General features: G+C 40.2%; 1 protein-coding gene across 2 annotated transcripts; it reads left to right on the top strand.

Annotated features, from left to right (window-relative positions):
• The first annotated feature begins 74,282 nt into the window (after window positions 1-74,282).
• MID1 (midline 1) lies at window positions 74,283-240,872 on the top strand. 2 transcript variants are annotated; one of them, XM_055802805.1, is made up of 10 exons: window positions 74,283-74,399; window positions 123,368-124,083; window positions 184,693-184,788; window positions 199,983-200,090; window positions 202,562-202,710; window positions 206,343-206,470; window positions 215,197-215,340; window positions 223,915-224,076; window positions 226,303-226,510; window positions 228,060-240,872. In XM_055802805.1, the coding sequence occupies exons 2-10, from the start codon at window positions 123,424-123,426 to the stop codon at window positions 228,406-228,408; spliced, it is 2,004 nt and encodes a 667-aa protein (XP_055658780.1). In that variant the 5' UTR covers window positions 74,283-74,399; window positions 123,368-123,423; the 3' UTR covers window positions 228,409-240,872. The 2 variants fall into 2 exon arrangements, with proteins under 2 accessions (XP_055658780.1, XP_005229502.2); XM_005229445.4 differs by lacking the exon at window positions 74,283-74,399 and adding an exon at window positions 110,981-111,103.
• The last annotated feature ends 47,486 nt before the right edge of the window (window positions 240,873-288,358 follow it).

The raw sequence follows: 288,358 nt of genomic DNA, 5'->3' as shown, positions 1-288,358 counted from the left end.
CATGAATATGTAAAGATTAATGAAACCTAAAATTATTCCTGAGTAATTCATATTGGTTATTCACCATCATTCCAGTGGATGCTTGGAGGTTACTACAGCACAGTGTGGTGCTGACAATTAAGTTCTGTGGTCATATTTTCTGCATATGTTTATCTTGAGTGTTTTGCTTATTTTTTTAAAGCACAAAAGAACATCTGAATACTGTAACGGTATCTGCATGGTATCAGTTGGATGGATCCTCAGGTGCTTTCACTGCTAATCTCCATTGAAATTATTCCCACCCTGCCTCATATTTGCACAAGGTACAGATTGTGACACTGGACGAAAGCAAGCTGCCTGATGCCACACTGACAGTCTGTGGTAGAGGGAAGAACTGAGCCCATACACATGCCTTTACCATTGAACTATAATTTCTCTTGTTTTGTACTGTATTTTACTGTGTATAGGCTTTCAAAATAATGCAATGTTACAAATAATCTAAAAATAACAGAATCTAAACCGCATGATTAACTGTCCTTGGCACTACTTAAAGAAAGCCATTAGTGTGCATATCACAGGCTCCATTCAGCTGCCACTGAAGTTTCTGTTAAGATTTCCACTTCATTATGACCTGGAGCAGGTTTCAGGACTGAAAGTGTATCCTGTCCATTTGGAGTAGCATTCCAGTTGAACTAAAGCAGCTAGATGTACAGTTTCTAAACAATGGAAGAAAAAAAAGTGAAATAACGACGAGAAATTTCTTTGACTAAATATCCACTGGTGTTTAATTTACAATAAGGAAACAAAGCTACTGGCTCTGAAAATCAGTAAATAACATGTAGCGCCTCAGGAAAAGCACAGAAGTTATAAAAAATCTTTTTTCCATTTTATGTCTATTTCCTGCAGAGCAAAACCAGAAATATTAAATAACGTGTCTAGGATCTCCACAAGAAAAAATTCAGATGAGCACGAAGTGCATGAAATCTTAGAAAATGTTAACATCTGTGACAGTTTGCTGTGTGCTTTGGAATAGAAACCTATACTAAATAAGAAACATTTAGTTGACACCCATCTCTCAAGTCACTGGGATTTCAGCTAAGCTGAAGCCCGGAGCCCAGAAGTCAAAAATTGACAGGTAAGATGTTTTACCCCCCTGTCTTGTTTTGTCCAATTCTTGGTCTTATTTCTGATTCCATGAAAGTGAATGATAAAACTCTTGTTCCCATCACTGGGAGATTGTTGAGCCCTACTATGAAGTTAGTATCTGAAATTCTACCAAGAACATATGGGCAACATTTCCTGTCATAAATTAATTTAGGATAGAACTGAACATAATGATCTTTCTTTGCATCTGCATTATGAAGTACCAAAAATATCCATCCAAATGGTTTGTAGCAGTGGCTGAAAACCATGATGCTTCTGTTTGGGACAGCTGGTGCATTGAAACATTGAGTGTTGCAATGCTTTGTGATTATAGCTGGGAAGGCATCAGACACCTTGAACTGGATAGGTGGGTGAAATAATATATATATAATTTTCCTTTTTAGAAGATAGTAAAAATTGTATAGAAAAAAATACATTTAATCAGTGACACTAGTTGTTTTTACATTGCTATAGTGACCAGCTGGTAAAATACAAGAAAACTTTGCATGACCAGCCAAACCGCTTCTATGCATTGTCAGCTTTAGAGTGCTCAGCCCTGCATACTTTCTGTAGATCTGCAAGAGCTGAAATCCAGCTTTCTGCAGCCAACCTTAATGATCTCAGAAATGTGGCTAAAATGAAGTTGCTTCTACTCTTCAGTCATGCTTTGTTGCGAATATTTTCTTGATTTATTCTTAAGACCCATTTCTTAACTGATAGTATAAAGAAAACACTTTCAGAGAATGATCTAGGGAGTAAAGAGGAAAGCCTCCTCTTTAAACTGTGTTTAAACTTTGAAATTGTAAGCATTAAGTGGCTGTAGTTCTTTTACTAGCTCTGGGAGCTGCAGAAGGTTTCATTTGGAAAAGGGGGTATTCAGGCTGGAAAAGGTTTTCAGAAATATAGGCATCCAAGATGGTACCTGAACAAAAGCCCAGAGCAAAGTTGTCAGTCACAATAATACAAGAATATAATTTGAATTATTAGGTATCAGTTATCACCTTACTGCTAATAATCAGAAGAGATCAGCAGAGATGGCTTAGTGAGTATGTTTGGGAATCACATACAGTTGCACTATTTCATTGATTTTTCTCAGTGCTTTAGACCAAAAAGTTAAACTTAAGGAATCACTTGTTCAGTGCAAGGTGTCACATGGCTTCCAGTTTTCAGGTCAAATGTGCACAGACACTGTAATGCTCATAAATCGGGATCATTTGTGCCAGACATATATTCCCCCTTGCTTGATTTGAAGTGAAAAGATGATCTGATGGTGAAGTCACCTTTTCCATGTTTCAGTATGCTTGGTTCTCTGAAGCATAAGAAACATAAGCTTTAACCAATGTGACACTCTGGCCACTCGTGGCTGTTTCAGTGGCACATATCTTTAATTTGTAGTTATTCAAGACATTTACAGAGAATAAAATATTTTCCTTTCTTTTATCCTAACCCTTGAGAGTTTCATGGGATTGTTATCATTCTTGCTTTAATTAGATCATTTCAGAGCAGTGCACACTGAATAACAACAGTCCATGTGACAGAAGATGAAACTGGAAATTTTGGCATTATAGCAACTTCTTTGTTCTCATTGAACATGGTATTATATCTCCAGATATTTATGCCAGTTTTTTTGGAGGGAAATTGACCACTTCTCATAATTTTTACTTTTGATTGTTTTCTCTTGGCTAAAGGAACTTTGCCCAGCTGGCATCTCTAACCCACCACAAAACATGTTTATTCTACCTAATTTTCAAAGTCTAACAAACTGTAACACCACAGACCCTTCCTGTTTATCTTCAGACAAGTGATGTTTTGCTCATACGCATGTGCTGGCCTTATAATGAAGCTGAACAGCTCATTGAAGTAGTCCTGAAAATCAAGGATTACTTGTGCATATTTAATTTTAGCACAGGCAGGACTGACATCTTGAACACAATTGTTTCATCTCTAAAATGGAGAATATTTATTAATTAATTTTACTGAAAGCCAAGCTCATAAATGCCGTTGAATATGTTCCTTTGCAGATTTTTTTTCTGAAGTGGTTACAAAAGTGACTTTGGTTCTTGAATAAGATACAGTACTTAGCCCTGTAATCCTAAACTTACTGTCCTGACAGCTGGGGAGCTGGAGAGGAGCAGCATCCTCTTTCTTTGTGTTTCTTTGGCAACTCTTACTGGTGTGTGGTGGAAACACTGAAAGGAATATACGTTCCAAAGGATGCTCAGCTCAGCCAAAAAAAAGAGAGAAAGGAAATTCAGTAGATTAAAGGAAGAGACTATTTATCATAACTGCAAATGAGTCCATTAGAATTTCAGCAAAGTTTAGTTTTTAAGGCTCAAGAAATGAAAGTTAATAACTTCCAGCACTGCCCTGAATATTAGAAAGATTTCTAAGATTACATGAATAAAAGGTCATCTAGCAGATGAGTGAAAGCTTTAGATTTACTTCCTCACTGGGGGCTTGACATCACATTTGACACTAAATTTTTTGTATTTTCTCCACAAGATGCAGATTCATACAAGCATGTGCTAACCCATTTAGTACTTACAAATTCAGAACAAATCTCATCTGTAGATAGCTTCGACTCTTTAGGAGTTCAGCTCTCCCCTCATACCTCTTGGCAGCTGGGGATTTTCCAAAGAGAAGTATTTTCAGTGGTAAACGCCTAGTGGTGAAACTTACAACTTGCTAAAATGTATTAGTTTAACAGAATTTTTAATTTGGAAAAACCAAGACTGAAACAGGATTCCTGGTCAAAAGTAGAGACCAGTCTTTCCTACAGTAGCAAGTCTCACACCTGGGTTATGGCAGATAGTCTGGAGCCATTGCTATGCCTGATTTGCTGCACAGATGTGTAAAATCATATTATATCCAGCCTTAGTGATGATGAGAAATGAACAATTTTACTTACAATTTCCAGTACCTACTGCCATTGCCAGCTTCTCCATGTATCTGTGTGCATATTTACACACTCCTTGTGTCTGTGGTTTTGGGGTACCTGCTAGATGTAAAGGGGCTTGTGGCACAAAGCCAGCAAGTTGAGATTGCATGCATTAGGCAACACTGTGCAGAAAGCCATGACTGCCAGTGAACTAACTACTTTAACCAAGTACCCACAATGGTATTTGGAGTACCAAAGAATTTAGATTAACATACCCTTTTTTAAAAAAAAATAAATTCTAATTTATGTCTGCATTTACAGCTTTGTAAAGACATTTTTGAGAGCGGCAAGGAGTCTGTGGCAGATCTGCGAATAAGTCAGATTTCCCGGCTGCAAATCATGTGCCTCAACCACAAACTTTTTCCTTTTTAGAAAATCCAATTTTGTCCTGGCTTGTATCCTTGATTATTGCACTTTTTTTGTTTGTTTTTGTTGAATCTGCAGATTTTTGTTTGGTTTCCATGGTGTCATATGATACTTCAGAATATGTCTCAGATGAACAATCTTTCAATATTAAAAGATAGTATTTTAACCTCCTTCAGTTGTTTATTGTTTGTTGGTTTTTCTGGGTGGTGTTTTTTTGTTTTTTACAAATGACTACAGTTATACTTCACCATTACCTGTCCAGGATGTGTCTGATCCTATGACTGCTGTTTCCCTTAACAGTCATAAGTTAAGTGCGTTTTTAAAAGGTGTTGGGGGTATTTGGGTATGATGAAAGGTCCTGCAGATTTGAGCTACCATTTAGATTTTAATGAGTTATTATTTGTGTAATGAATGAAAGCTGTGAAAGAGAGCTCAATAGGCCAAGCAGGCTTTCATTTTTAATGGAATTTTTTTGTTCTTTTATTTTCCGTTTTTTGGGGGGTTTTTGTTAGAGGAACTACTTCTGGGCTATTATAGTTATCTTATTAAAGGTATGTCTTCCACCTCTCTTGGTGAAATACTAGGAGAAAAGTGCTTCAATACTATAATCTTTCTAGATACTAACAGATGTTTTTCTGTTGAAGTTCTTAAAGTCCTAAACTGCATGAAATATTTTAAATAGATAAATACTGTCAAAATCTTCAGAACACTTTTAGAGTCTGCTCTCAGTGTACGATTCATCTGTGGAAGGATAGTTAGGAACTTAATGGAGTTGATAGTCTTCCTTTGCAGTTAAGCATTTAAGTACTCAGGAGGGGTTGAAGAAATGTGCGGGTATCCCTTAGTTTTGCTTTTCAACATTGTTTTCAGGTCTTGCATGTTCCTTTTTGGAGTGCTGTGCTCCATCAATACACTGAATTTGCTGTAAAATTGCAGCAATAGTAATAGTGCTTTGCTGTTCTGCAAAGCTCTCTCTTCTCAGTACCTATTGAATGCTGCTCCAAAAAGCAGAGCTGCGTACACGTCAGCAAACTAGGGAATGTTATAGGTAGGATCACAAGACAAGACTGCCGGATATCTACTTTGAATGTCATGATCAGAGATACAGTCCTTTTCTGAGCTGCGACTATGTAAACCATATTTTTCCTTTAATTTCTATTGGGTTATTTGTATTCATATGCCAGAAGCTTGCCTTCAAATCTGAACTTTAAAGGACGGCAGTCTTTTGTATATGAACAGATTTGGGGACCTGGCTGCATTTGTGAAGGGAGTGGAGATACAGATGCTTACCATTTGTAATGCAGTCACTAAACGGTACATTTGAAATCATGTGTTATAAAAATTAAGTACAGAGTCACTGTTCTTTCAAGTCCCAGGAAGCAAATGAGAAATGGCTAGTGTGTTGGGGATAGAAGGAGGTCGTTGACACTTTGTACAAATAAAGACATGTTAATCCATTTAGAAAAATTATACTTCTCTTAGCTTTTCCTATCATTACCATATTTTTAAACTTTAATAAATATGTGATGTTACAGTGTGGGGCAGGGGCTCTGCTCTCTGCATATATTTCTTAAGATTCAGCAAAATGGTCCTTCTGTTCTGACTGGAACTTTTAGACACCAGTTCAGTGTATCTTTAAGTCATTAGGGTTGAGTATATAATCAGAGCTCTACCTATGGTGTGCTTATTGTTTTAGGCAGATACTCTCCAGTAATTAAAGAGAGTGGGAGGACCTGCAAACTTCATACCCAGGGCAGTGCAGCATGCACATACTCTTAGCATCTCATTCTCTGGCGAAAGTGAATTGGTTAATTGTTTTCTGTGATGTATATGTGTCCTCCAAAGTCACAAGAAAATGCTGTTTAAAGGAAGGAGTTGAATGCAAAACATCAGATTTAATTTGTTACCATGCACAGATAAATGTGATAAAAATAATTCCCCTTAAATAATATGTTGTAAATTCACGTGAGGTGTAGAAAATACACTGAATGTGCTTCTGAGGAAATTACCTCTATAATTCATTTGAATTGTATCCTTCATCTCTTATGAGCAAATTTGTCAGCGAGATCATTCTGTATCTCCAAATCTCTAGCATACCCCTGATATAACCCAACTCTCCCATTTTCCTTGGTTTTCTCATTCTCTTTATCTAGCAAAAGAAGGGACAAAGGAGCAGAAAAGCAAAATATGTTTCAGATAAGGTATGGATGCAAAGTATAGGACCCATGGTGGGGATTAGAAAGAATGTAAATTGTGCAGGACAGTGGTTCAAGAGTCTCTGTGCCTGCTTGTCCTGTTTATGTTTTATTGAACTTTTGTTTAGTTTAACAAAACCTGCTGTAATTACAGCATCGTGTTGTTTTATTACACACATACAAGAATCAAACAAGGGCTGATATGATTCTATTAACAATTTTTAATTCTTTGTTTTTCTTAACACCTTACATTTCAACTGACTGTAGGACAGAAACTTTGAGAAGGTCAGCTCACATGAAGAAGCTGGAAGAAGCCTCCCTGACAGAAACATCGCTTTCCTGCTTTTTCAGTGCTGTGTACAGGAAAGCTTTTTTAGAAAGCTTTCTACTATAACAGCCACAGACAAAAACCAACTGCATTTTATCTTCAGCCTTTATTAAACTCCTTTATATAGACTTTGTTTATTCAAACAGGAAACCATTATTCCATAATTACAAAGCCTTTTCTCATTCAGTGGAAAGGTTTTGTGGTTATTGTTAAATTAGTTTATTAATGCCTATTCTTAGACATTAATTTTCCACCTTTAAGTAAAAACAGACCTCTTCAGTTCAGTTGTATAAAATCCTGCCTACATTAAGAAATCTTTTCTGCATGTCGCTTTGAGTCCTCCAGACCTGCAGTAACGTACCCTGATCACACATTCCTCAGTTTACAAATGGTTGCCACCCCTGCTCAGATTATACTGGTTTTTTGAAGAAATTGGGGTCACTGTGTTGTCTTTCACTGTGGCAGAACGGGTAGCTGTGAGAGGCTGTTGGTGAGCTCCACAGGAATTATTACAACGGCACACCATTATCTAGACCAACCCTTTATGTAGTTTATAAGCTACAAATCTACATGAAAAAGCAGTTATTTAAGGGAGTTTTATTTTTTAAAGTACATATTTTTGTTGGATCCTAACTGATGATATAAAGCATCTTATTTAAGTAAGCTTACAAAAGCCCTTCAGCTAACGTAACTTCTCCCATGTCTATAAAAATTCAGTTTATTTGTGTGACTTAGCAAAGCTGACAATTGCAAAGATTTGTTATATGCTTATTTTTTAAGTTTCATCTACTTCTTGATCTTTTGTTCAAGTTAGAATCCTTTGGGTCTGATAACATCATCAGGTGGGAGAGGAATAAAATACGACTGAAAATACTGTTCTATTACACAATGATGTGAAAACACTTATTTTAACTGTTAACTTCAGTAATGTGGTGGGATATATATGAATTATACTTAAAAGTAATGGATTTTAGAAGGCAAGATGACTGAAGGGTAGAAATAAATTTCTTTTGAGGCTGAATCTGTACATTTTTCTTTAGAAGATGTGCGGTTTTTTACATGTAATAATTTCCCACTGAATAGTGCTGCTAGTGGAAAAGTGTTAGGTAATGCTTCTAAAACCAGCTTTACTGTAGAAACACATATTTGTATTTTCAGGAAGGTGTGACAGTGCCTTGGGTTTTATTTTTTGTCAAGTACCAGTGTCTCAGTAGGACACTTTAGGGATCTGCTGTGTCTTCTTGTATCTGAATATGTATCTCTAAAGACAGCAAAGCAGAGATTACTACACATCTGTGTTAATTAATTACAGTGTGATTAATTCATCTGTCTGTTAATTAGGTGTGTGATGTGCCATGTTCCTTGATAGTCTTATAACTCTGTTAGTGCCAGATGTCTGCCCTGGAGTCTGGAGGAACTCCCTTTACTGGTGTTTAAAGTATCTGATGCATCCACAACCACATTTCATGGATCTACTAAGTGCTGTGATTGAATCCAGCTGTTTGCTTTCTGTGTCTTGCTATCGTTTGCCAGCCACTCACCATGAGAGCTGGGCAGGAAACAATTTTCCCATCCCATTAAAATTCTCACAAATTAAAAAAAAAAAAAAAAAAAGGAAGAGTATTTTAAGGCTGTTCCCCTGAAAATGAAAAATCCCCAAGATTCACCTCCAAAATATCTTGTCCTTATGACAGTCACTTCAGATGAGTAGATTCAGATTCAAAACTCCAAACTGGATATCTTCACGAAATGTTTATCTTTTTGAAGAAATATTTTGGAATGATAATTTCCTAATGAAAAGCAATTAATGTACCAAATTCCTGACTATTTCTATGCACCAGAGCCACTATTTGCACAGAGATGATCTGTCCTAGTTGCAAAAGGTATTTTTTTTTTCCCATTTGAGTGACTGCCAAGGCTTTGGGAAGAGCGGACATTGCACCCTAATTTCCCTCTCACCACCCCATATCATCCATGCTTCATATAATATAATTTTATATATCTGCTGAGAGTATGAATTGAATTCACTGCCCCTTTTTTCTTTTGCAGTCACTGTCAGTGACACAAATCTAACAATAGTAGCTATGTGTCTACTCTCATAGTGCTTTTTTGCAAAAGGATGTACATGCATATCTACCTCTTTCTACCACCCACCTAAATGTCAATTTTTACTCTAATTTTAGTGCTTAATTTTATTATTCATAGTATTATACTGCATTATATATTTTTTTTTGTATTCTACTGTACTTGAAAAGTACATTGTTCTGCGCAATGTGCAATCATAGCAGATGACTGTTTTTCACAGCCTAAAATTGGGTACCTATGGATTTGCAGTTCTACTGTATCTAATCCAAATCCCTCCTGCAGTGTATAACTTAAAAAGTCTACTCACTGGAAATGTTGACATAATCCATATCCTATGGCCATGGAGGTGTTGACTCTTAAGGGAGCATGGGAAAGGGAACGAAAGGGAGAGAGTAGTCTTCCTCCCCTTACCAAAGTTGGGTATATGTTGGAGGCTGAAGGCTAAGAAGGCCCAGAGCTAATTGGCGTAGGACTCAGAAATAGCAATGTACTTGTACACCAGGTAACTGAGCCCTACAGATTTTCACAGTGCGGATCAGCAACTGGTTGAACACTAGGACTGCCGCAACAAGCTATCTAATGCTGCTTCAGGATGTTCATGTGTGCAGGACCAGCTCTGGTGAATGCCATGTACGCCTGCTTCGGCACAGAATATGATGCTGTCCCCACTGAATGCGCTAAATAAGGCTTTTAGCTGGTTTCCCCATAGCTGAGATTTTATCTCTTGGCTCTCAGGGACATGCTTATAGTGTGTGTCTGTTCACTCCTCCTAGACCTCCCTTTGTAGTACTACAAAGGATGTGTGATATTTGTCAAGGAGCCACCAGTACTGGGCCAGGGTATATGCAGAAACTGTACTGGCACGTTTGGCTCTTGGGCATCTGGCATATTGCAATGAATTGAGCAATACTGGTTCACATTCTACCCGTGCAGCTCCTGGGCATTCAAAACATCACCTTTCTCTCTTACTGGAGACAGTATGGTTTGTTGAATGTGATTTGAATGTCTCACTAAATTGTGAATCCTTTAAAAATTAGATTCTGTATAGGCAAAATAACTAGATAATTTCTGTATACTACAAATCTCTCTTCTGATTTATGGTTATTGCTAGTCATTCTGTGAAAAGATCTGCAGTAAAAAGAAAACAGCAACAAACAGCCTTTTTTGATACTTTCCTTGACTAGTGACGTATAAATAATTCCTGAAAGATACTATTAACTTCCCTGGTGGGACAATAAAAATGCTAAATAATTCTAACGACTGGAAACAGCTCTACCTACCAATTTATTTCATATAATACCAATAATAGGGCTGGTATCTTCATGATTATTTTCTTTAAATAATTCAAAAACAACAAAAAATAAAAAATATCAAGGTATAACAAGGTAAGCTATAGACCTTGTAGGGTAATTTTCTTTTGTATCTTTTATTTATAGACTCAAAGGCTTTTTTATGACACTCCTCCACAGCATAGCTGTGTATCTCATAAAGTTTAATGACTTTTTCCTAACAATGCTTATCTTTTGAGGGAACAATACCTCCATTATAAGGACAGGTAAGGAAAGAACAGCAAGCTCAGGATTACCCAAGGTCACGGTGGAAGCACACAATAGCAATAGAGGTGGAGTCCAAACTTCAAAACGATGTATTATACCTAGTCTCTCTCTCCACTATATCCTTTCCACTGCCACACACTGCTTATTTATAAGGAGCATCACCGCATATTGTGCAATTTAATTTTGTATTAATGGCAAGGTGCCTACAATTATTTCTCTTCTTCCAATGCTCTTTGAAAATGTGTTCGTCAGTACCCCAAAATGTCGCCTGTGAGCCATTCTTGCTGTCACAGTTGCTATTCAAATGGCAGAAACATGCAGAAAAAAGATTTGCCCGTATGAAAGGATCCCCACGATGGAAAGTGACCTCCAGCTGTCAGACACGTTAGGCTGGTTCGCTGCATGATGCAGCATAAGCAGGGCTGACTTCCAGCCTCCAAGCACAATGCATGGTGTGTGGGGTCACCCTCCAGCTCCCCTGCTCCCAGGCCACAGAGCTGACCTCCCTCAGGGAGCCTGACCCCTGCCAGCCCTGCTGAAATGGGCTCAGCGGACTCCCAGCCAGAGTGCAAGGCTCAGAGCATGACTTTCCGCAACAGAAATGGTAATAGAAGAAAACATTTGTCTTTGGAGGCACCGCTGCCAAAGAGTATATTCACCTCCATTCTTATTTAAATAGGGTGCATATTCAAGACTTCACTTGTTTTAAAAGCTCTGTGAGATCTCAGAGGGGAGAAAAATAAAAGCATACTGTCAAGCTTCTCTGGCAATTAAAAGAAAAATAAAGGGACACTTATTCTGCTGTGATTTAGAGTGTGTAATTCTAGTGATGTGTATGCACATATATGCATATGTGTGCATAATAAGTCCATGTGTGCAGAGAAAAAAGTACATGCTGCTGTAGTTTCTCATCAGCAAAAAAAAAAGGGGTGTCTAAATTATTTGGTAAAGGTAATCTGTGGAATTAGAAGTTTGTGTGATTAATCTAGATTCACTCAAGTAACCTTGTTGAGTTTGGTTGGAACTATTTGTATGAATGAGATGTCACATCTTGTCCTTGAGTTAGTCCTACCAAGTGGTTACTGTGTGGACTGAAATCACGCACAACTGAGAACCAACACACTTTGCATATTTTCATATAACTTTCTTCAAGCAGTTCCAATATTGTTTCCATTATGTCATCATGTAGAAAACAAGTCAATCAGCTGCATTATAGAAAATCAGGTGTTTCCAGGTACAACACTTAAAATGTTGTTACTTCTTTCTGTTATGGTATGCGTGATACTTATGGTTCAAACTAAATTTCGCTCAGAGCAGAGTTACAGTCTGAGGATTAGATTAGTTTGTCTTCCACATCCTTGAATAAAAGAGGGCATGGAAGAAGGACTGAAAGGACTTGAAATCTGGTGGGGCATACTTCTGGACATAGCGTCATGGACTCATTTAGGTTGGAGAAGACCTTTGAGATCATCAGGTCCAGTCGTTAACCAAGGGCTGTCAAATCCACCACTAAACTGTGGCCCTAAGCATTGCATCCACACAGTTTTTAAAATACCTCCAGGGATGGCAGTTCCACCACCTCCCTGGGCTGCCTGTTCCAATGCTCCACCACCCTTTCATTGAAAATTTTTTGCTAATATGCAATCTAAACCTCCCCAGGCATAATCTGAAGCCATTTCTTCCTGTCATGTTGCTAGTTATCTGGGAGAAGAGACCCACCGCCACCTGCCTACAACCTCCTTTCAGGTAGTTGTAGAGAGCAGTAAGATCCCCTCAAGTCTCCTCTTCTCCAGGCTAAGCAACCCCAGTTCCCTCAGCTGCTCCTCAGAAGACTTGTGCTCCAGACCCTTCACCAGCTTTGTTGCCCTTCTCTGGACACGCTCCAGCACCTCGTCTATCCATTAGGTTACTTCCTGGAGTTATTGTGCCCTGTAACAGCTCTCTGTACTTTTCCCATCTCTTCTTCAACCTCTACTCACAGGCAGAGACCTGGGAGAATCTCTTTGTTCATCAAGATGAAAAAAAGAGATGTAGCACCTTAGAAGAGAGGTAGGGAAATGGTAAGGAAGAGGTCAGTAAGGGAATACTTTCATACTAGGAACTGGTGCAATTAGCTAGATTTATGTATTTATCTTGTTCTTTATTTTAATAAAATTGTAGCTTATGCACAGCCTTGAAGAAGAATGCATTTTTAAATAATTTAACAGAGCAATGGTAGAGTAAATGGATGGAGATGGTATGCAAAACTGTTTTACATCCAACATGAAATATGAAGTGCCTTTGCTGCTGATGGCAATTACTTTTAAAGCCCATTCCTCTCAAGGATTTTGTGATTTATTTTTTATGTTTTTTAGGGCTACACTCTTGTTGTTATGATTCTCATAACATATTCACTCATGTGTAAATAAATGTACATGAAATAATGAGGGTTTCTTGTGTTTCAGTTTCTATTACTTTTTTGTTTCTTACTCGTAGAATTACAGGATGGTTGAGGATAGAAGGGACACCTGGAAGTCACCTGGTCCAACCACCCACACTTGAGCAGGGTGACCCAGAGCCAGTTGCCCAGGTCCATGTCCAGACAGATTTTTAGTATCTCCAAACATGGAGACTCTACAACCTCTCCGGGCAACCTGTGCCAGTGCCCAGGCACCCTCACAGTGAAAAAGTGTTTCCCTATCTTCAGAGGGAATCTCCTGAATTTCACTTTGTGCCCTTTGCCTCTGGTCCTGTAACTGGGAACCACTGGAATGAGCTTGGCTCCATCTTCTTTGCACCCTCCCTGCGGGTATACATTAATAAGATCCCCCTGAGCCTTCTCTTCAGGTTGAACAGTCCCAGCTCTCTCAGCATTTCCTCACAGGAGAGATGCTCCAGTCTCTTAATGATCTTTTTAACCCTCCACTGCACTCTCTCCAGTAGTTCCCCGTCTCTCTTGTACTAGGGAGCCCAGAACTGGACCCAGTGCTCCACCTGTGGCCTCACCAGTGGTGACTAGAAGGGAACAAATCTGTTAAAATCAGGTTTTATTAAAGTTTGCCTGAAAATTTTGCACTGGTTCTGGCTGTGAAGGGTCTGCCTGGATGTCCCAAGATGATTTTACAGTGCTAGTGCCACAGCTCTCGCACAGGTCAAATTTTGAGACCGTGACAGGCTGAGATAATGAAAACTGGCTCAAAGCCAGCTGATACTACATACGCGTGAAGCGTTTTCACTAAGCCTTCTCTTCACATGCCAGCCTGGGACCAGCTCCTGATCCAGTACCAGCTGACCACTTAGGAAAATGTGTTGGTGACACAGAGAAGACACAGGACCAGCCCTTAAGCCAGCCAGTCACGGTTCGATGTAGTTGGCATCGAAGTCAGTACATATCATCCTGCTGGCTTCAGGGGGATTTGGAATAGACATTCAATGCGCTCCAAAACCCTAATGACGGTTTACATGTCAAAACTCAAATCAAATATGACGTTTAGTTACAGATGAATATTTATATGAAAATTAAAGCTGTCCTTTTTGTTTTTCATAAAAGCTGTAACTCTTCAAACTCTCTTTGAAAAGCCAGTATGTAAGACAAATGGGATTTCTTACCACGTGATCAGGGTTGATTTTACATCCCCCTTTTCACTAATCTGAGATGCCTCAGAGAACTGTGTATATGTCAGGCTGCATTTTATTACAGAGCTTAATTGCTGTAAAGGATGATCTATCTGCTAGAATTTTTGTTCACATTAATAAACTCTCTTGGTAGTTATATAAACATTTATTGTAGTCCATTAATGAAAAGTGTGCTAGTGCAGGTGTTGACTGCACCACAATAAAATTTTAGCAGTCAAGGGGTTGTTTATTTTACTCAGTAACATATTCTGTTGTACTCCCAGGTATTGAGACTAAAATGAAACAAATGAAAAACCAAGATTAGAGCCTCTTAAAATGGGAAATAATTTAAAGGAAAACATTCTTAGCCACTGTGCCTTTTTTTTTCCATTGCAAAACAATGCATGATTAATGCAGAGGGAACAGTGTTAATTCTCCAAGCAGACTATCCATGATATTTTTTTATTTTTTTTACATAATAAATACTGTTGCCATAAAACAACGGAAACCGAGAACTCTTGACAATTCATTTCAGGCCTGGTAGGCTTAAATGTAAACTGAGCTGCCCAGAGAGAGCTGGTGAAAAAGTTTACTTGCTGTAATTGTAATAAAGGAAATTTTAAAACCACAATCTGTTTCAAGTAAAAAATGAACAACTGAATATTGCCTTAAACATTCCCGCCCCGTTCTTGGTATGCCTATGCTTTTTAGGCAAGTGGCATTATTGGACTCAGGATACAGATGCTATTTCTTTTAGATTAGTAAAACTGTTATTTCTGAACCCTTTTTTGTTTGTAGTTTCATAGTCTTTGCTTTACAGTGTAAGAAGACAAAACTTAAAAGCTAGGAATAAGTCATAAGGAGGGATCAAATCACATAATCCATTTGTTTCTGGTGTTACACTTAATTTGGTAAACTTTACTTGCCTAATGGGTTTGATGCGATGCTAAATATGTTTAGTTATTTAATGCAATGTGTCTTCGTTATTTTTCTCTACCTAATATTTATTCCAGAAAGGTGGCCCTTCTCTGGCTGGCATGCCACTTTAGCTATTAAAACATTACAAAAGCATAACAAAACATTTTAGAATTAGCAACAAAATATTTAGAATTTGGGGGGGGAGGTGTGAATGTTTGAGGCTGGCACTAAGTTTTCATTTGAAAACTAAGATTAATGCTATTATTATCATATAACATTGTCAATATTTGGCATTTTTGGTCTAAACAAAATACAGATTTCTGGTCCAGTTTCCAGATGCCTTGCATATGTAATAGCGGTTTTTACTTTTCTTTCTTCAGGTAGTGTGCTGGCTAGTGTGTCTACCAAGTGATTTTATGTGTGAATACTCCATGCTCATGATGGTGCTCACAGTTTTGCACGGTTTAACCATAGGAGGGAGCCTCTCCTCTTCGAAAGTTATGTGGGAAGTTGCAGTCGTGGGCCTTTGGAGGTATCTTCCCACCAGTTTGCATTTGGAAGTGTAAACGTTTCTTTTTTTCCGATGAGGCTGATCCACTGCAGTTTCACAGGCAGGTACAATTACATGGAAGGCAAGCCTGCTAATTCCAGAAACAGCTATGCAGAAACTATCAAATCCTGCTGCCAACAGATTGTAAGAATGTGATCATACTTGAACATGAATAGGATTCAGTCATTGTTAGAAAATAGCTGGGTCACATAAGTATCTGCCAGCGTCACTACAGCTGCTGCAGGAAAACATGCTTGTTTACCTGATGCTGCATAGGTTGTACTCTAACCTCCTCCATGGCATCTCTGTCCTTGTTACAGACAATACTGGACAAGTAAATATTTTGGTTGTTGTTTTGGTTCTTCTAACAAAGAAGTTAGATCTGACCTTAGCACAAAGTCTACACAGTTCAAAGTAAAATTTTTGTTATGATGGAGTTGATAAAGTAGAAGGAAACCTGTATGTGAGCATATTTAAATATGTTTGTGACTACACTGATTACATTGAATGGGATCAATAAACTGGTATGAGAGAGAGAAATTAATATCTCAAATTAAAATGCATGAAATAAATGCCGAAGGGAAATGTATCATTAGAGATAAAAAAAAGAGATGGTTAGAGAAGCTTAAGCCAAAGAATAACATAAAATGACTGATTATTAAAGTTTAACACTGAAATTAAATTAAATTGTAGGTATTTTTTTATTATTTTTTTTTTAAATCCAGATAAGTGAGATCTAAAGGAAACTACCCTTCAGGTTTTTATGTGTTCAGAAATATTTCCCAGGTTACTTCTGCATGGTGATTCAGCTTGAGTCTCCCCTTCGCAGTGAGCAGAGGTTTCTCTGATGTTTGACCATCAGGCCTGCCATCACCTTCCTCATTCTGTAAGTATGAGAGCTGGGGCACCGTGGCTGGAGTGGCCTCTAAGTGAGAGATAGTGATTGTTGCTGATATGCCACAGAGATGCATAGTGCTTGCAGTGCCTGGGGTGAGAGCTCACAGTAGACTCAAACAGGACAGTGGGGTCTGTTAGGCTGACCTATTTCTCCAGCCTTGCAAAGCTGCTTTTCCAAGTTTCTCCCCTTGTGACTCTAGTTCTGGGCCATATTATTGCTTTCTGAATCCTCTGCCCGCTCAATGTACACTCTGAAATCTGTCCTGGAAAGCAACAGGTTTATCTTACTTTATTCTGCACAAATACAAAAAAAAAATCCCACATTTTCTCACAGCAAGAGTAGTGCATGGTATTAACTCAGGCATTTCTCACACCTAATATTCTACTACTTTTCTTGCATACATTGTTGGATATTGTCCAGATAAAGTTATATGTTGGGGGTTTTTTTTGTCATGTGAATGTGATATTAACTCCTAGGAGGAATCTTTAATGAGGGGGTAAATCTGCAACAGTGCTTATGTTACAGCTCAGTACTACAAATTCTTGTTCATATAAGTAGATTTCTTGTATGGAAACTGATTAGCTGTAAAACATTGATGATGCTTGTGTTTGCAGTGCTTTGCAGGGCGGTTTCCCATAAACTATTTATACCATATGTCAGTATGCCACTTTATTCCTTGCTTCTCTCTCTTCCCAAGTACACCCAAGTTAACTATATTCATTTCTCTTTGTTTTGGAAAAATGGGCAAGAATACCACCATGTAAATCATTGTGTATGTTTTCACTGCAGTAACATCCAAAAGTCAGAATTCCAACTGTGCTGCAAACCTCTGAACTACAGGGAAAATATATGTGTCTCCTCTAAACTTAACAGCCTGGGGCTTCAAGCCTACGAATTTTTTCTGCAGATCTTCATCCTCAAATACTGAAGGAGTTACAAAAATCTTGATGGTTGGGCTTTCAGAGGCCTTTCAGTCTTCTCAGTGCCTATTTCTGTGTGCATGCTGCTATCAGTCTGTAGCACAACTGTGATGACAATAGCTGTTCATTTAAAAAATTTCCGGGAATCTTCATGGCATGGATGTCTCCTGATCCCAGGATGCCCATTCATTCCCAGGCTGGTGCAGATGGCTGCAGAGGATGGGCTGGATTATGGGGATTTTTCCTGGCTGCACAAGAGCAGTAGCCCACCATCCAAAATGAGTGTTGGCTCATCTCTGACCAATCCTTCTCTGACCAGCACGCCCTGTACGCCAAAGCCTCTGAAAAGGTACTCAGAGTATGTTGTCTGCCTGATTTATAGAGCACAATATCCTTCTTGCTCCTTACAGCTTATGGATGGAGGAGGAATGAAGATTCACAGGCTGTTCTTTCCAACCGCTGTTTTAATTTTGCCCTTCTGTCAAACTTCAGGAAGATTGACACATTTACTGAGGTTCACAGGCTAGATGTACCAGCGCTGGCTGATGTGCTTTGAAGTTCCAAGCCAGATATCCTCAGTTTCACACATACACTCCTAATGTAAACCCAGCTGCACTGCTGAATCCTTGCTTTCATTCAAGTCAGAAACAAAAGAAAAGTGAGTGGGTTTAGATTGTGCCCAGGGAGATCAAACCCAAAGGAAATGCTATTAGAAGACCCTTGTTAAAGTGAGACACTGACTTGAGTAATGTTCCTGCTGGAGTGACTCCCCCTAATCATCAGAGTTTCTTAGCTCTTTTTCTTTTACCCAGCTATGTTGTTCTACCGTGTTCTTCCCTCATGGCTAATAACCATCCTTCCTTCTTGTCAGGCCACTCCTCTTCCAGGGTGCAGAATTGCCAGCACACTATTTTCTCAGAAGATAGACCCTGTGAAGCAGCTAAAGAATAACCCTGAAATTCAACATACATATGTTATAGGTGGGCTGGGCATAGATCAGGGGTCCTCAAACTTTTTAACCCGGGGGCCGGCGCGCGGATGCAGTGGCAGGCTGTCATGTGCGGCTGCTTGGTTTCCCCACCCAACCCCTGGTGGTGGGGTCTGTAAATACTGGGGGCCTGATTGAGGACCCTGGGGGGCTGTATCCAGCCCACGGGCAGTAGTTTGAGGACCCCTGGCATAGATCATTAAACAGCCTTACCTTTGAATGGTAAAGATTTAATATTAATTGACAGTGTTAAGGAGTCCGTTAAAGGTATGCTTTCTAGAGTTCTTATGGAACTTACGCTTCTTGATCAAATGCTTAAAAGTCAGATGATGCGTGTACCCCTAAAATGTACATTTCCTTCTGTTTATAAAGGTGACAAAGTACTGCAGTGGATTGCACTAATCGGTCACACCAGCGTGTCTCAGAGAGCTTTGTAACAGTTAAAGTTTAGGTTTGATGGTCTTTTCCAGTGCAATTGCCTGCACCACTCTGCTTGTAGAAAAGATTATTTGAAATGCACTTACGATTGTTATTAAAAATGCAGAGCTATTATCCAAATGACCTTGCCTTACACTTTTTGTTAATCCAAGAAAACAGGGAAAGGAGTAAATGCTATGCAAGTGGTTTTGACAGATGATACAGATAAAAGAGGACATAACTGTGAGCGAGTAGAGAAAAAAATGTGGAACAGAGTGTGTAAACCTGCTGATACTTCCTAAAGCTCAGACTTCCTTCAGGCATTTGGCATCAGTCTGAAAGTTATGTTATGCTACAAGAATGAGAAAAATGAGTTCTTCCAATTTTTTAGAGCCAGTTGGGTTTGGTATTATGTCCTATTGTGACATTCTTCCCTACCCCTCTATGCAAACTCATTTTAATGCCTTCAAGTACAAGGGTGGCTACGCTTTGCATGCTTCATTCTTTCTTTTGACAGGTAGGGCTCTTCTGATTTATGTGTATCATAGCTAACTATATGCTGGATGGTATGAACTTTTTTATTTAGAGGTTATTTGTTTATATAAAGTGGTCTGTGAAGACGTCTTACTGTCTCTAAAACATTTAATGTACTTCCTTCTTTACAACTGGAAGTTGTAATTAAAGTAATTAAATTAGCATATTTAAGAGACAGTTCACAAAATTCACAGTCCAAGTGTTCTTTGCTCATAAATGGAGCAAACAGAATTCTTTCTTTCCTTCCTTCCTTCCTTCTTTCCTTCCTTCCTTTTTTCTCTGCTGATGCTGCAATCTTCTTAAACTAAAACAGATTGTCAAAGAGAGTCAAAGAAATAATGAGAGCAGTTTAGAAGCTGTAATTGGGATATAAATGGTTCACAAGTACCTCTCTTAACTTTTTTAAGGGGTGGAATTCATGCCACATGATTTTCACCATGATAGAGTCCCACCTAAATCCCTGAATGGAGTCACCTAAAGCAAGTGTGTAATTCTAAGGTGGTTCTCAGAAAGAAAAATAATAAAAAACCCACAGAGTTAAATTGATGGAACTAGATAACTGCAGGTATTCCTTTGTATAAATCTGTCAGATTTTGCTTTTCTGGGTATCAATCAGTCTCTGGCTTCTGATTGATTATCTTTCAGTATTATCACGAGTTGGGTACTACCTCACAGAAATTCTACAGAAAGAAAAATATTCATGAATAGGGAAGCATATAAATGCCATCATCTGAAACAAAGTGAATCTTTTTGGAAAGGCAACAGTACTTTTTGAAAGAATTAATAGGAGTCACATATATTTATGATAAATTTTTGCTAGTGGAGTGAATTCATGTATATTTTTAAACAGAGTTATGAACATAAATTCCTAAACTAGAAACAATAGCAACATAGTTTGTGGGTTGTGTGACAACTAACACAAAACATATAAAAACTTTACCTCAAACATAGGGTAGACTAGTTCTTGTTTTCAGAAATTTTCTTTCAGAGCACGAGGATGACTGAAGATGGGATGCACTAGTGCGGAACAGCAAAGACTTGGCTTCCTGCCCAAGACTTCTTTGAGCCGGGTCATTTGGCCTCAGTACCCACCCGTAAAATCAGAGATTTGACACCTCTGCAGTATTATCATAATGAGCCCATCTGATTAGATGAACAAGTAGAACAAAGACATAGAGATATTAGCAACCTGTGTTCCTCTCTAAGGAAATAAAAGGCTGGCTTCACATGTTTGGCTGTCTGTTAATGAGCTCCAGCCTATGGAGGTGGAGCCTTACTTTTCAGAGAGTTCATTCACCATGTTTCTTTTTCAGCTTCTTCATGGAAAGGCGATTTCTTCACTGAGAGTTTTGTGAAGTCTGCCAGTTTTTGTTAAATATGTTAATCTTCTAAAAAGATTTCTGAACTCATTCTAGCAGACAATCTGCATTCAAATACTGAATTTGCAGACACCAGTTTTAATATATATGAATCCTCTGATATTTTATGCTAATTTTTGGGTAATAAATAAAAGACATCACACTGAAATTGTTTGCCTGGGGTTCCTGCAGTGAGGCCTTTGTCCAGTAAGATTCCTGGTTAAGTAATTAAATTAGCATATTTAAGAGACAGTTCACAAAAATCACAGTCCAAGTGTTCTTTGCTCATAAATGGAGCAAACAGAATTCTTTCTTTCCTTCCTTCCTTCCTTTTTTCTCTGCTGATGGTGCCATCTTTTAAACTAAAATATGATTTGAAGTAAACCATTGGGATTAATTCCTTTCCTTGGAGCCTCTCCCTTGTCCCCTTACACCCTAACCTGGAAAAATGGAAAGAGATTCCCCCACATTTACAATTTTGAGGTAGGAAAAAGGTGTGCCAGGCACGATATTGCACCTTTGGTTCACTTTCACTGTTAAAATAGCTCTGTGTGGTGGAAGATCCTCCTCTGCTCCTGTCTCCTCCTTCAGCTAAGCAATAGTGGGGAGATAGAACCATGAAGTCACAACCCGTATTGTGAAAAAAGATCTCATCCATCAAACTGTCACCTCAGTTTTCTGTCCAGGGTCACAGAAGAACAAAGTCAGCTTGTGTCAGGTTGAAATAGCATTGGTAAATGTTAGTGTGTGTGTGAAGCTGGTGGTTTGAAGTCTATTTATTTTGTTTGAAAGGCTCAAACAGCATGCTGCCAAGCAGAGGAACAAGCAGGAGGAATTCTCCTTATAAATTATTACTGGTAGCCTCACAGCCAACATTTAAGATGTGAAATTATGCCATCTGCTTTTCTAGGTCTTTGATTTACTTTGTGACAGCTGTCTGTTTCCGAGTTTCCACATCTCACAGAGAGGTAAAACTTGCATTAAAAACTAATGACAACAGCGTTTCTTTAACAAAGATGTAATGCTTTCTTGAAAACCAGAGAATATGCAGGGGATGTTATCTCAGTATCTATGGCATGCTTTCAAGACAAATTATACAACAAAATTGTTGTCTTTTTTACAGAAACTGGGAATGTAGATAGAAAATTTTTGCTGTTGTGAAAAATGCAATTGTTCATTCTGATTTCAGCTATCAAAAGCATTTCAGGGAGGCACTTTTTTTTTTTTAATAATGCTTTTAATTTGGTGATTCCTAATGTTATTGATTTCTTGTCTGTTATAGTCTTTTTTCTTATACTTTTTTTTATTGATTTTCTGGGGGAACATCTTTGTTGCTATTTTTCTGTTTGACATATTTAAGGTTTGTCTACATGTTCTTTGTTAAAAAGAAAAATCTTAAGCCCAACAACAGCTTTAGGAAGTCACATAGCTCATTTAAAAAGACGAAAAAAAAAAAAGAAAAAAAAAGGCTAACCACTTCAGTGCAGGCTAACGTAGGAGATGCGTGTGAGGAACTCTTGCAAGTACCCAGGGGTGTGCTCATTTCAGAAATTAGCGGCTGAGAGGGTGATGAATGGAGATGTGCACTTTTCCATGGCTTGTCCTGATGCACTGTCTGTGTACAGGGCAAGCTGCCCAAGTGCCTGGTGAGTGTGTTTGGATACCCTCCCTGATGATGGCTGTGCAGCGGGGGGGGGACGACTGAATAGCGGCAGCGTCTCTTCCCCCGGCTCCCCCCCAGGGAATCGCTTCTGCTGAAGTCATTTGGTGTGCACTGCTTTTTCCTGTGTGAGGATTAGGGAGTAGGAGAATGGCTTTGTGAGGAGGATCGGAGAGAGGGAGCTGAAGAGAGGCTGAACAGAGGGGCCGAAAGACTTTAGCCTTTCATAGTTCTTTCAGTCAATTCATTCTGGGAGACCAATTGCATGCGATACGGCAGCTGGGGGTTTTGTTTTCCTTTCAGCTATATACTGTAGAAGAAGCTGGTAAGGTTGTTATTTTTTTTCCCCTTTTTCTACTGTTCCACGATGCTATTGTAATTGCTTTATCGAAGCGACTGGTGAGGAAGGGAAGTTGGTTAATGATGCTGAGGGTCCCCTTCATTGTCTTTGCTTTGTGCATCTGCATAGTTTGGGGAGAGGCACTGTTTACAGTAGAGGGGCTGGTTTCCGTTGAACAACTTTGCTGTTATTTTTCCAAAGTTGTTTCAGCCTTTCTTTCGGCAAAGCTAGGAAAATAAGAAAATAAATGGACTCGGCTGTTTAGAAATGGGTAAATTTATAGAGGCTGCAATTTGTTGCAAAAGCTGTTCTGCCTAAATCCCAGTTTTAGATGTTCTTCCTTTGATGTTATCAGATTTGTTACTCTGCTGGATCAACTCCAAAACAGGGTTTTATGTGAGAACCTTCCCTCACAAATCTTTTCTTCACATTTCAGCAGGGACAAGATAGGTCCCTTTAACTGATAGTCAAAGCAAACAAAACAAAAATGTATTTGTGGAAGATGGAAATATTTGGGGAAAGAAAAAATCCTAGGGGAACTCTGGAATTAAAATATAAATGAAGAGGAATTAACTCTTGATAATAATTTTTAGCAGAATGCTCCTGATCAGGGTAATAGGAAGCATGTGGTTATGCACAGGATATAAATACCCTTTGAGAAGATTCAAGATGCGCAGGTGTATATCCTGTCCAACCGCATCCTTCCAAAGAAAGAGTTATCATATTTATCATCATTGAAAGGGGGGGGGGGGGGGGGGGGGAAGAAAAAAAATGAAAAGAAACCCAGAAGATCCTGACTATCCTGTCCTTTTGCCTCTTCTTGTTATTTCTAGAATAGTGACTTGTGTTTGTCAGAGTCTTTTATTTCCTTTCATATTATCGTGGGAAACTTTAGCTTGAATTGGTTGGACATACGTGAGCGCAGCTTGTGGTATACCATGTCTATTCCACAGGCAGGCTATGAAAATCCTGCCTGTGACTGAAATGAATTGTAAAGGCCATAATTACTAACAAAAGTTTCTTTTGTGGCCATTCAAAAATCACAAACAAGATAAGGGGGAATGATTGACAACAGTTACACTACTGATTGACAGGGAACCAAAAACTTGGTCTGTCACTTAGTATGTTAGTTTTACAAGAAGCGTTGACCTTTTTCACTATTATTCTGTTCTTTCTGGTGGACTATTCCCAACTCCCCTATTGAGGCCAGAATGTCTATCTAAAATGCGTCTTTGTAATTTCTGCCTATAGTCTGTACATCTCTTTAGAATTATATGCTTATTTGTTGATGCCAAAACAAAACTGAAAGATGCATTGCAATCAGACCTCCATGAAAGAATGTGTATCTTTTCTGTGCCTCACATGCTCAGCTATTGATTTCAGCTACAGATTTCACTCTTATGAAGTAATGAAGTTCTACATCCAAATCCTGCAAATTTATACTCGCTGTTCTAGCTCTTAATAATGGAAAGCCCAAGGATATCAATGTGGTTACTCATGTGAGTAAAGACTTGGAGACTTATTTCCCATTCATGACTGAGATAGTTTAGGAAGTGCACAGTTTCTATGGTTCTCTTTTGGCTTAAAACCAAAAATCTCCATTAAAACAACCACTAATGAGATTTGTTAGAGGGGCCCAAGGACAGACAAATTTGCTGATTTAGTGTAAAAATTTGGTAGACTCTTGACAGGAGTATTTCAAGAGGAATGATAAAAATGTTCTCCCTCCTCAGCTTATTAACAGCTTTAGAAACATGGGAAACATAACTCATCTCTTCATGCTACACTACCAGATATGGCCATGACCCTTGAAATATCACTACAACTATGAGTTACTCCTCCCTTTTATTCTCAATGTTAATTTAGTGTGGTCTTTATCAGATACGCCCCCTTACTCCTACTAATAACTGTCAGTTCTGGCAAATGACAACAAACTGATATTTCAGGTTAGGTTTCTCCTGGTTTTCTGTAGATAAAGGTACAGTATCTCCAGCATGCAGTGTTTATTTTTCACATGTCCTTGTTTTTATTGCAAGCAAATAAGGCAGGATGTGTTCCCTGCTTATTGATAGTACCAGCTGAGGCTCCTTAGTTCTGTAGTGGAGAAATTCTTTGGTTCAGTGTTTCTAAACTGTTCAACAGCATCCTTCAGTTTACAGTGAGAGATGTATTTGCTTCTACTTCTTTCTTAGTTTTCATGAATTCAAAATTTCCAAATGTGATTTTGAAGAAAAAGCAGGCATCTAACTTAAAAGAACTAGTGACTGATATTATATCTATGCATGTGAGTAGTAAAGGTACTACACTAAAGTTGTTGTGCAGGAGAGCCCTAAAATTAACTGCCTGGAAACCAAAAGTGTCTATCTTTTCTTTTCTTATAGAGCAGAAATACATATACTTTTATATGGCCATTATTGTTGGAAAAAGGGCCTCACCTGTAAATGAAAGATCACCACCAATGTCACATTTATGCATAATCTTGGCTATAAATGTCTTTTATTAAGTTAAAGCAGAACAAAATTAATTCTAGAGGTGGAGGGAAACACATATAAATAAACTTAACATCCATTTACTCATAAAATTAGAGCAATCTAAACATATTCCAGCAGTCATTAGGTACCAGCTATTTGTCACAACTGGAAGGTTTAGACAGATGAAAACTGTAGTGTTGCTTCTTGAAACAAATATGTAATTCTGTAAAAGAAATTGTAAGAGTGGAGCTGCAGTACTGGTGTTGTGCTGCAATTTGGAAATTTGGTGAGATTTTCCATATTTCTTAGTCCAGATGTCACATAAAGAACATATAGCAAAAAAAAAAAAAAAAGAAAAAAGTGTTTTCTCTGTACTATATATATATATATACACATAGTTATATATGCATGTATAAACATGAGTGGCAATATATTAAAATGCAGTTGACACATTGCAGATTATTTTCAAGCTGGTTTTGTTAGTATTCTCTTACTTGTACCACTTCTTGCATCACTGTAAGGGCTGTTGTTTGAACAGACCTGTAGAGATGCACGCTAACATCACACATCTTCTATGTTAACTAAACACTTTCTGTGTTCATTGTTACAGAGAGGATTCACAAAGCCTATGCTTAGGGCTCACAGCTACCCATCTTCCCAGAAATAACTACCTGAAGTGAATGTCACCGTAAGTCAGGATAAACACAGTGTAAAAGAGTTCTACTTTTCTTATCCTTAACTGGAAGAAAACACATCTGGGCTCTCATGGGAAGCTGCCATTTTACAAACAGTAAGCAGCAGGAGGTCCAGTCTGGTGGAACAGGGTAAGAATTAGAGAATACAGCTCCCACTTGGGTGCCTGACAAAACAAGAGATTTTGAATGCTGCTTCAAAATAATCTTAGTTTAATTTTTTAAAATTGCTGTGAAAGTAGTTAGATACCAATCTATTCATTTTTACTCATTAAGTAATAGAATATAGAACAGGCTGTGTATTTTTGTCATATATATTTAAAAGATACTTTTAATTTCTAGGTACATCTATGTAATTTTCAAAACTTCTTGATGAAATTCTGCACATTCTGTTATGCACATCCGTCAGCACCTTAGAAGCATAGTTTGTTCCATAGCTTGGAATTTGTTTGCTTTTTCAATCCCATGTAAACAGGCAGAAATTGAACTGCTGAGTAGGAGATCAGGAAGCAGGACAGTTCGAGTGCAAGAACTGTGGGACATTGTAACACTATATGGCTGAGGTTTGCAAAGTTCACAAGCATCCCACTACCTTCCCAGAGCTTGTTTCAATGACGTACAGCCATATCCCTTCATCTTTGAAAAGCTGTAATATTTACAAGCATGTTGTCTCTTCTGGTAGGAAGTAGTAGGTATCTTTCGTCCTCAAAATCTCAGTCTTTTAGAGAAAAGTAGTATCTATTTCCATGATAAACTTTCAGGTTTTAAGAGATTGACTTGTGGTCCATTATAAGTTAAAATTCAGCCCACGTGGTGTGGTAGACTGGGCAGGATGCTGTCTGTCAAAGTCTCATAGTTGTTGCCGAATGAAATTGTTGAGACCTGTGGTCTTATCCAATTAAAACTGACTGAAATGTTAATGGTCTTTTGGCTGACACTTTGGGAAAGACCACCAGTGATTTCCTAAGGGGAAAGAGCTATTAACTTCCAACCATACCTGAGTCTGTCTAAGCCCAGTACATTATTAGCTGACATCTATGGAGATTTGCTAGAGCTTTTGAAGTTTTCCGGATTAAGTACAGACAGAAAAGAGATGGATTATTTTTACTTCCATGAACGGGTATATCATAGTTCAGTGCTAAATAAAGGAAGCTAAGGGTCAACCTGTCAGTCAAATTTCATCTGTATTACAAAAATGTGTGCAGTATTTTTCCTGTGCTGGTCCTTCTCATCCAGTGCAACCAGCTGTAGAACTGGTGTAAACTGAGACTTTGGGACTCCAAGGGCTTTCAGAGCATTCTCAGGTGGCAAATGAAGGAACATTGAATTTTGACTGCTTCTACACCTCTCCCGAAGTAGTCCCAGTAGGAGTTTTGGTGGGATGGGGTTTATGCTGAGATTCAGATCACAGCTTAAACTTCTGGTTTTTTTCTGAGGAGTTTAACTGGGTCAGATTTAGGCAATTACTGATTGCCCTTTGTGACCTGTATTCTTCCAGGTTGTGGAAGAGATGAATGGCTCCTGTTGATACTAGTGTAGTGTCCTAGAAGAAGACATTGCTTGTCTTTTGGAAGTTCTGTCAATGACAGTTTTGTTTCTTGCAGTTTCAAGGCCAAATATTAGACTTCGTGTTGTATGCTATTCCCTTTTATAAGACTATTTCTGTACTCCACATCTTTTTGCAGTTTAAGTTAATAAATTGCTAGAAAGATGTTTTTGAAATGTCAGTAGATGGTGAGAGAATGATACAGTGAAAGCTGGGAGCATGTACAATACAACCTGAGTGGGATTCAGTTCCAGAAAAAGACCATAAACTTGGGCATCCATGTGTAAATGTTGCAATGTGATTCAGCTCAAATGACAGCTGACACCTGTGGGTCGATTCAGTTGCTCATACACATTATGAATGTATCAGGGTACCTTAGACATCTACAGGGGACTGAAAGGTAACACAGGACATGTGGACACATTGTCTTTCTGGAGAAGTGGCTCTGCCAGGGCATCTGAAATGATGCTACGAACCTATGTATAGATCCCTGAACAGGAAAGCCGTCTTAGCTGGCCAACTGGCCAGATCTCATTCCACTGCTCATGTTGACTAGATCATCGCTGGCTAAAGTGTCACCTTTCACAGTGAGCTTGTCTACAGATGACTACTTGCAAACTGAGTAACTGCTGATTTTTACATCTTTTTATTATGTCGCTACTCTTGAGGAAAAAGAGATGAGTTATTTATGGACCAACAGTAAAGTGTTCCTATTCATTATGGTAATAGGAGGAAGAAGAAAAGCAGGAAGGAAGGGGGAAAGTGTATTTATCCTATCTTCTGAAGGCATCTGCTTTGAATGCTTTAGTTAGGACACTGGGAGAGAGACAGATCTTACCTGATTTATTCAAATTCTGTATAATCCCTGGCCAAGGGGAGACAAATTTTCCTTGGACTGATTCAGGTGGCCTCAGTAATATGCTGAGGTAGCAAGACCTGGGACTAGTTGATAGGAAACATCAGGCATGATCATTACAGTTTAGGTCATCTGAATACGACATACTTTCCAAAGATTATTCTAAGTTCTGTTAGCATGTGTTCAGACTAAAAGAGGTTGTACCCAACAATTCTTTTCAAGATATCTTTTGTTCTATTCATCTAATTTGGCATAACTGCCATCTTATATGACTTGAACTGACTTCTAGATGTATGTACCCCTCTTCATCAACTGCATAGGACCGTTGCCTCTGAGAAAACTGAGGTAAGAAATGCTTTCCTTTTGTTATGTACCATTTACATGAAGACCTTTTGGTGAGATATCTTTATCTCCAATCCTCCACATTGTTTATGTCTATCTATAGTGTTTGGCTAATGTATTCACGTGTATTTTGAAACAACATGCATATGTATTCCACCTCAATTCTTTCATGCGTGCCAGAAATAATTTCCCCAACTGAACAAGATCAATTACAAGTCCAGTTATTGCCTGTTTTGAGGCCCATAATTAGAGCTCAGATGGTAGGGCAATTGCAGAAGGCAATTTACCAAATTTACATGTTAATCAAACAAAGTCTGATGGACCATGATTAACATAGGCTCATTCAACATCTTAATTAGCAGAAGCACATCATGAGGCATTGGTGTCTGTCTTCCCACTCCCGAGATATTTTTTTTCTAAGCAAGTACAGGTTCCTCAATAGTTGTTTTCCATAGGATTGTTAAAGCTAAGGCCTTAATAATTGTTCTAACGAGGGAAGTTCATTAAAAACTGTTTAACCTTGTGTAGAACACCTGAGGTAGCAAAGCCTCATCATTAGAGGGCAGAGCCCAGGCAATTTGTAACCTGGATCAGGTATGATAGTAAATAACAGATTTGTGCCAAAATCACATTGAGTACAGGATATGTTTTTTTTAAGAACTGCGGATGGTTTTATCTGATTGATTAGTTCCACATGTAGGGAGCCCCAGGAATCTCTCCACAGGAGCCCACATGGAATCAGGATAAGCACAATTTAAGTATGCCTTTGTAGTTGAGTAACCTGCTGGGCAAGACTTCATCTCTGCTAACAATGTCTCTCCTGATATTTTGTTTAAAGGCTTGCTAGTCGGCAGCTAATTTATTTTACAAGTGCAAATCAACTTTCTCCATACAGATATGTTTTAAAATTCCTTGAATGCTATCAAATAATGTTTTCAAAAGCTAGCTTGTCTGACGACTAACTCCCAGTGGGAGATGTTTAGAATTTTTCCCCATTTGATTCCTTGCTGTACATCTTTTGCTGCTGCAAAATATACATAGTGATATGTAGATGGAAATATTCTGTGTATATTTATTTTTATTTTTAAAAATAATCGTGTTATGAAATGTTTGATTTTAGTGGGAAGAAGTTTTTTTGTTGATGAAACCAGGAACTCTACCTCTCTGGTATTACATATACCCACTATCACAAGAGTGCAGAATAAAAGTGCAAATTACATGTATACTGTGTGCAATTTCTGTCCTTGCTTTCATGATAACTGGTGTAAGAGCTGCTGGTGGTGACAAGGAGAAAAACATCTGTTGTGTTGTTTGGAACTGACAGCTGAGCAGAACAGGGAGCAATTTATAACATATTTTATTATCTTCAGGCATAACATTGTGATTTTCTGCTTGGTTTCTGAGGGGAGGTAAGAACTGTGTTTAGAATCAGTACTGGTCACTGCATGAGTGTTGGATGTTGGCCTTCCATGCACGGGACTGCTATCACAGCCTCCCATATAGGAAGTCTTCCCTCATCACAGAAATACAGGGAAGATTCCCTGCGATCAAAACCAGTTGCAAATTACAGATATCTTTTGCAAAAACAAGAGAATTTATTAGTGAAAAATACCCAGGAAGCTTCCTTGGTCTGTTTGCCTGCCAATGTCTTGTTATTTCTTCATCCTCTCAAAGGCTTCATTATGTTCAATCTACCCTTGTAGGTTTTAGTGGCAGTCTGGCCTCTTATCTAGAAGATTATTTTCTTGGTATTAAATGTTCATTTAACTTCATGCTTCTGTTTGTAGTACAAACCATCCTTCTGCCTCCAACTCAGGTCACTAAACAAAAGAAGTACTTGGTATGTAATAATAGAAACATTTTTTATTACATTTCTGAATATGCTGTTAAGTTTCAGGCGAATGGTAAGGATCTGTGTTGAATCCTTCTGTGAAAAGCTAACCCTTAAGGTTATTTAAGCCCTAATATTTACCATCAAAAAATAAAAATTTCGTGCCTTGAAATACTGTGTGCTCAAAATTACCTTGACATATCATACTTTGAAATATCTTAGCCTAAAAAAGAGCAATTTTAATCTTCATGGAGGCAAACATTCAAAAATATTCAGCAGCTATCTGCAGTTCCCATATTGCATTAGTGTGGATGCTGCCAATATTTCTTAATCTAAGTACAAAGAAATTGATGGGTACAATTTTTTTTAGCCTAAACGGAGCTGCCACTGAAGTTACTACAGTCTACAGATGTTATACGGTAACTGAAAATGGCTGTTTGGATGAGTAACATGACTATACCTAGAAAACCTCAGTTTTTAATGGCTGAAAAACACAATAGAAAGCAGCTTATAAATTAACCTTGAAATGCTGAATCCTGAGGTGGTTTTGGTATTTGAAGTTTTGATGTTTTACTTTTATTTTAGCTATGGACAATAGCTCTGGAAATTGTTCCCTCTAAATCCAGAAGGAACCTTTTCCAACAGCAGGTTATAACTTCAGCTTTACCTGCTGAAGCATCAGTGGAGGTAACCGTGCTTGGTCTCTGTTCTGTCTTTTGGTAGTTCTGTATTACTAATATGCTTTATATTATTCCTCATTACTTTCCTTCTGATATCCAACCTGGATAACTAATTAAAAATGAGGATTTATCTCTGCTAACCTCCACAAATCAAAATGCTTGATAGTTTCGTAGGTAATTCTAAAGGATAAGTCTTCTCATCCATGCCTTCGGGAGCGTCACATCTTTCTTTGTTATAGCACATACTTACATTTGACACCTAACAGCAACATTTAAAAAATAAGTGAGATAAATCTCTCCTTTAATGACTTAAGCTTGGTGTCATCGTAATATTAAAGTCTGAAGAACTACCTTGACATTTGAAGAATGTAAAATACCGTTCCTACACAAATAGAGTGCAGAAGTTTTTAAACAGGAGAAACATCCAAAATATTTAATCACTGTTTGAAATTGACAGTTAACAGCAAAAAGGGTTTACTAATGTACAACCTGTTTTCTCTGGAAAGATCTAATTGCAGCACCTATTTTCAATGGTGCTAGAATATTATTTTGCTAAGGTTTTTTGAGTTCTTACATTAAACACTGAATTCAAGTGAATGCAATCAAGAAGCAAAACAAATACTAAAATATGGTGAAGTGTAGCAGCATTTTCTTAAGATGCTTAGCTTGCAAGTCTTAAGAATGAACAACTGCTTTCTACAGTACTTTATATATTTTTTATTTTAATTTAATTTAAAAATACTTTACAGTATTTTCTATTTAAGTGCTTAAAATGTACTTTCAAAGAGCAAAAGATCTAAATATATCTCGTATCATACACAGAATTAATTGCGTTGATGTATCGCCATAATGAGTCATCCTTCCAGAAGTATTCAAGTAAGAAGACTATAATTAACTTGCACTTCTATAGGCTTTTCCAGTATAAGGAAATCTGTACAAAGTGCTCCCATTTTACAGAGAGGAAAACAAAGACAGAGGTTCAGTGTTTTGATCACGACTCGGTATTTCTGAGCCGAAAAGGTCTCTAGTGTTTGTGATTGGTGCACAGGACATCTTTGGCAGATGATCCTCTCTCCCCTGTGAGAAGCAGTTCTCCCAGAATCAGCCCCAGGGAGACATACTGGGGGAGCAGGTGGGGATTTATTGAAAAGACGACATGGCTATTTGAACACTATTGCAGTCATTAACAATGCAGCCATTAAGCTGAACATACACAGAAAGTAAATATTTATGTGACTGGTGATCTTGCTGGAAAAAGTGGAAAATGGGATGAAAATGCCTATGTTTTAATATTGTTTCAGTCAGGTGTCTAACTCTTCCTGTTATGCTATTTTTGTGCTGTCATCTTTCTATAAATCTGTAGGCTTGGGAAATACTAGATCAAATTGAGAAGGTAAAAGTAAAAAAACCCAGTTATCTGAGAAAAGGCAGGTCAAGAAAAGACAACCAGCTGTAGTTGATACTGTTCAGTGTGAAAAATGTGGCATCAATTCTCTCTATTTTTTTTCCAGTAGGAGATTGTTAGAGGGCTTTGTGGTCTTTACAGTTCAGTACAAAAGACATTCTGCATCTTGATGTGTCTCTATGAATTTGAAAGATATGACCTCCCTAGGGGATATTACTGTTGGGTTTACATCATTAATGTTTCCCTTCATTTATCTGCAGAATACCTGCACTGTCTTTTAAAGTGGGAATTGCCTGGGGTGACAAATTGAATCTGGAGTCTTTGCACCTGACGCCATGAGAGCCTATAAATTAGTTATGGGCTAGGAAGATACAAACCTAGATGTTTCTATTTCTCATAGAAACACTGACCCTTGGGGTCACTAACTGAAGAATGAAAAACCAGGACTCGTTAACAAGAAAACAATTAATTATGTACACACATGTGGGCATTTGCCATTAGCATCTTTAGAATTAGAAGTCCTTGTTCAGTTGGACTTACTTCTGCCCTCGAGACTGTAGCTGTTAAAAACCAGCATTCAGTTAACCCCTTTTAATACCAGGAAACATGTACAACAGAAACTATGAGTTAAAGCAGGGCTATATGTGTCCAACGCTTTTGGTCTTTCAAAGGAACCAAACATTAAGCTATCTTATTTCAAAGCTACAATAGTGTAGAACCACTAATAATAACTGTTACTATCAGCCATAAGATGGTTTATTATTCTAGCACATTCACGGCCAGGATAAAGCAAATAAATTATTGAGTGCTGTGGGTGATTTTATGTATGTATGTATGTATGTCATTGTTAGAGCAAACAGTAGAGAAGAACCTTGCATCCTAATATGACTCCCATGGGGAAATCTTAATGCCATTCAGTCAGGTGGAGCTTCTATGTGTTTTTTTTCCCCATTCACTGCCATCTGCCTATCCATCATAATGCCCTGAGCAGTTTTCATCCATGAAAACTCCTTGCTATAGCAATAGATAAGCTTTGTAAATAAAGTATGGCACCCCTAAGGGGAACGATATAGACTTCTAGGAATTCTCATATATTTAATCTGTTTTAAAGCCTGAAAAATGTATTTCTGTAATAAATTATTTTAAGACCTTTTTGTCCTGGGAAATTTCTTTTCCATGGCGGGTGACCTTTACAGGTCCTATCTGGCTACATAACTGCTATGGATATGAACATTTAGGGGTTTCAAATGGATACAGTATGATGCAGGCATTTTTGAAGACTACTTCAAGGCTAAAGCAATTCCCCCCCCCCCCCCCCCCCAAGTATTTGAACAGTTTGAAAGCATCAGGACCCATGTTATCCCTGCAAATACATGCACAAAACTCCCAATGGCTACAACCAAAGCTGCATGTGTGCATCCAAGGGTTTTGTATAGCCCCTTTCATACTTGTTATGGCTCAAAGCATCTTACAAGGAAATAAATGAGATACTACTAGCACAGGAAGCATGTAGGAAGGCTAAGGAGACATTAGGTGCTTAGCAGAAGTTGTAAAAGCAGAGCTTGATTCATTAAGAAAAGCAATAGTGGTCAAAACCACTGATGTTATTGCATTTTTTCTTCCTCCTCCTCCCTCTGTCTCTTAAACCCACAAAAGATGGCACTGTATTTTTAACTTTAGAATTTTGTAACCCAATGTCTTAAAACTATTGACTTTTTCTTTTCCCTTGGGCTTGCCTTCTGAGCATCCAGCAAGACCTGGGTGTTAGGTCTGAAAACCAAAATGCCTTCTCAGCCTCAGCCCTACAGTGTACAGTCATGTTGACATCACATGCACCACTATGTAGTAGGAAATGTGCAGTTGTTTGGAGAAAAGACAGTCCTAAGCAGTGAAGCAACAAGGCAGGCAGAGTTTTCCAGGAGCTTCTTTAAGGCAACCTGTGCTACTAGTGAGCTGGATCTAGCTCTGCTCACTCAGGACTTGGGAGTATGCAGTGCAGCACAGCACCTGAACTGGAAAATCATGTGGGAGTTTAAATTCAGAAGCAATATTGTCAAATTTAGCTTGAGCAAAGCATGGGCTAGTGAGTGCTTCCATGATACAGGGCTGCTCCCGTGTAGCTTCTTGCCATGTGCGCTACCCTAATTCAATTCCCTAATAGCTTTGACATCAAACTACACATACCAAGCTCCATGGTGCAATGTAAGACCTGCCAAACAGACCTCAATTGTACAGGAAATGCTGAGCCAGCGGATTCCTCTATAAAGCTCATTGCAAGATTTGGGGTAGCTGGAATGATCCAGGAGTTGTTCAGCCCACTCAAGCCCAAATAATGTTATGTTTCAAAGGGGAAAGAGTCAGTTAGTGCCTGGATACAATGTATTAAGCCTGATGTTCCCAACACCATCAACTGAATGATTTTTAGCTTTTGTGGCTCCCATTATCTGCTTCTGATGCAACATCAGTCACATGTGACTGTAATTTCCCTTCTAAATCTCTGTGAGTAAGCAGTCTTGTGGTGACTGCATAGTTCTCTCTGCTTGGAACAGTCTGACTTTGTATTACTGACATCAGGGTTGGATTTACCTGATAATATTGCCTTAATTTTTTAATTTGTTAAAACATTTAAAAGAATGTTTCTGGAATTATATACTCAATATTTTCACTATAAAAATGAGCAATAGCATCTGTCTGCTACTGCGTTTGAAGTGGTAGGATTTGGTCTTGGGCAGTGCCAGGAACTTGCTGCGTTTGTAGTCTGGGTGGAATAATGTGGATACAAGCACAGACTTTCTTGCTGATTATTCTGTGCCTTACAGTAAGCAGGATTATGGGAGGTGTCCTTAATTAACAATCATAATAATAATGAGTTATTATATACCTGCAAGCATCCATATACACACTCATGTGCTACATTTACACTTATATCTGATTTTTTTAACAGCTCTACAGTAATTGTTTAGTTGAAACGCCTCATTTATTTATATATATCTGTTGAGATATCCTTCCTGCTGTTCCCCTTTTTAGGTGGAGGTAAGGGTTATCGATGCTACTGGTACAGAACCCAAGGGTTTTAATCATGTAGTGGCTTGGACCCATTTTGCCTCATTAAGTCATCCAAGGCTCCCTATTAATCTCTAACTTTGCTCTTTGGTAGTGCAGTGGAAGCTGAAGAAGAAATAATACAAAGAAGCATCATAAAAAGCCCAGAGACTTCTAAACTACAGTGTTTTAGCTGGAGTTAAGGGCACATTTGCCTGCCTTTTCAGATCATGCTAGCAGAGTCACAGGCAAAAGTCATCTCATGAAGGACAAAGTGGAGTGGGGTCAGCATGCTCCTCCATGGGGAAGCATTGGGAGAAAGAGAAAAGCTGGAAAGGAGAGCCAAGATCTCTGGAAAAAGGGACTTGTGGCTGCTCCAGCTGATGGGGAAAGGGGCATGAAGGGCTGAGATGGCAGGAGCCTGCTGGCAAGGAGCAGCCTGCCCTGGGGGCAGCTGCCTCTCTTTGCTCCTGTGGAGCACCCGCCAGCACCCACCACCTCTGGGCAAAGCAGGCAGCAAGGCTGCTGCTGCTTTCCTGTCCCCCAGCAGTCAGCTGCTTCCTGCACCTAGAGCTGGCTGTCATGGCTTGTATGGTCTGCACAACACTGGCGAAAAAGGGAAAAACCGAATGCCCAGATCTGTATACATAGAAGCCAGTGTTTGGCTGCAGGGTAAGTCAGGAGGGCAGGTAATGAATGTCTTAATTAAAATGCTGGTAATAGTACAATTAAAAAAAAATTTTAAAAGGTAATGTATAGGTGAGCAATGTGGTTAGTGCCTGCCCTTCCAAACAGCAATCAGGCATGGAAAACAGGATAGCTTGTGGGTTATCTTCAAAACCAAAGATTTTTGTAGCCCCTTCCACTTAAACAGATTGCAAAGCCTGAGCTAAAGCTGATGAAAGACATGGAGTCAGAAGGCTGTTTAAAGCAACAGGTGTTTAACCTGAAAGTCAGCATGTTTTACACAACCTCATCTGCATCTGCCCTGCAGAGGAAAGGAGCTTGCAACAGGCTTACTAGCTGTGGTAAGGACACATTTTTTCCCTCCAGGAGCTCCCTGCCTAGGCTGGCATGAGCACGAGGCGGGGGTGGTGGTGGTGGTGTGCCTTTTCTTACCTGCAGAGGATGGCTAGCTTTCAAAAAGCATTAACCTCCTACCAGGCTCCACCTCTTTCACAATCATAACATTTTAGCTTAAAAATCTTAACATGTTAAACACAATTGTGCATTCCTTTTTTTAGCCTCTGGCTTTCAGATCATGGGGTTATATTCAGGTCAGACCGTCAGCTCTCTCCCTGCAACAGTCTAAAGGCTAAATCCCCTTTAAAAAAGAAAATAAATCTTCAGTTCTCACATAATGACTTGGTATCTGGAGCTGAGGCTTCACAGAAAAGATCAAATAGCCTGAGCCTTGTGACAGAACTGTACGAAATGGCAACTCTGCATTATCCCATAGAGTAATGTCTTAATTGGTCATCTTTGAATGTTCCCCGAGACAGATAACCAAGGATATAGAGCTTGTGACTGGAGCTGGTACTGCTTCCGTGCTGTGCGTGTTGGTGATTGTCACTTGTGCTCTGGACTCTACATTGCTATAGCTGCTCACTCAAGTGTTACATGGAGTTAAATTGGATGGTTGTGGCATTTTACGTGGTAATGAGATGTGGGATACTGCGCAGAAGTTAATGACTCATGGGCACAGACAGGGCCAAAAGTGGCTATGAACAGCTGCTTGACAGTAAACCCCTGGAAAGTTTGAGAAAAGCAGAGGTGGAAAGACTATACAGAGAACAGCTCATTCTCTCTTGATGATCTTTCCTTAAAAAAAGAGCAGGAACCTTGCCCTATTCAGACCCAACCTTGAGCCCATCTCAGCCTGCATGCTCTTCTCCAACAGCTGCAGCTGTGTTACAGCAACTTCTGGGCCAGTGCTAAGGGATAAAAGCATTTCCACGTGCTCTTTTCAGAGAGCATGCACGCCTCCCACAGCCTCCAGTGCATCCTCGTTCCCTTGAAATGGATTCAAATACTGAAGCCTGTTAAGTTTAATTATCACTACAAGTCTGGGAGGAAACAAAATCCTATGGCCACTTTAAGCTGTTTCAAAATAGGTACATATAAATCACAAATGTGCAATCACTTACGGGAAATTCAGAAGCCAGCAGAAAGCAGTAATTCATACCAAAGAGAATGATCATAAAACTTACACTGCCTTCTCAACCACGTCTGTAGTGTTTTGCAGTTCCTGGCCTGGTAAACATTGCTACTTAGCGAGGGACTCCCATAGTCAGGACCTGCGCACGATACACTTCCAGTCACAAGGTGCAGCTGGTGACGTGCCATAGGTACCACCTGCCCTCCCAGGCTTCCATAAATAAAGCCATGACCAGGTAGATTCCTATTGGTGCAACTTTGTGCTTTATCCTGAAAATTGTTAAATCCTCATAATTTAAAAAGAAGTCACGGGCAAGAGCTTGTCTTCAGCCTCTTTACCAACCATGTGCAAACCAAAATTTTATTCAGAGAGAGTTTTTGCTTGTGAGAGTATAGAATCGACAGGCAGAATTGAACTCTACAACTCGAGGAGAGTTACAAAGCAGGTATGGTTATTGCGGTGCCCGGTGCAAGGGGGATCGCTCCCCCTAACTTGCACGCTTAGTTTTACTCACAGTACATATTTATACAGTGAAGTCAGTTAGTTCCGCCCAAAGTCTACACCCACTAACTAATTATTGGTTAGTTGCTTTCTCACTTCAGTTTAAAAGTACAGCTCATTCCAAATTTACTATGCATGCTCCCGGAGTGGGGATCCACCCTCCTCAGGCAGCCATTTGAGTAGGAGGTCATGATCTCCCACTACCACAATTTTTCACCCTGATATCCTTGAGTCTTAACACTTCAGTAGTTTGTTTTCTTTTAGCAGTTAGCAGGTCCTTGTCAGAAGGCTCCTGATTTACATTCTTGTGGAGCTCACCTACATCTGTACTGACTGTCCCTTCTTGAAGTACTGACTGAGTAGGCAAGCCCCAGACCTTCTCTCTTCGTGTTGATTGTTCCTGTTATCTATGCAACTCCTGCCTGCAGCAGAGTTTTAGGTTTCTTACTATAATTTGTCACATCAAGTCCCCCCTTTTTCTTTTCCCTTAGCAAATGCTTTTGCTTAAACAATACTATTCTTAGTATGGATTCTGGTAAAATATTTCCCATCTCCTAGCCTTTGCCTTAGCCCATGTTTCTTCCATTCTTCATAACTGTTCCCATTATTTTTTTACACAACCACAGAAAGCATCGTAATGTAATACAAATCAATAATCCTAATACAGTAATTGTGATAACTACAAGAAAGAGCTGCTTCAGCCACATAAAATTAGGTAGCCAAGAAGTAAGCTTTTCCCAGTGGTCAGAAAATCCAAAGGAAGTATCATCTAGGCATACATGATGTAATATTTTGGGTTTTATCCAAATTTGTTGCAAGTCTGTTTCAATTCATTTTTCTTGGTTAACATAGACACAGCAAGTTTGATTAATAACCATACACAATCCTCTTTCTTTTGCTAAAAGTATGTTCAGACCCATTCAGTTTTGAAGTGCTACATTTCTTAATGAAGAAATTTCTTGCTGAACTCCCTGTAGAGCGTCTATGGTGAGTTTTCCCATTTGTTCTATCACAGCAGAAATATTTACTATTGCTTTTTCTAACCTACTTACCCCTAATGAAGGAAGAAGCCATCTGGCAAAACTATGGAATCCTGGGTTTTTTGGGGGTCATCAGGGGGTTATTAGTTCCTCATTTAACCAATTTCCATGGGGATCTCAAAACAACCAGTGGAGGATGTGAATGATTAAATATCCTACCTTGGGAAACTAGGTATCCTACCCCACATTCACCTTGCCATCAGTTAGGTAGTCTTTTCCTGGCCCTGCCGTCTCCACATAACCACCACAACCCCTGAGGTAAGCATCTATAGGTCTGAATAATGAGCATATCTAGATGCACTTTTCTACATTCCGGGGTAATGCTATATTTTCCTTTTGTATTAGATGGTGTTAGAATTGGCGGGCCACATACACTCCAGTTCAGAGCAGTATAGTTTAAATTGAACCATCCCATCTGTGGAGAATTCGTATCATTCCATCTAATTATTGTAGAATTTTCTAATTTCTGTACTTCATATAAGCGTCCTGCCGTACTATATGGAGATTCATAACAACCAAAACCTTTATGATTAAACGGCCAGCTCAAATTTGTCTGTGATACCATTACACCATATAATGGAAATTCTGTACTGCCTCTGGAAAATGCTGAATGTACCCAGCAATCTGTCAGATTCAAAGCATTTGTTACATTATGGGTTAATTGTACGAACAGATTCTGGTCCCAAGAATGAGTTCCTACTATACAGAACATTGTTAATCTACCAATGATCAACAGTCTTTTCATTGGATCTGAAGCTGCAGAGGTCTGGTAGGTGTTGATTTCCATTGCGCCTTAGGAGCCTTCTTAACTCTGGTACGATGGATCCAGGATGCTTGTTCCTTAACTCTGCTGTATGGGATGTAAGCAGTACTTGGAAAGAACCTTCGCACTTTTGTTCTAGAGGTGAACCTCAAAGAGATCTGACATATACATAATCTCCTGGCTCAATGTTATGCACAGGTCCATCAAGACCTCAAGCTCCAGTTCCTAAAACTAGTTTTCCTATGTCTCGAAGCTGTTTCTGCATACTTATTTCATAATCTGTAAGTACTTCATTCTCAAACTTGGGCTGATGATCCTGCTTGTATAATATAAGGTCTCCTACACAATATCTCAAAAGAACTTAGCCCTTCTTTAGTTCTGGGCTTGGTTCTAATTCTCAGGAGCATCAGAGGCAATGAATAAGGCCAAGATAAACCATCCTCCTGTCCTGGTTTTACAATTTGCAGCTTAATTAGGTGGTTCATTTTCCACTTGACCACTTGCTTGTGGATTATATGGGGTGTGTAACTGCCAATCTATTCCCAAAAAATTAGTAACTTGCTGAATGACTTTTGCAATGAAGTGTGGCCCTCGATCTGATGAAATTACTGCTGGAACCCCAAATCTCAGTATTATTTCTTGTAATAGTATTTTGGTTACTTCTTTAGCTTTATTGGTTCAGCAAAGGAATGCTTCTGGCCACCCTGAAAAGGCATCCGCCATGACCAGCAGGTATCAAAACCCCCCTTTTCTTGGGAGTTCTAAGAAATCAGTTTGTCACTGTTGCCCTGGATAATTTCCTTTTCCAATTGTCCCAGTTTGATTCATGCTCTCCCTACAATTTTTTCAGTCTAAATATTTATACTATGAGTCAGTGCCCCAATGGGTCTTATTATGGTCTTCCTTCCTCGATGACCCTCTTGTAACAGAGGGGGACATTCCACACATCAGGGTCTGGCAGGGCATATGTTCCCACCGCTCAATGCTTTCTGGATTGCAGCCAACAGCGGAGCTAAAGATTCTTCTTGGTGGCAAACACAGAAGCCAACCCAGTCCTGCCCCTGACTACGGTAGGAGGCACTTGACCAACCTACCTTATTCCTTGCACTTCATTGTCAATGCAGAGTTTCATCTGCGCATCCCATAAGTCACTGCTATGGCAAAACACACAGATTTACATTAGTAGTAGAACTACTGCAGAGTGCATTTTATTTCAATTTTCGTGCCAATATCCCCCACAGCACTGCTGACCAAGCGATATTTTTTTTATCCGAACTGGGCAGGCCCCCCTTTTCATTTCTACTGTAACATGCAAAGCATTTTTCACCTTACCTGGAATTTACTCCCGGATATACCTGGTTAAAGATTTGTTTTACTTCAGGAGGTCCTCTTTTCCACTTTTCTGTTCAATTAAAGATAAGCTCAAGATTTCAATTAATTGATCATCTTTAAATTTTAGTTCCATTTCTCCTTCTCTAAATGTCTAGATGTTCTAATAAATCTCATTCCAACAAAGATTTTGGTGAATTTGGCATTCCTATTTGTTTTCTTAATTTGTAGTTTAAAGATTTCAGAATGCTTTTTCCTGACAGACAGTAGCTCCCACAACTGTAACAAATTCTTTTCTCACTGAAGTTTAACACCAAATAAGTTGCTCCTGTATCCACTAAAAATTCCAACATATTTTTCTCTAGTCCCTAGCTTTAATTTAACCAGTGGATCTGCTAGGGTAGATTCCCCAGGTCCCTGTCAATCTAGTTCTAATCCAGTCACCGGAACCTCCTGATGGCTCTTTAGTTTAGGGCAATCTCACTTCCAGTGCCCACGTTGCCTACATTATGCACACTGATGCGGTCTCACAGGAGAAGGATTACTTTTTCACCTCTGCCTGACATTCCTCCTCTACCTCTGTCTCATCTTTTCATATTAGTACCTCTACTAGTTTTCACTTTTCCCAAAGCAGCTACCATAGCTGAGGCTACAGCAAGACCCAGTTTGATTTTTCACCATCTTATCTTGATTTCTGTGAAGTGTCTTGCATCTGTCACTGTATTTTCTATTAATGACCTTGATGACAAATATAAGAAGAAAGTTTTTGGTTGAAAAGTGTATTGCTAGTTTTAAATGAAAGGGTGGCTACTTCTCTTGGGTTCGGTCACCTTCTCTGTTCATAAAACATAAAAGGGAAAGCTCAATCCAAAAGGCTGTGAAGAAGCATAGAGCTGTTAAGAGCCAACCATCAGACTGATGTGGTTGGTACATCTACACTACTCAGCGACGGATCTTGGGAATGCTCAGAAACACCCTCTTCTCCTGCATCTACCCATAACTTGTGGGCACAATTGCTTAAAGCATTTTGTGTCAATATCCTCTGGGTGTTGTCTTTGCATGTTCTTGGTGACATGTTAAGTCAGTTGGCTGAGTATCACTGAGGTACTAAACTGGCAGATACGCTTACATATGCAAGGAGCCATATGTGGTGGAAAGTGGCCTCTCAAATAGGTTGGGTTCAAGCTCCCAGGTCCAGCGTTTGTACAGACAGAGATGCAGCTTTGAGAACTGCCACTTGGTGAGTTTAGTCCGCACTCTGAAATGTGTGCTTGTCCTGCTGAGAGCCTGAGACCACTATCAAAATGGATGCACTGGGAGTGTCCGGGAGCATACTGGCAAGATGGCAAGATGGAGTCTTTCTGCAGCATGCCTCTGCGTATGCGTGTGAAAGGCAGAGTGGGAACAAAGACTCCTCAGATTCAGAATATACTTGATTCTTAAACATTTCAAGAAACTATTTGGCCTTTGACATTGATGACATACCATAGATTGCTAATAATAGCATGCCTGAACTTTTGTTAGAAAAATAAGCACATCCTTCGGTAATTCCCACACTCCTAGGTTAAATCACCACAACATCATTAATGCCAGGGCTGATGAAATACAGAGAAATAGTAAAACCTCAGCAGAATAAAATTTGTTCTCCTTTGAGGGGTCTTTTTTATGAGACAGAAAAGAGGAACAATAAGGTGTCAGCTAGCCATTGTCAGCACCACTGCTCTTGAACACAGATAGGGGTGCTCTTGCTGTCCCACCCTCCTCACAAGTGTCAAGATCTTGCACAAAGCTGCTGATGTTCTGCAGAGTTATTATGGCAAATGCAGTTTCATTAACTGCCCCTGAAATAAAGGAAGCATGAGTAAGAGGAAGACTTCACCGAAGTAAGACAGAGGAATTCCTGGAAGGAAATGCTAGTAATAGACAACCTTGGAAAGGAAGCTCAGTCGGAAGGTTAGGTTGTGTTGCTTTTGTTTGTTTTGGTTTTAAGCTTGGGTATTAATTCTAGGTCTGCGTGTTTTCTAAGTACAGGTGTAAGGACTCAGCCTCTTCACGTCCACAAATAGAATGGGACAGATTATTTACAAAGGGGGAAATAATGGGATTTATGCCAAATCCCCTAATATTTACTATTCATACACCTAGGAAGAAATGAGTAACAGAAATCTGTGAGTGCAGATAGGGATAGAAGTTCATTTCACTATGAGGACACTTTTTTTGTGTGTGAATCTTGGAAGATGTAGTAATTAACAGAAAAATTTTGTTTCCACAGTCTCTCTCTCTCTATATATATAAGCTGGCTGCCGTGGTCCTGAACTCACTTCTCACCTGTCCAGACACGACATTCAAAACCGTGTTGTTTGTTTGATACAAAAATTTCCAGTGTTTGCGTTTGCTGGATACCTCTGAAGAAAAGAAAAAAAAAAAGTGTTAAATCAGGAAAGAGAGAAGGAATCTGAAAATGAGCAAGACGGATTGATATCTATATACCTTCACGTGGAATGGTTTGAGTTATCCTGAGGTTTACTTGCTATCTCCTTTATGCTGACTATCAGGATATCCTCTTGCTATAGGCTAACGTGGAATGCACTCTACTTTAATGGTCAGAGTTCAGTGGTTTCATCATATTTTCACAAGCAGAAAGCTGGTCCTTAACAAGAAATTTTTTGTCCCAAGGGGCTAGGCGTATGCTGGAAAGAAAATGGATCACGAATTTCAAGTATGCAAACTCTTGTGGGCTTTTAAGACTGTAACTACAGAGAAATTGCACCATAGAGACTTCACGGTGGTAGCAGTGCTGGGGCGGGCATAAATGGAGCGTACCCCCTGAACGGGCCAGTAATGTCATTCCTTTACAATCATTTAAACTAGGAGAAACAGAGTTGCCATTTCAAACTTACGGCGTCTTCTCTTTCAATGTAGACAGCAGCTTTACGCATTAGAAATGTAGAAGCAGAGCTCATAACACATCTTGGGAATAAACGGAAGGGAGATCTCTTACAAAGGTGGCACTACCGGCAGGAATCAACACAACTGCCTGCTGTATATGTTTTTGAAACTTTATTTTAACCTAGCGCAATTCAGAAATCCTGAAACTCAGACCAGAACTACAGAGCTGCTCACTTTTCCCTGCCAACTGGAAGTTTTTGCAGTTCTCCACGAAACCGGTGTCGTGGCTGCCTTGAAGGGAGCCCACCGAGCGCTCCTGTTCCTCTTCTGAGGCGCCTGACATCAAGGGTTGCAGAGTGGCTCAGTTGCGTCGGCTGGGAGAGGCTGGTCGTCTGGCCGGCAGGCGAGCGGCCGGGTGGCCGGCAGGCCAGGCAGGCGGGCAAGCAGGCCAGGCAGGTCAGTGGCGGGCTGGCAGGGCGGCCGGCAGGCGGGCAGGCTTCAGCACAGCCCGGCCTCCGGCAAGCACAGGCGCTGGCCGGGGGCAGGTCGGTGGTCGGCAGGCCGGGCCGGCAGGCGGGCAGGTCGGTGGTAGCCTGGCAGGCCTGGCGGGCTAGCAGGCTGTCCGGCACCCCCGCGGGCAAGTCAGGCGAGTCGGCGCTAGGCAGGCCGACCAGGACGACCAGCAGGGAGGCCAGCAGCCACGGAGACAGGGCGCGCAGGCCCACAGCTGGCTGGCAGTCACGGTAGCCAGGCCGGTGGTGGGCAGCCCGGCTGGCAGGGCGGCTGCCAGGCTGCTGGCCATCAGGCTGGGCGGCAGACATCCAGCCCAGTAGCCCTGGCCGGCAGGCGAGTGAGATGGCGGCCGCCAGAGGCTGCTGTGCGCTCGGCTACGGGGCTGCCCGGCCGTGCTGCGCCCAACGGCTCCAAGCGGCTGCGCGGGCTCCGCGGGCCCCGGCACGGCTCGGGACAAGGGCTGCGCGGCCGGGCCCGGGCCCGCGCCTCGGTGCTGCGGCCTCGGATCCGCGCTCCTGAGGGGTGCAGGGGAGAGCAGGGGCGGGCGGGCGGAATCTTCGGGAGCAGCGTCTCCTTCGGGCCTTCTGATGGCTTTTTCAGGGTTTGTGCATTCATGAGTTTGGTGTTCGTGGGTTTCTTGCTCTGTTTTAACATAGAGGCCTTATTTGCGGGCAATACTTCCAGTTCGTTCCTTTCCCACTTCCCTGGCTCATCAGTTGCCACCCCATCCACTTTTTCACGCTTATTCCTGCAATCGCCACTTATTCTGTAAGTGCCCCCAGTACCTAAACACCCAAAACAGTGGCAGCATCGTTCTCACAGAGGATATCCAGGCTGATAAACAGAGGCTTAGCTGTAGGTTTGGGAACAAATTTTCTGAAAATTGTTAATCCTGGTGGCTGGCTTCAGCATCACCTCCCAACCTCCTCGCAAGGCAGGCTGCTGGGTGCTGAGGAACCAGGCGGCAACAAAAGACATTTTTACACTTCAGAACGGAGCCCAAACACCGAGTGAGCACGGACAGGTTATTTTGTGGATAACGGAAGTGGCGCTTGTAGGACAAACACGACAATTTTACCTCTGCTAACTACAGCACAACAAAGCTTCTTGCTGAACGCTTCTTATTGTATTTGCAGATCGACTTCATATGTACCACATGTGCTTATTGTTGTTGCGTTGTGATTTCAAGCTTTTATGAAGTGATAAGCCACACATTAATAGTTTTAACAGAAGGTGCTCTACTTGTTAACATGGTAACACCTTGTGAGAACAAGATGTTATGTCCATTTTTGGTTCTAGAAATATGCAACATTCTGCATTTCAGAATACGTGAGTGCCTAGTTAGTACTTAGATCTGCCCAATGTATTACCTTCCACAAATGCCTACTCTCTTGCTCCGTCCCGCTATAAAAATCTGCTGCCTCAGACTGCAAAATATGAATTAATTCCCCAGCAGTCTCTGTGGGTACAAGCTGTGAAGGTGGATCTGGAAGGTGCAAGCACATTTGCTCTTGCTTAATCTTTCTCAAATCTGAACTGATTACTAACACTAGTATAGTAACAGGTGTTCAAATATGTCCAAGTAAGCTCTTACCCTAGCTTGGAGAAATCTCTTTTTTTCCCCTGATCACAATCAGGTTATCAGTGGCACATGGATAAAGTCCTAGTCATGGCCAGCTCGCTAAAAGTTGTGCTGTTACTACTGTGAATGAGTTTCATAGTAGCGGGATTCCACCCTATGACTGCAGCCGATGTCAAGGAAAACTTTCAAAATAAAGCACCAGGTAGATAACGGTCACAGTGGCCCAAGAAAAGTCAAACAGTGGTAGTTGCATCGCAGTATAAATCAGGGAACTCCCTATTTGTTCACGTTCTGCATATCTTAATAAACAACGTAAAATCAAAATAGGTTAGCGTATTAAAACTTTTCTTTAGTTGCATCACAAAGGGGACAGACAATGGTAAAAAATACCAGATTTGATGTCTTTACTGTAAAGGCTTTCTACCTGCCCTTCTGAGTAGGCAGTGCTTGGAAGTATTTGCCTGTGAGTAATTGTGCTTCTTTTGGCTGGGAGAGATTTAATTTTCTTCCTGGTAGCTACTGCGGGGCCGGCTATCTTTTGGATTTGTGCTGGAAACAGCATTGTTAGTACAGTACAGGGATGTTTTAGTTACTGCTGAGCTCTTACGCAGAGCCAAAGGCTTTTCTGCTTCTCACCCCACCCCACCCCACCAGCGAGCAGGCTGGGGGTGCGCAAGGAGTGGGGAGGGGACACAGCGGGGACAGCTGACCCCAAATGACCCAAGGGATATTCCATACCATCTGATGTCCTACTCTGCATATAAAGCTGGGGGAAGAAGGAGGAACCGGGACACGGACACACACACACACGGAGTGGTGGTGTTTGTCTTCCCAACTAACCGTTACGCATGATGGAGCCCGACTTTCCTGGGCATGGCTGAACACCTGCCTGCCGGTGGGAAGCGGTGAACGAATTCCTTGCTTTGCTTTGCTTGTGTGTGTGGCTTTTGCTTTACCTCTTAAAGCGTCTTTATCTCAACCCACCGGTTTTCTCACTTTGACTCTTCCAGTTCTCTCCCCCGCCCCACCACAGAGGAGTGAGCAAGTGGCTGCATGGTGCTTAGTTGCTGGCTGGGGTTAACCCACAACAGTAACATCCGATTAAACTGTCATGATCTGACGTGACATATTTTTCTCTCTATTTGCATACCTGATAATAGACTTCCTAAATATCACCTTCATGTCCACTGGCAAAAATGTAACCCATCTGAAAGAAAGGTTAGATCAGATGCTGGTGATGAGACAATCTCAGGGCTGCGTCTGAATGTGAGACAAAAGGTTCAGGCCATTAAAAGCTATAGGGTCTGTTGCCATGCTAATGTCGAGTTCTTTGTGTAGTGCAGGCTTGTTGCCTTGTAAACATGTTTCCATGACTCATTAAGCCCTCTGAAATAAAAGCTCTCACAATTCCAGCGGAGCAGTCATTTTTCCATTTAATTATAAACAGGCGAGATAATGAGCTACCTAACTTGTCCCCTTTTCTGAAGGAGAACGGTTAGTGACCTCTCCTTTCTCTTAGCAGTACCAATATCCACTTTAATTGAAAGATGAAGGAATGGAAAGTCCTTGACAAAATAAAAGGGGTGCGTAGGCAAATGCCAGTTGGGCGACTAATATCTTACGTAACAAGTAAGAATATAGATTTGGTGAACCTATTTAGTAGTCAGCTTAAGAGAATATAGTAACCATAGCAACCCCTTATCACCTGTTTGAGACACTGCAACATCTGAATGAAATGAGCACCAAATGCCCTGCTAATATTTGTAAATTGCTGATGATACTGTCTCTTGGAGAGAAGAGAAAGCTGTAAAAATGCTTGAGTTTCACGATTCCCCTGTCTACTCCTTTGCCTTCTACTTTATTTCTACAGATCTCAGTTGTATTTATCAAAAGCAAAAAGATTCATGGGTGCAAGGAGTCAGTGGAGGGAGCAGGGCGGAGGACATGCATCACTCTTCCCCTACAGCATGCCCTGATTAAGTGCCCTTGGTCAAGTGCTCTGAAGGCTTTAGTGGTTGGTGGCAGCCAATCAGAGGCAACATAAAAGGGAAGGTTTCTGAAAGAAGTTGAACATGGGAACTCACAGGATGGCACCCAAAATAACCAGGCAAGTGCAGATCCCTTCCTTGAAGCAGTTACCGATTTACAAAGACAGTTGTGCCATTTGTTTTATTTGGAGGCTTCTCAACCACATAAAGCTGTAACAATAAGGATCTCTCTGGCTATAGTGACAGCTTCTGCCATTTTAGGCTTTGCATTTCAAGTGCTGTCCCTTCCTTCTCAGCTTCCAATCTGTATATGGTCTCAGGGCCTTATGTTTCTGAAGTCTAAAATGTGAGTATGGCAGGTGAATTTTTCTGTGGGGTTATTTCTGTGCCCCACAGGCCTAGAGGTAAGGATGCTGCGATGGCCTGCTGAGCTCCCCTGCTGAAGTGATGTCACATTTTCCCAAAGGACTCTGTGCTCTGTCCTTTGTCGTGGTGGACTTTATTTTCCCAGTTTATAAACTACTTGAGAGGCGGGTGGTTATCAGTTATCTGAAGATCCCAGTGAATTCAGAGTTCTTTTGGAAAAATATACATGGAACCCGTGTTTAATTCATGAAAATCTTTCATTTTGAACCCTCAGTATGATTCTTGCTTCTCTCTCGTTTCAGTGTGACGTGCAGTATACCACGTATATTTGCTTCCCCTCCTGAGTACGCATGCAGAAGGAGGGTAGCAAAATCAGGGACTGCCAAGTGATTCGGTAATTGAGAAACATGACTGCACAACTCAGCCTAATTCCTCTGTATGTGCTGAGGGATCTGCATGCCTAACTCTGGTCTGCAGCACCATGTAGTATCCAGTTCTTCGCTGTTGATGGCAGGTGGTAGGTGGGAAACTGGGAGCACTGAAAGCGGGGGTGGCTGGAGCTGACGGGATTGTCAGAACATCACTCCCCTTTCCCACTGACATAAAGGACTTCCTTGGTGTCCCAGAGGTGTGAAAAAGACCTTTATGAGATGCGAGTTAGGACCTTTGCGTATCATTGTAGTTTCATAGCATATTACAGAAAAATATGAGCTAGGGAAGATGTTGGGACAAGAGGGAGAAAGACTATGAGCATATGTGACAAGGGGCTGCCCTAGGGATCAAAATCTACATGAAATGGCTTAGCAGGCATGCATCAACCTTCACTGTTAGAATAATATGCAGTAGCAGCTGTTTCTGTACTTTTAATGACTGCTGTTGGTGCAAATTAACCATGTCGCAGAGTGCGTTGCAGGCAAGGGTTCAAATCTTTGAGTGTCCCTGTAAATAAACACGTATAATTTGTGAAACAGGACATACTGGGCAGTACCTGCAAATTTCAGCATTGGAGTGACAAATGCAAACTAATAATAAACTGTGGAAGTAAGAGATGCAAGAATTAGAGCCTAGTGGTAGGCATGGGGCTTCATATTCCACAAGTCTTACCCAAATCAGGTTTTCTGGGTATATTCATGAAAAAGCCTAATCCCATCTATGAAAATACAGTTTTCATTGACCAGTCTGTGTTTTTATTGGAGTATTTTTTTTATAAGGGTAGCTTTTAAAACAAGAATCAAAGGACTGGATTAGAAAACTGGTTTGCCTGGAACCTGAAGAAGTACATAATCTTTGCAGTCATTGTCTTTTATTGCCAGTGCCATTTAACATAAAGGGAGGCCTGAAGAGGGGACACATCTGGAAATGTGAGCTAAATAAAGTAAAAATTCTTTTGGGAACTGGTAAACCTACGCTATCTATGTCTGTAATTAAAAGGAACGAGGTACAGCGGCTCACAAAAGTACCATCTGAAAACGGTTCAAAGGTTAAAAAAGGGCTACTTGGCACAGATAGAAGGGTGAGACCCGACCGCACCAGTCCTCCCAGTGGGCCTATTTATTAAGTATACCATCTCAAACCCTTCCTTATCTGGTGTACACATAAATAATTTTAAGCAGTGCTCCTGGTGAGAGTAAGTGTCAATGGGATAGGGAAGACTCTCTGAAACGGTCAGTGACTGTTAATGTTACGCAACAGTTACTGTTGTGACTAATGTCTTGTGGCATGTGTCCACATCCTTGATTTACGTAGTTTAACATCCTTTGGTAAGAAGGTTCTTCAGATTTTCCTCTAAATTCTTTGCCTCTTTTTCTCACTTGAAATTAGAAGAATGTGATTTTTTCTGTGTGTGTCTGTGTGTTAAACTTCCCACATAAGTATATTACATATTCAGTACCACGGGCCTCGCTGAAGCAGTGGGAAGGGATAGTAATTTGCTATTTCATAGGCAATCTGACCTGATGGTAACCCCAGCAAACTCCAGAAGCTTATGAGTCAAATCTTGACTCACATATATTGGCAAATTCTCAGCGGTGTGTTGTAGGTTTTCCTAGGCAGAGTCTAAGGACTTCAGGTCTGGGTTTAGGCTTTTTGTTGTCATCCCCCAGCCCACCCCTGCACACCTCATCTCACCACAAACATTGCAATCCAATTTATATCCTGGCTGGGGAAATATTTCACTCGGTTATAGGGGAGACAGCCTTAAGATTCCTTTCTCTTTCACAGACAAATTCCACACATATAAGTTTATTTTCTCTTGAAGAATTTGAAAGTATTTCTCTTACACATTCATGCATGTGTGCACGCATGCACACACAATTTTCCAGAAATAATCCCAGCAGTCTACCTGTTGCATTGTCTGATTGATACTGCCTTCCTGCCTCTGGCTACTTATATTTAGCCCAGAAACTTGCAGTCACATCTACAAAGATTAGTCTTTTTGCATCTTTCATTCCTGCTTATAGAAAAGCCTGTGCGGCCCTGATGACAGTAATGTTTAAAGATGTTCTAGTATTTTTCGATTCATTGTCTCCTTTACTATCCTCAGGGAAATAAAGGCAGCTTCAAAACACCGTCTGAAAATTAAAGTGGAGGACATGAAATGCCTTGCCCATGGACACACATGCAGCCCACAGGTTGCAGTTTGTATTACTATTGCTGAAGATACAATCCTGAGTCACTTTTACTTCACAGGGTTTCCATGTGACTTTGTTGCTGTATAGCTGACAGACAGGTAACTTTTGCATCGCCTGTCCCAAGAGGCTGCCTGTTTCACAGAAGCCCTTTTTCCATGTGGCCAGCAGCTGACATGGGTAGCTGGGGCACTGGAGAGAAGAGAGAAAGGAGAATTCCCTACAAGAATATTCTTGGGGAGGTTCAACTGCAAAAAGTAGTGTTCTCATGAAATTAGGTTTCATGAGAAAACACAGATTGTTGGCAAATTTTTCTGCCTAGAAAAATGGAAGTGAAGATGTTAGTCTGACTTGAGCTTTTAGACAGCTTCGGCTCTGTTGATCTGAGCTGAAACATGGGATTTCAGGTCACTGAAACATTGATTGGTCATCCTTCCAGTGGCATTTTGCTTTGTGGGATTTGTAGAGAGATGCCTGGGCTCCTTTTTACCTCAGTGTGACCAAAGCTGTGTAGGTTGGTTCCAGAGAAATACAGCAGAACTTTGAAGTAGCGAGTGTTTTCTGAGAACAAGAAATGTGGAGAAGAAAAAATGGTGCAGCAATATTCCGGTTGTTCATGTTAATAGCTTGCCTCAGCAGGGGTTTGAAAAGGTATTGAAATGCCGGCATTTCTTGTGTCTTGGAAAGTTCTGCAACACTGAGCACATCTCTCTGTAGTTCTTCCCAGACATGGCTTGGTCCTGACAGGGCTTAGAGTTTCTCATTTCTGGCACAGACTCCTGCATGGCATATGCTATGTCTAAGCTGCTGTGTGCAGGTTGAAGAAAAACTCTTTGGAGCAGAATGGTTTGTGAGAATGTCACACATTTTCTGGAAAACCTGTGGTTAGGGGGTTTCGTTTGGAAAGGAGGGATTTGCGTGGTTCGATGCTCTCAGCTAACACATGGTACCTGCTTGCTTCAGGTGACAATTTATCCGTTTAGGTTCTAACTTGTTTCAGTGAAATTGTGGCCAGATGATTCTTCGCTGAAACTGTGCAGTCATGTGTTTGGGTATAGTTACTCCTGGAATAGCAAAATGGTATTGGTTCTGACAGCTGCTGTTTGATGCTGGACTCTAAAAGGCGTATATCATACAACTTTGGTCACTTGACATGAAGTTTGCTTAGCTTGAGTCATTACGTGACTAATTTTTGCAACTGGTCGCTAAATAAGCAGTTGGTACAAAATGCAATGAAATAGAGCTACTTTTTTTTTCTATGCTGCTAGGGGTTGCAGAGATGTAAGACAATTCTTGTTGCTTTATCATTCCTGTTTCCATGGAGGCTTCTTAAGACTGGACTATTAAGAAAAAGCTGGTGTCATCTAACTGTGATATATTACTTCTAAGAGTAATAAGGTTTATTTATCACTGAAGTATCAACTAATTGTAAACCCCTAGTAAATAAAAGGGAGAAACCATGGTAAAATAATGATGATTTCTATTTAATTCTGCATGTATATATCCTAGACAACAGATATTTTGGAAACTCTTACCCTTATAGCATCCTTCTTCATCAGTCATTTTACCTTACTGTATTTCCACATAATTTTGGAATAGACTATCAGTCGTCTTATCACTACTTTACTACACATGAAAGTGCACCAACTTGTTCAGTTTAGCAGATCAAGTTTCTGCCTGATAGCAGATGTGGTAAAATGAAATCCAGCAGATATAATTCTTTTGATTAAAAGACCTTAATCAAACAGTCTAGTCAGTGTTGTCATTAAGGCAAGTGCAGATGGATAATTTTTGAAACACCTTTCTGTCTGTCTGAGCTGTGGATTATTTAGATTGCGTAAGTGATGGAGGAAGTTGTCTTGAAGACATCTTCCCTTCTCTCTTGCCTGTGGCTGGTGCAGCCCCAAGTGAGACCAGAGCAGTTTGAGGGATGCTGGAAAAAACCAAGTGAGGGCGAACGGTCATCTGAGGACTGCTTGTCCAAGAGGACTGCAGGATGCTCTGATCTTTCTCATCTCTGCCTGTTTTAGTGATACCCTGATGAAAGGCTGAGTCATCTTGCTTGGAAAGCAATGAATTTCCCAAAAGTCTGCCTTAAGGACATCTTTGTGCACTGTGGCTTTCAGCGTGTGTTTGTAAATTGAGGGATGTCTGACATTGCTGGCCTGATTTTTAAAGTTCTGTTGGAAAATGTGTGTGCATTTACATGAGTCAGACGCTCTGCCAGGGTACTTAGTTTATCTTCGTTGCACTCACTGCAGCAGTGTTGGTAAAAGCAGTTAAGTACTGCTTCGTGAGATCCAGCTCTTCACAAATATTAGCTACACATTTTAAAATCGTGTGACACTTTCACATCTCGAGAACAGTTTTTCATATTAACATGATTTCAGATTTTTTTTCCATTTTTTATACTTTCTTCTACAGAAATTTGTCTTCATCTTGCAACCTCGTATTTTGTGCTTATTTTTCTGGAGGTTGTTTTTGTATTTCCGTGTTGTCTTGAGTTATATGTATGCTACTGTTATCTAGGGTTATTAAATAGTATGTTGTATTCTGGACATCCTGTTCTTCCTGCAGGTGCCAATTTGAGACTGCCATGGAAGGAACTATAAAAAACATTGGAAATTAATTTCAACACCAATATTTTGGGCGTGAATATTTTGTCTCAAAGTGCAACAGTTTAATTGCTTGTTTAATTTCCAAAAGCATGTTTTTATCAGTTGTCTATATTGCAAACTAAAGGCAATCTATTTGTGATCGGCTTCATGTCTGAAGGTGTTGATTTTCAAGCTCTTTTTAACCTGTGCGCTGGGTCATATTTTTCCCTGCTGCAGCTCTTTCACTCCTACCATATAATCAGATCCTGGGGTCTGGTCTGTCTCTATTTGGCACAGCTCTGTAAGGAGACAGCGTGGTTCTTCTGTCTTTAGTGTATATGGAATTCTCTGGGCCCAGAAGGATTTCCATGTCAGCTGAAATTCAGCTGATGAAAGTCCTTTTCTCCACTTCATGACCTGCACTCCCCCTGCAGCTGGTGCAGACCTAGCTTGGTCTGGACTGCATAAAACTACACAAAAAAACCTCCTCCAGTGACTGAGTTAATTCCACATTAGGTAGCTTTGCATCTGGTCCACCAGTTCAAAACTGTTGTTGTGTTTGGTAATTTATTGAAAAGAATTAAGCTAATTAAGGAAGTTTTAGCAAAAGTTTCAGATTCATTCCTGTTTCACTATAAATGGGTGCAGCAATTGGGGTAACATTTTCAGGTCTTTCTGCTCTGGTGTCAACAACAGCAACCTCCTCCTCACTATCTGAAGGATTCGGAGCAGGAGAGCTCTTCCTGCTCTGCAGGTTACAAAATGCCTGCCTCTGCGACAGCACTTCTGCTTTAACTCATTCTTACCCTGAATGCAAATCCGCTACTTGTTCCTTTAAGTCTGTGTTCTTATCTATCGTGCCTTTGTAGGCAAAGGGCAAACAGCCTGCCATGGGTCCAGCATGGCTCAGTCGCACCGTCGAGCGGGTATGGGGGTTTGTACAAACTCACCCTAATACTTTAACACTTGGATAGGGTCCTTGACACCCCCCCCCCCCGCTTCAGGTCCTATATTAGTGCAAATTTTTATTTCACCACGTGCTTCACCCCGGTTGCTCCACAGGAGGAGGCACAACCTGAGGCTCTTTCTTACAAAACATAGCAATCACATATTACATAAAAAAAATTCAACAAGAACATCTTTCTAGTTTAGGTCTCAGTTTTTCCCTGTCCTTTTCTAGAGCCAAGATCAGAGGATCAGGTGGTGCTATATTAATCCCACACTCCTTCTGCCACTCTGTATGGCTTCTCAATGTGAAAAATGTATCTGCATACATTACTTCATCCCATTTTACTTGTCGTCATCAAAATAACGTTAACATGTAGCAAGGTGTTACAATTTCCTGATCTTCTAATATATATAAAGGCCACCATTAATTATAATATTTTACCAATGTTTTCTTATTCACACTCCCACCCAACAGTCCTCCTATATTCTTCCAATGAGCCAAAATACAACCCAAAGGACTCTTTTCCACTATTTCCCCACTCTGTTGACCTCCTATTTCTACTTTATACAATACAGTAAATAATAAAAATTATTACAAGTTACAGGTTTCAGCACTTGCTTCGTAGCTGAGCTACATTTCAGTTGCACAAACACTCACACAGAAGAGCCCACTCACTCTGCTCACTCAGGTGGATAACAACACCATTTTATGATGGACATTCCAAACCCAAACACCGTTATGCCATTCCAGAACGTCAAATATAAATGAGAGGTCTCAAATAAATACACAGTATCAAATTTTACAACAGATGGCAAAATGGCCAAAAGAACATTCTCGAAGAGAACCCCAATTACAACGGCCAAGACACACTACTCAGGAGAGAACCTGTTACCACCCCTCGGGGGGCCCTTCCTACTACCACAGTGAGGACAACAGTATTCCCAAGTTCCCACCCCCAGACTCCCCCGGGGGAGCACCTGTGCTCTTTACCTCGTGGGATGTCTCCTCACAACTTGCAGGTATCCCCAACCCAATTGTGACATATCTGGTCCGCTGGTGATAGTCCCTGTCTGTCCCTGCGGTGATCTGGGTGAGTAGGGGAGTCCTCCTGAGAAATCTCAGGGGCACCCAGAGGAGTCCCGTCTTCAGCAGGTCCCGCAGCCAGACAGAAAGGGTCCCATCAGGGTCGCCAAACTGATGTGTGGAATTAAACTCTGTAACTCAGGGTAAGTTACAAAGCAGGTATGGTTACTGCGGCGCCAGCTGCAAGGGGGATCGCTCCCCCTAACTTGCAGCTTAGTTTTACTCACAGTACATATTTATACAGTGAAGTCAGTTAGTTCCGCCCAAAGTCTACACCTACTAACCAGTTATTGGTTAGTTGTTTTCTCGCTTCAATTTAAAGGTACAGCTCATTCCAAATTTACTATGCATGCTCCCGGAGCGGGGATCCACCCTCCTCAGGCAGCCATTTGAGTAGGAGGTCATGATCTCCCACTACCACAATTTTTCACCCTGATATCCTTGAGTCTTAACACTTCAGTAGTTTGTTTTCTTTTAGCAGTTAGCAGGTCCTTGTCAGAAGGCTCCTGATTTACATTCTTGTGGAGCTCACCTACATCTGTACTGACTGTCCCTTTGAAGAACTGAGTGGGCCGAGCCCCAGACCTTCTCTCCCAGACCTTCTCTTGCAGACAGTGGGGCTCCTGCCTGCCTCTTGATGGTTCCTGTTACCTACAACTCCTGCCTGCAGCAGTTTTAGGTTTCCCACTATATTTTCTCGCATCAGAATGAGGCACATATGGGAAAGGTTTCCCCGTTATATATATATCTCTGCTATCCCTCTGCCTTCACCCAACACAGGGATTTCTGATTTTGGGGAAATACTGCATTACGCATGGACAGTGGATCAGCCAGTGGATGTCTGCTTTTTATTTTGAATGGAGTGTTGTGTATATGTGTATACACATTTAACAAGGCTGTGTCTACTCTTCCCCTCTCTCCCTCCTTTTTCTAATACAAAAGGTATTGATTTCATTAAGTTATGCTGTAACAAAACAGCATCACAACAAAAAGTAAATCATTCAGGCAATATTGAGGGGCAGTGCCAAGAGAACAGCACTGGTGGGTAGCTGTTCTTATGGAGGGGCTGAAGAAGAAGTGCGTTTCCTTCTTCTGTTGTTGGGCTAACTACAAATCAAAAGTTCACAGAAATTCCAGTTTACAATTTTGCATCATTCTCTCTTCTCCCATTAGAGTATCCACGATGACATCTGGCAGCCACAGCAGCAGCAGGCAAACCCCACTACCTATTTTTTTTTTTTTAAAAAAAAAGTATTTATATGTTTGTTGAGAGCAACCACCCAAACAAAATAGAAAAAACGTCTTACTTTCAGTTTTGTACATGCACTACATGCTTCTTCACGTTGTCTTTTATTTATTAATTAACTATTTCAGTTTTCTTCTGATGTGTAATCACATTACTCTTTCTTCTTGCATAAAATTTTCCTGTAAAAGTCTAAAGCCTCACGTTTCTGCTGGAAAGGCGTCCTGTCAGAATTTCAGATTCTAAAAAGTGGGGTTTTTTATCAATAACTGCCAACCTCACAGGAAAAAAGCCATTACTACAGATTGGGGGGGTGTCATAAAATGTCTCTTGGAAGGGGATGTGAAAAAGCATGTATCATGTTTTCTGGAGGATGCTGCACCTGGTATTGTGGTTGGAAGATCTAATCACTTTTTCCACATGGAGATCGGACTGTTCACTAATGCCTGTTGACAATGTGTGTTCATGATGTTTGTGCTATAGGCTGAGCTCTAGCAAATGCTGGTAAATTCCAGACTCTAATCAAACATCTTTCAGAAACATTAACATTTGCTAAATAAACAAATTTTCCTCTCCTCCGTGGCATATAATGGACGTTTTTAACATCATTTGCCAGTCTTTCTACAAAGCAGGACAGATGGCCACTACATCTAAGGAAGTAATTGTATTACCTAATTCTTTCCTTGGGAAAGAAAAGGTTTGGGCTTGATTTTCACCATCTTATCTTGATTTCTGTGAAGTGTCTTGCATCTGTCACTGTATTTTCTATTAATGACCTTGATGACAAATATAAGAAGAAAGTTTTTGGTTGAAAAGTGTATTGCTAGTTTTAAATGAAAGAGTGGCTACTTCTCTTGGGTTCGGTCACCTTCTCTGTTCATAAAACATAAAAGGGAAAGCTCAATCCAAAAGGCTGTGAAGAAGCATAGAGCTGTTAAGAGCCAACCATCAGACTGATGTGGTTGGTACATCTACACTACTCAGCGACGGATCTTGGGAATGCTCAGAAACACCCTCTTCTCCTGCATCTACCCATAACTTGTGGGCACAATTGCTTAAAGCATTTTGTGTCAATATCCTCTGGGTGTTGTCTTTGCATGTTCTTGGTGACATGTTAAGTCAGTTGGCTGAGTATCACTGAGGTACTAAACTGGCAGATACGCTTACATATGCAAGGAGCCATATGTGGTGGAAAGTGGCCTCTCAAATAGGTTGGGTTCAAGCTCCCAGGTCCAGCGTTTGTACAGACAGAGATGCAGCTTTGAGAACTGCCACTTGGTGAGTTTAGTCCGCACTCTGAAATGTGTGCTTGTCCTGCTGAGAGCCTGAGACCACTATCAAAATGGATGCACTGGGAGTGTCCGGGAGCATACTGGCAAGATGGCAAGATGGAGTCTTTCTGCAGCATGCCTCTGCGTATGCGTGTGAAAGGCAGAGTGGGAACAAAGACTCCTCAGATTCAGAATATACTTGATTCTTAAACATTTCAAGAAACTATTTGGCCTTTGACATTGATGACATACCATAGATTGCTAATAATAGCATGCCTGAACTTTTGTTAGAAAAATAAGCACATCCTTCGGTAATTCCCACACTCCTAGGTTAAATCACCACAACATCATTAATGCCAGGGCTGATGAAATACAGAGAAATAGTAAAACCTCAGCAGAATAAAATTTGTTCTCCTTTGAGGGGTCTTTTTTATGAGACAGAAAAGAGGAACAATAAGGTGTCAGCTAGCCATTGTCAGCACCACTGCTCTTGAACACAGATAGGGGTGCTCTTGCTGTCCCACCCTCCTCACAAGTGTCAAGATCTTGCACAAAGCTGCTGATGTTCTGCAGAGTTATTATGGCAAATGCAGTTTCATTAACTGCCCCTGAAATAAAGGAAGCATGAGTAAGAGGAAGACTTCACCGAAGTAAGACAGAGGAATTCCTGGAAGGAAATGCTAGTAATAGACAACCTTGGAAAGGAAGCTCAGTCGGAAGGTTAGGTTGTGTTGCTTTTGTTTGTTTTGGTTTTAAGCTTGGGTATTAATTCTAGGTCTGCGTGTTTTCTAAGTACAGGTGTAAGGACTCAGCCTCTTCACGTCCACAAATAGAATGGGACAGATTATTTACAAAGGGGGAAATAATGGGATTTATGCCAAATCCCCTAATATTTACTATTCATACACCTAGGAAGAAATGAGTAACAGAAATCTGTGAGTGCAGATAGGGATAGAAGTTCATTTCACTATGAGGACACTTTTTTTGTGTGTGAATCTTGGAAGATGTAGTAATTAACAGAAAAATTTTGTTTCCACAGTCTCTCTCTCTCTATATATATAGGCTGGCTGCCGTGGTCCTGAACTCACTTCTCACCTGTCCAGACACGACATTCAAAACCGTGTTGTTTGTTTGATACAAAAATTTCCAGTGTTTGCGTTTGCTGGATACCTCTGAAGAAAAGAAAAAAAAAAAGTGTTAAATCAGGAAAGAGAGAAGGAATCTGAAAATGAGCAAGACGGATTGATATCTATATACCTTCACGTGGAATGGTTTGAGTTATCCTGAGGTTTACTTGCTATCTCCTTTATGCTGACTATCAGGATATCCTCTTGCTATAGGCTAACGTGGAATGCACTCTGCTTTAATGGTCAGAGTTCAGTGGTTTCATCATATTTTCACAAGCAGAAAGCTGGTCCTTAACAAGAAATTTTTTGTCCCAAGGGGCTAGGCGTATGCTGGAAAGAAAATGGATCACGAATTTCAAGTATGCAAACTCTTGTGGGCTTTTAAGACTGTAACTACAGAGAAATTGCACCATAGAGACTTCACGGTGGTAGCAGTGCTGGGGCGGGCATAAATGGAGCGTACCCCCTGAACGGGCCAGTAATGTCATTCCTTTACAATCATTTAAACTAGGAGAAACAGAGTTGCCATTTCAAACTTACGGCGTCTTCTCTTTCAATGTAGACAGCAGCTTTACGCATTAGAAATGTAGAAGCAGAGCTCATAACACATCTTGGGAATAAACGGAAGGGAGATCTCTTACAAAGGTGGCACTACCGGCAGGAATCAACACAACTGCCTGCTGTATATGTTTTTGAAACTTTATTTTAACCTAGCGCAATTCAGAAATCCTGAAACTCAGACCAGAACTACAGAGCTGCTCACTTTTCCCTGCCAACTGGAAGTTTTTGCAGTTCTCCACGAAACCGGTGTCGTGGCTGCCTTGAAGGGAGCCCACCGAGCGCTCCTGTTCCTCTTCTGAGGCGCCTGACATCAAGGGTTGCAGAGTGGCTCAGTTGCGTCGGCTGGGAGAGGCTGGTCGTCTGGCCGGCAGGCGAGCGGCCGGGTGGCCGGCAGGCCAGGCAGGCGGGCAAGCAGGCCAGGCAGGTCAGTGGCGGGCTGGCAGGGCGGCCGGCAGGCGGGCAGGCTTCAGCACAGCCCGGCCTCCGGCAAGCACAGGCGCTGGCCGGGGGCAGGTCGGTGGTCGGCAGGCCGGGCCGGCAGGCGGGCAGGTCGGTGGTAGCCTGGCAGGCCTGGCGGGCTAGCAGGCTGTCCGGCACCCCCGCGGGCAAGTCAGGCGAGTCGGCGCTAGGCAGGCCGACCAGGACGACCAGCAGGGAGGCCAGCAGCCACGGAGACAGGGCGCGCAGGCCCACAGCTGGCTGGCAGTCACGGTAGCCAGGCCGGTGGTGGGCAGCCCGGCTGGCAGGGCGGCTGCCAGGCTGCTGGCCATCAGGCTGGGCGGCAGACATCCAGCCCAGTAGCCCTGGCCGGCAGGCGAGTGAGATGGCGGCCGCCAGAGGCTGCTGTGCGCTCGGCTACGGGGCTGCCCGGCCGTGCTGCGCCCAACGGCTCCAAGCGGCTGCGCGGGCTCCGCGGGCCCCGGCACGGCTCGGGACAAGGGCTGCGCGGCCGGGCCCGGGCCCGCGCCTCGGTGCTGCGGCCTCGGATCCGCGCTCCTGAGGGGTGCAGGGGAGAGCAGGGGCGGGCGGGCGGAATCTTCGGGAGCAGCGTCTCCTTCGGGCCTTCTGATGGCTTTTTCAGGGTTTGTGCATTCATGAGTTTGGTGTTCGTGGGTTTCTTGCTCTGTTTTAACATAGAGGCCTTATTTGCGGGCAATACTTCCAGTTCGTTCCTTTCCCACTTCCCTGGCTCATCAGTTGCCACCCCATCCACTTTTTCACGCTTATTCCTGCAATCGCCACTTATTCTGTAAGTGCCCCCAGTACCTAAACACCCAAAACAGTGGCAGCATCGTTCTCACAGAGGATATCCAGGCTGATAAACAGAGGCTTAGCTGTAGGTTTGGGAACAAATTTTCTGAAAATTGTTAATCCTGGTGGCTGGCTTCAGCATCACCTCCCAACCTCCTCGCAAGGCAGGCTGCTGGGTGCTGAGGAACCAGGCGGCAACAAAAGACATTTTTACACTTCAGAACGGAGCCCAAACACCGAGTGAGCACGGACAGGTTATTTTGTGGATAACGGAAGTGGCGCTTGTAGGACAAACACGACAATTTTACCTCTGCTAACTACAGCACAACAAAGCTTCTTGCTGAACGCTTCTTATTGTATTTGCAGATCGACTTCATATGTACCACATGTGCTTATTGTTGTTGCGTTGTGATTTCAAGCTTTTATGAAGTGATAAGCCACACATTAATAGTTTTAACAGAAGGTGCTCTACTTGTTAACATGGTAACACCTTGTGAGAACAAGATGTTATGTCCATTTTTGGTTCTAGAAATATGCAACATTCTGCATTTCAGAATACGTGAGTGCCTAGTTAGTACTTAGATCTGCCCAATGTATTACCTTCCACAAATGCCTACTCTCTTGCTCCGTCCCGCTATAAAAATCTGCTGCCTCAGACTGCAAAATATGAATTAATTCCCCAGCAGTCTCTGTGGGTACAAGCTGTGAAGGTGGATCTGGAAGGTGCAAGCACATTTGCTCTTGCTTAATCTTTCTCAAATCTGAACTGATTACTAACACTAGTATAGTAACAGGTGTTCAAATATGTCCAAGTAAGCTCTTACCCTAGCTTGGAGAAATCTCTTTTTTTCCCCTGATCACAATCAGGTTATCAGTGGCACATGGATAAAGTCCTAGTCATGGCCAGCTCGCTAAAAGTTGTGCTGTTACTACTGTGAATGAGTTTCATAGTAGCGGGATTCCACCCTATGACTGCAGCCGATGTCAAGGAAAACTTTCAAAATAAAGCACCAGGTAGATAACGGTCACAGTGGCCCAAGAAAAGTCAAACAGTGGTAGTTGCATCGCAGTATAAATCAGGGAACTCCCTATTTGTTCACGTTCTGCATATCTTAATAAACAACGTAAAATCAAAATAGGTTAGCGTATTAAAACTTTTCTTTAGTTGCATCACAAAGGGGACAGACAATGGTAAAAAATACCAGATTTGATGTCTTTACTGTAAAGGCTTTCTACCTGCCCTTCTGAGTAGGCAGTGCTTGGAAGTATTTGCCTGTGAGTAATTGTGCTTCTTTTGGCTGGGAGAGATTTAATTTTCTTCCTGGTAGCTACTGCGGGGCCGGCTATCTTTTGGATTTGTGCTGGAAACAGCATTGTTAGTACAGTACAGGGATGTTTTAGTTACTGCTGAGCTCTTACGCAGAGCCAAAGGCTTTTCTGCTTCTCACCCCACCCCACCCCACCAGCGAGCAGGCTGGGGGTGCGCAAGGAGTGGGGAGGGGACACAGCGGGGACAGCTGACCCCAAATGACCCAAGGGATATTCCATACCATCTGATGTCCTACTCTGCATATAAAGCTGGGGGAAGAAGGAGGAACCGGGACACGGACACACACACACACGGAGTGGTGGTGTTTGTCTTCCCAACTAACCGTTACGCATGATGGAGCCCGACTTTCCTGGGCATGGCTGAACACCTGCCTGCCGGTGGGAAGCGGTGAACGAATTCCTTGCTTTGCTTTGCTTGTGTGTGTGGCTTTTGCTTTACCTCTTAAAGCGTCTTTATCTCAACCCACCGGTTTTCTCACTTTGACTCTTCCAGTTCTCTCCCCCGCCCCACCACAGAGGAGTGAGCAAGTGGCTGCATGGTGCTTAGTTGCTGGCTGGGGTTAACCCACAACAGTAACATCCGATTAAACTGTCATGATCTGACGTGACATATTTTTCTCTCTATTTGCATACCTGATAATAGACTTCCTAAATATCACCTTCATGTCCACTGGCAAAAATGTAACCCATCTGAAAGAAAGGTTAGATCAGATGCTGGTGATGAGACAATCTCAGGGCTGCGTCTGAATGTGAGACAAAAGGTTCAGGCCATTAAAAGCTATAGGGTCTGTTGCCATGCTAATGTCGAGTTCTTTGTGTAGTGCAGGCTTGTTGCCTTGTAAACATGTTTCCATGACTCATTAAGCCCTCTGAAATAAAAGCTCTCACAATTCCAGCGGAGCAGTCATTTTTCCATTTAATTATAAACAGGCGAGATAATGAGCTACCTAACTTGTCCCCTTTTCTGAAGGAGAACGGTTAGTGACCTCTCCTTTCTCTTAGCAGTACCAATATCCACTTTAATTGAAAGATGAAGGAATGGAAAGTCCTTGACAAAATAAAAGGGGTGCGTAGGCAAATGCCGGTTGGGCGACTAATATCTTACGTAACAAGTAAGAATATAGATTTGGTGAACCTATTTAGTAGTCAGCTTAAGAGAATATAGTAACCATAGCAACCCCTTATCACCTGTTTGAGACACTGCAACATCTGAATGAAATGAGCACCAAATGCCCTGCTAATATTTGTAAATTGCTGATGATACTGTCTCTTGGAGAGAACTACACTGAAAGAGAAAGCTGTAAAAATGCTTGAGTTTCACGATTCCCCTGTCTACTCCTTTGCCTTCTACTTTATTTCTACAGATCTCAGTTGTATTTATCAAAAGCAAAAAGATTCATGGGTGCAAGGAGTCAGTGGAGGGAGCAGGGCGGAGGACATGCATCACTCTTCCCCTACAGCATGCCCTGATTAAGTGCCCTTGGTCAAGTGCTCTGAAGGCTTTAGTGGTTGGTGGCAGCCAATCAGAGGCAACATAAAAGGGAAGGTTTCTGAAAGAAGTTGAACATGGGAACTCACAGGATGGCACCCAAAATAACCAGGCAAGTGCAGATCCCTTCCTTGAAGCAGTTACCGATTTACAAAGACAGTTGTGCCATTTGTTTTATTTGGAGGCTTCTCAACCACATAAAGCTGTAACAATAAGGATCTCTCTGGCTATAGTGACAGCTTCTGCCATTTTAGGCTTTGCATTTCAAGTGCTGTCCCTTCCTTCTCAGCTTCCAATCTGTATATGGTCTCAGGGCCTTATGTTTCTGAAGTCTAAAATGTGAGTATGGCAGGTGAATTTTTCTGTGGGGTTATTTCTGTGCCCCACAGGCCTAGAGGTAAGGATGCTGCGATGGCCTGCTGAGCTCCCCTGCTGAAGTGATGTCACATTTTCCCAAAGGACTCTGTGCTCTGTCCTTTGTCGTGGTGGACTTTATTTTCCCAGTTTATAAACTACTTGAGAGGCGGGTGGTTATCAGTTATCTGAAGATCCCAGTGAATTCAGAGTTCTTTTGGAAAAATATACATGGAACCCGTGTTTAATTCATGAAAATCTTTCATTTTGAACCCTCAGTATGATTCTTGCTTCTCTCTCGTTTCAGTGTGACGTGCAGTATACCACGTATATTTGCTTCCCCTCCTGAGTACGCATGCAGAAGGAGGGTAGCAAAATCAGGGACTGCCAAGTGATTCGGTAATTGAGAAACATGACTGCACAACTCAGCCTAATTCCTCTGTATGTGCTGAGGGATCTGCATGCCTAACTCTGGTCTGCAGCACCATGTAGTATCCAGTTCTTCGCTGTTGATGGCAGGTGGTAGGTGGGAAACTGGGAGCACTGAAAGCGGGGGTGGCTGGAGCTGACGGGATTGTCAGAACATCACTCCCCTTTCCCACTGACATAAAGGACTTCCTTGGTGTCCCAGAGGTGTGAAAAAGACCTTTATGAGATGCGAGTTAGGACCTTTGCGTATCATTGTAGTTTCATAGCATATTACAGAAAAATATGAGCTAGGGAAGATGTTGGGACAAGAGGGAGAAAGACTATGAGCATATGTGACAAGGGGCTGCCCTAGGGATCAAAATCTACATGAAATGGCTTAGCAGGCATGCATCAACCTTCACTGTTAGAATAATATGCAGTAGCAGCTGTTTCTGTACTTTTAATGACTGCTGTTGGTGCAAATTAACCATGTCGCAGAGTGCGTTGCAGGCAAGGGTTCAAATCTTTGAGTGTCCCTGTAAATAAACACGTATAATTTGTGAAACAGGACATACTGGGCAGTACCTGCAAATTTCAGCATTGGAGTGACAAATGCAAACTAATAATAAACTGTGGAAGTAAGAGGTGCAAGAATTAGAGCCTAGTGGTAGGCATGGGGCTTCATATTCCACAAGTCTTACCCAAATCAGGTTTTCTGGGTATATTCATGAAAAAGCCTAATCCCATCTATGAAAATACAGTTTTCATTGACCAGTCTGTGTTTTTATTGGAGTATTTTTTTTATAAGGGTAGCTTTTAAAACAAGAATCAAAGGACTGGATTATAAAACTGGTTTGCCTGGAACCTGAAGAAGTACATAATCTTTGCAGTCATTGTCTTTTATTGCCAGTGCCATTTAACATAAAGGGAGGCCTGAAGAGGGGACACATCTGGAAATGTGAGCTAAATAAAGTAAAAATTCTTTTGGGAACTGGTAAACCTACGCTATCTATGTCTGTAATTAAAAGGAACGAGGTACAGCGGCTCACAAAAGTACCATCTGAAAACGGTTCAAAGGTTAAAAAAGGGCTACTTGGCACAGATAGAAGGGTGAGACCCGACCGCACCAGTCCTCCCAGTGGGCCTATTTATTAAGTATACCATCTCAAACCCTTCCTTATCTGGTGTACACATAAATAATTTTAAGCAGTGCTCCTGGTGAGAGTAAGTGTCAATGGGATAGGGAAGACTCTCTGAAACGGTCAGTGACTGTTAATGTTACGCAACAGTTACTGTTGTGACTAATGTCTTGTGGCATGTGTCCACATCCTTGATTTACGTAGTTTAACATCCTTTGGTAAGAAGGTTCTTCAGATTTTCCTCTAAATTCTTTGCCTCTTTTTCTCACTTGAAATTAGAAGAATGTGATTTTTTCTGTGTGTGTCTGTGTGTTAAACTTCCCACATAAGTATATTACATATTCAGTACCACGGGCCTCGCTGAAGCAGTGGGAAGGGATAGTAATTTGCTATTTCATAGGCAATCTGACCTGATGGTAACCCCAGCAAACTCCAGAAGCTTATGAGTCAAATCTTGACTCACATATATTGGCAAATTCTCAGCGGTGTGTTGTAGGTTTTCCTAGGCAGAGTCTAAGGACTTCAGGTCTGGGTTTAGGCTTTTTGTTGTCATCCCCCAGCCCACCCCTGCACACCTCATCTCACCACAAACAGTGCAATCCAATTTATATCCTGGCTGGGGAAATATTTCACTCGGTTATAGGGGAGACAGCCTTAAGATTCCTTTCTCTTTCACAGACAAATTCCACACATATAAGTTTATTTTCTCTTGAAGAATTTGAAAGTATTTCTCTTACACATTCATGCATGTGTGCACGCATGCACACACAATTTTCCAGAAATAATCCCAGCAGTCTACCTGTTGCATTGTCTGATTGATACTGCCTTCCTGCCTCTGGCTACTTATATTTAGCCCAGAAACTTGCAGTCACATCTACAAAGATTAGTCTTTTTGCATCTTTCATTCCTGCTTATAGAAAAGCCTGTGCGGCCCTGATGACAGTAATGTTTAAAGATGTTCTAGTATTTTTTGATTCATTGTCTCCTTTACTATGCTCAGGGAAATAAAGGCAGCTTCAAAACACCGTCTGAAAATTAAAGTGGAGGACATGAAATGCCTTGCCCATGGACACACATGCAGCCCACAGGTTGCAGTTTGTATTACTATTGCTGAAGATACAATCCTGAGTCACTTTTACTTCACAGGGTTTCCATGTGACTTTGTTGCTGTATAGCTGACAGACAGGTAACTTTTGCATCGCCTGTCCCAAGAGGCTGCCTGTTTCACAGAAGCCCTTTTTCCATGTGGCCAGCAGCTGACACGGGTAGCTGGGGCACTGGAGAGAAGAGAGAAAGGAGAATTCCCTACAAGAATATTCTTGGGGAGGTTCAACTGCAAAAAGTAGTGTTCTCATGAAATTAGGTTTCATGAGAAAACACAGATTGTTGGCAAATTTTTCTGCCTAGAAAAATGGAAGTGAAGATGTTAGTCTGACTTGAGCTTTTAGACAGCTTCGGCTCTGTTGATCTGAGCTGAAACATGGGATTTCAGGTCACTGAAACATTGATTGGTCATCCTTCCAGTGGCATTTTGCTTTGTGGGATTTGTAGAGAGATGCCTGGGCTCCTTTTTACCTCAGTGTGACCAAAGCTGTGTAGGTTGGTTCCAGAGAAATACAGCAGAACTTTGAAGTAGTGAGTGTTTTCTGAGAACAAGAAATGTGGAGAAGAAAAAATGGTGCAGCAATATTCCGGTTGTTCATGTTAATAGCTTGCCTCAGCAGGGGTTTGAAAAGGTATTGAAATGCCGGCATTTCTTGTGTCTTGGAAAGTTCTGCAACACTGAGCACATCTCTCTGTAGTTCTTCCCGGACATGGCTTGGTCCTGACAGGGCTTAGAGTTTCTCATTTCTGGCACAGACTCCTGCATGGCATATGCTATGTCTAAGCTGCTGTGTGCAGGTTGAAGAAAAACTCTTCGGAGCAGAATGGTTTGTGAGAATGTCACACATTTTCTGGAAAACCTGTGGTTAGGGGGTTTCGTTTGGAAAGGAGGGATTTGCATGGTTCGATGCTCTCAGCTAACACATGGTACCTGCTTGCTTCAGGTGACAATTTATCCGTTTAGGTTCTAACTTGTTTCAGTGAAATTGTGGCCAGATGATTCTTCGCTGAAACTGTGCAGTCATGTGTTTGGGTATAGTTACTCCTGGAATAGCAAAATGGTATTGGTTCTGACAGCTGCTGTTTGATGCTGGACTCTAAAAGGCATATATCATACAACTTTGGTCACTTGACATGAAGTTTGCTTAGCTTGAGTCATTACGTGACTAATTTTTGCAACTGGTCGCTAAATAAGCAGTTGGTACAAAATGCAATGAAATAGAGCTACTTTTTTTTTCTATGCTGCTAGGGGTTGCAGAGATGTAAGACAATTCTTGTTGCTTTATCATTCCTGTTTCCATGGAGGCTTCTTAAGACTGGACTATTAAGAAAAAGCTGGTGTCATCTAACTGTGATATATTACTTCTAAGAGTAATAAGGTTTATTTATCACTGAAGTATCAACTAATTGTAAACCCCTAGTAAATAAAAGGGAGAAACCATGGTAAAATAATGATGATTTCTATTTAATTCTGCATGTATATATCCTAGACAACAGATATTTTGGAAACTCTTACCCTTATAGCATCCTTCTTCATCAGTCATTTTACCTTACTGTATTTCCACATAATTTTGGAATAGACTATCAGTCGTCTTATCACTACTTTACTACACATGAAAGTGCACCAACTTGTTCAGTTTAGCAGATCAAGTTTCTGCCTGATAGCAGATGTGGTAAAATGAAATCCAGCAGATATAATTCTTTTGATTAAAAGACCTTAATCAAACAGTCTAGTCAGTGTTGTCATTAAGGCAAGTGCAGATGGATAATTTTTGAAACACCTTTCTGTCTGTCTGAGCTGTGGATTATTTAGATTGCGTAAGTGATGGAGGAAGTTGTCTTGAAGACATCTTCCCTTCTCTCTTGCCTGTGGCTGGTGCAGCCCCAAGTGAGACCAGAGCAGTTTGAGGGATGCTGGAAAAAACCAAGTGAGGGCGAACGGTCATCTGAGGACTGCTTGTCCAAGAGGACTGCAGGATGCTCTGATCTTTCTCATCTCTGCCTGTTTTAGTGATACCCTGATGAAAGGCTGAGTCATCTTGCTTGGAAAGCAATGAATTTCCCAAAAGTCTGCCTTAAGGACATCTTTGTGCACTGTGGCTTTCAGCGTGTGTTTGTAAATTGAGGGATGTCTGACATTGCTGGCCTGATTTTTAAAGTTCTGTTGGAAAATGTGTGTGCATTTACATGAGTCAGACGCTCTGCCAGGGTACTTAGTTTATCTTCGTTGCACTCACTGCAGCAGTGTTGTAAGTACTGCTTCGTGAGATCCAGCTCTTCACAAATATTAGCTACACATTTTAAAATCGTGTGACACTTTCACATCTCGAGAACAGTTTTTCATATTAACATGATTTCAGATTTTTTTTCCATTTTTTATACTTTCTTCTACAGAAATTTGTCTTCATCTTGCAACCTCGTATTTTGTGCTTATTTTTCTGGAGGTTGTTTTTGTATTTCCGTGTTGTCTTGAGTTATATGTATGCTACTGTTATCTAGGGTTATTAAATAGTATGTTGTATTCTGGACATCCTGTTCTTCCTGCAGGTGCCAATTTGAGACTGCCATGGAAGGAACTATAAAAAACATTGGAAATTAATTTCAACACCAATATTTTGGGCGTGAATATTTTGTCTCAAAGTGCAACAGTTTAATTGCTTGTTTAATTTCCAAAAGCATGTTTTTATCAGTTGTCTATATTGCAAACTAAAGGCAATCTATTTGTGATCGGCTTCATGTCTGAAGGTGTTGATTTTCAAGCTCTTTTTAACCTGTGCGCTGGGTCATATTTTTCCCTGCTGCAGCTCTTTCACTCCTACCATATAATCAGATCCTGGGGTCTGGTCTGTCTCTATTTGGCACAGCTCTGTAAGGAGACAGCGTGGTTCTTCTGTCTTTAGTGTATATGGAATTCTCTGGGCCCAGAAGGATTTCCATGTCAGCTGAAATTCAGCTGATGAAAGTCCTTTTCTCCACTTCATGACCTGCACTCCCCCTGCAGCTGGTGCAGACCTAGCTTGGTCTGGACTGCATAAAACTACACAAAAAAACCTCCTCCAGTGACTGAGTTAATTCCACATTAGGTAGCTTTGCATCTGGTCCACCAGTTCAAAACTGTTGTTGTGTTTGGTAATTTATTGAAAAGAATTAAGCTAATTAAGGAAAGTTTAGTTAAAAAATAAGAATAAGCAAAAGTTTCAGATTTTGAAACAGTGCTAAATTTTTGGAACCAAGATTGTTGTCCTTGCCTCTTCACAAATTCAAACCTTCAAACTTGTCCAGTGCTCTGACGAGCTGTGAACTAAGTCTCATCCTGAGGCTGAACTTTTCCAGAATGAGTTGGCATGATGCCAAAGAACACATAACACCAAGTTTGATATATTTTAGTAAAAATATTTGATAATTGTATAAAATGTACAATTTGTAGCTGGTATTACATGGTGTTGGGTTTTGCTGCATGTTTATAGGAATCTGAAACCTTTTTGGCCATTTCAGCCAGCTCAAGATGTGTACTAAAGTTACCTCTTTATGTTAAGCAGCAATAGTAGGCGGGATTGTGAGTTAGCACCCAACGCCCTGAGCTCTCACAAGTACCTGCTAACTACTTTTGCCAGGTCAGGAGCAGAACAACATGGACCACAGTGAAGTTCTTGTTGGGCAATGCTGCTGGTAATGGAAGCCCAGGTGCTTTAGTGAATGGGGCACCGTGGTGCTTGAGACATGAGGATAGATGGAGAGCTTGCATGTCTGCCCTTTTTACCTGGGAGCTGCTTGGGGTGTGATGAGGGTTGTGGCAAGTGCCTGCAGTGAGCAGCAAGGTCAGAGCTACTCTGGTATTTCTATGTCTGCTTGGAGTCACTCACAACTCTTGAGTGCAGGTTAAACTGAAGTTTGATAAGGGGGATCTGACCATTACTGTTGATAAAAAGAGTTCACAGAATGTAAAACTGCCAATGGTTTGGTGTACTTGTGGCCATTTGTCTTTTCACTTTAATTAATTCCATAAGAATCCTTTAAAACTATCAGGCTTCCAGCCATTACTTTGGTCTTGCTTATACCGCTCTTTGCTCCCAGTGATGCCTGAATTTACACTTGGCACCAACTGTTCTGGCTGCCCTTACATCCGTAGGCTCCCACTGGACAGACTGTAAAGTTTTCCTCCTTCAGGGACAGAATCTTCTTTTGCTTCCCCCAAAGGCTGTATGACTTTCTCATGCAAACGCATACACTTGGGTTATAGATGTGAAACTAGATATTCAGGGGAAGGTGTGAAAAACAGCACCAGTCTTGCATCTCAAGAGGCAATTCCTTTTCCTCACATCTAGCTGAACCATTGTGTCTTTGAACGCTGATTACCTTCAAAATCAGTTCAGATGTGGACTTTCTTCCTCTTGTGACACTCAGAAGCCCTTAAGAAGTGCAGAACCTACTTTTCTGAACCCACCACATGTAATAGTACTGCTACTGTGTGGGTTGATCACAAAGCACATTCATCAAAGATAGCAAGAGAATGGCAGAATTAGAATGGGGGCTATTTGTGACACTTGGTTATTTCAGTAAAAAGATAGTCTGCACTCCACTCTGAACATGTGTCACTGACAATTTTTTAAATTATTTTATTTTTTTTTACTTACACTAAAAATAAGTTTTCATCCTATAGAACTAATTTTTAGATGCCACATTCTGCTGAGTTTTCAGAAAAATGCAGTTCCTATCCCAACCTGTAAGGAGTGCATGCTGTATAAGAAAAGAGGTTCACTTTCAGAAAAGTCCTGCGGCTGTTTTTTCTTTATAATATTGGAGTTCTGGCTGAATCTTTTGCTGTGTTACCACCTGAAACTGCAACTGTCCCCAGAATCCCCTTCTTAAAGCCCTGAAAGCAAATACAAGGTTTTGGGGTGAATCCTTTATAAACTGTACTAATTTTGTTAGTTTTGTGCCTTTTGCTAAATCACCTTCACCAGGGAAATTTACACGTAAGGCTCTAATTATTTCAGGAAAGCATTTTTATGCTTCATTTGAATGCATCCTGGAGAGAATCCTCCTCAATTTAACCACAGTAAAAGGTCTTTGCATACCACATAATCGTTACAAGTGACACGTGTCCACTGAGCTATGTTTGGAGAACAGAGGACATGCATTCCTGTTAAGTGCTCTTAATGCACTTGTCTCTCTGTCTTGCAGCTGCTTCGAGCTGTTGGACAAGTGTGCAGGACTAGAGTGTCACTGGAGGATCACTAAGTTGTCTCCAAGTTAACTAGTGTGAATGGCTCTCTGACCCTTACGCAAAGCGCCATGATGATCCCTGGAGATAGTTGGTTTGTGTTGTACGTTAAAGCATATAACTGGATTCTTCTGCCTGAGGACATGGACCAGGCAAGAGCACAGTCAGCCATGGATAAAGTGTAATAATGCTTTAAATCAAGTTTACCCTTTGTCCATGCCTTGCCTCTGAGCTAGACAGTGCAAATATTATGCAAACTCCTTTCTTGGTTGCACTTGTGAGGAGAATTGTAATTGTCTTTGAATGGGAAACCAAATGTATAAGGTTTTGAGATCGTTTCTTCCTTTCCCTGTGACATACCCAGTGCTGGAGCTTATCATAAATTAAAAGGAAATATATTTTAAGAAGCCTTTAATTAAAATCCTTGTAGCACATCATTGTAACGTTTCTTTTTCTGCAGCTCGATTCAATAAGATTTCTTGTACTGATAGGAAATTTTCTGGACAGTGACTGCTTTTTGCATTGGTAGATAAAGCCCTTGCAGAAGCAATCCATGATATTGGGGCTTTTCTTCAGACATCGGATTTGCCTGATTGTCCCCTGAGATCAAAAGACAGACTTCCATTTAGAGTGGAACAGAGATACTAACAGGGTTCTGAACTGTTATTAAGTTAGAGGCAAAGGCTTTGGAGAATAGTGCATGGTATGAATTTGCAGGTTTGTATTTCCCTGCATATTTTTTTAACTCAGGAAAGGTGTAACTCAAACAGCATTAGTACTTCAGATCTGGGATTTTCCATTGCAGCTTTTATTTGTTTATTTTAGCGTAAGCCACCAAGGGGCAGCAGATAGAAGCTGATCTTGTTAAAATAATAATAATAAAATTATATTATTATTTTTTCTTTAAAGTTGCACTTGGGGTCCAGCGTTATCTTGTGCAAGCAACTGGTTAGGAATGAGGAAATCGCCCTCCCTGAAGAAGGGAAAGCATATAACACACCAATGCTAAGGATGATCGAACATTTGCTGCCGAGACAAATACAGCTTTGCAAGGAAACATTTCCAAAGCCTATGGATTCACACGTACACTTCCTTCCTTCTGGCAGACGGGCACTTGCTCATGATGTGAACGGCAGGCTGTATGTTACTGTTTCCTGCTCATGTCATTGTGCAGGTTACTTCTTACTCTGACATGAGGACATCGGTTATTCCGCGGTGCGTGTGGCTTCGACTCATACAGGATATTGTCGCTTTGCCGGGTGGCTGCGAAGCATTTCTGCATCACCCTGATGCTTCACCAGTTTCAACTGGACATTTGCTTTTTTTTTTTTTTTTTTTTTCTGATGTCCTGGGAGCCCGTTATGCTTTAAGCAGACGCGGAGCAGTTAGATGAGAATAATCTCTTCCACCGCAAATTGACTTCCCTCTTTGTAGCCCTAGACACTGTTTCCAGCTGCTTTCGGTCTTTTAAATCCTTGAAAGCTTTCCTAATCCTCATGTAGGCAGGCTTTATGTGCTCTGCCTCCCTCCCCTTCCTCCTGATTGGCGAGGCTACTTCATGGCCCAATTCAGCCCACTACTACATCCCTGGGATGCGGTTTGAAATAAGAGCCAGGCGGACAGTTGCCTCCCCGCTCCCGACTTTCTATAGGCTGCGGAAGGAAGGTTGGGAAACTTGACATTGTCTTAAGAAGACTCCCCCCAGCAAAGGATAAAAAGGGGAGGGGGGGTGGGGGGCGGGATAATAGGCAGGGAGGAGGCGGGAGGGAAACTTGCTTACGGTGGGAAACTTGATGGATTTCTGCCCTGCCGACAGCAGAGCGGTGTGAGCAGCCCCTTGCCGGCTGGATGGATGGATGATGGGAATCTCACCATGAGGCAGGTAAGGAGCCGGCCCCGGGTACTACCGGTACCAACCTCTGCGGAGCTCCGGTTGCTCCCCGCCGCACCCCCCCCCCCCCCCCCCCCTTGTTTCTTACCGTTGTCAAAACTCAAGTTTCCGGGGTGGGGAAAAAACCCCAATAATTAACCGATCCGAGGGATTTTTTTTGGCTTAATCCTCCCGGTAGGCAGTGATGCCATGCAGGTCATTGTCCGTTTGGGGTTTGTACGGGGCATGGAAGCGGTTTGCGAGGGATGTAAATCAATTCCAGTGTGCCATGGTTTAAAGGCATTGTGTAGGCTGTCTCTCAGCCCTGTTTGCGACATGCGAAAGGAAAGAACTTGCTGGGTTATGCGCCTAAATATGCCAATAATTCAGGCCAGGGATAATTTATTAAACAGCTCTGCGTGAGTTCCTTGCCTGCCAGTGCTTTAATCTTCTGATTGTTCCAAAATGTAGTCGTTTCAAGCTGTCTTACAGCTTCACAAAAGCACTTTAAGATGGTTTTCTAGGGATTTTTTGTTCTAAGTTTATTCAAATAAGGTGGGCGTTCTGGGTTTTGTTTGGACTTCTATTCACCTGAGGAGACAAAAGGAGCTTTTATTGTCGTTCAAAGGCACAGCGGCAAAATGTTTTTGATTCTCGCTGCTCATAGTTTTACAGCAACAATGTACAGTTAGAAGAGCCTTGTGGGAGCAAGGCAAACTGGCGGGGCTGTATCTTAAGACTGAATCAGAGATCTGTCCCAGTTTAAAAACCCATGCCAGTCCACTTCTGAAACTTGCAGTTAATATGCTCTTTTCTAGGTAGGCGATGGGTAAATATGAGGAAATTAGAGAAGTTTTCTAGTTTCTTTTCCATGTGGGTGTTATTCATTCAGCTCTCAGTGGGACTTTTATAGTGCATGTCCAGGGAATGCATGTGCGAGGATTTTGCACCTGTAGTGCAAATGGAGCATTTGTTTTCTGCTCACTTTCTGAAACCATGGTGGGAAATCTCAGCTTCCTTACACCTGGTTTTCTGCAAGTTACAGGAGGTGGGGAAGGGTGAAGAAAGAGACAATATGGGTGATGGAAGGAGGAAAGGCATTTCTTTCTCCCACTATCCCAAAAACTACTTTTGTAGCTCTTTAAAGAGAGAGGGGAAATCTTGTCCTTGTGAAGCAAAATAAAGGGCATTTTGTATACTCAAGTTGGTCAGCTGGATGCACGTAGCCATCAGAAATCATTGTCGCCACAAGAGGGTACTTTGGCATAGGGGGTTGTCAATGAGGAGTGAGAAAGAAGCAGAAATGTTACAGGATGGCAATAATAAGTAAAATGCTCTGTGAAACGCGCACTTTACTCTCCTGAAATACTCTTGCCTAAAAAGTAAAGCTTAAGGGGTAACGAAGATTCATCGATGGTGGGTTAAAAGAGCAAGGCAAGTCAGAATAGGGAAGGGGGAAATGTTAATGCACACGCGTACCCTCCTCCCCCTGCAACAGAGGAGAGGGAGGTGGGGAGACATTCCAGCCTAAGCAGAGGTGCAGGCACGGGCGGGCTTATTCCTGCCGGCCCGCCCGGTCCCCGCAGGATCCTGCCCGCCCCCCCGGAGCCTCCTCCCGGGCTGGGGGTGGGGGGCGCCGGCTGAAGCGCTGCCAGGGTTTGTTTAAACACCTGCCTGTGAGCGCGGTTTCTCTCTCCCGCTCCAAGTGAACAATTTAGAAGTATTTCTCCGGGTCTGGTTGGTTTGTTGTGCGCACATATTTCCAGTTTGGCAGGGAAAGCTGTGGGCGCTGCTAGGGCCTGAGGGACAGACAAATCCAGGGAGCAGGAAGTCGGGGGGGGGGGGGGGACGACACGGGCAGAGCCACTGGATGCATCGCCCCCCGGCAGCAGACTTCGTGTTTTAGTGGGAACTGAAGATTGCAACTTGCTATAAAGTATCTGTACAAAATGTTTAGGAAACCCATTACAGCAGACACTTAAGAGCAGGAAAGTCACGTGCAGCTGGAGCCCTTGCTCCTGCTTCTAGTTTGATTTTGTTACGGGAAAGAGAAACATACAGAAGGTGACTTTCCTGCGGGCCCTGTTACGGCCCTCCTATTCAGAGCAACAGAGCTGCTTTTACCTACTCTTCTGCCTTGTTGCCCTCCCCACCTACTGGTCCTGTTGCTTTCCCTGCCCTTCCCTGGTGCTTCTTTCCCCATCCTTCCACCACCCGGCTATAAGGCGGTGGGGGGTGGGTTAACTCCTTCCTCTTAGGCTCTGGGAGCCAGTATTCCCACTTTGAAAGGCTCTTGGTGGAAGCTATATCTTAATTTGGGGTTGCAGAGTTAACAATCAAGCAGATAGCATGTTGTGGGTGTTGGGATGAAACAGTGTATTATAGTGATGATTGATCTGGCCCAAAGGCAGCCCACAGGTACTGAACGACAGCATATAGCAAGACAAGTGCACTATTTTCCCCAATGGAAGCCCAGGAATTACTGTAGAAGTGTAATATGCAGCCTGTTGAGTTGATAAGATTCAACCTACTTTACCACTGTGCTAGGCCGATAGTCTCTAGCGGGTACAGGGATCGGTGTAAATGTTGTGTTGAGATTTGTAAATGAGACAGTTTAAAGAAGCAGTCATTTCTAGGTGATGTTTGAAAAAGCTCAGCAAGAGGTGTCTCCTTGCTGGCTGCTAGAATGACTGCACATTTAACTCCAGTAACCAAAATGGGAAAATTTCTGTCGTGTTGATGTGCATGTGGCATCTGGGAAAGTACACTGGTCACCATGTACTTTAAAGGTTTAAGCATCCATAGGAAATACACCCATCTGGGTTTGTTAGCATGCTGTAAGACTAGTCTTAGGAAGCAGAAGTGCAATTTCTTAAAGGTATCTGAACGTGATTGCAAGACAAGTAACTTAACTAACCTGACAAGAAAAAATCCTTTGCACGTAACACATTTTCTGTTTTGCAGAGTACTTGGTTCAGTTTATTACTTAAAAAGAAATTCCTAAGTAAGAAAACGTGCAAGTGATGGAAAATCCTGAGAAGATGCTCAGCCTTCATGTGGTAGAATGCTGGTTTCTTGTGGCTGGATTCCCCAAATTAGCTGCAGAACTGGAGAGGGCACTGTGGGCTCTGTTTTGAGTTCCCTAAACCTCCTGCACAAAAAATTAAAAAGTTTGATGAATTTTAATACTTCATTTTCACTCACTTTCACCCACAACACATCCCTGAAGTGCAGCTCATAGGAGTGTCATTGACAACCAATGAAACTCCTTATTTTGGCCTCATCCCGTTGAAGTCCCATTGACATCGATCAAAGCAGACTTGAGCCCTTCATCACACAAAGAGTTTCAACAAAATGACTGTTAACTGGAAGGCCACCAAAAAAAGAGAAACTGTGTTTCTAAGGCACGTAAAGCCATTACAGTTACTTATCATGACTGCAGTCATATAGCTGCTAGTGTGCACATAACTCACCTAGAGAATAAATACTGCATACAACTGCAGTGCAAAACACATGCAAAATTCAAAATCATCCCCTTTCCTTACAGCTGTTTAAGTTCTTAGCATGTGTTTCTTATTTCCCATTTTCTTTTGCATACCTTTTAAAATTCTTAGTGTGTTCCTCAGTGGAAAAGCTGTATTCTTATCCTGGAGCGCTGTACTCCTTACCCTTGCTTTAGGAAATTATCTTTTAAAGTTCATCCTGGGACATTTTGTTGTTTGTTTGGCCTGTGAGGGAAGAATGAGCATCTTGGCGAATGCTGCTTTTTTTGTGTGTGTGTACCATGCGGAATAAAGAAAACAAGTGTACAGAGGCTGCAGGCTGGGAGTGTATCAGTTAATTAGCGGCTGGACATTGCTCGGTAGGAAGCCTGGCGAGGTTTTTTGTGCGTGTGTATGTGTGTTGTCTGCTCCCTTTGATCACTTGTGTGGTAAATAGACATGCAGGGTAGCTATAGCAACATGTGCTGTCGGTTGGTGGGAACAGAGGGGACGGGATCCCGGACAAAGGGTAGTTTGTTAGAGTGGTTGGTTCTGATTAGAAAAAGGTGGCACCAATCAGGGCATTTAAAAACATAAGTTTTGCAAAACTCAAATGGATGTTATCAGTTTCAAAGTAACATTTGTTTCTGTAGCTCTGAAAGAGCAGATCATATGGAAGATTGGGGAGGAAGGGAGAGGAATAATAAAAAGCAGAAGCAAACCCCCGTAACACTTGTAAAAGTAAAAAGCCCCATAACGCTGTTGAATGTAAAAATGTTCGTGCTGGATGTGCTTTTTCTGGTGTTGCTGCACCATCTATGCATTTTGCAAGAAAGCATTTATAGGAACCAAATTGCCACAGATAATGCTACAGATAACAGTGTTTTTAAATGCAGCTTCAAAGATGCAATGATGATACTCTGATGTTACGTAGTACTTCTGATCCAGTTTCCACCTTTCTCCAATATCTAAAAAGTCCTATATACAATTTGTGGTCAGAAGATACTGTACCTATTTCAGCAGCCTACCTGTAGAGGTCAGACTTGAAGTTCTCAAAATTTCACATGGTAGAATTTCAACCTAAAGCTATAAAAATACAAAACCAGGCATAGCCACTTTCCTTATTAACTTTATGTGGAACACTCTTAAAATAATGTTGGTTTGTCAGTATCAGGTTATTAAGTAACACCACATTCTGCATTGATGGCAGCCTGAAATACATTGAAATTCATCTTTGTCTCACATCTTGAACAGAACCCAACCTAAAGCTTTTATTAGTGCCTGAATTATTTAGATGTGTATCTCACTCTGATCCCCACCAGGCCTCCTACCGTTGATGAGCTCTGTCTCCGGCTCTCTGCCTCCCGCCTGCCCAGCACTCTGCTGTGCTGGCTTCCCATCACTGCCTGATCCCAGGGCTTCCCTGCTGGGGAGGGACGGGAGGCAGGCAGCAGCACGGAAGGCTTCAACAGCTTCCGAGCTCTGCAAAAAGTTGTCAGAACTCAGAGTCCCTCCACAGAGTAGCACCAGAGGTAAGGGGTCTGCTGGATCCTGGGGTTGAGGAAAATAAACTGATGGGAACGAGGAGCTCGCGATGGTAAATGCTCAGGGGATATGCTGAAGCTCAGTAAATGCTTCAGTGTTTGGAGGAACAATTTGATTTGGCTGTGGGTGAAGACTGAGCCGGGAGAAAGGAGCAGACCTGTATTCACATACAACCGTGTGAATAGCCTTTTGAATGTGGGCTGGAGTTTGTTTGAACTGAATTTCAGACTTCTTAGGGTACTCCATTCTTTAGCTTGTTCTTGGGTTTGAAGTCTTTTATTACAGTCGTGCAGCTTAGAGCTTGTAATGCTTTAGCAAGCTGTAAGGAATTACTGTATATCCCTGAGATCCCTGGCTTGCAGTGCAGAATCCACCCTGTCTGAAAGCTGGGAAAGGCGCTAAAGGGTAGGAAGCTGATTTTGATCTCTTTTCTAAACAATAAAAATAGCTCTTAATTCTTTAAAATTCTTTCCTATTTGCTGTCATGTCATGGTTGTTTATCATTATTATTTATCTCTTCCCAGGGGGATGTGGGAGGACAGAAAAGCTGGCAAATAGATGATATTTGTTTGGCCCTGAAGTATGACAAAACTTTTTTGATTGCATAAGTGTTGAGACAGCTGGGTGCAAGAACAATTTTAAGATAGTAAAACAAATAAAAGAGAGCCTGGGCTTTTACCTCTGGCTTAGTGGGAGAGTAAATGAGGAGATCCACAGGGCTGATGGGATTTTTCGTTGTAGTGTGATAGACTGCAATGAAAATATTTACAGAGGGCTGTTTCATGGCCCCAGAAAGGAGCTGGTGACACGCTTTGACAGTTGCTCCACATTTTGGGGAGGGAGGCTGACATGTTTCTCATGCCTCTGGTGGCGCCGACAGCTTCCCGTCACGCTGCACCCTGGCCGCCTTGTGCTGCCCGTGCACCTGCAGGCCCGCAGTATCGCCTGCTGCCTCCATTCAGCACCCCTGCGTCCCGAGCAGGTGCCCATGACTAATGGCATTAACTTGGCTCTTTGGGTCTGCAGGTATTTAATTACTGAACAGCTGCAGCAGAGCTCAGAGAGACCCCCCACCAGAGCGGTAGGTCAGACTCATCTGTGATATGGGCGAGCCGATGCACTACTTAGGCGAAGAGAGAGCTTGCTCGGATGAGACCCTGCTGACCATCCCTGGGATCTCCATTTCTATTTTTTTATTAGAACCTTTGTTTTAAACATTAGCCGAGACTGGTGCTTTCTTCAAAAAAACCCCAAACAACAACCCAAAACCCAAACCCTGAGAAAACAGTCTTTTATAGCAAAATGTTTCTCAAAAAGAGTTCTCTTCTTTTTTCAGTAGTTTTCCCATACGAAAACATCATCCCTCTTTAGTTTTGTTGTTGTTGTTGGGTTTTTTGTTTGTTTGTTTGTTTTAAATTGGTTTGTTTTGTGTATTGGGTTGGGTTTTCTTCTTTCTTCCTGAGAGGTAAGTGAAGATGTAAAAAAATAAGGAAAAAAATAAGAGAAACACTACACATTTACATATATACGTATGTGTGTGTATTTAGAATTAGAGTTGCCAAATCCAACCACTCTGTCCTAAGAATGGCCAGCATCTCAGTTTCAAGGTACTTCTTGTCACCAAGCAAGCTTCAGAAGTGTTAGAGGGTGTTTTATCATTGGAACATATTGGGGTTTTCCCCTTAAGATCATACCCGTATTGCAAAATCTATGTATTCTGCAGGAAGACGTAAACTCTATTGACAGCTTCTGCTTTGCAGTCCACTAGGGTCTGCCTCTGTCTCCTGCCTCAGCTTCTTTCCTCCTTTCCAACCACATCCAGCTCTGTGGATAGCTGGGGCCTCAAGCTCTCAGCCTGGTCTCTGGTCCCACCTCAGCTCTGGAGGCAGGGATGCAGGCAGATATTGCTGTCACTTCTCATGTTTCTGTTCTTGTGAGAGTCATGCGAGGCTGTAGGCATAAACCTATACAACTCTGTTAATAGTCTCACTGAAAAATATGTGTGCTGTAAATCTGACATGCAGAGGAACAAGAGTAGGGGAAGGGAAAGCTGCCCTGAGCAAGCAAAAGGACTGTCCCTGTCAGAGCACCACATGTGGATAAAGCTCTTGGGCAGGGACACTTGATGGCCAAGCATGGACCAGATTTGTCCCCGTGATGCTCAGGAAAGCATATATGCCTGAGTTCTGCCTTGTGTTAAGTGACATCAAAATTAGTGTGCACTTTGCTCACAGACAGATGTTAGCTATACAGACCTTGTTTTTGACGAGCAATATGCAATTTACAAAGCTTTGATTTTGACCTGTATGCAAAGTGGTGCTGTTCCGCCAGCCTTGGTAGCAGCTATTGAAACAAGTGCCTGTAAAGAGTTAATGACTTCATTTCTGACTGGATAACCTCAGAAGTATAGCTTAGGCAGAGATTTGAAACTGCGAGTTAAGCAGTTCAAAAGTGCACTATATTGTTTTGGTCTAATTAACACAACATGGTGATAAGACATTAAAACAGAGTGACAACACTATACATTGATAACAGAGGACATTAATGCCTGCAGACACAGTCTACATTGTAAAAATCTGAAAAAAAAAGGCTTATTATGTTAGATAGGTCAATGTGATTTGACCTAGTTTTGCTTTGCTGCTTGGAAATTATGTCAGTATTCGTTATGTCATCTCCTTGGATGAGCAATTTAACATCCTCTTTGCATTGCAGTGTTGTCCTAATATTGTATATATATTTACTTGCTCTCTAAAAGGATCCTTCAGGCTAATTCTAGAAATCAGGGAAAAACGGTACAAAACATAAACTCCTGAAACTGCCTTTTATATATGTCCTCTGTGCAACAAAAAGGGTTGAATTAAGTCACAGCAAAATTATAACTACAAATTCTGAAAAGTATCTTCTCGCTTTTGCAGGTAAAGCTCATTAAAGTTAATGAATAAAGAATGACTGTGCTAACTCATGTAGCCATGTATGCCTTTCCTGTGCAGGTTTTTCATTGCTAGAAAATAGCATTTTTAACTTTACCTGGACGCTTATGTAAAATACAGTGGATTAAAGGAATTATGCCATATACTTTCCTTGTGAAATGTAAGGTCTCATATGAAGTCATCAGTATTTCTCTTGGAAAAATGGAGATTGTTTTTTTAGTCTTCCACAAAATCACAAGTATTTTCCTTCATATTTATATTTATGCTGTTTTTTATCTCTCCGACCATCTGGACTTGTAAGGCAAGACTTTTTGTGTGCCAGGGCTCAAATTGTGGTACATCAGAGAACAACTAGAGGATTAAATGCTGCTGTTCTTTGCTGTAATGGAAAAGTAATCTGTTGCTGTTACAGTGGTAAGTGCTACAAAGGAAAGCTCTGTCTCTTCCTTAGCTTTACCTATCCACCCACAGCTATGCCCCTTACTGGTGTGTAACCGGTTGGCAAAGTTGCAGCATTTGCTTCTAAGCCTTTCTTGATCCAAAACGGGAAGCTCTGAAGTCTGATTTTGCTTCTCTGAAGCCAATAGGGTAGGGGAGGTGGAGTGGACTCCCCCTTCAAAATACTGTATGTACTGAATACAAAATACAATTATTATTATAGCTATTCAAGTATGTCTGTGAGTAAATGTGCACTCTTGGGACAAATGCTGAACAGATCAGGTGATAGTGTGAGAGCAAAACCAACCTCACTTTTTGGATTTGGGTGGGGTTTTTTTTTGAACAATTGCTATTTTCATTTGTTATTTCCTTGAATAATAAGAAATTTGTGTGAATTTCAGCATGAGCTTGTTTCTTGCAGTGTTGAAATATTTTAATGAGCTAAGAGCTGTAAAGGTTTTCCACCATTTCTTCACAAATACATCTAAACTTCAAAAGGCCCCACTTACTTAGATTTTTCAGTTTGAGTAAAATGTATTTGCTGTTTGTCTTGAGCTGATGAGGTGGGTATGCCTCAGGAGAGACTAATAAGCAACAGTGCTGATTTTTTCCCATAGGTTCCCTTGAGTTTTGAGATTAATTCCAGCATATTCTCTAAGTGCAGTGATTTTTTAACTTTTTTGAATCAGGCCTTGCTGCTCCCCAGCCTGACCCTACTCTAGGATTTCTATTACTGCGTCCTCACTTCCCTGTCCTCAGTCTTTGGCTTCTTGTCTTTAACCTCCTTCTCATTCCCCAGACATCTGGACAACACTAGAGCTCACAGAATTGTAGGGTAAACGCAGAGGGAAGAGAGGGGTCTTGAAGAAAGAGGGGAAATGGCACCTCAATCCCTCTGCTTTTCAAATGGCTTTTGACTTCATCAGGGATGTAGGAGTCCTGTCCCTGTCAGTGTGCAGGTGGAAGTTTGAGCATGACAAGGAAGCAGAAAACTGCTAGCACTTTTTTTATCTTCTCTTCCTTCTATGATTGAACTGGAATTGGAAATTTTCCATGACAATCCTAAGTTTGAAAATATTTTTTAGTCTTTTTGAACATCTTTTGGCCATTGGTTGGTGCTATGCATGGGGCTGACTAAATGGGTTTGCCTTTTTGAGGTACTTGGAAGAGAAGGGGAAGAGAAAGAAAGGGGCAACTCAGTCTGTTTGTGTGCTTGCTCCTACATAACCACCAGGGAAACAGCTCTCTGCTTTTCTTGACAGCAGTACATTTTAAAATACCAGGGTGCATTCCTGAGACTAGACTAGGTTACTCAGAAAATAAAGTACAGAAGAGAGGGACAGAGAGAGGCCCAGAGGGAAAACAACTATGTGGGAGAGGAGACCAGGAGGAGCCTGCAGAGAAGGAAAAATTTACCAGATTCTCTTCTTAAAATTACATTAGGAAAGCAAGGGAAGCAGCCTTTATACAGAAATTGTGAATTAAGCTTGTTTGAAAGCCCTGAAGATGAAAATAGGACTTTTCAGTGCTACAGAATCAGAAGTTGCCTTGGTAAGCACAGATGCAAGAAAGAGGAATAGTTTGTAAACTTCAAGAGCTGGGAGGCAAAGGAGAGGGAAGGTAGCAGACAGAAAGGTAAGGAGGATAGAGACCTCTGAACGCACAGAAAGGAGGTTAAACACTCTCAATAGCCATTTTAACTTCCCATTCTTTCTCCATTAAACTGTCTGAACTATGTTGTCTTGAAAGAACCATTCCTGATGGTACCTGTCCTTTACAGGCCCCTTTGCATTGCAGTGTAAAGGTGTAATGGGATGATCAACAGAGTTTTGCTTTATAAGTCCTCTGAAGAACTATTTTCCTAGCAAGCCTTTCTTTCTAATATATATTAAAAAGACACTGCGATATTCTGGGTTCTTGGGGTTTTAATGCCTCTAAAAGCAGCTAAAATATAAGGCTTATTTTTCTCATCACACTGCAAGGCTTTTGGCTTTTTCAATTTTGAGATCATTATGCAGTGTCTGTAAAAAAAATGTTTTCTACCAGGCACTGAAAACTTGCACATGAGGGCTAGAGGTATACATAATCTGTTAAAAAGTCAAATGTACCAATAATCTTATGCATCTTAATTTCTACAATTTGTAAGCCAGACTTATGGGACACTATTAATGTAAAAAATTCCAGAAACTTTTTACCATAAGGTGCAGTTAAAAATGGACTTCATTACAATTAAAAGACCATTACTCCTGATGATTTTGTAGGTCTTTCACTGTGTGGACAAAGACTTACCTTGCAGAAGTGACAATCTGGCTTTTAGGAGACAGAAAACCAAACCCATGTTGCTTTATTTTGCAAAAGTCTTACTCTCCGAAACTCAACTTTTCCCACAGAATTTCATGACTGCAGTTATATGGGAAAAGCTAGTTTTTATGATAAAGACATTTGATTTTTGTGATACATGGTCTCATTAAAAAGTGCTGTGAAAGCTGAGACACCAGTTAGAAGCCTATATGATATGGACAGATATTGTATAATGCTGTACTTCAGGCCAGGCATAAATCCAACCACTGAAAGGTAACGGAATTAATTTTCCCAGATTTGGACTGTTTCATCTGAAAGACCTATCCGTTAGAGATTTAAAAAAAATACGTGTTAATGAGCTTTGCTGTGCAGATATACACAATGCGGTATTAGGATGGCATATGCAGTGGGGCAAATGAAGCCAGCTTGGGGATTTAGTCATATTTACAATAGACGTTTGTTTACTTACTCTGTTCTCTTTCTTGTGTAGGGTGAGAAGGTTATGTATGTCTTCAGGTGTTAATGGACAAATTATTTAATTAATAGGGGTGGGTTTGCTTCAAATCAGTAGGTCAAGAATCTTTGCTAGTGTGTGGGAAAGAATGATACTCAGAGTGATTAACACCCAGAGGAAATTTCTTCGCGTTTATTTTGGCTGGTCTATAGTTGATGACTCCCTTGGCTGATGGAATGCCCGGCTCCATGTCAATCACCATTTGCAGAGCTTAACTCTGAATAGCAGTTATTGGTCACATATGTTGGCCTGTCAACCCTGGTTTCAGAAACAGGATGCAAAATGGCACATGGGTAAACTGTAGCATTTGGGGTTTTTGCTTCTAGTTTGCTGATGTTGTTGAAAGACTGATTTTTGAAAAAGGAAATATAGGAAGGCTCTTGGTGCAAGTCTGCTTATATGAAGTAAGAGACTCTCCACACCACACTACTTTGTTTTGCAGGCAGGGGAAGTTTGTGAGAGGAGAGGTTATGAGAATGGGAAGAACCGAACAAATTCCCATGACCGTTGCCACTTGTGACCTAGGCTGACAGGTGCATGCTGTATGAGGAGTCTGTAATGATACTGAAGATTGTATATGGATAAAAATGATGACCTGACGTCATAACTTTGGTTGTTGTTGAACATACGCACTGGTGGCTAGGCTTGTTTCTGTAGAGAGCTGGAGGAAAGGATGCTTTTTGTGTCAGTAGAGTGTTAGCCAATGTGTGATCCAGGGCAGTTATGACTTTCTGGTGTACAGCTTCTAAGAGAGTTGCAATAACAGCAAATCGTTTGTTGGCCATTCCACACCATCTAGCTGAAATGAACTGTTAATCAGGGAGGGGAGTTGGACAATGACGTGCTGGACAGCCTTTGGAAAACTTTGTCAAGCCTTGGTCTTACCTGGAAATTGAGATTATAATAGTGTTCTTTAAAGATATTTTGAAGTTTGCTTACAGTTTTGCTTACAAAAAGCAGTAAGAACTAGAGATATTGATGATTTAAGAAGGCATAGAAGACAGCTCCATACCATAGGGTTGAAATGTATACTGTCTTTGTGGAATATACTTCTCATTAAAATGGTACTCTCTTCCCCAGCAATATCCAACCTTTCTTCTCTCCACAACCTCCTCAAAAAAAAATCCCCAAAACTCTTCCAAACTAATCAACACACTAAAACTGTTTCATTTCCAGGTGTCAGAACTCAAAAATAAGGCTAAGATATTGTGTTCTGGGTTGTATCTGGACTGAGCATTCTTTTTTCAACTTGACTATATTAAAGCACTAAATATGTTGTTCTACATACTATAGGTAAAACAAAGATGTTATTATTTAATGGCAAAATTAATTGAAATATTTTTTAATTTATCCCTTAAAACATTTCATTCAAGCTGACATGCTTCTGTGAAAGGTGTATATTTTGATGAAACTGAACCCAACAGGGAGCTGTTCTATCAAAAAAAAAATAAAAATTATCTATTCTGGTGATTTGCGAATGAGACTGAAATACTCACTGGAATTAAAACATCTGGTGAAAGAGAGGCAGTGAAGAATTCACATGAATTTTTAAAAAAGTTATTTCATTGTGAAGTTTTGTGTCAAACCAGATGATATAAAAGTGACTTTATGAAATGTAAAATATTAAATATTTTAAATTTATTAAAAATCAGAATGTTTGTGTTTCATTTTTGAAAAACAGATCTGCAGTAGTTAGAAGCACTGAATCTGATAAGGTCTTCTGACCCCAGTAATAAATAAACATTTTTTTAAAAATGGTCTTTTTTTATAATCACAGGGTTATTATTGTATTTTAGCTACTCTGAAAGAGAAGAAGTGATAATATGGTGGATAAACCTTTGTGGCCTAGACTATAGTGAGGATCTTGCTAGCTACCTTAAAGTAAACATTGTAGGTACCTTGTTTCTTCATAGGCTTTTACAACAAGATGCCTGACATGTTTATTTTTTTAATTTTTCCTCCCTTGCCTCACCTTTGCCCAGGCAGACATGCGCATAACTTTCTAAGAAGTGAAGAAAAAAGGCTTTAAAAGTTGCATGAGGCATCAACAGTGCGGTATGTTCAGATACCATTCAGTGATTGTCCCGAAGCAGAAACTGATGCAAAATTTAGTAGTGATATGTGGATAAGAACAACTGACCAGTTCAAATCTCGAATATAGTTGCTTAAATATAATTCCAGTCATGATGTTCCAGTAGCTCAGAAGGGTACAAGGGAACATCCATTCTCCAAATCCTAATTATACAAGTAATGAAATGAGTCATAGTATCTCATAAAATATTTAAGGAAGATGGTATAAAAGATCAAAAACCATAAAAGCCTCTAGAATGACTCAGAATGAGGGAGATAAATTGCTAGCATTGTTGCACTAGCAGGAAATTCTTTGGGGGGAAATTGCAAATGATACTAGGAAGTGGACTATGCTTATACTAGGAAAGGCTGCTCCACAAAACTTATTCTAAATTGCCAAATCTGACCTGGGGAATTTCTATCCAGACTCTAGATGCATTACTGGTTTAACTTTGAGCATGTAAGATGTCTTGACCACATTTTCTAAATATTCAGAGCATTTTGTTTCAGTGGATGAAATAATTCACAGATGTTTTGCTGTGCCAAAATTTGGCTGTGGCTTAAAGCATCATGTTAAAGGTTTGGTACATGGCTGTATTTTAAATATTTTTAAGGTTTATCTTTATTTTTTAAATGCATATGTGCTGAGACTGGGTCACTTTGCAGCTCTGTTACAACTTAATGTCTTCATGTGTCCGTTACTTATTCATCTTGTTTGGTTGGTGGCCTCCAACTCTCCCAAGCTAATAACACAGGTATTGATATGAAGTAGGCCCCCAGTTCTGTTTTTTTGTCAGCCCCTATACAACCCCTATTCACCTCAGAGGAAGGACACAGATTAAATCAGTTTATGCTGCTAGTTCCCTAGCACCTGTCCATACTTCCCTCCAAGTGCCCAGAATATTTGGGAGGTCTTCCTGCAGCTGAATGGAAAGCGTCGTGGAGTGGTTCAGCTGCAGCTGGAAAAGCCTCAAGAATTGCCCCAACAAATCTTAAAAGCAGACAAAGGAACTTCAGTCTGAAAACTGGGGTGAAAAAACTACAGAGTGCAGATTGTAAATACCTGAGTGAACACAAGTTTATCTACCTTACTAACTGAATTTTACACATCTAGATCTAAATCTGTGGCTTGTTACTTATATCAAGAAAGAGAGGAGGTATATAAAGAAGGACTTGCAGAATGAGACCTTTCCCAACAAAACCTTGCATAACTAATCTTATCATCTGTGCAACCTATCGTCAAACTATGTATGGATTGACATTCAGGGCTGAAGCCTTCTGGTGTTATGTGGGATGTTCACTTTAACTTAAGGAAGAAAAGTTGTGGGAAGGCTTTAAATAGATTGCGGTGAAAGATTATTATTTTTTTTAGATGTAAGTTTGGTCTAGGCAGAATATACAGAGTAATGGAAGTAATATTGAGCATTGCTGCTGTCTGAGAAGTCAGGTTTAGTGAAGGAGTGCTATATTACTGTTTGAGCTAGGTCTAATACAGCATGCGGGAACAGGGTGTGGGAATGGCATCTCCAGTAGGTTTAGGATTTTTAAGAAAACAATAAAAAAATAATGCTAGCTTTAAATCCAGTAGTACTTTTAGTTTGCAGTATTCTCCCCTCATCCTTATTTAAAAATATTAAAATGGCAGTGTTTGTTTTTAAGACAGAAATATTACTTACACAATGAGACAGCAAACATGTATCGTGCCTATAAAAGACATACCTTTTAAAACTGACTTGAACAGGAAATCTAAATGAGTTATTCTGTGGGTTTAAAATAAACCATGTTATAAGCATTTGCATAAAATACACATTTGCATGAAATTCAATTACTGATTTGATATGCTTGAGGGAAGGGATGTCATCCAGAGGGAGCCTGACAGGCTTGAGGAGTGGCCCAATGTGAATCTAATGATGGGGCGATGCCCAGTATCAATACAGACTGGGTGATGAATGAAGTGAGAGCAGCTCTGTGGAGAAGGACCTGGGCATACTGGTAAAGGAGAAGATGGACAGGAGCTGTCAATGTGTGCTTGCAGCCCAGAAGGCCAACCGTATCCTGTGCTGCATTAAAAGAAGCGTGGCCAGCAGGTCAAGGGAGGTGATTCTGCCCCTCCACTCTTGTCAGACCCCACCTGGAGCACTGCTTCCAGCTCTGGGTCTCCAGCACAAGAAAGACATGGACCTGTTGGAACAAGTCTAGAGGAGGGCCACAAAAATGATCAAAGGGCTGAAACGCCTCTCCTCTGAAGAAAGGCTGAGAGAGTTGGGGTTGTTCATCCTGAAGAAGGGAAAGCTCTGGGGAGGCCTTACAGCAGCCTTCCAGTACTGTTGTGGTTTAACCCCAGCCGGCAGCCCAGCACCACGAAGCCGCTTGCTCACTTCCCCACACCTGGAGGGGCGGGTAGGAGAATTGGAAAAGAATGGGTTGAGATAAGAACAATTTAATAATTTAAACAGAATAAAGAGGTAAGAACAACAATAATAACAATAATAATAACAACAGTTATAATAGAAAGGTGGGGGAAAAGATAAAATCCAAAGCAAAAGGGAGAAAGGAAAACAAGTGATGCACAGTACAACTGCTCACTACCTGCTGACCGATGCCCAGCCAGTCCCTGAGCAACCCTCCCCCCCAGCTAACCCTCTGAGTTTATAAACCAAGCATGACATCCCATGGTATGGAACACCTCTTTGGCTGGTTCAAGTCACCTGTCCTGGCTGTGTCCCTTCCCAGTCTCTTGTGTCCCTCCAGCACTCTCGCTGAAGAAGAGTGTGAGAAACCAAACCGAGAAACCAAAAAGTCCTTGACTTGGTATAAACATCACCCAGCAACAGCTAAAAACCTCTGTGTGGTTATCAACATTGTTCTCACATCAGAGCCAAAACACAGCACTGTGCTAGCTACTAAGAAGAAAGTTAACTCCATCCCATCTGAAACCAGGACAAGTACCTAAAGGGGCTTAGAAGAAAGAAGGGGAAAAACTTTTTACCAGGACCTGCAGTGACAGGATAAGGGGCAACAGTTTTTAACTGAAAGAGGGTAGATTTAGGTTGGATACAAGAAAGAATTTTTTATGATGAGGATGGTGAGACAACTCAACAAGTTGCCCAGAGAAGTTGTGGATGCTCCACCATTAGAAGTGTTCAAGGTCAGGCTGGATGAGGCTTTGAGCAACCTGATCTAGTGATGTCCCTGCCCTCAGCAGGAGAGTTTGACTAGATAATCATTGAAGGTCTTTTCAATCCAAACTATTCTATGATTTTTTCCCCGTTTTGTTTATTTAGGTCCTGTTTTAGGCAACATTATCGAATGCCCTCTTTAATAAGCCATTCTAATCTTGATTAAACCATGCATGATTATATTCCAGGAAGTGTACTAACTTAGCTGGAAATATTCTGGATATACTGCACTCCTGTGACGGGCGTAGTCACTGACAATGGGACATCTATGTCTTAGCCAATTTACTGCAGACTTTTTTTATAGTCCATGGATATAGGTACTTCCAGAACAGGATTCTTTTTTGCTTAAAACCATCTAAAACTGGTGAGAAAGATTTATTCCTTGAAATGCCTTATGGAGTAGAAAAGGATCCCAGGATTAGTAGGATCTAGTCATCTGTAGGCTTCTATATTATGGACACCTCTACTTCATCAGATGAACTGAAATTAAGTATCATTTAGAGTGGGCTTTATTCTCCCTGATGTCTGTTATGTCCCATTCAAAGATGGCTATATAAGACACACAGGAAAATCTTGCTTTATGTTGTCTTTCTGACCTAAAGTCAGGTAAGATGAATTTCAGCCTTTGTAGCGGAACTAAGATTAGCAGAGTGATACTATAGTGTCTAGCAGCCAGGGATGGTTTCTTCAGCAGAATTCACGCTATGGTTTATTTTAAGTGCTGCTCTATGGTACTTAGTCATGGTGAACTAAGCCAGGGCACAACCTGACAACTTAATTTTAAAAATGTTAGCTTTAGAAACATTTTCTCCCATCTGGAAAGTTAATATGGCTGGGAGCTCTATTACCTCCCACAGGTCTCCTAATGGGAAATCTCACTTGTGACAACAAGTGTTACCTTCTTCATACCACATATTTTTGTCTTCATAAACCAGGAATTCAGTCATGGAGTGTCTCCCATGTTTTCAGTGTCTTCCAGTCCCGCTCACTTCTATTCCCATGACTTCACCTTTTCCCATATGCTCTATTTCTGAAACTCCATGTTCCCCACTGCCCAAACTTGTCTACACTTAAATTCTGTTGGATTTTCCTGATGGTGCCAAGGTTTTGGCATACTCAGTGTCTGTGTCAACATTAACAAGTCATGCTGGACCAGTTAACAGCAGATTTGTAGAGTGAAATAAGGAATGCAGAGAAGTGCTCATCTACGGGTCATCATCTGTGTTATTTCATCTGAGAAGATGAAGCTTCACGTGCTCCAGGATCAGTCGGAGATGTAAACCAAAGCTTGCTTAACAGAGGGGATTGGGAGATTGCTTAAAAATGTTCTCATGATCTGAACTAAAGCACTAATGGAAAGATGTACAGCAAGCACAGGTGCTTCTGCTTTTCAAATGCACAGATATCCTTGGCTTAGCATTTGAACCACTCGTTTCACTAATACTGCTTTCCAAACCAGTCTCATCCTGAGTGATGATGTTAACGATGCAGATACAGCTAATGAGCAACCCATGCTCAAACCTCAAGTGAGGAGGTTAAGTTATATGTGAGTGAACTTAGCTATTCTGAGTACAGTAAAAATGGTGAAGGGCAGGCTTAGAAGGAGGATGATGGTTTTGGGTCAGGCTGAGAGAGATGAGTACTAATGCTAAACAGTGTTATAGTGCTAATCCTTTTAACTTCCTCTCTCGGTTTTGTTGCCAGACCCCTGTTGGGGCCTGATTATTCAGACTTCACTCTGTCTTCCCAGGCATTGGTTTCTAGCAGAGCTGCTTCTTTCCATAGTTAACAGGGAGCCGAACTGCAAAAGGCACCTTGCATTTCTTCAAGGTGGCAGACAGCTTTTTACCGTTAAAACATTGTAATTCCACCAAAGGTAGGGAATATCTGCTGACCAAGCATATGAATGTGTTTAGGAAGCTATACTGCTCAGAAGTGTGGGAGTATTGTATCTGTGTTGCATTATTTCTTATCTCTGCTTACCATGGAAGGATCTGCTCTATAGAAAAGCTCAGGAGTACATAAAGGCACCGTTGTTTCTTGGAGTTAGTGAAGCTATGAAATGCATGAACTTTACCCCTTGCCTCTACAAAAGGTCTGACAATTCTATGAATTTTAAATCCATGGGAAATTTTTGTTGCCCTCGGCTGTTGAGTTTCAATAGCTAAAATGCTTTCTGAAGTTATGCTTGAATGCTATTTTCTTTATAGCCTCCAAAATGACACCTTATGCTTTTCCTGCATTCATGGTGCTGAGAAAAAGATGAATAAGTGTTCTCTGTTCAGACAACCATCATATATAAGCTGGTCTCTTTGGCTGTTTGAATGTAGTGATTTAATGCCAATAATCCCAAGAAATACTGAAATGTGTTTAACAGTTTGGTGTTTTAAAATCTGGGAATAAAAAGGCTGATGTTATGATCCATGAAGGAATAGTACTTACAAGCTGGGTCTAGGGCACAAGAAAACTGGAACTGCTTTCTGTGTAATGACCCATGCATGGCAAAGACTGTAAGGAATGGCTGGCAGCAAAGAGCTATCTACAGTGATGTAGTAACTTTATGTTCCATTAAGGTCCTGTTATTTTAGTATTTAAACAAAATTATGCTGCAGGAAAATCTGGAGCCTGTTGTACAACTTTTTTCAGGAAGAACATCAAACTGGTGTTGGGCTATCATTTAGAAGGATTACATCCACCAAATTTTGATTTTTAGCTAAGTGGTTTGGAGGCAAAAGGAGGGAAACTGATTCAGGAAGGAAATGCTAGCATACTGAGCATTGGAAATGTCAAGGCACACGTGGGCAGATGCAAACTGCAGTTTTTTGGCTATGTGACTGCAACTTCATTTTTGCTTACTCAAGATGATGGGCTGAGAGAACAACTTGTATTTTCAAGTCACTAGTAACATATTAAATGGTTCTGTTTTTTAAAGAGTACTGAGCAATTATTCCTCTGAAAAATTGGATACAAGCTGGACATATAAATATATATATATATTCTTTTATGCCCTTTTGAAAATCTAAGACACAGCAGTAAGAAAGGGGGAAAAAATGAATTCTGTCTTCATTTTTCCCATCTATATTATAAACCAATATCATAACCAAAACCATTCTGAGATATGTCAAGGCTACTGCATCAGAAAATCAAAGATACCAACCTGAGAGCTCAGATAGGTTTCTGCATCCATATTTTCTTCTCTAAGGGAGACTGTGACTTATGTCAGACAATTTATCCACCACTTTCCCATTGGGAACCCAATCTTATTATCAGACATGCTCCTAACTTTAAATACATCAGGTAAAACCCACCAATAAGCCTTGTGTCCAGATTTCTGTCTCTAGTGGTGTGTCCAGATTGGCAGACATAGAAGTATCTTCAAAGAGGCTGGTGAAAGAAGTGTTTTCAAACACCACATTGGGGAAATGTGCAGGAATTCTCCCCTTTGCATCCTTCCAGGTTTCTTTTGCTGCTACAGCAACATCTTCCCTTAGCCAAGGGAACAATGGCTCAGAAAACATTGTGGTCATTAGCTGTACAGTTGCCCCAAGCAGCCCTATCCTGCTGTAGATTTGAGAGACTTAATGTGAATTTTGCTGTCTGGACATCTAGTTTTCAACTTGGTAAAGGTGTAGGCATGATTATTTCCACCCTCAGTGAGGCTAACACTCATTCATGTCACTCACTGGGTGGCTTTCGCAGGCTTGGCTTTCGTGCAGAGAAAGAGCTGAGCTCTTGTGGCAGTCAGAAACCCAAACAAATCAAAGTCCAGGAAGCACATAGAAAGATTTCTCAATCTATTTTATGTCAAATGTAATAAAATAATAGCTTTTGAGTAATTTTTCAAAATCCTGTTTCTGAGTTGCACGCATGTGAGGGCAGCTCGTGCTTATGCTGATGTGGACTGTGATGGGAAGAGGTGAACATCAGATCCATGCTCCCTGATGACACTCTGCTAACCAACCCACAAACCAGTTGTTCTGGAAAAGTCGGCCTGTTCCAGGTGCCGCGTACTATCACACAAATCCTTTCTGCTCCCCAAGCACCTGAGAAAGGCAGATGGGGAGCTGAAGGGAGGCTCGGTAATAATGACCATGAAAGATACTCCTTCCCCCTATGTCTAAACTGTATCTGTTTAATATGTCACTTTCCAGTATAGACAAACATCTGCTTCTGAAATACCTAAGTTGAAAACAAGACTATGGCCCTGATTCTTTAATATATGAAGCTACAGAATAAAAAAATTTAGATGTGAATGTTTTAAAAAATTGTATTTTTAAAATCTTCAGTCCTAAGAACAAACACTACTCAATGTACTAGAGACCTTTCCAAACAATAAATCCATTGTGAGAACTGGTATACTTCATCTGGTACGATAAGTTGATATTTATCTTCAGACTAGACAGAACAAATCTTCTTTCTAAGCCCTTGTGGGCCTTTGAGTACTGGTCTGACTCAAAGTAAAGAAAGATATTTATCAGAGAATCTCAAGTGGATGGTGAAGTATTATGCTTTGGATGGTTTATATTCTCCTGTCTCTCCTATATATTATTTTAAACTCTTTTGCTTTGCATCTGAAATATGATGGTAGGCTATCTATGTTCCCAATGCAACATGAAGGTACGTGACATAGGGGGGTTTGTTTGACTGTTTTGGGGGAGGGGTATTACATGAATACTGCTGAAAAATTAACATCACTCACTGATCGAGGGCTTGGATTTCATGTCTGATTTTCACTGCTCAGACCATTAGTTGTGACACACACGTGAATAATTCTGTTCATAATACTGTCAGATGTTTTTCCCTGTTACTTGGGTATAAAGCCTGAATAATATAATTTACTTTATTGATTTCTGGAAGTCAAAATGATTCTAGGCATTGTGGCTGGTCACTTGAATTTGAATTTTTTTCACCATACAGTTGAGTCATTTCAAGGATCTCCCATGCAGCCAGTCTGTTGGGTTTTTTGTTGCTGTTTCCTTGTATGCACCTAATATACTGAGGTTTTTACACAGGTGAAAGAGGTAGCATCTAAAAAAAGGCTGGTAATACCTTGTAGCTGTTTACATGGTTCATTAATTATAAACCATCTTGACCTCATCTTGATTGCGTACAAAGGGACCAGCCTGCCTTCCACCTAAAGACAATTACAAAACTCAGTTTGACTTGATAATAAAGCTCTCACAAAAACAAGAATGGCAACTCACAGAATCATGTTTTAGTACTTTGGTTTCCAGAAAATGCTCATTCTTAGAACTTCACAACCCAAGTGCAAATATAATAAAAAGCCATAGAACTTAATAATGTAGGCTTTTTATTTGAGCAGTAGCACTTCAACATCTCAAAATAATTTACAATAAAATAAGTGGTAATGGGAGCAGAATTTCTCTGCTAACAGCACTCTGTGCTCTGTGTGTGTGATAAAATCCCAGCATGAACGAACAGCAAAATGAAGTATTAACTTTCTTTTCTTTCTAAGAGTTCAAATTGTTTTTGTCCTATGGGATTTAATGTAAGTGATGCTGGATGTTTTGTCTACAGTCTTCTATTCACCTTTGAAAAGGGCAGGTTGTAATCTGATTTGGGTGACAATTGAAAGAGCTCAGTGGTCCCCGTTTAGTTCCTTGTTTATGAAACCACCATCACACACTTAACACAGTGCTAAGCATGGCAATAATGGACCCATTTTGTGGCACACTGGCACAATTGCTGTAAAGGAGGCATGGGGTATAAACTTGACTTAGAAAAAAAAGCCAATAAATTCCTTTCTTTGAAATAGAGCAAACATTTACTGAAATTTTGCAGTGTTAAACCTTCCCTACTGGATGGGATGCCTTTATTTTCACAGGTGATAGACTATTTTGCATTACAAATGGCAAAGCTTTTGGTACTGCTGGAAAAGAAATTCCCAGTAGAAGGAAATGCATTATGGTAAAAATGGTTTGCACTGGCTTATTAAAGATAGTAGTACAGCAGAATCTGGCCAGATGGTATATTCTTAGGTGGCCATTAAGTCAGAAACTATGCTGGCATCAGAAGCTGCTGACTCTGATCAACATCTTCCATCATCTGTTTACATCTGAACCATCCTGAAGTTGTAATAGACATGATAGGGTAGTGTAAACTTCTGCAATAATTAATTTATTAAACAAGTTGATATTGTAATAAATAAAAATGTGGCTTTAAGTAATAAAGGCAGCACCAAAACTAATTTCTTTATAAAAAGAGTGTTTCTCATTCTGCATGATTAAATTCTGAAAAGAAAGATCTACTGTAGTTTTTTGAAAACACTGTGACCATTAATTCCATTTTTGTAAACAAGTGTGGGTGAAAAGCTGTGCATTGCAACCATCAGTAAAGGTTTTTGTAAGATACATTCTAGACATAACAGAAGAAAGAAATATAGAGTTTAACACTTGAGGGCTAGTGTGTGTTAAAAGCTACTTCTTGAATTGACCATAGCTTAATCCCTGGGCTGCCAGTCAAGATAGTGATTAAAAATCACTCATCCAGGGAATTAGTTCTGGATGTTGATGTGCTGGGCTGTGGGGGTGTAGTTAAGGGAATGAAGAGAAGGATTTATGTATGTATGGCTGATGTTTGAGCTGCTGTATTTCAAAAAGATGGAGGGGAAGAGAGGGGAAAACTTGGCTGTCCCCAAGAGGGAGAAAAGAGAGAGAACAAAGCTTCCTTCAGCAGACCGAGCCAGTCACATAATCATTATTTCGAGTTCCTCACGAGAGAGCTACCCTACTATCACTACTCTAAAGAGAAAACAAGATTGTGAAATTAAGAGTCAGCACTGAGGGGAAGGTAGCTTGTAAATGAGGCAGGGTTTATCCTGAATAATAACCTTACTAGTGATAGCAAGGCTCCTGGTGAACCACTTCATGGACTTTTTAATCTGTATTCCCATATGCAGTGTCTGCTGGTTTTAAAGCAGGTTTCTTGTGTCAAAGGAGCTTTGCATTGGTGACAGAATATGTCTGTAATATGGAGAAAAAAATACCTTCCTCCATCTCCCCTGGTGTTAATTATGACATGTCGATAATTAATATCTCTATTGCTTGCTTGTTTATTTTGTACTTTGTTTATTTTTTTTAACCAATTGCTACCAAATGACTTTAAAAAACAATGTGGAGAAAATACATTTGTTTTCTGGTTAACTAAAATAAATGAAGATTTGTTGAGGATGGCATTAAATCTTCTTTCAGCATTAAACATTTAAGGAAGTGATGGCTGTGCTGCTGCCTTTTGAATTCATGCATGGCTGCTAAAATACTTCATCTCTCAGGCTTTCTTGCACATCTGATCCATGCTAATGGGAGGGAAACGTGTTCGTTTCTGATCTTTTCCAGAGAATTTCTCATTAAGTGGCTAGTACGCTCAGCTCCTTCAATGGAGAGGGTAATGTCAGTCTGACCTCAATGCCAGGGAAGGTAATGGAGCAGATCATCTTGTGTGCTATCACACGGCACGTACAGGACAACTGGGAGATCAGACCCAGTCAGCATGGATTTATGAAAGGCAGAAACTACTTGACTAACCTGATCTTTTTCTATGACAAGGGTGACTGGATTAGTGGATGAGAGAAAAGCTGTGGATATTGTCTACCTAGACTTCAGTAAAGCCTTTGACACCATCTCCCACAGTATTTTCCTGGAAACACTGCTCATGGCTTGGATGGGTGTACTCTTCGCTGGGTAAAAAACTGGCTGGATGGCTGAGCCCGAAGAGTGGTGGTGAATGGCGTTACATCCAGCTGGCAGCTGATCACAAGTGGTGTTCCCCAGGGCTCAGTACAGGGGCCAGTTCTCTTTAATATCTTCATCAATGATCTGGATGAGGGGATTGAGTGCACCTCAGTAAATTTGCAGGTGACACCAGGTTGAGCAGGAGTGCTGATCTGCTTGAGGGCAGGCAGGCTCTGCAGAGGGATCTGCACAGGCTGGACCGATGGGCTGAGGCCAATTGTATGAGGTTCAACAAGGCTCAGTGCTGGGTCCTGCACTTGGGTCACAACAACCCCACACAACACTATGGGCTTGGGGAAGAGTGGCTGGAAAGATGATGGTACCTGCGGTGCTCGTCAAGAGCCAGCTGAACATGAGCCAGCAGTGTGCCTAGGTGGCCAAGAAGGCCAACAGCATCCTGGCTTGTACCAGAAACAGTGTGGCCAGCAGGAGTAGGGAACTGATCATCCTCCTGTACTCAGCGCTGCTGAGGTCACACTTCAAATACTGTGTCCAGTGTTGGCCCCTCACTGCAAGAGGGACGTAAAAGTGCTGGAGCATGTCCAGAGAAGGGTAGTGAAGCTCGTGAAGGGTCTAGAGCACAAGTCTTCTGAGGAGCAGCTGAGGGAACTGAGGTTGTTTAGCCTGGAGAAAAGGAGGCTCAGGGGAAACCTTATAGCTCTACAGCTACTTTGAAGGAGGTTGTAGGCAGGTGGGGGTAGGTCTCTTCTCCCAATTAACAAGCGATAGGGCAAGATGAAACAGCTTCAAGTTATGCCAGAGGAGGTTTAGATTGGATATTAGGAAAAATTCCTTCACTGAAAGGGTGGTCAAGCATTGGAACAGGCTGCCCAGGGAAGTGGTGGAGTCACCATCCCTGGAGATGTTTAAAAAACATGTAAATGTAGCACTTAGGGACATGGTTTAGTGGTGGACTTTAGGTTAACAGTTGGACTTGATGATCTCAAAGGTCTTTTCCAACCTAAACAATTCTATGATCTAAAACATATTGCTTACGGTTTTAGTCCATTAGATTTACTTCAGGTTAGCTGAAATGCATGGAGTCCTTGAAGACCATATATTTTTCACAGACAAAGCACCATGCCATATGTTACTTTCCTCTGTTTTTTAGATTCATTTCCTCTGAAAGAAAGGAGGAAAAATATCTTGTCAAGTGGAAGACCTAAGTTGACAAGAAAGAAGATCATTCAGAATACAGTATATAGTTAAATTGAGGAATACAGATAGGAAAAATGAGTCCTATCAGTTATATTTCCCCCATATTAACTTCTTTTTTTCTTTCTTTTTTTATTGATTTTTCATTTGGTATTACTGCCTGAGAAATGGGCTGCAGAACAGCTGCAGGGTATTCTACACATTTAGGATGGCAAAATTGGGGTCTAACACAGAGTGTTTCTCAGAATAACGCATCAGAATCTGGTCTTCTCCCTGCTTTAGGAACCTTGTTGTTTCATGGCTGAATGACAAGCACCTCAAAGATGAGCTGAAAGCTCTGCCAGGCTCTGCTGTTACCACTTCATCTTTTGTATCTTGCTTATATCTTTTGGACAGGAGAACTGCCATGCTTCTTGCCAGGGATTTAAACTAGTCCTTATTTTCTAGAGGTGTCCATAGTTTAGGGAAGGAAAGCAGACCAGCAAATATCATAATAGGAGTATTTTAACAGATGAGGTGTCCATAGATAGCCCTTTCACATATGCCGTGTTGCTGATTGGGTTGCAAGACAAGCAAAAATGTAGAAGCGCTTCTAAGAGAGGTTTTTCAAGGCTTGGTTCTTACGAGCTGGAAATGAGAGCTGCCATTAGCTTTAATCAGTATTTTAGATACTGTTCAAAATTGGGCTCAAGTAAGCTACTGAATATGATCTTAATTTCTTGGCCTGGCTTGTGTGAGTGTTTTTATGTCATGAAGTTGGAATCTCCCCTCACTACTGCACCTGGAAGTCTTCCGGTTCATTTGCAAAGTTAGTGGAAAGGGGAAACATGCAGTGGAACAAGCTCTGCCCATTTCTCCTTGGCTTAAGTAGGTCCAGCCTTTGTGAAAGTTGTGAAGCACCACTGGGTCATCTATTCCCCACGGCAATCCGGAAACCTGAGCAAGCTTTGAAGGAAGTGATATAAACTGGGTTATCAGCTGCCTGTTCACTGCAGCTGGACGCTCCCCTCTCTCCCAGAGAAGACTGGTTTAGCCGTCTGAAGGTCAGGAACCCAGAACATCCTGGCTGTACTGGCTTTCTCTAAGTTAACGGTGGAAGAGATGGTTACCTATAGAGGGACACTCATGCTATCTGTTTTGGACATCTATAGCCAGAGGAAGATTTGTCCTGTCCTGGGGTGCCTGTTTCACTCTATTTTCTATACAGAACCTAAACAGCTGGTTAAAATTTTGTCTAGCTTTTCAGTCGATAAAATTAAAGGTTTGCTCTTCAGTCATGTCTAGAGGAACTTACCTGTCAGTCCTTTGACACAGGAAACCTAGAAAGCAACATGTATCACCTGCCCTGCCCTCTTGCTTCATTTGCTCTTTCTCTGACCAGTTTCTTGACAATACCATCAGCCCCACGCTATCCAGCTCATCCTGTCTGTTTCACTAGAGACAATTGAAGTTGTCTTTTCCTAACTGAAGATGGGAAAAGAAGCTGCAAGAAATCTAATGGAATGAACGAATCCAAGCATTGTTTTATATTCCAGGTGTGTCTCCATGGCAGATGATGGCTCAGGCACTATTGTGGGTGTGGATGTCTGTGCTGATGAGGAACGTGGAAGGAGTAGGAAACACTGCAAAACAGGGTGCAGGAGTAGAGCCCTTGACATGTCAGTCTCACAGGATATAACAACTATATTTACTCTAACTTCCAGTAGCAGCAAAGTGTTCTTTCTGGGATACTTTAGCTACTTCTTTTCTCCAGCACCTCAGGTAATACAATACCTCTTCCTTTCTTGTGGCTGGAAAGGAGATGAAGAATGTTTATGTTCTGCTAGGGAATTTTCTCGGCTAGGACGAATGCAAGCAGAAGACAGTAATAGGTTGATCCAGCAGAAAACAAAGGTGGTGAGAAAATGTGCCATTTACTTCCTTATGTCCACCTTATGAGTCTGTGATTTTAACCTGATACAGTGAGTCCCCTGTCAGGGGCAGTTAGCTGCCAGCAAGATTGGTTTCCCAGGAAAGAAGTTCCTGTAGGCTGGCTCCTGATTAATAAATGCACTGTGGCCCTCATTCAAGCTTTTGGGTAGATTCTTCTTGTTCGTTACAGAAGAAACTGAATTTTTCTCTCTGTTGCACAAAAATCATCATGATCTTAAATTTACAACAGATTCATAGAAGTTAGTGCAGAGCAATCCAAAGGTGCGTTGTTTGGCCTGTCTTTTGTGTCTTTTTTTTCTTTTTTCCAAGTCATGCTTGGATGTCGGATTGTTGTTGAACCTGTTTGGTTGCTTGATGAAATATGGATGGGCACGAGCTACCACCTGGAGCAGCCATTACTATGTCTGACTAGTTCACAAAGACACGTTTATTCTGGTTGGCATTAATTAGATGGAGAAGGTAGGAAAGAAAAAGAGAAGAAAAGAGAAGTTATTGCATTCCTGAGCTGATAATACATACAGGACTGACAAGTGGAGAGGAAAATTGCAGAGCATAGCAGCTGTCTCTATTGGCAACTGAAAACTGAGCTAAGTCAACAAATGTGGCTAAAGAATAACCCAACCTATTGCAGCCCAGTAACTTCACTTTTTCAAGGGGCTTCTGCTTTGTCCATTTGATTTAAAGAGAGCCAAGTAGAGTAATTAGTGAGAGCTGTGGCAAATAAATGTTGCCTGCAATGGAAAATTAAATTTGCAATTAATATTAAAGTGCCATACAGCTTCACTATGTAAAGCAGTACTAGGCATTACAACTGCTTTTTTTATGCAATTATTGATCAGCAGGTCCAAAGCTTAAAATTAACAGTGGATCTCATTGCATGGAATGTTATGAAGACCCTAAGCATATAAGGGTTCTCAGAGGAATAACTGATGGGAGATGGGCACACGGATGGCTGTCCAGCTGCCTGTTGCCAGCAGTCGAGTGGGCATTCCTGGCAGAGGTTCAGTCTGTAAATGGTTTTTTCCTCAGTTTTCTCTTAATTCACACATCTTCTATGGGATATAGCCTTTCCACAGCAATGGTGAAGAGGAACGTTTGGTTAATGTTTCCTAAAAAAATATATACATATGTCTGTATTGAAAATCTAAGATTCATGTAGATTAAAATTAATAGCTGCAATATGTATTATTCTCAGCTGGTCTCTGTGGCATGTTAATATCAGTCCTGTATGATCTTTAGATTTTGGAACATATTTGACTGTGTGATAGCTTCTTCATTGACAGAAACTTGAGGTTTAATACACCTACCAGTTAGAGGACATTCCTTTCAGGCTGGAAAATTTCATGGCCTAGATCTGGAAGTTTCATAACAATTCCTCCCTAAAGATATTGTTACTGCTTAAATAATCAGCTGACTTTTTTCTTGAGTCACTACTGGAGCCTTTGTTCTTAGGTTTACCTGCTAAACTTTGTTATTTAAGCTTTTTCCTTTTCTCTTGCTTGAGAATAAATGCACTGTTTCCCACCGCTTTTGAGCTGGGAGGTGTGCTTTTAGTTGTAATTTATGATAGGTTACAGTAGCAGGAGATTCTTTTGAAGAAAAGCAAAAAGTAAACTGTATTGTATTTCTTTCCATGTCTCTTGGTCAGCATTACTTTTGGGGGGAAGCTGCTTTACACAGACTACAGTGAGAGTGAAACCGAGAACTGCAGAAGCCCTGGAGAGCCTACAGCTTCAGTGACAGGCTCTTCCTTCAGGCTGATGGGAGAAAATACTTGCATGAGTCCTTCATCTGTAATTTGGCAATGAGCTGTGCTTTTGCTGTCTAGATGCAGGTGCACCACTCTGAAGAAGTGTCTCACTGACAAGAGAACAAAGAGTATGACACAAGAGGAAAGTTATCAGATAGAGATTTAATAATAAATCAAAAAAAAAATGGTTGCTCTGTTACCCAAGATTGCTGCTCATTTAATTTCTTGCAACTCATGAGTACTTAAAGAGGGAGAGTGATTGATAGGATTAATTAGAGCTATATGTTTAACAAGTGCTCCTAGCTATTATGACCTCATTAATTAAAACTTGAACTTTGAAAGAAAGTTCTTTGCAACCCATATTGGTTTATGAATTCTCTCTTTTTTTGTTTTTGAATGGAGGAAAAATCAGATGAACAGGTCATTACTGCAAATGAAAAATAATATGTAATGTGTTACAGTGATTTATACTTCTTTGGAGAATCAGAAAAACATAAATCAAGCATAATCAGCAAGGCCAGCCTTTGTGGAGATGTTTTCTTTAGCAGTCTCTGGAGGTCTGTGTTTAAATTAATCTTATGTGAGGTTACATGAACCAGTCTTTGAACTAACTGCAGATTAAGTATATAATTTCTATGTTTTAAGCAAATTGCTTTCCACCACAAACGTTGAATATCCATAATCCTCCTCTTTTGCACACTTGCATTTGTAAATAATTATATCTCTTCACTTCATAAACTCTTAGGAGAGTTACATAAGGGTGTGTATGTTTCTATACACATTGAGGGTCTCGATCCTGCTGTGTTTCACAAATGTAGAATGCACGTAAGTCACTCAACAGGCCCTATGCTGTTAAGTAAGGATTTCTGTTCCCTGATGCTTTGTTTTGCAAGAGTTAATGTTCTTTATTAAAAGTCGCAGCTTTCTTTTACTAATGTATTTCAAGGCTATTAATTTCAATTTGCTAATAGTCCCCCTCATTCATTTTAAAATACACTGGTAAAATGAATATAGGAGTAGCCCTGGAATACCATAGCTATACCCTAGGACTAAGGATCATTTCATTAGCACACACTTGCTTTGGCTCTAATCCTCTAAGTATTTGCCTATGTACTTAACTTTATTTAGCATTCCCAGGAAATTCCTGTGTCTGACGTTTTCTTAGTGTCTGCAGAGCAATTGCCACTACTGCCTGCAGTAAGAAGACACTCCCTTTATAAGAATCTGTTGAACTATGGCTTTAGTTGGAAAGAGAACTGAAGTTTCAGCTTCAATTCACATAAGTACATGAGAATGAGAGAAAGACAGAAATTTATCACAGAATTGTGCGAGTCATTTGAAACAACATTTTATTAAAGTGCAAATAAAAGATTCCAGTACACAGTCCTAAGTTTGTAATAAAAGTAATAGTTCGGTAATAGAGCGAGCTATGTCCTTTCCAGTTATTATGTAGTTGCTTGGGAATACAGTAATTTCTGTAGGACAAAGCATAACCTGTAGGAAGTATGTATGGCAAAAAGAAGTGTAGTTGGACTTGCCTGTGAACATATAGTGTCTGAGTCGCTAAAGAGAGCACATTATGTCTTAATATCAAGTTTAATGAGGATGCTCCATATCTATCAGTCTTTATACTTTTCTTCAATTTTTCAGGAATTTTGAGTGAAATGTAACTTTTAAAAGAAACCTTGACCTAATTCTGGTTCTTTCTGTGACTCAAAACTTGCATCGTTTTCAGCATGGATGTTGTTTAAAAGCAAAGAATAAAGACAATTTGTTACTTACTAAGACACTTGGACTTGGAAATACTAATTGTTCCTTATGGAGCATTGAGCTTGTACTTGCAGAGCTCTTTGGGAAACTCATCTTTTAATTTTTAGCACTAAAGCATCACTGTTGCCTTCAGCAAAACTGAGAGCTCGGTATGAGGCTAAACCACACTTTTAGTTACTGGAAGTGTAGATACATAATACTACTCATAAATACCACATAATCTTCCTGTGAGACTAAGGGTTATGTTTCAGTGCTGAGGAATATACACGTAAATTGGTTGCCTAATACAGTTCATTCCGGACACTCTATAAAAACTTAAACAGATTCAGGCAGCATTTATCACGTTTATTAACATGATATTCACATCCCAGTTTTCTGAATCAGATCATGTAGAGGTAAAGCATAATCAGACATCCTCTTTGTAAAGCACCTCCACTGAAGAGACTACTCTGCTGTTATGCTAAAAAAGTATTTTATTTTTTTTTTAGTATAAAGCACCAGGGAATTTAGATACAGACAGCAGCCTCAAATCCAAGACTGATCTCTAAACTACCTGAAGTTTCAAGGCTTCTGAGATTTGACATATCATTGTCCTCTGCACCATTTAGGAATAATTGCTTTTCCAAATATTGTAGCAGAGCCTTTGACTTCAGATGTATTTAGAAACTTCAGGCTTCAAGTTTAGTAAGTTTCAGATCAAGTTTGTTTTGGCATCATATCACTAAAAAGCAGTTTACAACAAAGCAAAAGAAAACAATTTTCTTATCTTTTCAGTACAAAAGCTTTTCCATGTGTTAAGTTTGAATGGTTAAACAATTCTTTAGGCTATGCTATAGGAGAAGACATAAAAAGGAACAATGTCCTGTGAATTTGGCTGGGGTAGTTTTTGTCTCCCCCCCCCCCCCCCCCCGGTTTTTAAGCATTTACTTGCACAAATGGTATTCTTCACACCTTATTTTAATAATTTGGTCCTACTGATGTTTTCATACTCCTGCCCTGATCCTTCCCTCAATGTCCTTCAAGGGGACAGATTAGAATTCAGTGCTGTATCGTTAATCTAACAATTGGGAACAGAGTAATTAATGTTCTCTTTCTCTATTGAAAACCTAAAATGCAACACTGAACAAATGGCTTCATTGATCACAGGGAATTGTTAAAAGCAAGTCCTGTGTAGCCCTGAAATGGAATGGCACTAGCTTTTATTTATCCCTCTCCCTGCCTCGCCCACCCCCCAAGATTGCAAGTAGCTGCTGTATATTGTAAGGAAGGGGATTTTTTTGTTTGTGGCTTCCTCAGAAGTTTAGAAAGACACTATTTTGTTTGAATAAGGGAAATCTGGTATTTGATGGTGCAATTCATAATCTATTCATCTGATATGAATCAAGTACTACACTTTGCTCCTCCAGCAAGGCATAAAATGTTTTGGGATCACATACTGCTGTTGAAATTACAGCGTGCCTTTCTGCAGAGAGCATTAAATGTGTGTCATTTATAGTGTGGCTTATTAGGCCAAATTCAAATGATATTAAATACCATTGTAAAAAGCAGATGAAGCATTAGAGGCAAGAACGACATACTGGCACTCTCACCCATCGTTGTCTTAAGACTTCCATCAATGAAGCAACAGAGATGTTTTATAACTCGAAGGGCAATTCATATGAAAGAACCATTTGAAGGAGAATTGGTACTCAGCACTCATATGAAACAGTTTCATATTAAGAAGCTGTTCATACTGTGTAACACGAGTTGCTCTTGCTGACATGACTTTCCCAAGTTTTTTCAAAAAGCTGGACTGCCTTTTTCTTCTGTCTTTGTCCTTGATTTGCAAAGAGAATCACAAGGTGCAGACACTGACTGAAAGACTGGAGCATCTATACTTTCTCCACTTCTTTTATTTGGGGTGGGCAGAGGATGTGAGTAATCAGTAATGTACTGAAGGTGCTGGCCCAGAACAGGAGAGCCCTGCATCCCTGACCTGCTGTTCAGAACAATGATGAGCCTGTGCTAACTCTGGCCCTGTTCATGTCACAAATGCCTTTTGGATCAGCCCCTCTGTGGTGACTGACAGTATGGCAAGAGAAGAAAGAATGCAGAGACACTATTTTTAATCAGTCCACTGTTATTTTTCTTTATTGTAAAATCCTATTAGCTGTATAGAATAAGTCATTTATTCTATAAATAATTTATAAAGGTGTTCTTGCCTGTGAGAAAGTTACAAACTGCAGACATCCTTGCATATTTGTTCTAATTGTTAATATTACAGCTTCACTATGTTCTCATTACACTACATTATGGCATCTGCTTTCCATAGACAGCAGACTGATTGTTTGGAATATATGCCTGGCAGCAGCGCCTATCAATCTAAAAATGTAGGTCCCCTGTCCATCAAAATATGATAAAATAAAATTCCACAAGTAATGAGCTTTAAAACAAAAATTGTATTTCTGTTCTGCACATGGAATGAGTAGCATAGAGAATTCTTTTTTGTAGGCAGATGGCAAAGCAGTAAAAACAAGGTTTTGGAAACTGTGTATTAGGATTTCCAAACCAACAAGTGTAAATCTTACTTTCTAGCTTTCTTAAAAACACCTGGACCAATTTTCAAGTCCAGCTGTTTTCACCAAGGTATTTATGCCTGACCTGACAGTCAGATAACTAAGCCCAACAAAAAGCTGTACTGGGCGCTTGTATGTCAGTGAATTCCAGTAGTGACACTGGAGTACGGTTTTGTGCCCCTTCCAAGATGCTTCTCCCAGTCCGTCCTGGTATTACCTTTTTACTAGGGCTTTGCATGTTTTGTGGAAATAGGATTTGTTGTAAGCTCATTGGGCATCTGCTTATTTCTGTCCTGTTGGTGATCTGTTCCAGTTCCTAAGGCACTCTGTTTCTTGATTGCAAGAAGCATTGTAACCAGAATGATACTGGGTTGCTACACGGCACAGCTATGAGGTGTGCACAATATGAAGCACACTATTTGGCACTCCCTTAAACAACAGGATTGCACTGGCCAAATTTTTCCTGTGCAGAGCTGATCCTGAATTCTGCAGAAACAGAAGGCTGTGCAGCAAATAGATACATTCTGGAGAGTCTATCATTAGAAATACATAATTCAGAGCTCACAAATGAGGAAATAATAATTTTACAGTGCTCCAACAGAGGCTTATTCATTAAGTATCTGAGCCTTAAGCTATGTTAAATTTTGATATATTGACTTACCTCACTAGTAATGCATTAGCTCAGAGTCTTAGGCTGAATTTCTTCACAACCTGATTGACCTAGGGACATTGCCAGTTGAAATCTAGTGAATCTTTTGGACATATTTAAGATATTACTGTCACCAGCTATCCATTTCTTTCCCATTCTGTAACTTACTGCAACCGTATACACCTTAAGCAGTCATTTTTTCGTTTGTACCTTGCAAAGAAACTCATAAGCTGTGGTTCAGCATAGAATCTGCCGATTCTGTGATGAAGGTGATAACTTTCAATGGAAAAGGGCCATTGGTGGTCGACACATCTTGTGTTTTCTTAGTAAGATTCACCAAAGCTCTTACTGGGTACCACAAGTATGCAAATGCACAGCTGTGCTGGCTCTGAGCTCTGAAGATGGTATCTTGTTAAACTGTGATAATTTGATCATATTCAGTTGTATATCTCAGTTCTTCCGCTACATGAGAATCTAACTCCCTGTCCAAAGACTTGTCTAGTGGGGCTTTTATGAATTTCAATGGGTATTGCAGAGGAGGAAGGCTAGAAGTCATCTATTTTATACTTGACACGTAAATTCAGAAAGTGGAAGAAGGCAGATTAGCATGGTAGAGGATGTGATTATTTGTCAGATGCATTCTTTATCTTAAGCTAAGGTTCTTGAATGGTAATGGGAACAAGCTAGCATAGCCAGTGCTACAAGGAGAAGGTTTTCAGTGCTGCTGGTGGAGTGGTTTGAACCCAGAATTATTTACTTGCATAGATGTGCATGCTTGTATATGTGCAGTGAAAATCGCACTGAAGCCTTCACAGACATACCATTGTATAGACATAAGATAAGTTTTGAAAACTTCTTCCAGTGTTGTCTGTTAAAACATGTGCAATATTACCCTCAAACCAAAGCAGCACACATGCAAAAATCAAGGCAGGTACACCAGTAAAATTAAGATTATTGAAATTGTTTTGAATCACTTTTGTGATTGATTAAGGAGATTTAAAGTTAAACTGTTTGTTTATTGAAACTGTTTCAAGCTGTGGCTGTTTGCAAGCAACGGGCATAAAAACTCAGGCTAACTATAATGTGGACCAACAGAGCAGCAGGGCAGCACCTGCTCATAATACTGGTCTTTGGACAGGCTGATCCCAAATGTGTCTGAATGAGTGCGAGCTGGCATGGCTGGAGGGACAGCCCAAAGAAACAGCATGATGCTGTTTAATGAAAGATCAAGGACAGGGTATGGGCTGAGGAATGTAAAATCCTTCCGGCTAGGACTTGTGCTATGGCCCCTGCTGGGCTGCTTATGACTTGACTATAGATTATCTATGGCATGGAAAAGAGTTCCAAAAATTGCAGTCCCTGCGCACATCTGTCTTGCTTTCTGCATGCTCGTTTCACCCGTTACAAGCTGTCATTCCACACACAAGCTAACAGACATTGCCAGCAGAAACCTTTAAAAACCTTATGAAGAGTGTGCATTTGTGAGGGCTCTGGTCTGTTGTTTCAAGGAAATGAAACAAATAGGAAACTAAATAGTCACAACAGTTGTTTATTGTTTTGATGAGAACAAAGTGCAGGCTCATCCACAGAACAAAGACCAAAGACAGTGTGGATTTGCAACCTTATGCTCAAATGTCTGAAGTATGTTTCATTTCACATTGTTGTATTACCCTTGTATGAAAGAGGGCATGGCAACATGAAAACCGAACACGAGGAAACAATTCTTTCCTGCTGTTTCCACTTTGCATGAATTTTTAACACCTTTGTTGGAGACCAAATGTCTGGTGTGACTTCAGTCAGGATTCCTCCTGGGCACTTTGCTGAAACATTTGTAGTTTTCTGTTGCAGTTTACTGCTTACACACAAGTTTAGTTAAAAAGCACCAAAACAAAACAAAAAACAATTAAGCAACTGCTATCATATTGTGTTTCATCTGCTGAATTTCAGAAAGTGGGGTCTCCATGGTGTTGGTGGGAAGAAGTCTTTCCCTCAGGCACTATGCTCTTTCAGACTGTCCCCATTTTTGGCAAGCTCTTGCTGAACTCTGTGTTGTTAAGTTCTTGAGTAATATTTGGAGAAAACATTAAAAGAAGCGAACTGGTTATTCACCGTGAGTCTGTTGTGCAGACTTCTGCCATTCTGGAGAACAGCAATTTTGGAAACGTTCCTTTTGCATGTGGCAGGTTTGGCCAGTCTGGGTCAGCCTGACGATACAGGCATGGGTGCTGCCAGCACTCACCCAGCACTGGGTTAATGTCCCCCAGGGCCGAGCTTGCTGTCACCTGGGCTGCAAGGCAGGGCTGTCCCACCGCAGCTGTCCGGTGGGTCCCTGGGATGCTCTGTGGGAGGAACCCTTTCTTCCTGCCTTCTCACCCCACCGAGGCTGGCCCTTGGGAGGGAGGGGAGGTATTTTGCTGTGGGTGCAGCGCGAAGGGCTGGGTTTGGGAGCGCAGATCCTGGCGGAGGCGGTTAGGTGGAGCGGGTTTTCCTGCAATTGTAGGGGAGATTTTCCTGTTGTGTTTCAGCCGTGACTGTCTCGCAGTTGCAGACGCAGTCAGTGCTGCCACAGGATTACTGGGACAGTGGTGGCTGCTACCGTCTGTCCCAGCTGGGCTGCAAGTGCTTTCCGAGAGTCAGCGCAGTCCCTGTCTCCGCAGCAATGTTTCAGCCAGAAGATGTAGGGCAGGATCCAGCGGTGGGTATACGGCCGGGTGGCTTCTTGGGAGCTGGAGCTGATGCGTATGTGTAGGCTTGCCTTTACAAGTAATTTAGGAAGTGTTTTATAATGCATTTAGCAGTCGTAAGGGAGGAGTTGAGGTTTGCTCTGTTGCTGTGATGAATTATCTTTTCAGTACTGAAAACTTCAGAAAAAGGGGAACTTTCTTAGAGAAGACTATTTTTCGTCTTGTGTTTTCAAACAAGGGCTTATTGTTGTCTCATTATTTATCATAAAACTATTAAGAAAGGCAAAGTGGGCATCAGCATCTGCATACTATTAACAACATCTGGAACATTATAATGCTGTTTTAAAAATAACAGATGAAGGCTGACATACATGTTTACATGAGAAGAATGAAAAAAATATAGTCACTCCCTAAAGCCTGCTTCATGTCATGTGTGAAGTCTTTCAAATCCCATTTATTAATTTGTAACTGATAAAGTTACATAACCTAAAGCGGTGACATGTAAGTATGATGGCTGGGAGATGATGTTTTTTCAAAGGATGTACTTTCTGGCACCAGTATGCTCAGAGTAATGGTCTGGTCGCTATAGTTACCGTATATGCAATTTCTCTATCCACAAAAGCCCACAAAATGCATTTTACATTTAGGAGGATCAGAAGCATGTGTAGTCCGCAGGTATAGAATTTCTAATGTGATTTTCCCAGTACAGTATTTCAAGCTGAGCAATTGTCTGAGAAAAAGATAAGCTGACATTCAGTCAAGTTTTAGAGTAGATATTTAACAAGCTCCTGGAAAAAGAAGCTTGAGGCTGGAGGTTGTGCAGATGCATGCCAGTAATTCTTCCACGAGTGCTACTCTGTTACTGCAGCAACACTGACCTGCTTGCCAGCTGACAGGAAACGTACAATTTAGTCTAGTTTTTTGAGATAAACTGTGAGACGTTATATGTTGTCAATGAGAAACATATCAAAGGGATGCAATTAAGCTATTGTTTTTTCTTTCCATGCTATCTTAAAAGCTACTAAGCTATTTTGTGAGTGACATTGAGAACCTTTTACTTGAGAGGCCTCTCTGGGGTATTGATACAGTCATTTAGAAGCAATTGATCATTTTAGTTGTTTTTTCCTACTCCCTTTTGGGATTTTCTGAAGACTATATGCAGGACAATTATTTCAGAATGTCAAGTACATTACCAAGTAGTCCAGCCAGACTAGTAAGTAGTCCAGCCACCTATGGCCAATGGAGCCTTTTTGTGTGTACATGGCTGTGTGCATAGGTGTGTGTGTGTTTGGTAGAACACAGCCATAGTTGGGAAGTGAAAAAGCATTTCCCATTCATTTCAAGAGGCTACTCAGCAAGGCCTTTCCCAGGATCAGGGTCTCCTTGAGCACAGGAGAAGATCTGTACAAACCAAAGACCAGCCACGTCTCAGGGCTGGAAAGAACTGGGACTCTAAGTAACGAAGACACTGTATAGTGACAGCTCAGAAAGACAACGCTTTCACTTGGCAGAGTGAGCTTAAAATTAATACTGGATCTGCTGGCTGTTGCGCAGTTTTCTGGTTAGTGGCAAGTGAAGCACAGGTAAATTAGATAAATTTTTCTTATCACTTCACTAGCTTATTAGAAACTGGTGTTACCTGATTTCCTCACTTATTTCATCTCCCAGAGCATCTCTCTGGTGATCAGTAGAGTTTAAAAAGACTAGTGCTATTTACCACTTCAGTTTCTAAGCTGTAAATTATATTGCTGATACAATATAGCCCGTTGCTGCTTCTAATTTCTTAGCTTGAAGCAATGAAGTTTTACCACAGTACAGTTACTAAAAACCGGTGAGGCAAGAATATGTGGCTGTGGTTAATGATTGGTTTTGTCTCAGGTCTTTAAAAAGACTTTAAAGGATATAATTCTTAAAGGATGTAAATGCATAGAAGAAAATATTTGAGATTACCAGTGTTTATTGTGGTATGGTTTTGTTAAGTAATGCTTTCTCAAGGAATAAAATACATGTGGGCATGCCTCTGGTAAGCGGTGAAGCATTACTGGCTCTTTGCAAAAAGCACCAGCTGACATGACTTAGAAAGTCCTCGAGAGGTTAAGAGGAAACTTGCCACCTTCTTAGGATTTAGCTTTATTAGCAAGGGATAAAGACTCAGACTTTGCATCTCATTGTGAATGAGAGGTGGTACCTCACTGAACAGGCTGGGTTGGGATGCCAAACCCTTGAGTGTCTTAAGGGCTGACACTTAACTATTTCCAGAACACTGGAAATAGTTATTTGTTAGTTGACGTAGTCTTAATTTCTTACGTTAAATAGTTACTTGTTAGTTGATGTAGTCTTAATTTCTTACGTTCTTAAGTTCCTTTCATACCTGGAATGAAATAAACACATCTAGAAAGCGCAGATCACTTAATCCTAAAGTTAATCTAAAACAGTTTAAATGAGATGGCTTTAGAGGTGCCTATTTCTATTGACTACCAAGAGACACTACAGAGACCAGTTCAGATGAAGGCCACCCTCTGTGTTTAGGAACCACTGTGCAGCAGGAGAGAGGAACTGGTTTCTTGTATTTGTTCTGCTAGTGATTTGCTATGAGCTATTTGCGGATTTCTTTTCTGGTCTATGGGGCCAAAGAACATTCCTAAACCCATTCTGCTAATGGAGAACAGAAACCTAGTACCCCAAGGTGGAGTGGCTGAATCATGCTCATGGTGGCCCCGGTGACACCAGTAGGACAGGAAACATCCTCACTCCTTTCAGAGCAGACCTTGGGGTTGGGTGAGGGCCTTTGTGAGGGTTCTGCTTCCCAAATGGGAGAATAGCCCTGCTGGTTCCCATTTAATTATTCCTGGGCCCAAGAAGCCTGATCTGGGTGTTTTCTGCGCCAGTGACAGAGGTTTCTGTCAGAGGTCAAAAATAGATTACCTTCAGAGCACAGGTATAATTTGTTCCTTATCCTCCATCCTCCCACACTTCACAGCTAATTTCCCCTTCTAATTGCCTGATTACAATCTTGATTTTTAAATACACAATTGATCTTACAGAGTTCAGTGTACAGAGAGTACAGCAGGCATAAATTAGAAGGAGCTTCTCAATGTTGGGCAGTGGGGTTTTTTGCAGTTGTCGGGATCTCTTTGTAGTCTTTGCGAATGTGCAGAATATAACTCTGAGAAATTGTGTTTGTTCTTTCAAAAAAACCCCAAAAACCTATTATAAGCTTTTTTAATGATCGCACATGAGGAACAGAGAGCAGGATAGCAAGAGGCTAACATTGTGTGCCTTGCAATGCAATAGGGATAGCTTTATAAACAAAAGGAGCTTTAGTTTGTCAAAAGTGCATCGTGCAGGTAGTTTAAATTCAGAGTCCTGTGTGGCAGATGAGGTCACACCTCCATACCTGCTGTAGTTCCTGGGACATTTCTTGCTTCTATTTTAAATGCCCTCTTTGATAAGTAAGCAGGCCTTGGGGTTCTTCCTTGAGAACTTACAATGTGATTATCTAGGTGGAGGCAATAATTATGGATTTAAGTAGTATTTATGATTCCCTTTACTTGGCCGTAGGGAAAGAATTGATAGGACAACTTGGAGGAAAAAGAATGCAATAATTTCTTTAAGCCACCCTAAGATCTCCTCTGAATACTTGCAGTAGCTTAAGGGCCCCAGCATTTCCAAGCTGCACTAAATTCTCTATCTCTGTGTGTGAGCGCATGTAACTAGAAGGAATGTGCTGAAGGATTTCTGGTTATTTCTGTTGCTGTATCATCTGTGCTAAAGATCAAGGAGTACCATGTCACCTAAGGCATCACAAGTGAAATAGCCAGATGGGGAAATGTGAGAGATTTCCAGCTCTACAATGCAACCAAAGTCCTATGAAAATGGGTTTTGATATTTACTATTTGGGTAACACTTATTTTACCTTCCTTTTGTTGCAGAGTAGCATCCATCATCTAGAAAGCTCTTAGCTTGAAATGAGAGAGAAAAAAGATTGGGTGGTATATAGCAATTTGTCCCCTTTGGCAAGTTTTTGGGGTTGCTCCAGTTTCCCATTCTGCCAGTATCCAGACCTAAATGTGAACCTGACTCTTCAGTATTTTTTGTTGTCTAGTTATGATATACCCTGGAATAAATACCAATTATTTCTCAAATGAAGAGTGTGAATTTTGTTGAAGAGGATTTTGGAACAGCCCTTCAGTCATAAATTTGTTAGGAAGTCACCACTGATGCCAGTAGACTTACGCTGATTCACATGTGTTTAAGATTAAACAATCCTTTGCTTTTCTTCCTCTGAAGCATTTTGTGGAATATTAAAACTTGCATCTAAAGAATGTAAAATTATGAGAGTTGCAAGAATATAAAAAATAGAGGTCAAAAATAATTCCAAATGTATAATAGTACAGGTTTATGCACACGTGTAATATTGTATCTAATATTATAGGTAATACTAAATCAGCTATTTATTGATTACTTTGGGATTTACAGGATATGATTTTTTTCTTGACTGAGTTTTTGAGGGTCAGTTATAGTTTTAGCTCCCATGAGAAGGAATATGTGATGTGCCAGAGACCTTAATTCTGTGAGATGTTCTTGTCTCACAGAATAACATAAAGAATTCAGCTTTTTGAAAATACGTTCTCCTACTAGCACATGTTTTGAATAGAGAAGGATGTTTTCTAGGGTTTATACCACTACAAACAGCATAGCAGATGTGGTTTTGCTGTATTAATATCCTTTAGATGTTGCAAACAACTATCTCAGCATCGTGGAAACACTCCATCTAACTTCCAGACAAGGCAGTTAATCATTCTTCTGTCAATGAAAATGCATGAATAGGATGAACTAGTAATTTTCTTTTGTGCTGAGTATTTGTTTTTGCATATCAGGAGCTGTTGAATGGCATTCTCCTTTGAATATTTATTAATTTGCACTGCTTTGATAAAAACCAGTGGGAAAACAAGTATTTGCTTGCTTCAGGGTGAGCGCAGCTTGCTTTCTTTTGCATTATGGAAGTTTTCATTAAACATTTCTAAAGAAAAAATTCTGCGTTTTGATTATTAGTTTGTTTTATACTTCTTACACAAATACACCACTTAAACGGATATCTCACTAGCTGTGCTACTGGCAATTGCTAGCATCAGTAGTAGTCATAGACTTCAGTGTGCTGCCGAAGGTAAAAGCTGTAATGGACTTGGGACAGCGTGGGCTGTGAAGCAGATGAAGCAGTCCATTGGTTTAATCACATTTGAAATGTTTACTGAATGTTATCCGAAACAATCACATTCACTTGCTGGAAGGAAAATTTATTCCAAAGACAATTTTGTGTATATTCTAGAACAGGATAGAAAATGGCAAAAAGAATAGCTTCCACACCCCACCCCACCCTGAGCTAACAGAAGAAATTGCAAGTGGTTTTTTATTGCGCATAGCAGATTTTATGACAGGAACATAAATTTTAGATTTTCCTTTTATAGTGCACTTAACAGAAAAATATTGCCACTTCAAAAACTACAACATACTATGATAGTAGCCTGCTTAAACATTCCATAGTTTGTTCAGGAATAGTGTGTGTGTGTTGACTGTAATTCCTCTTGTACTATAAAGCCAGGATACATGTATGTACGCACACATGCATGCATACATGCATAACACATTTTATGACATTTCATACTTGCATGTTTATATTTCGTATGGAATTTCATTTCATATTCATATAATAGTAGTTTAATAAATTTTATTTTCTAATGGAAAATTTTGACAAGTGTTTTCTACAAAAATACTTAATCTTCAAGTGTTGGATACTTAATTTAGCCTGTGGTCTTGTGTCCATTTATGATCATTCCTATATATAAGTCTGAAGGACCACGGTTGAAATAGCCTTAATGTAGTAGGCATCTGGTAGTAGCCTTAATAAAACAAATTGTTAGAAAATAGTTAGGAAAAATGCCGTTCAAACCTGCTTTGGGTGTATTTTGGCCATAATTCACCAAAATATGGCAAACTACGATTTTGCCAAAGAGATAACACATCAAGGAATTTTGGAACATGGCACAAGTCCAGCTCTTTTGCTCAGTGCTATTTGTTAGTAAGATGCTTAAAATTTCCAGAATGGCCTACAGCTCTGTTTGCTCCTTCAATGTCAATGAGTTCACTACAAGTTAAAAATTAATGGTAACAGCTTTAATTCATGCCATGAGCTCCATCTTCACTAGAGTAGAAAGTGAAGCTTTGCAGGAGATACTCTACCACTGCTTTTTCACTCCTGGTAGACTCTTTTCTTATCTTCCCTGAAAGCTGTAGGAGCAGGAGGCAACATGTGGCCCACTAAAACATTGCCTACTAACTTTATGCTAGTAGCTACAGATTTGTTCTGCACAGGGAGAATTCTGTAGTGTTTTACTGTCAAAACATGACCTCAGTATACTGGAATTTTTGACACATTCATTGTTAAGTAGTTTTATATTTGTGGTGGGTTGACCCTGGCTGGATGCCATGTGCCCACCACGACCACTCTATCACTCCCCTGCTCAGCCAGACAGGGGAGAGAACATATAACAAAGGGCTAATGGATGGAGATAAGGACAGGGAGATCACCCACCAATTACCGTCATGGGTAAAATAGACCCAATTTAGGGAAATTATTTTAATTTATTACCAATCAAATCAGAGTAGGGTAATGTGAAATAAAACCTAAATCTTAAAACACCTTCCCCCCACCCCTCCCCTCTTCCAGGGTACAACGTCACTCCCAGTGTTCTCTGCCTCCTCCCTGCCAGCGGCACAGCGGGACAGGGAATGGGGGCTGTGGTCAGTCCATCACACGCTGTCTCTGCTGCTCCCTCCTTCTCAGGGGGATGGCTCCTCACATTCCTGTCCTGTTCCAGCCTAGGGTCCCTCCCACAGCAGGCAGTTCTCCATGAACTTCTGCAATGTGAATCCTTCCCAGGGGCTGCAGTTCTTCACGAACAGCTCCAGCGTGGGTCCCTTCCACAGGATTTAGCCCCTCAGGAGCAGGCTGCTCCAGTGTGGGTCCCCCATGGAGTCACGAGCCTGGCCAGCAAACCTGCTCCAGCATGGGCTCCTCTCTCCACAGGTCCGCAGATCCTGCCAGGAGCCTGCTCCAGTGCAGGCTGCCCATGGGGTCCCAGTGTCCTTCAGGCATCCACCTGCTCTGGTGTGGAGTCCTCCACCGTTAACCTCCGTGGGGTGAGGGGCACAGCCTGCCTCACCGTGGACTTCACCATGGGCTGTAGGAGAATCTCTGCTCCAGCACCTGAAGCACCTCCTCCCCCTTCTTCACTAACTTGGGTGTCTGCAGAGTTTTTCCTCTCACGTAGTCTTACTCCTCTCTTCTGACTGCTGCTGGTGTTGTGCAGGGTTTTGTTGCCTTGTTAAATACGCTGTCCCAGAGGAGCTGCCCCTGTTGCTGGCAGTGGTGACTCTGTCTTGGAGCCGGCTGGCATGGGCTCTGTCAGACATGGGGGAAGCTTCTAGCAGCTTCTCACAGAAGCCCCTCCTGTAGCTCCCCCCCCCCCCCCAAAGCCTTGCTATGCAAACCCAGTACAATATTTTAGGTATTTTACCTCAGGCATTATGTTAACACTTCAGAAATATTGTGTTCTGGCATGAATGTACTGGGTTAAGGTCAAGAATGTTGCTTGGCAGTATCACACTATAATTACTTTGTTAATACAAGAAATGTAAATAATTACCAGTATTATTGATCATCTAGGTAACACCAATTAAAAACAGATAAATGTAAAGACCATGTCAGGACACCAGTCACCTTTCTGGTGAGCTTTCCTAGTGAGGCTGAAATGCCTTATCCAGATCCAATTTTAAAGAATGCTGTTAACCTTCTTGAAGTATTTTGTCAGTGTAGCATCACCAGGTACTATTGTTTTACTGCTGGATGTTTGTCTTTTTCCTAAGGATGTTAGTAGGATAATTTTTTTGGACATTAATTGTAATTTCCTGATTGTCATTTGGGTGTAGAGAGAGTGCTAGTCTGCGTACAGGACCCACATAGGGGTATTTGCTGTGAGAAGAGCTCCACATAGCAACACATGGTTTGCAATATTTTTCTAATGGCAGGTGATTTCTTCAGGATATAGAAGTGTGTTGCTTCCTGTGAGGAAGTGCTTACAGTTCTGGTTCATGGAAGTCTCCCCCCACCAACACTTTCTGGTATCTTTATCTTGCTGCTTCTATATACTGTTCTCTGTACCTAAAACTTAGGGATCATCCATACCACTGGCACTCCCAGCAAGGAAAAATCAAGAGTCAGCCTTCAGTCAACCATGCGCTGATTTCAGGGACACCTAATCACCAGATTTTCCTATAAATAATAGTGTTTCAAAAAGCAGTGAACTGTGTATTTTATGTACTACTCAGGAAATGTGTTTTGGGGCTTCAATTACTAGGGTCTCATTGAGATTCGTGGTAACAGTCCTCTCCATGTTGGTAGTATCTCTGATCCATAACCTTTCGAGTATAAAACAAGTGGAAGGTATAATACACAATTTTTGCAACATAGCATTGCATCCAGTTATGAAAGTGCTTGAGGTTTTATTTTTTCTAACCTGTTCAGCTCTACTGGTACTTCACATACTAAAATTTATCTAGTTCAGCTTTAGTTTTCATTTCTCTCATGTCTCTCTACTTCTGAAAAGCTTTGAGTGCGCTTCTGTGCAGCTGAAGGTATTAATACCACCTGAAAAATATATCGTGCTTAAAACAAGAGGTACAAAGATGCTAATTCCACTAGGGTTGGTAGAAGTCATGTCATGAACTACACTGAGATGGGGTTTTCATTTACTGTTTTGCTTGCCACATAATGCATAACTAATCATTATGTGCTGGGGAGATGTCACAAATCCAAAGTACTTAAGCATATTTTTGATTTTTTAAATAACACTTTTCTTTTGACAATCGCTTTTCTTTGATATCTGTTCTTAAAACTACCTCTTGTGGGTAGGAAAATAATACTAAACTCAATGACATTTTGGTAATAGTATAATTTTCTGCCAGTAATTTCATATTTTTGCAAAAATGAAATTATGTACTTGAAAATCCTTCTTTCCCTTCTGTGTCTGGAGGCTGTCTATGTGGCTTTCAATTTATGGGCGATGCTGAGTATGGAATACAACCATGCGCATATATAAACCATGCATATCGAGTTTCTGCCTAATCTTCCAGTTTACTGTAGCTATGGATTCTCTACCACTCTCAAAAAAAAAAAAAATACTGAATACAAAACCTTAAGGCAAGGGCCAGTGAGTTTGAAAGATTTTGTAGCTGGATCAGCAGCATACTCAACACTTCAGGCAGCAACCTAAAAGTGAAAGCAGAAATGCAGTTGATTAAAGAGTAATCACTGGATTGCCCAGAATATACAGCCCCTCTTCAGTGCCTCTTAAAGGATTCATTATTCAGTCCCAGATGCAGTGTGTTTGGGCTTATTGGCAATTGCAAATGAAAACAGGGAAATGTCATTTTTTTGGGGGTTTCTATCAGTGTGCTCAGCTTTGATTACCTTGGAAGATAGGCTTTTATTCCAAGACGTTTACATTCTAAGATCAGATTTTGGCACTCTTGCTCATACTGAATAGCATTAGTCAGGGCTGAGCTGCTGCTCATTCAGGTCAGATAGATCAGAATTAGTCATCAATTGAGAGGGTGGTATTTATGTAGAGCCATGATGGTGATTCAAACATCTTTCCGTGAGGCAGTGATGCAAATGTTTTTCTGCTGCTTTTATCTGTCCCTCTCTTTTATATGAGTACTGTAAAAAAGCCCTTGGTTAAAAAAAGCGCTTTAAGAAGGAAACTGAATGAATGAAACGGTTTGACACAAGAAGGAGCAGGAGGGATTTTGTACAGAAAAGACAGCATGGAAGAAAGCCTTGTATTCCAAACACAGTCCTAGGAAACAAACCCGAAATGTTGGCAGGTTTTCACTGGACTGCCAATAGATGAGCAACGATTAGTTTGCCTTTTTAAAATATTGTCTCCTGCCAACCCCAAATCCCCTTCTCCCATTTCCAGCGCAGCATTCAGCCTGCAAGATAAGTGGATGATGAGGTACACAGTTGTGGTGTGGAAGGGATTCAAACAATGTGAATGAGATTTTGATCTTCTGGGACTTCTGTAAGACACAGTGAAGAGGAGGAAAGACAAACTGGTCTTCATTTGCAGAAAAGCCTTTCATCTCTTCTGTGCTGTGTGGCTGTGGCTGAGGAGACAGGAGGGGAGTTGTCTTCCTGCTTACATCAAATTTCCAGACCTTTAATTTTGACCAGATGCACCATGCAATTATGGCAGCTGATGGATAGTTAGAAATGAATTACTCTTTGGCAAACTAAACTTTATTTCAAGTAAGATCAGCATCAGAGAAGATACAGGAAAGCAAATTTTTTGATGGGGTCAGTGCATTTTTTAAATGCTCAGATTTCTTGGCAGAATAAAAGGAAGCATTAATGCAAAGAGGCAAAGTATCCTCATTTCTAAGCATACCACTGAGGCAGACGCCTTGCTGCTCTTCCCACAGAGCAAGGAGGGCTACATACCGATGGGCGGTCTGAACCTTGCCTCTGTTCGCTGAACTTTCCTTTTGCTGTCATTCGTATTGGGGTTATAGGTAGCATTCCTGTCACTGCCACTGTGCTCCGCACACTAATTGTCATGAAGTACAGAAGGTTCAAACACGCTTGGTTCCCAAGGCTGCTAATGAGCCCTGAGCTCTCCTCACCCTTAATGAACCAAGGTTTGTTTTGGGGGGATTCTTGCCCATTCCTCCTTTTCCCTGGCCAGGGGAGGAGGCAAGAGTTCACACAACCGAACAATGACTTTACAGTGTAAGGACGATGCAGCTGTGCCATCTGAAGCCGTCCTCAGTTATGAGCAACAAAGCTTAAATAGATTGTACTGTGAAGAGGTACAGCTCTGTGAGTGTGAAGCATAGCTTTTGCTTCTGCTTCACTGACCTGTCTGCTTGCGGCGGTGATGGGCCCTTGACGGGAGCTTAGGCAGGGAGAGCTGCGTAGGGCGACTCTTTCAAAGCCACTCTCTGTAACACTGAGCACAGGAAAGGAAGCAAAATGAAGTTTCAGTTGATCATTGACGGGGGTGTACTGCTGTGTGTCCAGAAAATCCCATGCTCTCCATTTAAAAGTCATGGATTCCTGATCCACTTCAGGTTATTAATAAGGCTTCTAAAGCAAGTGGTAGTTCATAAGTTTTAGCCCTAGAGAGTACTCACACAAAAGTGAATGTACACAAACACACACACACACACACACAAACTCCTCCTAGGCAAATCACACATTTCACTGTCTCACTACACTTTACTATCTTAGTCTCTAGAGGTTCTTCTTGTACCAGAGGTTAGGATCATCAGAAATTTGGGCTAATCTACTGTTTACTGTTTACTTCCTCCATCTTCCTTAGGGCATTTCAATTACGATGCTCTGTGATCCTCTAGCTATGTTTATCTTACTACAAACATGTATACGTTATATATTTGGACATATGTATACAGCTACATATGCACAGAAGTACAGGTACATATAAATACAGTTGCATAGGTTCTTGAAATACATAAGAAGAGTATATTAGTATATGATATATTTTGAATTTTATTATTTACATTATATGTAAAATACCACATGCTTTCCTAGAAATATTTTTGCTTATATATGTTCAGATACATATTTACGCAAGTAAACACAGACATGTACTTTAAATGCTGTAATATGGCGATAATACCAGATGAAAATTTTAATCTGATAAAATAACTTTTTAAATTGTAATAGCCATTGTAAGGTTATCAGTTATAATACTCCAGACTAATCCTTGCACAATGCTATACAAAGGTGAAGTTTTTAAAAAAAGTTTTACTACTAGATGAGTGAAGCCAAAAGCAGCATCTGCTGAAGAAATCTAATTTTGCTGTAATAGGCTGTTCGAGGGTCATCATTCTGGGTTTTAATAATGCACAGAAACATCTGCTGTTTTCCTCGATAGCATGAGAGAGAAAGGGAAAGAAATGAAGAAGGAGCTTTGTTTTGCATTCTTAAGTGAACAGATGAGGGGAGGGGGGAAATAAAGCGGTTCGGTTTTAAATACCTTGATGTGTGCATATGCAGGTTCAAAACTTTGGATTGCTTTCCTGCCTGGTGTGGCGGGTTGATAGCCCTGAGAGTAGTGGTGAAAGTTGACAACCCCCCACAGCTGACCCCTCATGTTCTCTCTCGCCTAATCGAATTTTACGTGTGTTTCCAGATAGCTGATCAGCTTCCCTGGATTTCGCTGACGCCACAGGAAAGCTTTGCCTGAAGATGGAAACACTGGAGTCGGAACTGACCTGCCCTATCTGTCTGGAGCTGTTTGAAGACCCGCTGCTGCTGCCTTGTGCTCACAGCCTCTGCTTCAACTGCGCGCACCGCATCCTGGTCTCCCACTGCGCCACCAACGAGCCGGTGGAGTCTATCACCGCCTTCCAGTGCCCGACCTGCCGCTATGTCATCACCCTCAGCCAGCGCGGTCTAGACGGGCTCAAGCGCAACGTCACCCTGCAGAACATCATCGACAGGTTTCAGAAAGCCTCGGTCAGCGGGCCCAATTCACCCAGTGAGACCCGCCGGGAGCGGGCATTCGACAGCAACAGCATGTCGTCCTGCGAGAAGGTCCTCTGCCAGTTCTGCGACCAGGACCCTGCCCAGGAGGCAGTGAAAACCTGTGTTACCTGCGAGGTGTCCTACTGTGAGGAGTGCCTGAAAGCCACTCACCCTAACAAGAAGCCATTCACCGGCCACCGCCTCATCGAGCCCATCCCGGACTCTCACATCAGGGGATTAATGTGCTTGGAGCATGAGGACGAGAAAGTTAACATGTACTGCGTGACTGACGACCAGTTAATCTGTGCCTTATGTAAACTGGTTGGGCGACACCGTGACCATCAGGTGGCAGCTTTAAGTGAGCGCTATGACAAGCTAAAGGTTAGTGCTACCTATCAGCCTTTCTAGCCAAGCAGCGTGTGGTTGGGAAAGAGAGTGCCCTTTGGTTGCACGTTAAATTCCTCGTTTGGGTAGGGGTTGGGAAAGGTAGGTGTGCAGTCTCTAATTGAACAAGGTACACATACAGATCTATATGTGCACTTGCTCATCACCATTTAAAAGGTGTTGGATTTTGAAGGAAAGATTCCTCAGTTGTGCTTTGATTTCTCTATACTATCATAAGGAATATGCAGTACATGCTACTGTTTAGGTGAATTTTCTTATCTACCTACAGATTCATTTGTGGCAGCTGCCAAGGATTAGTGCGGACTGCACATACACAGGCGCTGATTAAAATGTCAGGCATTCTTAGCGTATTTCTGCTGTTGATTTTTTCTCATTCGGTTGCTTTCATTGTGAAAAGCCCTTTGCATCGCAGCTAACAGGAGATGCATTTATCTGTGCTGGCTTCAGGGATGCTAGCTGCCTGTCCAGCCAGGGAAACCAAGCGCCGGCTCCACTCTTCCCATGCTGCCTCCCACCCAGGCTTGCAGGTGGTGCAGTCCTGGAAACAAAACCAAAATTATTTCTGAGTTTCTTGTGGCATTCCCATGCTTCAGCAAGGTTGTGACACATCTCCTTCCAGGTAGCTGGGCAGCTCCAGCAGCCTCCTGGCCCTGAGCAGGTTACCCTGGGTGGGGTGGCAGTCGGCAACCTGGCCTCAGGGTGCTCTGGCAGCTCTCCAGGCTGCTGGCAGAGGCAGAGCTCATGCTGAACAGCAAGGTCAAGGTGAGTGGCCTCCCACCCACCTGGGTGTATGTTCCTCTCATGCCGATTTTGGTGCTGCTGCAGAGCAAAGGCAGGAATTATACATCCCATGCTTTCCTCCTCTCAGTCCCTGCAGTTGTTCTGCCTGTGCTTGTGTGCAGCTGGGGGTGGATTTTTTAAAGGTGGACTGCAGTCAAGAAACTACAAGTGCAGAGGGCAAAGCTTATCTGCCAGCCTTCACACAGAATTTTGGACGTGGAAAAAGAAACTGAATTACTAGCTTTAACTAACTGCAAGGGTTTTCTTAAATACCTTCAGACAAAAATGTGTGGCTGCACACATCTATGATAACTTTAGGTAATTGCAAGTGAAAGCTGCATACACATGCTGTGTGGCTTTTGTGCCTTTATGCATGTGCAAACATGCAGATCATATTCTATGATTATATTAACATAATGGAAGACACTTCTTTACCTGGACCTGATAGCTTCCCTTCATTTCTTAAAAACTTCTTTCATTTAATATGGAGAAGTTCTTACTTTTGCTTTCTTTTCTTCTGAGTTGGTTTGTTATTTTAAAGGCAAGAGTTTAGCCACTGATAAAATGGGGCATGGACTATAAATGTGAATAGAAGATGCACACGCTTACAGTGCTTTTCAGTAATCCAATGCGTTTATGTCCTTAACAGGTGCTACAGTTTAGTAAGCTAAACAGTGTATTATTTATCAACTTTATATGAGTAGGAATACACTACTTAATGTGAAATACCTTCAATGTTAAATACTGGATAACTATATTTTTGAGGATGCAAAAAAGTAGTAAACATTTCTTAGTGTTGATGTACATAAATAGGGCAACTCTTCAAAGACTTTAAAAGGCATGAATTTTCTATTGACATCTTTGACTTAATATTGCAGATAGTTACAAAACAAAAATAAAAAAGAGGGTATTTTTGTATGATCTATGGCTTTTCTGTGCAAAGATGCCTAAGCATACTCTGAAAGGGTATCTCAGACAGGGAAGTAACATTTATATTAGACATTACCCAGTTTAGCTAACTTGGCAGGAAGCCTAAACGAGTACTTTCCACCACTGTCCTTGAAGAGTAATTCAAGTACTAATTTAATGGTTAGCATAGGCCTAGTAAAATAATTCTTTCCTTATAATGGCAACTCCTAGAATTGTTTGTAATACCTGTATAGGTTTTTTGAGATGTGGACTTTTTTTTGTACCCAAACTATCTAAAAGTAGTTTACACAGACAGTTATTAGTCTACATGAAACCCAGTTCCTGTCCTTTGTCATGAAGATGTCTGCTTCACTTTGCTAATGCCAACAATGACATCAGTCATGCCAATTATGCCAGTGATTATGACGTGTTTCTACCCTGAGCCCAGGAACAGTAGGCTAGGTGGTTTCCATCCAGAACCAGCATGCATTCATAAGAATGTAATCTGAAAACCATGTCTTTCCTCATTGCCTCTTCCATCTCAGAAATTTGTGCTGTTTTATGTATCAACTGCAGAGAGTGAGGTTTTCAATTCCATAGATAGGCATTTATCCCTCAGGAGTAAAGGAATAATACCTGTTCAGTGTTTGGTAGCTGATGGGCAAGAATTTCAGGTCTATTTTCACATTCAGGCCTCCTCCATAAACAGTGACATGACCTCTTGAGTCACTGGTTTATGCTGCTAACATAAATCTTAGGTACAAACTTTCAGATGGTCTTTTTCAACTTAGAGATGATGTGCACGTGCCATTGGCACATTCAATGTTCAAGCAGATCAGAAAATCCCCACCTAAAAAACCATGTTGTTGACTGCTGTATTGCTGCTGCGGGTTTTTATTATATCTGAGGGTTGATATAAAGGCTATTCAAATCTTAAAAAAAAAAATATCTGAAAGAATGAGTGTGCAGTAGCCACTAGTATAGAGAATTCATTTAAAAATGGGCGTCACTTGTATGTTTAAAAAAGAAAAGCAGCACCACTTAAGTGACACTTTCTTTTTTTGTGATTCTTCTTTTTAAATCGACACATTGTTAATGCTAACAACAGCAACTGGTGTTGCTATGGGCATCAAGCTATGCTAATCACTTGCATTCTCTTCCACTGGTGTTACTAATTGTTTCAACAATATCTCACCCTTCATTAAGCATAGGACAAAAGATGCCATTACAATCTAGCTCCTTTTGTGACAAAAATGAAACTGCTTAATTAGGAGTTCTGTACACTTGTCCAGCAGAGGTGTCTACACTGGTGTGTTTAATAGTCAATGTAACAGCAATTGTGGGCATCTCAAAATGAGAAAGTGTTTTCTTTTGGCAACTGTGGCTCCAATGCTGAGAGGGGCTTTTCTTTCTTGACTTGCACTGGGGTGGAGGGGGTTGAGGACACTTGTGTTCTTCCAGGAGCAGTCTTTTCTTGCTTAGCTACGCAACTACAGGATATACCTTCACGCTTATGGTTGATTTGGTGTTTATAGATGTGTTTAGAGTTTTTTTTAAAAAAAGTAGGTCATAGACAGATGCATATTAAAAATGGGAAAATGATAAATGATGACCAAAACAAAGAACAGGAAATATCCTGGTGATACACTGAATTTGTGGGTGGTGGTCAAAATTGTGGTATAAATTAGAAATAATTTTTAGTTTCATAAAAAATGAGGGCTTTAAAAATAGAAAATGCAAATGCTTATGCTTACACCATCATATTACCTCAAAAAAAATATTTATGGCTAGTTACTCTTGATACTGATTCTTTGCTTTTTGTCTTGTTGCAATGGAAAGGAAAAGACAGTTTAAAAATATATTCGTTTTTTTCAGAGAAAATTCATAGAATTACCATTGTTCTATAGATATATTTATACTCAAGGAATTGATAAGAAAACTGAAAAGATTCATTTTGAACAATGGGGAGAAGTTACATGGTGTGGATGGAAAGATATCACTCATTTAGTGTTGGTGAAGGCCCATGAAGACGTGTAAAAAAAAGGAAGATAGACAGTAAACCACATTTTTAAATGGTGTAAAGCCAGGATAACTCCATTCAAAGCAATGTTTTTCCTTGCTTTCATATTTACTGAGAATCTGACTGTTGATGCATACGTTCTTGCCAAAAAAGAATTTTGGCACAATGTTTGTACTGCTTTGTCAAGAAAGATCTTTTGTTGAATGGAACTGCTGTAGGTTAGCTGTGCTTCTCCATATTTTTCTTTGAATGTTATTAGTGTTGACGTGTATTGGGCATGTTTATGAAGGCAGGGCAGCTCTCTGAATGGCAGTCCGAAATTCCAGGAACAAAAGGGACCTTCTTGTTTGTGTGGTTTTCACCTAGTTTTAGTGGCAGAATCCATACACATCTATTGATCCTACACTGTTGATTCAGGATGCAAGGATCTGTTTTTCTACAGTGTGTCGATTCAATTACTGACAAATATTTTTTTGGTGGGAGGCAGACATAAATTCTTCCCATGTAGGGAGAACTGCACTCAGCTCTTAGAAGTGTTACTGTGTAAAGGTAGGAGACTTTGTCGAGTCCACAGCTTCTACAAATAGAGCACCAAAATATGTCTGCTTCCCTGCTATGTATGTTATTAATTAAAAAACTTTTCATATTTAAATTTCTTTGCAGAATACAGGCAAAATATGTGTTGAAGCTTTCCAAATGTTTTTTTCTGGCATTATCTTGTAGTTGCAGCTTTATCATTAATTGGTATACTACAATACCATAAGAACCCAGCGCTCAGTTCTTTGCTGTACAAAGAGTGGGTTTGACCATCTGGAAACATTGGTTTCTGGATTTACATATAAATATATTTTGCACATACAAGTAAAAGTGTGTCTATATACATTGTATTCATTTTATGTGCATATTTATAGTGCTTCTTTAGTATATAAAGGCAATACTACCTATGTTTCTATTGTCATGGTTTAACCCCAGTTGGCAACCTAGCACCAGGCAGCCACTTGCTCACTCCCCCTGACCCAGAGGGATGGGGAGGAGAATGGGAAAGGAATGTAAAACTTGAGGGTTGAGATAAGAACAATTTAATAATTTAAACAGAATAAAAAGGTAATAACAATAGTAACAATAATAACAACAACAATAATAATGATGATGATGATGACAGTTTATAATGGAAAGGTGGGGGAAAGGATAAAATCCAAAGGAAAAGGGAGAAAGGAAAACAAGTGATGCACTGTACAACTGCTCACCACCCACTGACTGATGCCCAGCCAGTCCTTGAGCAACAATCTCCCTGGCCCCACCTAAGCCCCCAGTTTATAAACCAAGCATGTCGTTCCATGGTATGGAACACCTCTTTGGCTGGTTCAGATCAGCTGTCCTGGCTGTGTCCCCTCCCAGTCTCTTGTGCCCCTCCAGCCCTCTCGCTGACAAGGCCCAAGAACCCAAAATCTTAGTATAAACATCAACCAGCAACAACTAAATCCATCAGTGTGTTATCAACATTGTTCTCACATCAAAGCCACAGCACAGCACTGTGCTAGCTACTAAGAAGAAAGTTAACTCCATCCCATCAAAACCTGGACTTGTGTATATAGATTTGTTTGTCTAGCATAGAAATACATGTAAATTCTAATAATGTCTAAGTTCATGAATATCTGGAATCTGGGATTTGAATAAATACACACATGCCTATATTTTAAGTAAATATATACAGTTTCATATACATGTGTGGGTCAGTAAAAAATATATTTGATCATATATATATATAAACTACACATTAATTGTTACTTGGTATATGGTTTTGATATATCTTTTTTTAGTAGCTGAATATTTTGACATCTAAATTTATAGTTTCCTCGTGTACCCTTTTACTTTACTAACTTCTTTTTTTAAAAGAAGTTAACTAAAAAAATTCCAACTGATACGTAAAGACATAGTATATCAATATTATAGTTATGTATGTTACTAAATGCTTAGATAAGTGGCACTTTCCCTTATGTTGTACTTAAGAGATTCAGAGTACTGAAAGTTACTTTCTGTAGTGTCCTTTATTCAGGTTTAACATATAGTTTAAAACACTATATCCAACCTGCAAAAATGTGGAACTTGTGGACTTTCATTATTATTACATTATTATTAAATTAGATGCAGCTTGATGTTATTACTAGATCATTATTAGATTAGATACCACTTAGCAGATATTTCTTTGTATTAATTTTTGATGATATTAAAAAGATGAATGGTCACATCTGTTAGTATAGAATATTATCTCCTATTACTTAGCCCAGAAATAGATGCAAAAATGTAACTAACTTGCTATGCTTCAGTATTTGCAGAGATACAAAAATATTAAGGTATTGCATGGAAGAGCATCACTATAGGAATGAACTTCTTTACTACAAATGTTTTCCAGCTACACTTATTTTATTACATAAATATATAAATATTAAGGCAGACTTTTGAACATTCTCTCTCTTTAGTGTTGTCTCAAGTGACTGTGTTTCCTCCATCTGGTATTTATTTGTTGGAGTTTAGAAGGATGATAGAAAATGTCAATACAGTAATAACATTAGTCCTTTTCAGGGGAGTAGTTTGGTTGGGGTTTTTTTTGTAAACTTTAGACCGTTTTGCATAGTTTGAAATTCCTTGTGTTTATGACTGTGGATAATGAACCATGGCTTTATAATAATTATAAGTACTATGAGATTGTTTCTATCTATCTATTGAAGATCCTTTAAATAATATAAGCCATAGTTTTTGAAGATTTACTTTCACAAATGTAACAGTTGACAAATCTTTCAAAACTGTTCACATATTACTTACTTCCTTTGATTTTTAGTGGAAATGATGGTGTTGAGGGCATAATCTATTCAGGAAGAACAAGAGAAATGAAATTGTAAATAGTACAGCATTATTATCTTTGTTCTCATGACTCTGGTGTTCAGTGAAGCCAGACCAGGCATTAAGTAAAATGTATTTTCGTAGTCTTCCATGGCACTGGTCCAAGCTGTTCAGATAACAGACTTAAAGTCCATGTTCTAACTCTGAATTTGCTCATTGTAATGACCTCTTGACTGACCCTTCGTTTCTTATACTTTTTTTGATAATATGATGCTTGAAATTTGATGGTGGAATATAATGCACAAGAGATACTTGCTCAGGATGAAAATTTGTGTTTAAACAATAAATAATAAAGCAAGGAAAAAAGCAATAAAAATGGAAATTAAGCAAATGGATGAGGTTAAGGGCAAATAACGAACCATTTTATAACATTGTGCACAGGTTGACCCTTTGTTTAGGAAATGTAGTGTCTACCAGAGTAACAGAGCTGGTAACAGGAAAAGTTACAAACAAGTGACCTTTCAAAGGCAGAACATTTACAGGGTTTATCATAACAGTACATTTTCTTATAACTGATATATAGAATGAGTAAGTTCATTCTTTCGGTGCTTTACCGGGGAATAAAAATCCCAAAATACCAAATTACCAGAAAAAAAATCCTAAAATCTGGATGTAAATATCTCCCAAATAAGCACTGCAGAACACTTAATATTTCAGAATTCTCTCAAGCTTTAATTTAATATGTTCAATTACTCCATGAAGAGAAATCCAGATTACTTTAACCCTGCCCTGTAATGACACACAATTGTAGGAGCATGATTAAAGCATTTTAGTTCTTCATCTTATGTTGAACAGTTTTCATGACATAGTCTATTTTTTTTGTATTGCCTGATCTTAAAACACAAATACAACAATGATCCCAGTGCACTACTTTCCATTTCAGGCTTTACAAGTGTACATCTATAATGATTTTCTTTGGCCCTCTTTCTTTTCAGCCAGCTGTACACTTCCTAGTGAAATGATAATACTTGTATGTATCCTCATTGCTGTGAACCTATACATAGGGGTTCATACCTATCAGAAACAGTGCCTAATTTGGACAGCCTGAATAGTCCGTGGAGAGGGAATCTCCTCCAGAAGGTTATGGACTGGAAATCTGTGTTGGGTTGCTGAAGAACACTTTGGACTCAAAGCCTGAAACAGGTGATGAGACCGTGTGTTCCCTCTTCCTCCCATCTGTATTTACTTCTCCCCAAAACCAGCCATCCAGCCCTGTATCTCCCTTGATATGCCTTGACCCTCCATGCAGGAAACCTTTTCTTTTGCTGGGAAGGACGTTGTTGCCCTCGAGAGCAAGCACCCACACTGAGGACATGGGGTGAGGGGATTCCTGCCTGTCACAGCTTTCACATCTCATTTATAATGTGCTCTTGCGAATCAGACAGAGCCTGCTGTTTTCCAGTTACCTGAAATCAGTGAAAAATGAAGGAGGAGCAAAGAAAATGGAAAATTAGATTATTTTATCATAGTGTGACTATACCGAGTTATTCCTAGACCTTCTGTAAATCCTTACTTAAGCAATTCTTACCCTTCTACAATATAAATGCTTAATAGAAAGTCTTCATCACTAAAATGCTTAGAACATTTGGGGTAGTTAATAAATAATAGATCACTGACTTTCCTAATGATATACCTTGATGGTGCCAGCAGAATTGCTTTTTACAATAGCCTTTTTTAAATTCTGCAGGCTGGAGTGGAGGTATCACTTGTTTTATGAGTATCTCCTTTGTGTGGGATGTTGGTCCTATGCAATATCCCGGTTTATGACTGTGGAAGGAAAGCATGTGCAGGTTGTTTAATGCCTCGGACAAAAGTGCTCAAGGGACTGGAGCTCTGGCCTGCCTCTGTACTTCATAGGTCCCCTCTGTTAGAACTTTGTGACCCGCTTTCAGCTGTCCCCAGTTGCCAAGATGTGAGACTGTCATAATTGCACTGCAAAATTTAGAAGATGCTGTGCCTCTTCCTTGCACTGGTTTGCATATACACCTTGTCATCTTTGAAAGAGCTCCATGAGATTCTGAGCACTGCAAACTGGAAAGGGAAGAAAAATGGACAAGCAATGGGTCCATAGCCAGCAGTATGATTCTGTAGAAATATTTCCCCATCCATCTCAATTACAGCACTATGGCACTTGCAGATTTTTTGGGCTATTTATGTGTTTGTATTGAGTGCATGCTCAAAGTTGCATCAGTTTGACTTTGAAAGCAACAGGGTTTGGTGGTTTGGTTTTTTTCCGTGCTTACAACATTTTTATTTTTGGAGAAATGAAAATTTCCTGCCAAAATGTAATCTCAGTCTTCTCTTTTTAAACTTTGCAATTTTAGCTTCCTTACAGTTTGTTGGCCATAATAACATAAATTAGCAGTATGATCCTATAATTATATTTTACAGTATGAGAAGGATCAAATTCAGCACAGATGAGAAATGTAACTGGAGTGCCTATGGCTAGCTTTTTCCTTTGTGATTTATCTGTTCAGTTAGTTGTGATATGGAGAATGATCTTTGTAACTATGACAGACCCTCATCCATAGCCTTTTAGTGGCCTACAGAACACTGGCTGCAAAACCCAAATGCTGCAAATTTGAAAAGGCAAGGATATTTTGGTGGAATAATATACAACTTCATCTCTATTTGGGGGAAGAAAAAAAAAAAAAGAAATCTGTAGCATTTGCAACTTTGGAATAGATGGTATTCCACTCTACTATCATCTCTGCCAACCACATCTGTAAAGTATAGAAATTCTATTTTACTTAATTTTACTATGCTAATTCCCAAAGGCTCAATTCAAAAAAACTCCTGTAATGTAAGATTGTACAATTACATGAGATGTAACCCCAGCTTCAAGAAATAGTCATTCAACTATGCTTAGAACTAAATACAAAAGCAAGCATGACAGGTATGTGGAAATTTTATATGGTTACAGTAATATTCAGGCAAGCTGTTGGCATCGTGTAATGGGTAAGATTAAATAAGAAAAAAGTTTTACATTAATATTGGCTAGTTTCACTAGTCAGTGGAGGCACTACTATTTGATTTCTTATAATTACTGTGGGTTGAAATACAATAGCCTCACTCCCCCTTGTTACTACACTGAAAGGCCTGGATTCTTGTGATTTTCATCTAGAAGAAGAGGTCCCAGTGCAGCTCCTGGCTCTGTATGTCCTGTCTTATGTGCCAGTCTAATAAATTAATTCTGATGTCCAAACTCAGTTATAGTTATAACAGTACTTCTATTGACTGAAAATTTACACTCCCTAAGTTTGAAAAAAGAGCTGAAATGTAAGATATTCAAAAATATGAGCAAATCTCTATCTCATATCTTCTGAGGTGGAGATTCTCTTCTATCTCATAAGTGTTTCAGTTTTTATTTCTTAATGAAGTTATGGTTTATGACATTTTTTCCCAAAGGGTATTCTAAATAAAATGAAAATAAAAACCTGGTACAATGAGAAGAAATCTTCCACATAATTTATGCAAGAGTTCATGTCAATTACAATAAACAGTAATAAAATGTATAGTCCTTTCTTTAAAAGCTAAAGAGTACAAAGGGACCTTTTCAATACCATTACTTACTAGTGCCATACTGCATGAATCATTTCTTACACTATTACTTACTGTAGGCTCACCAGTTGTGGGTGATAAATCATTGTTAATACTAAGCAGATGAAGATGGGAGCAGCAATCTGCTTTCAGGCTGAGTGAAGAGATGGGAAGGACAGGGGATGGAACTCCTGGGTCCCAGGATGGATATCAAGATGGGATTGTTAATACACCTGTTGTTCAGAGGTGTGCCTAAAATCATAAGCCACTCCAGCATATTTTTCTATGTATTTTTCCATAATTTGCACACATTTTGAAATATATACTTTAAAAGTATTAAATTTCCATTTTTGCCTCAACTTCTATTTTTGCCTCAGAAGATAAACATTAACGTGTTCATCTACAAATGAGCTGGAACATCTCTGATGTCAGATAGTACTGGACGATTTCTTAGCACTCTCAGGATACCAGACCTGGAGGAAGCAATGGCTAATTTGAAGCTGATGAAGAAAAAAAATAATAAAAATGCTTCCCTGATCAAAATAATCCAGCTTTTCTCTTTTTTCTAAAAGTATCTACATATATGCAAACTAAACTTAAGACTTGTCAAACTCTCCTGTTTATGCCATGCAGTTTATATTAAGATTTCATGGTATCTATGACTAACATTGTCAATTCAAGCTTGCAGCGCATTTGAACACCAGAGAATTTCTCCATATCTAAGTCTAGCTGATAGGCCTAGCTGATATGTAAAATCAGTTAAAAAAGGAAAGTAAAAAAGTAAAAAAGGAAAGATATCATCTTTCTTAAATACTAAGAGAAATGAAAATATCATGCAACAAAGTAAAAGAGAAGAACCTACATTGTTGTATTGGTTATATCGATTAATGTTCTTTTGGTAAGCACCCAGCCCTTTTTTACTTTAAGACCAGCTGGCAGTTGCTGTAGGTTCCTGCATTAAAGTAGTCTCCCCACTGAAACTCGTCTCTGCATTTCTGGAGACATACTGGCTATTTTGAAATGTGAGGCTATACACCCTAGTTTTGTTATTTGCTATGATACAGTCAATCTTTAAGTAGAGATTAAAGGCAAGCAGCTGTTCAGAACATATGTGTCCCATGGTAGAAGCATTAAGCAGACTTGTTAGGCTATAGCTAATGACAGTGTGCAAACTTTATTTTCAGATTAAGCCAGCAGCATATGGAAAATATAACACATTCAAACTGAATTTGAGCAATATCTATCTTAATAATCAGTTACTAAAGAGAAGATGACGTATTGATCAGTGTATGGATGATGGTTCATCTGAGTAGGTATTTAAAACATTTTATTTGTGGTCCAAAGACTCTAAACACATGCATGCAAGAAATGCCTTCAAAGGAATAGTTGAAGGGACTATTAAAATAGTATCTGACTGACATCATCTGTTTTAAAAAACCTAAAATTTGTCAATCCAAAAATAGATTTTTCAATGCCTTTGAAAAGGAAAAAATATATGTGTAGATATGCAAGAGATTGGTAGAGGTGAATGCTTAGGAGGGAAAGCCCCTGTGTTTTTCTAGTAGTCATAGACCTCCTGGTCACTATATGGTCTTTGATGCGGTCCCTGCATCCCATGTGTAGGCAGCTGCTGGGGGCTGCAGGGGCAGTGGGTCACTCCAGGATGGCTCTACCAATGCTGGGCTCTCCTGTTGCACAGGGTGTTCTTCAGCTTGGCAGGAGTGAGACACATTTGCTTTTCTGTAAGTAACTGCTTGCTGTTAGAAGGATAGCACTGAGGGTTCAAATTCATCTGTACGTCGAAAACTCTGCCATTAAGGGAGCTCCTGCATTGAGGCCTTTTTTCATACCCAGGCTGAAAGGCGCCCACTTCCAAAAGGACCCACTTCAGATGGTTGGTGAATGCAAGCTTTGGGTGAATTTTTATGGTGATGCAATTTTTTATTTCATGTGTCTTAAGTATGGGTAGGCATTGTTCTCTTCTCTGAATTTGATTACAACCTTCAACTTAAAAAAATACACTGCAGCTTGGGGGCAAAGGGACATTATATTAGACATACAATAATGTTTTCACCCTCTTTTGAACATTTCCTGTGATCATTCTTGAGGAAAAAGTGACCTTTCCATTCAGTTTCACCAATTAGAGCAGCAACCATGAAGCTTTTTTGTGGTTTTTACATTGTCTTTCCATCTGCTGAATTAGCTTTCTTTTCACACTTGGTAGACATGCTCAGGCTCTCCCGAAATTCCGATGCACTGAAATTCTTATGCAGGCAGGATGCTATGAATTACTGTAATTCTTTTTGAGTAACAATGTTATCAGAGGAATCTTTTTGTACCTCTCTAATTTATGTGCTTACTTCCAGCTTTGTCCTTATTTATACAAGTTGAAAAATCTTGGTCTGAACATATAGTGAATTACTCTAGGTAATACCACCTCCTTAGATTAATTATTTTCTTGTAATCTCTTTTGTTAAAGAGGGCTGGGTAAGGAGAGTGATAAGCTCATAAACCATTTTTCTGAACACCTGAAAAATATTTAAATGAAGTTTTAATTTTGAGCAGTTTTAAATGTGTTGTTGCTCTGCCTAAATCAGTTTGCACATTCTCACTTGAAAGCAACGTAATCTTTCTGCCAAATATACCACTATTACTCTTTAGGAAAAATCAAACAAAACAAAAAAAAAAAAAGCCAGCAAAATACCTGATTTGGAGTTCAGCTCTAAAACCTTATGACGCTTAATTTCAGTACTGTTAAAGTCAGTGAAGGCTTTAGATTTTAATGTGTACAATATCAAAATAACTTTGAAAAAATTAGGAAGCAATTTTAGTCTAATTGCTGCCTCTATTGTGTGCAAGGTTGAGTGTTTGCAGTATAGGGGTACAAGTAAATTGTTGGGTTACAAGCAAATGATTGTCACAAGTTACAAATTCAGATGTGGGAGAGCTTATTTTGTAATGACTCTGCTTACAGCTAGCAATGAAACTGTCACTCCAAGTAAGAAAACAATAGAAAAGTAAAGGGGAGGATGCTTGGTTTTCACGTATTATTTTTTTTTCTTGACATATTTTAAGCATGGTAGGAACCCTAGCTCACCCTGAAGTTCACGACAGGAGTGCCTTATTAAATGACTCCTGCTTGCAAAATGGGCTCTGGATCTGCTGTCACATGTTTTCCTTGAAGGAACTCGTTTCCTTCCTGAGGAGGTCTGCAAGGTCAGGCAAATATCCGATCTTGGAAGCTGCCTGTCTCAAAGTTTCTCTCTCTGAGTCATTATTTCTACATAAAAATGCATAGGGTAAGTTGGTTAGAAATCCTGGAGTGTAGCTAAGTGCTTCAGTAATGGGAAGCCATTTCAAACTGGGCATGCCAAGGTGGAAGAAAAGTGTTTTGAAGTTTTGGGGTTTTCTCTTATTTAGTATATATGTGATTTCAGTATTCTTCTTTAAGAGTCAGAATTCATGTAGTTGGTTTCCAGTGCTCTGAAGAGGCTTGGTAGTGTCAATAAAAGTGCCTCCTGTCCATTCTTTAAAATTTGGCTCTTTTACTACTTTTGCTGTATGTTTACAGTATACCAAATGCTGGCCTCAGGTACATCAACAGAATCCCACGTTGCTTCAGCAGATGTTATTGGATTGTTTGATTATTTTTACTGATTATTAATTTATTATGTACTTATTACTGACTGTTTGGGGTTTTCCTTATGAATACTATTGGCACTCAAGAGTACATTATGGGATCACTGAACTGATTTAGCAAGCCTGCTGCTGCCAACAAATGGTGCACCCTGTCACGTCATTCTCCCTGCCTTTTCTGCACACTGCTGTCATCCCGCTGAAGCAGCTCTGGCACTGGTGCAACCCATGGGTGAACTGATTCCCTGCATTTTCTGCTTGGCAGCGAGTAGGCCTGGCAGTGCGATGGTGCAGGCACGCCTGAGGTGGCACCACTGAATCTACTCCATTTTCTCCCTCTTTAGACACCCAGCCATCTCCACTGACTGCACAAGTGTACTCTAGGAAGACTGCTGTGTGAGATGCTGATAGTTAGATGCACAAGTCAGGTGCCTAAATTACAATTTCCCAGCAGCCAAATCAATTTCATGGCTAGTTTCTGTGCATCCACCATTTTCCCCCTCCTGTAGCAGTGCACTCCCACCTCCTCCTCAGCATCTATGACATGCCTGTCCAACTCCACCCTGAGGTATGACAGCTCTCAAGGTCAGTAAAAAAACAACTCTGCATAATAAGTGAACAATTTTCTGTATGTCTAGCAAGTTGAAACGGCTCAGTGATGGATCAGACTTACCCTGATTCCACCACAAAGCAAAGATAAGGATCTTACAGAGTAAGACAGGGAGTAAAGTGATTGAATGGACTTTAAATATTATCCTAAGCAAGCAGGAGCAATTCCATCCATAGCCCTTAAATGTGTATGAAAAAGTGATACAGCAGCCTCTATGCCCAGCTCTGTTAAGGGTTGTTCTTTTTATCACCACAGATTGCTGTTAAGATGTACAGATATGACACTTGATATTGAGTCAACCTTTCAGAATTTGAGAAGAGCTGAAAAAAGAAAAATTTCTTTTTCCTTGTGTCATTAAGTGGCCAAAAAGTATTTTTGCCAATAAAAAGAACTGTATTGATAAACAAAACAAAATAAACTACAGAGGTGCGAACTGATGCTATAACTATGCCTATACGAGACTTTTTGCAGGTCAAAAATTCCCTGCAGAAGTTAATGCCCCTCACATAATGTTAGAATTCTGGCAAAAACTTCTAATGTTAAGCTGTGACTTTTGTTGGGAATAGTGGTAGGAGAACAAATTTGATCTTTGCAGGTTTTTACACCCCTGCTGTGAATTCTGCCCTATGATTAAGCTTCATGTCATCCCCTAGTATGTACTTAGAACTTACACTAAGTTCTACAGTCAGTTCCAAAAAACTGAACAAATATTTCACAAATCTGGGGTAAAGTTTGAGCTTGGAAGCAGTCACCAGAGTAATTTGGTTTAGATTTCCTTGAGAACACTTACTAGGTTTCTAGTAGGGATATAATCTTTTCTGCTTTGGAAAAAGTTAATCCATGAAAAATATGGACAAGACTGAGGATTTGTTATTTATGTATTTATTTTGATTTGTACACATGACTTTTGAAATAGTCCTGGAATTGTCCTTGAAATATAGTGGAATGGATTTGTCTCATAATTCTCTTTTAACCACAAACCAGCAGGACTTCAATAGCTGAGCTGCAACAGGTGTAGATATATCTGATTTTTAAGAACTCTTGTCAGACCCTTCCTACTTTCTCACAGACTGCAGGATCAAATGGCCTTGGGAGTCAGGCTCACTAAAACAGGGCTATTCTAAATGAAATAAAGAACAAATTCCAAAACACATCAGAGCTAATTTGCCATTGTTTTCACTATAAACCATAATGAATCCTCATCAAATAAATGCAGCTGCTATGGTGCTGTATCCAAAATAATGTAATTAAATTGCTGCTTGGGGAATTTTAGAATATAAATTTGGCAGAGACTTGTTACTGGCAAATCGACAGCAAGCAAGTATAGTCTTATCCAGAGAGGTGATCCTGTGTTCTGTCATTCTAAGAACAGAGAGAAGAGAAACAGAACCAAGATGACAAATGGCCAGACCAAAATCTGAAACAAGAAACCACAAGAACTTAAGGCTAATCCAAGCCTTACTGGAAAGTCTATTGGGAAGGAAAGTGGAGGACAGGAAGAGAAACCTTGGATGGTTACATTAGAAAAATTCTTCCCCATGCTCTGTGGTGACAAGGTCACCAAGGAAAGAGGGTCCACCAAAGGGAGCCTGCAGGAACTTTGCCACCTTCAGGGTCAGAAGAGTCACAACCCCTAATCAGGCAAGAGTAGATCTGGGGTATCATTCCCAGAGCTAACTTGTCCTCCTTGCCTTCTCCCCTACAAAAACATTCCCCACCCTACCCTGCTGTCAGTGAATGTGTGGATGTTTGATTGCAATTTAATGACCTCCATCTGGGGGAAAGCAGTGATGTTGGGCAGCTTGGTCTTTTTCATGATGAACTCCCCAGAGCTCCTAGGACCCAGGAAGCACATGGAGGTACAATGCACAGCTCTAACATCTGTAACAGCTTCTGTGATGAACGTGTGCTGAACACACCAACATTGTCTCTGCTTGGGCTGTTCAAGATCAAACAAGCCGTCATTAAAGTGAAAAGAGTTATGATGAAGTGACTAATACAATCATTTTCTTGGCTACAAAATTATAAAACTAAAACCAGGGTCATCCTGTCTCATTAGAAAGCAGGTTTTATTTCTAACTTGTATTAAAACTAACCCAAAATTGAATTGTAATTTCAGGAGAGAGGAATTTGCATTGAGGACAAATCTGAGCCTTTAAATGTTTATGTTTAGTAAGCCTGAGTATGCCCATTCTAATTAAGCATATATGAAATATTGCAACTTAAAGCATACTTTAACAGCTATGTTTCTGTTCCTTTAAATGCTAAACAAATCTCCTGGGATTGTGTTTCCAATATGAATATTTGATATTATGACTTCAGAATTGGATATCCATGAATAGTTAATATTACATGTTCCCAAAGGAGTTACCTAACACTGCAGCTCAGGGACAGCTGACCAGATGAAGCCAACAAAGCCCTTCACATGATCTTCTCTTTTTAATTTTTTTTTTAATTATTATTCTTTAGTGTGTAACAGTTACTGGTAATGTTGCAAAAGCAGCAGCTGCTAGCAGTGCCAGCAGATGTAACTGAAAAAGGGAAGGGAGGGATGGAGGGAACAGGAAAAATTGAGGCTTTGCATGAAAAAAAAAATAAATCATTTGCTAAAGAAATAAAAGTGCAAAGAGATCAAAAGTTGAGATTAAAGACTAGTATGTTCAAGAGTAAAGTTCACAGAATAACTTTGATGTGGAAAGAACATTAAAAAATACTAAAAGCAAAGTTTTCAGAGCCAGGTGGCAATTCCTATTATATGTATGTACTTGGAGAAAAACTGTATTTTGAGGTTTGATATTCTTTCTATGCTAAGGTTTAAAACGAGAAGATAAAATGACCCTGCTGTATCCTTCTGTTGCTCAGCATTGGCCAGTAAACATTCTGTTGGATGGGAATAAAAAATAGTTATTAGAGCTAACATTTGGCCTTAGGTAAATGTTCCAGCAACATAAATCTACTCTAGCAACAGACTGATGTCTCCTGAATTTGAACTGCCAGAAGGGGAAGTGAAAAGAGAAATAGGCAGGCTGGGATTTGTAGGTCAGTCACAAATTTCATGTAATTCAGTTGTTTATGTAGCTTTGCAAACCCAAAGCTGCCTGAGATTTAGAAAAACAAATATTCAAGTCTTCTCAGAGGTTTGCCAAGTAACAGAGTGCTGGCAAACTTAGCAAGAGGCTGAAATCATTTGTTGCCATGTTGTTTCAGCTCACAATAAGCTTTACAGTTATCCTGGATTTCATACATAATGCCTTCATCATTGCTGAAGGCAATTCGGTGCCTCTATCCTCTGCCATACCCCCCAAAAAATGTAGCAGTTGCTTAACAACTGCACTGTGATTTTTTTAGCATTACTGAATGATGACTTCGATTTTGGCCTGTCTGGTCAGGTTAATTGGCTGCTTTAAAGTTCTGCAAAGTCACTGAGAAAATGCTGGCATAATCTGGAGCTTATTGGAAGGATTAGACCGGTCTTATCCTGCAATTTAATCAATAGAGTTGGGTAATGTTTTTAGTGACCACAGATTCATTGCAAATGGGGTTTTGATCCTAAAGCTGTTTCCACTTTTGAGTAAAACCACAGAATTTGTTTGAGGTGAGGAAAAAAACGGCCTGGAGATAAATTCTGTCATGTTACCCCTCTTTTACCCACTAACTCAGGGATTATGGAATTTGATTTTTAACTCGGTGTGAGAGTCTTGGAAACCACACCTCCCTCTGCTAAAAGACAGTGCCTCCAAGGAGAAAATTAGAGGGAATTTGGAGTAGGATCTTCTTTTTCTCTCTTCACAACACTTTGCGTCTTTCACTTGTGAAGGCAAAGGTAGAAAGCGATTCTTCCTCTGACCCTTTGCTCCGTAAACTGCAGTAGCATAGTTTGTCTCCGGTGCCACGCATGGCGTCTCTTGTGCCCTGACATCCAGAGGCGTTAGAATCTGCCATCCCCAGGGCCTGCAGCCTGCTGTCATGGCTGCTTTGGCCTGTGGGGTCCCCTGGAGCACATGGCCTTGACACTCACACCACTACAGAAACAGCTTTAACAGGAGAGGCATTGCTGGCCACATTTGCCCTCCTGCTTGGTTGTCCTAGAGCCTGGAAGTTTCGTCTTTCTTAGAAAAGTGAGAACTGCAGGCCAAGTTCTTTTCCCAGTCCAGGGCAGGGACAGGACCAAGGAAACACAGCCACTTTTTTGCTTCCAGTACTTCAGTTTGGATGCTGACCCAGAAAATCAGTTACAGTCACAGCCCTACATAGTGCAGAGTGAGACAACATTCAGTATAACTGTGGGTATGCCTGGCCTACGTGGAGCTAAGACACCTGCAGAGGCTGTTTTCCATGTGCTACCTTATTTATCCCTCTATAGTCCTGTACTTTCTCCAAAGGGATCTTGTTTTCTATGCAGGTTTATTTAAAATAAAGATGCAGTACACCAAGAGAATACTGATGTTATTTTATTTTTTTTGGCACAGTAGTTCCACAGACTGGTCTTAGATGAAGTTCAGCTAATTTATGTACTAACAATAGTGAGCTGATATTTCCTCTGATACTGAGATTTGGCAGAGGGGACCAGAAGGAAGTGTTTCAATCCAATATATAAGAGAACAACAAAAGGGAAAAAAAGAGACTTCCTCTTTATTATGTGAGGAGAATAATATATTACAAATAATTTCCACCCATTAAAATGCTCTTTTGTTCTTACAGCCTGTTTGGGATTTGTGGTCAGTCCAGTTTGGATCATTGTAATGTCTTTGCAACCTCCCATCTTTGCTTCTTCATATCTATAGCTTGCCTTTGCATGTGTTGCATCTTATCCCAGCTGTTTTACACTCTAAGATCATTAACCAGGACACTTAGTGCTAAATAACAGTGGTCAAGGTTTGGGCTATTCTGGCCCAGGTGTTGTAGCTGGATTTTTGTGATCCTCAAATCCAGTCATTTCTGGATACCTTCATCTTTAATCAACTGATCAGCGCTGATTTAGGGAGAGTACTAGCGGTCCAAGTTGTCTGAACAGGGATATTTAAATCAGCTTTCTGTAATTTTGCAAATCCCAAAGTTAAATCTCAGGTTGAGAAGATTCCCACGGGGTCTGAATTAAAAAACTTTGTGCCATTCTATCAGCTTTTTTGGTGTTCACATGGGTTACAACTCTGATTACTGAATTATATGTTTTTGCTTTACAAATTAATAATAACTCGAGTAGGAAGATGGAAAGATTTTACATTGTTCTTTTTTTTGTACACCACCAGCAACACAGCAGTGTTTCATTAGTTCACGTAAGGGAGGTTTTCTTTACTGGTGCTTCTGTGGCCTGTTCTGTCATACTGGCATTAGGAAACTGTTTCTTAGTACCATGTCCCCGCAAGAGTTACTTCAGCCTTAGAGCACTGAGGGGCTTCTGTTTGTGAACCACACAGTATAGAAGAGCTGAATTGCTCAAATGCTTCTGCATCGGAGGCATGCCATAAAGCCTGATGTGCATCTGGTTTAGAAACCCCAGGGCAGTGTGCAGTTAAACGGCAGAAGGAAACAGGAGAGACACTGCCAGGTCCTGTGGAACCCAACACCATGTTTCCCAATGTAGCAGAGAAGGAGAGTGAGATATTTGGATGCCAGGGTTTTCAAAACAGCCAAGAAATGGCAGTAAGTTCTGTGATGCCTTGGGAAAGGGCTTATTTCTAAGCAGATTTTTGATAGCTTTAGGACATAGTCAAGCAATAAATGCCAAAACACTGCTGCTCTCTTCTGCACTCTCGTGTTGGCTGCAGCTAAAATCCAGAAGCCTGGAGGTTTGTTTAACAGCCTATGGAGTGCAGTCCTGGAAATTAAAATTATCCAGGAAAAAAGGAATATGGAAAAAATTGTGTTTCTGGTTTGTGCAAAATTTTGATTGAATTCCTCTTCATTAAAACTAACTGCTATCATAATGAACCTCTCCTTCTGAGAAGCACTGAGGTTTAAGTTCTACAAGGACTCCCACCCAAAATGTTACTTTCTATTGCTTTGTTCTTACTTAAGTAAAAAATTTAAATACTGCAAAGTTGCAATCACAGAATAAAGTTAGAATGGGCAATTTTTTTCCCCCATAGTTATTCTTTGTGAGCCAGAGGTCCCTTCCCAATGAGGGATATTCTGTTTTAAGTTAATGCTTTTTGCAAGATACAGATACTGACACTCTAGTAGACAGCTGATGGCATTTATCAATTTCTGGAAAAAAAGTCTTTACTAGTTTAAGTGCAATTTCTTGATTATGAACAAGCTGCAGTACTAATTTGTCCCCAGCTTTTCAGCTGAGTTTAGCTTGACACAGCTTTCCTGTGTCGGTCCTGAATCAAATCAGAAGGATGTTTTCTGTTAGCCTTGTCCATTCCACTTCATGGGAGAGATGGACTCAGGAAACCTACTGTGATTCCCTGATTCTGGTTAACTGAAGTTCAGCAGCATTCACTGTTAGGATAGATATTTCACATTCTTATCCCTGGTAAATTTGTTACAAAAAAGCTTCCATACACCCAGGTTTTTTGAGGCGAGTCCTCTCCTTCTGGATTGTGCAAGTTTTAAAGGCTGTAAAAAAGTGCCCAGAATTTCCAAATGGTAGCTCTAGAGTCACACATTTCTAATTTGCCTGCTCTTCATCTGGAATCCTAAACATCTTTGAGATTCCAGCAATCACCACCCAGGTACATGCACACTGCTCTTTACCTGCGCACAGGAATTCTGATGCTGTCAGGACATCCCAGCCTTCCCCAACACACACTATATTATATATTCACTTTCAGCTGCATAATAAACCTTCAGAAGGTCCCTGGAAAGGGTCACACAGTGCCCAGATGGCCTTTGCAGCCCCAGCAATTCTGTATGGCCTTAATACCTCAGTTCTATTGAACGGAGCAAATATTCACAGCCTTTCAATCAGGAAATCTTGCCCAGCAATAACAGAGTTCTCTTCTTATGTAACCCAGGCTCCTGCCTCCCTGGATGATCCCCATGATGGTAAACAGGTGGAAGCAAAACCACCAACAACTTTCTAACTACAAAGAGGTTTTCACATAGTGAAAATGCTCCATTTTACTTTTGCTGACCTACTTAATACTGTGTGTTGATGCTTCACTAGAAAATCTGGTCCTGTTGGGGAAATACCCTCTAGTGAGTATTTAAAGTTGATATAGATGCCCTGCAAGCATATTTGCTATATCAGTCTTGAAGGGGAAAGAATGACTGTGTGGTGCAAGGAAATCTGTCACTAGGATATTGTGCATTTGATCTTTATGTCATTCTTTCTTTCTCCATTTCATTCTTCTCTGCTTTCTTTATTTTGTTCAGTTCATTTATTTCATTCATGAACTAGTAGCCTGTGGAGTTACAGTGGGAATAGTTAGGAAATACATCCTGTCTTTCTGCTGATAATTCCAATTCAAGGAATTGGAAGACTGTTTCCGTAGGAATTTGGATTTCTGGAATGAGTTCTTCTTATATCTACTTATTTTTGGTCATAGCGTCATAAGAGATAAAAAATAAGTCAGTGTGTACTTTAAAGAAAAAAAATCAGTGTCTCTTGAAGACTTTTTTTTTTTTTTACTTCTGAGACAGTATTCTTTCCTCCTGAATTAAGATATTACCCAACTACTTTTATTTTGAAGTACATATTCACAGTTCTTTTGAGTATACTAAAGCATTTTTTTCTTTCAAACTTCGTGTGAAAAGAGGGTAATCACTATGTTTTTAAAATTCATGATTCTGATACATTTTAAGATGTTTCCAAGGCAGATGGGCTGTTAGTTAATTGACTAACCATGAACATCAGGGTTCATGATCTTGTTAGATGTTGATCTCTCTGAGCATTATAATTTGCTATTTGACTGAATGGCTGCCTATTTTGGTAACATACAAATTAATTGGTGAAAGTTCTTTGTTTAATTTAATTTAATAATATACAAGTATTTCAAGACATATTTTACTCAATTTGTAAAAAATATTATAAAGGAGAGAGGGAATACAAATCAGCACAGAAAATATGTAAGAAAAGAAAAGGTAAGTAAAAGCTGTGTGAAGACCCCAATCCTGTAAGTGGAAACCTTGCTGTTGATTTAAATGGGAGCAGGAACTTGCCCTTTAGCAGAATGACTGCTTACAAGATATGGCAGTGTCATTACGTAAAATGGTTTTGTGTATTTGCTATATTTTTTTCACATCACGGAAAACACCCAAGAGCTAAAGACCCCCAGGCTAGCATTTAATGTCTAAAATAAGTTTAGTAAACCTCTTATTTTTATTGGCAACCTGCAGTCTGTGTTGCAGCTTCCATTCTGCTGTCAAAAAAAAGTCTTTAGTGAGGTAAAACATGAGCTTTTTACATCTGGGGACTTGGCAGAGGATGAACACTGGAGTCTCAGTTCAGCATCTGATGTACAATAGGTGATTTCACAAAGCACCTTTGCAATTTGGCAGCCTTGTTTGCAAGAGACCTCAGGATTAAATGAGCCTATAGTGAATTACTTAACATTACCCCATAGAAACCTTCCTCTGTAGGTCAAACCTGGAGTTAATTCATGAAAAGTACTGTAATTTCTTCTTTCTGTGCTGTTCTGGGCCTCAGAGTAGAGCAGGAGACACCTAGCTCAACTCAGTACCTACTTCAGCCTTTAGGTATTGGTGTGAAATGTATTTACAGCACTGGAATACACTGAAGAACTCAGTGAACATAGATTTAACACTCAATGAAAGACTTAAAAAATTTTTTTCACCTAAAAAAAAGATTTATCCAGAATCACCATATTAAATCTTCCTGTAAATACTGTGGACTGTGTTTAGAGAATTAGAATTAATATTACCCTTGTTCTTTCTGCTGGGGTTGTAACGCCTTACAAAGTACCATTCAGTTTTTAACATACATTTTTAGGCATGTGCTTCAGTTTCTGTACCCGACTCTTTTGAGGTTGGTGGTTGAGCTGCAAGAGGCAGTGAGAAGGCTGTGTGGCATCAGGGAGGCTGAGAGGGAGTTACCTGGCTTGTTCTAACCACAGTCTGCAGTAGACCACAGCCCATGGCCAAACAGCCAAAAGCTACCACCCCCCACCCCCTAGCACACACAGAAGGGAGGGGGGCCAATAATGCAGAAAAAGAGAAGCTTGCAATGGCAGTGAACAGCAGGAGGAAGAAAGGCTGAAGCCTGAGGTGCTATTGCAGAACTGCTTCACCCCTCTGCACACTGAGGGTCTTTCCTCACATCAGGAGAGGTGCTGGAGCCGGGTAAGGCAGCCTGATCTGCTCCCCTTATAACAACCAGTGCAACTAAGGAAAGGCAACAGGTGATAGTAGTAGGGCAGGTGTCCTCTGAGAGGTACAGAGGCACCCATTTGCCAACCTGATGCACTCTCTGGAGACGTGCACTGCTTACCAGGAGCTCTTGTCAGGGATGTCACTGAAAGACTGCCAAGCCTCATACAGTCCACTGACTATTGTCCACTGCTGGTGTTTAATGTGGGCACCGGTGATGCAGCCAGGAGCAGTCTGAGTACTATCAAGAAGGATTACAGAGCCCTGAGAGCAGCAGTAAGGGACTCTAAAGCGGACATAGTTTGTTCATCAGTTCTCCCAGTCAAAAGGAAGGGGTTTGAAAGGGCCAGTCAAATCCGGTGAATCAACAAATGGTTACAGGACTGGTGCCACTGGTCAGGGGTTCAGCTTCCTTTGAGACATGGGACTTGCTTTGAGAAACCTGGTCTACTGGGGGCTGATGGGGTCCACCTGTCAGAGAAGAGGAAGAGCATCTTTGGTCAAAGGCTTGCCAAGCTGGTGAAAAGGGCTTTAAACTTAAGTTGCTGGGAAAGGGAAACCTTAATCCATCCCACTCCTACCGATTTGATGCCAGTGCCAGTAATAGATGCCCAGACTCTGGAGAAGGATCACAGGTCAGCTTGAGAGCAGCTGAAGAGAAGCACAAAGGAATTCCAGCCACTCCAGCCAGTAAGTCATCTTCATCAGGGGCCCCGCTTAAATGCCTCTATGCAAACACATATAGCATGGGGAATAAACAAAAGGAGCTAGAGACATGCGCATGCCTGCAGGGCATCTTACTGGCGTCATGGAGTTGTGGTGTGATGGCTCCTATGACTGGAGCGTTGGGATGGAAGGATACAGGCTTTTTAAGAAGGACAGGCAGGGGACATGTCAGCCTTTATGTCAATGACCAGCTGAAGTGCATGGAGCTCTGTCTGAGGATGGATGAGGAGCTGACTGAGAGTTTATGGGTCAGGATTAAAGGGAGGGCAAGGACAGGTGACCTTATAGTGAGGGTCTGTTACTGGCGACCTGACCAGGAAGACCAAGCAGATGAGGTCCTCTATAGACAGATAGGAGCAGCCTCACATTCACAAGCCCTAGTCCTCATGGGGGACTTCAAACACCCCCATATCTGTTGGAGGGACAACACAGCAGGGCATAAGCAAGCCAGGAGGTTCCTGTGATATGGAGAAATAGTGTGAAATGGGGACAACGGACATCGATTGTGATTGTATATGTCTGCCCAGGAATGTGGGTATGGTGACTAGTCATGGGTGTGATGTCTGGTCACAGAGGCACACAGCTTTGAGGAGACGCCTACAGTTTTGAGGAGACACCTGCCCTTCTTCCTCTAACAAAGGGGCTATTTAAAAAAGAATGAGAAAAGTATGAGAGACATTTCAATGTTATCTAGAGGAAGGGAGGGCTAAGTCTTCTTGCTGGAGAAGTTCAGATGGTCACAAGGACATGAATCACCTACAAACCTGCAAGACCACCACATTCCAGGCAAAGGACTGATAAGCTAATTAACATACAAAGTGAGAGTAAGCGGGTTTAGGTAACGAATATGTATAGGTGTTAATTGAATATTCATTTGTTTTATTGTATAAATGTGAGATGGTTCGTCACTTTGGGCATGCACGCTTGTGGAGGAGCGATCCCCCGTGCATCTGCGTGCAATAAACATACCTACTTTATAACTTTCGAGTTATAGAGTCTAATTCCGTACGTCACGTGGAATGCATTGATGATAACTTCCTTCTCCAAGTGACAGAGGAACCAACAAGGAGTGGTGCTATGCTGGACCTTGTTCTCACCAAGAAGGGATTGGTGGGGAATGTGAAGCTCAAGGGCAACCTTGGCTACAGTGACCATGAAATGGTGGAGTTCAAGATCCTTAGGGATGCAAGGAGGGTGAACAACAAGCTCCCTACCCTGGACTTTGGGAGAGCATAGCCTGCCCTCTTTAGGGTTCTGCTTGGTAGAGTACCATGGGATAAAGCCCTGGAGGGAAGAGGGGCCCAAGAAACCTGGTTAGTATTCAAGGATCACCTCCCCCAAGCTCAGGAGTGATGCACCCCAGCAAAAAGGAAGTCAGGCAGAAATGTCAGTAGGCCTGTATGGATGAACAAGGAGCTCCTGGGCAAACTCAAACACAAAAAGGAAGCCTACAGAAGGTGGAAGCAAGGACAGGTAGCCTGGGAGAAATACAGAGAATTGTCCAAGCAGCCAGGGATCACGTTAGGAAAGCTAAAGCCCTGATAGAATTAAATCTGACCAGGGACATCAAGGGCAACAAGGAAAGCTTCTATAGGTATGTCAGTGATAAAAGGAAGACTAGGGAAAATGTGGGCCCTCTCCAGAAGGAAATGGAAGACATGGTCACCCAGGACATGGAGAAGGCTGAGGTATTCAATGACTTTTTTGCTTCAGCCTTCACCAGCAAGTGCTCCAGCCGCACCACACAAGTTGCAAAAGGCAAAGGCAGGGACTGAGAGAATGAACTGCCAGCTGTAAGAGAAGATCAGGTTTGAGACCATTTAAGGAACCTAAAGGTGCACAAGTCCATGGGACCTGATGAGATGCATCCAAGGGTCCTGAGGGAACTGGCAGATGAAGTGGCTAAGCCATAGTTGAGAAATTGTGCCAGTCTAGTGGCATTCTCACTAACTGGAAAAAAGGAAACAATCCCCATTTTTAAAAGGGAAAAAAGGAAGACCCAGGGAACTACAGGCCAGTCAGTCACCCATATAATGCAATCGCCACAGTGGAGGGAAGGCATGACATCAGAGGGATCCTGACAGGACTGGGAGGTGAGCCTATGCAAACCTCATGAAGTTCAACAAGGGCAAGCATGAAGTCCTGCATATGAGTTGGGGCAATCCCAAGCAAAAATACAGGTGGGTGGAGAATGGATTGAGAACAGCCCTGCAGAGAAGGACTTGGGGTTATTGGTTCATGAGAAGCTCAACATGGCCCAGCAATGTGTACTTGCAACCCAGAAAGCCAACCAAAGCCTGGGCTGTGTCAAAAGAAGCGTGGCCAGCAGGTTCAGGAAGGTAATTCTGCCCCTCTGCTCTTATGAGACCCCACCTGGAGTACAGTGTTCAGCACTTGGGCCCCCAGCATAAGAAGGACATGAACCTGTTGGAGTGAGTCTAGAGAAGGGCCACAAAGACGATCAGAGGGCTGGAGCACCTCTCCTATGAAGAGAGGCTGAGAGAGTTGGGGTTGTTCAGCCTGGAGAAGAGAAGGCTCTAGGGACACCTTATTATAGCAGCCTTCCAGTACCAAAAGGGGGGCTACAGGAAAGCTGGAGAGGGACTTTTTACAAGGGCATGTAGCGATAGTACGAGGGGGAATGGCTTTAAACTGAAAGAAGGTAGATTTAGATTACATTTAAGGAAGACTTTGGTTTTTTTTTTATGATAAGGGTGGTAAGACCCTGTAACAGGTTGCCCAGAGAAGCTGTGGATGCCCCATCCCTGGAATTTTTCAAGGCCAGGTTGGATGGGGCTTAGAGCAGCCTGGTCTAGTGGAAGGTGTCCCTGGCCATGGCAGGGAGGTTGGAACTAGATGATCTTTGATGTCCCTTCCAACCCAAACCATTTTATGATTCTGTGATCCTGCAAACGTTGTTCTGTGATAGCAGGCCTGATTCAGTGTTTGTTGGTGTCAGTGTAAAGACCCTAGATGACTTTGGAAGCTGCTGCACAAGTACCACAGGGAATAAATGGCTAAATCCATGAAAAATTTACTGGGATTAATCTGGGTTTTTTGTCTGCATCTTGAGTAGTAAAGTCTCAAGTGAGTTCCAAGGAGTCAAACCGTGTATGAATTATTTAAGAGCACTGCAGCAAAACCCATGTGCTTTGACTGAGCACTTAGCCAAGCAATTAAATGCCCAAGTACCATGAACATTGCCCTGTGAATTAAGTATCTGACTGCTATTTATTGATTAACTCCTCTACAAGCCCTAATAATATCATTGTATACTATTTTTCTCATATATTTCTCATCTTTCTGTGCAAAATATGTCTGGAAACCTTTAAAATACTGGGGTTTTCTAATATACATTTTTTTGTTTGGTTTGGAGAAAAAAATACTCACTTTTTCAGATTACTCCTTTCTATTTGCTGTTGGCTGTTTGATTTAAAGTTTACAAAGCTCAGATCATGTCTCTGGTTTTGTAAAGATCCATGGGTACTTTTACCATATATAGGTGATGGAGGGTCTAATTCTAAGATTAGCTCTTTGTATGAAAGGTTCTACAAGGGACCATGAAGCATTATGTATTACTAAATTCATGTGTATAATTGCCTGCAGGATTGTGGTCTCATATGTGAATTTTTCAGTTCAGGCATGTTTGATGGAAATGTTGCACCTAATTTTTAGTTCAGTTCTACTTAATTATCCTTGTAATCTGACTGAGATATAAGAAGGTCAATTGACTTTCACAAGGTTCATGGGATTCTTTGACTCAGTTCCTCAGCAGCCAGACTGGGTGACCCCCCCCTTATTTGACACTCATGTCTTTCACAAGTTATAGAAGACCTTTGCTTTAAGACTCTTAGAGATGAATGTTTACTAGCAGTATTTGTTTGATAGGCCCATAATTATTTCATGTATCATTTTACACTGCTTTTTTACAATGTGGAAACCTTCAGGATTATAGTTAATTCAAGACACAGTGAAACAAAGGCTGTGTTTTCAAATAAAGTCAACTTTTCTAAATACATGCATTGAATAAATTGTGGCATTTATCTTGGCCTGGGCTAGGGGTAACGGGAAGTTGTTTATTCTGTCCTTATGGGTAACCTGCCCCTTCAATGTGCTTAGGTTCCATAAGGTGGGATAATTCTGATGGGACTTCTACCTGGAAGAGGTCACAGCAGTTCATTTTTCTCACAAATAAAAATTATCCTGCATTTGATAGTAGCATTTGGAACGGGACTAGCTTTTAAAAACTGCACATATTATCTCAAAGCTTTTAAGAAGGAAGAGGCATGAACATAAAAAAACAATATAGTGTATCAGCCTCGTGTAATGGAAATATATGATACATAGAGATCTGTTGCTATCTGCAGGTGTACTACTTGCAAAAGTAAGGGTCACTCATATAAGGGCTTATGAGATAAAGTCCAGGGTGGCCATTATCAACACAGTAAGCAGAATTGTTAAATACTATTATTTTCCAGGAATTCCTCCAACCAGCATTTTTTTACCATAGTACAAGAATCAACAAACTTAAAGCATCCTTTTTTCTTTGGCATATTTTCCACTACCTGCTAAAGCTACACAGACATGGTAAAAAAAAAAAAAAAAAAAAAAAAAAGAACATATTCTTAAATGTAGAGCTGCATAAAGCAGGACAAAGTGACTTTAAAAATTAAAGTAAAACTAGAAGAGTCTATTTTTTTATTCTCTAAATTTCTTGCTATCCTAGGTTAAATAAAAATTATTGAATCTTTAACATTGTCTGGCCTGTGATCCATTTAAAGCATTACAGCTAGCATTATTGTATCTTGTAAGTCACCATTGCAAAGCAGAGGTGTAGAATGTTCCAAATGTATAAACAACCTGAAAACCAGAGGTGCAGCCTGTTACTGCTAGCTGTGATGTTATTTGTTCTTGTGAGTCACCAATCCAAGGTTGCAGTAGAGATCACTGAGATCATGCAGGTTTTGTATTGCACAGTGGATTGCACCCAAAAATCAGCTCTTTCAGTCATTGGGCTAGAATTAGTCTTGGAGAATTTTGGAGACTGAAAATTATTTTGGACATTATGACAGGTATAGCTATGATCTTTTGATTTTTGTCCAGAATTTTTAATTTAGATTCTTTATCTAAACTTTTGAGTTAAGGTACTAGTGGAACTAGGCAGGATGAAGGAAAAGCTTTGTTGGAAATTTACAAAAAACAGAGCGTGAAGTGAAAGCAACATGACACTGCAGAACACCACAAACATTCTTTCATCACTTCTATTGTGCTCTCTTCCCTTGAAACACTTCAAAACCCTATCTACTCCCACACTTTCTGTAAGTGTACCCTTGGTTTAAAGTGGGAACAGAAAGCATTGTGTTCGCTTCGCCCACAGCTGTTGCCAAGCCTTGAGGTGGAACCTAGGGTTTTTTCTCCTGTCAATGGTCAAGTACAAGTATTGTGTTCGTATTCTAACAAGTAAACAATGCTGCCTCAAGTAACTAAAACAAAATTTCTCAATTCCTATCTAGGTTTCAGATTTGGATTACCTATTTTGTTCTAAATGTTTCAATGTTTATTGTGAACAAGGAAGCCGAACAAATGTTTTGGTTTTAATTGTGTTAGATAAAAGTATCTTAAAAGTCTGACAAAGCATTATGTCCTGATGAAACAAATAGAGCTATCTGAAACTTCACAAATAATGAATGCTGTGGTGTAACTTCAAATAGAAAATTTCAGTATAGGCACAGGCGGATCAGATCAGGTTTATCTTTGATCAAGAGCCAAAAGCAGCAAGAAAATAAAGATAGTTACTTTGTGTTCTTTTACTTTCATAAAGAACATGAGATAAGCATTGGAAACAGTTATTATTTATGTTAACCAGGGAATTCATTATTAAATTACTTTTCTCTAAAACAAAGCTAAGACTGAACAAAATAAAATTGTATACTCTCCTTAATCCTTACTCTTAATATTTAAAAAAAGTATCTTCCATAATCTGCTAATACTCTATTCCATTCTTCAGTCTGCAAGAAATAATATTTATGTTAAATATATCTTATGACTGGGCATAAAGCCACTTTTAATGCTGTAATTCACTTCCACAGTTCTTGACCATTTCAGAACCAGTAACTGAATCTTCTGTCACTTATACACATTATAGGTCACAAAGATTCAATTTCCATTCCATGTAAACTTTCAAATACAGAAATTGAGGGTTTGGTTTGGCGCTTTCCTCTCCTCCCCCCCCCCTTAATTAAGTCATTCCAGTCTGTGTTGCAAAGAAAAGAGCTAATCAAAAGGTGAACCCTACCTATCTTTCCAGAACTCCTACCTATCTTTCCAGAACTGTTACTACAGAGATCTGTGCATATCAGGTTGATAGGATTGTGTATGGGATTGGGAGCAGGTATAATTAGAAATTTGGGAATGAACTTTCTATTGCTGTTTTTTGTAATGTTGGTATATATTTATATCTATTTTTAATAAAATGTCTGCAGAGAGAGCCTTCACTTGAGGGAAAGAGCAAAGGAGAACCATCTCAGAATAACCTTTGTATTCTTCAGTAATGATTAGGAAGAACTCCCTGTTGGAAGTTCATAATTGTTTCTATAACTGAACATATATTTAAGGGGGGACTTTGTGAAAAAGGAACTGCATACTCCAGTCATAGGTAGGCTGCTAACTGACATTTAAGACAACTTGTACAAATCAATAATATGGGATACCAAAGTTCAAGTATATGTTCAACATAATATATAATTCTCTATAAAAACTGAAATCACAGCAGGAACATGGACCTCACACACTACCATATTCATACATTATGAGAAAAGTGCTCTGCAATTCAGGAAAGAAAACATAATTCCTTATATATGCAGCTATGTTGAAAGAGTCATCTTGGGACCAGAAGGAAATGTAGAAGTTAAAGCCTACTTTTTTGCTTATCTTGTGAAGTTTCTGACAGTTATCTTTCTACCATCATTCTTACAAAGCTCTACAGTCTTCATTCATTTTTTGCTAGAATACATTCACGCAGCTGTGGTTTTCCTCATACACGTTTCCCGCCCTGTGCTCCCACACTTTCTTTTGTTCTTTAAACCACAGTGACTTCCTTTCTCAATAGCAGCAATGATTTCCTTGTCCCCATCTCTCTACTGCTCTCTTTAAAACTTTTCCTCAGAGAATATGCATCTAAGAAAATAATTTTTAAGATTATTGATACTCTGACCTTTAATGACATTTGTAGGCCTTGACGTCTTTCTCTGAAAGTTGTATCTTGGCATCCTGTACGCCTAGGCGGTACTTCTCATCAGCATGCTTGCTTTAGCTTATTGCTGTTGAGATCAGTCAGAAACAGGCTCTGAGGGGGAAGGAGCTGGGGAGAAACAAACACAGCTTGAAATAAAAATTGCTGGAGCCTGGAGAAAATCAGCCAGTTGCATGGGTTGAATAATGTGCATTCACAGAAGTTATTTAATCTTGTCAAGGTATTTTTGACCACCGACAAACACATGCATATATGCGTGTATGTGTATACACACATACATGAGTATACTTTTTATATATGTATATGTGTGTGTGTGTACATATGCATTTGTCTAAAATAATGGTTTCAGGCTGGCTGAAGTTTTTAATGTCTTCAGCCCTTCATTTCCTGAAAGAGCTGCTCACATGCTCATGTCTTTGTTTGTCAGTATGCTGATCATTCCCCGTATAGGCTCCTACTCTTGCCTCCTCATCAATGTTTGATTCCAGCCTCACTGTACTCCTCTACATTGACAAGGTACTACTGTCAAAATTGTATGTCCCAGCCATTGCTTCAGCTGTGTTACTTTGCCATCACTTTAGTATCCTTCTGTTTTGATGTCCCCTGAACAGCAGCTTCCCAGGGTTCCTTTGAACAGCCTACACGGTGGTACACTTTTGCTGCATGCCCTATATCTTCCCTCTTGTTCTCATTGTCTCAGTGCTGCCATTTTCCAAATACACATCCATTTCTCCCATTTAGTCCTCTTATCTAGAGAAGAGTTCAGTGATTCAAGGCAAGGTCACTTCAGGCTTTAAGACAGCAATTCCAAAGCAGTAAAGTCTGTATTTTTGATTGTTCAGAATGTCATATGTGAAGGAATTAAAAAAATAATGGTAATAAAATGTTGTTTGGTTTGTTGTTTTTTTTTAATGGTAGGATCTTTGCTTGTAGTGTTTACTTTTGGGTGGGGACTAGATTTTTGTCTTACATTTATGCAGTATCTAGCAGAGCAGTTCTGATGTGTGACAGGGCTCTGCAGCAGAAGACAGAAAAATTGCTTTATTGTGGGTATTTCAAAAGTACTGACTAATTCACTTTTAATCTTGGATCTATTCTATAACAATATAGTAAGTATTAAAAACTGCAGGGAAAAGAATTATATGTTAGTTTCATGATTTTTTAACTTATAAACATTTTGGACAGTTCTCTAATAATAAATTATTGTTTTTAAAGCATACTCTAATATTTACGTATAAAGTTTATAAACTAGTTTAATTTTTACTAACTGTGACTTATCAGTAATCAATTAGTCATCTGTGGGTTATGGATAATTATCACTATTTAAGTTCTAGTCCAAATTCTCTAACATGTAAACAAGGCAGTATTTGAGCAAGTGTCTCTGGAGGGAATGTTTCAGTGCTAAGCTCTGCCTTTAATTACTGTGAATTTTGTTTCAACTTCACCATTATTCACTAGTGACATTTTATTTACAGATAAATGTCTCATGCACTGAAGAAGGAAAGGGTTTCTAGCAGGCTTAAAATTCAGTGTTTTGTCCTTTCGTCTCTGTTGATAATTAGTATATTAACAAATTGTCTGAATATTGCTTTATTTCTCATGTTAGTTTTTTTGAAATTTGAAGCCTCACATCAATCTTTGCATGTTGTAGAAGTGGTGTAGTTCAGATGTGTTCCTAGTGCTGGAACTGTCTGCATAATTACAAAGGAGCTTAAAGGTGAACACATACTTATGCAGCTTAATGAATTCCAGCCTAAGTCCTCTGAACCATTCCAAGAGGAGAGAAAAAGGCTTCCTTCCCTCAACGCAAACGTAGAACTATCATTGCAAATGGCAAAGTCTCCCTACCTAGATATGATGGATTAGCTGAGGGCTTGGTGTTATTCTTTGGAAGAAATTAGCTAAAGAACAGCTCTTTAGGATAGACCAGTTCTTGGGAAGCTTCTTAAAAAGTTTAGAGGAAATGTGCCAGTCTATAGATCTAACTGCATGAATTTTATAATTTAGATCTTTCTCATTAATTTAGACACTTTCCCCAAACTTGACAGTGACAAAAAATATTGCAAACATGAATGTAAAACTCTGATAATACAACAGATGTGCTAAAAATTCAAAGCTGTGTTCACTGTAATAATTGACTATCTTCTCCAGGCTGTGGACTATACTTTTACTTTTCCTGTTACAGCTAATGATATTGCAGTAGTATATTGCAATATAGTATACCATGTAATAATGTGTATAGTATCATATGTGGTTTAGTATTCTACATAATGACATATAGTAGTACCCTGCAGTATTGCTGAAGATACAACCGGTATTATTGTAGCACTTTCCAGCTGAGGTTGATAGTATGCTTTCTGCTTTGAGAGTGGTGGATCCTTAAGAATTTAGGCAAGAATTTATTCCTTGTTTTTACTTCTCCTCTGGCCATAGGTTAGCTCCTTTCCTGGTGTGCATAACCCAGCCACAGTCCAGGCTGGAGATTCTGGGAAGGTGGCAAGGGCATTGCAAAGTAGACTGTACATGCAAGAGGACTAGCAAAGCTACAAGTAGAGTGGCCTGTGTCTTGATAACCCCTCTAAATAAGCCCAGTTTCCTCCCATGCTATGTGGGTTAAGTTTTCTTTCCTTGCAATACATTCTCGAAAACCCATGGACGTCCTCAGTACCTTTTCCCTTACTTAGGCTACCAACTGGGCAAGCAGAAGTGCAGCACAGGGACTGTGTCCAGAGTAGGTGCGTGCTCCATAAGGCCCTGTGGGTCAGCTCAGTGCACACCATGGTCTTCCTTCTCTGTGGGGTCATTAACTGAGCCCTCACTCCACTACTCAGCAGTCAGCTTTAATGAACTTTGTAGGAGTTCAACATACCCAACACTTCAACATATCCAAGACTTCAGTCTGTTTCTTTGAGGCTCACCATTCAGTTTGTAAGCTATTGTAGATGTGACAGATAGCTGCATGGAGGTATAGCAGCCAGTCAGGTCAAAGTTAGAGAGAAGGACGAATTTAAGTGAAATCTTGTTGGAAATGAACCCATTTCTATCCTCAGTATATTCTGTCCCTCTGGAATGCTAAACAGCTACTTTTTCACCCCCTGCTTTTCCCTTCTTCCCCAGCACAACTCTACACAGTTAGTTGGACCGAATTTTTGCAGGGAGTGGCTGTTGTATTTTTCTGTACTTATGAGTGACCCCCATGCTTTTAGAGATCTGTGTTCTGAGGATACTCAACATTCTGCAGTTGTAACTTGTTTGTCTAGAAGATAAGCAAACTATAATAGCACACAAATAAAATATTTCTGACGAGCTGAAATATGACTGACCCTTTGCTCATACAGCTAGCCGTAAGGTGCTTCTTTGTGTGGCAAAGCATATAGCTGCTACAGGGGGGGATGTAAATTCACTATGTTGAGCCTATGTAAGATTCAAAAAAGTTACTCAGGAGTTAAGGTGCCCAAAATGTAATGCTCCATGGGAGCCTAATTTTTCTAGTGCTTTTTAAATTCCATGCCTTGTAAATGTGGCCTTCAAATCTGAGGCATCTGGGAAAAAAAATCAGTAACATTTCTAATTAAAAGTAGCTTAATTTTTCAGAGGAGCTGTAAGATTTTCATCAGTGATAAGCCTAAAGAAAATAGTCTAGGCTCTAGAAATTCTGAGGAACTTATCTGAGACCTCATCGATAGGAGGGATGGTTCTGCTTCACCACTAGCTTCAAGGTAACTTGTATCCACTGTCTCACTAGTGCTGACTGTCCCAATCATGCACCCTTGAGAAGGATTAGTTTTCAGCAAGATTAATATTTTGATACGCTTGACTATATGCTCACACACGCTGCAGTGCTGATGAAAGGTGAGAGCAGCAATGCCCCTTTCAACAATGGCACATTCTTAAGCTGTTGTAATAACTTTTGAAATTAAGTCAGTACCTGCCACAATAAAGCAAGGCAAATAAAATGAAGAGTTTCTTCTGACCATGGTGGGAAAGGAGCAGAAAAAGAGTCCTTCCTCTACTCAGAGAAACAGTGTGGGATTTTGTATGAGGGAGTCTTTTCTGGAGTCTCGAACCAGTCTCCAAGTCACATACCACACGCTGACTTTGCTATCAAATTCCTCTATTTAAAATTGGATCTACCATAAATAAAAGATGCGAGGGTGTCATAAACTCTGCCTGTGTCAATTCATTTGTTTCTCACCAAGGAACTAACCCCACCCTGGAGTCTAGAACTTGCCGAGAATCCAGGAGCTGTGGCAGTATCACTCTAATGCCATGGTAGGCCAGGTAAAGAAACCTGCGTTTGTAATTCAGTTTCCTGAACACAGGTGTATACTCATCCCGTAATGAGTACATTTTCAGTGGCCATGTGAAATAAATGGTGTCGCACAATGGAAGTCAATAGTGGCATTGTTTATTGTACTTTAAGGCAGTGCAAGCCTTTTGGCCACATGTGTACATTTGAAATAGCTCTTAGAAGGGAAGTAAGACATTAATAGAAGAGATTGTCATGCCAGTTTGAAATAAGTAAAAAGAATATAATTAAATTATCAAGTTTAATGAGTAAATAGCATTTATTTGCAGCTGGAGTTGACTGGCTGCTTTGCAAACTGAATAATGTTTGACCAACGATGCCTGATCACACACCTCGGCTTATGCTTTTCTGAGAACTGGCACCAGTTGTACAGTTACTCTGTTCCTTCCCTTTCTCTTTTGTCATCAAAGTATCAGACACTGGCTTTACATTTTTCTTTAGAGAATTCCTCCTTACTTTTAATGTCACAACATCAGTGAAAAGTAGTGATCTATATTGTATTTTACAGCGCTTAAAGGGGCTTAGTGAGTCAGGATAACTTTTTAACGAACCCACAAGATGCTGGCTTTGGCGTGAAGACCGCTTGGCAATTTCTGACCCTTCGGCGCCCTGCTCCCCCGCCTTGTCACAGCTCATCTCCTCCTCAGACTTTCTGAAACAACTCTATGTGGAGCTGCGTGGCAAACTGGATCTCTTATGCTGGTTTAAAGTATATTCCCATTCCCTCCTCCTTTTTAACCCAGACCTGGCTTACAGTGCAGCTGCGCAGAGCGGAACCCTCAGGGATAGGGCAGTGTGGGGGGCAGGCCTGTACTTTTTAAACTGGCCCTGTCACACAGCCAGTAAGTGACAATACCTTGCTGAAGTCTAAGGAGTCTTCACAGTCAAGTGTTGTTAATAACACTTGTGTCTAACCAGTCCCAACCAGTTGACTGGTGCATACTGAGAATTAAAGTGTGCGGGCTGCCAGGACGTTTGTCGCGGCTGCTCCCACGCCATGGAAGCCAGCAAGCTTCCATGTCCATGGAGCTTGCACTTGGGCCAAACCTGGTGAAAATATTGCACAATGGAAAAAAAACATTGCTAGTATTGTGACAACCAAACCTGTCTGTATTCCTTACACCCAGAGACAAGTCAACACCACTTAGGAAAGCCACATCCTGACTCTGCTAGCTGGCTTAGAGATATTTTAGTATTCATCCAACAACCATGGAGGCTGGCTGCAGAGGGCCGTGCCCGGCGGCTGGTTTTGCATTGCCTCGTTAAATAGTCAGGCCAGTATTACTTTTTTTTTATATAGATGAAAGAACTGAAATAGTCAGTGATGTGAAGTGGCAAAGACAGGGGAATGAACATCACTCCTGGTTATAAAAGTCAAGACAAAAAAAATATGCTCAAAACTTCATAGTTTTTTTCTTACCAGCCTGTGCCTGTACTCAAAATAAAGTGGCTCTCGTAAGGATTTTTTTTTCTTTTTGTTTGCCAGATGTTACCAGTGTGGAATTGTTTTTTCCTTAATACAAATAAGAAAGTAACATAGTAAACCTATTACTTTTAAAAGCATGCTTACTGTGCAATAGAACTGTAGGCCATTTTCAGAATGCCTTAAAGAAATGGTAAATCTTATTTTGCTTATTTATGGTTTTTTCCCCACAAGGGAATTGGAATTTGCTGGAATATCTCTATGTGGGTTAAGTCAGACACACAAATTTTATTTTTGAAAGCAGTTTTCCTTTCAGCCAGCGACTTATTCCTTGAATGAATACCAATATATAGCAGTGTAAGAGAAATTGCTAGCACTGAATAAAATTATTGAGGGAGAACATTTTACCTTTGGCATATGGCAAGTGTTGGATGAATACTAAAATATCTCTAAGCCAGCTAGCAGAGTCAGGATGTGGCTTTCCTAAGTGGTGTTAACTTGTCTCTGGGTGTAAAGGAATACAGACAGGTTTGGTTGTCACAATACTAGCAATGTTTTTTTTCCATTGTGCAATATTTTCACCAGGTTTGGCCCAAGTGCAAGGTATAGGGAGATTGCCTTCAGATATAGAAACATGGATAACTGAAGAGAATGAGTTTTCACCTGATATTTTCAGAAGTTCAGAATGGGCCTTGCATTTAGGGGTCTAAGTCCCTTTGAAATTAATGTGTTAGATACGAACAAGTATTTTTTTCAGATATGTATTCTAGATGCCTGCTTCTCTAGGCATTTAGGAATATCCCACAAAGAACTTATTTGCAACTGCAGACTGACATACCTTTGAAAAACGTAAGTCAACACATTGAGCCTGCTATAACACCAACTGTTTCTTTACCTATTTTCAGTCCAAACCAGGGCCTCAGAGCAGATCATGCACACAGATCAGGAGTCAGTGCAGTTCAGTGCTGTGCACACCAAAGGTCTCAACCCTGGTATAGACAGGTTGCAGGGACAGCTGCGCCGTAATGGCATCCTCCATTATATATACTCATTATATATATATAATAAATACGGATTTGAAACTCAGTGAACCACACACAAGCATAATTAACATTTTAACATGCTTTTGAAGCACTTTGAGAGGCAAGGCTTTCAATTCTTTTTTGGTGTAAGATGAAGTGCTGCCAGTGGCTGGACACAGGTTTTGAATGCTGATGGTTGTAGGACCATATGACATTTAGGGGTGTGAGGGCAGGGTGGCTCAGTCAAGGCAGTGCAGACCATAGTGCAGCTCAGTCAGGTCAGTGCAGGCTAATCTGGGGAGAAGTTCCAGCAATACACAGGGCTTGGTGTCAGGGCAGAGCAAGGTCTCCCACTGTGACCCCAGGCACCAGAGGGACCTGCTTCCAAGAGAAGGCTACAGCCTAGCCCACCTTAAACCTGTTTGATGTGTATCCACTGAGTGGCATATTAAAAATTGCCTCCTGTAGTTTTCTGATCTGTTTTACCATTCTTATGACAAAGTTATGCCACCACTTTGCTAAATCCTACACTTCGGATCTGTCATTGTATTTGTACTTGACTGTCCTGTATTAGCCTGAACTCTCAGTGCTCTTCATGTTTTTAACATAAGCTTTTAAATGGCTCATGTAGAACCTTAGGTTTGTATGTCACATTAAGTAGCACAGACTCAAAAATATGACATCTGTGGGAGATCTATCATAATAAATATAATAAGGTACCTTATATGTTTTTTACAGTAAATATCAGCAGCAGTTAGAAGGGACATATTTCAGCTGACATAAATAACTTTGTCAGAGTCACAATTTACATCAACCAAGGATCTGCTCCTTAAAAGCAGATGCTTAAAATTCTAGACACTTTCCAAAGCAACAAACTGCTGTAGGCCAAAACTGTCACACATTTTGTGAGAAAACACATTTTGTGAAATTATTGTAATATGGGAAATTAAACTACTTTAATTTCTTCTTTGATTGGCACTGTCAAATAAGAAAAGAAAAAAAAATACAGACTCTATGGTGCCTTCTGTTTGGAGACCTTATTAATAAGAACACTAAACACTCAACCTAAATAAAGCTGATGACAAATTCCATTGTATTATACATTATACTTGGTAGCAGGTAGAAGGAAATAATATCATCCTCTAATACCCTGCTAATGTGTGGAGAGTGAAGAGCTGATCCTTACACTTAAATATCCTTAACAAAAAGGGAAACCAAACAACAACATTAATGTTGCAGCATTTTATTAATTAAAAGCTGGATTACGAAAATAAGTGCTTTATTTCAGATTCCTTTTCAAAGAAAGGTAGGGTGAAATCCTACCTAAATCAAATCAATGACAAAACCAGAAATCACAGGTTGGTAATATAGAAAAATAACGGATTCTTTGGTATTTCCCTTTTTCAGTGTCTACAAAAAAGCAACATTTCCAGAGATAACCATGGACTGTTCATGTCTTTTACTTCTCACTTTTTACATATAAGCAGAATTCCTAATGTTGAAAAAAAAAAAAAAAAGAAAATATTGTGAGAAACAATTAAAAAAAGAATGTTGCCTCTGTTGGTCTCTTTTATGGAATCATATCTGATTGCATTTCTGCTGTCAGATGGAAGTGTTTTGCTAAATGGGAAAATGTAGCTGATAATCATAGGGATCATTCGAGAATTGTAAGAATGCTATCTGGAGCCAACCTTTGTCAGTACAAACTCACACAAAGACTTGCAAAATTATTCACCTAGAGGCCTCTCCCTCTAAGGGAGGCTAATTTCAAATTTCCATCTTCTTTCCATAGACTCAGTCTTGCCCCTTCCTGGCAGCCAGTCTCAGTCTCATTGCCTGCTCAGATCCTTTTCATTTGTATGCTCAGCATCCATGCCTCAAGAGTACCATTTCCCTGACTCTACATCTATATTTATTCTGAACATTTTCCTTTGGTCCCCAGACTGCTTGGATGTCCATGGATGCTCATCTATTTTCGGTAAGCCCCCCCACCCACAGACCACTGTTCTGCTCAGAGCTCTGTTCTCCCTGATCACTTGCCCCAGTGGCTCTTCCCTGCAAGGCTTTATTTTCCCACTCCCAGCTGTTTCCCCACCACCGTAATTCCCATATGCAGATTCTCATCTAATTCATGCTGACCTTCTTTTGCTCTGTTTCTTCTTCCTTACACCTTATCTTTCAACCAGCTCTGCCCCTTTTACATTCCTGGGGTTATAATTTCCAGTATCTACCCTGCTATTTTACCCTCTCACTTCCAGGCTTTCTTATCTGTCTGTACTTCCAGAGGGGCTTCCAACTCACCCGTTTCACCATCCTTTTTCCAAAGTCACTCTGCTCGATCGGCTTTTCCAGCTGTCCATCCTCATTTCTTCCTAGCGCCTCCTTCCAATCTAGCCTCACAAGAAGCAATTTTTATCCATTCTAGTCCACCAGATCCCATGTCTTTGCTGAACTCCTTTTCCTTTCTCTGTATCTAATCAAACTATGGCACTTGCTTCATTTCAATTTTGAATTGAACTTCTCTGAATTATCGAGTGGGTCCTCATGGGAGGGGAACTGAGGGAAAAGGAGAGACAAACTGTTTGCTTCTAGATCTGGAATATGACCCTACCTTGGGTCATCAGGTGGGAGAAGTCATTACAAGAATATTGTAATTTGGTTTTAGTAGCCCTGAGCTCTATGGTGATCGTACACTACCATCTGGTCAGCTGGGAGTCTGGAGCCCAGCTAGCATTGACAGTCTTCAGAGTTTTTAGTTGCAAAACTGTGGTGTACAGTTTTTTCAGATCTTGCCTGAATTTGGAAAGACTGGCAGCAAAAAACCAAAAGGCTCGTACCTGGCACAGAAAGCTCTCCTGTCAAGTTTAAGCCCAACTTTAAAAACACTGAAGCAGAAGAGCAAGACTATTCATTGACAGCAGCATATTTCCCCTAGCCTGTTTTGTTAATTTAGCCAGTGGTTTTATCTGGCATTTTCATAAAAATAAAAGTTTAATAAAAACAGGACAAGGAAATGCTGTAACTAGAAAATTTAATCTGGAATAACTGAAGTTTGACATTCCTGTATGTGGAATCAGTGTCTAATAATGGGAAATGTCAAATGTGCATAATCATAAGTAGAACTACGATTCCTGCTGATATGAGTAACAACTTCTAAAAGTCAGAAATATGTTCTAAATAACTGAGGATAAATGATGAACTAAGCTACATCTCTAGCAATCATCTGATTCTTACATATTCAATGAATGACTGAATTTAGCCCTTTGTGTATAGCAAAACTTCTACTTTTTAAAACTTGCTGCAGGCAGACATTAGAAATTCTCAGTTTTCTGAGGCCAGAGATGACCACAGTAATTGCAGAATCTGACCTTACATGCAAGAGAGACTGCAATATTTTGCATACTAATTCTTTTATTTCACCTAAAACTCGCAGTTGAACAAGAAGATAGCTGTTAGTGTATCTAAATCCAGCTATCAATATGCATGTATTCGGAGGGGGGCCGTTTCCTGGGTTGTATTCAAGAGAAGAGGTTGAGCCTAATGGCAGTAACGACATGACTGTATCTTAATGGGAACACACCACTAGCAAAACATTCCAATTAACAGGGGATGTACTAAGCTGAAATAAATGGTTTTAAGTGATGATCAGCCTGGTGTGAAATTATAAACTCCATTGTTAGTATCAAAATGACTAATTACAGCTCTGATGCAGAATAGCACTCAAATTTTTAAATCCGTGGGACTAAACTGAAAATGCTTTCAGCCTTTTGCAAGACCTCCAGGGAAAAATGAAGAGCATGCAATTTTTAGCTTGTATTTTTATTTAATTGGTGCGTTATTTCAGTACAAAGTATTATATAGTATTTCTTTCTTCTTTCCATTCTTTTTTTAAATTGAGTTTCCACAGGATGTCCTAATTAGGAGACCCATACTGTATACCCTCAAAAGAATTAAGGATTTCCCTTCAGCTAAGTGGCATTTTTGACTGTGGAATAAAAGCATAATTTAATGGGACAGAAAAAAACAGGGCACCAGGCTATTCAGGGCAAACTGAAAAATAGGCACAAGTTTTATATAAGGATTTGTAATTCATTTAGGTGGTGCTCTTTTCTTTACACTTTTCTAACATGGTATAATACTAAATCCTCTTAATTTAATTTGTACTTCTGTATAAAGCATTCCATGCACATTTTAAGTCTTTTTCTTCCTTTTGCCCTACAGCTTTCATATCAAGCAAGCAAATGTTAAAAGAAGTTAAAAGCAGGCTTGAATCTGTTCTCTCCATTGATGGGTTTTTAAATTAAAGCTCTTTGAAACTTTCATGTCCATCAGTGCAGCCCAGGAACACTAAACGACTGGTGCCACATGCTGACAGACCAAGTCTTCAAAAAGGGAGCAATTATTCCACCCTTGTTTAGAGTGCTCAACCAGTGCTGAATGGAGGAAAATAAATCAGGTTTTCCTTTTTACTACAGTATATAAAATAGTAAAGACTGAAGATGCCTTGGAGTTCCTATTCTGTCTTATTTATAATCTCTCACAATTGTCCTGAAAACACCCCTCGATACATTACAGTCTTTCTCTGTAAGAGGTTCCAGGTGAAGCAGAAAAGTTGTGATGTTTCTGTAAAGGTACACTACCCAGCTGAAACTTGATATTCTGCAGAAGATAAGGATTCAAAGAATAGATTCAATGAAGTTAATAGAACAAGCTATGTAGCCTTATTATTCACTCATGGTTTACAACGTACTTTAAATAGTCTAATCGAATGTACAAAAAAAGTTGGCACCTATGTACTATAACGATGGGCATATTAGGCTCACAAACTTATCAAAATCTTAGAAGCTGATTTTTCTGAACTCAGTCTCCTTGAATACTTAAACGAAAATCTTAAATTCATAGATATTTATTAGTTCCTTCTACTTTTATAAAAAGCACATTAGCTTACTTCATATTTGGATATTGTAGGTCTTACAGCTCTGGTGAAAGATAAAATAGTGTATAAGAAAGATTCTGAAGAAATATACTTCATTAAGTTCTTTATATAAAAATTATTCAAGCTCAACTATCTATCTTTAAAGATCTTCAGATTTTCACTATTTCACTATTTTAGTAAAAATTACCATTTATGGCAGATAAGCATCTTAATTACAGAATTACAGAACAATTTGGTTTGGAGGTTTGGAAGAGACCTTTGGAGGTTATCTAGTCCAGCCCCCTGCATAATGAGGGCAGGTTGCTTAGGGACTAACTATTGTGAATATCTTTGACGACGGAACCCCACAGCCTCTTTAGGCAACCTTCTCCAGCATTTGAACACCCTCAAGATGACAACAGCCATGTTTGCTTTGAGAGCACAAAGGAGAGATCCTTTGTCGTCCACGAGGATCTGTGGGGCCTTTTCTGCAGTCATCAGAGTGAACAGCTGTTTTACCAAGTAGTGTTTCCTTGAGGAAAATCACCAAGTTGTGCTATTATGTGCATTACTTTTACGGTGATTTCTTTTTCTTTCACTCACATTTGATTTTAATGCTAGTTGTTTGACCCTGAGTCTCAAAAGCATTTTTTATGTAAAATTTTCATTTGTCCCTAAGACCTTTCTGAAGGTATATGTAGAGGTCTCTACAAAATGAAAGAAATCAGTCTTCTATTTCCTTTGAAAAGCACCCAGCAGGTAATGTCATACACTGGAGACATACCACAGCACATGTTTAGTAATGGGAATGTATAGCTTTAATGGTCTGGACAAACTCATCACGAACTACTTAAATCTCTCTTCAGACATGCAGTTTTAAAATGACATTCAGCAGCAAGACAGTAATTTTTTATAAATTGTTTCTGAGGTGCTAATTTCAGAAATCGGAATTGAGAATATTTATCCAGTAAGTTTTCAATTTAATCACACGTCATTGGACTGCGGCAAGGGCAGTGTACCTCTCTTATGTGGGACCTAGGCATCTTTGAGTCTTAGCTTTTGTTGTCATTGGTAATCATGTGTCTGTTGTTTAAGCAACAGTTTGATATCAAGTATATCGATACTACTCTGACAACAAAGTAATAATTAATATCTTGAGTGCCCAGATTACTTGTCTGTGCAAGCATGTGTTACCAGCACATGGTATCTGTGATGGGAGGAACTTTCTTATTAACTTTACTGGCTTCTGATAAATCTCATTCAAAGCCCGCTGACCCAGTAAAAAAACTAGTATAGCCTTCAGTGGGTTTTGGATTAAAAGCATTTGATCTTATGGAAGTTGAATTATCTGTAAAATAAAGATGATAATATTTCTCTCTTGTAAAAGGAATTGAAATTCATGGAGGGAAAGTGCAAAGTATGCATTATTACTGTTTTATCTCTATTAAGAAAACATTGGTTTTATCAATTTTATTTAATTACTTAAATGAGTAATTTAAGGTGTTTTAAGGCCTCATGTATTTGATGTTTTGTTTCTTTCAGCAGAAACAAGGTGGTTACTATGGAAACAAAGACAAAGATTTGAGTTGCTGTTAGCTTTGGGAACAAATACATTATTATGAAAACAAAAACCCCTGAGTTATTGAATTATAAAATAGAATGGGATCCTTATTGATTAACAATTCCTGCATAAAAGCTACTTTTATACCGTAAGTGTGTGGAATAGGAACCACTGTGGCAGAAACAAGTGAAAAAAATGAAAGTTAATGGAGCTGTCATTTCAATATTCAATAATATTATCTAGAGTATGCAATTTCCAGATGTAATTCCCATATCCTGCATGAACAGTTATAACAAAGTGAAAGGCTTACCAACGCCAACTTGCTTTTCCTGTCACAGTGTAACTGCAAAATATATACATACACTTCTAGAAACAGCAGAGCAATTGGGAAAATGGAATCACTCTCAGCATCAGTTATGTGGGCAATATATGGCACAGTCCTCCTGGCACGCCCTCAGCTATTTGCACAATTATTTTCTTGGCCATCTACAGACTCGCATATTTATGCATGTGGCAAACAGGCATGCGTGTAGAGAGGAGGAATCGAAGCCTCTCAGTCTGGGAGATCCTGATGTCCTAAGGATCGACAAGTGTTGCTAGGCTTTGCTTTCCAGACTCCTAAAGATACAGGAAAAGAGTGGACCAGCCCAGCAGGAATTAGAGAGATGCCAGTTCTCCTCTTCCATACATAACTCACTTTTGACTATTAGTGACCCTGTAGTGTTCAAAATCAGGAAACTGTTGCATAACTGAAATCATCTCAAACTGAGGAAATTGGCTTAAAATACAGGCACAGAACCCACTGAGCTAGAATAAGAGCCCAAGCTAATCTGCAGGCTGATTTCACTGGAGTATTTCCTAAAACACACCCATATGCGTGCACACGCAGAGTCACACTGAAAGGGAATAATTCAATTATAGATGTAGCACTTTAACTAGTAAGAGTACTGCTAAATTATCAATGATAGAACACCCCAGTTTGGAACGGACCTCAAAAGATGACCTGGTCCAGTCTTTCATGTGAAAGGGAGCCTAGATGAAGTTATTTAGACTATCTGTCCAATTGCATCTTGAAGACCTCCAGTGATGAGGACTCTAACATGTCCCTGGGGAAGCTGCTACAGTAAAAGGTTGCTCTCACTTGTAAAAAATGTCTTTCTTACATCAAAGTGAAACATCTCCCAGTGCAACTTGTACCCTTTGCCCCTTGTCTTCTCCATGTGGCTCCTTGTGAAGAGAGACTACTCTTTGTAAGTACCCTTTAAGTACAAGAATAATGTGATGAGGTCCTCCTGAGCCTTCTCTTCTCCAGGAAAGAGAGATCTAACTCCTTCAGTCAAACCTATCTTTTTCAGTCAAGGAAAAGAAAAAAAGAAAATTAAAGAGCTGTATTTCCATGGGGTGTTTTGGAAACAAGTGTATGAAGTCAGGCTCAGCCCTCAATCACTATTGTGTGACCTCAAAATGCTGTTGTTGATCATGCACAGAAACACCAGAGGAGACTGTGTTCTATTTCTACACTATTTGCACATTGCGTAACATATTTTTTCCACCTTACAGAGCATGTGTGAGTACCTATGTAAATGCATGCTTGTATGTGTATGTTTTATATGGCTAAGGAGAAGATGTTGCTTACAAGTCTGTAGGCCTGACTCTCAGAAAGAGCAGATATGGAAAACACAGACCCAAAGTAATGTACTGGGTGAACCAAGTCCATGTCTCCTCTCCAGAGAAAACTTGCTCTGAGATCAAAATCAAAATCAGTTAATTGAAGGCCCCCAATAAATACTTCCATGGTCTTTACAGTTTTTTTATCTTCCCAATGTGCCATGAAAAGCATACTTATATAATCTGCATTGGCTTATGTTTTCAGTGGAAAACATTTGCCAGCCTTGATAAGTAGGAAAAACTTCAAAGGCTGTGATAAATCAAATTAATAATTTGTCCTGAGGAAGTCTGTGTAAATTGGTCACATTATTTAAATGTGTCAAATGATATGTTAAGATATCTCTCTGTCTTTCTCCAGGAATAATTGGATTTGCACATCTCTCCAAATTGCTAGTCATTTCACCAAAATATAAGGACATTTATTTTTCATTACCTGAATGCTTGTCATAGTAAATGGTTACAGAAAATGGCCAAAGCTATATGGGAGAGTTCATGCAGACTGATCCTACATTTTCCCACTATTAGCCCACCTGATGAGGAGATGATCAGCAGGCCATGTAAGACTAGCTCAGTTCTGCATGCCTTATTTAGATATGCTGGACTGGATGAGATGAAAGGGTCTAAGATTCTTTGTAAATCATACGAAGGTAAGTTAGAAGGCTTCATTGCTCACACATGAGTTCCTCTAGAAGACCATCATTTCTGCATTTGGCATTCTGGAGGAAGAGGAGGTAACAGGAGAATGGCACTTTATATTATTTTGATTTTTCTCTAAGTTTCTAAAGTTTTAAAGAAGGGTTGGGTTATACCTATCACTTGCTTCTTTTAAATATTTAAATATTTTTTAAATTATACCTATTGTTCTTATAGAAGAGGGACTGTGGATTCAGAAGTTTTATTCTCTATTATAAATAAATATTTTGTTCTTAATTGAGCATTTCTGAAACGCTGGTATATATAAGTACTTAAAAGTTGCTTTGGTTTTCTATGCATTAAATGCTCTCTTTTCTGATGACACATTTACCAAATTTAATGTTTAATGTTAAGGCCAAAGACAAAGTGTCTTGTCCTTATTTTGTTAGTAAAATGGTCAAAGTCTGTTCCTATTAGAATATGTGGATCTCTTATTAATTGTTCCAGTTCTTTTATGAAGAGAGCACACAGATCTTTCCCTAGCGTTCTTCCTTTCAGCTGAGAATTTGAAATGTCAAGAAAACAGAAAAAGTTCCGACTCAGAAGCTGCAGTACAAAGTAACGTGCTAGAAATTGAAACAGTGGTAGATAAGCCTGTGCTTGTGCAGTGTGAATTTGAAATATTACAGGTGCACGTATTTGGGTTTCTATTGACACTTCTCTGTTAAAAACATCATGTGATGTGACCTACTGCCTTGCCAAACTACAGCAGAACTTTTTTTTTTTTTTAATGGTATGTTTTAAGTGACTTAGGAGACCAGAGTTTAATGGTGCTACTACAAACGTATTTTCACTACCTATTGATTCTTGCCGACAGAAGTTTTACCCCAGATAGGCTTTCAAACTGTGCATAAGCTGAAGCAAAAAGTAGAAAATCATGTTTGGAATATAATGAGAGGACCTCAAGTATTGACAAAGTAGAACTGGCTTGAGTTACATTTATGGTCTGGCATGCTACAAGTGATTTATTTTCATAGGAACATAGTGAAAATAAACTACAAAAGTACTTGCAAACATGCTTTCTTGAGCTAAAATTCACTACTTTGAAGTGTCCTCATGCAATTGTTTATATTAGTATGAACAATTCATTAGTTCATACCAATTTATTTGTTCATATTAGTAAAATGAAACACATCTGTGACTTTCTGCAATGCTGAAATAAGTGAAATGCACAAGTGTGCTGTGGCCTCTGCATGGTTTGCTTTTGGCTTGTGTTTTGGGTTTTTTTAACCATTCCATGTACATTGTCAAGGGCTGTTAAATAATGATCTGTCCTTGAATTATTGGTCCCTCAAATGATAGTTGGATTAACATTGCTTATTGCATTTTAACATATATGATTGTGCAGTCCAATACGGACTGAAAAAATAATGTCTCAGCAGAGGAAGGAAAGGAATTATTTCTTTGGGTGCTCCCCTGGCTGTAGCATGCCAGTCCCTCAGCCCCTGAGCGTTTTCTTGAGCATCCAAGTTACTTTTGGACCTTCCACACAGAAACTCTTTGCACTGTGCACTGCTGGTAAAGCAAGAGCTGGCAACTGGGTTCAGCTCAAGTTCAAAAAATCTAGCAGGAGGTGAGGGGTGTGTTGTAGCAGCAGCTGAGAAGGTCACAGCATGACCAAATTAAAAGGGGTGAAATATGCAAATGTTTTGGAACTAAGAGTAGTGAAGGAGATCAGGAGTTGGATCCATTGCTAAGGTAAGGGGAGGAGAAGCTTTTAGTGATGTACATTAAATGAGAGCGGATGGTACTTCTGCCTGCTGACTATTTCCTTGGTATGCTTTTCTTTCATTTATCTTTTGCAAATATAAGGCAAAAATTAAGTGCTATTTTTGTTGTGGTTATTTTTCCAGTGCATCAGTGTCTAAATTATACTCAGACCTGAACCTGGTTTTCCAACCAAAAGCTCCTTGGTTATTGTTGTTGTTTTGGTTTGGATTTTGTCTTTTTTGGGTTTGGGTTGGGGTTTTTTTGTTGTTGGTGGTTGTTGGTGAATTTGAAATTTGAATTTGATCTCTGATGAAGTATTTGCAACAAGGGTTAGGCAGGTCAGAACAGAAACTTCACTTAAATACGACATAAAGATGAAACAAAATCTGATTCAAAATCATGATCATTGCAATTTATAGTCACTATTAAGTTTAAATTCAGCTCAGCACCATGGCGTTATTTTAGTAAGCCCTTAAGTATGTAATTGTACTAAGATTATTTAACATTATTATCTGGTTTTATCCATAGCAACTTGTAAGGTCAAAGAATTAAATATAATAACAACTCCGTAGCTGAAATCTGAGTCAAGGATAATTATTTTCCTAACTCTTAAATTCAAGATATGACATTTGGTCAATAGCTTTGTACAGAAAAATACCAATAAATTATATTATCAGGCCAGGTTGAGCAGTACTTTAGCTGAATAATTAAACCTTCTTTTCAAAAAAGTATTTAAGCTCATACCTAAACTTTAAAACTGTGGTTAAATCAAGTTCATCATACTAAATTTCCTTCAGAGTGTTTACTCAGTATAGTAGTGGGTTTTAGTTTACTGAGTGGGAAATAGAGTAAATTAGGAGAAGAAAACACAGATTTATACTTCTATCTATACCAAGCTCTAACTGTGGGCAGCAAGGCAGTGAGCATGTGCCAAAGTGAGCACCAAACTGGATGGATGCCAACTTTTTTTGTGGTGAGTAACCTCTTGCAGCTGGAGCTTCACCACATGGAAAAGGCAGAGCCACCAATAACTTCAGTGGTGCAATACCAGAGAACTCCAGAGTGAAAGAATTAGTTTGTGGTGTGCTGCTTGGCAAAATCCTGCAGGGTTTATAACCACAAAAAAATACCATAAAATGTAATTGTAAGTGGTGGTTTGTTTAGTATGATTCACCCTAAGTCAGCTGGATCTTTCTGGTTGACTGGTCACTAGATACTTGCCTCATGCACCATGCTGTTGGACAGTGGAGAGAGTTGCTGTGCTCTGGCTTCACTTGGGCTTACTGATGGTGCCTCTATGGCCCCTAACATGCCACCAGAGCAACAGCTGGGAATATATTGTGTTCACAGATGCACCTGTTTCCTCTCCACAGAGGAAGTACCGTCACTCCCATTTCTTGAGTAAGAATTGCTGGTGGTCTATTTAGCTCAACTTCTAGATGCTGCGCCAGTAGCAGACAAAGCCAGTGTGTGCCCTGGGTGCCCCAGTCTTTCCAGCTGTGCCAAGAGATGGATTTCCAGCTTCATTCTCCAGGTGGACAATTAATATCCTCAGGAAGGCAATCTGTAGAGGTCCTTCAAAGTGCTGTTTGCTATACTGAGAAATATAAATGCAGATGGGTGCAGCTGCTTCAAATGTCAGCTTTGTTACAGGACGCAGAAAGAACTGAATCAGGTTTGTGACAGCTCCACCAGTCCTCTGCCTAACACAGGCCAAATAACCGTGTTGACCCTCTCTGCTCCTTGCCTATCAAGTGTCCTTTCTAACCTGCCAGTTTTGCGTAACAATGAATTGCCTTTTATACATACCTGGTTAGATAAGTTGGGTTTTTTCAACCGCAAAATGCAGTAATATGTACTGACTGATTAAAACCAGGTTTTTTTCCATAATACAACCTCTTAAATAAAATACAAACTTTCAGAAATGTTTAGGCAGACATTTGTAGAAGCCAGGACTTTAATACCAATGCATAAATTATGGTTCTTTAGATGAGCTTTTTGGTTTCTCTTCATATAAATGTCTGTCATTAGTTATGTACAAAACTCAGAACTTCAGGTTTTTGTATTAATACTTCCCAGATCTTGCTTGTGCAAGATTAGATTAGCCATCTCATGAGGAGGAGCTCTTGTTGAACTCCTGGTTTTAAGTACGTTCCATGTCCTGGGAGGCTGGAAGTAGATGCAGCCAGGATGCTGCAGGACAGCTGTGCAACAGTTCGAGTCCTCCTTAACCCCCTTCATTGCACTGGATTAGCCTGTGGGGAAAAGAATGAGTTTACCAGCCCACTAGCTCTCTGTAATAAGTCTTTAATGACATACTTTAAATCCAGGGTGTCTGGGATTTGTTGTGCTCTTTTAATGTTTGAGCTTCCATTTTGACTACTGTACTGAAGTAAAAAAAAAAAAAAAATCAAATATATTGGGGCTTCAAATATATCAACAGCTTTGCAAACCTTTATTAACTCATGTATCGGTCCAAGACTGGTTTTGGGTTTTAATTTAGTCCAGGGGTCCTCAAACTATGGCCTGTGGGCCAGATACGGCCCCCCAGGGTCCTCAATCCAGCCCCTGGTATTTGCAAAACCCCCTGCCAGGGGCTGGGGGGGGAAACCAAGCAGCCGCACATGACGGCCTGCCACTGCATCCGTGCGCCGGCCCCCAGGTTAAAGAGTTTGAGGAACCCTGATTTAGTCAAATACTTAATCTAGTCTTTTCTGATCCTTGACTACTCATTATTATTCTGCTCCTTCTTTGATCAATGACTCATTAGAAATAGGGCTGAACCAACCCTCCAGATCCCAGCCAAGCCAACATTTGGATATCTTCTAATAATTTAATTAAAATGGGAAACTCTAAAAAAATTGCCTGTCCTATATAGTCAGTATTGTCACTGTCTACACTGGAACAAAGTTCTTATAACATGTTTGAATGTCCTCAGAAAACAAATTGCTTTCTCTGTTTAAAAGAAAATGTTATTTTCTTTTCATTTTTTTTTGTATGTTCATTTTACTTCATAGTTCTGAAAATAGCAAAGCAGTGTCAGTTCCATTGGCCTGTGTTCTTGGTACAGGCAGAATAGCTTTTAAGTATGTACATTGTTTCTTTCCCACACCTAATAGTGCGTATCAAAGGAAAACTTTTGATGTAGTCATATATATATATATATAACTCTTGTCCTGTCCTTTTTCCTCAGAAGCCCCAGTTATACAATTTATTTTATGCTCTGAGAAGGGGAGAAGAAACAGTGAAGGAAGACTAAAGAGCAACTCACGAAGCAGATTAGTGTAGTTAAATCAAAGGGCAGAGCCATTGGCTGCAATGGTATGTCTGTGGGCATGGCTTTGCAGAGAAGTGAAAATGCAATTGTAGGTTTTCCCTAGAATGTTGTCCTCTCAGTTAATGAAGATTTTATGTCGTCAAGAAACTGTTTGGATTTCCTTTAATTTCTACAATGTCCCATTTTAAATAATAGTTAATAAAAATAAATAAGCTACATTCCTATGAAATATGCAAACAGACCCAACTTAGTTAACATTATCTAAGTCACAGTGGCTTCAAATGCAGCTATTTTTATTGTACTTCTAATAAAAATAGTCCTGGACAATTAATTAACAGTGCCGTATCTCATGGGTCTTTCCTTGTGATATAGTGTAATCACTTGAGGTAAAAATCTTAGTCCCCAAGAGTGTATCAACATCATAGCTGTTATTGCTTTACACACAGAAATGTGGAGAGTAGTTGTCAAGCTCTGCACATTTGAGACTTGAGGTCAATCATTCCTATTAAGCACAAATGTTACCATTCCCTGGCTGGAGAAATACAGGGTTGAGCATGTATATACTGTGGAAGAGTAGCCATCTGTTTCAGAAGTACACAGAACAAAAGTTTGCTTAAGTTTTTCCATGTGCACCTGGCATGTCCATTTAAATGAGGAACACCAAAGGAAACATTAAACTCACATATACCCAAAACGTGGCTCAAAACCATGCTTAATATTCTGGTGGTTCTGGAATTGACCGGCAGCTTTTTAAATAGGTTAGACTCAAGCGTTGGAGGCAACAGGCTTAGTTCATAGGGTATGTCACCACGTCAAGGTAGAAATATTAACTACAGCACATGCAAGTGTAACTTCTTCAAGTTAGGAGGAAAGCCAATTGCAGTGAAGATGTGGTGGCATGGACTTTGTTCACAACAGGGTGTGTATTTATGATCTCTAACCAGCCTGCACATATTAAAGACTGATCTGCCATGTCAACACCCCTCTGGTTGCCCTGCTAGCTTAAGTAAGTTAGGATATGGTCACACTGCTGCTTTGTGGTGTTTTATTCCTTATCTCCGTCTTACTGCAGTGTAACTCCATGGCTTTGGGTTACTGTCCTGGTTTCAGCTGGAACAGAGTTAATGTCCTTAGTAGCTGGTGCAGTGCTGTGTTTTGGATTTGGTGTGAGAACAATGTTGATAGCACATGGATGGTTTTATTTGTTGCTGGGTGATGTTTATACTAAGTCACTGGCTTTTCAGCTTCTTGGGCCCTGCCAGCAAGAAGGCTGGAGGGGCACAAGAAAATGAAAGGGGACACAGCCAGGTCAGCTGACCCAAACTAACCAAAGGGATATTCCATACCATAGAACATCATACTGAGTATATAAACTTGGGGGGTTGTTGGCCAGGAGCCACTGATTGCTGCCTGGGGACTGGCTGGACATTGGTCAGTGGCTGGTGAGCAACTGTGTTGTGCACCGCTTGTTTTTTTTCCCTGCCCTTTGGATTTTATTCCTTTCCACTTCTCTCTCCTTTTCATCACAATTGTTGTTGTTGCTGGTTTATCTTAGTTCAGTTATTAAATTCTTCTTATCTCAACCCTTGAGTTTTACTTTTTTCCCAGTTCTCCTCCCCATCCCTCTGGGGGTAGTGGGAAGTGAGCAAGCAGTTGCATGGTACTTAGCTCCTGGCTGGAGTTAAACCACAACAGTTACACACCTTAACCAGCAAATCTGAAAGATAGAATCTCTGTTTCAGTGTGACCATTTGTAAAGAGATGATGGGAGGGTGGCTGTGGTTCTCATGAAACCTGTATCATTACTAAACCTAATTTCCACTATGCAGGGCTCTGGTAAGCCCGGAAGTCTCTCCGAAGTTGTTTTCTTCTTTAAACCAGGATGTAGCCTCAAAACATGCCTTTCAGAATCACAGAATTGTCAGGGTTTGAAGGGACCTCTGGGGATCATCTAGGCCAACCCCCTGATAAAGCAGGTTCACCTACATCAGGTTGCACAGGATTGCATCCAGGTGAGTTTTGAATGTCTCCCGAGAAGCAGACTCCACAGCCTCTCTGGGCAGCCTGTTCCAGTCACCCTCAAATTAAAGAAGTTTCCCCTCATATTCAGGTGGAACTGCCTGTGCTGCAGTTTGTGCCCATTGTCCCTTGTCCTGTCACTGGGAACCACTGAAAAGAACCTGGCCCCATCCTCTTGACACTCACCCTTCAGATATTTATATGCATTGATAAGATCCCCTCTCAGTCTTCTCCAGGCTAAACAGGCCCAGCTCTCTCAGCCTTCCCTCATCAGAGAGATGCTCCAGTCCCCTCATCATCTCTGTAGCCCTCCCTGCTGGACCCTCTCCAGCAGATCCCAGTCTCTCTTGAACTGGGGAGCCCAGCACTGGACGCAGCACTCCAGATGTGGCCTCACCAGGGCAGAGTAGATGGGGAAGGTCACCTCCCTTGACCTGCTGGCCACACTTGTCATAATGCACCCCAGGATCCCATTGGCCTTCTTGGCCACCAGGGCACACTGCTGGCTCATGGTCAACTTGCTGTCCACCAGGACTCCCAGGTCCTTCTCTGCAGAGCTGCTTTCGAGCAGGTCAGGCCCCAGCCTGTACTGGTGCATGGGGTTGTTCCTCCCTAGGTGAGAGCCTTACACTTACCTTTGTTGGACTTCATTAGGTTCCCCCCTACCCAACTCTCCAGCCTGTCCAGGTCTCGCTGAGTGGCAGCACAACCTTCTGGTGTATCAGCTGCTCCTCCCAGTTTTGTATCATCAACAGCCTCGCTGAGGGTACACTCGGTCCCTTCATCCAGGTTGTTGATGAGTAAGTTGAACAGGACTGGACCCGTAATGACCCCTAGGCAACACCGATAGCTAAAGGCTTCTAGCTAGACTGCACTGTTGATCACAACTCTCTGACCTTTGCCGTTCAGCCAGTTCTCAATCCACCTCACTGTCCACACATCTAGTCCACACTTCCTGAGTTTATGTAAGAAGATGTTATGGGAGACAGTGTCAAAAGATTTGGTGATATCAAGGTAGACAACATCCACCACTCTGTCTACCCAGCCAGTCATTCCATTGCAGAAGACTATCAGATTGGTCAGGCATGATGAATCCATGTTGACTACTCCTGATAACCTTCCTTTCCTCCACGTGCTTAGACATGACCTCCAGCATGAACGGTTCCATCACCTTTCCAGGAATGAAGGTGGGGCTGACTGGTCTGTAGTTTCCTGGGTCCTCCTTCTTGGTCTTTTTGAAGACTGCAGTGATATTGGCTTTCCTCCAGTCCTCAGGCACCTCTCCTGTTCTCCATGACATTTTGAAGATGATGGAAAATGGTTTAGCAATAACATCTGCCAGCTCCCTCAGCACTTGGGAGTGCATCCCATTGGGGCCCATGGATTTGTGGGTGTCAAGTTCACTTAAGTGATCTCTAACGTGATCCACCTTGACCAGGGGCAAGTTTAGTCAGTTCTTACTGTGGTGAGTCCTACACAAGGAGCAAAGGAATTGCAATCTGTTGTCAATGTTTGCTGCCAAAAGGCTTTGATCATGATGGATTTGATGTAAATGCTGATTAAGGTGGTTGTTACAAAGTACTGTCCCACAGTGTGTGGGTCTTAGCATGTGCTGCAGTTTCAGTGGACTGATTCTCAAAGTCTTGCAGTAAGTAGTGAGTGGAAAATACAAATGCATACTTATATTTACTAATGTCAGGGGAAAAAAATATGTTTTAATGGGAAAAAGACAGTGGCTTTACTTCAAATGGAATTTAAAACCTCATTGTAGCTGTTTTATTTTGTGCCCCTTTGAACAGACATTTTTTATGGAGCCTCTGAGAAGATGATCTCAGGGACATTGTTTTCTCTGCTTTGACGTAAGGCAGAAGCACACAACTCAGCATTTTTCTTCTTTAGAAGCCTACATTAATTTATTTTGACAGCATTTCCAACCCATATAGTAGCTTAGGACTATCTGTTTGTGCTACCTTCCTATTTTAGACAAGCAATTCTTTGCGTGAGACTGTTAATTTGGCAAAGGGCATGGGTTCACATTTGGTTTTCATAGACTGATAGATTTAAAGGCCAGAAGAGACAATTATGATCACATAGTTTGACCTCCCACTTCAATCAGGGCACAAGCCTCACGCAATCATTACTGCAACAAAATCATGACTTCAATGTGAGCCAGAGAATAGCTTAAAAAAGGCTTCCAATCCTGACTTGCCTTCCTCTAATTTTTAGCATTAATTTTTTCAACTTCAGACTCCAGTCCCTGGATCATATAATTTTATAGACATGCAGAGTCAAAATGAAACATCATCATCAACTGTCCTTTTCAATTACATGTCTGTGATTTCATCTACTTGAATTTATCCAAAGATTATATTATCTTGTATAGTTGTCAGGCCATCTAAATGGACAATAAGCATTCTTTTCATTTTATACTGGATGTTTGAAAAACCATTGCAAAACATGCATGGAATGTCAAAACCTTGTGCTAGGTCTGCATTGGTAAGTTAGGAAGCATTCAGCCTGGCTTTTGCTTTTTGAGAGCAGTTTGCATCCACGGAGTTAACATGCGTGAAGCCTGTTCATAGAGCAAATGCACAACAACTGCTGTCCTTTTAAAAAACACCCCCTGCATTTCTAAGATCAGTTTTTCATAGACAAATAATGAAAATTGGCAAGTGATGAAAAAGATAAGGATATGCAGATGCAAATGTTTAAGAAACTATGACTTACCTAGAACAGTTCAAAAAATACAATTATAATTTGGTTCACTAAGAGAACAGCAGTAGAAGGTTAGGTGGGAGGAAGGAAGATACTTTGAATCAGTTTATTCTGCCACTCATTTTCACATATACTCATCATTTATGAAAACACACTTTCTCCAGACTTAAAACATGGCTACAATTCACTATTGCAGGAATTCTGGTCTACAGCACTGGCTCAATTTTTCAAGATGGTCAGAGCTCCAAATCTGGCATTGAATTTTTTATACAACCTGAGAATTTTCAGACGTGTATGTGAAATGAGTTTGCAACATTTTGGAAAGTCTGTGAGCAAACATGCTTCTGAAATTTAAATGTCTTTCAGGTCCTTTCTGGCGCCCCTTATGCTGACTAACGAAAGAGGGCAGGGCTTGAACTCTGCTGCCGGTACCTACTATCATGTGGTACCCAAAGTGGTACCATGGTCCATATGGGAATAGAATAGGGGAAAGAACTAGAGGAAGATACTGCCAAGAGAAAATGCAGATAAACATACTGCAAGAATTGATCGAGTTTTATGAGCTTTAAAACTTTCAAGTCAGGCCAGTTTTAAGAGCTGCCATTCAGTAATTGCCTGGTGAAACTAGAAAGTTTGACATTAATTGCAGAAAGCAGCTGCCAGGTTCTTGTAATCTTGTAAAGCATTAATATAGACTGATGTTCTTCAACAAAAGTTTAACAAAATTCTGATAATTCTTGACTTAAAAAGACCCTGCTCTCTTGCATACCAAACTGCATGGAAACAAAATTCCAGGCTTTCCAATGTGAAAATGACACAGTTCAAAGAACTAGGCACAGGAATGCATTAATTCCAATTTTTGTAAAGAAACTCACTCGTTCAGTAGTTAGCCTCCATTTTCACAGTTGGGAAATGCAGAGGACATCAAGAGACCTGTGTGAAACCATAATAATACATATAGGTTTATATTTACGTTCATTAGATAGGAAACATTCTAAAATTTTGTGCTTTACCCAGAATTTGAAAATACCCTGGATATAATAGTCTATAACTAATCTATGAGTAAATAAATTTATGTTTCAAAGAAGAATACTTACTCTTCATGTATTAATGGCCTTAGTTAAAGACATTTTCAGCTTATTTTAAATCACCGCAGTGTTCCATAACAACTTTGAGAACATTTTTTCTTCATAATGTGTAAAGGTCCCAGCTGTTAGTATTTGTTATATCCAATAATACATTTTAAATTAGGCAGTCTCAATCAAGAGTACACATTTTTCATTTTAAACCTTTTAGTATAAAATATTAGAACATGTACAGAATGGTTCTATGAGCAATAAGAAAGTATATAAAGAGGCTTTACACATTTGGATCCCCTTAACAAACTGGTTTTTAGGGACAAAAGTTATCTGATACTGTAACTGTATATGGTATTTTGACTTTGCATGTGAGTCTCAGCTCTGCAAAGGGACATCTAACAGCACAGCAAACATGCCTTTGCAATTAAATGATTGTTCACAGTACGGCTTATGGAAATATAAGATACAGCTCAAACTGTTCAGTAAAGAATGCCCGTTCTTGTTACTCTTTGTTTTAGTGGGCTATAAAATAAATGCAGTGTAGAAGGTATTTTTACAGCCAGAACTTGTGATACACGATATGCATGGCTGTGCTGGGAAGAAAATGCCAAAATTATGTACTTCAAACACCCATCACACTTCTCAGAAGAGTTATATACTTAAAACCATCAAAATCCTGTGCTATCTTTAATGGAACAGGACTGACTGCTCCTCCGGTGTTTACAGCATCAGCCCTGGTAAATGCCAAAGTGTGTATGGTTCAGCAATGAAATACTGCCAGCTTCATTTGTTTGTGGCCATATGCAAGAAGGAGTAAAGAAGACTGCACAGCTGCAGGAAGGGAGGGCAAGGAACAGTGTGTTTTAAAACAGCGTGAAATAGGCAGTGAGTAACAGCACCAGAAAACACTTGCTCTCACACACACTCACACAAGTTAAATTCATGCATGGAGGTGGTAAAGGGGGGTGGGGGGGGTGGGGGGGTGGATGGGAGATGTCGGGTGAGTTAATGGTAGCTGAAGGGACTTAAGCAATGAATAGATAGATTGGGGGAAAAGTAGTAGTGTGAAGAAAAGAAGTCCATTAATAAAAGATGAGGAGGGATAAAATTAATGAGAGCTCTGCAGAGACACTGCTGCCCTTGTAGGGAGAGAAGCACAGGGCCCAGTTCTGGTATTCTCATTCAGTACTTCCCAGATACTGGGGACTCATCGGGGGACAAAGCACCATTAAAAGGCAGGGATTGTCAGCCTGCCAGGAATACTAAGTAAGGGACTAGTCTCACACACTTACATAGGTGAATAACTATGAGAAACTTTGTGATGCCAACAGTCCTCAGGTTTTCCAAAATGACATGTGTGCCCCTGAAATTACTAAAATAAATGTTTACAGTCAGGACTCTTTTTAATGGCTTGCTTCTTTTTCTTCTTCTTCTTCTTTATAATGTGCTTAAGCTATATTTACAGAGCTTTTTTATCTCTGCAGAAACACTGCATTTTTTGAAAAAGAAAAAAAAAAGGACTTTTTCATGCCCATGTTCTTCCAGAAGGTGGAATTTCATGTAAAACAGCATCTATCACAGAATGTGTAGTAAAAAGCTAGGAGCTGGTGGTAAGGTGCATAGCAGGATCCTGGTCCCAAGGCAGCCAGACCAGGGAGTGGGTCACAGCTATCACAGACCTCCCCCTCCCCCTCCTCCTCATGTGCTTGGATTTCCTTCCTGTGGATACAGAGGGCAGAAGGGAGGCTAAAACATTTGTTGCTAGGTCTTGATCTCATGTGCAGCTGCATAGCGGCCAGGGTGCAGCCTCAGCTCTGGAAGCTGGAAAGCACTCTGATCTCCCATGGTGGCAGATATTCACTGCAGCTGTAATCAGTTGATAAACACAGGCACAAGCCACAAGTTCTCTCTCAAGAACAGTTAGTGAAGACAGTCAGTGAGTAGGCATTTCATTCTTATGTGTAGAAAGGATGATTTTCTTTAGAATTATTTATTAAAAAATAGAACTTCAATGAACTAGGGAATTAAATAAGTTAAATCAATCCCACCCGGCACTGTGAATCCCAAGAAGAAAGTGCTGACCTGTCTACTGGGTCCTTAGAAGTACAGTCCCAAAGAGGCACATACTTGTAGAACTCAGCAGCAGGCTTTTAAATTCAAATGTTAAACTGAGAGCAGGAAATAAGGAGTCAAAAAGTGTTCTCAGCCAAAATAAACCACTTTTTCTGGCAAAATTTTTTTAGCTCCCCTGCTCTCCTCACTCCTTTCCCCCCACCCCCAACTATAACTGATTACTTCATCTAGTTTTTAGTAGGTCCTTAGAAATCCTATTTTTTAGAACTCGCTCTTGAACTTTTCTGCTCTCTTGCCTTGCTGTACTTGATGCATAGACAAAACATCTAATGGAGTATATAAAAATGAAAGTCTCATGTTCATACCTGTGTAATTAAAAAGTTCAGATCCTGAAAATACAGCCATTTTTCAATTGTTCATCTAAACACTACATTCTTCAAAATGCCGTGTTCTTTTCTTTCTTTTTGACAGCAAAATTTGGAGAGTAACCTCACCAACCTTATTAAGAGGAATACTGAACTGGAAACTCTTTTGGCGAAACTCATTCAGACCTGTCAACATGTAGAAGTGAGTACTGACCTCCTTTTGAAATACTTGTAAACTTAATTACATTCATTTAGCATTCAGGAACAAAAGTTTAAATAAACAAACAAACAAAAAACCCCAAACAACAAACACAGAACTAAATTAAAGTAGTGGTAAACTGATTGGAGCTTTTTCACTGATAAATGGTATTCTCAATACAGATGGCCTCCTTTACATTCCTTGCTGTCCCCTTTTAATTACAATGTGTTTGTATGGTCACCACCACTGCTATACTTGGGCATATCACTCACTATCTGTAACATGTTTATCTTTTTGGGTCCTTTGTGAGGTAGAGTAATATTTACAGGTGGAAAACAAAAGCAAAGAAATAGTAATGCCCAGATCCAAAACAATATTGAGGTTTCTGTCAGCCACTGATTATTTCTTTTTCATCAGAATTAAGTATCTAAATACATATGTGGACTCAAAAGTCATACATTAAATATGTTTATCTTCAGAACAAGAAAAATGCTTACAGGCCTTTGAGTTGCCTCAGTTACATATTCCACTTCAAGTATCACAGAAAATCTTCAGCAAGGAGGGATCTGAATCCATATTTCACTGAAATCCAGGGGATTTTTTGAATGGCCCCATGGGGGATGCTACTCTACTTGCAAATTAAGATAATCACAGACTAATTCAGCCATGGGAGCTGACAAAGGAAGAGATCAGAATCCAAAATAGATTCTTTTTAGCAACACTTTTCTTTTTACTTTTTGCCACAGTTCCTTACGGTACATTCAGATCAACAAAGCCAAAATCACTAAGAACAAAGAGCTTCCATATCATAAAAAAACCTGCAAAAAGACAACATGAGTTTATGCTTTCTGCTAGTAGATGTTATACAAATATCCCCATGGCATCAAAACTTTATCACTAGTGCTTTCCTCATTGTCAGTCTCAGCTGTGAGTTCCAGGTGACACACCAGATACAAAATATTTTTACTTCTCCTTCAGTTAAATTGTGCTAAGAAACACTGGAAGACTAGGAAAAGCTCAGCATCTTGAGGTACGTGTCCTTGTTGACAGATACACTGGATTCCCTGAGATGCACCAACTTCATCATTTGCAGTGTTATCAGTCTTCAAGTGTTCTAAACTCAATTTAAAAGGGCATGGGAAAGTTAATGGGGTAGGAATCAGAGGAGCTGACACAACTTAAATAGTGCTGATTTAAAGTGGAACAAGCTTTAGACCTCAATCACAGAGAACAGGTATTTTCAGTTGAACAGCTAATTACTAGTAAGATTAGCAGGGGAAACCTATTTTCCCTGTGAAAAAAATGTTTGGGATTTTGTTTGCATTGCAATGCTACCTGTTGACAAGCTTCTGCATAGGACCATTGCACTTCTGAATACATTGCAATTCCTGTAGCAGCCTTGTTTATTCAGAGAAGGGCTCACTGTATGTTCCTAGCAGACAGGCAACATTAAATAATTAAACCATGTTGTGTAGAAAAGGTATTCCACTTTGAGTATGGTTGTCTATATATGTGAAAGGAAACCAGGTTTCTTCACTAGTGTTACCTGAGGAATATAAGAGAGGAAGATAGCCTTAACCCAGAGCTTCTGAAACATTGGTAGAATTTAAGATAAAGTTAGCTGTGACATAAACTGCTGTAACACAGCCACCTGCCAGCGCTGCAGAAAGGCGTTTGGTTTTCAGACAAGACTCTCTTCATTAGACAAGACTGCTTCTTTTCTGACTTTCTCAGAGTAAAATTCAGTAACCTAATTAAGCCCAAAAGCAACTTTGACTTGTGAATAGATTCAAAATCATGTCTTGAAAATTTGATATCTGCTTAAATACCTTGTTGACTGTGGTAATGGCACGTGCTGCAGAAAAAAGGGGAAAAAAATCCACCCAAAAAAAACCAAAGCAAAGAAATGCAAAACAAAACAAAAAACAAATCAAAACAACAACAAAAAAAATCCCAAGACTGTTCTTCCAAAGAGATCATTTTACCCATTTTTCTATTCACTCCACCTGTGGAGCCTCGCTGACTTCATGGGCTCAACTAAACCATGAAAGTCTACCCATGGTATCAGACATGAGGTGAATGGATTGACTTCTTCATATGGGCAGCGACAGCATCAGGCGTAAGAACTGTTGTACCAGTTGGAAGGACTGTAGTAGGTAATGAGAGACCGAGACAAGGCACATTTTCTTCCTCTGTATGTAAAAATCAGAGCAAACCCCAAGAAATGAATGGGCTTAGGACAGCGTAAGGCTTCTTCGTTGATGACCTATGTCCAAGATGGGATAGATCTGTATAATTTTAAATTGCTCCTCCATCTCCTCTGTGGTTCTGCAATATGTTACCAACTCTGAGGTTTAGTATTACAAAAAATCCGGCTCATTCAACTGGTAACAGATGCATTACTGTCCCTGGAGTCCTGTTTTAGAAAATTTCTCTGTAGACATAAAGAAATAGAAGCAAAGTTGTTAATGAATTCCTACCACGTTTTATTCATCAAATTACTCTAATTAGCATTTAAATTAGCTAAATATTAAGAAATTAGTTTCAGTCAAAACCCTGGACCAAGGCCGCACTGGAAATCAGGCAAGTGGGGATGTGCAAGTAAACTTTAAAGCTATCTTTGTTTCTCAGAGCTCTGTGAAAACTTCAGATATTAAGTGAATATCTTCAGCATTAGAAAAGCACTGAGGCTTAGATAGATTTTTAAAAAGACAAGATGCTGTCTTTCTTTGTGCTTCTTCAAGAAAAACATTCATCACAAACCAGGGACCTGAATGAAGGAAACGATATATTGTTTGTAAAATTGATTTTGCAAATTTAGGATTGCAAAATACTAGGTGGAAAAAAAGCTGAAGTTTCCAGTGATGGTATTTGTGTTGCCATATGAACTCACTCAAAGGTCAAAACTGAACATGTAGTTAATTTTACAGGACATGTTTCTTTTTTCACTTTTTGATACAATATATTGCAGATAATGACGTAAAGTACATTGAATATAATTTGTAAACATGTAAATACATAGGTGGTATCTTTAAAAACTGCTGTTACATACTTTGATTTTCCTTTCCTAATTTTAAATAATTTTAATGATGTTATTGTGATGTTGGTTTACATTTTTGGGGGTTTAAAACCAGTTGGGAAAAAAAAAAAAAAGAAAAGAAAAGAAGCTTTGGGTTTCACACATAATTTGAACTTTGAAAAACAAGGTAGGAAAGTAAATTATTATTCCTTGTTTTAAAGTTACCGAGTATTTATTAAGGGATATATAAACTTTTTGAAAAGTTATGCTAATAAACATCTTTTGGTAGAAATAAACATCAACGAATTTTAAAGGCTTTGTCATGACGTAAACAAAAAAAAATCAATATTACATGAAAAATAAAAAGGAATGTCTTTTTTGGCTTTTGATATGGAGCAGAAGCTGACGTTTCTGAAAATGAACAACAAACAGGCTCTTGTCTTTCAAATAAATGAATCCTCACCAGCCAACCCAAATGTTGTCTCAGAGCTACTGTTTCTCATCAGCCAAATGAGCTGTTAATGGCTTCCCAGCGACCAGCTGAAGCTGCAGATTAATTCTCTACCCATACATCCTTCCCATCAGGCAACTGTAACTTCATCGATAGCAAAGGCCATATCCCAGCCCCTCTGTGTTTTCAAACTAATGTTTATTCCCTTCTGAAAGGGAGTTATTTTCACTTTTTGCTCACATAAGCAGGCAAGGACTGGTTGGGGATGTTGGTTATCTGGAAGCTGGATGCCTTCCAGCCACTGGGAAGGGGAGATCTGGGGCTGCCTTTCATCACAGCAATGGAGACATAAATCTTGCCTATTTTTAGATGGAGTTTATCAATTTATGACAGGATTTATCCCGATGGGGAACCTGATCTTGGGAGACTCGTGAAGTCCACTTCCAGTCTTGCATTCCTGTGGGTGGTTCTGGGGGTGCCAGCAGGAAAACTTTTGTGAATAAATCAAGCCACACTTGCATTCTTTACTGCTTTACGTACAGCAAAGATATTACTAAGCATTTTATAATAATGATAATTTTAACACCTAAATGTCTGATTTCTTGCCTAATATGCAAATTGTGCTAATACTTAGTTTATGATAACAATTTTAAAAAATCCCATTTTTTCAAAGGGAACCCTTTGCAAAAGCAAAGATATTACTAAGCATTTATAATAATGATAATTTTAACACCTAAATGTCTGATTTCTTGCCTAATATGCAAACTGTGCTAATACTTAGTTTATGATAACAGTTTTAAAAATCCCATTTTCTCAAAGGGAACCTCACCCTGAAAAGTGAAAGCTTGAGACCATAACACTCCTTTCTGTCCCAAATCTTTGTTTCATTAGGAGCACGCTGGTTTAACTCATCTTTCAGACACATCCTTAACACGTTTTTTGATTTATACTCGTTTTTATGTCTTTCCACTCTCCCTTCCTCTCTAATCCTGTCTGCCATTTCTCGGTTTTGTAGAAACCCCGAAGGCTCTTAATCAGGAAAGTTTTGTTTTCCTTCCTTGGAGATGATGGCAGGTCTACACGCCTTTGGCCAGGCTGCTTCCTGCAGAGCACAGCGGTGCTCAGGGCAGTTCACTGGGCCGGCCCTGGTGAGCCAGCTCCGCTCCTCGCTGCTTAGGGAAGGCAGCTGTGGCTGTCTCCCCAGGGACAGCAGGCTTGGCTGTGTAAAACGATAAACTGAGTCATAGGATAAAATACCGTTTTCTCCACACGCTGAGAAAATGCAATAGAAATGGCTACTAGTCTGAAATGTGTTTGTTTGTATTCATGCATTCACAGCATTCATGCGTCTCAGAGTATCTGTAGAAAACTTTTTTAAAGCATTAAAAACAGTCCGGAATAATTTTATCTTTAAATTCTGTGACCGTTCACCCAATAAAAGAGCCCTCTAGCATGTGGCTAAATCAGCATGTAGCTCTTAAAAGCCCATAAAAATGTCTGTGTGTGTCAGGACAGCAGCTACTTAGTTCTGGAGCCATTATAAGGGGAAGATGTTTGAGGGAAAAGGAAATAATGTAAATATTTATGCTTTGGCATAAATTAACAAGGTCCAGGTACAAGTCCTCTAGCTCAGCTGAGGGAGAAGAGGGTCTAGCTGGATCCAGCCCCACTGTGTGAAACCAGGCTGCAGTAATTTGCTCATAACAAATGCACTATGCAAATAGCTCATGTGAATACCTGAAAATTTTTATAGGAGCCTTGACAAATACTCCAAAAATACTGTTGCAAAACTGGGATAGTTTTGGCCTAGGATATGGCGTATATATGCTATATAGGTTAATCCCTGGGTGATAGCATCCCTGTGGCCATACCAACCCATTGTCAGGTCTCCCTCCCCCCCACAGTGTGCTGGAGGGGTGCTGAGATGGCAGTGGCCCAGGTGGCCTTTGGCTGTGTCCCCTACCTGCCCCTGGCACACTGCAGCACTGCCATCCTCCCCTGCATGCCTGCCACGTGCAAGGTGACAGGGGCCGCATCCTGCTCTGCTGGCCTGTGCCTTTTCCAGCTGTACACAGCTCCAAATTCAACTACTTCTCATTTGAATCAGGGAAGGATTTAATGTTGTAAGTGCTTAAGTTCTCCCCTTGGTTTTAGTGTCACAGGTTTCTCTGGCTGACAAAGTGCTATGTCACATTAAATTTGCTTCTTTGTCATAATTTCCAAGGCACATTGCTTCTTTGAATGTGTGAGGCTGCTGCAAATGTCTTTTAGATTGTGACATTTATTGGCATAAGGCACAAATCTGAGCATGAGCCTCTTTTGTCAGTTACTTTTTTCTAAGCAATTTGAGTTTTGTTTCTGGAATTTTTCCCATCTCTTCTAGGAAATATATGATTAAATGTCTGTTATATAGTCGATACCATGAAGCTTCTCTCATCTGTTAGGCAGAAACATAATCTCAACTCAGCTGGAGGAAAAATTGGAGCAATTATCTGGAGGGGGAGGGGAAAGGAAATAGGTTTTGCTTGTAGACAGCTTTATAACATCTGTATCTCAGTCTTTCTGTTTGTTTTGTTTTGTTTTCAATTCACAAATGTCATAGGAAGCAAATTCTGGACACTGCTGCAAAATCATTTTTGGTTGTTTAAAGACGGGAAGGCACTTTCCTCTAACTGTGTAACCCTCAAACTGCTGCATCCTTTGCTTTCTGTTTGTGATGGAAATGCTGTTTCTAGCTCACTTCTAAAGATCTGCTGCAGGCTGAATCTCAGCATAAAGTTTCCAGACAAAAGTTGGTTTTGTGTGTCTCAAAAGGTGGGTTTTATAGCCATGTTATATAATCATCTGCAAAAAAAGTACTATATTGAAAAATCCTTTATTTCACTGGCACAGATACTGAACACTTGAACATATCAGACACATTTTAAATCAGTGTAACAACAGTAGTGCAAAAGTGGTGAAGAGGAGATGGCAGCACAGGGAAAATCCTGCTGTTGCCTCTTTTTGTGTGGCTGATCAAAAAGAAATGAGCCAAATGGGGAAATTATAAATACTGAAAATTTGCAATTCTGGTAAGACTTCAGCTACAAGATAGCTTCTTCAAATTTTGCAACAAAACATCTCCATCAATTTTTATATAGGATACGTATAGCATTTCTATAACCTGAGGGACAGCAAAATCAAAACTCAACTGTTAGCGTGATTCCTTGAGGAGACTCAAACAATAAAGAGGCTTTGCCTGTGACAACAAAAAACAGTGACTACTCTGTTTCCACTAAGTGTCGTGCTACTCACTCCTTGAGATTTGAGATAATTTCAGTCAAAGCCCAAGTAAATTGAGAAATTCTCATTAGGAGAATTTAAGTGGAAAGCTTGTAAGTCCTGGTGTCTGAACCACAGCAAATGGCCTTTGTAGTCACACAAAAGTGACCACTAGTAGTTTGGAATAAGGAATCTACTTTGTTGGGGTTTTTTTACATAGTAGGAAAGGGGCAAAGGGTTAAATAAGTGTTTGCCATCACTGTGATATGTGTGGGGCAGATAAATTGGAAAATTAACTCCAGTGAAAGTTGCTTTTTCCTCTGCTACATTATCTTCCTTTTTTGTGAAGTTATTTCTTCAGCAGCTGAATTTATTTGCTATATTTAAGTGCTAGAAGTAACTGACATTTTTTGATTTGTGAAATAGACAGGAAAATATGACTTGAAGGAAATGGGGAGTTCTTACTCTCAATAAAAGACTAATTAACAAACTTCACGATGTGCATAAAACCCTAAGAAGGAGTTTACAGCATTTTTTTCCAAAGGCAGTTTCTAATGAGAGAGGATACAAAAGAGACTTTCTTTATTGACATTATTTAGATGAAATATATGGCATGATCTACCTTTGATTTCCAATTACTTTCATTTTACATTTAATCCCACTTTCACAAAAGCTGATTTCATTCAGGGAAAATCTCAGGTAAGCATTAGTCAGAGTCTTAATTTTATATAGCATTAAAGAGAAGAGAAACTTCAGAAATAACAACTGACAAAACGTGCTGCATGGCATATGGCAATACAGACTATTCATTCAAGGATGGCCCAATTTGCATGCCCAGTAAGCCCTAGCCCAGTAGTCAAATACTGTTGGTCTAAAGAATTATTTAATTGCTTTCACAAATTACTAATTAAATGTAGAATTTAGCATATATATGTATATGTGTGTGTATATATATAACTGCAGCACCTATGCACACATTTTATGTACAGATTAGGCATGTGCTGGAATGTGTTATTGCACCTACAACTGGTTTGTAACTTGTGGAAATTGGAGTCATAATTATGATAACAGGCCACACAGATTGTATATAAGCTAATAGTAGTGCTTGCCATTGCCTGTTAAGGTGGCCAGTTCCCATTTGCTCCATCTCTCCCTCCGTCTCACATCCATGCACATGTACATGCTTACACTCTCTCTAGACTGACATTCCTGCAAGACTTTACCCTTAGACCAGAAAATGGAGTTGAGTTCACTGTTAATCACCAGTTAACTAGGGCAGCAGGTAATATTTTGTGCCTGCCATCAGATAATATAACTTGTCAGTCAAAATGTTCTTACTTTTTGGAACCGTCTGTCTTTAAGACATTTACCTTTAGGGGAAAAAAAATACTCCTGAGTACCTCCTTTTTCTGCCTAATGTAAATAGCTAAACAGCAATTAGAACAGCAAGGAGACCAAAGCTATTGGTCCTCTAGTGAGGATGTTAAACACTAGGCACTAGGCTAAAGACCCCAGATCCTGGATGAGAGTTTTAAGTACTGAACTGTTGGTTACAAGGGCACTGTCTTCATCTTCATCAAAGGGCAGGCAGTCCTTTGAACTTCAGTGATTATTTAACTGTTTTTGCTTTTCTATCCTAAATGAAACACACCAAGTGGTTTGTTTTCCTGTCAGCAGGAAAAACAAAATAAAACCAATAAATATTATTAAATTCAAAAAGTGTTTTCATTATTTAGGTTCAAAGAAGAGACTACCATAAAGGACAAAAATAATGACTGAAAAGAAATTAATAATATGACCCTTTTACTGCATCTTAAAAAACCACATTGCTCTTAGGTCTTGGTTTCACAGACAAACAGCTTAATCTGATCTTAAATCTCATTGCTGCCAAAAGCCTCCCCACCTCTGCTTCTCCCTCCCCTTTGTGTTTCTCTACCTGCTTCCCACACGCATATCAGCCAGGTGAGCTCAGCCCAGCCATTTCCCCAGGTGGCTGCAGCAGCTTCTGCAGATGGAAGGAAAATTGGGAATACCTTTTTTCTTTTTGGCAGTGTGATCCCAGAGCAGTTTAACCCAGTTGTGAAACTGTGGTTTGTCTCGCAACAAATGTCGTTTCTCCAGTGAGCTCTCCTATCTTGAGAAATGTCAGCCATAGTTCCAACATGATGCTACATTTGTGTTTTATAGAAACAGTTTTTATAGAAACAGTTCACTGAAGCAAGCCTACTCAACGGGCTTTACAGCTGTCAGCACAAGCATCTCTGGAGAATCTCCTTGTGAGAACTTTCTCGATCATCTGAGTTTAAGATTTTTAAATGTTTTTAATGGAATTCTTATAAATAGAATTTGTTTTCCATGAAACTTCCGTGTTTATTTTGTTTTGTGATTAGATAGTAAATGTAAATGTCACTAGACTACTGACAGGTATCTTGCTGATTAGTTTCTCAACAATGTCCTTCACAGCACAGTGGGACAAAAAAAATTAAAATAATATTTTAATAAGTAACATGAGTATTTCAAACTTCTAACAGGGTTTTCTTTTAGTCAAGATGGGGGCAGATAGTCTTATCAGCCTGACCCAAAGCGATTTAGCTATCCTGGCCTAATCGATTCTTCATTCACAAAATTCCTAAGTAGCCAGAGTAAGTTGCTGTATTTTTCACTGACCTTTGTTTAACCTGTGCTGAGACTGCCTCCAAACACAGGTCTCCTGGTAAGAGATAGATGTGGAATGCAAACAAAAACAAAGCCTCTGGCACACTTGAAATGGAAGATGACCATTCCTTTTTCTCTTGTGCCAATTCAGAATAAAGGAGTTGTAGATGATCCATTTAGATGGCAAGTTGATTAATATCACATATTTCCAAAGGCACAGTTTGTCATAATAGATAAAATCAGTTTTACACGTAGACTAGATAAAGTCTGAAGAAGCTTTATTTCAAGAGTTGCTTTTCCTCTACAGAAGACTGAATTAAATAACCTGTAATATCAATCACAGATATGAAATGAAAGAAGTTTGAATCTATGGCTCTTATTCCACCTAACCATCCATAAAAAGAAAGGGAAGACGTGTTTTAATAAATTCACATTAATTATTATACTTTGTATTTCCATCTAATAGATAACTGAAAAATGGATGATGTTAAAATATGACTTCAATGTATTGTGACTCTGTGAAGAAAAGTTGAATTCATTTTACAACATGGAGTAATTAAAAAATAAATAGGCCTCTCTCTTTAGATGAGCATAATTCTTTAATTCATCTAGAGACTCTAATCCAAGAAAATGTGTTCTGCATCTACATGACAATGAAGAAAGTTTTCCTATAGTAAGCAGGTACTAGCTATTATATGTCACCATTTTAGATTCCCCACCTCCCCACCCCACTCCACCCCAGTTTCTGGGTTTCATGTAATAAGGAATTCAGGCTCAAAATCTAAAGTAAAATATGTGGAAATGATGTTGCAGTTGTTAAGTGGAATTATTGTAGTTTGCTTTTCTGAAGTGTTTGTTTATTTGTATGTAGTAATTCTATAACCATCAACTCAAACACATAAAGAAAAGCTGATACCTTTTCTTTCTCTATATGGCCACAACTGCAAGGAGATTATTTTTTGAGGCATTGAGACCATTTTTAATTAGTAAAGCTGAAACTCATGTTCATACCTCGCTTTCCAGAGATCAGACTCTTTCTACAACATACTTTCTTCCATTTTGCATAGCCAGCAGAGCACTAGTGAATAAAAATTACTCTGCTTTTGATGGATTTATCCCAGACAGTATAGTCTTAAAAAAGCAAGCCACCTCTGATTTAGGGTGTCTTATTTTGCTTGTCATTTAGAGATTATTTGCTGATTATATATAACACACACATGTGCATTTCCACTTTTGGACAAAATTACCTTACCCACAAAGAATCTCAGAGGGAGAGTTTTGCTCCTGCAAGTGAAATTCTGACATAAAAAATCCTTTGATTTCAGTATATTAGTTGAGGAAGTTTCCATGGGTATGAATCTAGCCCTCTGACACTCTGTTTGCCTTTGAATTAACCATAGAAGCTCCCCTGTAACCTTGAACCTCTAGCCATGTTGTAGTTCTGTGATTTCCCAAACATCTGCTGGGGACTTTGAAACCACCACATTCATTTTCTTATGACCTAAGCTGCAATTTAACTCAGGTCTCCGAAGATGAAAGCCAAGGAAGCCTCTGCAGAGACTAGAACACTTTCCAAAGCAGTTCTCAGCTTGTGGAGCTGGGAACAGCTGGTCTGCTCCCCCCTTTGGGCTGGGGGGGCTTGTTGTTTCCAGCTCCCTGTCAGACAACTGAGGAACCCCTATTTTTCTTTTTTTTTTTTTTTTACCCTACACCCACTCCCTGAGGCAAAGGCCAGCGATACCTATCCATCCATCTGGAAAACCTGGAAAGAACCCCAAAATATTTTTTTTTTTTCCTGTAAACTGTCTGTTTGAGGTCTTTGGATGTTACAGAAATCAAAATAAACTTCCCACAAAAGCAGCAGAACTAGAATCAGTCCTTGCTTGCCTTCTTGTAGTAGAAAATGTCATCATTTTGGCTAAATCATAAGAAGGCATCCTAGTCAGTTTTAAAACTGTTTTGTGGTGTGAAGGAGAAGTTTATAACAATGTTACCAACAAAACACAATGCTTTAGGTTCAAAACAGTTCTGGATGTGTAACGTTAAGGAATTTGTTGATGCCAAAACTATGTGTATTGATGTCAGTGAGATTTTCTACAGAGAGGTGTCCCTAAGTCCAGCATAAACTCTCAGGCAATAGGTGTCTCAGATTAAGGAGTCGACACTCATCTGGGATGGAGGAAGCCCAGATTTAAGTCTGCTCTCCGCATGATTGAGAGCCTCCCACAACCAAAGTGAGCAACGCAGTCTCCAGACTTTTTAAATGCAGCTCGCAGTCTCTTTTAATGAACTCCTTGGAAACAGGGCTTGTTTTTAATGTGGAAAAATGTAGAACATAAAACCTCAAATATTTTCACCAGACAGAACTCGCATTCCTTGGCCAGCCCCAGCTGGAAGTTATTGTCAAGGTTGTTGTTCATCAAAGGACTCCGGCAGAAGACAGAGCCTTATTCTGGTATTTCTGTAGCACCTGTACAGCGGAGCCCTGCTCCATGCCTGTGGCTCTTTGGTCTGATATATGACTCCTCAGAAGCATGCAAGTAAATAATATTCAATAGTAATCTCACAAATAGTCCCTTTAGGGCCACAGCTAATATGGTGCACTTAAAGTTAGGCATGTGCTCAATTATGAAGTTATTACTGAATCAGAGGCTTTGTAGGCTGAAAATTTGATTAAGGAGTATTTCAACTTGAGAAAAGCCCTCAAATTAATATTTTTTTCATTCAAAGCTCAGACATATCAAATAATTTTTGAATATTCTTTTTACTTTTAAAAGGCTTGTGCAAGCTATAAAGTTGGAAATGTCTTCAAATGAAGTTTATAAAAGAGTATACTTTTCAGATTTCAAAGAAAAAGAGAAGCCTGCAGTCAGTAAGAAATCTAAGCATTTTTTCCAAGCATTTTGGCTTTCTTAATCTAGAGTTTTTTAAGTTAAGATTTAATTAATATGTTATTATTCAAACCAACCAGAGTATTAAATGAAACAATATTGACTTAACTTTCCTGTAACTCTATGTTTCATGACAGTTGCCCCAAAGATTAATTAGATCTGCTCGACAAACCAAATCCATGATGTAAGTGGTGATAGAAGTAACACTTTGAGTGGAAGCTACTCAAAAATCCTGTGAAGTGTTACCGTAATTAAGTGCCAAAGTCAGCTCTGGCATGAGCAGACCTCCGTATCACACGGGAGGAGTTGTGCCCATGCGCCGTGGGTGTGATCATTGCCCCGACAGAGGCCATTTGGGATTCCCCACGCTTGTTGGCATGTCAGTCCACCAGTGAGACTGGAGTCAGGGCTGGGGAAACTTGCACTGGGTGGGTTGCTGAAAACAGCTCTGCCAAGTTCCGTGCCAAAGTACAGAGCGTGAAGGGAGGGTGTGATGCAGCCGGGGTGGTAGGATGAGAAGAAGAAGGAGAATAGGAGGGACAATGATGGTTGACTGGTTCTTCTAGGCTCTGTGAGCAGTCAGTGGAGAGACACTGGCACTGCCAGAGGCTTTGGGTGAGCTGCTTTGTGGTCTCTCTCATGGACTGCGGTGAGAAGCCAGGCAGAGCAAACAGCTGGCTAACATAAGGAGATAAATAGGCACCTACAACTGCATGGTGGAGGTACTTTCTACACCCTCACCTATTACATGCAGATCTCCCCAGCACTTTCAGTACCATCTGATCCCTTCCAGTTTTCTCTTTATAAACCTGATATCTTAATTAATAATTAAACCTATAAAATATGCAATCAAACTTTAATTTTATGAAGATTTGAGAAGGATATTCCAAAACTTTAATGAAAGCAGGCCTTTGTAAACAAGTCCCCTCTTTGCCCAGAGGACACAATGTATTTCACGTAAGAAGGTTATTGGCCCTGGTTCAAATTTAGATAAATAAGCATTTGCTTAATCTTAATGAGCTCCATAATGTGCTTACAGGTAAATGCATGTTTAAACACATTGTTGGAAGAAAAAAAAAACCAAGTCTGAGACAGATTAAGGGTTCATCAGACTGAAAAATAACCAAGGAGAGAAATATAATTACTTGTCACGTGGAACTGTTCCCTGTTGTTGTTCTCCCCTGGCTCTTACTAGCCTGATGGAAAAGGTGATGTGGCTCTAGGAGCAATTAATTGGCCAGGGCTGAAGGCTACCTTACCCTATCAGCAAAGTGCAAATGGAAACATAGCTCCAAAATAACTCCTTTAAATTTTTCTTTATTCTAGGCATGATTAGAACTTTTTCCCTTTTTGTCTGACTGTTTATGCAGTGTAAGTTTATACGTGTAAGCTATACATGCTTCTACTGGTGGGGAAGTACATTTTTCTTGTCACACAGAATGTTGACTTTTCACTGAAAAAGTCAGTCTCCCCCAGAAACAAAACAATTTCAACTGAGAACCAAAACTTTTCTAAGTTTTCTTATTTTTTGACAAAAGCCAACATTTCCCATAGAAAGCTAATATCCTTTGTGAAGTTTTTTATTGCATTAAAAACAGTTTCGCTGGCTCATATATTTATACTGTAGAAAACTACATGAGCACAGCTGTTATTTTTTATCTGATTAATTTCTGAGGCAAAGTGGTAATAATAAAGACAGTCAATTACACATGACTTCATAATGTCACTTAGATCTTTGAGAATTTGAACCTTTCAGGAACCACTATATGGATAATGAAAATAATAAACAATATTTTCAAGTGTTAAATTCAACAGATCAAACATAGGAATCATTATGAAAGTAATCAAGATGAAGTGGAGAATGTATTGTGCCACTGTATGACTCCATAGTTTGCACCTTGAGTACTTAAGTACAGTTCTGTTCCCACATCAAAAAGGAGATGATAGACCTGGCAAAGTTTCAGAGAAGAGAAACAAGGATGATTGGATGGTGGTGGTACGGCTTTCATACAAGGAAAAACTGAATCACTTCAGATTCTTCAGTGTAGAAAGGTCACCCTGCTAGAGGACAAAACAGTGATCCGTGAAAGCACAAGCAGCGTGGTGATTCTGGATAGGTATCAGTAGTTCACTGTCCTTTCCAGTAAAAGAACTTGGGATGATTAAAGGCAGCTGGAAGGACATAGGTTCAAATCGCTCTAAAGGAGGCGGTTCACTTTACTGTGAGTTAGGCTGTGGTATTCATTGCTGTAGGGTGGTGGGGATACTTAAAGTGTGCAGGAGCTGAAGGAGAGAATAAATAAATCCACAGAAGGTAATTCTTCTGAGGATAAGTAATGATGTAGAAAAAAATGTGTCTGGTTCAAGAAGACTCTGAGGTCCAAATGGTTGGAGGATGAGAAAATATTCATTGGAATCATCATACATGTTGAGACTTCTTTCTAAGACGCTTTACTAGCAGATGCTGGCACCAGCAGCAGTGAGAGGCAGGATAACACAGTAGATGGAGTGTCTGACCCAGTACTTGTGCTCTTATGTGCAGTAGCATTCACTGCAGCGCTAGATACAGCTTGAAATTGTGATGTGTTAAGCACCTCCTGAAAAACCTTCACTTCTCACTGATATCCCCTATAACTGACATCACTCCGTAGTCACAAGACCACACTTTTCTCGCTTGAGTTAGAAATACCTGATGAATATCTATTTCTGAGTCCTACCTCCTACGAACAAGACATTCAGACTTGTTTCAGTATTACATAAAATCCAAGCCAGGGAGAAAAAAAAAGAATGCATAGGTTATATACAGAAAGCAGCAAAAAATGTCAAAACCATCATTTTAGAAACTGCGATGTTTAAATTAGAAAAAGGAAAACGAAAATGTCAAAGCAAGTTTTGCTAATCATAATGATTTGCTTTGTAGGTAAATGCATCCCGCCAAGAAACCAAGCTGATGGAAGAATGTGACCAGCTTATTGAAATAATCCAGCAAAGACGACAAATAATTGGAACAAAAATCAAGGAAGGAAAGGTAAAAGCTTTTCTTGTTTAGATCACAGTAGCAGAAACACATTGGAGTTGAATTATTGTTCTTAGTTTCTAGGTACATAATGTTTACTCTTTAACTGCTAAACTAACTAAGTCAAATATAAACTCTACTTGTGTGGGAAAAGCTCAGGGATGGAATAAAGTCACGAGCAGGTTAAATGGTTCATGTGGCTGTCAAGATATTCCAATTAACTTGAAATAAAAAGCCTGTAGGCAAGGGATGACTTAAACATATTTGAAACCACAGGGCCTGTACATTGTGTGACAGAACCTAAATTTCCTCATGCTCTTAACAAAATATAATTCCCTATAAAATGGAAAATCTCACCTTCTGCATTATTGTTTCAATTCAGTTTCTCTATGCAGTGAGACCAGCTGTGCTTCCGATGAAGTAGAAAACTTTCTATTAATTTGGATTTATGCAACTTGAGTTGTTTTTAAAAAATCTATTGCTTGCAAAAATATTTTCTAATGTCCATCAGAGCATGGAAGATTTATAATACAATTGACTCTAAATTTATTTGAATATAGCTGATATCAGAATCTATCCCCATTCTTTGTTTTACTTTGTCCAGCCAGAAGTGGTATCAGTGGAGGTCCAGTAAAGATCTGGAGTGTTTTGCCTCATATGTTGTATATGTTGAAAGATTTCAGGGGGTCAAAATTTCCTGTGAAAAGCCACACGGAAGTCTGCTCAATGTAATTTATTTCAAGAGGGCCTGTGGCTAAGAGTCTTTCTGGAAGGCAGGGAACGGCAAATTTGTCTATAGGACTATAGTTATGGCTGCAGAGCTGGAAACACTCAGGTGCAAAGTTCTAGCTAAGTTTGTAAGGCTGCAGATTTAGACACTTAAGTCTGACAATATGGTGCAGCTCCATCCTTAATCTCACCTATCACTCAAAACCGATAAAATCCCACAGCATGTAGCAGGAAAAAAAATAAATATCAAAAAAGATCATTTCAGTACAGACTTCGTTCCTGCCATGGGGGGGTTGGTGGGAGGTGAGCAAGATGAGACTTTTATTGTCAGTTTTCTTCTTGAAGAAGATATAAAAAAGAATCAAGTGAACAAAAACCCCAATTCACAAATTACACGTCTTATGATTGCTAAAAGCTCACAAGGTAACATTTATTTCTTTTCATTTTTTGTTTTGTAAATTAATAAGTAAACAAAGAGATGAGCTTCTTAATACTACAAGGAACCTTTCCTTGGTTACATACATCTACCTAATTGTAACCAGTAGATGCACAGTTAGGGAAAACACTATAGCATTAGTTAATCCTAGAAAATTATTAGTTCGTTAGTATTATCAAAATCTTTATGCTTTCCCAGCCATTTTTCTTCCTTTATTGTTTCTATCTTTAGAAGAAATACTAATGTTATGAGACACTAATCATTTGGCCAGTATTTTCTTTTGGAAAGTTTTCCAAAAGATTTATTTTCCTAGCGGTTTCTGTTGTCAGGTAGGTGCACTAAGATCATTTATCTCTGCTTAGGATGCAATTACGTCTGAAATTTAACTAAGCAACTTCTTAGCTTGTGTCTTAATTGCTGAGATTGGGAATGTTATCTTGATTATAAATTTGGATATTTCTGCCAATCCACTTGGCTATTAGTTTCCGCATTTTGCATGTAACTTGGTCTTACAGCCTTTCTAAACTCCAGAATTATTTCATTTCCTTCCTATTTCTTACTCCTGTTCAAACTATGATCCTGTTGTGATAACAATGGGAAGTACTCCCGGACCTTTCAGGAACTAGAAGTTTTGTTAGCCAGCATTGTCTTGAAATGGACGATTAGCTGTGCCCCTCCCTAACCTTTCAGCTAACGATGACAGTCACATCTACTGTGTTTATCTCCAGCACATATGTTTGCAGCAATAATAATCAGCTCTCCAGCACTACTGTGCTTTTGCCGTTAAAAATATCTGACAAGAAAACATTATCTGACTAAAAGCACGTAATGAAAAGGGCATGCATGTATTGTTAGTAGAACTGAACAGTCTTCTTCTGTTGTTTTATTTTCAGATTATTTTCTATGAAACTCACCTCAGTAACAGGAAAAAACATAGTTTATAAGATGCCTTTAACACAGATCTCATCACTTCAGAGAAACAGTTATCTAAATAGCCCTTAGTTATCATGTAAGCAGAAAGTACCGGGAAATGACGGTTTTTCTGTTGGAAAATAGGCCAGCTGTGCTTGTTTTGGCTCTCCTCTGTTGTTTCCCATGTGGAAAATATTGAGGCAGAAAGGCTGTGCCTGTCCCCTTGTTAAAAATGTTACGTGGCTAGATGGATGCTCACCATCAAGCTAGTGTGAAAGAAGCTCTTGTCAGCGAAGCCATTCATCTTAACTCCCCCTTTGCATTTTCAGCCTTACCTCGGAAGCGCAAATGCCCTCATTATTTCTGACCTTAGAGATGTGACTGCTTTCTTATGTTTCCACTCAAGGTGGTGAGGCTGAGAAAACTGGCTCAGCAGATTGCAAACTGCAAACAGTGCATTGAGCGCTCAACGTCCCTCATCTCTCAGGCTGAACAGTCGCTGAAGGAGAATGATCACGCTCGCTTCCTGCAAACTGCTAAAAATATCACTGAAAGGTAAAGAATAAGTCCCTCTCAATAAACAGAAAAACCTCAGTTTACAGCAGACAGGTTGTCATAGTTGCCATGTTGTCTTGTCCTACCACAGATGTGGTCAGAGGTGGGGGGTTAATTAACACATTCCCCCAAAACGCTACTTTGTGCTGTACCAGAGTGGGAAGGACCTTACTGTAATGCTAAATCAAAACATCCCTTTGAAAACAGGAGCAGTTGAAAAAGGGTGCGAAATAAGAGTTAGAACAGTAGTGTCAAGTAAAAATGAAGGGGGCAGTATGGCTGCCAAGCAGATATCTGGTGCTAAACACACTAAAAAATCAAGGTTTTGGAGGATGAAATTCCTACTCCATGACAAATTAAGAGATTGAGGAAGAAATCAGGCAGTGAGTACATTCCTTAGAAGTTTGGAATTATCTTAATGGATTCATAGTCTTCACAAAATAGCAAGTGGCAAGGTAATGAAATGCATAACTTCTGGAACCTGCAACAGGCATCTCTGAAGTAGCCCACTGGCATAGTTGAGGATTCAACAGCCTGGGTGTCTGGAAGTTATGGCAGCTGCTGTGTTGGGTCCCTGGGTGCAGGGAATGTCTACTGCTTCTAGGATCCTAGATCCTCCTCAGTGTGCTAGATACATCAAGGATCCAAATACAAGCGAAAGCAAGCCTTTCCAGGAAACAGTGCTATTAGAAAATTTGGTCTCATTTTCAGTGCAAAACTGTAACCTTGAAACATCTCTGCTGAATTTCAGCAGTATTTTCTGATGAAAAAATATTCTGTTGGAATTATCAGCTGTTCAGACATCAGTCAGAGAAACGACAAAAAAAGGAGAATGTAACTGGACTATGAAGAAGAAAATTATAAAAGGTATGCTGATATATTCAGCTATTTTTTTTAATCTCTGGGTTCATATTGCATCTTCATATTGTCCAGCCAATTCTTACTGAATTTGAAGCATGAAATTCCTTGCTATTTTTTATTTTTTAAGTTTACTGGTTACTCTGGAGTTCTGTATACAGATTCTTTGAATATCAGGCTTCAACAAAGGTACTTAATCAACTTGTAAGTAAGCCAGCAACACTGGGTTGATTGTTGCAGAGTTGAAAATCTGTTGAGGAGGGCAAGGGCAAAGGAAGGCAAGGCAAGGATTTACACGTGAGCTGTCAGACCTTGGTTTGTGTTCTGTCACCAAGCTGCATTGTGGCATCCCAGCTGAAGCTGATAGTAAAACTACCACATGAATATCATCAGTAAAAAGCTGTAGGTGAGGGTCTGTCATTTTTTCAGTATTCAGTGGAACAAAGTAGCACAGAAACCTGTGGAGACACAAAGCTTTTTAACTGACTACCAGAGAATATTCTGAGAAGCTCTGTTTTGAACTTTAAACATGAACAGTTTCATCATAAATACAGTCACAGGAGAGACACTCCGAGAGCAGAAATGGGACCAGCTGACATATGTGCCCAATCAAATCTAATTCTTGGCTATCGCAGATTGCTGTCTGTAATGAGATGGCTGTGAATGCCCTGAAAATTAAAGAATTATTTCAAGCAGTGAATAAAACAGAATGGAAAAAAACACCAAGTGCTTGTAGACAACTTGCAAGTGGAAAAAGAGACTAAATATGATTAATAAATTATTCCCTACAAGTAAGTCTCTTAGTTCTCATGTGGTGAACAATATTTTCTTTGCTTCTAGGCTGCTCATGTAACAGTCTTATGAGGGCCCTGAGCTCCAGCATCTAAAACGGTCTCCTGAAATTATGCTCATTGCATTTCTTCATTCTTGTATTTCAAAGTAATTGCAATATAAAATTCTCTGTTGTGAGCACAACAGGTAACAGTGTAAGCAGAGACATTATACACACTGCAGTGATTTAGGCTGTGCGTTATTTACAGTGGGTGAAATGCATTTATCCTAGAAAAACCCTTTCCAACCAAGCACAGTGTCAGATAGAGCAGGCAGAATTACAAGAGGAAATTCAATCCTCTGAACCTAATTTGGTGACATGGTGTCTGAAGCTGCAAACTGTTGAGCTCACTGAAAACAGACTTTAACACATGTAGTCACAGTGCACCCTTCGCACAGCTCCAAAAAACAGTCCAAAAGGCCCTGGCAGTATGGTCATCTTCACAATAAATATGTGATTTATGGCGATATTCAAAGAACCTTAGATACCTGTTTGCTGGTTTATTAGCAAGGCCTTAGTTAATTTTTTAGAGGTGTACATCTCCCTGAGTTTGTCCTAACACAGGCCATACAAGAAATGCATGCCTTTTTTTCCTACTAGGTGTAAAAACATCACAGTGTAACTGCAGATGAACTACTGGGGGGTGGGAGACGTGGGGGAGGAAAAAAAATTGAAAGAGCTCAGAGTTTTTTTCCCTCTAAGTACATGGGGCAAAAGGCACTTCAGTTATCCTCTCTCAAAAAAATCCATCTGTACTAGGATCTACTTTAAGAGAAACAGTGCTGAAAACTCTGTAACAAGAATTATTGAGTAGAAAACCTCCTCCGCTCAGGTTTTAAAAACTATGCTGAAGACAAGGGGATGTGCAGCTCAGTTTTTTACATTCCTAACTGTATTTTCCTAAAATATTACACAAGAAATACATGAGAACATACTTCTTAGTAAGCATTTGGCCTGGAGCCATTTGAGTCCTGTCTGCAGGGAAATACTCTAATTTGGGAAAATGTTAATTGAAGCATTCAAAATATTTTGATCTGACATGTGTCATGAATGACAGGTAAATGACAGACATTGTGTGAATGGTTGTGTGTTTACCTCCAAACTGAAACAATTAACAAATTTCTGTCATATAACATGGGCTTTAATAATCTCTTTGTTTACATGGATTACGCTTTTTATAAACATATCCAGTATCCAGCCCTCCAGTAAAATATATTTAAGATACCAGGCTGGTGGATCTGAAAAATCCGTCCTGATGGCAGTTTTCTTGTGAAAGCTCATCTCTTTATATTAGTACAGCTGGACAGACAGAAAGTGGATGATGTAGCTTCTGAAGTCAAGTAGTCAAGGAAACCTGTCCGTTTCGGAGGAAATGTAAGCATGCACACATGCTTTGCAGGGAAAAGCCTTTCAAAATAAACTGTGCTGACATCTGTTTTATCTCCCCGCTCTGCTTTTTGAAGTTAACAGTGATGTGCTGTGCTGAACAGCTGAGAAGGTGTAGAGATCTGCACCAAGCCCTTGGGACAACGGTGCCAAGGAATGCCTGGAGCAAGAAACTGCTTGAGAAAACAAGGGCTGGGAGAGATGCAGCATCTGTCAGGATTGCTTAAAACACGAATGTGGTGCTATTACTACTTTGGTTCAATGGGTGATTAGAAAGAACAAAGTATATTGTTGCTTAACCGATATTTTGTTAAAAACTTAGCTGACACCACATGTTAGGCAAAAGCTAAATAGTAAGAGATTTTTACTGGAGACTTTACTTGCAAAAAGAAGAGTGGCAGGAGAAGTTCCTAACTTAAACTATATAAATAAAATACATGTAAAAGTTTTTGTCAAGCTTTTTGAGAAGTGATAATAATCATAATGATCAGGTCCTACCTTGATGTGAAAGTTATTGTGTCTTGCATGCTAAAAGACTTTTTTCTTTTCATTATAGAGTTTCCATGGCAACGGCATCCTCCCAGGTTCTAATTCCTGAGATTAATCTCAATGATACTTTCGATACATTCGCACTTGATTTCACCAGAGAGAAGAAATTGTTGGAATGCCTTGACTACCTTACAGGTAATTTTTTCCCCAAGATGCTTTATTATATTTTCCTCAAAAAATAGTAGTAGTAGGATTTTCTTGATTCCCTTGTGTGGTCAGTTAACTTTGGCTGACTGCCAGGTATCCACCAAGCTGCTCTCTCACTCCATCTCCTCTGCAAGATGGGGGTGAAAATAAGATTAAAAGCTTGTGGATTGATATAAGGACAGGGATCGCTCAACAAGTACTGTTAGAGGCAAAACAAAACAGCCTTAACTTGGGGAAGATTAGTGTAATTTATTGCTAATTAATTGTAAGAGTAGAATACTGAGAAAAAAAAAACAAAACTAAAACCACTTTTCCCCCACCCCGTACTTCTTCTCGGGCTCAACTTCATTCCCAACTCTTCTACCTCTTCCCCTCGACTGGCACAGGAGGATGGGGAATAGGGGTTGTGGTCAGTTCATCACACATCATCTCTGCCACTCCTTCCTTCTCGCTCTTCACCTGTTCCAGCGTGGGCTTCTTACTGTGGGATGCAGTTCTTCACAAACTTGTCCAACATGGGTCCTTCCCACAGACTGCTCTTCTTCAAGTACTACTCCAGCATGAGTCTTCTGTGGTACATGGCTCCTGCCAGAAAACTTGCTCCTGCATGGGTTCTTCTCTGCAGGCTGTCTACCTGCTCCAGTGTGGGTCCTCCACAGGCTGCAGGGTGGATGTCTGCTCCACTGTAGTCCTCTATGGGCTGCATGGGGATAGCCTGTGTCACCATGGTCTTCTCCACAGGCTGCAGGGGAATCTCTGCTTCGGTGCCTGGAGCACCTCCTGCCCCTCCTTCTGCACTGACCTTCATGTCTGCAGAGTTGTTTTCTCTCACATTTTCTCATTCCTCTCTCTCCCAGCTACTGCACAGCCTTTTCTACCCTTTCTTAAATATGTTATCACAGAGACATTAGTAAAATCGGTGATGGACTCAGCTTTGGGCAACACCGAGTCTGTCTTAAAACTGGCTGTGTCTGACACAGGGTCAGCTCCTGGTCTTTTCTCACAGAAGTCAATGATGCATTGCAAGTACTACTAAAACCTTGCCACATAAACCCAATACATTCTTGCTCTTAATCCTGAATAATTACCCCCAGCAGACCCAGAATGTCCCTGGAAGCATTAGGTGCTACAGAGCACAACTGGGATGCATTTCACACCTCCTCTCCTTGCATTCCGCCCCATCAGGGTGTGGGCAAGTGGGAGTGAGAAATGGTTAAAAGCCACTGCAGCAGAGTGAAAAGGGAGAACAGCTGGAGCTCAGCCTGAAGCTGCTAGCAGAAGGAGAGCAGGGACCAAAGCCCATTTCCTGGGGGATGGATGCTTCACATGTCACCCTTTCCCTTGGGGCTGCCTCCTCACTGTGGCAGACTGCCGCCTGGCAGATTTCCCATTAGCAACCAGAAGCTGTTCAAGCAATCAACATCAAGGGCTCAGCAAATTAAAGATCTTTTCTCATGCCAGTGACACTGTGTGATTCCCTCATCCCAGAACTGGAGGACCTCACCATGTCTGGGACTCGAGAGCAGGCACTGTGCTCTGTACCAGGGTGTGGGGTGGGTTCCCCGCAGAGCAGAGCCCCAGCTCACTTAACCGAGAGCTCTGGCCTGAAGAAGCCCACAGGATTAGATCCTTACTGAAGGCCTGAGTAATGTGTGATCTCAGAGTATATAATGACTCACAAAGAGAAACAAATTACTGTAATTTAGGGTGTTTTGATTTCAACGCCAGAATTAGAACAATTCATTCCAGTTCAATTGAAAACAGAAGAGTTACAGGGTACGTTTTCATTTTGCAGGGTCTTTAAGCATCTGCTGTTAGCAACGAGAATTTGCAATGAAAGGCAAAAAGCACTGCTAGAAAAGTACTTGAAAACACTTCCTGGGCCCATTCTTTTAGCCTGGTTTGCAGAAGTACCTGTGTTATTTCAGAGGAGTGTGAGAGCACGAAATCTCATTGTCAACCACTGGATCTTTTCCATGCAGAGGGCTGGCTTCTAGCTTTGATTCAGAGAGAAGGCTGAGAGAGTTGGAGTTGTTCAGACTGCAGAAGAGAAGTCTCTGAGGAGACCTTATTGTGGCGTTTCGATACTTAAAAAGGTCTTATAAGAAAGGTAGGGACAGACTTTTTCGTAGGACCTGTTGTGATAGGACAAGGGGTAATGGTTTTAAACTAAAGGAGGGTAGATTTCAACTAGACAGAAGGAAGAAATTTTTTGTGATGAGGGCGGTGAAACACTGGAACAGGTTACCCAGAAAGGTGGTAGATGCCCCATCCCTGGAAGCATTCAAGGTCAGGTTGCATGGGGCTCTGAGCAACCTGATCTAGTTGAAGATGTCCCTGCTCATTGCAGGGGAGTTAGACTAGATGAGCTGTAAAGGTCCCTTCCAACCCAAACTATTCTATCACTCTATGAATAAATGAACAGGTGAGTACTGGGAAGAGCAAGACTGTCTGCATGCATAGGGCAGAACCACCCTTGCCTTGTAGAGCTGTGGGGTTCTTGCTGTATCTGAGAGGGATTTTATCTGCAAGAGGTTTTTATATCACTGTGTGACTAGAGAATACAATCAGTGTTTAACATGTACTTGAGTAAGTAATACACAATAATAATGCGGTGAGAGTGATTTGAACTTTTTATACAGTACCACTGAAATATTATGGTGTCACTCTCCAAAGTCTGCTGGAATTTTGTCACCATGTTGAGTATTCACCCCAAAATTATAAAAAAGCCAATGAAATTAAAGGAACAATTAAGAAAAAATCAGACTCGTTGGTCTAACCTAGGAACCTACATGTAAAATAATCAGCCTCAGCTTCCTTTATGGCTAAAGCAGAGGAATAACCACTTCATTTAAAGGCATGTATATTGGGTCAGTTGACTCCCTTCTGCAGGTGCCTATTTCTCTCCCAGCTGGCTCCAACCAGAGGCTAGAAAGACTCATTCAAGTACAGAAAACTGTGGGTTAGATCTTTAGCCTTACACCAAGTGAATTCTATCCAGCAGTCTGTTCCCATCCCTCCCAGGTTTTCTCCCCTTTGTACATCATAAGTCAATATTGCTATACACTGCAGAAAATGAAGATTTTGACTGTACCAAAATGAAGGGTGATCTTGCTACAAAGATCCTTTCCATGGTCCATCATGCTGGCTGTGTCATTTCCGCAGCTCCTTCTCTGCCTTCTTTCTACCTCATCCACAATCTTGAAAAATTGCTCACAATTCAGTCTAAGGGAGCTTGCAAATGGGTCAAGCAATTTATCTGGTTTTTTTTCCTAATCTGCCATTTTTATCCTTGTCCTTGATGCCCAGAGAGGAACAGTTTTAGCTTACTCTGTGGTATTTTTCTTCACATTAATAAATAGCATATGGCTACAATGGCAAAATCCAAAACATGTGTCCAAATTATCTGAGCATAAAATACAACCTATGCAGATAGTTAAAATACATTTATGTAAATATATGTATATATGTAATGTTTATGTGAATAAGTATAGTCCCAAGAGTCAAATGCACTTGATTATTCTCTGTTGTTGTTTAGAGACTCCGGGGAAGATCTATTTTGTTTTAGCCCTTTCAGATTGGTGCATGGAATCTTGATGCATCTTAAGCTGAAAACTGTGTGACAGAGTGAATTGGGCTTTACTTTTATCATGTTTCACAGTGAAGTAAAATGAAGACCATTTGTAAGTCCTAGTGGTATATCAATGTTGTGAATTAAGCGAAGAAGCCTATCTTCTATCTGTGACTGTACTGCTTCTTAACAAAGTGTCAAAGCCTAAATTCCAGCTTCATTCTCTCTATTGTCAGTTGCCTTCGAAGCAATTGACCTTGGTTGTCTTCTGGAGATTTTCTTCTCCTTCGGTTCTTCTCAGTGTAGTATTTGTCAGTCCTTCATCCTCCATGTCCCCAACCCCAGTTTTCTATGTGGCACACTGAAGTTTGCATCTTTCTTTCTTCATAGTCTATTGCTTTCCCAAATATAAATTTAACTAGTTTGTGCTTATTATTTAGGCAGCTGTCCAAAGCTTCTCTATCCAAATCTTTGATATCTCTCCGAAAGTTGCCAGCCAAACATTGAGGTGTCAAGCTCAGTATATTAAAATAATACCCTTAATCTTTCTCTGACTGTTTTATTCTCTGTATATGTAGTCTTGATGTCTTTTGAAAGCTTTCTTATCTTGCCTGTTGCTCAAGCTCTTCATCTGGAACTCATCTTTTTCTAAACATGTATCTAGCTATATCCAGGCAATGCATATGACTTGCAAACTTTCTGCACAATATTACTGACATAAGGACTTTTTTATCCCTGTTGAATCAAAAATACTTGTTCTGTGTCTTAATACTTTGAAATCAATTGCAGGAACATCTATTCTCTGACCTTGCAATTTGCGCTGCTTCAGAAATCCCATCTGAAACAACGATAGGTTTTCGTCATCCATCACTTCAGCTATGACTGCACAAAGAAACATGTATTGCCTAGCATATACCAGCAGTATTTTCACATAAAAACAACTTTGTGCTGGAAACCCTTCACAACCTGTCTTTCCTCTTAACTGTTTCAGTATTAAAATATTAAAAAAATGCCTCCAACTAAGTCTCATGCTTTGGATGTAACTTCTCATTCTGTTGTTTGTGAACAGTCTTGGTCTACACAAAGACTATGTCTAGATGGTTGCATGACTGAGCTCTTGATGCCAGCTCATGCATGACATGTTACTAATACATCAAATTTGTACCCGCGTCTGATGTAACCGTGCCTTTCAAATTCCTGCATGTTAGTTCAGTCCAATGTCGTGACACGCCATGGAGATAGTAATGAACAGCTGAGACATGTTCAGGCTTCCTCAACCGCTTTGTGTTCATACCAGAAATATGAATATTTCTAGCACCATTAAGTCAAGGAGATGGCTTAGATCTTCCTTTTTTACTCAAAATCAGTAAGGAGCCCTTACAAAGTCAATCACCCCATGCCAGCAGGGAGGTAGAGACAGAGCAAACAAAAGGAAGTTGAGGTGGTTTTAGTCAATCTCTCTGACCTTGTTCTGAGAGGATTTAGATATAGTCTCAAGAGTCACCCGGTAGCCCCTGCATCCATGCTGAGATTCACCAGTGAGAGGAGGCAGTTTCCCTAAACTGCCTCTCAGGTGTATGGACCATGTGAGTGCTTTCAGTCTGCTTTGGAGCAAAAGCCACGCACATGACATTGAAAGGAAGGCAAGTGAGATTAACCTGGCTGAAAGAGAGGAGGTATGTTCACAAGGTCACTTACTGCTGGCAGGAAATTTAAGAATCTGCTTTTCTAATACTAGTTACTGCCTTTCAGGCACTTCAGGTGTGGTTCCTGACTTTTTAAGGGTGTCTGCTCTGTTTTGAGTCGAAGTCATACAAATTAACTAAAGAAGCCTTCAGCAATAATTTTCTCTCATCAGAGAGTGTTGATTAATGAATACCAGTGGATGAAAGTCAGAGTGGCTGAAGCAGTTACCATTCCTAGATATTTGCCCTGGTCGTCTACGAAGATTGCCACTCCATGACCAAGGAGAGCTGTAGATGTTAGGAAACAATTCCTTAAACCACTGCAGCTTTCATTGTGCCTTGCTAAGTCTGCTGGCACTGATTAGAGCAGGGGTCCTCAAACTACGGCCCGCGGGCTGGATACAGCCCCCCAGGGTCCTCAATCCAGCCCCCGGTCCAGGGGCTGGGGGGGGAACCAAGCAGCCGCAGATGACGGCCTGCCACTGCATCTGCACGCCGGCCCCCTGGTTAAAAAGTTTGAGGACCCCTGGATTAGAGGTTCCCTCACTGCTCAAGACTCTAAATTTGGGGGGTTTAAGATCTGCTTCACATTTTTTTCAGCTTTCCCTGAGACTGGGTAGCAGTTTGTAGACAGGAGTCTGCCAGTAACTGAGAGTGAGTCTGCCAATAGCTGAGTGTATTAACATCCCTTTTCAAACTTCGCTCACTTCATTGTGCATCAGTGCTCAGTCCTCACCCTGAAAAGAACTGGAAAGGCTCATGTGCAATTGCTGCTTCTCCACTGGGAAACAGGACCAGAGGGTGGGTATGAGGCTTTATGTGTCCTGCTGCTGTGCTGGAAGTGTGCTGGGCTTCCCCTTTCTCTGCAGCGGTGGAGCACACCCTGGTCAGGGCCCCGGGGGGGAAGTTGCTGGTGCAGCCTTGAGATTGCTCTGAAGGCTCTGCAGAACTTTTCCTGTGGCACCTCAGCTCTCTAGCAGTACTAGTAATTTTGATAAGCAAATCACACGCTATCAAATGTAATAATGAAAATAACTCATTAAGGTCAGTCGCTTTAATTGCATTATGGACTTAAACTCTCCAAAGGAGTAAGCACTGTGGAATGATGAATTTGGCAGCCAGACTATAAATTATTTTGAAAGTCATAACAAAACATTTGCATGTAGACTTCCTTGCCTGTCTGCAAGAGAAGCAGATATATTTTGTTTTATTCTGAGTGGTTTATGAAATGAGTGTTTCTAAGGAGCTGAGTTTCATGCAGTATAGTCTCAGGTGGGTGTGGGTTAATCACAAGAGCAAGGAAAAAGATGTCCTGCTTAGGTCAAATATCTTTTTTCTGTCATTCTCATTACATGAATGCCTATAAATCTCCAGCCGTAAGGCCAACCAGGTGTGCATACTAAGGGGGAAGTTAGGCTGTCATTTTCAAATGAGTTGAAGACACTTAGGTGCTATTGAAATGCAGTTTACAGTTCATTAAGCCTTCAGTAATTGTTGCTTTCCATAAATTAATATTTATTACCTGTGTTGTAGTAATAAGTACATTTCTCAAGTAAAACATTTTGCTCTGTTAGGTGCAGGAGACGACTGAAGAAGACTGGTTGAATACTAACACAAAAAAAGTTGATCCACTTGTATATTTGTAATTAATTTTTTTTTTTTTTGCCTTTGAAGGACAGACAAAATATGAAAATGAAACCTCAGCTAGGAAAATAAAAACAGCTCCAGTGTTTGGATTCTACTGGATACTTTTTTGAAACACAGCTGATAGGACCAATGCAGTACTGCATAGCTCTCACAACAGTTAGTTAGCCTCAGTTAGTACACAGCCTCTATACTACAGCACTAACCTTCCCCGAAGGTTGCAGGGGGTGGTGGTGGTGGTGGAGTGTCTTCTGTTTTTGTCTATATTCCCCTCCTGGATCACTGTTCTTATTTAAGTTTATTTCTCTCTTTCTTTTTAAATACCCACCTGTCCCAAGGGCTCCTCTGCTGAGTTAAAAAAAAAAAACAAAAAAAACGGCATTGGTAAGCTTCTGTGCTACTATATTTAGAGCATCACAAATCATGGTCATACCAGGAAACACATTTAAATGTTTCCTTATGCCCCTTGGTTGAAAGAGGCTGCTTGGAAATGTGTCCACGCTTTAATCCTTGGGAACATACATCAGTAAACCAGGGACATGAACTATAAAAATTCTTAATGGCAAGTAAAATAGATGTTTCACAAAAATAAGATGTTGCAAAAGTAAAGGTGGAATTCCTTCAGAGGGACTTTTTTTTAAGGCCATTATTTGTGGCTACCAGAAGTTAAAGAGCTGACAGCAACAATACCATTCAGAGTTGCCTTCCTTTTCCTTTAATACACGCATATTTTGGTTGTTTCAGCTTGAGTGCCCTCCTCCCTCACTTTGTGACATCAGAGAGGAACACTATTAAGCACAAGGATTTGGGGGTTCTTTTGCATGATGGTAGCTTGTAAGGAAGATGATGAGGAACGAAGCTCCCGCCTAGGCAAGCATGCAGGAAGGCCCACCAATCTTTCAAAGACAGACCCATTTGCTTCTTATTTAGGTGTTTGGCTTTGTAAAGAATGCAAAGACAATTTAGACCTGTTTACTTCAAATTTCACTTCTTTAAATAGGTCTTTAAAACAAAGTTGTGTGTTAATACCAGAGAAGAATGTATAGCTTGCTAGACAGACATCTTGCTTGTTGATTTAAAAAAAATGAAACAGAGGGACAGCTTTTTATTGAAGTGTTTGAATTCTTTTCTAGAATTATTTAATCAGCAATGACATTGAAGATTAGGTTGTAATAGTCACACAGTCATGATGTTATGATAAGACATCTTTAAGGCTGTTATATAGCCAATAGAAATTGTATGCATCTGTATTAGAATGGATAGCTAGGAAACGAAAATTTGGAGAGAGGAGAAGATTGGGCATGAAAGCACAAATGTTTGGAGGCTTTCCCAGAATTATAAATGCCTCTTATGCCAATCTCTTCTGGTAAGACAGGCTAGGCAAACACTGCATCAAGTCAACAGTGAGGAGTGTTGACTCTCCCTCTTGATGTGTGCATCAATGAAACGTTGATAATTTTGGTGTGATGGTCAGAACAATCCTAGAAAAAGTAACATGTCAGTTGTACCCATTTAACCACTGTTTAAGGTGACCCACAACACATCACTTGTGCTAGGGCATCTGAAACTAAAGCTGCTTTAATACAAAATATATTCAAAATCTGGGTTTCCTAGGTGGTTATATTGATAGTAAGATTTCCTTCGCAACAATTTATTGGTCATCGAAGTTAATGCTGAATTAGCAAAAAGTTGTTAAAAAGTCTGTTGGATGGTATAGATACAAACTCACACATCAGATACATCCCCTAATCTTAGGTAAGAAGGGAAATATTTCACTGATGGTGTCAGCAAACCTCCTGTGTTCTATCTCACAGCTCCCAACCCACCCACTATTCGGGAAGAGCTCTGTACAGCTTCTTACGATACCATTACTGTCCACTGGACGTCAGATGATGAGTTCAGTGTGGTCTCTTACGAGCTGCAGTACACCATCTTCACTGGACAAGCTAATGTTGTTAGTAAGTATAAACCTTCCCTTTTCTAGTTCTGTTGCCTTATGATTTCTCTGTAAACCAAGTGTCTTTAAATATAAATGTACTTATCTGTCAAGAGCAAAAGGAAAAATATTTTCTAGGAAGATTTAAAGTCAAAATTTTAAATCCAAACCAATAACTATTCAAAAGGGTTTAAAATTCAGAATTAACTAATTTAAAATTTCTTGTGCCTTTTCTGGGAGCGCCATGCAGCAGGAGCTTTCGAAGGGTAAAACCAGCACATATTCCCAACAGCACAAGTATTGTCCACGTTAACAGGGCTTGTCTCCTGCATCCTAGGCCCCTTGTTGCAGATGTAGCATGGACAAAGAGCTCAGTTCTGTTGTCTGGGCTAGTCAGGCTCTTGGGAGCCTGTGTTGAACTGGTCATTAGTTAGAACCGCAGCCCCATTGTCATTCAGGTAACCTTGACAACTGGACCCCTGTCAGAAATACAGATTTAGGTCCTTCCCTCTGATTTTTACTGCCTTCAGGGCTACAAAGCACAGGGCTCAGTGCACTGGCAGCTAAGGCAGCAAACATCAGTGGAACAACAATTAATATGGTAACCTTGTTCATTATGTTCATATAATGGCATTAACAGTTATTGCTTTATATTTTGTATTGTAGCACATTTTCTATTAAATACAGTCTCTGCTTGAATCTGTGAGTTTCCTTAGTGAACAAATTTACTGATTATTCTTTGGATCGTTTTGTTGTTAAATAACTATTTTGCCAAGAAAAAAATACCATCTAATCTTTGGTCAGGAAATCAACAGTTCTGGGTTCAGTGCATAATGATCATTGATTATGAACTTGGAGAAGTCTTTTAAGTTCTTCCTGTTACCCATATGTTTAACGGGAATACCACTAGCTGACACATACTTGCTTTATGAAACAAGAATTCTGAAACAAACCAAATTAATCAAAAGGTCAAGTTTGTTAGGTCAACATGTGTTTAAATTGGGAACTCATTGCCACAGAAGGTTGTTGTGGTTTTGAGTTCAAGAGATGACTGGACAGCTCATGCAAAAAAATAAAATAAATCCACTGAGAACAATGAAGCGCAGAGACATCATTCTGGCTCAGGAAGTCCCAGAGCTGTAAGCTGTTGAGGTCTGGGAGAGCGTGGTAAGAAATGACTGCGGTGTGCTTTCCCTGTTCCTTAACAGCTTCCTCCACTCTTTGCTTTTGGCCACCACCAGATAGCCCAGCCATGCACTGAGCTACATAGGCTTTGTTCTGATTCAGTGCAGAAGTGGTTTTCTTCTTACAAAATTTGTTGAGATACTTTGATGAAAGTCAGTGCTGTGGACATGTTTACGTGCTTTACGTCAGTGGAAAAATGGTAAGGTCTGTGCCAAGTTTCAGTACTGAGTCAGACTCTTGTACTGACTCTGTTGCTGTGTGCACCTCATTTTCTCCACCACTAAACTGGAGTTAGTTTTCCAAGCCATCTGAAAGGATATCTGAGGATTCATGTGCTGGCATTTTAACACCATTTTTAAGTAGCATGCTGTGACTATATTATGATATTCAGGATTGAATAAAAAATAGGGTGGGCTATTGATAATTTGATGTATGTTCTGTGAAAATCTCCATTTAGTATTTCACTAAACAGCTTCATTTTAGAAAACACAGTGTAAAAATTAAGACTGCTGGAAAGACCAAGTAAACTTCAACACATGCTCCTACATCTGAGCAAGCTGGATAACAAAAATATCTAATAGTAATTTGGAATGAACGAAGCAAGGTAGATAAGGAAGGAAAAGCTTCCCTGATTAATTGCTATTAAGCAGGCAGGACTTAGTGATAACTCAGGACGTTGCTTGTTTAGAAACCCATTTTTATGCTTTATGCTAGAAAACTTTATGCACGTCAGTAATGGGCTCTAAATGCTTTATGCTAGAAAACTTTATGCACGTCAGTAATGGGCTCTAAGTGTGAACATAGCAGCAGAAAGGTATGCCATTTCCACACCTTTGTGAGGTGGGGTTTTACTCTTTTCTTACTAGTGAATAAATAACAAGTTATTTCATTTTTAGGCTGTATTGTAGGTGTCCCATGTGGAGGTGAAAGCTTTGATCTGCAAAACATGTATTATTATTCTACTCTCAGCGATGCAATATGATAATTTTTGCAGAGTATGAAGTGCTCAGTGTGCAGTCTGAACTTCTAGTTTATCACTTTGCAAAAATGGTGTCATTAAGAGTTTGAAGATAAAACAAAGTAGCACTGTAAGAAACTTTGTTTCTTGCCAAAGACCTTAAATGACAGTAGAAAGAAATGAAAGAACAGGTGTGTGTCCCCCTTTTCTCTTTTTTGATGCAGCTAGCTCTTAACACAAATATACTGGCTGTTAGTTTCAATTTAATTGAAAGCTATAAAGTTAACCCAAATTAAATACATGCGTATATAAGAGTTATCTAAATGTTGTAAAGCTGTTTTTAATCTCATTACTTAAAGTAGACTTGAACACCTCCAATGGAGATATTCATGCCAAATCTAACTGCTACAGATCTGCCCATGCTTCCAACAAGTGAGACTCTCCCAGTTCATTACAGCATCCGCTGGTACTGAAGATTTGCCCACTAACGTCCTGTTTTTGCTTAGAACACTGCCTGGATGTTTCTTCACTTCGTTAGATTATATTCTTTGTCCTGCAGAAGGATCTAATATCCCAACTTTTATAAATGACTTTCCAAGGTTGTCCCTAGAATACCAGAGTGTACCTTAGTGGTGTGGTTGAACACAGAGAGCTATTTTCTTTGTGAGTAGCATTAGCAGGTGCAGCAGCCTTCAAGTTTTGATGAACTGAAGCTAAGTGATTTTTTTTTTTCTTTTTGTCTTGCTTTAATGAAATAGCATTTAGCACAAATTTCTTTCTATTTATGGTATTTGTGTGCTGATGCACGTCTTTATTTTTAGAATTTATTTCTCTGTCATATCCCGAAAAGTTTCCATTGGTATTGTGTGTTGCCTGTAGCAGATAATGTAAGCAGGTTCATAGTCTTCAGTTCTGTGTTTTTGTAGCTATGAATGAGTCACAAGAGAGTAGCTAGAGTACTACATTAAACCAACAAGCGTTTTTCCCCTGAGACAACAGGAATCACTTTGCATACATACCCACCTACCGTGCTAATGGAGACTGTTCTTTTGGAATCCATTTTTTAAAACCACATAGCCATACTGACTGCACTTTCCACTCCTCAGTACATTTCCCCCACCAGAGGCATATATCATTCCAAGATTGCGAAGAATTCAGTAACAAAAATAAGAAATGCTATGTTTTTCTAGTGTATTTTCTATCCAACATAATCAACTATATTCTTTTTTATTAACTGAAAAATTGGAGAGTTAACATTTGATGGAAAAGCTCCAAATAGAGTATTTCATTTTGAATCCTATTTCATACAGGAAAGATTATTTCCAAATGTGGCCAAACTGCTTGGCTATTAAATGTCTGGCAGCCCTCTTCTGTGCATAAGAACTTTAAATGAAGCAGGCTTTTACTAAAGCAGTTGTTCTCAGAGTTGTACCATTCACACATTTGCATTTCTGAGAGGTGGCTAATTACCTGCAATCTGAATATTGTAAAGGCTTTCAAAATGACTTTGTTACTAGCTAGTTAACGTGCGTTATAATTTCATTATTCCATTTCAATAAATTTTCAAGTATTTATTGAGTATGCACTTTTTTTAACATCATAGATTTGCTTTAATGTGCTTCAGGAAGGTTATAATTTAAATATTTAGGTTTTTACTAGCCATGGTACAAGGTGTCTTCATGAAAAACACATCTCTCTTCAAGACAAAAAGCAGTAAATAACTTTCTTTTTTCTAGTAAGCGGAATTTAGGTTAGTTATCAGCTAAATACTAAAAAGCACTGTATTAAGGGTACAGCATACTGCCAGGACTTTTTCAGTGTTACATGGCTGCTCTTCCTATGAGACACAATAAAATTTTGTTGAAGGATCTAAGACAATTTGGAGCCCAAGTTTCCATGAAAAACAGTGACTTTATGATTCACCAATTACTTTTTGAATATTCTAACTTTTGTCTGTTTCTGGAAATTTTAATTTATTAAAAACATATTCCTTTTAATCTTCAGATTGCTACAGAGGATTTTGGTGAGTATCTTAATGGTACAAGAGCAAATTTGGGATAAAACCAAGAAAACTTCTGCTTCTTGAAAAGTATCAAAAGAGTGCATTTCTTAAAAAAAAAGTGATGTGTTTTGCAGAAATGCTGCGTATATGATTTTCTTTCACATGGGAATGCAGAGTAGGAGTGGAGAGCTATCTGTTACCTTCACCTACTGTATTTGTTCTACTAATTTGAACGGGTAATAATTTATTTAAATAAAGCATTTTATAATAATTAAAATACTCAAGAGATTAAATAACCTTCCCATGGCTTTCGTGCTTCTCTTCTAGTTTTCAGGAAGATATATTTTATTAATTTCTACCCGTGTAAATTTTAGGAGGATTTACACATTGGGATTTTTTCCATCTGTTTTTCAAAGTGCATCAACGGCCAACACCAGGGAAATAGCTCTACAAATTATTACCTCCAGAGTCTGAGAAACTTGTTTTCAAAAACTCACACATCCTGTATGGACCATCACTGTGCTCACTGCACCATTCCAGGATGTAATTTAAATTCTCTACATTTTTGTAGGTTACAGTTTTGAAATACATTGTTTTACCACCTGCATAACCCTGTAAAAAGCCCTGGGTTTTTGAAACAAGAAACCTGAACATAGTTTGGGTTAGGAGTGGGTACAGTAGGAGACCCTTACTTCCTACTGCTGTGCCAGTGAGGAGAAGATGTCTACTTTTCCACTTAACCTGCTGCCACTGGCAGGGAGCTGAGAGGGCATACGCTACCCCTGGATACCCATGTTACCAGGCTGCTTGCTCATTTCCCTGAACCTTCTTAATCATCTTCTTTTGCATTCACAGAAGAAAGGTTGTCCTGACAGGGCATACCTGGAGACAAATTCTTTTAATGCAGTGACAAAATATCCTTTCATACCTAAAAGCTTAACTTGTCTGCCACTAGTTACTATTCTCTGTTTTGAAGGATTTGGGACTTGTAATTTGACACCATCAAAACTTAATTCCCAAGATTTTTGCATCAGAGTTCGAGTTAAAGCCTGTTATCAGATAGCTCACAGTCAGGAAGCAGCACGTGGACACGTCACTGAGTCCCTTGGTGCATAGGCAAGAGCTGAGCTTGTTGGGACAGCAAGGTTTGTTGAGCAAAGTAACGGAGTCAGTCACTGCACATCCGACATTTATTGAACACCAGTAGTCTGGGATGCCCAAGACTGGCAAGTCAAAGAAAAAAACCCAAGGTTTCTTGTGCCACCAAAGAGGATAGAGCCTTCCTTTAGAACAAGAATCAGGTCAAAAGGAGGGTTACCAACTCTCTTAGTTGACTGTGTAGAGTTTAGGGTAAGTAACGTCCTAACTCAGGAACTCTGATCTTTGGTCAAGGTCAGGTGGAATGAATGTTTACCTGCCTGTGACTGTTTAGACATTAACCCTAGAAGCAGAAGCCAAGGTGTAGCACTACCTAAAATTATTGTGGCTCTGCCTTCTATACATAGAAATCTAAATTAACCGTTAACTGGATTATTTAATAACATAATAATTTACTCTGAGTACTTGCATAGTAGTGGGTATTTTGTATGTATAAACACATGCACAGTAGGAGAGGACAAACTGGAGAAGAGACTAATAGCATTGCAACTGTACCTTTACAGTCCTTCATATACCTATTTAGATCCAAGTTTTATGCTTCGTTACAGAGTGATCAGCCTGTGGAGGGTATCATAAAATGTGTAATTCAAGCCTAGAAAATGTGCCCTTTAGAGAGGTGTAGTGACTAATGTAAATGTAGTTTTGAGATAATTTAGCAAAAATCTGTACATTTCTGTGTCTGTGTAAGGGTTTTTTTTTTTATATATGGCCTATGCATACCATAGACCTCTGCTTTCAAAGTGTGCTTGTGGAAGGAGAAGACACTTCCAGGACCGTTGCCTGGATCCATCCCACTTACTGTTATATGGTATTCAATGCCCCATCAGAGGCATCTGAATTAAGGATTCCTTGGTCATGCTGGACTCCCTCTAAATCCAGTGCTTCATTTTCTTTTGTTTTAACTTAACGCTTTGCAAGAGGAGCTATGAGTCAGGTACGTGATAGTCTCAATGCAAAATCAATGTGGCAGTTCAGCTACAGAGCAAGTGCGCCTTTAATACCTGTGGCAAATTTTTACTGGGAAAACATGAGGAATCCTCTGAGCAGGCAGTGAAATATTTTATGCCAGGAAACTGCTACTTTTATTTCCTTTCTTCCTCTTAGGAAACCCATTCACACCCAGCCTAAAAAAATAAATATCTTTCAGTATGTATGGTTCAGTGAAACAAGACGTGGACTGATGTTGCTATAAGCAGTTTACTACAAGTGCTAGGCACAACTGGGGTTTTCATGGGGTATAACACTGAGTTCTTTTTTTCCGAGGTAGACAGATGATTGCTTTGTATGACCTAGTTTTTCAATAGTCTGGAGAAAAACAGTGCCGCAAGGTTGCTTTTCTTCGCTGCTTCTATCCACATATAGCATGCTCTTTGAACCCCTTGTAGCTGATATTTAGGGAGGCTACGTGGGGTCAGGATGTTCACTGGTTGGAGCATGAGGAACATACTAGAATTCTGTTTTCCCACTTTACACCAAGAAACAGCAACAAAGAACTGTTCGTATTCTGGTAAATCTTGGTCTAAAAGCCACAACCCAAGTGTGCATTCAGCCACAGGCTTAGACTTCCAGATTTCAAATCAGTGTGGTGGAGGGGGTTCATCTCATCTCATTTGAGATACCTGAAGGTAGAGATCTGACCTATGCTAGTTGCCTAGCCCTTCTCTGTGGCCAAGAAAAGGGAGGCACTTGTGGTGGGATATTTATACCTGGAGAAGTGAAAAAACTATTCATTTCTGTCTCAGAGCCCAGAAAAATAGGTTAGACATTGCAGCTGACAAGATGATCTGAGTCACACCTGAAACTATGCCTCAGTTACCTGTTTGCCAAGCAGGATGAATACCTGCCTGCCTCTCAAGGATGTTATATGTAATATCAGAGAACTTTGAGACAAAAACTACACAATTCTTAGATTGATATTTGGGGTATGAGTTCTGTTTCTAATGAACTTTTGTCAGGAAAAGCACATCCCAAATTAGGAAGGAATCTCCCAGTATGGTTATGAATTGTCTATGAGTCTGTAAACCTGTGTCACAGTTCTTTTTCTTTTGAGTTTTGTGTCCCGTAGCCTTTTAAGTTTTACTTTACGTAAAGGTTTTGTATTGCCTAATATGCAGAGCTGAAATTGCTACTGACTTCTGAAAGATTCTCTTCACTAGTACTTACTTACTGGTTTGCTGGTGAAACATGAGTTAAAAGCTGAAAGCTGTTTTCTAATAACAGTAGCTTTCATAACATGTGCTATGCCCAGCAAAGGCAGAGAACAAGAAATCAAGTTCTTAATCCAGTCAAGAATTTTTCTTTTAAGTTTTCCAGCCTTACATATGTACATGTATCTTTTTCTAGTTGTACAACTATATAAAATGTTATGAATATATATACTTCATGAACGTTAAATTAGTTGCTTATGTAAACATTTGTAATAAGAGAGCTATCAGACTGGGGATCCATTAGATGAGGAGCTGTCAAAAATGTACAGTAAGTAGTATGGGTGATTGACTGTCACTGCAGTTATATCACAGTAGGAAAAATTTATGTAGGTGAGTACGTTCATCATAATGGAGTATTTTCCTGTTTTGAAGATGATATTGCTCCTCTCTTAGTTTACTTACTTCCTGCATATTATACTTCTGCAGTAGGCATCAAACGTACCCCAAAAAGTTTGTAACTGGAAAATTATCCAGCTCTTTCCCAGCTGTCATCTAACCATGAGGGCATAAATCAAAAAGTTGGATCCATCAGATTTACTGGCTTAGATTACATCCTGGCAAAGTTTGAAGTGTATGAGCCAAAGCCTTCTCTGAAGCCCATGCTCCACCCTGTTTGGCCTCCCATGATTTGGTTCAGGCCCTGAGGAATGCATACCTGGGGACTGTCAGCAAACATGCCTCCCAGCCCTCCTAGCTTTACTGCTTTCGTTAGTTTTCTGAGGCTTAGGTGGAGTTCATTAATCCAAACAGTAGATTGATGGGATCTCCATAATCCTCTAGTTCTTAAGCAATAAAGAATTCCTTGTGCTGGGATATGAAAAATCTCAGACCGCTTGTGCCTCCACCAAGACATTTCTTAAATGGCCATTTTTTCTGGTTGACTTCACGGAGCAAGAACTTGAAAGGTACCTTGGCTGAGGGCTGATGAAATGAGTTAGTGGCATTAAGTAGCAACTCAGTGAATGTAACAACACTTTAAAAGGTACAGAAGTAAAATTCATATGGGTTGTTGGGTGCTTGGGAGTGCTCTAAATGTTCCTCTGTTATAAACTGTTATGCTATGACTGATGTGCTCTTAAATTGCAGGTTTATGCAACTCAGCCGACAGCTGGATGATTGTTCCCAATATCAAACAAAACCACTACACAGTGCACGGGTTACAGAGTGGCACTAAGTACATCTTCATTGTTAAGGCCATTAATCAGGCAGGCAGCAGAAGCAGCGAGCCCGGCAAGCTCAAGACAAACAGTGAGTAACGTGAGATCCGGCACGCACACATTCTTCTCCTTTCTTGTCTGCCTTTTTAAGTTTTATCTTTAGAAGATATAAGATCACAAAGTAGTTTCACTTGTTTAAAGTTCTTCCCACAATGTAAGCCACTTATTTAATTTAATTCAAGATTACAAGTCTTCAGTAGTACAGAAAGTCCTTTTTTTTATCTCTTTTTTTTTTTTTAGAGAGATGCATCTGTAGTTTGGTCACTGGAAATACCATTTAGGAACACAGCCATCACATGTGAAATGATTGAAAATACTCTTTTGTGGTTTTGTTTTAATTTCCTCTCTATTCTTTTTTCCTCTAGAAAGCAAAAACTTTTCTTGTGTTTGAAATAAAGCATTTTATTTTTTGTACAGTGTTCATAAGATAATTGCTAGTTTAATTTTATCCTCCAAAATGATCTCTTTCTTAGGACACTGGAAAACTTCTTAGCTTCATCCCCCTCAGTTTTTTATGGAGTTCAGCAAGGTGGTAGAGTAGTCAGAGATCCCACTTCAGAAAAACAATGGTTAGACAAATTATTAGCAGATGTAGTATAGCAATTTTAAGACTGGTTTTCAGCCTTTTTCTTCTTGTGTCCCAGCCAATCCCTCAGTCACGTAGTCATCACAGGCAGCTCTGAGCGCTGGAAAGAGAACACTGGGATTTGTGCACCCTCTGAAACCTGATCATTGTAGGGGAGGGTGCTCAAAGAGGGGCAGTACCAAATGTTGCAAGAAGGAGGCTGCAGGGAATGCCATGTACCCATTTCTGATTTTCTCCTTTCTGCTATTAACCTGGCTAGGACTTCTGTGTAAAATCTACTCCTACAAACCCCACATATGCTACCAAGAATCTATGTCTTGTTAAACCTGGTAACACAAGCAAATGCATAAACAGAGGTCCCATCTGAAAACAGCAATCTTTTATCCTTTTCTCTCGTTGTGACCCAGCGTGGCACGAGAGCAGTCTCTTGGGTGACTGAGAAATTATGTGACTAGATACAAGCCAGTGCAGAGAAGGACATCCTTCAGATACTGCTTCAGCAACACAAAGTCTGCTAACCAGTTAGAGAAGCAGGCTGTAGGTATTTTACTGCTACCAAACAATAAGAAAAAGTAGATAAAATGTGCCCCATGTACTTTCCAATGGGTTTATCTTATAATTGGTCATAATGCATAACTAAATACACATTGCAAAAGTAGGTAACTGAACAATTTACATTTTATTTGAAGTGCATATTTCGGTGCCTCACACAGATTTCATGAGAACGCTCAGTTGTATTTTCTGTGCATGTCATCAAATCTTCCACTTATATTTTTTTCCCCTTGATACAAAAGACAGTGAGAAGGGAAAAGGGCTTTGCTGGACCACTTGTGGAGTCATGTTCTCCTAGCTGTCTCCTGGTGGAGGTAAATGGTCATTCTGCTTTTTGACACAATGAGCAAGCCTGTCAAAATCGTGGCAGGCTTTATATATCTACAGGGTTCAGTTTACCAAAAAGCTTCCTGTTATTGTCTACAAACCTTGTGCTACAGCTGAAGATACTTGCCAAGAGCAACAGCCTCAGTAATGTTTTTACACCGTATTATTCGGACCAATTTACAGTTCACTTCCTTCTTTTTAATGTACAGTATCCAGCACCACATGGGCATCCTTCCAAAGTGATCCTGAATTATTGACTGTCCTTGTTATAAATAAAGCTGTGAGTGAATGAACAGACAAGGCTAGGGCTTCTTCTTATTTTCAAACTCATTTTGTGGGATTTGAAATCATACTTTTTGTAGTAATGATGAAGATGTCATTATGAAGCCTTATCCTTACAGAATTAATAGAATGCAATTTATTCTAAATCTAATATGCTGTGAAAAAAGCAACCCTCAGACCTTTATTAGCATGCATATTGGTTTCAATTACATTGAAGAATTAGAGTAGTCAGGTTACCTCTAGGTCAGAGATAATGGACATGATGATTATGCAGGGCTCTTTTCAGGGATTATCTACACAGGGAAGTTAGTGCACAATGAGATTGACAGTAAACTGACAATGAAAACCAGCTATTGCAGGGAGCAGAATAGGTTCATCTATCTCAAACATGCTTCAAAGGGGGAGATTAATATGGTTATGTAATCTTGTGGGCTCCTTAGAGGCTTGCTAATCCACTATCCTTTTCAAAATCAAAGCCAAACCATTCTTCTGCCATCTTTGTGTCTCTAGGTCAGCCATTTAAACTGGACCCCAAATCTGCTCATAGAAAATTGAAAGTGTCTCATGATAACTTGACAGTGGAACGTGATGAAACATCCTCCAAAAAGAGTCACACACCAGAGCGATTCACGAGCCAAGGGAGCTATGGAGTAGCTGGCAATGTGTTCATTGACAGCGGGCGGCATTACTGGGAAGTGGTTATAAGCGGGAGTACATGGTATGTATATAAAAATATATGTGAAAAGAATCACCAGTTCATACTGTGCGGGTCCTGGCACAGTTTCTCTGACAGAGACCAGTAGCAGAGGCATGGGGAACAGTATAAGAGCAAGACAAGCATATACTTTCACATAATTTATCAGACTACTTTCCCATTTTCCAGCACTTTTGGGCTCTGGAACTAAATCTGCCAGATAGAGCATCTTTATATTTAGCGGCCTTCACATCTCCATGCTCGGGATGGCTGTACTGTGAATCCACACACAGTGCATTTTGATTTTAGTGAACTGGGGAGCTCAGAAAGCTTCATCTTGTTTATACGACAGAGCGAACTTTCTAAGCGTGATCATTTCTTTACTAAATGTGAAAGAACCTAGTGCCCTTCAGTAAGAAGAAAGAAATAAATCAATATAAAGACAATGCGATGGTCCAGTTTTACAGGGGTGGAAGTTAGATTTGCGTCTGGGGAAGGGGGCTCGAAGCAGCAGAGCTGTAGGTCTGTGCCCCAGGGTATGAAGCGAGGAGCAGGAACAGGAGTGCATTCCTCCACCTCTGAATGGTCCTCTGTGTCATACAGGGGTCGATTTCAGGGGCCTTTTAGTTAGTGGAAGCGATGTCACCCTTTGGGATTCAAAGGCAACAGTCATGATGGAGGTTAATGGAGTGGAAAAATCAGTAAGATCTTCAGGTATGCCCACTGTCTCAAACAAGAAAAATGCTGTTTGCCTGTGCCAACACTAAGGAATGGAAATAAAGTAACTTATGGCACATTAATCTCTGTTGGTTGAAAGCCCAACAAATACTGCAGTGTCTCTAGAACGTGAGGAACTTTTACATTTCTGTTATATATGAGAAATCAGGTATTTGCCCTCAGTGTCCCTTAATGACAACATTTTCACAATCCTTTGACCCTGCACATCTTGCCATAAATTATGGTTTGCAGCGCAAATGTCTTCACCTACAATTGCTTCACTTGGCCCATAACCCAGTCTCAGAAGTGCTCATTTGAATCTGAAAACCACACCAACATCTGGCAAAACATATTTGGGAATGGCAATTTTTTTTTTTTGCTTAATGTGTCCTTTGGTGCTTACTCTTGCATTCCTTCTTCTGGGCCATATATTAAAGGAGCAAGGAGAGATCAGATTAGCTGACAGATAGCAGTGTATTTTAAAATCAAGGAATTCCTCTGTTTTCATCTGTTTGAAAGTAGAAATTTGAGGCCCAGCGATTTAAACTCTGAGTTGCTGAGTACTCAGCAAACCTGCTTTTGAATACCAAAGGCAAAAACATTATCATAGCAGCCAAACTACAAACAATATGAGGGACAATAAAGTTTCTCTGACCTCTCAGATCCAAAAGAGGTATGGAGAAAAACATTAGCTAAGCCTGTGTAGATATTGTGGTAAAACATCACTTAATTAGAATTTAACCAGCAGAAGAGGCTGGGGGATTCCAGTGAGTCCTCTGGGCTAACATTTAACATTCACAAGAGATCAACGTGACAGGAAGCATTTGTTTCCTTGAGCTTTTTTTTTGTTTTGCAGGTATGCCATTGGTATTTCCTACAAGTCAGCACCAAAGCATGAGTGGATCGGGAAGAATTCTGCCTCCTGGGTGCTTTGCCGCTGCAATAACACATGGGTGGTGCGGCACAACAGCAAAGAAATCCCCATCGAGCCTGCGCCTCACCTCCGACGGGTCGGGATTTTGCTGGACTATGACAATGGTTCCCTTGCTTTTTACGATGCTTTGAACTCCCTACACCTTTACACTTTTGACATTACATTTGGGCAGCCGGTGTGCCCCACGTTCACTGTGTGGAATAAGTGTTTGACCATTATAACTGGCTTGCCTATCCCTGACCACCTAGACTCCTCCGAGCAGCTCGCATGACTGCTAAAAGCCAAAAGGTAGGACGACACATCTGCCCAGGGTGGCCAGGCAGCTGCCTTCCAGGGCTTGCCCAGAGCTGGGGAACTGCATGGCATCCCAGCTGTCGCTGCCAAATCCAGCTGGAACTGAAAGGAGGAGAATATCTCTTTTCTGTGTACTTTGTAAAAAAGGACAAGACATGGCTTTAATAGTATCTTAGAACTTTCTTTGCAGTTGGTTTTGGTTGGTTGGTTTTGTATTTAGTCTCTTACAGGAAGATTTATAAATTATTTATAAAAAAAAAAGAAAAAAAAAAAAAAGAGAGAAGGGAAAGCCTGGTTTGGACATCTGGAAAATGACTTCTTTGTTTTGCACATTGACGGTCCTATTAATTAAAGTTTCATCAGCCCTTTACATCATTTTATTTTGCAGTGGATAAAAGCAGGAAATTGGAAGGATGAAAACTGCGCAGTGGACAAGTCAGTATACTGCAGGTTTTACTCGTGCCAATGTTAACATTCTCATTACCAGTCTTACTGACTGTGAGCTCTCCTAATTTCTACTTTGCACATGGGAGTGTGCAGACCAAAAAGAACAAAAATAAACAAGTGAGGAAGTGAAGCTAGCCAACACAGCAGAAAAAGAAAGTTTAATTTACTTCTGTTCACAGGGCTGTGCTCTCCCTGTTCATAAAAAACATGTGGAATATCTCCTAGAAATGTGAGTGGATAAATCATCTGGTGATTTATTTTATTGATGGCAACGTTCCCATCTACCAGTGCTTCGCTTTCATCTTTGGGAAACAGTGTAGAATCACTGAGGATGTGAAAGACTGATATCATCTCTGAGAATCAGCAACACTGGAGGAGAGCAGCCAATCCAAGGTCTGACTGTAGACTAATTTGATAAAGCACGGCATCATTTAAGGGTTGATTGTAATAGAAGATGTCACGGTTCTGATGGTAGACATGTGAATGCTTATTGCTGATTTTACAAGGTTCAACATAGCAAGCCCAGCCAACAGCTAGGAAGTGAGACATGTGCCACTTTACCATTTCTTTTAAATTAAGTACAAATGTTTCATTGTCATACACTATGCAGTCTCTATAACAAAGCAAGGAAATCTGTTTTACATGTGCTGTATGGAGAAACACTGCAGCTGGTTTGCTCATAGTTACCATTGTTCTGGGTTGTTTGGGAAAGCACAGTCCTCTTTGTGAACGAGGAGTAAACAGCAAGTTTTTAGCAGCAGCAGGAATCTGCATGGGTAGGCTCCATGTTCATCCTGGTATGGGTGGATGAACTTCAGGGAAGGCAACAGAGGTTGTACCTACTTTGTCTCAAAGGTGAATCAGGTGCATTTTTTTTTCTCTTTCCCTCCTACAGAACAGAATCCCTTTGTAATTACTACAATGTTTACGTATAAATGATCATTTTTGGAAATGCTTGAGGCATATGACAACACTAAAAAAATGGTTTTCCTACAGTGTTTTGTTGTTACTATGCAAGTGGTGAAAATCTGCCTGTGTAGAAAAAGGGTGAATTGAATATGAGCTTTAGGAAAAGATTTGCTCAGTAATTTATAACCATGCTTCTGGTGTCTTTTGAAAAGGATGCCTTAATGCACTTTTTTCCACTAATGGGTCCATAATAAACTGGTCCCAAGCTCAGTTTCAGATTTTTAAAATACTGATTCTCCAGGTACAAAGCTGTACTACAGTTTGCCTTATGATGATGTAGAAAACTTATGAGCAAAATAAGGAATACATACATGCTTATTTGATTTTTCCCCTTTTTTAACAGAAAATAAATGCTTATCTATGTTCCTTTGATTTCCCTTTACATGCCCTTCTAACTGCTGAATTAAATGGAGAAAAGTCTGGCAGTATGTTAGAGGAACCATAGCTTTCAGCTGGGGCAGCATCCCATGGTTCACAGGCTGGAGTCACTGATCTTTCCAGAGTTGACATAAGTAAGGGAAAATAGTGTGTACATATAATGAACTGCGGTGTTTATCATAGTGTCTTTAATAATCAAGAAACCTATACTCTCAAAAATGAAAAAGTAAATAAATCCTCAAACATTACATTTTATAATTGAGCACAATGTTATCAACACAATCTGATGTCATTGCCCAGATGATCTGGCCTGGGATATTTGGGAGGTAGCTGAGATGGCATGAAAGTTATTATAATGAGTTAACAGGAGATGAATGATACAAAGCAGTGATAAAAAGATGCAGGAGGAAAGGAGTTTTAATCTAGGATTATTGCCAAGTTTCTGCCTAAAAGGAAAGGGTGTATCACCTAAGTACATGCAGCAAAGCTGTGTGTCTTCTTTTTTGCCAGAAATATTAAATTTAGAAGCTGATTTCAGTAGTGGACAAACTGAAAATGCTGTTCAGTGTTTGGCCATACAATGTTGGCAGAGATTGAGCTGGATGGAATAATACCGTGAATTTGGAAAGATCCCAAATGATCTCACATATTTTCATTGTAAAGATAGACCGTGAGTCTAAAGACAGGTTATGGTTTTGGCCAATAGAAAAAGAACGGTCTGTTATCTAGAGGCCGTGCTGTATCATTTTTATTTTAACACAGAATACTTCATTTGGAACTAAGCCACATTTCTCCAGTGGACTATTAATTCAGTCAGTACTCTTTGTGCATATGTTTGTGTATATATGTACACATATGTATGAGTACACACACACCAGTATATGCACAAATATAGTGTGTAATTTGTGTATTTGCATACATACATACATACACACACAAACTGACAGTAACTGGTCAGGTGTTCCTTTTTTGCTTGTTTCTTGGACAATTTTATGTTCTGTATGACTATGAGGAAACAAGTTTGCTATGAATGGTATTCTTCTGGACATTTTTTAACAAACAAAATCTGTTTATTTTACAATACTTGATTCAATGCCTGATAAATCAATAAAAACATCCATGTGAAAACGTAGCTTCTCTGGTCTGTGGCATTTTACATGGTCCATAGCAATCAATTGAAATCTGAGGGCATGGTAATAATCCTTGTGTAAAAATAAAACGTGGTACTTTAATGTAGTGTGCAGTATTAGATGAGGGGATTCCCTGGTTTTTGAAAGTTTTGTGACTAGGAATGAGGTAGCATTGTATAATGCTGTGTTTAACAAAGGCAGGTTTTTGAGGAATAGTCTGCCGAGATGCAAGCAATGAATGTAGTAGATAAAGTCTCTGTTGGTATGATGATTATTTCAAAGCTGTATTTGAAACCCAAGTTGGTATTCAGCAGAGTTAGAGCAAACTATAGCACAGTCTCTTTAGAAGACAGTAGCATCGTCTTGGAATGGTCAAACCTTGAGGTAATGGAAGGATGGGGGACTTTTTTCCCTTTGAGGCCGGATAAGATTTTCCATGTGTCAGGCTCCCATGTTTTAATGCACATCTAATAGGGAAAAAATAATTCAGGAATGGGCTGTACATCATAAATCATTTAGCAGACTGTCTCCAGCCCACTGTAGTTTCCCATTGTTGTCTTTCAGGGAGCAGCAAAGTTGCTATGTCTTCTTTGTCTGTTTGGGTATCCCATTTCTCAATTGCTCAGTGAAGAGACCCTCATTGAGCAGTGTGTCCCAAAGGTAGGAAGCATAATAATCCCTAAGGTGTGGGTACACTGAAAAGTTGGAAATTTGCAAGTACAGGTGAAAACACATGCACATTTTTCATTATATTAGCAATAGTAGGTCACTAAACAGCAGTGTGCATCATCTGTTTTAATCTTGCACCTTAATTGCGAAGAGTATATTCTTTCCATGTTAGAAAACGCAGCAGGACACCATTGACAGCAAAATTGAAGTGTCAGCTCTTTAAGCAGTTCATTTTGAGATGACCAGCTTTTACAGCACTATGAGGAACTATTGGCCGTGGGAGATTTCATTAAACCATTATTTGACATCAAACACATTATAAGTATTTTTTTCATTATTCTTGTCTAGTAGTTCCCAGAGTCTGCTTTTAGTTACAGCAGCACAAATTTCAGATAAGCCCATGCACCAAAACGAAGTGAGTATTGCTAGTGTCTCTCATCCGTACCACCAAAACTGAGGCTATTCATTTTAATTGGAAACACTGCCTTCATTTCTGGTTTAGGAGTGAAGAAGTGTTGGACGCACACAGCAAGTACACGCTGGGCCACCTCAGTAACTTGGCCAGGGGACGCCTGGACCGAAGGCCATTGGAGGGGCTGCTTTGGGAATCCAGTCATAGACAAAAAATGTGCACAGGTTGCATATGTAGTGATGTGCTGGCAACTTTCTTGTAACACCATTTCTAATGTCTTTTCACATACTGGTCTTTCTACTAGTGGAAGTGTATATTAAGATACAGGAATGTAAAATGCAATATTGTCCTGTGGTTTTGGGTCGGTTGCCCATTTAGAAAATAGCACAGTGTTCTGAACTTCAGCCTTAACTTTTGTCTTTTACACACGGAGGGAAGCCCTGGTCACTCCCAAATGCTGATGGTAGGTGTTTTAGATTATGCTGAGCTATTTCTTTTTATTGTGCTTTCTGAAGTGAAAGAAGCTCTTTTTACGTTTTAACCTTTGATTTAGCACTTGGTTGTCATATAAAAAAATCCAGAGACCAAAAATCAATGTTTCTAAGAATGTTTCAATGTGGATAAGACTCTTGGTTTAGACTGTGAGGCTTAAGGCATCTGCATACATAAGTCTCTGTACCAGGATAGACTGATTCATGTGGAAGGTGAACAGTAAAGATACAAGTGTTTTCTTCTGAGGTAGGCTTTTGCATTAACTCCACTCTTGAAGTAGACTATTCCTTTTCTTTAATTTTATAAAATTGGTTTTCTATTTCAAGTGCAGACCATGTTAGTAAGATTGTAAGTAATATAATTTCTCACCATGCTACTTATTTTAGCAAGCCTTACCGGGTCACGTGCCTCTGGCAGTTTGCTGAACACATCAGCTGCAACCATAACCTTTGCAACATCACCTCTAACGTATGGACTAATGTTTAAGCCATTGATCAAGTATATAATTTTCCCAGGTGGGATTCATCTTGCTTTGAGTAAGGAACTCTAGCACAAATGGTGATACCAGTTCAGTGTGAGAGGTTCATATATTTCACAAAGATGGTATAGGAAAGATATAGGCTTGAATACTATCAACGCTGAGGCAGTTCTAGTTTAGAAGCATGGCAATGTATTAGGAAGGCATGAAGTCTTCTGCTACAATGTGATCAACAGTGTCATTATTGCCGCTGCCTGAGAGAGGGACAGAGGTAGCAAAAAATTCTGCATCAGCGCGGAGGGAGGTCATTCAGAGTGACAGGACAGCTGGAAACCTGCCAACGCTACCTGCCCTGGCACCATGCTGCAGGTCTGAAAAGCAAGTCTGCACCTCTTCTTCCTTTTGTTACAGCTCAGCCGCAATCCACATTCCCAAATGACAGGAAAAAAAAATTGCAATTATGTGTTTGAAATCCTAACCTGAATAAAAGCGGCAAGGCAGGGATGACAGCCCCAGGCCTTGATTCTCCTTTACTCACCCAGATTTTTACATCTGTTGACTTCAAAGGAGATAGTCCTGATTTACATAGAGGTAGATACAAGCCCATGAATCTTCGGTTTCCAAAGGGTCAAACCGAAGTGAAGCAGGAGCCCCTGTGCAAACATCTCAGCATTCCTATTAAATCATGTCTTTGGAGAAAGCACATTTGCTGCTAGCAAAACTGCAGTTTCTCATGAGCTGTTTCCCAAGGCCAGCACAGGTGTGTTTTAAAATGTATGGTTCTTTTAAAATGTATGGTTCAATAACATTCTTCTTGGGTGAATTGTTCAAGCAATGCTTTGCTGTTTCCTCCAAGCAGGGTGGGAACAATTCTCTTAGCGGGTGCTGTGTTACTTTTATAAAATCATGAGAATGGCAAATACATAAGTTATGATACAATGCTGCAACATAAGACTATTGTTCTTGGACTTCCACTTAAAAATGGATAATAACTAGAGGTTTAGAAGTCTACTTCCTCTAACCGTCCTAATTTATATAATTGCTTGAATGTATGGAGATATTTGCTCTCAAGAAATATCATCTTGTTTCTTTTTAATTCATGCAGATAGATAGTGATTAGGAGTATTCCTGAAAATCCATGAATTCATAGAATAACTTATAATCTAGCCTTTGAAAGACAGCAAATGGAGGCTTTGTGTTTTGCATAACATTACTCGTTGTACAGGGATGAAAAACTGTAACTGTTTACATCACTGAAACATTAAAAAAATGACAGCAACTGCCACACAAGAGGATGGGAAAGTTTTTATTAGCAGGTTTTTATTTCTTCCTCATTTTTATTTTAGATGGAAAACAAACTATTCCATTTGAAAATATTTTTCTGTTATCCTTCCATTTCTTCACTTTGCATTTCTGTTTTCAGTCTCATTTTCAGATTTTAAATATTTGTGTAAAAAGAAGTATCTGTTTCAGAAAGTTAGATTTATTTTTTATTTCTTTGAAAATTACGTTTTTCAGGAGGCTCACAGAAAATGAAATGAGAAGTCAAAACACTAAAGCAATATGGCAGCTTGAAAGTCAAGAGTATTTTTGAAGTAGAAGTTAAATAAGGAATGTAGACAGGCCTGTGTCTGTTCTACAGTTACTGAATTATTTGGTTTCATTATTCTGGGCTTAATAGTGTTGCTCTCTAAAATCAAAACAATGTTATAAGATCTGATTAAGGAGCAGAAGCAGAGGAATAATAATTTATTTTAGGTTAAACCTGGAACAAGTTCCCTTCAATAGCAATATATATATGTTTATCTCCAACCTCATTAATGTCATGAATGTCAGCTGTTTGTTTGTTTTTTTTAAATAAATTAAATATTGTATGTCCTCTCTAGTAGTAGTTCCCAGCCTACAAATCTGTGTCTTTCTTGGGAAGTATGAGTCTAATTCCTTTTGGAATTGGGAACAGGCTCTCCCTGTGGCAGGTGTGAAGGTAGTGCTAGCACAGCAAGACCATCTCCCACTTGCAGGGGGCAATTTGATCTTTATTTTTGTCATCTTGTCTGTGTGAGTAGTAGCGATGACCAAACTGAGGATAAAATAGGTTCACCAGATTTGTGGGTGTGGGAAGAGAGGAAAGGCCTGTCTGGTGAATCACGGCTAGCAGTTACAACCAGTGGTAGACCCAACCCAGATTTAGAAATTAGCAAATGGAGATTTGTTCCTTGATACAATCAGTAACATATCTTTTTAATTTCTCCAAGTGACTGTGATCTCTTTCTCTCAATTTGTCCATCAGTTTTCATCCATGTGATCATTGAACATCTGTTGAAATTGGAGTTGAAAATGTTTGAGGTGGTTTTTTTAACTGTTAGGATTTTGCCAGACTACTTTGAAAACAAACATTTCTGATATAGTGTCAGTGGTTTATGGTAGTGGGTTGAGGTGAGGAATAATGTAGAACCTAAAGAATACATACAGGTGCAGACTGAGTTCAGAACAGCATAATACTGCTCATAAGAATAGTTTCCATCAATCCTAATTGAAATTATTCACATAGGTGAAGAGAGAGAAACACAACTGAATTCAGCCTTGGCATGTGCATGAATAACAGTCAGTGCAAAGCAGCACAGGGGCTGAAACAATTGAAAACAACAGACCTTTTTACTTTTCTGTAAAATTAATAGTTGATATTGTTTCTCTTCTAACAGTTGGGTCACAGCATTCCTACCTTGCATATATGTAGACAGACAGGAGTTATTATTAAGAAAGTGCCCCAAGTTAAACTGTAAATTCTTACTAATGCAAGACCAGTTGAGGAAATTAGGATAAATCTTTAAAGATATACACTAAAAGAACAACAGATAAAAAAGTTACTTATTCACAATCAATAATTCAAACAGCTGCATCCAAACTGACCTTTCTTAGACTCCTTACTCTGCCTTCCTGCATCCCTCTGTGGAGAGGATGAAACAGGAATGCTTTGCCTTTCTGTTCTTATGAAGTCAGTGCTCCATATTAGTGTTACTTGGAAATCTCTCAGGATGAATAAAATTAGCAGGAACAAGTAGAGTTCTCACCAGTCTTAGAGCCTGAATAAGCCCTTAGCCAGGGGCTAAGGCTGAATTCAAGGCTGAATTACCACCAAGGTATGAATGCTTTCACGTATTTTTGACAATGCAAGAAGAAACGTAGCAATAAAAAAAAAAAAGTGACCAATTTTATGCAGACATGGGAATAGACGTCATTCTGTCCAGCTAAAAAATATAAAATAGCAGCTACAAAACTGTTATTTAATAGAGGACCAGGAAAATATTTTTATGGATTTGGTATAAAGCATCTGCACTTGTTCTGGTTCTCATGCACACAGAGGTGCTGTAGGGTTAGGTCCTGACAACCTCTTATCTGTCTGTGCAAATAATACTGAGGGGTGGGATGGTGTGTGTGGGTACAGCTTTCCCTAGAAGTGCTCCCACGGGCCCAACTTTTCCTGCTTGTCCAAAAATAGGAGAGAGAAGCCAGTTTCCAAAGGTCTCTAGCACTAATCCTGCCCTGACCTTTCTGATGGCAGGAACAGTGAGGCCACAGGCTGGCCCTTGGCTCCACATCTTGTGTAGAAACAGGAATATGCTATGGAGCTCAAGCAGGCTCCTCTGGCTGAGGAACCTGAGCCTGCAGAAAGAGAGGTTGAACCAGCCCCACTAGCAAGGTTCAGGCATTTCCCCAGCTTCTGCTATAGTGAGGAGATGCAAGGGAAATCTTCCTCAGGACAGGGTGTGAAGATGGCACATCTTCTAAAGGCATACCTAAAAGGCTCAAAGAGAAAATTTTGTGGCGTTCATCCTCAAAGGAAGGGCTGCATAAGGCTGGGGTATGTTTTTCTGTGTTTCCATGAAGGCATGAAAAGCTGCCTCCTTACGCCTCAGGTTTGGTAGTGCTTGTGGGCAGGCAGGCCTCACAGTTGATTTTGAACACTGGAAAATCATTGTCCCATGTTTTACGCCCCACTGACCTAAAAGTTTGACAAATGGGAAGAAAAAATTGTCAAATTCCACTGCATGAAGGCTTATACGGCTAGTCTTTATTGTCAAAATTAAGACAGTGCAAAAAGAGGCAACCAAACCCATGTGTGAAAAATCATTTGTTACAACTGATACATCTGACATATTTTTAATCAGATATTATAATAGTAACAGAAACAAAGTGGAAAATTGATCATGACTGGAACTCTGATGATGAAAAGTAGAAATTGAAGATAGAAATAAAATAACTAGGGAAGGCACCTAAGAAAGTACAACTAGAAAGGGTTGCTAGTACAGTGCAATAAGTCTGGTAGAAGCTCATCTGGAAGATGGCAAAATGCTGGTCCTCCATAGTGAAGAAAGGTGATATTCAGTGTCCCAAGATCAGAGAAAGGATCATCAGAAGGAAGAGCCCAGGTTAGAAGGGGGGATGTATATGCGGTTTATTTAGTCTAGCAATTATGCCTGAATGGAGATAAGGTTGTTGAGTCTGTAAACATATGATTAGGGGTAGCACCAGGAATAGAGAATAACAGTTTGAAAAGTCAATATTGGTACCAGAATAAAAGCAGTGGACCTGTTTATGGACAGGTAGGTCTATAGACATCAAAAGGGTCACTTCATAGGACAGCAAGAGGAAAAAGGAATCCTGCTGTGTCTGAGGTGAAGCTTTGTGTGTGAGATTAATCACACTTCAATCTAAATGTCCAAATATTAGTTGACTAGGCCTAAGCATATTTTCTAGGCATCTTCTATAACAAATGGGAAGCAAATAGCATCTCCAAACATTCATCCCAGATATTCTAGCAACCTAGCTCAGAACGGGCAGAATCTCTCTGTAGGAGTGATCTTTCATATTGGTCACATGAGGAGTCACAGACAGCTAGTGTGTACTTGATACCTGCCTTTTAGATAGGTAAAGGCAGATAAAGTGACTATGACTACATATGTAGTAACTGGGATACCGACATTTTTGTAGTGGCAATTATAGAGTAAATCCATTTTTTATATACATCATACAGAAACTTACAGACAGCTTCTGACTTAAAATCCTTGCTGTGCTGAGGTAAGCAGGCAATTTTTCATTGGACTCAGTGAAGCCCAGATTTTGCCTCTTAAATATGAACAAGGTGAAATATTCAAGTCAGAGTCATATTAAATGCAGACATCTCCTACAACCAAAGACTGTTCTATCCACTGAGCCCTTGTTTTTTCAAAGCAAGTTATTCAGTAAAAATGGCCATCCAGGCAAAGTCAACAAATGAAAATGCATCTATCTGACCATCAAACAAACCTCCTTGGAGATGATACGTGTTTGCATGCGTTCTATTGCCTTGATCATGTGCAGAAGTATTTTAGACTCCAAACTGGGTTGCTTATCCAATGCTGCAAAATGCTATGTATTAATAGTAAGCATTGTTCTAGCATTATTCTTAAAGTTTGTTTTAATAGATGTCACAACCAGGTCTCTTCTGGCATTGCCTGAATTCAAGTTGTAACTACAAGATTGTACGAAAGCTAGAATAGCAGTTGACATGGCTGCATCATTCATTCCTCACAATAGTAAGCATATATCGGTGTGATAGACTGAGTACAAGCATTAAACTCACAGTGCCTGTGCCAAATGGGTGTACTTTATGGAGTCAAGAGCTCCTCAGCAATAATTCCTTTGGAATGGAAAAGTAGCCAGCACTTATAAGTTAAAAGGAATGCATAAGAGATAGCTGAGAAGTGCTGTCTCTTTTACATTGAAGTTGGGTGCTGAGGTCAAAAGAACTTATTTTACTATGTAATTTCTTTGCATCTTCTGCAAAGGGAATAGGGCTGGTTCTCTGAAGGGTAACTGAGAGTCCTTTTGATATTCATGGCAGATTGTTTTGATGGCTACCATCCAGAAAATCTTAATGGAGAAAGAAAAACACTCTGCAGGTGGATGTAAATACTCCTTTTTCCAGGGTTTTATCTTAGACTCACCTCTTTGCACTGTATAGGTTACTTTCAGATGTTCCTTTTTAAATATTTCTAAACAGCATGAGTATTTATCTAATGATGCTGTGGTGAGGTATGATTCATCCTACAGGTTAGCAGAGTGCACAGCTGAAAAAAATCTTCACATGCAAAGTATTGTTAACTGTTTGCTCTTCATAAAAGGGAAGGAAATGACTCAGGCAGGAGAAATGGTATGGTGAAGATTGTTAATGCTCTTCAGGCTGATAGAACAATATTTCCTCAAATAAAAGTAAGAGTTTCTGCAGGAAGCATTTTCTGATGGGAAAAGGATTAACACTCCAGGAAGGATACCTAAGGAAAACCAACAGAAAATCACCCAAACTAGGCAAATATTTTGGAAAAGGGTTGGCAAAGAGAGATTTAATGGGGTTCAAGTCACAGTGAAAAGTGGAATATGGACATGACTGAGATAGTACGGTGTGCTTTGGAGAGACCAGTCTGAGAATTTCTATTTGCAAAGAGTATGGGATTAGTTCAGTAGCAGTGAAACCACACCGGCCCATCCTGCTTAGGAGTCTCACAGTTGGAAGCAGCAGCAGAAAATAAAGGAACTGAATCACAAGTCAAAAAAGGTGAAACTGGGATAATTTTCTCTTCCTTTTCTACTCATTGAAAAGAAAGAGGAATTTGAAATATCCAACAGCAGGAAACAACACAGCATGAAATACTTTTGTGAAATTACTGTCTTTCTCCATACCTTTGTGATTTGTAACATTAATCATTAAGCTGCAACTTGCTTCATTACTTTTATTAATTTTCACTATTTGAATGAATTGTTCCTTCGTATTTTCTGCCTAAAACTCAGTTAGCCTACAATCCTGATTCACATGCTAGCAGGACCTTACATCCTTAGGTATTTCCCATTCCATAATAGTGTGGAATTAACTCTATCTCCTTACAAACTCTGGGCCCTTCCAGCAGCACGGTGGGAGTGTAGAGACGCTTTTTTCCAGCTCTAATTGGCTCTACCAAGGTTTTTGCTAAATGATGTAACTGTGTCCCTATGAGGACTCTAGGTTTGGGAGCTTGGTGTGTTGGTGTGGCAGAAGTAGGGCTGATTTACCTTTTACACAGAAGCAGGCACTGATTAAGTGGTTAAAAGCAACAATGGATGGTTTCGTGCCAAAGTGCTGGAATGGAATGTGTCTGGAAGGTGGTGAGAATGTTTGATGCTGGATGACGAGGAAGTTTTGCCAAGGCATTGTTGAGGTCTCACTATTAAGGATGTTAATGAAATGTAACTACAGTCACTGTAATGCAAAAGGATTTGACAAAATCTTTGTAAGGTTCTTGTGCTCTGAATGGTGCTAAAATATGGAATTTATGTAAATGTCAATGAACTGATGTTTAGTTATTGGAATAAGATACTGCAGGTCTATTGTGGGATATATAAATGAATGTGTAATCTAGGTGATTTGGGTTATTAAAAGATGGTTCTTTGGCCATCTGTCAGTGATTTTCTTTTACCAGGCTAAGGAAATTGTGTATATGAAAGGAAATAACAATTTATTAGCAAGTTTTGTATTGTATGAATGTGTCTTGATTTTTTGTAATAAAGAATGTTAACTCTACCTCTTAATTTCTGCTAAAGTAAACCTGTGACTTTCAGTAATGATTTTAATTTAGGCAGGATTGAGTTTAACGAAAGTAAGAGTGGCAGTTAAACATTCTCTAATGTCATTCAAGGTAATGGTCAACAGACTAGTAATTTGTTCATGGATCACTGCCTCGCTAAAGAATTCCTGTTGCAGGGAAATCACAGGGCACATGCAGCTGGCAGCAGCTTTCCAGAAATTTATCCCATCGATGGCTTTGAGGAAAACAGTGAAAGCTGTAGTGAGGAAAAACATCGAGTCAAAACATGGTTGGATTTGCCTGACTATTTTTCATCAAGGATAGCAGTTTTCATGGCAAGGGGAAGGGCTCCCAGCCTCACAACCCTCACAGCAGATCCAGGTGGCTTCCTGAGAGAAAGCCACTCTTCCCTGTTCACACAAGCTTTCTCCTCCACATCATTTCATAGGAGCTTGAACAGTTCTGGAGAAAAATTATTTTGTGGTGTAGAACTATTGAAGTCAAGGGTAGTAATAACAAAGCTAACTTTGGAGAGGTGCACAGGTAAGGGAGAGAACAAAGAAGCATTCTACTGGGATTAATGAGCTGTAGGCAAGATGAGTAAAACAAAGTTCAGAGGATTTTTTTCTCTCTCTCTGAATCAACATAGTTTTGGGATTATCTCTGAGTCACAAATTCCAGCCAGAAGTATGAGAAAGGTTTAATTTCACTTTTGGCTGAAAGACAGCTTTCCGTTCCTGCAGACTTGCCTCAGAGATACCCTATCTGAACTGGCTCAGAACTGCCCATCGTGCTCATGCTAGAAGAATCACACCTATTTAGTTACCTTTTATTACTGAAAAATGAAAAGACTATGAAGTACATGAGCCAACTACAATACAAGATTTATAAACTCTACACTTTTCTCCTGGCAGAGGCATGACACAATACGTAGTTAATCATTCCTTGAATTAGCATTCTTTATAATCACTCTAGTCAAGGGAAGCTTTTGGTGAATTCAGTGCGTCTACAACTATCCCAGTCCTGCGCTGGTGTCCCATCGGCTAGACCAGGCCCAAGTGCTGGGAATGATGAATGTACCATCCTTGCCCTTCCCAGAGTACGTGTTGAACCCCTTTATGGTGGTGCGGTATATCAACACTAGTGAAGAGGTTTAACTGGGACACACACATGGGCCTGCAGAATGAGCTTAGCTGAAGCTAATTCTGACACCAAGAGACATAAACATCCAGATTTGCCAGTTAGGTAGCGTTTTGCTTGCTGTGCTTGAAGACTAATACCACATCCCCTACGCTGGCTGGTTGTTTGTTTTGGGTTTTTTTTTGTTTTAGGTTTAAAGTCCATAGTTGAGTCAGTCTTTGCCACAAGTCATGCTTTTGGAGATTTGCCGCCATTTGGATTGCTTCCTGGTGGATTCTTTTCAACTGATCTACATTGCTTTTGTTACAAAGGCTGTGCCCAAAACTGGATACAAAATTCAGTGCCAGACTTTAACATCTGTTCAGAGAAGAAGGATAAAACTAATCTTCTTTCAAGTGTTCAAACCCCAATATAGTGCTTGCCTTTCTCATGACACCATGGCAACGTTGAATAACATACCTGTCACAGTCACAGCAATCCCTGTAGGCTCTTCAGGAGACCTAGCTCCAGTCTGTCTTCACCTTGTCAGTAGCATGTGTGGGTTTAATCCCCACCTTGTCAGGATCATGTTTGTTTCCAGTACTGTGATACAATGAATTTATAGTCTGCCTTTGTGTCAGCTGCAAATGTAATAACTATATCCTCTGTTCCACCTCTTTGGGGTCTTTGGGAGCTAACCAAGAAGTGTTCAGCCTGAGATACCCACCCCCACCCCCACCCCCCCCGAGGAATACCCATCAGTGCCACTATTGTGACAATGAACTTCATGACAGCTACTCTCTGAGCGCAGTTTTTCTAACTCTTATACCTACTTGTGGTAGTTTCAGTCTGATAACATTCCCTTGTTTGCTTCTAAGATTGCCACAGGAGACAGGGCCAGAAGCTTCACTGAGTGCTAACAATGTGACAAGTGCTGCCTTTTGTCTCTTCCCAGCTCTGGTTACCCTACAGTAGAAGAAAATAAGATTTGTCAGATATATTTCTTCTTGACAAATGCATGTTAACTTCCACTCATTTCGAAGCTATTTTCTAGGTGCTTCCCAATTTATTTTACATGAACAGGCACATAACAAGTTGACAATGATGACTGTTATTCTAAAAAAAAAGAAGACATGATTCTTATTCCAAAACCTAAATGCCTTCTCCAGCATTTCTCCGGTATAAAACAAACAACAAAAAATAGCAATTTTAGAGCATATGAAAGAGGAAACAAGTATTCTATGAGATGTTTGGTTCAAAAATAAGATACTTAAATGCCAACATGTGACTAGTGCTTGAGCATAGGCATCCAGTGCCATTTGAGAAACCCCAGTGCATAGGAGATACCTGCAGGGGCTGGCAGATGTGCCACAGGTTCTATGGGAGACATGGCTTCTCCAGAGCAGCAGGCAAGGTACTCTAGACACATAAAATGCCCCATAGTTAACAACTGGGTCATTCCTTGTTTGACCTAAATTAATTGACCTTAATTTTGTCTTTTTAATCTCTAATGGATTCTCTGCTCATTCAGTTTTATGTTACTGCTGAACTTTTATCCCCTGTTTTTGGTAAGCCCTCCTGGGCCTACCATCTTGAAGCTCAGGCTAAAAGGGAAAAAAACCCACCCTTGTCTTTCTATTTCCTACCCTTTTAGAATACAGTTATTTTTATGTGTAATGAGAAGGCGGAGAGGAATCCTTTCCCTTTGCTATATCCTCCTCATAGCAGACTTATCAGTAGCTCTATTTAACTGCCTTTGCGCCAGTAATTACAGTGAGTCAGAAACCATTCCCAGCACTGCTACTTGCATTCGAATTACTGGTGGTCTCTCAAGTTTTGAAAAAAGTCAGGAAGCGAAGAAAGGGGATTCACATACTCATCTGAGTTCAGAAAAGTCCTTAGTGGATACAATAAATCACCAGCCTAATCTAGGAAGAGAACATAGGCAAAAAAATCTCATACCATTGGGAATCAGGATAGCACTGTGATGCAAATGGAGAATCAGAAGAGTATATGCGTAAGGAAAAAAAGTCAGCTGAAGTTATTTTTACTTGCACAGAAGAAGCTAACAGGCGCCCTTTATCATACTTAAAGAAATCATACTTAATACAGCAGAAGGCACAAATTCCTCCATCTATGTCATGTCATTTATTCATTTAAGGCCAGATCTCTCTTACTGCAATGGCTGGAGGTGCAGAGGTCCGGGGCTGCCTCCATGCTGCTCTCCCCTGCACGCGTTGCAGAGGGGTGGATGGATCTGTGTTTGCTGGGGGACCAGGCACTCTACCTGAGAAAAGTAAAGCATCCTTTCTGCACACCTAATGGAGGCCACGTATGTGCTCAGGATGAAGCTGCCAGATGTCTGTCTGGCCATCCCGTCTGCCTACATCATGGAGAATCCCGGGGGGAGACTCATCTCCTGCAGCAGCCCCCTTGGCTCTGCGGCGGTACCACTGCCAGGGTGTCAGCCCCAGCCCTGGGCTCCTGCTGACCTCCGTGCACTCTGATGGCTCTCACAGTCTGGGGCTCATCTCCCATGTGCCATACACATGTGGGGATCAAAATTAATGATGGCAGCATGTTGCCTTCAGTATTAGCAGTGAGACCATCTGTGTGGCAAGGACCCATTGCACACATAATTCTGTTCTCTTTTAGCTATGTCCACTTTGGCAAGTGCCCAGTTTTTAAGCTGGCTGTATACCAGCCAGTTGTGGTCTGGAAGCTGTAGAGCTGTGTTAACACTGGACTTTCCCAGGTTAACACATAATGTTAGGAGGCAAAGTGGAAGAAGTGAGGCGCTTTGTTGCAACATAACTCCCATGCTAGCAGAGCAGTATACTTTCCAGCTGAGGCAGGTTTACAGATGGTGTTCCCAGAGTGTGGGTCTTCTCTAGCCGCATGTGCAGCCATGCTTCAACCAATTAACATCTCATCCATCGATGTAAGTGAAATACAAGCTAAGTCTTCATAAAATGGATTTGAAACAAAAACACTTCTCAAGTGTCCTGGCAACAAGACTTAACAACTTTTTTCCAAATATGCTTCTTTTAAAAAAACACAAATTTGTAGCCTCACATTTTTTCCAGAGTTCTATCAGTGAATTTATTTCAACTTTCCATCTGTTTTGGAGATGTCTTTTTTGTGCTTAAGAAAAAAAAAAAAAAGTTAAAGAAAAAATGCATTCAAAAAGTTCATAAATGATTCAATGTTTATTTCAGGATCAATTTTAATTTATTATTAAAAACTGAAAAGGCATGTGAATGCTGTGATTCCTGATCAATGAACATCTATAACACGACAAGCAAACCTAAATGTGTTCCATTTACTAAAAATCTCATCATTTTCATTCTGAAGTGGTTTCAATTACAGAAGACTCCACTTCCTTTTTTTTTCCAGTGTCTCCAGGCCAGATGCTGCCAGGGTAACACTTCATACCCTGTGAAATGCTCAGCAGCAAGTCTCAGCTTCAGCTTCCAGGGGAAGAGCCAGAGTAAGATGAGTTACATCTAGGAGGAGAAGGTGCTTGCAGGACCTTGTTGCAGGTCTTAAGCCATCGAAGGGACATTTTTATCCTAGTCTACTTGTAAATTAGGGCATAGATTCAGTAAATAGATGTGTATATATTCACACTATATGCTACCTACCTTTAATTAGCCTAAATAAATGAAAGTTTCATGTGGGTAGGTATCTAGATAGTTGGACTGGTACTTTTAAGGCCAGAGAAGAAGACTGGCTGCTTCCCTGTTTTCTGGGAAGGGTGGCCTCGAAGGTCAGCCCCTGGGCTGGGGGCTCACCCCTCGCACCAAAGCCTGCTGTTAGTGTGGCAGTAAGAGGGAGCAGGAAGGTGCGGTTCAGAGGACACCAGGCACTGCGTGCAGGCATGCCAGGGCAGCCTGCGGGCTGCTTCAGGGGATGGGGAGGGAGCTGCCGGCCAGGGGCAGGCAGGGCATGCCATGCCACAGGATGCTGGCTGTGGGTCCAGCTCCTTCAAAGTGCACCAGCATAGCTGTAGTGGGGGATCTACCAACTGGGCATCTTTCAGGCTGTGCAAAGGCTTGAGGAAGGACTATACACAGTTTGTGAGTACACAGCATGTATTTATTGGCTGATAAACACTAATGCGCTCACTGCTCACCGGCGAGGCTCTGCTGTCCCAGCAGCCATCAGCCAGGCAGGGAAGTGCCATCCCTCATCGCCTGGCTGAACCTTTGTCTTGCTGAGCTGTCATCATCTGCCTCTCTACTTACCACCACCACCCAGTTCTGCAGCTTTCACATCAATATTTCCCTCTGGAGTCCTGGACTAACTATTACAGACTCACTCCTGTCTTTGTTTTCACTTTTCTTTGCTGATGTGGCTTTAGCTTAGGAGAGGCTCCTGGACCCCCAGCAGCAGTTCTGCAGGAGCAGTGCTGAGCCAGGCTTCTGATGGTACTCGCAGAGTCGGCCCAGGGTCCCACCGCCCTTGGCATTAAAACACAGTTCTGTTTAGTGATTTACACCAGTACCTTCCAGTGCAAGTGTGTCTCCTAAGTGCACACTCAGGGTGGTTTTAAAGATTTCAGTAGATGGAGAGCTTTTATATTGAAATTGTTCCAGTGATTAATGTTACAGAATTATGGTTTCAAAAAACAAATTTTACCTTAATTCCACTTCTAATTAATCTGGTTTCAGCTGCACATGAAAACACACAATTCAAGAGTTAAACAAATCAAAAATCCTATTTTTGATAAATATCTATACCTGGGACAATGGAGGTGGAAAATTTCTTAGAAGAATAATGGTTTTAGAACTTGGCACTATATGTATGATTGTTAAAAAAAAAAAAAAAAGCAAGCTTTTGGGGGAAAATTATCTTTTTCCCCTCCTGTTTAAATCATCAGATAATTCAATAAGCAGAGGAGCAAGTCTCTCTGCTTGTCATATTCTCAGCTTTAATCTCAGCTATAAAAAGATAGTCCATTGTTATGACTTAAAAACTTCTACTGTGAAAGGGAAATATAATAACCTTTGCTGTATATACACCAGGTGTTTTTTCCTAACAAGCACTGTTGATAGAGTGATGTTTAATCCTTGATGGCAATATCTAGGATATATTGAATTGCAATAAAAACACTTTCCAGACACAGTATCTTCCAGGATTATAAAATCTGTGGACAAACCATATGATTTTGTACAATGGCATTAAATACTGACTTGTAGTGCCAGGGAAGTTCGGGTAACGTAAGTTTGATCTCTTACGTGGGAAAAATCCAGAGTGTTTAATAGCTTTATTAAGTGGCAAGATTTTGTTCCTGTGTATCAGGTCAGCAATAAATTCTTACCCTACTACTGTTATAAAACTCAGTAACAGAAACCTGAAGCTGTGCTATATGACTCTCCCCTAGGAAGGGTCAGTGATTCACTTCTCTCAGTGCTGCACAATGACAGTAAGAAGCATCAGACATACACAAAAAAACAGGAAGAATTGTGATCCAAACTCATTACTACACAATTGCAATTTAATGTACCACTATTGAAAAAATCATTTGATTACCGTGATCAAAGTGGATTCTCACTGAAAGCAGAATTTGGGAGGCAAAAATGCTTGTTAAAATACACCGAGAATTCTGCATGAGCTAAAAATGAAAGGGAAGAGTGGGAGGAAGAAAAGGCTAGAGGCAGGAGGTAGAGTGGTTTGCACCCATTCTCACGTGACATTCTTGATCAGGCATCTAACTTGTTCACCATTTTAAAAATCCTGTCTCAGTCTAGCATCATTTTTAATCCTTATCCTGCAAGACAGGTCATGGCCTTAAATGTCTGTGTTTTAGTCTTGTGCCCTGAAAAAAGTAGGAAAATCACCACCCTTCTCAACTTGAAGCCTCTAAGTAACAGAACCCCAGGAAAACTAAATCTCACGTCTCTTAGGGCCTTTGCCTAGGATATCTTTGCATTTCTGTAAGACCCAGCTTATTGTTATCACTGAAAAGTAAAATCAAGGGTTCAAACCAGCCATGGCCACAAACTGGAACACAGGAGAAAGTTGATACATAGGGTTAATGTGGCTCCAGCAGCTCGGCACAAGGCAGAAGTCTGCCTTTGTGTTCCAGAGCTTGAAACGCACCTCGTTTCCACCTCTAGGCAATAGTAAAGCATGATATAGAATTCATGGGAAGGCATTAAGTATGTTGTAGCCAGGGAAGTTTTAAAATGAACTGGGATTAATCTTGCCTACGAATTAAATGCTAATGATTTAGCCTAAACTAGCATTTAGCTTCCTGCTATAGCCAAGGGAGAAGGACAGACACCTCTAAAGAGTGATTATTCCACCCTCTTCTGAACTCCCAGGGTGGGATGAATCACCTTTCATAAATGTCTGTAAGTCTCCACAGAATACAGGAGCAGTCGAGATGATTAGCTAAACTCACAACTTTATTTCAAGTCAGCTTAAACTAGATGAGAATATTTTCACTGCTGGTGATTAAAATAAGGCATTTTTCACTGCTAGCATCAGTTGTCCAGACAATTGTCAAACACAGCCACTTCTATCCAGTATCGTAAATAGAGAAAAACATGGAAATGGAGTATGGTATTTCAGTTTGTTCTTTTTTTCCAGGTAGCATTATTCAAGTCTGGCACAGACAGTCTGAGTAAGTGGCTGTTCCTCTGATGCTGATTCCTCACAGAGAGTAACGAATGCAATCTTACAATGTTGCTGGCTACACCAGAGCATCATCAGCCTTCTGTGAGCCTGACATCACATAACATTCTATCACAATCCCAACTATTATCTTTATATTTTGAAAAGATGAAAAAAAGAACATATGTCTAGAAAGACTACTGCCTGCCGTGAGTTACTGACTTTTGTTAAGGAGGAATAATTAAAGCCACGGTAATGCCAATTACTCCAAGTGTGGCAACTCTGTAACTGATGCTCTGCAGTTCTGGAGCTGCAGAGAGCCAAACAATGAGGATGTCATTGTCCTAAGTAATATTACTGTACCTTGAGGACCAGTTCATTCCAGTTATAAAGCATGATGGCAGATGCTTTTCATTCTCAGCCTCTCAAGAATTTTCCCAGGCTGGAGATAGGGAAATGGGTGATGTGACTTTTCTAACTTCCTTATTCTTTCTGAAACTATGTCTGTTTTCAGGAGCTTGACAAGCTAGCTTCTTTGAAGAAGGTGTTGATAATTTCCATTAGCAGCAGACAGTAGTTTTTTCACTGGCTTTCACCAGCCAGGGAGAGTACAAACCTGCTTTGTAGGAGGCAGCTCACATATTCCTCGGGGCTTCTAGAGTTTCATTGTGTTTGGTAGAGTTTCATTATACTGGGGTAGTGAGGTGGTTAATACCTACCAGACCAACTCAAAGTTTTCTGCCCCTGTGAGTTCCTGTCTCATTTAGTTTGTTTCTTCTGCAAAGTAAGATGAGAGTTCTTTGCAACAGCTGGTCTCAGGTTTAATTCAAAGACATTCAGTCTTCGAATGTCAGCTGTAACTGGCCTGTACTGATTACTGATCACAATATACTTAAGCAGAAATGAAAATACAGATAATATATACAGGCAGATAAAGATGATAGATATAGATAGATAGATAGATAGATAGATAGATAGGCAGACAGACACATAGCATGCACAAGGACAGCCTTTACACAGACATGTCATACATAGAGCCTTCTACAATCCACAGTTTCTCATCTTCTACAAGGTATACCCCTAGTTACCACATTGCCAAAAAAAAGCTTTTCTGAAGGGAAAAAATACTTAGCTACCCCCTTAACTAAGCAGTCATCCACTGAATGTGCATAGAAAGGCTTTGATGTTCCCAGCAAACGTATGGTCACTTTTGGGAAAGAAAGCAGCCCCAGGGAACTAAGATCTCCCCATTTTCTGGTGGGTTATATAGAAAGGCAATACCGAGAGTGGCAAGACTTGTGTGACCCTGCTTGGGTCTTGCAGCTGGTGGGTGAGGTTAAAGAAGTGGAGAGATGCTGAAGAGTTGTGCTGGGAATGTGTGTTTCCCAGGGCCATGCAAAGCTGACTGTGAGACTGGCACCGCTGGGGGGAAGAAAGCCACTCTAGCAGGGTAAACCCTGTGCCTGTTCATGGGGACACCTTGGACCAGGAGTATTAACCCTGGAACCCAAAAGGACTGGTCTCTGCTCAGCTTCCCTGGGTGTTCTGCAGAAAGTGGCATAGAATAAATCCAGCCTCAGCATGAATGACCACAGTTCAGATCAATTTTTTTTAATACTTGCACCTAAAACCAAACCAAAAACAAATGAGGCTGGTACATTGTTAGGAAATCAGCATAAATGACAGGATTGCTAAAGAACACACCAGGATTTTGCTGTACACAAATGGTTGTCTTTGTGTGATTTAAGGAGACATTTATCCTTCTAGATAATTTTAGCTATCATTTATCTTTATTACTGTATCAACTGTAATTACAGACAAAATTATTGACATAGGATAAATTAAAACTACCCATTTAGCTCCAAAGCTTTGTTAAGATTTTCTTGATCTTTTACACCTTTTTTCAAAACAGAAAGGACATTCTCAGCAAGTTCAAGACCTTGATTGAAACAACTGTGAAACAACGGTGCATTCTTCCAGTGAGACACACCACAGGGCACAGGGCAAAGGGAAGTAAAAAATCAGCTTTGTGCTCAGGACCAAGAGACATTTCTCTCTATAGGGTATCAAATCTAAATCTAGCTACTGTCAGCAATTCATTGTTACCCCATGGCTCTTTGCAGCTTTGGTTGGGATTTCTAATAACTGTGTTGTAAATCTGTCATCATTTTCCCTTTTAATTCTAAGTGACTTTTCATCTGACAACATGCCTAAGAGTATATCAGGGAGCTTTTTTCAGTACCAGATGAAAAGTAGATGGGAATAATTCTTTTTGCTAGTTCCCACTCTATTCACATCTCTCTGTCTCCTCAAAATGTATCCCCACAGGCACCTTTGCTCCCCACAGTCATTTTTTCTTAATCTTCCTGCTTTTTTCTCATAATCTCATAGGACTCCCTTGTCCATGAAGTTTTGAAGTCTTCCTTTCCCCACCCACTCCCCTTTCATAAATGGTATTAGAGTACTTTTTTTTACCATGGTGCTACTTATGCTGGAGCCTCCCACATACAACCACTGTCTCTGCACGATGCAGAGACTGTGGGCACAGAGCTGGGCAAACATCAGCTTTCAGTTTGTTTCTGGATCATGTCTTCCACAGCAGGAAAAGCGGGGGTCACAGAGGGATTTGAAAATCGTGGTCAAAAAGCTACAGATGTTGCATCAGAGCTGGAGAGGATCCAAATAAAAATCAGAAGTTTAGCAGGTTCCTAGCTTTAAAAGCAGGTTGATGCAGTGGGAAGAAGGGGGAAAAAAAGAAATAAAATAGTATTTGCAACATACAAGAAGAAAATAAAAGGAGCTGAGCAGGGACCATAACTGAAAACACTGTAAAAAGAGGTTAAATTACCAATCAATAGTAAATGGGGTACAGGTAGAAAACAAAATCATGATCTCTGCCTCCCTATCCTCAGTACTGCAGTAAGCTTTCAGGGCTCTGAGTACCTGTGTTTTTACAAAGCCTTTATGTATGCAAGTTCTGGAAAACAGATGCTTTGATGACAGTTCCTGCATTCCTCCTGTTAACTGTCAAAGACTGTAGTAGCACACTGCCTGGTGAACTCAGCTAAAATATTGAAAGCTCCTTGCTGCAGACAAGCCACTCATTGCTGACCCAAAAGACAGGTACTTTCTTACTTATCTGGTGGAAAAAACCCTGCCAAGTGAGATTGGATTGCCTGGTATTCTTTAAAAATTGCATGAGATCTTCTTTTTTTCTTTCCCCTCTCACTTCTGTATGGGCTATTAACTGGAAACTCTCATTAACTGAACAAGAATGGTGTCACGAAAACATTTAGTATGCAAAAATGTACCTTTTTTAATAACAATCTTATTTTTAGCAAAAAAAGTCTGCTGCATTAGTGCACCAAAGATTTGTATTTTGTCTTAAACCCAGAAGTAATCTGTAGGTATCTCTTGTCTGACCCTTCTTTATAGCTAACACATATGGCTATTTATCATTGAACACAGAGGCATCAACTCTAACTTGAGCTCCATTGTCTTAAGCAGTGTACAAGTCCAGGATAAGAAATAAGCTAATGAAATTCCCAAAGAAGTGTATGTGTGTTTGCATTAGTTGTGAGCATATAATTCTTTCCCTTTGTCTGAGATTTATGCATGGGTGCTTCCATATGTGCGTAAAAAAACCCAACACATGCATCAGCACACACAGGTGCGGTAAGTGCAAAATTAACGTCGTGTGGCATAGGGCTTTTACAAGCATTGTGTAAATGACCACATTTCTAAAAAATGAGAATCTTTTGACTTAAATGGGCATACCACAGAGTAGTGGAGTTTGAAGGGACCTCTGGAGATCATGTCATCCAACTATTCTGCTCAAAGCAGGGTCATCTGGAGCTTGTTGCCCAGGACTATGTCCAGTCAGATTTTGAATATCCACAGACAAAGCCTCCACCGCCTCTCTGTGCAAACTGTGCCAGTGTCTGATTATCCTCAGAGGAAGAAAGTTTTTCTTATTTTTAAACAGAATTGCCTGTGTTTCAGTTTGTACCTACTACCTCTTGTCCTGTCACTGGACACCACCAAGCAGAATATGGCTCTGTCTTCTTTATTCCCCCCACCGGTATACATGGACAAGATCCACTTGAGTTTTCCCATCTCCAGGCTGAACAGTCCCAGCTTCCTCAGCCTCCCCATACAGAAGATGCTCCTGTCTCTTAACCACATTTGTGGCCTTTCACTGGACTCACTCCATTATCTCCATGTGTCCCTTGTCCTGAGGAGCCCTGAAGTGAACTCAGCATTCCAGAGTGTCTCACCAGGTCTGGGTATAGATAAAGGTTCACCCTCCTTGACCTGGTGGTGACACTTGGCCTAAAGCATCCCAGGATGCTGTTGGCCACCTTTGCCATGCTGACTCATGGTCAGCTTGATGCTCACCATACCACCCAGGTCTTCCTCTACCAAGCTGCTTCTCAGCCATTTGGCCCCCGAGTGCCTGGTGTTATTCCTCCCCAGGAACAACAAATGTAAGATTTTGCAATTGTCTTTGCTGAACTTCATGTAATAACTCTCTGCCCATTTCTCCAGCCTATGAAGGTAACTCTGGATGGCAGCACACACATCTAGGGTATCAGCCACTTGTCCCACTTTTGCAGCAAACAGCTGCAAACTTGCTGAGAGTCTACTCTGTCCCAACATTCAGACCATTAATGAGGATACTAAACAGTAATGGCAATTGTACTAATCCCCTGTGACCAGCCTCCAGCTGGGCGTTGTGCCACTGGTCACAACCAACTAAGTCTGGTAATTCAGCCAGTTTTTAATCCATGCCACTTTTCATTTTTCTTGGTCACATATTTTTTGCTGTCCTCTTGACACTTCATCATCTGCATGCTCATGCTTGAGCTGGGCCTCCTTGGCCCCGGTTTGTTGATTAAGAAGTCTGTCTTGTGCACATCACCCTGCATCTTTTGCTTACCAACCCAGTCTACTATTTCTTCTCTTGACTGTGGATCGTCATTTCCATCCCTCGCTGTTCCTACTTTAAAGGTCTTCTCCCCATGCTGACCAGCCTGTTGCCAAAAATGGTTTTGCTCTATTTGCTCAGCGGGATCCTGTCTCTTCTAGACGGTCCCCATCGACACATGATGCACAACCAGGCATTGAGTTGCAGGATTTGTCCACTCTTGCTGACTCCCTTCCCTCTCATTGACAGGATCAAGGAGGAGATAATGTGCATGTGGACCCCCAAGAGTTTCATCCTTTCCATGAGAGCCATGTAGCCATCACTGAAATTTTCCAGGTCTCTCCTCCCTTATTGCTGGTGCCACTGCAGAAGAACCACACAGGACTGAGGGGCAGAAACCTACAGCTCACGGTTTCTCCAAGCTCATGGCAATGAGCAACCTCCCCCAAAAGCAGGCTGGACTGGCAAATGGGAGCCTCCATCCCCACAGGAGGGAATCTCCCACTGCTGCTGCAGCTTCTTCCAGCTGCTGCCATGGGGTCAGGCTCAGCAGCTGCAGTGCTGTGCTGGGGAGAGCTCCCAGCCCCTTGACTGCTACCAGGGCACTGAGCCCACTTTATAGGTGCAGACCTGCAGGCAGAGAAGCAGTCATTCCCCTGATGCCCAAAGTCATGAGCTTCTAGCCTTTGCCATTGTGTTTCCATTTCTTAAACTGATAGGCACAGACTGCCTGCCACTCGGGCTCCTCTTGCAGCCACAGAGAAGCTTGGGTCCCTCTCCTTTTCATCATCCCTGAGGTGGCACAACCTGCTGGCCTCCTCTCCCCGTTGACATAGAGCCCCCTCATGGGCTGCAGGTGAGCTATCCCTTTGCCCTGGCCCACAGAAGGAGGCACTGGGCACCCCTCACTGTCCTGGACCCGCATCCTCCTGGGGGAGCTCGCTCTGGGTCAAGGCTTCTGCTGTGCCAGGGGGAGTTAGTTGCTCCTTGTGGCAGCTCACCATCAGTCCCAAGCACACGTAGAGGGTTTCTGTCCTACTCTTCTGCACCCTTCTGCACCAAGTGCTGTGCCTGTTGGCTGCCTTTGCCAGCTGCAAGTGTTCTTCATCATTTGCTCAGTCTCCATTCAGGTCATCTGACAAATCCCTCTCTATAAAAATCTCCAAGTTTTATAGCACGCCATCAGGCATTTTGTGCATGCCTACAGAAAATGGACTCGAGCTAACCTGCTGAAGCATTGCTCATAGCCTTGTCCTTGCTCTTCCTCTATACATAATGTATAAAGAACAGGTTAATAATGTAGTTATATTGAAGATACTTTTGCTTATAAATAAATGACTGAATACACATGCCTGTGCACGTGAGGAGTCATCCAATAAGGCAGGCATTCGGCACAGGACCCATGGCAATGTGACAGATGTTGCCACAGTGCCTGAAAGCCCAAAAGCCAAATTTGCCAGGCTCATTCAGGGGTTGAAGAGCTCTAGACCCTGTATGGGGACACATTAGGCTTTCAGGTTGGGGTTTGCCACCACCAGCGCTGCGGTGCCAAAGACAGGCCAGAGTTTCACACCTGGTTATCCTAGCATTGGTGTATTTGCTTAGGGCTCCGGAACTACAGGTGTTCCCTGGTGGAGCAGCTGGCCAGCTTGGCACATCAGGAGAGCACCTATCCACTGGATCCTGGAGAGCAGTGGCACCCGCACCACCTTCCTTATTGACATTGGGCTGGCATGCAGCCAGGAAAGCCAAACTGGGGAACTTGCCTGTAGGTTTTGGATTAAAAAAAAAAAAAAAAAAAAAGAAAAGAAGCCAAGAGAATTTCCACACACAAAAGAGTGGAAAATAAATATTTTTTCAATCAAAATATTCCATAATAAATAACCTCCTGTGCAATAAGAGCTCCCATTTTCACAGACAGAGCAGAAGAAGAGCTTAAACAGAAAAAAAAAAAATTAACTGGAGATACTCTACCAGTAACCTGGAGTTGCTCTACCAACTAGGTTTTTGCGAGTGGGACTAGGCTAGAGGTTTGCCACGGCCAGTAGTTGCTTGTTTCTTTTTATGTGCTATACTGGTGCACAAGTAGTGTAATGATGAGACAGTAAGTGTTACCAATCTGCTTACAGCTGAAATATTCCTGAAAATATTCTAGGAATTTCAGGTTACATCCAAACTCTGTAAACTTTTTTTTTTTTATTTGAAGACTTTTCCTGGAAGACTCCTTGCTACTTTACAAACATAAGAAAAATACCTTATATGTGTTCTCTGAGCTGTTTTAGGGGGGAAAAAACTTAATTAGCAAAAGAACAAAGGAAACAGATGCACAGTCACACCAATGTGCTACATTTTTTTGCCTCAGTACTGACCTCGGTAGGAAAGGTTAATGTGAACCATGAATAAAAAATTTAAAATTAACTTTAAAGTTAATTAAATTTTTTTAAAAAAAAAAAGCTTCATATTTACCTATGAAGTTTATCTGTGAAAAATATATTGAGCAAGTCAAACACAGAATTGGAAATTGTCTGTCATGTTTTCCAAAACAGGATGGCTGTTAATTACTGAACAGTATCCAAAGATACTTTGTGCTGAAATTTTTTTCTGTTTTGGGATTCTGAGATTTCTGGAAATGTCTGTACCCTCTCAGCGAGACTGAAATTGTATTTCTGAAGCAAATTTCTTACAGCACTTCTACATCCTGAGAAGTCATTGACAGGAAATAGTATCTCTGAGAGATACTGCTGAACTGAAGTTAAAGTCCAGTCCAATTAGTCATTTCCTTGTCTGTGAACGACTGTTCCCTATACACCCCTTTTTAAATTGTGTAGCTCAGCCTAGCTTTCAAATGACCTCAGAGTCTTTAAAAAATCTTAGTGACAGAGCTGAACAGTGCAGTCACAGAAATATATCTCAGCCGAAGAAAAATTTTATTGAATATTCAGGAATGCAATACAACAATGCATTACTTAAATTATGTAAATCTTTATGTATAATTGAACATACTTTTAATCTCCCTATTGGGAGTCTACATCGAAGTTCAAACCAGAAATAGTATGTGGATATATTTATTTTCTGCCAGTAACAAAATGTATGTTTTGGTCAAGTAAGAGGACCAACAGCTAGGGAATTAATTGTTAGAATGGGGAAAGATTATTTATCCATGCTGCAATGAGCCTGATTTAAGAGTCTGAACGGTCAGGGAAGGAAACCATGTTTAAAATTCTCATTTTTATTGTTTCAATGAGTCATTCTGGATTTACACCAAACTCCAGTTTTTCACATTCTAAGCCTGATAGGAAGCTCCCACTACAACTGGAACAAAGCCTTTAGCATCTCCCATAGTTTATTTAAATTTGCACTTATTTCTATGGTCTTTCCTTCCACACATCCATTAGTATATGTTGTCTCAAACTGACCATTTATTTAGCATATAAACAAGTGGATTTTTATTTTCAGGCTAGTCATTGTGGGGAAACAAGGTTCTTGAGTGATATTCTGAGGGTTTTCTTCAGGTTTGCTCAGCTGAGCTGAGCAGCTGTCTTTGCTGTGGCTCCTACAATTGTCGTCCAAGAAGCTCCATGGGTTGGGATGAGATTTGGGTCTTACCCTATAACCACCCTTTTGATGCCATGTGCTGATCAAGCCTTTTTCAGTCCGAAGTTCTGTGAGTGTCAGTGAACCTCGGGGCTCTGTCCTCAGCCTTTCAGATCTTTCATTAAATTTAAATCTCCTTGAAGCATTGATTGTGTCATATGGCTTTCATTATCATAACCACGCTGGTGATATTCAGATTCATGGTTCACGTTAACCTTTCCTACTTAGGTCAGTAACAGTATCTCTGAGCGTCTAACAGCTGTCTCCCTGTGGATGTCTCATAATTTTTTGACATTAAACACAGGCAGTAGGAGGCTCTGTTAATTGGGTCTGACAGTTTCTATTCTTCTTCTGGTTTGCATTTCATGGAATCTGCTCAGTACCTTTAACTGGGAACTATCTGTCATTTACTGCTCTTATTTTTTTCTTCAACAAAAACATGTCATTACTTAGCATCTCATGTATTTGCCTTTACTTAATCATTACATCAATAAAAATATCTGTCTGTATGCTTGTGGTTTTGTGTTTAGAGTCTGCCTTTATTCAAAAATATATTTGTCATGTAAACAGATGCATACTCTTCTGCTTGTAGCATCTCTCTGTATTGGATCTGCCAAGGCCAGTAGATAGTGCATGCTTAGTGACAAAGTATATGAGCTTGGGCATGGTGCCCCCCTAGTGCACAGGGCACTTGTCTTCTGGGCTGGAGCATATCTGGCCAGCTTGGACTAGGGGCAAAGCAGCCAGTCAGAGTCAAATGTTTTTGTAATTTAACTAAATTGCCTTTGTGGGCATGAAAGAGGAGCGTATAGTCTGCTCCCTGCTTCTCAGTAGGGGCTTCTGCTCTCAAGCAGGGTGTTAAATAAAACAGTACAGTCATTCTCCAACAGTCCTTGAAGCGATTGGAGGTATACTGTTGTGTCCGACTGGCAGCTCCTCTCCCGAGTGACAGCAATGGGGCAAGTAAGAAGTTTCTGTTCAAACAGATTAGTAGAGAGAATACACATGTGGTTCTCCTGTATCAAGGGTTAAAAAAAAAAAAAGTATGAAGTTTTTTATTTGGTGGCTATTGAGAAGTGACAGAGATGGTTTTCATTTTCTGTTTATGCTCAGTTTTAAACAGGTGCTCGTTGGCCTGCCAGAGTTAAAATGTTATCCCCAGCTGGGCAAAAAAGAGCTTGTATTTTTTTTTCTTCATTTTAAAACCAGGAGTAACAGAAATATAGCCTTCAGCCTGTAATAAAAAAAAAAAAAAATCAACAAATTGCAAAGGCTTTGAAGGCTTGAAGGTCTGGATATGGAGTATATCACTGTATATAACCAGGTACCCAAGAATAATAGTATCACATGAACAGTATGTGAATTTTTTTGGTATTGCATAACTTGGGTGTCCCTTATGATGGTGAGACCCGAGAGAGATATAGGAAGGGAATTTGCCTCATGACAGCAGGCACAGGAAATTCTTTACTTTCAATGTTGTGCTGCTCTGCACCTACTTGGCTGTCTCAGGGAGAGCTCAGCTCTCAGCTCAGCACTGTCCCTCTCCAAGCAGCTTCTCAACAGGGACTAAGGGAAAACAGCAAGTCTGGTTATGTTCTAAGAGCAGCATGCTATACACAGGCACAAATGCTGGCCCCAAGCTGGGCAGGTCGCAGAGTAATGTCTGGGGAATTATGTCAGAAATGCATGACAAAATCAGTGCTTGAACCATTCTGCAAAAGATTGGTTTGTGTCAGGTTTGGGTGCATTGGGACTGCCACACCATACTGTTGGGCTCTCTGCTGCCTGCTGGCATTAGTAGCTTCCATATAGGTGGCCCACTGCCTCTTCAGCGGGGGGAGAGAGGGGGGTACCCAGCAGCACTACCCCCAGGAGGCAGGCTAGGAGCGAGGAGTACCCCTGGGAGAGTGGACACCTCGGTGCACTCAGGTCTGCTGCCAGGCACCCTCACCTGAAGCTTGAGGCAGGTAATTGCTTGCTCAAATACACTCAGGGGTAATTGCAGCACTGGGGATTTTCACCTTCACATACGTCCACGTTCCTGAAGATCTGGGAGCAAGGGTTCTCTGCTTGATTTGAAATTGGGACTTCAGGCTCAGTGTGTCACAGAGCGCCCCAGCTCCTATGTTGTTCAGAGGCAAATGTCTCCCATTGAGCCAGGCACTGTTACAAGCAGTCGCTACCCTACGAAGCAGCATGATAAAAGCGTCTTACCAGGCAGTGGTAAGTCTTACTTTCTATGCCTTCCTCTGCTCAGTGAACAGGAAATAATTCTGACATTTAGAATCAAGAAAAAGCATAAAAAATGAGTATTCTACTTTACTGCACGAAGAAATGTTTCACTTCTTATATATTCATACTTGCACAACTGGGAATCAGAAGAAGCTAAGACAAGATTCCCTATTCAGCAAAATACTTTGAGGATGGGGACAGAAGAGAAAATTTTGGGGAAAAAAATTGTGCCTATTTCTCCTCTACTGTAATATTGTCTTATGTAGTTGGAAGTGAGTTTGGTTTCTCCTCTGCAAGGATGGGAAATAGCACCACGAATCTTAATATGAAAAAGACTGTTTCAACACAACCTGCAAATGGGAATGGAAGTCATCACAAGCTGAAGGAATGGAATCAGACATTTTTAACAGTATAATGCTGCAGGGAAAAATAAGTTTTAACCAGCCAAATACTTTCTGGGGAAACAGGAGAAAGATTTGGGAGAACTGTGTGGGAAGTTTGATTGACAGTTAGTGGAAGGAACAGGCAATGATAATGGGTTTATTTTCTAATTTCATAGCATCTCTTAGAGCATTACTAACTGCAATCTGGAGAAAAACTAAAGAACAGACAAAAACTTCCAACACCGACTATTAAATTAGTAACCACAGAAAAAAATTGCTCTGAATTTAAATGTCTCTACCTCATGCAACTGGATCATTTGTAGACTTTTTCAGTGGCTGATATAGTTACATTTTTTTCCCAATTTTTTGGACAAAATTTCCCTTACCTCCCAGAAATCTTAAAAGAATTTATGTATGTTCAGCAAGTAGAAAGACCATATCAAGACATAATGAAAACAGTCACAGTGAATGAATATATGAATACAGATTTTGGGGTAAAAAAGTGCAAACAACCCTTCCCATTATTTATTTTCTGCATATTTCACTGATGAAGGTGTTACTCAGTGCTGGACACATCTATTAGCTTGAATGCTAGGAGAACTTTGCCTGCTTAGACCCTGTTTACAAGTAATTTCTAAGGTAGTTTTCTTTGTCAGGATATTTAAGTCTTTCACTGAACTCCTATAATTAATTTTTGCATTTCTTCCTCTCTAAGGTCATTCTCTGGTCGGAATACCCAATAAGAGAAGAAGCAAACAGTTCCCAGGGACTATCTGGAATTAAATGTATCTCCAAACCCTCCCTGGAACAGAGTGGATTGAAGATGTTTGAGAGACTTCTTAAAATGTAGTTGTAAAATTCCCTAATCCCAGTCCCATTTCTCATTATGGCCAAAAAAGCTTTTAAGAAGATAAGCAAAACATTAGTGTAAAAGTAAAAGCATAGAAAAATACAGGCCCAAATATGCTACTCCATTCTTCTGTGAAAGGGCTGTCTGTCAAACACGAGCTTATACATCCTTTACTTCCCCTATTAACTATGTATAGCTACACTATCTGCTCCAAACACCTAGTGGTTTTGTACAACAAACAGAGAAAGTAAGAACACATATTCCTCTTGCCATGGCTGTATTGTGTGTCTCAATGCTCAGTGCTAAGAAACATGGTTCTTACAGGGTTGCAAAGGGTATACCCACACAAGATCCTTGTAACAAGCTGCTGAAGACAGGATAGTACTCTTCATTGCGTTTTTACTACCTTCATTATATGGCAACACATCAATGGCAGATGTGTAATGCTAAGCATTGCAATAAACTTAGAAAGCAAACTGAAATGAATTCTTCTCATGTGAATATTGATGTAATTTAAATGTCATTGCCACCATTCCTGTTACAACAAATTTTTGCTAAACAATGTATGGCCCAGACTGTGGTTCATATCTCAAACCTTTCACATTTCTTTGCCTCTGATAATATTTTCTTTTGACTTTTTTTTCTCCAGCGAAGTTTTATAGAGTAATTCTTGCCACTTTACTAAAGTTAAATTCCACTTTACTAAAGCTAAATTAGAAAAAGAAATATGAAATGAAATATATGGTCTAAAATGTTATGCATGTAAAAATGTCAAGTTAGAAATATAATAAGCTAACCCTGAAGAGATTTTATTTCTATAAAAATAGGCACATAAGAGCATTTAAATTCAAGTTAAACCAGAGGTAGTTAGGGCTAGTTTGGCCATTCTCAGAAGACTGACAAATCTTACATATGGGAACTATAAATCTGGTAAAGAAATGAAGGACTAACTGAGACCTAATTTGTTTTATTTGACTCGACCATATAAATGAGAACTACACTTTCCCTATCTTAACTACTATAATATTTTTTAAAAAGTTGTTACTCAAAGCTACCTTTCTTTGCTCATGTAAAATATCTTGTGTTGGATATATTCCTTCAGCATCTTTGATCTAACCAGGGGCAGAACCTAAAGAACACCCAGAATTCCAAAATAATATAACATGCAACTGAAGAAAAAAAAAAAGAAAGAAAAAGAAAGGGAAAAAAAAGGCATGGTTTGTGTGCGTTCTAGGACTATTCAGGAAATCTTTTTATCAGAACCACAGATGATGTAAAGCCAATATTAGTAAAGATTTGAAGCATATACAAGTTATGTAAGGCATTGTGTATAAGTTAGATGCTTGGCTTTCAGACCGTGATCTGAAACTTAAGAGTCTCTTCTCGGTGCATGGGCCAAGCAAGGTTCTCCAGAGGAGCTTTCCAGAGAAACTCATGCACTGAGTTGAAGAGGTACTCCAACTTGTCACTAAGAAAGCTGAATGTTGTCCCCCAATCTAACGGAAACAGGGATTTCATTTACACAGCAGATCCTTGTGAAGTGCCTCACGTTAACTAGATGTCCACACAAGCAGCGCCATAGAGGGCACAGCCCCGCTGAGCAGCAAAGCCTTGAAGCAGGAGCTGGCAGGAGGCACTCCTCAGCCCCACAGCATCCTGCCCTGCAAAGCACCTAGGGAGGGGTGGGTGTGTTTCCTGCACCGCACGTGAATTAGACACATTCACATTGACATAGATTTAGTTTGCTGCGTACAGATGCATGTGATGCTCAGATATCCAGCCAGAAGAGTTGGACCCTTTGTGAACTCTGCACTGCCTGGTCTGCTGCATGTGTTTTAATGTGTTAGAATATGTTTAACTGACCCTTGCAAACACCAGTCTTGTGCCGTGTCCACATATGCCTTGGAGGTGCAATGTCATCTTGACATTGCTGAGCTTCCAGTTAAGGGCACTGTATCCCAACCAAAATATAGCAACTATCAAATATTGCCATATCCTTTCTTTTTTCAGTTATACTAATTTCTGTTTGCAGTGCCTGCTTATTTTAACCAATGGCTTGTGATTAGCAAGCTCTAGGGTTTGAGGGGGGTCCTCTTTGTTTGTTTGTTTTTTCCTGATAATTTCCAGATGTTTCTTATGGTGATTTGTTCTGTGATGCAGGAATTCCATCTGTTCCTTCCTATATGTTGGTTCTGCTTTATTTTGCATCTGCATCACATTGTGATTCAGAGGGTTTTAATTAGTACTTCTTATTTGCTGTACTGCCTATTTATTTTAATTTCTGCATTTGCAGATTGTCTCTTCTACTTGTCTGAGTTAATTATTGCAATAAGTAATACATAATCCATCAAAATGTATTAGGCACTTTTCTATACACTTCTGTGTACCTCTAAACTCATATTTGAAGCTCCTTGCAAAAAAACTATTCTTGACCTTAACAGATTTCCGAAGATAATGGCTACTTGAAAGGTGATGATTAATGAAGACACTTAGGGTAGCATTAATACTTAGGTATGAAAAACATAAAGAGCCTTGGAATTAATATAAACCTCCATTTGTTTATTGCAATAGACAAGTTAGTACTCAACTTACTGCTAGAAAGTCAGGAGTTCTTTCAGAATTGTGAGCAACATTTAGAAGTACAAGGTCATTACCAGAATATTTTATTTATCTTCAGCAAATACCCATATTTCCAGGCAAGACCTCTGCTAGACTTTGACACAGAAAATTTAAAAATATCTCAATGCAAAAGAGAAGTTAGGCTCAGATGGTCATCCAGCAGTTGCAAGATGTGGTAAAAGTGACAAAAGGTTATTAATCATAAGAAGCACCAGATGGGAAGAGTTTCTTAGTAATGGATCATTCTGTATGGAACCTAATGAGAGGACTTTTGCCCCTGTGCATTATCCTGTTTAGAAGAAAAACATCCCCACTGACAGCCAACAGCTTTTTAGATAAATAGCAGTAGGAAACCCTTGCAGAGCTTACCAAAATCCAGAGTCAACAGGCATGGTTTTTACTCACCTCTGTGCATCTGTCTTTAAACATAATAATTACTTTTCAATCCTTGCAATTATTATAAAATTATTTAAGTTACAATTTTTCTCATGATAAATATGAGTTTAGGATGGCTGGCTAAACCTAAGGAAAACTGTCCTCCAAAGGACCATGAACAGGTTATTGGTCCATTCTTGTCATGTCCCAAACCCCAAAAAAGACTGGGCAGCAACAAGCTCTGAGCTGCAAGGGGTCAGTTTGGTTATACAGGGTAGCAGCCTAAAGAAAGTATTTCCAACGTATTAAATATGTCTGGTATGCAAGGAGGACGTCTATACCATGGAAATTTTCTTGAAATTCAAAATTTACTTTTGAAGTTCCCACACAAATCTTTGAAGTTGTAAAGAATGTAAAACTTACTTACCTTTTAAAATTAACTTGGCTGGTTAAACACTGTTAGAATTATCATCATTAAATGATGAGCAAGTACTGCCTGAAATTGCATATTTAAGGATGTGAGGTGGTTGACTGAAAGAAAGAGACAAAGATGGCATTCAAACCTTTAGAATTCTTCTGCATAATTATCTTTCACTGATTTTAATGCATTTATTTCATGCAGTGTCTCTGTTCTCATCAGCAAGACACTATCACTGCTATATTAAGCTTTTACATACAGGCTAACAGATTTCATAATACAAAGTGTGAATTGGTAGTAGTGGCTGGAGAAAATCCTGACTCATGCTCCAGCACAAGTCTTTGTGTTCTGAACTGAAAAAAAAATACTCAAAAACCCAGCCAAACCCTAAAAATCTGCCAGAAATGATATTAAACTGCTTGGCTCCTCAATAGAGTTCACAGTCTATCCATTCAAGAAACAATTGAATAGTTTCTTGCAGGTGCAGGCGAACTCAGGAAAAGATAGTAATGAGAATACCTGCAGCCAGTATTATTGCCAGAGACTTCATGTTGTGGAATCACAGGTCCTGCATGTTCCTGAGGGCAGAACATCTATTTGACTTACCCTGGGTCATTATGTTCTTTATTGAAAGCTTTAAGTCTTCTCAAACTTTCTTTGGCATTCTTACTTCTCTAGGAAATAATATTCAAGAAATAGGCTTTTCGATTTTGTGTGTTACCAGTTATCCAGTTCATTGAATCAGATTCACTTCTTCATTGAACAAATATTTCCATAAATGCCTGTGATCCAATATTGACATTTTAATGTATTTCTGAACTGCATGGTTGGAGAATGATGTAAGGAATTTTACATTTGCATTTGTTTAAACTTCAGGGTTTTACCATCTCTCTGTTGAATATCAATCTCATGTCCAGAAGGTCACCTAGAAGTTTATCTCTCTTCTGTGCAGTCTGTTGACACTAAATGTATTCTTTTTTCCAGGGATTTCTCAAATGAATTCAATTTTGTACACTGCTAATGCAGTAAAGACCAAACATCTGGATTGTATGCACAAATGTGATTTGTATGGCCTATGTTAAAATAACTTGCTCTTACTAGTACGTTACTGGTATGGTTATCCAGAATCCAGCCTGTTTTCAACAATTTTTAATTTGCATTTTAAACAGCCTAGTGAGTTGCCATAATCTCTGACTATAGTGTATAATCTGTTTTGGACACTTATAAATAGCTAAACCATGTACAGAAAAAAATCCACCAACATTACTGAAAAAAAGAAACCGGTACATGTGGTGCTTATCCAGAAACATAAAGTATAAATCCCAAAATATTCACATAAGTTTTGAGAAGCTTGCTTACATATACAGCTTCATCATTATGTGTTGTTTTCTCTCACTCTAATAAGGCATAAAGCCTTCTTTATTCTTTTCAACTCTTTGCTGCTAAGCGATTTCATCAGCCGAAACCCAATACAGCAATTCCTGTCAATTTACAACAGAAATCCTTTTCTTCCTTCCTTCCCTCTGTTTGTTGTTTTTTTCATGTAAACTGTTTAGAAAGGCTACTGAGATTAGACTGCTCCTTGTATGAGTAGGCATTGCTTTCCCAGAGTGGCAGGCTAATTTCCTCCTTTTCTCCTTGCAGCCTTGCACCCTGCTAGCACTGTCGTGGGAACTGGAGAGTCATTAGCATCATGAAAAGGTTTACCTAGGTCTTCATTCGTATGCATTGGCCAGGAAAAACAGGGGGATAAAACTGCAATGGATGGGGTATGGAGGTGGGGCTTTACTGCTTCAAGTGTTGGAAATCCAACCTTCGGGGACAAAAATGTAACGTTTTTCGTTCTAACATAGTATATGGGTATTTTGCAAAATGTAAAGAATTACATAATGGCAATGTTTTAAAAAGTATGAATTTAAAACCAGTTTAGAGGATATTTTTATAAGAGGAATGAAATCACCCTTTCTTGGGGAAATACTGAGGCAATACATAGCAGCCTGACAAACTGGTGCACTGTGGCTCTTCCTCCTGGCATCGCACAATTTAGTTTGGTTTCTGTTTCCACGTCAGAACATCAAACTGTGAATTTTCAGACATAAGCCAATACCGGAACATCTAATAGAGGGGAAAGGATACGACTGAGTACAAGTGCACTGCTGCTGGTTCTGTCCACAGCAAGCCCTTAGATGCCCATCAGATGTTGTCAGGTCCTTGCTCAGCTGTGAAAGGTGCTGCAGAAAGGATTACTGTACCTGAGCTGAAAGGCATCTCACCAGCTTTTCCTCAGGTTAAGATGTTCTGCTCCCATGAATCCTCCCCCGGAGGATGATACCCTGTCCTTCTGGCACTGCTACAGCCTGCAAGGGCACTTTCTCTCATTACTGAGTGATCACTGTGGGAAAGTAAATAATAATGAAGTTTTGATTTCAGCTGTTGTCTCACTCCAGTGAAGTCCTTTGTCATATTCAAATGGGTCAAAAAGAGATTTACAGTCTGAAGTTTTAGCTGAATCATGACTCTGCTCTGAATCAAAATCAGGTATTCTCCTTTTCCTAAAAGCTAAAGCTAAGATGCTTATTTTCAGCCAGATCCTACTGCTAACTCCCTTTACATTTTATTCCCTCAAGCTCATATTTTAGCAAATCACAATCTTATTCTCATATTGATTATGCTCTCGGCACAAAACTCTGTTTCAATTTCACAGTAAATTGTAATGCTGATCTCATTGAACACCACTGAAAGCCCTCACCCTGTGCAGTGATGTCATACCCCTTTCTGATAAACAGCATTAAAAATGTATGTATCTGATATCAACCATATGTGCTTCTTACCTGGTACGACCATAGCATTATTAGAAACCACTTGAAGAACAGTTGTTTTGAGAACATCTTTAGTCAAACAGTATGAGATCTTACTGACAGCAAAATACTTCACAACTGAGTCAGGATGAGTCTGGACTGGTACTAAAATACAGATGACATTCAGTATTTTTACAGTAAAATCCACAGAAACCTAATCAGGAGTTCAGAGGAAAAATAATTAGCACAGCAATTTAAATTAATTTAGCACAGCAGTACATGCTGATTTCATTTATTTGCTTTCTGGCACCTAGAAAATGTATATTTTAGGTAAGCAAAGACACATTACTCAATCTAAACTGTCCAGCTGCTCAAACGCCAGAGCTGGAATCATTTTTTTAAAATCTGTGTCTTAGGGAAAGAGGCGAAGACAATACTTTCTGCAGCAAGCAGCATTTCCCCTTTTTTTTGTGTGTAAAATATGAAGCAAAGACAATGCTATGGTTCTTACTTCTAAGGGAGGTATGTAATCAAAGTATGGTCCAGAAGCAGTCACAAAATTAACTTGGATGTCTGTGTTTAAAAAAAGAAAAAGAAAAGAAAAAAAAAAAAAAAGCAACACAACACCCTTTCCCCCAATTTTCAGAAGGTGGAAAAACAGTTCCTGTCTTGAAATTGCTTTAAAAGGTAGAAACATCCTTGCTTTAAAAAGTTATTATAGCTTGGCAACAGCTATAACCAGAGGTAGGATTCTGCCTCTGGACCTCTGAGCACCTTCTGGAGTGAGACTTGCTCATGCAGGAGAGTTTACATCTCCCTGCAGAGATTCTAAAAATATCAGTAAGAGACTGTAGAGGAACACAACTGGCCAATTTAATCTCTAGGCAGCTTGCATAAGAATGTGAAGGCAAAAGGATTTGGTCCCAAAATGTGGTTCTGTTACAATGGTCCAGAAATTCAATGCATTGTCAATGCAAGCCCACCAAGTGCTTCACTTATAGCAGGTGGGTTATAAAAGCAGAACAGCCTGGCATATTATTATGCAAACCTCCTTTTTAAGTTCAGTGAGCTGAAGCCTCTTTGGTCCTATGTTTGTTCCAATTAAAACTTAAAGATTTTCCTTTGAACGCAGTAGATCTTATCTGAACCAATACAAAGGGAAGAGGTGATGTGCTGAAATAATAATACACAATGTAGATGGCATTTTTCTCATCTCCCCTTTGTTGTTTTCCTGCAAGTTTTTCATATAGGTTCCCTCTCTCATCAGCGCAGAGTGGATGATGTTTTTCTGCAGAAAGGTTTGTTCCATGATGAAATAAACCTCTAAGACAAAGGACCCTGCAAGCATCTCTCTGTGGTGGCTATGGAGGGAGTTGAGATAACCAGCTTAAACACAGGACCCAGCCAGAAATTCAGTTCTGGATTCAGACTCTTGTGTACCTGTTACGATTAATGAAAACTGACAGCTCCATTCAGTTGCCCCTACTTAGCACCTAGTGTCTCTAAAGATGCCCTGGGTAAGATATTTTGGTTGCCTTCTGGCTGCCTGCCCATCATAGCGTGGGTCACCCATAAGGCTTGACCCATAATTGCCATACCTGAGCAGATGTTCCTAACATCTTGAGTCCTCCGAAATGGTCTATTTTTTAGGCCACCCTTATTTAGGCAACTGAATTGAGCCTTTAGTAACCACAGTACACAAAAGGTGAGGTTTAGCTACCTAAACTTTGGCAGCCAGTGCCAAATGAGATGCCCTAGGGCACCCGAGGTTTCGCCACTCGGAGCTGGCCTATCCAACCTGTGACTTTCTGCAGCAGCAGCTGCAGCCATGTAGAATAATGGAAAATGTCTAACCAGAGAAAACTTTATCCTGGAAGGCCAGTTCAGGTAACTGAACTTTCCCCATTTCTGGGTCTAAAGAGCTATTCAGCTGATGAATAGTAATTCTAGATACTATGTTCAACTTGCTGTAGCATCTTACTCGCATCCAGAGGGTAGGATAGATACATAAATACAGGTGTTTGAATACTGAGCTCGATTAGTATGTTCATTAATTTTAGACGGGATGAAGCCCACTGCAGTTGCTTTATGCAGATGAAGTTATATATAAACCTTTGCTGATCTGGCAGTGATTGCCATGATTAGAATTTGCAAAGCATACATATTTCTGCTGTCAATTATAAAAAGAATACCTCACAAAATATGCACATTATTTAACTCCATTTTACTCTGTAGCACTGTGGTAGTTATGGTTTGTCAGCACTTCCCTTCACCTATTACAAATCTGACTTTTCTCAGTGAGTTTTACAGCAGTAGAGCAATTTCTTTTCAAATTAAATTACACCCTGCTTTGCTTGTCATTGGCCTAAATACATTTTTAACCAAACATTTTAAGTCAGGGAAAACATTTTAACCTCAGGCAGGTTAGTCCTTCTAGACACATTTTTTGGCATACTATATGTAACAATTTGGGCTAGAATCAGAACTTTAGCATCATAATATTAGTTCTTCCAGAAGACTGGATTAGGTTGAATGATCCTTTTAGAAGTTGTGATCAGAACTGAACCAAAACTTTCTTTTTCCACTTAGGTTTAAACTGTTTGGGGGTATAGATTCTTTTTTTTTTTTTTTTTTTTTTTTTTTTTTTTTAAGCCAAAGCTATTAGTTTGAAAGTCTAAAAATTCAAACTATTATCACTTATTAGAACCAGTTCTGGCAAGCATTACCCCTTATCTTCAAACCCTTTTTGTCATTTCATTAACTAGCTTATTGTTCCACTTTCACTTCCTTACTTGATGGTGCCTTAGATGTATATACGCATGCCTATGTGGTACATATTAATTGCTGTCACCAGGTGAGCAATCCTATAGAAAAAAAAAGATTGTTATAGATGTTGGAATGGGAAAACAACAGAATTAAATTATGTGAACTGCTTGTAGGTACAAAGAAAAGGTCTAGTGTGTAAGTACCAGTCACATACCTTAGCCTTAATAATGACTTTGCTTCTAGGGTTATAGAAACAAGCATCTCAAATCTCTTGCTCTTGGATGAATTGAGTTAGGATCATGACCATCTTCCCTCATTAGGATGTACAACAGATGTGACATGTTAACTTAATTGTTGCAGCAGAAGCACAGAAAGATGCCATGGGGAAATCTGTTGTCTTTTTTTATCCTCATATATTAGAAAAAAAGATAATGTTTTGACTGGACCAAAATAATTACCTCTGGAAATTGTTCCCTGAACGCCACTTCTTTTTTCTTTCCTTTTTTAATTCTTTCTGTGTGGCTTAGGGCAAGCTACCGGCATGATACAACTTTACACGTGACTAATAAAATAAAACCGATCCAAGAAAGGACTCATTACCCACAACTGTATAATACCATGTCTTTGCTTAAATAGCAAACAAGCATTCCCAAGGGATCCAGAGGTATTTTCTGTTTTTGCAGTTGGTTCAACAGTGGATGGAAAAAAAATGTCTTGGTGCTTACGACATCTTAAAGGAAGTCCATACCGAGAATTGCTGATCTCCTTGGAAAGGATGTACTGTAAGTGCTGGGGAGTGTCTCCCTGTGTGTGGTTTCCAGTGGTGGCGTCACAGTTCCCCACTTCCAGATGCTCTCTCTCCCCACTCTCTTTGCAGCCCAGCTCCTTCCAGCATTCCCCTCAGCTGTCTTCTGCATCCAGCTCGATGCCGGGAACTGCTGGCAACTTGCATTTTAGAGACACCAGGCTGCTACAGAACAGATAACTCTTGTGAACTGAACTTTATTTGTCCGGAAAGAATGATACTTTCAGCAGTAAAAATACACTTCCAATCTGTGCGGGTAGTCACGTTAATGTGACCGTCCTCCAGGGGAGGATTTGTGGGAGCAGAACATCTTAACCTGAGGAGAAGCTGGTGAGATGCCTTTCAGCTCAGTTACAGTAATCCTTTCTGCAGCACCTTTCACAGCTGAGCAAGGACCTGACAACATCTGACATGTTATCCATAAATGAGAAAAATGGTGGCTGTCCCATTTGCTTAAGCATTGCTTTGATTCACCACTGAAACTTTACAGAACTGTGCTGTCTGCTGAGTAGTTCAGTAGTTTCACAGCTGAACCTAACCTTCCCAGTATATGTATTTAGTGTCTGCAGTATGCAACTCTGTCACCTCTTGCTGAAGATCTGAAAGAGTTTGTAAATAAGATTCTAGTTGTATCAGCTTAATGCATGTGAGACTGAGACACATAATTTTTCATTTACTATATGCCATATTCTTGTCATTTTTGTCCTGCAGAAAGCTGTTTTCATAACATGGGGGAAAACCTCTCAACCAAAATCAATACAATATTGTAGGAATTGCACTCTGTAGCTAGTGAATCTAATCAGAATAACACCTTTTCTATCAAATTTTTAATTTCCCTGAAAAGTCCATAACAAGCATTACCTCTTATATTCTAGGCTACCTTGAAATAACTATAATTTTCCTTCTGACTCCTGGGGAATTTTCCTAAGCACTAGAACTCTTGGCCAAATCCTATTCTCCTTATTCTGAGATTTAGTCTGGGTCTTACTGAAATTACCAGGAATGTTTGCATGAGTAAGGCAGGAAACATTTTATGCTATCCCCACAAACTATGCGATAGGGAAATTTGTCAGCCAGGCTTTCCAGGAACGATTGCATTGATTTATCTTCAGCGTGGTATGTCTCAACAAGATTTCTTCAAACACTTCATTCTTAAAGCTATTTCCCTTTAAGATACTCCTGACATTGCAGCTTTTATAGCTTGAAGCGCTAGAAGGTTGTTCCTCAGACGGTCGTTACTTCACAAACAGTTGTGGTTTTGACAGTCATGGGCTATGCACTGCGAAATCCCAAATCTCGGCACCAGAGACTGGAATTCTCCTTTTAAAGAACAATTCTGACTTTCCTCAAAGCTTTCTTACTTTATTTCTCTTAGTTCCTTGTTATACTTCCTGGAGCTGAAAAGGGATTTTTCCCTTCCCATGAGCTTCCTACATACCACGCTCGTGAGCGTGTTCTCTCTTGTGCCTATCCTCCCAAAAACTTCTCTGCCGTGGCAGTTGGCTACATTACAAGTGGAGGATGTAGAATAATAATATCCCCTGGGCCCCTTGACGCCAGGATAAATCCTGCATGGCAGCCACAGTCACTGCTTGTCCAGGAGAGCTGCAGCAGGACAGATAAGAAAGGCATGTGTACTCCGAGGAGAGGCTCCGCGGGAGGCAGGCGCCTCCGCAAAATGGGAGCTCTGAGCACCAGGACGGAAGCGCCTTGGATATGCAGACCAGCCAGAAGACAAGGAGATATCCTAATTCCACAGCAAGTTCAACCTTTTTTCCATTACGGACTCTATAGCTTGAAACAGTTCCTGTTTTAATCCGGAGCCTCCTCCAGTAAGACCACAGCAGCGCTCATCCTGAGCTGTGAAGGGAGAACATTTGAAAGCTCAGGCTTGGCAGCTTTGTCTGGAAAAGTGTTGCTGCTGCCATAATGCCCTGGGAGAACGACAGAGAAAATGTAGGCTGCTAAAAATTAAAAGGATGAATAATGTAAACAAGCTGATTAAATTCTGTAACCTCTTCAACTTCATGGCTCTAGGGTGGCTTAAGTCCTGTTAAAATGAATGGATACTGCAAGCTGGGAAGAGGAAATTAGAGTTGGCTAACAGAAAAAAAAAAAAAAAAAAGCAAAAAAAAAAAGCAGTGTGCAATAAAAGAAGGCACAAATAGCTAAAGAGAAATTGCTATTTTATTTTGCCCATCTGGTCTGCCCTTGTGGTGATCTACCTCATTATTGTGTGTGGTAGAAAATGGTAAGTGCCTACAGACAAGGTTTTACAGAATGCAAGTAATTTTTTCTACCTAGTTATCCTATCCTGTTTAAAGGATGTTTAAAGAATACCATGCCCAGAGCACTTTCCAGGGTAATTGTGTCCGTACAAATCTAAAATATGTTCAGATATAATAAAGCAAATTTCCTGTTCTGTCCTGTTTCAAAATTCCTGAGATGCAAAATGTCTTCAAATTAAGGAAAGTATGAAGGGTAAAACTTCTTGCCAGCCATTCCTTTCTAGCACAGACTTATTTTCACTAAGATTAATGGGTATGACTCCATATAATAAGGTAGGGGAGAGAGTAAACATAAACTATTAAACGTGCCACAGGTTGTCATTTTTGCGTATGTGAACCTAGAAGAGACATGGGATGTTTTGTGTCTCTGTCCTTTGCCAAAACTTTGTCAAGTTGAGAAGCTTCACCTTCTCTGGGGTGTCCCAAAGTACCTACATGATGTCAATCCTGTGAAGCATGTGCCTATTTTGTCTGCAGCTGGACAAATGCATGCAGCTGGAGAGCTGTCTTTGGCGTTACCATCAACATGCTTGTCAAGCCCTGTGGAGGACAATATAATGTAAACACATGGTCACAGGTTCCCTTGGGATCCTTGAGGTTCAGAGGTGCTCTCCACTGCAAAAGGACACGTGAGCCAGTAAGGGTGCAGACGGGCAGCTGGCACAGTAAGAGGTGCAGGTGATGGGATGTCATATTCTGAACATGCCAAAATGGGGTATGTGTACCCACAGCAGTGGAATAAGACAGAGGAAATTTCTCTTTTCCTCAGGGAAGTATGGGGAAAAGCGTCACCGAAAGAAATCTGTACAAGTCTTGAGCTGGCAATGTCATTAGCAGAGGAAGAGGTCAGGCAGAGTAGAAATGTACGTACAGATTCACGCTACCTAGTGAACACGCTTCTAGAGAAACACACCAGTGTTGAAGTGCACACTTTGCTCTGAAAAAGGGTGATGAAGCTACCACTCTGGAGGTCTTGCATCAGAGAGGAACATGATGCAATCAACTGAAATATCTCATGAAATTATCAGTCCTCTTTCTTCTTCTCATACCATAAATACAGCTACTGTCCCACAAGAGGAATCCTGGCCAGGCAGGAGAACGACTGAGAGAGGTTGAAATAAGTGTTCCAGTAAGAATCAAAGCAGTAGAGGGACTTCAGTGAGTTCAGTCCCTTGTCATTTCTGGCAGTCACATCAACTAACCCCATAGGTTTATAAGTGATCAAGCTCTATTTTACAGATAATTAGATTATTATTTTTTTTGCCTTAATGCCTCCAAGTAGAAAGCTATTCCAGATCTTCATTGTAATAACGTCTAGAAGTCTTCTAATTATCAGCATAAGCTTCTTTATGGCCAGGTTATATTAGTTCCTTAACCTAAATAACACTTTCTCAGCCATGGGATTTCCTTTGTTAATATATTTGGAAAGACCAGCCATAGCCCCTTTCAGATATTAATAGGAACCTAAACAACCCAGGTTGGGTTTTTTCTTATTATTTACACGTGCTATCCTTAACAAGTGGGAGCAGAGGAGGGAGAGGTGGGAATCTGGGGACACAATCTGCATTAAACTTGAGTCAGAGGGTTAAAGAGGCTCATCATTCAGAAAAGAAACACCTCCAGGATCCTCCCTTTCTAAAATTGTAGAGGAGTTAAATAGTTCAGACAAAACTCTGACCTTCAATTGCCTGAATTGCGCTAGATGCCTAAATACTGCATTTGATATAAAATAAAAACGTGTCAGTGAATGTTACCATCATTATAAACTCATGGGGAGGAGTTTTCATACGTGCACTGAACTTTCTGTCATTGGTTTATTTTCTCATCCTGGCTTGTTTGATTTTCATTTACTTATGATAATAGAGGGAAGAGAAACCTCAGCTGGTTTTCCTATTCAATTTTAAAAGCATTGGTATAATTTCAAGCACATAAGAGACAATATCGTATTGTTAATGTGTGATTTTATAAATTCTTTGAAAACTAAACTAAGTAGCACTGTTTAGACATTAATTATATAGAGACAACCTTTGATATAACAAAATACAGTGAATAGAAGCTGAAATTAAATAAAATCAAAGTAGAAGTACGATACAAAACTACAATAGCCAGAATAAGTGAACTTTGGAAAAAGTTATTTAGAATAATGGGAGTTTCTACAGCAGCAGCAATTTTAAAATCAAGACTGTATGCTTTTCTAAGATGTATACATGATCTTAGAGAAGAAATTAACTCAGTGAAGTATTTAGGTTATACTAGGTGTTCATAGTAATCCTGTCTGTCAATAGTAACCATCTATTTAAAATCATTAGATGTATTGTAAGATTATTCAAACTGCTCTAGGCTAAAGCTGTAAAAAATGAGGTAACTGCACTGCAGAGGTTAAGCTGGTAACTACCTACTTTAATAAAAAGTTGGAGTGGCAGCAAAAAAAGCTTATACACCAATATGAAAGAGTTATGCTTCCTTTCAATGATTGTGTCCTGTTAGGATTAGTAATTTCTCTGAAATAGTGAATACACTAGGTAAGGTATTCATTGATATGGGTGGCTAGGGGAAACAGTAAGACTTGCAAAGTTGGTTCCCATTTGTGTTTAAAAAAGCAGTTGGAATTGAAAATCCTTGTGAAATTTCTCCATAGGTGTTGAGGATGCTGAGAGAAGGTGACTGGAAGATTTCTACTGTACAAATTTTGAACAAAATGCCAGTAAGGCCACAGGTTTATATTAAGTACAAACACACCCCAGTACATCAGACCTGCCCTTTAATGTTCAGCATGAACAAAGCATCTCCATATTGTAAGCAAGATTTATCCCAGGAAAATACAATGTGATATTAAGCAGATGCTGCCCTTCAGTCACCAAAACATACAGCTGTAGAAATGCTGTCTGGAAGAAGCCTCTGGAGTCATCTAGCCCAAAAAACTGCACTACTGCGAGTTGTCAGCCCTGTCATTGCCTTGCCACATCTTGAAATCCTGTGGAGAGGGAGATCCCACAACATCTCTGGGTACCTGCTCCAGTGCTGCACTGCCACCTTACATTATTCCCATGTCCTGCCTGCCAGAGTTTCCTAACACCCAAACTGAACTCCCATTCTGTGGGCATTGCCCTCTGCTATAATTTAAATTGAGAGAGCTTCAGTCCATCATCCTCGTAGCAGCCTTTCCTTAGCAGGATTGCCCCTTTGGCAAGTTTTAACTTGGTTTGCTCTTCATCTACAGTCATGTAACTTCCTCTACCACTTTATTCATAGAATCTTTTAGGTTGAGAAAGACCTTTGAGATCATCAATTCCAGCTGTTCACCCAGGGCTGCTAAGTCCATCACTACAGTGCCTTTGTGCACCACATCTACATGTCTTTTGAACACTTCCAGGGATGGTGATTCCACCACCTCCCTGGGCAGCCTGTTCCAATATTTCGCCACCCTTTCAGTGAAAAAATTTTTCCTAATATCCAAACTAAACCTCCCCTGGCATAGCTTGAGGCCATTTTCTCTTGTTCTATTGTGGTTGTCTGGGAGAAGAGACGGACCCCCACCTGCCTACAGCCTCCTGTCAGGTAGTTGTAGAGAGCTATAAGGTTTCCCCTGAGCCTCCTTTTCTCCAGGCTAAACAATCCCAGTTCCCTCAGTCGCTCCTCATAAACCCTTCACCAGCCCCGTTGCCCGTCTCTGGACACGCTCCAGCACCTCAGTGTCCCTCTTGCAGTGAGGGACCCAACTCTGAACACAGAATTGGAGGTGCAGCCTCACCAGTGCCGAGTACAGGGGGACAATCACTGCCCTACTGCTGCTGGCCATGCTCTTTCTGGTACAAGCCAGGATGCTGTTGGCCTTCTGGGCCATTTTTGCCTCCCACTGATTAATTACATTTCTTGGCACTCCTATATTCCAAATTTTAAGGCCATTTTAGTATTCTTTGATGGGGAAAAGCATTGCATTTCCCCTTACCTTGTAACATTTCTAAGATTTAATTCTCCATTCTGCTTGGCTTATGAAGCAATTGAAGGACCGACTCCAAGTTCACTGAAATCTTACGGGAAAGATCTCAAAAGTGCTGATTTGATTTCAGCTTCAGGTGTGCAATTTTGACCTTCTTCAATACATTGAAGAAGGTCATTCCAGAAGTAAAAGCGCAATAACACTACCAGCAGTAAGGTTCCCCACATATAGCATGAGGCTTAGCAACATGAACTAGTGCAAAGGGTAATGATTTCACCTCTGTGTCCAAGTAGGTGTGAATCCAGGCCTTTTGTATTTCTCAAAAAAATATAGAAGAGGCTGAAAGGGGGAAAAACATGAGGAACTTTCTTTTTAACATACTGGTGGTGGAGCTTTTGACAATAAGTATTAACTAGTTTCATGTTTCTCTTCTGCAAGATGGGGAGAGAGGAGCATAAGACAAAATTTTTACTAAGTGCTACCCCATGTACAAGGTACAGTCTTTTGAAGTATCAGCGCTCTTTTAGAGCATCTGCTCTTCAAAGGAAAAAATGACAACTGGTTTGAATAGGAAACCTTAAGCCCTAAGCATAATAGATAAAGAATGTGCATGTCTTTTGATGTAACCAGAAGTCTTTGATGTATTTATAAAATCTTCCAACTCATCTTGTATTTTCAGAGAGTTAATATATGGATTAAAACAATTAGCTATAACTAACACATTTTACAATGTTTCAAAGCTGTTCTCCTGGATCTTCCCTTTTCTTTCTTCACCGCTGACACGCCTGCTACTTTTGGAAGCCATATCACTGGTTTCTATAGCCAAAGGCAGATGTGTTAATACAGAAACACTTAACGACCCAAACAAAGCTTCCATAATATAAATGGAAACTAAAAGCAGAGTGTGTGTTGGATGAGGGAAACCAGGCTGTTGCTATGCGGCTGGTTTCATTTATAAAGCTGACAGTTCCCTTGCTTAGGAGAGCAAAAGCCAAACTGTACTTTCATTTCATGACATGACAGTATAATCCACACTAGCTCCACTGAGGTCAGTGAATTTACTCTCAATTTATCTCTTGGGGAGCAGTATTTGGCCTTCACTAGAATAGGATTTCATTTGCCACCTTATAAGATAAATGTGTTGGAGACATTTAAGAAAACTCTAAACTGAAGTACTTATTCGGTAGAGGTACCAGTGTTATTAAAATCATCGTATTCCTTTTCAATGACTGTCATCTATGAAGAAAAAAACTCTTTCCTCTGGGTTTTGGGAATTTTGTCAGACAAGCGCTCACCACTACTCCTGCCCTGCAATCTGAGAATAATGCCTTCCCTGAAGCCCTCCTTTAATAGCTCCACACTTGTCTGGTGCTTCCATTTCATAGAAAAGTTGTTGTCCTCAGAAAATATCAAGAACTCTTTTGGCTTTTTGGACACTTATGACTATTTTTCACGATAAAATCAGTTGTTTTCAAATCAGCAGAGTGCAATTGCATGTGCTAAGAGAGTTTTCACATCTCCTCCGCTATAATGAATATGTCCCAGGGCTGTGGTATCTATCTGCCCTTTCAAACTGCCTGCTTAATTTCCCCTGCAACAACACAGCACCTGCTGCTCATTTCACCATGGGGACTCATGGTGAATTTTTTCTAATAATATTCATGCATCTTTCCTGCACACTTTCTTATGTGAATATCCCTATTACTTCTCCTTCAATCAGCTTACTTTGTTTCTATGACCTTTCTTTTATGTATAACTAGGGACTCTGTGCTATGTGAAACTTTATCACGAGTGCCACCTGGTCTTAAGAGTTGTCCACATACCTGAATGGCAGACATGATGTACCAAACACCAAAAATAAAACAGAAAGCCTCTTGGTCTTTAGTTCATGTATTTTATGCTTTCAGAGAAGGTTTTCCCTGTAGAATCATATGGTTTAGGGAAAAATGACAACAAAATGCTCTTTCTGCTTCATATCTCTTCTGTCTTACTGTCCTCTCATCACTTCCTTTTTTGCAGGTCAGTGCAATTGCTCAAAGCTGTTGAGTTATTGTCGATCATTACTGCAGTTAATAAGTAATGCTTCTGCTCTTTGCTTGATCCATTGCTTTCTTAGAACTCCACAGATAATGCCACCATGGCTCTTTTCCAGTGATGTACTGGACAAAATGGGGGCAGGATTCAGCCTGGGATTAAGACATATAAATTGTGTTGTCTATGTTTGAGCCACAGGAGAAAATCACTTGCTAAGCTCAGCCTGAATGTAGATGCCTCATGTCAACTGAGACATGCCAGGATGTCCAACATATCCATAAAGGACAGGCAGGCATGACACTAAGTCATGGGAGATCTGGAAAAACAGGTCCAAGCAGAAAGCCCTAGAGCATCTAATATTATGTTTAAACATCTACCACCAGGCAACTGCAAGCCTGTTGCTAATACTGTCTCTTTTTAGATGCACTAATCACAAATTAATCCTGCCTTATCTTACACAAGAGGGTCAGTCCAGCATGCTTTATTCAGGCAAGAACCACTCCGTTGGTGGATGGGCTTTTGCCTGAACAAGGCCAATTGGTTTGGGTTTCTAAGCATGTCTATGATTACTTTTAATGCATTATCTACTTTAAATACTTGGTTTTGTTTAGAATATCCTTTGCTAAAGGCGGGTTTGTTATTTTTTTCCTAAAAATAAATGCAGGTGAAATCTGCCAGATTTGAAGGGTTTCTTTTCCATTCTCATGCCATAACTTCCAATTTTTGCTTCCTGTCTAGCACATAGGTTTCTCATTATTTCCCTTTGAATTGCTCCCAGATTCATAATGGGCCCTGTCTGCACTCCTGTTAATAGGTGTAATAAGCAACGGATTTTGCTTAGCACTTCGTTGCATCAGGCCTGATCTTCACACATTTTCTGTGGGAATTCTGCAACATTATGGGCCAGACCTGTGGTATGATCAAAGAATCAGCACAACTTGTAACTGGTGTAAGGGCAGTTTCCAAGATTTGAGTAGTGCACGATGATCATAGAATCATAGAATCATGGAATCATTTAGGTTGGAAAAGACCTCTGAGATCATCAATCCAACTGTTCACCCAAGACTGCCAAGTCCATCACTAAACCATGTCCCTATGCACTACACCTACGCTTTTTTAAAATACCTCCAGGGATGGTGATATCACCACTTCCCTGGGCAGCCTGTTCTAGTGCTTCACCACCCTTTCAGTGAAGTTTTCCTAATACCCAAACTAAACCTCCCCTGGCATAACTTGAGGCTGTTTTCTCTTGTCCTATCACTAGTTATCTGGGAGAGGAGACCTACCTCCACCTGCCTACAACCTCCTTTCAGGTAGTTGTAGAGAGTGATAAGGTTCCCCCCAAGCCTCCTTTTCTCCAGGCTAAACAACCCCAGTTCCCTCAGCCGTCCCTCAGAAGACTTGTGCTCCAGACCCTTCACCAGCTTCACTGCCCTTTTCTGGACATGTTTCTCTAAACAAGCTGATGCTTTTCAGACTTGACCTGAACCACGTTTTTGGTGCAGCTGGCCTCTTGTCTTTAGTCCACATTTGTAAATGGATTGCTGCTCATTGATTCTGGAGAATGATCTTAAAAGTCTTCTAAAGTGGCATCTATCACACCATGTTAAGAAGCTCTCTCCCAGTTTGCACCACTTCAATAGTGAGTAATAGTAAATGAGAAGCAGAATCTGGAACACCTTGTTCAAACTGTTCAGATGTCCCATCCTCTCTCTCTGCCTCCTCAGCAAGGAGTGTTGTGCGTTGTCATAGGAGCTCCTGCTCTGGAGCCTCTGCTTGACTTCATAGCACTTGAGGCTGAGCAGCTGCACCAGTGGATAACGTCCTTATACTCCAGATTGTCTCCAGCAGAGTTTTATTTACTTTTGACCTTACAAAGATGAATTAATTATAGCCTTTGACTTCTGATTTTTTACCAGGAAATGTCCTTTCTCCTGAATTAAAAAAAAAAAAAAATCCTGGAGGCTTGGTTTTAATAAATGTGGCTTATCTTCTTTTGGATTTTCTTTATAAATGTGACTCTCCTGGTTTTGCAAACTCCTCCTCAAATCTCCTGCTGGTGCCCCATGCACATACATCAGGCAGATGAGTAGAAGAAGACAGGAAGAAAAACTACTGTGTTTCAGTGAAGCTGCATTATATTTCCACATAATGCCTTGAAAGAATGAATAACACAGCAAATTAAAAGGAAAAGCTACTCAATGGAATTGAGTGAATTAATGAGAAATAGACAAATGCCAACATAAAGAAAAGGACTCAAAACATGGTAAGGCAAGGAACCAAGAGAAGACAGTTCAATGAAGCCCACATTCAACCTTTAAACATAATCTTTTCCCTTTTTAAACAAAAGTAAAAAGTTAGAAAGGAAAATGCTGGAGGTCTCCTGTAAGAAGCTTAAAAAAGAAAGTAATCAAATGGCAGGAAATACGAAAGTTCAAATGAGGAGTAAAGGCTTGGAAAAGATGCCTGGGTCACTGAGTCTGATCCTTTGCCATTTCAGACAATCTTTCTGGTAAACTGAGCAACCACCCTCAAACTAGCTGAGCTTTTTGTCCCTTCACTCCTAAAGGGAGGCCACTGTGACATTCCTAATTTCCTGTCTAAATTTGTCTAGGTTAGTGCAAACCACTGATTTTTTTTGTTAGCATTATTAATCAACTTCAATATCCTCTTATATTCACCCCATATGAGTTACTAATACAAAGGAAACTTTTTTAAGAACAAGTAGATCTAAATTTCTCCTTTATGAATACATTATGATTATCATGAAATTTAAGTAGTAAGCGTTATCTTGCATGTAATAATAATATTTTAGAAGAGTATTTAATAAAACTCCTGATAAAGAAATCAACCCATAACCAACAAAAGTAAGAGATACAGATCAACGATGCATATTTCTGGAAACTGAAGAGCGTGGATGATGCAGGCTAAGATGAGTGATAAAGTTTCCAGTGCCCATATCAGCTTAAATTTCTGCTGTGGCCTTAGGGTGTCACTTTGCCAGTCTGTGCTGTGCTGTCCCCATATTCACTAAAATGAAAATAGCAGCATGTCACAGTCACCATGAGGGTGAAGGGTTTCAGATCCTGTGATAACAATAGTTATAGTTTAAGTTGACTAGCAACAGGTGTTTATCGTGAAAGTGCTGCACCCTTAATTCTTATATGGGACAGACATATGTTTCATATACAGTACATGAAGTGTGTGTCATATTTCATATAGCAATACTGAAGACTGCAATATATTAAAGCTTCTTTCATATAATGAGCTCATCTATGATCTCATAGAAACTAAATCTTTGAAAATTTTGCAATGGCTATAACATTTGTAAAAGTACTTGTACCATATGAACTGCAGTACATACTCCCCAGCAAAAAGCAGATAGCATCCTAGTCACATCATGGCACATAAACATATTAGTAAACAGAAAATTCTAGTAGTAGGAACCTAGAATTAATTTAATGCTGGTAGTGAGAACCTGAGAAGTTAAAGAACCCTCAATATTTAAGTAAATCACAAATTAGAGGGGGCTGCTTGCTCAGTCCTGAAAAAGGCATTTAGCCAAATGAAAAAGTGAGTGGAAAAGGGGAAAACCATTAATTTCCCTCAATTAAGGGAAAGTAAAGGAACTTCATTACTGCAATTAATCATAGAAAAAACTAGATAAAAGTGAGTTGATACAGGGCCAAACTATTCTGTGTTCATACACAGAAACACTTGACTTGGCCTAGAGTTTCACAGAATGCATTAGTTTATGTGGACATCAAGGTGTAACTCATGTCACCTGCTTTTTGGTGTTTACACCTTTCATAGTCTACAGAGAGACAGATCTTCCAGGTGTGACTCACAGCATTTTCGATGCCAGGTTTAGAGTGGGACGAGTCCTGCCTAGTTTCCAGCACTGACTATAAAGTGAGGTTAGACACCCAGCTCAGAGGCCGGTGCGCACTGTGGCGTGTGGCCTGCATCTACAGCAGAGTTCAGCTGCCTGGACACAGGTACGCCATGTTGTTTTGGCCATTGCTGGCAGTGTCACCTGCCTCCTGCTGTTCCAGCAAGACACGGGTTTCCCAGCTGACCCGTGTCATGTCTGCTGTTGCCATGCACGTACCTTGATAAACTGTGTCACCTGACACAGAACTGTGTGCCTGCATTGAGGCAACTCAATGGCCTTCAAAGGCCCATGGCATTAACATCAAAGGGGTATGTAAAATACGAACAAGAAGCGTAATAGAAAGTTTAGTGGAGAAGGGAAGGAGAAGGGAGAAAGCGAACAACTTCAAAAAGGATTTCCTGTACACTTAAAAGCCACAGCAATTTAATACATCCTACATCTGGAAGTCCAAATCTATATGCTGATTAACCTGGACTACAGTTTGAACCCTTTAAGTGAAAAAACAGGTGTTTATCCAAAAAAGGGGAATATTCTTAAAACCTAGTTGTAAAGTTCAACCACTCTAGAAAGAATAAACCACTCTTAATGTTTTACAGAAAAAAGAAAGGCAAAGCAAGAATATTTCAGACTGAAACACGTGGCAATATCACTCTTTGCCTGAAGAGTTTTTATTACAGAAAAAAAAATGTTATGACTGCATTTACCTACTGGAAATGAAAGTTCATCTCGTAACAAAGGGGTGTGAAGCAATTACATTTGAAATTGTCTTTGCATGGGAAAAAAAAACTCCGTGTGTATGCAGATCTGTATATCGTGAACATGATTTTTGGAGAGGTTGATTTTTGCGAGGAGAGGGAGGCTTGCACTGAGCTACATAATGAAAAGACTAGCGTATGCACTTTGTGAAACAAGATAAAGGCTATCATCATATCCTTTCTTATTAGAGAGTAAGGTACACGGTGGGTGAAGCAAAGAATATAAAAGATTTCTCTTACAAGGCATTTCAATTGTTGCTTCTCCATTTAGACACATTGGAATAAAGCATTAAAAACACCGATCTTCTGTGGTATTGAAACCAATCCCAGTGGCCTTGCACGATTTATCTTCAGGCACTTGAACAACCTTCTGAAGTGACCTAACTCTCTCCAGTGATTAAACAGGAACGTATGCTTCAATGTCCAGTACTCTGAATCATGTGTAAGGTGGACATCTAAAACCATCTTCTCACAAGTCGCCTGAACTATTATATACCTTCTTTCCACCTTGACCTACCCTAGGTTCATGGTCATCAATGATTTTTTCCTTCATTGATTTATTCAGTCTCTTTGTGGTCATGTTTAATTATGGTTCCTGTAACATCCTGCAACAATAAGTTTCACTTTTCTTATTAACTATTGTGTGAAATAAAGAACTGATTTGCTCTTAAGATTTTGACCTTGGCAAAATGGAGGTGTGTTAAAATTAGACTACGACCATCCTTGTGTAAGATTAACTCTGTGTGTTACAGAACTTTTTTAGCCTTACAGATAAGAATCCCATTTGAGAAGGTGTCCATGTGAATTGTCTTCAAGACTTAAATGACGTAATTTTTCTGTTGCTTCTTCAGAACTTTTAAAATGAGCAGTTAAATGCACAGTGATTTTTTCTAAAACCTCCAACAATTGTACAAGGCTGAAGTAACCTATTTTTCACTGTTTGCAGCCAAACTGCATGAAATGTTAGCCCACTGAGTTGCAGACAGTCTCTTTATTACAAGGGTATACAGTGCCTGCCACAAGGGAGACATAATTCCTGGCTCTTCCTCTGTGGCTTTTTTATTCTCCCTGAGCAAATATGTTCTTGTCAGCGCTGCATCTAGAGTTTGGCTGGGTGGCTTCTGTATTCTTTCATTGGCTGGACATTTGTGTTGGAATTAGCATTTGCCTAGTCATCTGAGACACGGTGTCAACATCTGGAAAACATTGGGGACATTGAATTTGTACTTTTCTTGTGCTTGTAACATTGCTCATATCCCTTAACATGAACTATTTTTGTTATATTTTTAATATTAATTTCTTGAATGTGTGGGTAGATTTATAATGATTCCATTTTATCATTTTAGATATATACAACATTATTTTAAACAACATGCTTTCCAAGAATTTATTTCACCTATTGTTTCAATTATGGCTATGAAATAATTATCAAAATGGATAGTTATAAACATTATGTCTGTTTGGTAGCAAGTATTTTGCTGTTGACTACAAGAATCAGGAAAGCTGCAATACTTTACTCAAAACACATGTTCAGACCTAAGATGCCTACTTGACAGAGGGCATTTTCTGGATTGAATCTCTCTGATGCATCTCATGAGCATTTTCTATGAAAGTCCTAGGGGTAATTTTACACTATTGAGTATTTTATGCCACATGAACCTTTCCCTCTTCCATTCTTACTGTTCTGTTGCCCACACCATTGCTTTTTAGGTTTTTTTAGAGGTTGATTTAATAATTTATGCGCAAATGCTGTTTACTTTTTTTAATGGGAAGTGGGCCCAGTTTCTTAGCTCCTTTTTAGGTGAATTTAAATATTAAATATTTAGGTACTTTTAGCATAGCTGATCCTGCATGCTTAAAGCATTAGAAAATCTATTGGCAAATACCAGATCATATTGAATGAATCACTTACTATCTCTGTGCAATAGTTGTCTCACCTTTCAATCTAGGGACAATAATCCTTACTGATCTCATAGGGATAAGGTCACTTATGCAATATGTTGTACAGCTCTCTAAATATATAAAATATAATGTGTGGTTGTCTGTCATTACTATTAAACACCCATTGTTTCAAAGTAGATCACTTTTCAGATCATATCTTTTCAAAATGAGTTCATTGACATTAAAAATTAATTTCTGTCTGAATTTAATTGTATATAGCACATAATTGTTATTAAAGAGAGCTAAACTGTCTTAAAGTATGAGAAATTTTGGTTTTGAAAGTGAACAAGTGAATATAACTAATGACTTGACATAGAAAAATAAAGAAGACTACAAAAACTTTGGTGCATTACTCCAGTTCAAATTGATTTTAAACGTTTTCTTCAGTCCTCATAGAAATGCACTTAAATCTTTCATAAAAGGCTCTCACTCAGAGTAAATCATAGAATCGCAGGATGGTTTTTGTTGGAAGAGACCTTCAATGATCATCTGGTCCAACACCCCTGCCGTGGGCAGGGACATCTTTCACTAGACCAACTTTCTCACAGCCCCATCCAACCTGACTTTGAACACTTCCAGGGGTGGGACACCCACAGCTTCTCTAGGCAACCTGTTCCAGGGTCTCACCACCCTTATCATAAAAAAAAGTCTGCCTTATATGTAATTTAATTCTACACTCTTCCAGTTTAAAGCCATCCCCCCTTGTCCTATTGCTACATGCCCTTGTAAAAAGTCCCTTCCCAGCTTTCCTGAAGGCCCCCTTTACACACTGGAAGGCTGTTAGAAGGTTTTCCCAGAACCTTCTCTTCTCCAGGCTGAACAACCCCAACTCTCTTGGTCTGTCTTCATAAGAGAGATGCTCTAGCCCTCTTATCATCTTTGTGGCCCTTCTCTGGACTTACTCCAACAAGTCCACATCCTTCTCATGTTGGAGGCCCAAAAGCTGAATTCAGTACTCCAGGTAGGGTCTCATCATAGTGGAGCAGAGGGGCAGAATCACCTCCCTCGACCTGCTGGCCACACTGCTTTTGATGCAGCCCAGGATGCGGTTGGCTTTATAGGCCGCAAGCACACATTGCTGGGCCATGTTGAGCTTCTTGTTCACCAGCATCCCCAAGCCCTTCTCCTCAAGGCTGCTTTCAAACCATTCTCTGCCCAGCCTGTACTTGTGTTTGGGATTGCCCCAACGCACATTCAAGGGACCTTGTACTTGGCCTTACTGAGCATCATGAGGGTCACACAAGCCCACCTCTCAAGCCTGTCAAGGTTTTTCTAGTCAGTGGGAACTTCACTGGACTGCCACAACTTCTCAAGTCTGATGGACAGTGGCTTAGCCACTTCATCTGCCAGTTCCCTCGGGACTCTTGGATGCATCTCATCTGGTCCCATGGACTTGTGCACCTTCAGGTTCTTTAGATGTGCTCAAACCTGATCTTCTCCTACAGTGGGCTGTTCTTCATTCTCCCAGCTCCTGCCTTTGCCTTCTGTGGCTTGGGTAGTGTGACTGGAGCACTTGCCATTGCTGGGGCAAAAAAGTCACCGAGTACCTCAGCCTTCTTCACGTTCTCTGTTTTCTACTGTCATCATAGGATAAAATTCTCTTTCTTTAAGAAAAAAAAACAACTCTTTTTTTAAATCAAGCAGCTGAACAATAAATAAAAGAATACAGGAGTCCATAAACCCTTTTTTTCACTGTTTTTTTTCCGGTTCATCCTAGCTCCAGGCCTCAAACAATAGAGTTTTAGTCATTTGCAACTGTCTATGATCCATAACACTTGTTTTTAATCAAGAGAAATTCCAGTTTGATTAATTCACACTACAATGTGAGTGTAGGCATGAAGCCTTCCCACAATTCCTGAGGAAGCTGTCCCACTACGCTGGCTGGATGGAGGAATCTCTGTCATGATCACATCCAGCAATGCATGGCCCTCACAGGAAAGGAACTTGCTCTTGACCTGCTGGGTGGAAACCTCTCTGCGTCTCCCACCATCCAATGAAACCAAACCAAAACAAACTTTTGGATGAGCTTCTCATAGAAAAATGCCTTCCACAAAGCTCTACCCAGACAATAAGCTCACAGTCTTTACAAGCACTCCTTCTTTTTCTAATGCTATCACCTGCCTGACAGTAAAAACTGACCCTCAAGACAAACCTGTGCAGCTTTGGACCTTTCCAGGTTGTGGGACATGTCAGTCTCGAGTACCATACAAGAGACAGCAGGCCTCAGTTTACGGCAGGTTTTAGGGCATATTGGGAAAAGATGAGGATAGAATACCTTTCCCCACTGTTTCATGGAAAAACATTTTTCTCTGCTGCATGATAGTAGGTAACAAAATAAGAGGAAGATCAAATACCTTAAAAAAATAAATTCTAAAAAAGCAAAAAGGGAGTAACATTTCAATGATGTGAAAAAGAAGCTTTTGGAGTCTGATTTTATATGAATTCAGTAAAAGAGGAGATACTGGGCTAAGGGAATAGATGCCAAACTTAGGTGAAGGAGTAACGTAAAGCTGCAGCTCAGAGTAGACATTTAATTATTCTTTTACAATTAGGTCACCATTTAGGAGGGTAGAGGGAAGGTAATACTGCATGTGTCTCTCTTCGCTGAAGGCATGTCTACAGGTAACACAAATGAGCAAATATGGACACAGAATAGTTGAGAAATACCATGCGTGATGTACAAGAACCCATCTGTTGGAGTAGGCGTGGTGGGTTTGCTTTGGGCAGTGTGGCAGCAATGCACTGGGATGGGCTGTCCATGTGTTATTTGTTAGGCAGTCCCGTGAGGAGCAGGTAGGGCAAATCCTAAGCAAAGCTGCTTTGGAGAGCTCTCTTTCTGAGCCCTTATGGCTGGTTGGAAGCTGCTTGAAATGTGGAGTCTGCAATTAAATAATGTCCCTTTGTCAGAAAGTGGAGAAAAGGATAAATCCAGATAGATGTAAATGCATATACTTGTAAGGAAACGTGTCAAGTAGTTACTGTATTCCCACAGTA

This window comes from Falco peregrinus, chromosome 4, assembly GCF_023634155.1.
Source record: "Falco peregrinus isolate bFalPer1 chromosome 4, bFalPer1.pri, whole genome shotgun sequence".
In the NCBI taxonomy this organism is placed as follows: domain Eukaryota; kingdom Metazoa; phylum Chordata; class Aves; order Falconiformes; family Falconidae; genus Falco; species Falco peregrinus.
This window is presented reverse-complemented; position numbering and strand designations above follow the sequence as displayed.

Bases quoted from the DNA above. Each gene is read 5' to 3' on its own strand.
- MID1 (XM_055802805.1), top strand. From the start codon at position 123,424: ATGGAAACACTGGAGTCGGAACTGACCTGCCCTATCTGTCTGGAGCTG. The intron at 224,077-226,302 runs GTGAGTAACGTG...TTGTGTCTCTAG, and splicing joins CGGCAAGCTCAAGACAAACA to GTCAGCCATTTAAACTGGAC. The intron at 226,511-228,059 runs GTATGTATATAA...TTTGTTTTGCAG, and splicing joins GTTATAAGCGGGAGTACATG to GTATGCCATTGGTATTTCCT.